Source organism: Manis javanica, chromosome 12 (genome assembly GCF_040802235.1).
Source record: "Manis javanica isolate MJ-LG chromosome 12, MJ_LKY, whole genome shotgun sequence".
NCBI lineage: Eukaryota > Metazoa > Chordata > Mammalia > Pholidota > Manidae > Manis > Manis javanica.
The window spans coordinates 33257572-33536825 of NC_133167.1; the positions used below are offsets into that span (position 1 = coordinate 33257572).

Here is a 279254-nt window from a genome sequence, read left to right on the forward strand (position 1 = left end):
TAGTATTTTGGAATATTAGCTGATGTGCTTCTCCCTTGCCATTCCTGTCCCCAGCTTTGCAGGTATCAGTGAGAACATTCCACACTCCTGGCCTTAAGGCAAGAATGCAGAAAGAATCTAGTCAAAGCTCAGACTGTTTCAAAACAGACCTTAGAAACTCTTAGCAGAGATGCCAGGAACAAAGACAGGTGATGCTGTAGACAGGGTTTCTGAAGGCCAATGTCCCCTCCCAATTGCATGGGAATGAGTGACAGGAATATGAGTATCAAACAAGATAATTCATTCATTAAATAGTTGTGTGTCTGACAAGATCACTGTTCTTCTGGAGCTTAAGATATGTTTGTCCTGTGAGAACTATAAAGTACTAGATAAAATGCCATGTGTTTCCAATGTGGATGGAAGTGGCAGTGTCTCCCTGGCGCATAGAAATGTATACATAGAGAACACCAACTGTTCTCAAAGATCTAACAGCATATAGATCCTTCTAGCGCCCTAGAGCTCCTTGTTCAAGTTTGTAACAGTACATACAGTCAGGCAGTCACTCCCACCATGGGACAATGGGCACCTTACAATTTGGAGTTAGATATCTCTTGAGCTCTTGCATTATCAGTGGGCTCAGACGTTATTCGCTCAAAGATGTGAAACTGTAGGTGACATCTGTGTCTGGTGGGAAGTTCAATCTTCCCTGGAAACACAGGCCATGGTGGGAGCTTGCCTGCCCTGCAGGCCTGGAAACCTTATCATGGAACCACCAGCTGTTGAAACACACACTTATCACTCATCCATGTGTGATAGGTCAAACACCCAGACAGAAATAAGGCTCCTTGGGACAGAATTGTCTAAAAGGCACTGCTTTCCACAAATACATTTTGATAGCTTTTGTCTATAATTTACAACCCGTACTTGATTTTGGTGTTTTTGAATTCTGGTCCATGTATAAAATGGAGCCCTTGTTTCTGCTACCAAGTGGCTGGTAGAGAATTCCACAACATTCTTCAGCCAGATGATTGCTGTCTCCCTCAGGAGCTAACACCAACTTTGACATGGAGCTGAAACGTAACATGACTTTGCCCTTTCCTTTCAGTCACAGACGGGCTCTTGCGGCGATTCTCTGTGGGTGTGAGGCCTGAGAAACAGCGCAGGCCTCTCTGCCACCCCCTCCCCGCATGCTCTTCTGCATCTCTGCAGATGGCTGGTCAGCTCCATGAAGGTCATTGCTGTTAGTATGTTCCCTGTTGCCATTGTAATGAAGCAGTTTTTTAAAGGCTTTTGCTTTTGCAGCTGTGACCAGACAGAGTGGTGAGGTGGGGGTTCTTGGTTTTCTTCCTCCCCCCACCCCACAGAGGGAGGGGCATGCTTCCCTCCCCACTGGTGCCTGGCTGTCCTTTGTTGAGAACAAGCTGGATAATGGTGGAATGAGACCAGAGGAGGGCAGAGTTGGGGAAGATACATAAGCCAGACTAGGGTCAGAATTGGGTGGGCTTTGGAAAGAGTAGTTGCAGGACTTGAGGGAATTTGGAGGAAACAGACTTTCTAGAATTGTCAGAGTTAAGGGTTTTAATTGACATTCTTCAAGAGACGCAAAGATTGGAAAACGTATTATTTTTGGTTACCAGACTGTATTTCTTAGTGCTGCTTAGTACATGGACCTGTGGGAACAGGAACCTGTCAGCGCACAGATCCCATCACCCAGGACCAGGACACTTACTGGGATCCTAGAGGGCGTTGTTGGAGGGCCCACCGGAAATGTTGCATGGGGAGGGACTCACGAGAGTAACACTGTCAGCGGGTTTGGCTTGGGTCACCTCTCTCTAGGGAGCAGTCTGCCTGCAATTTCTGGATTCTGCCCTCTGCTGGAATGACATATCCCAGTTTAGGGGACTGTGAAAATGTTTTCCTTTCTTTTAAAATCAGAAGAAGAAAGCAAATATAAACCAAACTGGATTATACTGTTGTACTGATGCAGTTGTAAAATAACATTTTTAGTATTTGTTGAAGGAGCCCCCAAAAAACATCCTCCAAGCAGGCCCCAGTACCGCACTGTCTCCCCTAGTCACAGGGCTCATTATGACAGCGGCAGGTTGATTGCAGGGGTGAAATATTTGTGATATTGCTTGCCCACAGACCTAAGCCAAAGTCTTCAATTTTGCTTTTAATACAATTGGTAATTTGATCGTCGTCTGCCTAATTCCTCTGTTGATCAGTTTGTCCTGCATTCAGGTGGCCTCTCAAGTCCTAAGACATCAGCGTATCTCATCATTTCTCAGTCTCAAACCTTTTCTTTACACAAACTTCTAGATGGCTAAATGTTATTGACACTTTTTGATTTACCTAAATTTAACCCAGATAAAAAATTGACTGTTTAGGGAACTTTACTGTATACAGACTCCTATGGTTTAGGTGCCTATGGTTATCTCATGCAGAGAGCCCAGACAGGTGAGACTTATAGGACCCTATACCGTCAAGGGCTCTTTGTGCTTGTGCTCATCATATCCTTCATTCTAACAGGCAGGTTGAAAGCCTCCCAAATGGATTGCTCCATTCTAGTTCCTCAAAGCTCATTTGCCATGCTACAATTGGACCAATCCATTCAAAATACAAATCTGAGTATGTAAATGTCAGTTGTGCATACCTAAAACCCTTCAGTGACTTGCCTTGTATTGGGAAGAAAAGATTCTAACATAGCCCACATAGTCTGGGGGGTCTGGCTTTGACCCTGCAGGCTCTCCGTCTCTCTGACGATGCTCCTAGCATCGCCTTTTCTCAATTCCAGGATCCCACCCCCCATTCCCACCCCAGAGCCTTCAAGCTTGCTGTACCCTGGCATGATCTGCTGCAGTTCTGACCCTGGTAATCAGGGCACATGAGTGCTGCACTCTCAGGAAGTTGTCTGACCCTCAGATCTAAAAGCCCGATATTATCTTCACTGCCCACCTTACATTTCTTCTGAGCACTTATCAAGGCTTGCAATGACATTTGTGTATTAACTTGTTTAATGTCAGTCTCTGCATGAACTCTGTGGGGGCACAAAGCCTAGTTCACTTTATAAAGACAAAAGGATATTTTTCCAAAAAGATGACTGATCCATGCTGTAATGAGATCTTTATAGTACAGATTTTAGAGTTGGTCTTCTAGGGATTTCCTGTTTTTCCTCACTGAACTGATAGAAGCCTATGCAGGATGACTGAGATAATAATCTGTTTTCCTGGACCCTTTTCTGGGTGATGTGTGTTGTTCTTGTCCTGCTATGAGGCCCACTATTTATTTCACAGCTCTTAGAGTTCTTCACAGACAGTATTCAACTTTTGCTTATGCATTTACTCCAAGAAAAGTCTTCAAGTACTAATCCCTATCAGTGATTTCTCTTGAAGTCTTGGTCTCTCACCAATTTGCTTTACAACTTTCCAGATGGCTTTTAATTTCTTTTAATGAAAATGATGGCATGATGCTGTGGCTCCATTTAACCTGAACATCCTGTATCTGTTTTCTTTTTGGTAGTTTCATTCTCTCTGTAGGACCGGCCCTGTCTCCATGCAGGACACCTGCAAATTCTGGGATAACAATAAGAGGTCATTTTTATTGAGTGTTTACTATGTGTCAGTCACTGTTTTAAGTATTAGTTCATTTAATCCTCAAACCAAACTAATGAGGCAAGGATTATTATAATCTCCATTTACAGATCAGAAGACTGAGGCATGAGAGTTTAATCCACTTGTCCAAGGTCATATTCTAGTAAGTGGGACAGCCAGGATTCAAACTCATGCAACGTGGCTCCAGTATCCTGCCTGGTCACTACTAAGCTCCAGTGCCTCCCTAGGGACTTGTGAATGCCATGACATTTTTGGGCAGCTTCATTGATTAAAACCCCTCACTGAAAGAAAGAACTAAGGAGTGGCTCAGGGAACCCATCTCCTCTCCTGTCCCCTGGGTGACTGTGGAACTGTTGGCAGATGGTGGGTATATGGAATTTTCTTCTGGCTGAGAAGTAACTGCACCTTGGCCACTCACTATTTCTCAAGTGGAAGCATCTGCTTTCTGCTCAGCAAAAAGAGAATTGGCATCAATATATAGACTATAAATAAGTTAAGATGTTTAGAAGCTGATGGCCCTTTGTATTTACTGCAAGGAATGTACTGATCATAACAGGAACTCAAAAATGACTGCCAAATGAAGAAAATAATTCAGGTGGGATGGTTTCCCTAGTTTGGCTCCTGGCTCATTTTCGGTGTTGAAATCCACTCTGCCAATTTAACAGAAGGTGTAGAAATAGTTAAATTCACCCAAGAAGCTAAAAGATCAGGGGATGATGCAGGAAAATGATAATCATTTTAAGTCTTAACAGATCAAGTAAGACATTTCTTGCTGCGTTTCAATGTGCTGTTGAAACCAAGGAGCAGCTGGGTTTTAGCAGCAAAACAGTTTCTTTTTTTTAAAAAAAAAGACGTTGATAAAGATGTTGATACTAATGACCTGCCAAGCCTCTTAATCATTCAGAATACCAACCTTTGTTCTCTAGTCCCAAACATTAGGCAACAGCACTTAGAATCAATTCATAAACTCAAACAAAAATTCAGAAGAAGACAAGGGATATGATTTAATAACAGTAAAATAATTTAAAATAACTCACTGTAATTAGCAGCAAAATAGCACACGGACTTAAAAAAAAATTTGACCTATCTATTCGTCAAAAATTATTTAACTTGTATAAGCTTGTCTTCTCTCTCCCCAAACAGGTATTTATTATTTTTGTGGATAAACTAAAAGGATTCCTAACTCTTAGACATATCAAAGCAGAGACTAAATGTACACAATACTTAACTGCAGCTAAACAGAAACTGTTTTTTTCCAATATAGCCATAAACACAGGGAATCAGCATGTTTAAATCATGACAAATATTCTTATTTTAAAATTGTTTTGTTTAATCTTCTATTTTAGATCTTTTGACATTACTATCATTTTATATGAGGTTCCTATACCTGAGTAAACTGCAGCCAGTTTAGAAGCTAAAATGCTTGAGTTTAAGTGGGAAGTAGACTTTTATCAAAATTGAAACAAAAAAGAAATTATAAAGGGCAGAGAATTCTCTTCAGGTACATCATATTTATAGATAATGATTATTAAACAATTAAAAAATAGTAGATAAAATAAAGGAATAGCCTCACAAAGTCTAGTGATATTTCTTCCTATGTAAGTAAGCATGTTTGCAAAAATTTAGAACTGACTTCTTTTTTCCTGTAAGGAAAGCTATAAAATAAAAGCAAAATAAATAAGAATAAAATATCTTAAGGTGAAAAAAGGTCAACTTTTAGTTTCCAAAAAATCAAAAAAATAAGCAGTCTTTGAAAACAAGTACCCACTGGAGGGATATGTAAAGTTGAACAAGTATTAAATATGCAATAAGAACAAAAAGCTAAATATACAACTAAAATATAATTTAAATTTAGACTCTCTCAAATTCTTCCTTTAACAATCTTTTATCTAAAGAAGAATTATGGATAGCTAACTAGAATTCACTAATAATTGGTAGAGCCAAAATTTATCTAAAAAGTAAATTTGTACTTAGTGGACAGAATAGAATTTCCCAGTTTTTTTCTGTTCACTATAAACCAAAAGCACAAGAAGATATCTTCATAGTACAATTAGTTTAAATGACATATCTTGGCCTTATATTTTTTCTTTATATAAGCAAAGGAGCATGGTAAAAGTTATTCAGAAGGGCCTTTTTCATTGCTAGTCACCTTAGTTCAGTGGGGTTATTAAATTTAAAACAGGAATAACAGGTTTTCAAAGTTCAAGCTGATGAGATTCAACTTTCTGCATTTTGTAGCTGACATTTGCTGTTTTCTGGTGGTATATACAGGAAGTTATAAGCCTACCCCCAAAGATTAGAATTTTGCTCTCCAAATTCAACACCTGCTGTTATGGGAAAGAGGGTGAATGCAATCTGAATACTGGTACTTCAAGGAGGTAAGCACGTAGATTGCATCATTCAGTGTCTTGAACTAAAAAAATAACACTAACAATTTAAGTGACACATTAGCTGAAGCATGCAACCAGCGGTACTCACCATCCTGGGCAGCTCCTCTGGAACGGCAGGCTGTTCCCTCCAGGTTTTTTACTGATTTTGTAGGTCCAGCCCACCACCTTGTTCTGTCCAGAGCATAGCAAACCAATACTCTGAAAACGAGGACAGCCCTTCTGCAATAGTTAAATACTTTCTCCAATATTATCATTGGAGATAAAGTCTTCAAATGAATGCTGGTACGTTTTTGTCCTGCTCAGTTTCAAGGAAGGAAACATCTTTCCCACGCTCCGGAAAACCAGGTATCTGCTTCAATTAAACCCTTTTACCTGCATTGAGCAGGCACTAGATGGTAACATCCATTTCTTGAAAGCAGTATATACATCCGTTTGCACTTGCATGGTTAAAACACAAATGAATTGTATAATGAGCTTTACTGTGAGTTTTTTTAAAAGTTTGACAAGTGGATTTAAGAAATACTGAGGTATCTGAAGCTATTTAAGACACTTCCCTTTACAGAATGGATTCCTTCGGCCCCCACCAAGTAGTTTTGTTTCTGTTTCCTATCAGAATGATTTCCAAGAGCCACTGAATCTGTTGCAGGAAATAGTATGCTTCAACATATTTTGTTTAAATTCTCTTTGCACCTGGATAAACGCTACCACTTTTGTCTGTGGTCGTGAGTCCTCAAGACGCCCGTGTCACGGGAGCTCCTTACAAGGATGTCCAACAGGGAGAACGGAGGAGTGGCAGCCGTTGGGCCTCGTCGTTTGCCGTCTGGCCGCTGCGAGCCCTGCGCCGGCTTGGCGGGGTCGGGGTCCTGGTTTCTGCGCGTCCCGCCGCCGTTGCGCGGCCGCGCCGGGCCGAGTGTGCTGGGAGGGCGCGGCTACCCGCCCCGGCGGACGAATCGTGAGTGTCCCCGCGTCGGGCGGCAAGTGCCGGTCAGGCCGAGCGGGGACGTCCCGGGCAAAGGGCGCCGCGCGCCGCTCGCGAGGCCCTGGGCGTCCGGCGGGCTCTCGCACCGCCTTGGCGGGCTGGGGACCCGGGGGTCCCGCGGAGCCTGGGTCGGGAGGGCCAGCTGCCTCCCAGGGGCTGGCGTAGCTGCAGATACCTGACCACAGGCGGGCGCGGTGGCTTCGCAGGCAGGAGATGGCTTTGAGTTGATGCGCATTTCCCCCTGAAGGTCGCCAAGACGACCCTGCGGCCCATATGCCCATTTTTTGTGACCTTCCTCCCTCGTGCTCGGGAAAGGCCTCCGCCACCTGCCCGTCACGCTGCAAGCTCCCCTCGGCAGGAGGTCCCGCCTGCAGGCCTCATCCATGCCGCCGCCAAGCGCCATTCGCCCGGCGGCTGCTGACTGGAGTCCCTGGGCTCCTCGCTCAAGTCCTGTGGGGGTGCTAAGAGCAAGGGGCAGTCTCCAGCCAGGCAGAGGGCTTCCAAGTCTCACCCGGGCCGTGAGCACCCCTGGATTGGGGGGCCCATGAACAGAGGCTTCCTGGAGTTCGGGGGTGCCTTCATTCACGTAAGGGTTATGATCATGTGGTTTTAAGGCCAGTAAAGGAGAGGTTTTTTTGTTGTTGTTTTACATAGGTGTGTATGGGCTCGAAGGTGGGGACATAAAGTGGGGGACTTTTCAGGGCCTTTACAGTCTTGCTGTGTAATGGCAGCTTCCCTATGCTCTGGTGGAGGTGGGCTCTGTCTGCAGGTGTGCCCAGAGCCTCAGCACGCTGCTCCTGGGAATCTCAGGGCGTTTAGCGTCCTGCTCCCTACTCCTGCCTCTCAGGTACTCTTGCCCCTCTTTCTCCTTTTCTTCTTCTCATTCCCTCTTTCTCTTCTACGTTTTCCTCTTTCCTTCCTTTCTGCAGTTTTACCCTCTGGTGAGTTTTATCCCTTTCCATGGCTAATTACTAACTGCACTCATGGCTTGTAAATCTGTCTGCAGCCCAGATCTCTTGCCAATCTTGAGTTAACTGCCTGTTGAATAAATCCCTTGGCTGACTACCAGACAATAAATTTAAAATCAAATTCACCACCTTGTCTTTGAAAACAGCTCTTCCTCCAGCGTGTTCTATTTCTGTTCAAGGCACCACTGTCTTCACCTGAGCATCACCTTGAACTTTGACTCCTTGTCCCCTGGCTGCCCTATCCTATCCTTTGAGGGGAGCTGTTGCTCCAGTCCCTTTTCATCGCTACCGCACTGTTTCGCTAAAACTTTTGTCACCTTTTAACTGTTCCAGTTACATAGGGGAGGGAAATACTTCCCTTCTTTCCTTCTAGGTTCTTTGGCTGCTCTGATAATTAAATTAACACAAGGCAGATTAACAGGAGAAAAAGACAAATTTTAATTTCATACATATAGGAGCTCAGAGAAATAAGAGACTCAAAGAAGTGTCCAAAGCAGGTAGCTTTTATACCTTTTAGACATAGAAGTAAGAAATTTGTGAAGAGTTGACAAGATAGAGAAGCTTGGGCTTGGAGTAACAAATAAAGGAAGGAATAACAAGGTTTTGTTTATATAGCCTCCGTGGCCCTAAATTCCCTATCTCTCTGGTGATAAGGATGCCTTCTACCCTCCAGGTGCAGGAGGGGTGCCCTTCATATGAGGAACTTATCTCCTTCTTTCAGTGGAACAGAGGATGGTCAGAGTGTCCTTCTTGTACCAGCTGGTTTTTAAGCAACTTTCATTTAAGATAATTAATATGCCAAAATGGCATATTTTGGGGTGGCCTGCACTAGACCTCATTAGTAGCTTTCCAAATGTTCTCTCTCATGCTAATTCCTGTTATACAATCTGCCAGATTAATCTTCCTGATCATGTGATTTTCTTGATAAAAACCTTTAAAGGTCTGCACTGCTGACAAAATACAACCTGCACCTTTAACTTAAATTTAAGAATCTCTATGATCTCATCTAGGCTAGTTTTCTGGTTTTATCTCCAGATCTCTCCCATTCATAGTCTACTCTCCAGCCAAAGTAAATTATCTGTGTTCTGATACCTACTTGGTACTTTTCTGACCCCCATCCTTTGCTTCTGCATTCTCCTCTGCCTGTAATTCCTTGTCCTTTGTGTCCACACACCACGCAGATCTTATGCATTAGCTGGATGTCATCTGCTCCTCCTGACCTGCCATAGGACTACATTTGGGTTGCGTCTGGAGCAACACTTTCCATAAAAATTTGTTGAATAAATGTGTGAATGATTATACATTTTGGCCTGTTCCTTGTTCCCTTTTTGTCGTAGCTCCTGAGGAAGAATAAGTTAACAGTTAAACCACAAATAAACTACTGCAACACAATTATTGATTAGTTGTCACATACCTTATGCATGCAGAATTGTACTAAATTTTTTCACATGCATGTTAAGAACTTATTATTGTTTAATCAAGTCAGACTTAGACACATCTGGGGCTAAAGGAAGTTTTAGCTGACACTCAGCTGGAATAAGGGATTAGTGTTTAAAGCATCCCTGCCAATCTCAGACACCTAAATTCAAAAGATTCAGTCAAATTCAGCCACTGCTGATTCATTCAGAAGCCAGCCTCTGCTTACTTCTCCATTATAGTGTTGTGGGCAAGGAAAATTAGAAAACATAAAGCTGGAAGCATAAAGGATTTGCTGGGGAGTAATAACCATAATCATGATAATAATCATCACTAACATTTATTTAGCTGTTAATATGGGCTGGCACTGTGTTAAACACTTTTATAGCTAAGCTCACTTAGTACTCACAAGGACTCTCACCAGATAGGTCTCATGTTTTCCCTCTTTGGCAGATGCAGAAGTTGAGGCACAGATAGGTCAAAAGCTTGCCCAAGGTCACACAGCTAGTTTAAGTGGCTGAGCTGGGATTCAAACCCATATCACATTGCTCAAACCTTTTCCAATCAGTCAACATTTGATGATCACTGAAGCTCAGTGATAGAGGCAGAAGAAATAAGACATGCTACCTGCCCTAAAGCTTACAACCCAGCTGGGGGCAAAGAATTAGGAAACACTGTGGGTGAGCAGACAGCTGTCAGTTCTTGGTGCTCCCACAGTGTAAGTGCCCAGCACTGGGAAGTTTGGATGGCAACTGCCTGCTTCCACATCTGTTTCTCCACTAGACTGTGGTCTCCTGAGGGCAGGGACTTGTGCCATTTGCAGTGCTTCTCCCATGGCCCCCAAAAATGTCTCACACAGAGTGGTGCGTAGAATGCACTTGTGGAACTGACCCGAACTGCTAAGCGGTGTGGTAATAGCAGGACAGATGTGGGCTGGTCGGTCTGGCTGGGTCGCTGGGAGAGTTTCAGGAGAAGGGGTGACTTGAGGATGAATAAGGGTTAGAGTTTGTTACAGACTGAATGTGTGTCTCCTCAGAATTCACCTGCTGAATCCCAACGCTTAAGGTAATGGTATTAAGAGGTGGAGCCTTCGGTGGGTGATTAGCCCATGTGGGTGGAGCCCAGATGTATGTGATTCCTGCCCTATAAAAGAGACCCCAAAGAGCTCCCACGGCCCTTCTACCATGTGAAGACACAGCAGGAAGATGGCTGCCTGTAACCAGAGACACCAGAAGAAGGTGTCTCCCCAGGAACAGAATTGGCCAGCATTTTGATCTCGGACTTCACAGCTTCCAGGACTCTGGGTTCAAACTGGCCTTTTCTGTTAATTGATTTGTTTTCCTCGTTGTTAGTGAATCATGTATTAGAGCGATACATCACTACCTTTCCCACAGTTTCCGTATGCCTTTATTGTTCTGTGATCAGGAGCGTTGCGCGCCAGCCGTTTGGGGGCAGTTAAACATTGAGTTCTGGAAAAGGTTAATAATTGTATGATGTGTAATACTGACTGCTTTCAAGTGTAACTTTGTGATCAATAAATATGAGAAGTGCCTTTTCGGCACCACTCTTGCGCTGTTACGCCTTGAGTCCCCTGGCTGGTCCTTTCAGGTCTTCGACAACTCATTGCGTCTCCCTCCCTTCGGTCGGGGGTCGAGGAGTCCGACACAGGACTGTGAGAAATAAATGTTTGCAGTTTAAGCCACGCAGTCCCTGGTACTTTATTAAAGCAGTCTGAACTGACTGAGGCAGAGGTCCTTTTCCTTTCCTTTTTCCCCTCCCTCCCCTCCCCACTCTTTCCTCTGCTCTGCTGCCCTCTGTTTCTTTCTTGGTATGCACTTTTTAATTTTGGATCTTGTACAACTTTATTTTTAAGCAATTAAAGCTTTGATCTCCTTCCCTAGCCTCCTATAGCCACTAAATCTCTTCTAACTGCCAATGCCTCTAAGTCTTTTTCCCTCAGGCCAAGATGTAGTAGGGATTGTCCAGAGCAGTGCTGTCTCATAGAATGTAGGGGAAGACGTGCATGGAAATCATAAGTATAGTTAAAATTTTTCTAGTAGCTGCAGTAAGAAAAGTAAAACAGGTGAAATTAATTTTATTGTGTCATTTAACCCAAAGTAGCTAAAATATTACCATTTCAATATCTAATCAATATAAAATTATTAATGAATTATTTTAACATTCTCTTTTGGTAACACATCTTCAAAATCTGGTGTGTTTTTTGTGCTTAGCAGCACATCTGAGTCTGGAAGAGCATCATTTCAAGGTTCATGTCTATGGTACTGGATGGTGCAGGTGGGGCTTCCCAACCTTTCCCAGGTCAAGTCACTCTTAAGAAATGACAACAGTGTGCAGCACACCAGGGGTAAGTGGAGGAGGTGGGTTGTGGCTGAAGGTTGCTACACAGCTCAAAGGATCAATAATTAATATGCTGGCAACCTGTTCAAGGCTCAGATGGGAAGCATGTTTCTGAATCCCTTAAAATCCATTATTTCCTTTGGATAAATAAAAGTCTTAGAGTTACCTATTTGAAAATTCAAAATTGTAACTTTTATTTTCCAAATGAAAGCCTTCTATTTGCTGGACTTGTGGATTTGCTTTCAAATTGCTGCATGCTCCCTGCCCCCATGTACATTAGATATCATTGAAGGAGTTGCAAAGAATCCACAGAGAAGGAGACACCCATACTAGACCTGCAGACCAATCCACACAGGACATTTGAATCTACTCTAGCATGGCTGGGATGTTTATTGGCAAAGTCAGGGCCAGACCCCTCTCCCTGTGAGCTGCAGCCACGGCTTCTATTATGGTGAGGGACACAGAAAACCCCAGAAACATTCCTGATTTGCCCAGGCCCTGGGGATGGAGGAGACAAAATTAAAAGGGAGAAATTTTCATAAACATGCACTAGGACACTTAGCCCATGGGGGGTGGGCACATTGACCACTTGCCTAGCTGACCTAGAAGAGCATCTGAAGGGGTCTGCCTCCCTTCCATCCCTGGAGCATGGAGGGGCAGGCCACTGGGGGAGCACAGAGTGGGACCTCTATCTTGTTCACTGCTGTATCCTCCGGCCTGGCCCAGTGACTGACCCAGACAGGGGCTCCGTGAATGTCTGTGAATAAATACACCATTGATTAAACGATTAAACGTGTCAGTCCTGGCTGACAGACTCTGGCCTTTTCTACACTGTTGCCTTCTGGGGCTCATTCTTTATAAGAGGATGACCTCACGACCAGTTCCAGGGCTGCTCTGAGCTCTGTTGCAGAGCTTGGTCTCTGTTTGCAGGGACCACCTGGGCCCCGAAGGAGCTCCGATCCAGAGGAGGGTAAGCCTGGGGAGAATTGCAGAGGTCAGTCAAGCTTACCAAATGGTGAGAGACTGGCTGAGGCCTGGGGTGTGCATGTCCGAGGGGACTGTGTGGGTGGGGCTGGTGAAACTGCCAGAGTTTCAGGTTGTGCCCACAGCATCAACTGAGCTCTCAAAGCAAGAGGAGGGCTCAGAAACATTTTGGTTTATGACTGACACTTCTAGTCAGGCCCATGCCAAAGGTTTATCCTCTGTACTTTGAATTCAGAAAATAATAGCCTTGAAAGAGCTTTTCCCGAAACATATAATTAGAGTAGTAGGATAATGAGTTGCTGCTTTTTTCAAAGTATACATGCCCCTTCTTGGATATTCGTATGTGTCCTCTTGGTGAGTGGTGCTTGCCATTGAGGGTCTCTGGGTTAGATGTCCCTTGGGGCCTATTCTAGCTCTGATGGTCTATGTTTCTATGTCCCTCCCAATTGCCAGTTGCCGCTGGCACCCCTATCCTGTCCTTCCTTCTCCTGGTAAGGGGTGTTCCTCTTTGGTATCTTTCTCTCAACCTTTGGTCTTCTCCTCTCTGCCCACCCCCTCCATGGCGACAAGGCCCTCTTGCTGCCTGAAGCCCACCCCCTCCACACACACACAGTTCTGAGTCTCATGTCTTCACTTCCAAACTCCTCAACTCTTCATGCATCTTCCTCTAAGAACAACTTGTACGCATACTGGAACCTGGGCCCTGCTCGACTGTGTCGGGGACCCTCATTTACTCTGTCTTCTGCTGAAGGTGCTGTCTCCCATCCTGCCTGGCTGTACAGGCTGATGCCTGCCTCAGGGCTTCCAGGCAGTGGGGTGAAATCCAGTCCCCTTCCCTTCCCTGGGCTCTGACCTGTGAGGGACACATTCACTGGGAGAATGCGAGCCTCTTCCTAGCGTGCCCAGTGGTCCTCATGGGCCAGGGCAGCCCTGTGGTTGTGGCCAGAGCCCCCGTGGTCCTGCCTGATGGAGCTGGGAGCCTGTGGGCAGGAGAGAGGGAATGAGCAGATGCAAACATGTGCTTAGAACTGGGGCAGGGCAACAGAGGAACAATTAAAGGAGCTATGAGACAAAACAACTGTGGCCTTGCAAAAGGTGAGGGGGCAGAGCTGGCTTCCTGAAGAAGCTTCCTGATAGTTACCCTGCCATCAGTGAGAGCGGGTGGGCAAGTCCCGGGCAGGGGGGCAGTGTGATGTGTGATGATGAAATTTGTGCCTCAGCTTGGTGAGGACACAGTGCCCAGCTGTTTAGTTAAACACCATCAAATATGTCTGTGAAAGTACTTTCTGGATGTGATTAACATCTATAATCAGTACTTTTAGTAAAGGTGATTACCTTTGATAATGTGGATGAGTCTCAAAAATCAGATGAATGCCTTAAGAGCAAAAAGTGAGATTTCCCAGAGAAGAAGGAATTAATCTGCCTCAAAATTAACATAGAAATTCTACCTGCATTTCTAGCCTGCTGGCCTGCCCTACAGATTTTGGACTTGTCAGCCCCCACAACTGTGTGGGCCAATTCCTTAAAATAAGTCTCTTTATGTGTGTACATATATATATATGCATGTATATATGCATGTGTGAGTTTATATACATATATCTATATTATGTACAGAGCAAAGAAGATACTATGCATATATGTATACTTATATATATGTACATATAGGGACACATGCATATATATATACACACATATACCTATTTATATATACACATATATACATATCCCCTTGGTTCTTTTTTTCTGGAGAACCTGACTGATGCAGCTGCACATGGAAAGGCTTCAAGGGAGGAGTGCATTAAGGAGCCAAAGAAGGTTGGGTGACCCAAGTGTGGTAACTGTGGCTCAAAGAGCCTTGGAAGAGATTGACAAGGCAGATCATGCAAGGCATTAGAAGCCTTGTTAAGAACTGTCTGTTTTATTATTGGTGCAAGGGAAAGCCATCAAAGGGTTTTTACTGTGCATTACATAACTTTCATGACTGTGTGGTTGGGTGTAAAAGACACTTGGCATCCTCTTGTCCAAACATGTTTTCTGTGAGACTCTGAGCAATGTCACAGGTTCCTAAACTGGGGAAAGTATTGAGATTTAGGCTCCACTCTATAAAACTTATTAAAATATAGATTATATCAGATGGGTCCAATTTATGAATCTATAATCTCAGGTTATCTTTTCTCAAGAACAGAGGGGAGAATGTCTTGAGCAGGTAGAATCCTAATCAGGTAAATTTTGTGAGAGGTAGATAGGAAAGTTCTGGGTTACTACAGGGCAGAGTGTTAGTAAAGGGCAGATCAGAGTCAGGCAACTTTGGGCATGTTACATATATATATTAATTGAAAAAAAACCCCAACAACCTAAATAGTCATTGTCCTCCCCAGCTTAATGGTTGCTTGCTGTCACAATTTGGGGTGTGGTTAATTAAATTTTTGAAAGAAGTCTCGGGTCACAAAGTAAGGATTATGTTTTCAAATCACTCAGTGGCAAAATGGAATTACTGAAGTAAATACATCACCCACTTTGGGGCAATTTAACAAATTGGAGTTGCTCCATTTCCCGGAGCCACCCGTGGGAAGGTAGTTGCTAGAAGCATGAGAAGTATCTCCTAGAGTCACATCTCTTAGGCAAGGAACCCATGGATGTTCCATGTAGGAATGTTTAGATATTTTCATCTTTTTTTTCCCAATAATCTAGTGCAATCCCAGAGTCAGTTAAAAAATATTCTAAGATCTGATTATTAACATTGCCTCTCAAAGATCTATCTGCCTTATTTCAGTGGCATGATTTACAAAGATTTATCATTATCCTTTGGCTATTTCTACATTGCCAAGGTGAAATGTGTTCTTTGAGAAATCTACTGACAGCAACAAATCATTGGCAGAGATGCTGGTGTCACCTCCACAGGCTTCCACTGATTCTACCGTGCTTTTGTAGGAAGGACCATAACACCAATCTTATTTTTCAAGAACTAGCAGAGCAATTTCAAAGAAATTACAAAGGAAGATCCACACCCACAAAAATTGTTTTATCTTCTCATTTATGTAACTGCATTGAGCCACCCATATATCTATCCCATCCATCCACCCATCCATCCACCTACCCATCACCCATCCACCCATCCACCCATGCATGAATGCATGCACACATGCATCCATCCATCCATCCATCCATCCATCTGTCCACCCATCTATCCACCCACCCATCACCCATTCACCCATCCATCATCCATCCACCCACCCAACCATCCACCCACCCATTCACCCATCCCATCCATCCACCCATCTATCCACCTACCCGTCATCCATCCACCCATCCATCATTCATCCACTCATCCATCCATCCATCCTACCCATCCACCCACCATCACCCATCCACCCATCCACCCATCACCCATCCATCCATCCATGGTTCAGTTTAGACATTTATGCTTTGCATTAGGCAGAGGGATAAAGAAATGTATAAGATGAGGGCTTAGCTTACAGCCTGGATGGAGCCCTAACGGGAAATCAACAATTTTGGCATTGTGTGATTGAGCCCCTGAGTCAAGAGCAGGTGGCACAGGGCAGGTATTACAGGGTAGAGAAGCCTCCCACATGTAATGCATAAGGGTTACACAAAAGCATGGCAACAGCTGTGAAATAGGATTGTGACATAAGGAAGTCCTCAAAATGATCTGTACATTTAGAACTGGGGTGATTTAATATCAGTTTTCCTTGCAGATCTTCTTTGTTATTAGTAATTGTTCATTAATCCTTAGCACCATAGTCACAATAGTAAAAAGAAATAAACCTGCCAACCAGTACCAAAACCTTGGGAGCTGATAAATGACTTCCTATGAATTAGTATCACTAGATCATTTGCTATAAGCCCTTGAATACACCTTTTCAGATTTACAAGCATTTCTCAAAATTACCTGATAATAAAATCTTTGGATATCCGACTGAGCATTTCATGGGGATAATGACAATTCCTCTCTTTTTCCAATAACACTGCTGGTTAAATTCTTCTGCAGCTTTTCCCTTGTTCTATTGCAAAGAGTTTTTATACATTTCTGCCAGATCTTATCTGATTCTTTGAATCAAATTCTTGCCTGCAAGTTGCCCTTCCTATCAGTTGTTTTGTTCATCACCCTAACCTGGACAGTGAAGATGTCAGACTTAACCTTAACAGATTTAAGGTTCAACTATTTTGAGCTTTGGAAGATTGTGCTTCTGTTTGAAGACTTTTTCTGATGATCGGCTCCTGTCTGTTACCTTCTCTGGTGACAGGTATCATCTGGCTGCCATAGCTGTCACCCAGGTCTCTGTTACAAATGCTCACTGCTGAAAACCCATGCCTGGAAAGTGCTACTAGATGGCAAATTGGTCTAACAGGCTCAGCTTTCAGTGCACAGGTTGAGAATTTTACAAGCATTTTGTCTGAGTTGAGCATATTCTATTATCTGAAAATTCTTCCAAGGTGAAAAGTTGATTAAAATGATGAAATCTGGATTGATGTCACCTTAAGTCAGCACTAATCCAATCTGCTATATAGGCTGGACAAATGCCAGCCCTTCTGAGAATTGTTCCTATTCTTTATTCCCAGTGGCAACCAGGGAGAGTCCAGTTATCTGCTCCTTTGTTTTAAATTATATGTGTTTCACTTATATGTAGGCCTGTACTTATATAAACAGATAAAAGATACTTCTGAAATTTAAACTAGTTTATGTTCTATACTTGGTAGAAATGAAAACAACTTTATGTTGGTTTTTAAAAAATTCTTGATAACCCCCAAATGGTATGAGTGTAAGGAATACTCAGGTGTTTTTCCCCTTTAGGCTGGATACTTCTAACTCTTAATATTTCTTGAGATTTTCCCATTTTTTTTCTGCATATTTAAGTACACTTTGAGTTCCAGTAAATCTCAAAGTTTCTGATACAAAGAAAGCATCTCGGTATTGATGGTGTAGAGGCTTCTCCTGAATCAGCGAGTCCAACCCCAGGGGGACAGAAGAATGGAAAGAACAGTTCAGCCAGACGGGCGCAGGCATTCCCGACCTGTTGTGGAGTTAGGACAAACGACTGCTGGATCTCAGGACAGCACCTCCTCCAAGGTGCTGTTGCCTATAGTTATTATTTACATTTGTTCTGAGAGTGAAAACAAACAAACTGCATGTGTAAAACCATGGGTAGGTGGGTCATGAAAATCCCATGTGTGAGTGGAGTGAGATGGCTCCCAAAATCTAATACATATCAAAATTGCCCGGAGGGCCTGTTAGAACAAGTTGCTGGGCCCCAGCTTAGAGTTCCTGATTCAGGAAGCCTGGGCCTGAGAAGGTGCATTTCTACCAAGTGATGCAAATGCTGCAGATCAAGGGGACACATTTTGAAAACCAGTGATGGGACCCATAGGATTGTTGTTGGCGTCCAAAGAGAATTCACACAAAGTGACATGTAAGTAATTAAATGGTACAATTAATGTTAACTATTATTGTTACCATTGTCATTGTTCTGTTTATTAGTGAGAAGAGCATGGTAGCTGTTAGAATCTCACCCATTCTAATTGACAGGAATCGAGTATGTTCTGACAGCTGACCCCCCTGACTGCCCAAGCACACACGTCCACTCAGCCTTCTGCACTGAGGGCCTCATGTACCTGGACCCCTCTCTGACTATTAACTGTGGAGTTATTATGTAACTTCCTCCACATGCACATCTTGTCTGTCCTGGACAGGTGCCATGTGTTAGATTCCTCTGTGTCTCCTGTAACTCAGCATAATGCCTTGTGTACAGTAGGGCTCAATCAATTCCAGCTTTTGTTGTTGGAATGAACTCTAGAGGTCATCTGCTCCAAACTCTCCCAGTGCTCCTCCTTCTGGAGCTTATTCCTGGGTCCCAAACAACTTTAGAAATTCATATATGGGAGGTCTGAGTGAGGTTCATGAATCTCCTTCCTAACAAGCATCTTTATGGCTCTGATGCAGGTGCTCCTTGGTCACCCCTACATCTTGTCTGCAAACTGCCCATTGTGACTCACTGGTAAGCTGTGAAGCCATTGATTCAGCTGGGACCAGTATATTTAAAAGAATAAGTAGAGGAGAGGAGAGAGGAAGAGAGGGGAGGGAAGGGAAGAGGAGAGAAAGCAAGGGAACAGAAAAAGGAGAAGAGGAAGTGCCAGAGTGGATCACACTTGGCAATGGTAAGCTGTGTCCTGTGCAATTTAGTTTCAGTATGTATGTATGTGTGTGTGTATATGTACTGGGTCCTGGCATAAAGTGTACTTTATGGGTCATGGTGAAAGAATTTGAAAGATGGCCTAGAGCATCCTTTCTGGTTGGCCAGTAGGAGTAGCATCCATGAGGCAGTTGATCCAATGTTGGCCAGCTCTCAGGCAGGACAGAAGTCAGCTCCCTCTTGCAGCCACTTTTCTGGTTGCACCTTCCAGCAGAGCAATGAATGGCTCTACTTGCTCTCTCCACAGCTCTTCAGAGCTTTGAGAAGGGCCAGCATTCTAGATGGGCTGGGCTGGGGTCTGGGCTGCCTGATCAACTGAAGATGGGGTTGAAAAGATCAGTGGTGGGAAGCTCTGATGTGCAAAAGTAGCTGCTGGAGGGTGTAGGGCAGGGACGAAATCCGCAGTCCAGTGGGCCCCAGCATGGAGACTGCAGGGAGGGGACAGAAGAGACAGGAGGGGGTGGGATTCTACCCTGTCTTACCAGTTGCTGTGCTGTTTTGCTTCTGGCGCCCATGTGCGCAGCCCCTCCTCCCTGGGGGACATCCTGTCCCCTGACAGTGGCTCACACTCACCCTCTGCTCTTTTTTCGTTCAGATTGAGTGTCCTGGGTTGCTTCTGTATTTTTAAGTGATGTAGCTCTTGATCAGTGTTCTGACTGATTTACTGGATACTCTCTGGCAAGTCCTATTAAAGGATCTTGACCTGTTTATCTATTTGTCAAATGAATGATCACTCCAAGGAAAGCAGGCGTGTATGACCTCTTCTTGCCTGACTCCCGTCTCCTTTATAGGGTGTTGTCACACACTGCATTCCAGCACATACTTACTGAGCATCTTTTATGAGTATTTGTGTGCTAGATAGTAGAAAATAGAAATGCAAGATAGGAAACTTCCCTGTACATGAAGCCAGTGGTCTGGCAGGGAGACCAGCTTGATTCATAATGAGATATTCAAGGCCAAAAGTCTCACAAAGGATGGAGGGAGGAATAGCACTTGGCACATGGGAATGAACTATGATGAACGAACTAACTCTGCAGGGAATCTAGGCTCTCTCAGGGAGATTTCCTAGAGAAGATGAAATATGAGCAGGGATTTGCTTCTAACCTGAGGCTGAGTGGGAAACCACCCGTGCTTGTAAGTTAGACTTGATAAAGCTCTGAGTGAGAACCAAAGATCCTCTCTTGGGGGCTGAAATCCCCTGGGGTGCAGTGCTGGAGCTTTGTGATGTTATTGTAGATTCTTAGTGGTAGTTTCAGCTTCCTTTTATAGCCAAGGCTATATTCCACACAGCTGAAGCTGTCAGAAGGATATCCTTCAGCACAGTGGGGCACTTGTATAACTAGGTCAAATGCATAGGACGAATCAGGCTTGGACAAACAAACGTCACCCAAATCTTAATATGTCCATATTCCTGAGGACCCCAAATTGGGACATCTGTACATGCCATAGTTTCTGCTCACACCTTCTTCTGCTTTTACTCCTTCTCTCATTCTCTGCTTTAATATTCCCTTCTCTTTTATGTGCAGTGGCTGGACTGTCATACAGTGCAACAGTGAGGCTTGATTAAAAAGATGTAGCAATCATGCTGTCTGGGAGCACGTGCATGGGCCCAGGTCTCTATAGATATTTGAAATGGCAAGTTAGTGAATCACTGAATTTGCTTTGCACAGAATGACTTTCCACTCACCTTATACTTCCAAGTAGTGGATAGCATCTGTTAGTTATTAATATGTCATCCTCATGCTCTAGAAAAAATGGACTGGTCTCAGAGAGGAAAACAAATAGAATCACAATATTAAGTGATGTGCAATTGCAAGTTTAGGTTTGCAGAATGCTCCAGAAATCATTGTCATCCTCTGTACTGTACAAGTTAAGGGACGAAGAGTAGAATTACTTCTAAGAAGGAGTAGGAAACTGTGAATTTCTTGCTGCTTCTTAATGTGGTAGTTAGGAGGCTAATATATTTTTAAGAAATTCCATTTCTGCTGGTCTTTCTTAGGAGTAATGATAAACTACTTTTTGTGGTTGTTTTTGTATCTAACTCAGTTTTTAATATTGGTCAACAGCTATCCACTGGATTTCCTTTTAGTAGTGTGAGATTTTTCTGATTCCTTTATTATTTCCTTTTAGCCAGATTCTTCATCTGTATTAATGATAGCAGTGGTTAACTATTCTGCAAAATTTAGTTTTAAGTCTTAATTTCTCACATTCTTCATTCAAAAGCAATCCATGTTCAAGTCCTAACATTTAGTTCTTCCGTCACAGCTTTTCCAGGATCCAATTCTTCTGTTTCAATAGCCATCCCCTTGTCTGAGCCTTAATTTCCTGACATCCAACCTAGTGAAGGTGTTCAAATTCCAGTCTTTTCTGACCATTTCTATCTTCAATCCAACAGCAGAAATCACCCTCTAAGAAAACATCCCTTTGAGTGTGACTCCTACAGTAGAAACCTAATGGTTCTCCTTCACTATATTGAATCCACCTTCTTTCTTTCAATATTTCACTTAATGTTACTTTCTTCATGAAACTCTCAAGATCACAATCTACCTAATTTTGGTTGGACTACTAAGACTGAACACATGCCTTCCTTTAATAGCATGTTATTTTCTGGAAAATGCTGTGTGTTTTGTGTGTGCACACTGGTGTGTGTGTGTGCACATGTATGTGTGTATGTGTGTCATGGTTCATGGCCCCTGGATACTCTACCTAGAAGCTTGGCCACAAAAAAAGATGTCTGGTCTACTTTGGAGAGGCAAAATTTATGATCTGACCCCTCCAGCATCATACCAGCATTCTTTTGTTCACTGTATCAGTAATGGCTATATATTTTTTGAAAAAAAATTTTCGTTGAGTAGGTAATACGTGCACATATTACACAATTCAAAGGGTTCCAAAGGTATTCAGTTTGAGTCTCTCCCTTTCCTGTCTCGCAGCCACATAGCTCTTTTGTCAGCAGTGTTTTGAATATCCTAAATACAGTAGGATTTTAATGTGCTACCAGGTGTCCTCTCATTCAAGAAGCAATAAGCTTCCCAAGGCCAAGAGCTAAATGTTCTTTCTTTATCCTATCTTCTAAATCAAATGCCTACATCTCAATAAATTCTATCAACTAATCAAGTCACCTGTTTGGCTTATTCTTCATTTTACTTGCTTTTGAGAAATAGGAAGGACTTACCAAAGCAGAAGGAATACTGAAGGAGCAATGCAGTCACTAATGCTGACTCCGGAACATGGCACAAAAGCAAGAATGCCCACCTCTGGTGGCCCTCATTAACTAGCCCTGATGGGAATGGCAGTTACTTGGCTATGACCCTGCAGTGTCTTTCAAGAGACTTCCTGGAGGTAGAAGTTGGGGGCTAAGAACTGGAATACAGAGGACCCCAAGTCTGTATGAGCATGTGGCTCCCTTAGGCTTGTTTGCCACCATGCTGCCACCACTGGCAGGAGCTTCCCTCTGCAGGCTCCGCTAATCCTTTTCACATGGTAGTTGGACGTTTTTTGTAATGCCCAAGGCACAGGCCACCTCATCTGTGAGTCAGGGCTTGGTTATAGGCCCCCAGAAGGTTACACAGAAAACACATTATAAGCAAGAGTTTAGTTCACTGAAAAGGAAAATTCCTTATCATTTCCCCCTTTGCCCAGAATAAAAATACATTTGTTTATTTTGTAGGAGAGTCGAGAGGAGTTTATTTCTTTACTTATTTTGAGAGAGACACTAGAGAAAATGCTGTAAGTGCCTGAAAAGCCCCAGCTGAAGGAATCAATTTGTATTGCTTTTCAAACTCCACTAATGAGGGACTGCATTGCAAAATGTCACTATGGTGATCACAGTGAGCTCCTCATTCTCCTTGGCTCAGTAGCCCCGACAATCCTGAAAAAGGCCATTTGAGATTTCTTCCCCTCACATGTTAGCATTGAAACCTTATGCAGGCCAGTTGACAGTAAGGACAGCCCGGAAGCTATGCCCCATCTAGAGGGGAAGAAAAATGATCCCAAGTCAGATGGACAAGGCTGAGCAGCAGCCCATGTGCCGTGAAGATAAACCTGGGTCTGCATCTGGCCCAGGGGAGGGCTGGAGGGGGAGCAGGCCGGCTGGAGGGAAGCTGGAAATGGCCCCACTGCAGCAAGTGAGAAGTGGCTGGCCATGGGAGACTCTATAGCCTCACGGTGGGAGGAAGTTTAAAAAATAAAGTCTCCTTTTTCTTTATATGATATGATACCTGTGTTTCTGTTCATTACAGGATCCAAGTTTAACTCAGACCCAATCAGGACATGATTTCTGCCACTTCACTGGGCAGAATAAGGCTCAGCAGCACAGACTGCTACAGCCAGGTCACACTTGAAAGAGGAGGAAGGACGAGCCGGAGGCCCCTGGATTAGAGGAGACTGAAGAGCAGGACGCCTTCTTTGTGAGTAGTGGTGGGAGCAGCCTCTGTGGGGACACCTGATAAACAGACTTGGTGTCTGTAGGAACTGAGCATAATCTTTATAGGGCAAGAAGGGTTCTGAATCGACACCCACAGATCTGTGTGGGGTAAAAACGATACTAGAAACACAGACATTGTAGAAACACAGATAAAGAAGATATGGACAGTCTTTAGCTATAACTGGCTGAAGACTCATCAATTCTTGGAGGAGAAATGAATTGAAAATTAATATGAAAAGTGCCACTGCATATAAATTTCTATTTTATTCTCTATAATTACATCTAAATCACATAAATTTTAAACGATATCTAAAGCTTCAGGGATGCATAACTAATTCTTGATACATTTCTAGAAGGGGAAAAAGAGCCTGTCCATGGATTGTTATCAATAGAAATCAATTGGGTGGTGTTCCGAGAATCTTGGCCCAGCATGGGCAAGCCTGGAAAGTAGCTCCACATAAAGCAAAGCAAAGAAAAAAGTAACCAACTGACAAATGCATTAAGAAAAAAACCTTACTGATGAAATCTCACTCCCAGGGATTTTGATCTCATTGGTTTGGGAAAGGGTGACAAGTATCAGCACTCCAAAGCTCCCCAGGTGATTGTAATGTGGCTCAGGGATTAAGACCACTGTGCAGAAGAATGGTCTGCTGGGTCCTTTCTGTCTGGGAGGTGATGTGAGTCCCAGGAGTGCCTCCAGAAGCATGGTGGGGCTAAGAGGGATAGAGGGGAGGATGAACACCCTGAGTCCCAGCTTTGGACCATATCCCAAGGGGTCACACCTGGATAAACATGGCAGGTAGGTTGGAAGGAGATGGCATGTCATACTTTCAGGTGTACCAGGACAGTGAGGAAGAACAAAGTATTAATATTTGTGAAAACTCTTCTGGAACCTATGAAGAGATCCTTGTAAAGTCTGAAGGTAAATCCAAGCACCTTGTTAGTGAAATATCAATAACTGAAGCATTATATATATCCATTAATATTTAGGAGGATGTTTTAAATAATAAAAATTAAATAAATGGTGATGGGAAAAGTTCTCTAAAATTGAATATATAAGCAGAGACAAACAGACCCAGCTGGATCTAAAGTTGATATTACCACAACACATTAATCCAAGTAAATTTTGTGCTCTATATTCAGGCTATTTGCTCTTACTAAGATAGATTGTCAGAATAAAAAGAAAGCTTTACTCAGTAAGTTTGTGTTGGGAGTGTTGAGTGTAGTGATTCTGACACTATTTTGTGTGCATTTCAGGACTGAGCAAATGAATAAATACACAAATATTTTGGGGAACTGGGGTTCTCACTGTGGGCAAAGGGAGATACAAATATGGAATGGGGAAAAAATGAGGAAGAATCCTATGGTGTTGGATTGGAATTAGTGGTATCAGTATAGCCTCATTTCTTTTAAAAAATATATTTTCCTAGATTTGTCCACCGAAAGAGCCTAAGAGCAAAGATAGTCCAGTAGCAATGAACACACCTAACACCAGATCTGGTTTCTAAATACCCTTTCCCACTAAAAGTAACCTGGGCTCCTTGGAGGAAAGCCCAATTCCAGGTTTGGGGCAGGGAAAGGACAAAGTAAGTCTGAAACATCTTGAGCCACAAGAAAGTGCTCAGAAGCTGATGGATCTATGTCAAAAGGCTACAGGAACCTGCTTGAAGGGGCTCCTAGTGGACAACTTTGGGATGATTTGAGCATCAAAAATCATAATGTCATGAGTAGATTTTGAAACAGTAATTTAAAAAAAAAGAATCTACGAGGCCATATTGATACAAAAAATTTTTTAAAGCTCTTTACAGAAGAAAATCAAGTCATAAATGTATAGAGGTATAAGAGAGAAGAAACCACTGGCAAGAATCATCAGTGACATTAAAACCAGTGGATGAAAGATTTTGGGGGACGAAGAATATTCATTTGGGCTCAAACTATGCACTCCACATGATAGCTTATTCATTACAAAGGGGAAAGGTACTTTTGCATGTGATAAGCCTGTCTGTACCATGTTAATCAAATGAGCAGACTTATCACTGATAATGGGCTCCACTAGCATCATGTGCCACTGGATGTGATGAGCTCAGAAACTTTCCTGTAGGGTATTGGCCAAAAATGTTTACCCTCAATCTAATCTGAAGGGAAAACCACCGAATCCAAATTAAGGACTATTTTGACAACTCTCTTGGATCTTCAGAAATATCTATGCCATGAAAAAAAATGTCTGGGGAAACAGTTTTAGATTAAAGGACTTGAAAGAGACATGAAGTGCATGATCCTGGTTTGGTCCAGAAAAAAACAACCAACCAACCAACCAACCCCAGGATGTTGCCAAGCCAATTGGGGAAATCTGAATATGATTCATAAGTGAGAGAAATAATATTATATGAATGTTAATTTTCCAAGAATGATTGTGTTGTGATTATGAAGAAGACACACTGTAGGAATATATGTGTATATAAATATGTATTTAACATTTTATTTCCTTGTTATATTTTACTAATTAAATTTTAATTGAAAAAATCTCAACTATTCAGAAAATGAACAATGATAGAGAAAGGAGGGAGAGAGAGAGAGTGCCCAAGTGTTGCAAGATTTTAATAATTGGTGCGTTTAGGGGAAGAGCATATAAAGCATTCATTTTTCTAAATAACATTTTTCAAGATAAAACATTTAAATAGTAAAACATAAGAGAAACATGTTGAATAGTTTAAAAAAATTTAAGAGGTAATTGGGAAGATTTTCTGCAGGAAGTGAAAGTTAGGGAGAAATTTAAGAATTTCACTTGGTTTTCTGCCTTACCTGAGTAGGTAAATGATAAGGTCATTATTTAAGGTAAAAAACAGAATAAGAAATTGGTTTATGGAGGAAAATAGATGAGTTTGTTTCTTGTTGATTTTGAGTGGGTGGAATCAAAGATGTGGGAGCAGTAATGGAGTCAGGTCCCCTCAGCCTGGGAGACGGGGTGTGTGGTGGGGATGACAGGGGAGCTGGGAATTGGGGCATAAATACCTGATGGTCTCAATTTTAATTGCTATTAGTTTATGAAGTAGGGGCAGCTATTATCTGAAAGGGGGAGGAGAACTTTTGGGGATACTGATACAAATTGCATCTGGGCTGTGCCTCCATCTTGATGTTCAACATTTGACTAACTGTTATACCTGGTTCCACAGCTATAAATCAAGAAAATGACAACACTTCATTTAGAAATGCATCAACTGTGATCCAAAATCATGACTGGAAAGGTACCCACCATATCAATGCTGCATCCAAGCTTGACACATACATGTCCATTCCTCTATCCTCTGCCTTTGCCACCATTGGCACTCTGCCTTTGGCAAACTTTTGAGTTTGCATGGGAAGACAGTCCTGTCCTCCAAAGCCCACTTCCCCCATTAAACACAGCAAGCAGATTAGGGTCTTATTTTTAGAGATACTTTAAATGTATTCAAAACAGAATGTAGTGCATTTTACTAAATGTTAATACTTCTTTTTTCCATGCCATCGAGATAATATTTGGTTTCTTGTCTTGATATCAAAGAATCATTATAATTTGGCAAAGTTTTTCCAGGTGGCAATTTTTTTTATTAAGGTATCATTGATACACAATTTTATAAAGGTTTCACATGAGCAACATTGTGGTTATTACATTCGCCCATATTATCAAGCCCCCGCCAACACCCCATTGCAGTCACTGTCCCTCAGCATAGTGAGATGCTATAGAGTCACTATGTGTCTTCTCAGTGCTATACTGCCTTCCCTGTGACCCCCCTATTTATGTGTGCTAATCATAATGCCCCTAATCACTTTCTCCCACCCTCCCCACCCACCCTCCCTACCCACCTCTGTTTGGTAACTGCTAGTTCCTTCTTGGAGTCTGCAAGTATGCTGCTGTTCTGTTTCTTCAATTTTGCTCTGTTATACTCCACAAAAGAGTGAAATCATTTGGTACAGTGTCTTACTTTGCCTGGCTTATTTCACTGAACATAATCCCCTCTAGCTCAATCCATCTTGTTGCAACAAATGCTAGGGTTTGTTTTCTTCTTATGGCTGAATAATACTCCATTGTGTATATGTACCATGTCTTCTTTATCCATTCATCTACTGATGGACACTTCGGTTGCTTCCATTTCTTGGCTATTGTAAATAGTGCTGTGATAAACATAGGGGTGCATCTGTCTTTTTCAAACTGGGATGCTGCGTTCTTAGGGTCAATTGCTAGAAGTGGGATTCCTGGGTCAAATGGTATTTCTATTTTGAGCTTTTTGAGGAACCTCCATACTGCTTTCCACAATAGTTGAACTAATTTACATTCCCACCAGCAGTGTAGGAGGGTTCCCCTTTCTCCACAACCTCACCAGCATTTGTTGTTGTTTGTCTATTGGATGGTGGCGATCCTTACTGGTGTGAGGTGATATCTCATTGTGGTTTTAATTTGCATTTCTCTGATGACTAGCGATGTGGAGCATCTTTTCATGTGTCTGTTGGCCATCTGAATTTCTTATTTGGAGAAGTGACTGTTCAGCTTCTCTGCCCATTTTTTAATTGGATTATTTGCTTTTTGTTTGTTGAGGTGCGTGAGCTCTCTATTATTTTGGATGTCAACTCTTTATCGGATCTGTCATTTACGAATATATTCTCCCATACTGCAGGATGCCTTTTTGTTCTATTGATGGTGTCCTTTGCTGTACAAAAGCTTTTCAGCTTGATATAGTCCCACTTGTTCATTTTTGCTTTTGTTTCCCTTGCCCGGGGAGATATGTTCATGAAAAAGTCACTCATGTTTAGGTCCAAGAGATTTTTGCCAATGTTTTTTTCTAAGAGTTTTATAGTTTCATGACTTACATTCAGGTCTTTGATCCATTTCAAGTTTACTTTTGCGTATGGGGTTGGACAGTGATCCAGTTTCATTCTCTTACATGTAGCTGTCCAGTTTTGCCAACACCAGCCGTTGAAGAGACTCTCATTTCCCCATTGTATGTCCATGGCTCCTATATCTATATTAATGGACCATATATGTTTGGGTTAATTTCTGGAGACTCTATTCTGTACCACTGGTCTGTGGGTCTGTTCTTGTGCCAGTACCAAATTGTCTTGATTACTGTGGCTTTGTAGTAGAGCTTGAAGTTGGGGAACGAGATCCCCCCCACTTTATTCTTCCTTCTCAGGATTGCTTTGGCTATTCTGGGTCTTTGGGGGTACCATATGAATTTTAGAACTATTTGTTCCAGTTCATTGAAGAATGCTATTGGTAATTTGATTGGGATTACATTGAATCTGTATATTGCTTTGGGCAGGATGGCCATTTTGACGATATTAATTCTTCCTAGCCAGGAGCATGGGATGAGTTTCCATTTGTTGGTGTCCTCTTTAATTTCTCTTAAGAGTGTCATATAGTTTTTGGGGTATAGATCTTTCACTTCCTTGGTTAGGTTTATTCCTAGGTATTTTATTCTTTTTGATACAATTGTGAATGGAATTGTTTTCCTGGTTTCTCTTTCTGTTAGTTCATTGTTAGTGTATAGGAAAACCTCTGATTTCTGTGTATTAGTTTTGTATCCTGCAACTTTGCTGTATTCCGATATTAGTTCTGGTAGTTTTGGAGTGGAGTCTTTAGGTTTTTTTATGTACAATTACATGTCACTGCAAATAGTGACAGTTTGACTTCTTTACCAATCTGGATTCCTTGTATTTCTTTGTTTTGTCTAATTTCCATGGCTAGGACCTCCAGTACTATGTTGAATAATGGTGGGGAGAGTGGGCATCCCTGTCTTGTTCCCAATCTTAGAGGAAAAGCTTTCAGCTTCTCGCTGTTCAGTATGATGCTGGCTGTGGGTTCATCATATATGGCCTTTATTGTGTGGAGTTACTTGCCCTGTATACCCATTGTGTTGAGAGTTTTTATCATGAATGGACGTAGAATTTTGTCGAATGCTTTTTCAGCATCTATGGAGATGATCATGCAATTTTTGTCCTTCTTTTTGTTTATGTGGTGGATGATGTTGATGGATTTTCGAATGTTGTACCATCCTTGCATCCCTGGGATGAATCCCACTTGGTCATGGTGTATGATCCTCTTGATATATTTTTGAATTCGGTTTGCTAATATTTTGTTGAGTATTTTTGCATCTACATTCGTCAGGGATATTGGTCTGTAATTTTCTTTTTTGGTGGGGTCTTTGCCTGGTTTTGGTATTAAGGTGATGCTGGCTTCATAGAATGAATCTGGAAGTATTCCCTCCCCTTCTGTTTTTTGGAAAACTTCAAGGAGAATGGGTATTTTGTCTTCTCTGTATGTCTGATAAAACTCCATGGTAAATCCATCTGGCCCAGGGGTTTTGCTCTTGGGTAGTTTTTTGATTACCGTTTCAATTTCGTTGCTTGTAATTGGTCTGTTTAGATATTCTGTTTCTTCCTTGGTCAGTCTTGGAAGGTTGTATTTTTCCAGGAAGTTGTCCATTTCTTCTAGGTTTTCCTGCTTGTTAGCATATAGTTTTTTTGTAGTATTCTCTAATAATTCTTTGTATTTCTGTGGGGTCCATCATGATTTTTCCTTTCTCATTTCTGATTCTGTTGATGTTTGTAGATTCTCTTTTTTCTCTTAATAAGTCTGGTTAGGGGCTTATCTATTTTGTTTATTTTCTCAAAGAACCAGCTCTTGGTTTCACTGATTTTTTCTATTGTTTTATTCTTCTCAATTTTATTTATTTCTTCTCTGATCTTTTTTATGTCCCTCTTTCTGCTGACTTTAGGTCTCATTTGTTCTTCTTTTTCCACTTTCGATAATTGTGTCTTTAGACTATTCTTTTGGGATTGTTCTTCCTTCTTTAAATATGCTTGGATTGCTATATATATATATATATATATATACACATACACACACACACATATATATATATATATATATCTTTTTTTTTTAGAGGGAATCTCTCATATTTATTGATCAAATGGTTGTTAACAACAATAAAATTCAGTATAAGGGAGTCAATGCTCAATTCACAATCATTAATCCACCCCCAGCCTAATTCTCATCAGTCTCCAATCTTCTGAAGCATAATGAACAAGTTCTTACATGGTGAACAAATTCTTACGTAGTGAATAAGTTCTTATATGGTGAACAGTACAAGGGCAGTCATCACAAAAGCTTTCGGTTTTGATCACTCATTATGAACTATAAACAATCAGGTCAAATATGAATATTCGTTTGCTTTTTATACTTGATTTATATGTGAATCCCACTTTTCTCTCTTTATTATTATTATTATTATTATTTTTTATAATAAAATGTTGAAGTGGTAGGTAGATGCAAGATAAAGGTAGAAAACATAGTTTAGTGTTGTAAGAGAGCAAATGTAGATGATCAGGTGTGTGCCTGTAGACTATGTGTTAATCCAAGTTAGATAAGGGCAATAAAACATCCATGAATGCAGAAGATTTCTCTCAAAATGGGGGGGAGGTGAGGTTCTAAGCCTCACCTCTGTTGATCCCCAATTTCTCACCTGATGGCCCCCCTGCGACTGTGCCTGTCTTAGGTTGTTCCTCCCTTGAGGAATCTTACCCATCTCTGGCTAACCAGTCATCTTCCGGGGCCATACAGGGAAATGTAAAGTTGGTAAGTGAGAGAGAAGCCATATTGTTTGAAAAGGTTAGCTTTTTACTTCTTTGCAGATTTATGCCCTCTGGCTTCTATGCCCAGCATTTGTCTTGAGGTATCTTTACCACTTGGAGGATTTATGATACTCAATGAATTCGATATGAGGCACGAATTCTATTTAAGGGTTGTAATTAGGAAGGAAGAAGAAAAGCTATAGAGGTAGCAGATGGAAGAAAACATGGGAAGATTGATTATTTCTTTGACATATCTTCTTGTAGAGTAACTGAAGCATGTATAGGTTTTAAATGCTATAAACTTTTTAAGACTGCTTTCATTGTGTCCCACAGAAGTTAGGGCTTTATGTTGTTGTTGTCATTTTTTTTCATATATTGTCTGATCTCTATTTTGATTTGGTTGTTGATCCATTGATTATTTAGGAGCATGTTGTTAAGCCTCCATATATTTGTGAGCCTTTTTGCTTTCTTTGTACAATTTATTTCTAGTTTTATACCTTTGTGGTCTGAGAAATTGGTTGGTAGAATTTCAATCTTTTTGAATTTACTGAGGCTCTTTCTGTGGCCTAGTATGTGGTCTATTTTGGAGAATGTTCCATGTGCACTTGAGAAGATTGTATATCCTGTTGCTTTTGGGTGTAGAGTTCTATAGATGTCTATTAGGTCCATCTGTTCTAGTGTGTTGTTCAGTGCCTGTGTGTCCTTACTTATTTTCTGCCCGGTGGATCTATCCTTTGGGGTGAGTGGTGTGTTGAAGTCTCCTAAAATGAATGCATTGCAGTCTATTTCCCTCTTTAGTTCTGTTAGTATTTGTTTCACATATGCTGGTACTCCTGTGTTGGGTGCATATATATTTAGAATGGTTATATCCTCTTGTTGGACTGAGCCCTTTATCATTATGTAGTGTCCTTTATCTCTTGTTACTTTCTTTGTTTTGAAGTCTATTTTGTCTGATATTAGTACTGCAATACCTGCTTTTTTCTCCCTATTGTTTGCATGAAGTATCTTTTTCCATTCCTTGACTTTTAGTCTGTGCTTGTCTTTGGGTTTAAGGTGAGTTTCTTGTAAGCAGCATATAGATGGGTCTTGCTTTTTTATCCATTCTATTACTCTGTGCCTTTTGATTGGTGCATTCAGTCCATTTACATTTAGGGTGATTATTGAAATGTATGTACTTATTGCTGTTGCAGGCTTTAGGTTTGTGGTTATCAAAGGTTCAAGGTTAGCTTCTTTAGTATCTTACTGTCTAACTTAACTCACTTATTGAACTATTATAAATACAGTCTGATGATTCTTTATTTCTTTCCCTTCTTATTCCTCCTCCTCCATTCTTTATATGTTAGGTGTTTTATTTTGTGCTCTTTTGTGTTTCCTTTGACTGCTTTTGTGGTAGTTGGTTTTATTTTTTGCTTTTAGTTAGTATTTGATTGTTCTGCTTTCTTTGCTGTGATATTATTTTTTCTGGTGATATCTATTTAGCCTTAGGAGTTCTTCCACCTAGAGCAGTCCCTCTAAAATACCCTGTACAGGTGGTTTGTGGGAGGCAAATTCACTCAACTTTTGCTTGTCTGGGAATTGTATAATCCCTCCTTCATATTTAATTGATAATCATACTGGATACAGTATTCTTTGTTCAAGGCCCTTCTGTTTCATTGCATTAAATATATCATGCCATTCTCTTCTTGCCTGTAAGGTTTCTGTTGAGAAGTCTGATGATAGCCTGATGGGTTTTCCTTTGTAGGTGACCTTTTTCCTCTCTCCGGCTGCCTTTAAAACTCTGTTGCTGTCCTTGATCTTTGCCATTTTAATTATTATATGTCTTGGTGTTGTCATCCTTGGGTCCATTCTTTTGGGAGTTCTGTGGGCTTCTGTGGTCTGAGAGACTATTTCCTCCCCCAGTTTGGGGAATTTTTCAGCAATTATTTCTTCAAAGACACTTTCTATCCCTTTTTCTCTCTCTTCTTCTTCTGGTACCCCTATAATACGAATATTGTTCCATATGGATTGGTCACACAGTTCTCTTAATATTCTTTCATTCCTAGAGATCCTTTTATCTCTCTCTGTGTCAGCTTCTCTGCATTACTGTTCTCTGATTTCTATTTCATTAATGGCCTCTTGCACCTCGTCCATTCTGCTTTTAAGTCCTTCCAGAAATTATTTTATTTTTGTATTCTCCCTCCTTAGCTCTTACATATTTGTCTGCAAGTCCATCAGCATGGTTATGACCTTTATTTTGAATTCTTTTTCAGGAAGATTGGTTAAGTCTATCTCCCCAGGTTCCCTTTCAGGGGAGGATGTCTGTGTGATTCTGGTCAGATCAAATTCTTCTGCCTTTTCATGGTGATAGAGGTAGTCATGGGCAGTTGGCGTGTGTGTCAGCTGGGAGAACAAATCTGTTCCCACTTGCTCCTTGCCTTCCTCTCCTGGGAGAACGGCGACCCCTACCGGCTTGTGCTGGGCAGCTATGTGCAGACAGGGTCTCTGATTCTTGCCCAGGCCACTGTGGAGGAAGCTCTGTGCGGCTGCTGTGGGCGTGGCCAGTCTCAGGCTGCTGCTCCGCTGCTGCAGGGCTGCGCTGGAGGGGGAATGGGCGGGGGGCTGTTTATTGCAGTGAGGGGGTCTCAGAGCTGCGCTCCCACCCAGGGGTTAAGCTGACTTCCCCAGGATTCCCAGCTGCTGGACTGAGTGTGCAGGGAAGCTTCCGTCCAGCTGTGAGGCTCCTGTCCCTTTAAGATTTTCAAAAAGCACTTGCTTTTCTTTTGTCCCAGGGATGCCAGCAATGGGGACCTGCTCACAGGCGTTACTGTTCCATTTCCCTTGTATCTAGCACACCATGCACTGTGTGTCTACGCTCCCAGTACGGATGACTAGGGCTGGGTATTTTGCAGTCCTGGGCTCCCTCTCCCTCCCTGTTCTGACTCCTATCCTCCCACCAGGAGCTGGGGTGGGGGGTGTGCTCATGTCCCGCCAGGCCGCAGTTTGTATCTTACCCGTTTGTGAGGCGCTGGGTTCTCGCAGCTGTAGATGTAGCCTGGCTGTTGTCCTGAATCTTCTGGTCTCTCTTTTAAGAATAGTTGTATTTGTTGTATTTTCAAAAATATATGTGGTGTTGGGAGATTTCCACTGCCCTACTCACACTGCCATCTTGGCTCCACTCCCAGAATCTTTTTAGTTTGATTTAGTTCCATTTGTTCATTTTTTATTTTGTTGCCCTTGCCCAAGGATATGTGTTCAGGGAAATTTTGCTCATATTTATATTCAAGAGATTTTTGCCTATGTTTTCTTCTATGAGTTTTAAGGTTTCATAAATTACATTCAGGTCTTTGAGCCATTTCAAGTTTACTTTTGTGTATAGCGTTAAACAGGAATCCAGTTTCATTCTCTTACATGTTGCTGTCCAGTTTTGCTAACACCAGTTGTTGAAGAGGCTGTCTATTCTCCACTGTATATTCATCGCTCCTTTATCATATATTAATTGGCCATATATGTGTGGGTTTATATCTGGGTTCTCTATTCTGTTCCATTGATGTATGGGTCTGTTCTTGTGCCAGTACAAAATAGTTTTGGTTACTGTGACTTTGTAGTAGAACTTGAGGTTAGGGAGCATAATCCCCCCCTGCTTTATTCTTCCTTCTCAGGATTGCTTTGACCATTTTGTTTCATACGAATTTTAGAACTATTTGTTCTAGTTCATTGAAGAATGCTATTGGTATTTTGATAGGGATTGCATTGAATCTGTAGATTGTACCTAGTGTGTACCAGGTACTGTTCCAGGTGCTGAGAGCACAGACAGGGCCTTCTCTCTCAGGAAGTCAACATTCTAGTAGGGAAATACATGCCATAATCACAACCAGATCAATGAATAAATGAGTGATATAATTTCAGGTATGATAGGTGCTATGAAGAACCAAAACCAGGTAATAGGGTAGGTGTGAGAACAGGGGCTTGTAAACACTTCTTGGTTGTTTCATAAATGATGGTTACAAAGTGCCACTATGACATGTATCAGTGCTTAGGAAAAAAATCTCAACTAATGAAATACTACCTTGTGAATTCCTTTTCTCTGCCTTTCCATTCCATTCTATATCATAGTCATGACTTTAAAAAAGAAAACGGTTTTATGATTAAAAATTGTTTACGTGTCTAAGAACATAATGGAATAGGCAATGCAGAAATGTTTTAGATTGTTTGTTGGACATGTGTTAATTCATTCAGCAGAGGGAGCTCATGCTTTAATTTTGGGAAGCTGGACAGAAAGAGAGGCTTGTAAAAAGAACCTGAAATAAACTTTGTATTTCTTTTAATAATTTTAAATAAAGTTTCCTTTTAGTACCTCTTGAAGCTAAGACCATTTGATTAAGGACAGTCTGATTTTCATCTGCGTAAATAGATGTGTTTGATGAAATCATTTTGGAGCAGAATTTTCTTCAAAAAACTTGTTTTGCTTATGAAGTAGACTAAATTAGAACAGGTATCACAGCTCAGGAGTCTAAAGATTCATCTAGAAAGAAGATAACAATCCAGAGGCCCACCTTTCTATAGCTTTTGATATTGAGGAGTGAATTCAGGATATAAACTTATTTGACTTATTCCAGCATGACTGTGATTTGACATTGAACTTGCATGTAGAGGTCTCTGACCTTTGAGACTATAAAACAGATATTTATTTAGACGTCAAAGGACTTTTACTACACATGATCCAAGTTCAAAGGCAAAATAAATATAGATTGAGAGAATAAATTAATCTCTCAGATAAAGAGCCAGAGCCATAAGTTGACTGAGCAGGCTTGACACCCTGTAATCGGCTATTTTCCAGTTATCCACACATGCTAATAATGACAGAAAAGGGCATATTACGTAAAAGTTTCCCTAGTATCACCCATCCTTTTGTCGTACAGATCTAATTAGTACATTTGTAGAAGATAGAAAGCAAAATTTTAAAAACCCTCTTTTTTGTTATTATTAAAGTCAAACAGATTTGTTAATAGAAAATACATGGAAAAAATGTTAAAAAGACCATAAAAAACACAAAATATTTACTTAGTGCTTATAACTTTATATCTAGCTTCAAGATTAATGTATGTAGCATTTTAAATGGGTATTTATTTTTGTCTTTTCCCTCTTTAAAAATCCCCTAATTCGTTTTAATTGAAATTTAAAAATCTCTGTAAGTGGGCTAATCCCAAAGAAGATTTAGAAAACATCTTCTAGACTGTGGAGGAAGATTCCACTGATGATAAAGGAAAATATAATGTCCTTCATCATACTTACGACATCACTCTAAGTAATCTTTTCATAAATCTTTCTCTCCCATACTAGTTCTTAGGAAAGAAATGTCATTTTCCGGTAGGCTTGATTTACCAGCATACAGCTCAGTGCCTGGTGCATGAAATGCTTAATCATTACAAACTTAGTAAACAAATGAGTGTTTAAAAATGATTTTATTCCACCTGTACTTTTGACCCTGTAATACTGATCTAAAGAATAGAGTCCTAAATTGTGGGGTGTCTCTTCCTTGTTGGGTCCATTTGGGACAGTCACTGAAACGGGTTCTGTTGTGTAGGAGGAGGGGACCCTGAAGGAACAACTGGTGACTAACTGGCTTGTGAAGATGCCACAGGCTTTTTAACAGAGTAAGTGGTAGCTGTTCTCACCTGCTGCTGGAGGGAAGGAGCAGACTAAGTAAGCCGTGAATAAGGAGGTAGTTGGAGACAGTTGAGTTTCTGTGCGAGTCAGCAAACATTTGTTGAGCCCTCCAGCTCTGTGCAAAAAACTGAGTCTCAAGAGGAGATGTGCAGTCTTTACCAGGATTTTCTGAGTCTAGGAAAAATTCAAAAGGCTTGTCTTGCCAATGGGTTTCAGCCCCGGGCAAGTTCACTATGGGTTTGATGTGACCAAAGAAAATGAAAGTAAAACATACTTGGGGTGAAAGAGTTATATTCAACTTTATTTCCACAGTGGCAGGTCAATCACTAAAATCTCGTTCACTCAGAGCGAGTCTGTATGCAGCAAGCCAGTCTCTGCCTGTGGGCCTCTCTGCCCCCACAGCCGTCCTTTAGGCCCCTGTCCTGGGTGCTGCCACCACTACAGCTTCTGCTCTGCTCTCCTGCAGCCTTGCAGCCCTGCCACCAATGTATTGCCCAGAGCACTGGTCAGAGTTCTTTATGTAGAGTCAATGGAACATATTGCCCACAGGTGTGTAGTGAGCTAGCCAACCAGGGCCAGGCGAGAATCCTGGCCACAGGAACCTTTGTTTTATCCACAGTCAGATATGGTTCAGCAAGACATTGCAAAATCTGATGTCCTCCACCCACATGATCTTGTGATTCGGTTAGTGTCAAATAGCCTTAGCCTTCTTTAGGAGAATCAGCTGCAACCTAAGAACCTTGCTGTAATAAATGAGAACACACCTTTTGTTCTTTTGAATAATCCCCAAATCTTTGCAAGAGAGATAATTGGATGATAAACCTCTTTAAAGTTCATATCAGGCCCTTAAAAGGTAGAATAATTATCATTTATGGGAAAGAAACCAGCTAGGTTTTGTGTTGCAAATAACACTATGACATAGAAGTGATTATTACGGGTCTAATAAGCCAACTAAAATAAAACTATGACAAATGAAGCTTGCTTTTCTCCTCGGCAATCTCCCCCTGATTCGAGCTGAGTCAGAGCCAGGCAGTAAGTCCATCTGCAGATTTCTTCACTTTAGAAATGGAGAGAGGTATTTTACCATTTATTGATGCTTTAAAGAATGGGAATTTTAGCCTCAGAAAAATCCAATTGCATTCTAGAAAAGGAATGAGAGGCTAAATTGCTCTGTAGGAGCCAGAGATAGTAATTATATAAGAAGTTGGCTATTAGTTGAGTGAAGGAGCAAGTCTGAATCACCAGGTTTGTGTTTTGATTTGTGAGTAGATGCTACAATTCACATCTTTCACTAACTTTGATTTTCAATATAGGAGGTGAGAACGTGGCCTCTTTGCCACCCACCAAGAGAGCTGTTCCCCATCACAACAGGAGTTTTGGGGTACTTCATTTTCAGTCCCCAAGGGTCATTTAGGTTTCCCAGGAGGATCCAGGGGTCCTCTGCTCATGGAAATTCAGAAATGTCTTTTTGAATCTTCTGCCATTCTCTGCAACAGATAAATGCAGACTTAGTGCTGATGTAAATAACAAACATATGGACTTCATTACAGCTCATAAACTGAACAAGAATGAATGGAACCCACCATGGTAACAAAACAACAACAGATACTTATAGAACAGTGGCCTAATCAATTCATAATTAAATCCACTGCTTTGCATATTTATTTTTCCATCTCTTCTTGCTTAAAAAGAACTAAGGGGATTTTAATTAAATTTTAACTTTTAAGCAAACAAGAATCTTATGTGCTAGGGATGAGATTTCTAATGTCAAACTCTCAACCGAAAAAATAATTATTGACTAAGTTACAAATGATGAGAGAACATCAACAGAATTAACTGTGCACTGGAGTGTGTATGCTTTTTGTTATTACTCAAGCTTGCAGGGTGGAAAAACACAGAGTACACCAGAAAACAGGGCCACTCTGTAGCCAGGTGAATGAGTTTAGGAAAAGCTCAGAACCTCCTTGGTCTGGCTTTGCTTTATCTGCAAATTAGGGATTTGACTAGAAGCTCTTTCGGCTCTCACAGACTTTTATTCAACAACAGAAATATGGTAAAAGCATAGAATGTCAGACTTTTTAGAGCCAGTGAAGACCATCCTCTAGCAGACCATTGCTATTTACCATGAAAAAGGGACATTTCATAGCTACCATTGAAAACTGGACCTTTCCTAATTAGCAGAAAGCTAATGGACAGAAGTTTTCCTCCCACCCATTCCTGCAAAGCCAGTAGCACTGCAAGTGATAGCTGATGACAAGATGGAATAAATAAATAGAAAATAAATATTTATGAAGGTAATTTACAAACAGTTGATCATGTTTAGTTGGATGATTTTTTTTGTTTTCTTGCCCTTTTCCTTCTTTTCTTTTTAATGGATGTCTGTGCTCCCAGGTTTGATCCAGTACCAGGATCATATAATACAGTCAAATTTTCTAAGTCTGAAATTGTCCCTATTTGATTCAGTCTAATTAAATTCACCATAGTTCAACATGGTACATTATTCTTGACTTCAGATTGATCCTTCACATGAGTGAGTCTGAGAACAACTGGCTTAATTTTATAAAGAAAATAACAAGATCCCAAAAGGGGGAGTGATCTCGTCAAGGTGACACAAATGGTCAATGTGAACAGGACTGTGAACCCGAGGGCGGCAGGCTCCCTGCCCAGAGTCCGCTGAGACTGAAGTGGTTCTGTGCATCTGGAGGAAGCATGGTTTAAATGATTTCTGTTGGTTCACAATAAACAAGGGAACTGGACTGTTTAATTTGTTTTAAATTAAATTTGATGATAACCTTGTAAAAGTATTTTATGCCAAACCACTTTGTTCTTTGTAGGTGCCATCAAAAAAGCTGACCTTTTGGCAGAATTTCCATGTTTTCATAAGCGATTTCACACTGAAAAATTCCAACATTGAGCAAAAAATCATGGCTGGAAGCTGCTTGACTTGCTAAAAGTGATGGAAATGGAACAATAGTTAAAGATATCTTTTTCATGAGGATTCTGTAAATACTGCCTTAAGTTACACATTTTGCTGGAAAGAATGCAGAGAGATGGGAGGCCCTGGGAATGGGTTAAAAGCTCTGGTTTATGAAATAATTCAAATGTTTCTCTCATCAGGCTAGGTCACCAGTGCTCATGTCAATTTTTTTTTACATAGTTCTCCCATCTCTATTCTTTTTAATCTTACCTTTGAATATATTCCCCTGCATCTTAACTCTATTTCTCCATCTGTGTTTCTCATCTTAACTCTTTCTCTCTTTTCTACATTCTTTTTTTAACAATTTAAGAGTCTAAGCACCTCTGGATGTCTAAGTTCTGCAGTTTATAAAGTATGTCTTTGTAGGAAAAATATTGTGTTTTTTAAATGAATGATTCCATATATTCTTTAACAGCTACTTACCATAGGTTTTTTGGGTTGTGTGTGTGGAGGGAGTGGGCAGAGGAGAGTCTGAAACTGGTGCTCCATGGATGTTACATATGCTTTGTGGTTATTAATTGCATACAACATGAAAGATGGAAATGGTTTGTCTTCTTTTCCCCATAGACCATTTGTACTAATCAGAGATGGAATCACATTCACAGAGGATATAGGCATTTATTTCACAAAAATGTTTCACTGTGGTTATGACTCCACCAAATGTGCTGCTGAAATGACAGTGCAAGAAATAGACTCTTCTCTGGTTTTCCCTATCACAAAGCTAGATGTTAGGAAGATGGCCTAATCTGTTTTCACTTAGAATATGCTACTTTGTGCTTTCACCTTCAAAAAAACCATTAAAGTGTTCCCTGTCTACATTTCTGAGAAAAATATCTAGTTACCCTCACTGAAGTGGGCAAAAGAGTAAACTTTGAGTCTGTAATGCACAGTATTGTGATTTCCTTGAAAACCAATTCAAGGAATTCGTGTGATGCTTTGCTATTTAATCTGGAAGGGCTGGATCAGCAGCTCTCAGTTGTTTCATACTCACAGGACTAAAAGTTTTAGTCCTTCCCCATCTCCACAGTGGGTATGCATACAGCACAGAGGCATACATTAGCTGGGTGAAAGAAGTACCTAGTGTCCCAACTGAAGGCTTCGTCTCTGCCCTTGGCTCGTCTCCTTCATTCATAACTGGGACCCCCTACCTACACCCCAAAATCATATACAAAATCCCAGTAGTTGTTCTAGTTAAACTGGTGCCATCAGAAGACATTTAGGATACATTGTGGGAGTGCACTCTGTGGAAGGGTGCTGAACGGGAAGTCAGCACAGGGAAAGGGCAAAGGATCAGGGAACTCTTACCTGGCGTAAAAGTCACACACTGGAGAAGTGCACACCTCGTTAGTAGAGGTCCTGACTGCTTTTGTCCTAGACTGTCTTTTCAAAGCTGTTGGGGTAGTGAACAGCCTTGCAAGATACAGACAGTGCCTCCCTGTGGAGGAATTACCAGGAATGCTTACTGTCCAGTATAATAACAATAATGTCACCTTCTTGGAGGCTTACCATCCATAATTAAAGATTTGAGTTCCCTAATCTCAGGGTTCCTCTTCTGTAACACAACCATTGTACATCCAGGTATCACTTGGCCCTCTTCACATTACCTTCAACCTTCTAGTAATCAGGGCTTGGGAAGCTGGCATCAATGCCAATACTCTAGCTATGCTGTTGCTGTGAAGAATGAAGTCTTTAGTCTAGAAGTCTTGTGTCTTCTGCTAGCATCCATCAAATTGTGTCAGGCCAACTTGTTTATAAGTAGGTAAAATCTCAGATCCTTTGCAATTCTTGACAGTCATTAGATAGTATTAAAAGTATCATGTAACTTAGGAAGGATTGACCTTGACACCTAGAGAGTATGTCTCACAAAGTTTGGGAAAGCATGTTTGAGAGCATGGCTGCTATTCAGGATGTCACTGTATTTTATTATTTCTGTGTCTCTTTAGACCCGTGATTCTCACCTTTACGGGAGGGGGTTATAGACTCTTGAGAGTCTGATGACAGTTCTGTTCTGCAAGTATATGCTCAAAACCACAGGTGAATGTACACACATTTTGTACAGATTTTGCACATTTGTGGATCCCTTAAAAACATTAATTGGCCCTGAATCAGAACCCCAGGTCTGGACTGATTCTCCCTAAAGGTAAGAACCAAAGGCACACTGCTTATAACACAGTAGGCACTCAAATAATGCTTACAGAAGGGCACATGTATACATTTGAAAAAGATACAAGTAAATTAGAAGACTAAAAACTTACACAGATGGTATTCCAAAATATGAAACCGAAGTGGACACTAGTTATATTAGGGTAAAAAAAGATAATAATTAATGAGACCTTGGTAATTCTCCAGGAGGATTAACAAGGAAAATGGCCTCAGGAAAATTAACAGATTTAGATAAGGTGGTTAAGGACATGAATTCTATAACCAGATTACCTGGGTTCAAATCCTGACTCTTCCATTTAATCGCAGTGCGGTCTTGGGCAGTAACTTGACCACTCTGTACTTCAGTTTTGTCATCTGCACAGTTGACATACAGTACCTGCCATAGACTAGTGCCTGGCACATAGAAATACTCAGTAAAAGTTAGCTGTTGCAGTGGTGTCTAGATATTAAAGCACAGACTTTTTTCCTAACTTAACTTTTTACAAAAACCTAACTTGTTTTTTTACCTGGCCCTCTGATACTTAGTCTGCCTCTAGGCCCTCAGTTTTTGGAAAAACGCTTAGACTTCTTCTGGCTTACTAATTACAGCTTCCTTTGTCTGAACACCTAGTTTCAGCATCCTGCACAGCTTCAATTAGGGCTCTCTTTGTACCTCTAATCTTATTTTAGCAGTTGAACCAACATTTAGCTCCCAGGTGTGTATGGACAACACAGGCCACTTAGTCCAACAGAACACACGGATGGAGCTTCCCCAAAGCTGATTACAAAACGGAAGCCGCGGAAGGATATAGCTGTGAAGAGATCCTTCAGTTACCTGGGTCTGAGGAAGTCTACCTCTTCTAAAGAAGAGAGGCTAAAAACTTCTTCTGTGGCTCAAACGTGAGAAGAATAAATGAGGTAAATGTCTGTCAGTATGACCACGAAGCCTATGATACGGAAGAGGCAGAATATTTGGGACAGCATCTTTAGGTTCATAGCAAGAGAAGGAGAAGAATGCCTGGGGTTGTTATTCAAGGCTGTAGGACTTATGCAAAGCCAGTTTCAGGAAGTATAGAGCAATGCTGGACGTTTTCTCATTTACCAGAAACTGCAAAAAGACAATATAGCATAAAATACTTAGGAAGCTCTCAGAAATGAGATGTAATTGTAGATGAAGAAATAAGGAGACAGACTGATCAACAAAGACAAAGAAAGATATGAACAAATTATGGACATAATGGAGCAAACAGGTGAAGCACGAGACAGAGAGAGATTTCATGGAAAATACTATCAACCATAAAACGTATCAAACAGAGAACAAATATACTGGTCAGTGAAGACAGAGTAAGATAAATAGGTGTCAGAAGGCAGAGCTCTCTTATTTCTTTTTTTGCTTCCATATTTTCAACTAACAGAATGTTTGGCAAATTGAAAACATCAGGCAAGCACAGTTAAGAAAAAGGCCTGAAGCCCAAGATATATGGAGATGTTAAGAAAACACTTAGCTTCTTTAAATTTGTTCAAGTGGTTGGATCAATCAGTGAGTTATGTCCTATGGCCTTGAAATAATCTGCAGATGAGATTGTGAAGCCATAGTCATCTGAGACATCACAGAAAGCCAGAGCAGTGCTGGAACACTAGAGGCAAGCAGCCATTGATCTTGGTTTCCAAAAGATGGACTTAGATGAGGCTGGCTTTCTTCTTGGGCAACTCTCTGGATCTGTTCCAGAATGGCCTATTGATAAGGGCCTAGAGCACCTGGAGCAGTGGCCCCTTCTTGAGTACCAGAGATTGGGTACTGAAGAAAACTAGCCACATTCCCCCTTTTTTTAAATTTTGGTATCCTTAATCTACAATTAAATGAGGAACATTATGTTTCTCATACTAGGCTCCCCCCTTCACCAAGTCCCCCTGCACAAACCCCATTACAGTCACTGTCCATCAGCATAGTAAGATGCTGTAGAGTCACTACTTGTCTCCTCTGTGTTGCACAGCCCTCCCCGTGCCTCCCCCCACATTATACATGCTAATAGTAAGGCCCCCTTTCTTTCCACCCCCCTTATCCCTCCACATTCCCTTTTGAGATAATATTTCTAGCCTGAGAAACTGATCAGTGTCATAGACAGAGTGTGGGGATTCACAAGGCAGTGGATAGTGTCTGTGCTCCCTGGGTGGAGGAGCTGGAAAAAAGTAAATTAAGAAACAGCAGAAATTTTGTAATTGACTGAACAGCAACTCAATGTTAACAGTGTTGATTAATTTTCTCACAGTTCTCTGCTTGGCTTATTCTGTTCAATATTTTAATCAACAACTTACATATAGACAGAAGACAACTTTTATCACATGGGCAGATAGTCAAATAAAAGTTAAAAAGTATCTTGACAGGATAGAATGTGTATAAAAAATTGACTAAGAATTAAAGTTTCCAAAACTGAAAGTCTTAAGGCATTTAAACTTATTACAAGTTTATGAGTTGTAAGTGTTTTTTTCCCCAATTCCTAAGAGTCTAAGATTTCCTAAGCATTAATAACACTTAAGTAACAACTATAGCCACAGCAAAAAGTAAAAACAAACCAAAAGGTCATTGCTTCTTTTGGCTAGTTCTAAGTACATAATTAAGAGATTTTTAAAGTCCTAACATTTTCAAACACCAGTCCAATAACTTTGCAACTACATCTGAGTCACCCATGCAAAGACTTATCTCAGTAAGCATATGCTACCCGAACATACATCACACTCAAATGGTCAGAAACTATTGATTTGGTGTCAAGAATTTAATAGTCATATGGAAAATTCACTTCACTTTCTGACTGGCTTACCTCAGTTTCCCCTCCTGATACCTAGGGATGGGTAATACTTGCTAACACTCTAGAGAGGCATGGATCATAAAGATCAACAATGTAGTCTTTGTCAAGCCCTGTGGCCTAATTTCTTGGAGAAAAATGCTCAAATATTCCTGCTCCTCTTGTTAAGGGCACTACACATTCACAGTGCAAGAGGCCCGTGACTCCCTACCCACACTTCTCATTAACTGCTCTGTGGAGGGGATCAGGGGTTCCTTAGGAGAGTGTAGATGCTCATCACCAGGCCTGGCATGCAGAATCTGCACCGGGTGCCCTTTCCTAAAGCAAAGAACACTAGAGGACTAGCCTGAAAGCTGAGTGGTAGGACTCTCTCAGAAATGAAACAGAAGTTTCTGATTGGTACAAGCTAACAGTAGGCACATCACAGGATCTCAGGTATCACCTGAAAGTGTTGTGATCATTCACACTGATGCCAAGGGAAGCTTTCTGCAGAGAGAGTCCACTGAGGTGGTTGGGAGAGGAAGTTCTCAAACTCAAGCTAGTGCATGACTCCAAGGGCTCAGATTGGAGTCAACCAAAAGCACAGACATTGGTCTTTTATTTTGTTTTTTCCCTCATCCTGATCCCACTTGGGGATAAAAGTAATTTGAATTGGAGGAATTTATTATAAAGTTTTCTGTCCATGAAGAGAGTGCCAACTTTTTTACTTTTCATTTCTTGTTTTGACGTTGGCAGGGTATATGGTGTTTAATTAACCATGGGAGTCCCCATGGACTTAAGTTTCTCAGAGTGGTCAGATGTCTGGGAGTAGGGCTCAAAAAATCCTCATTTTAAACTAGATCTTCCGGTGATCATTACCTTTGCTTAAATTCAGGAACCATTGTCATATACCATTACATCTGCAAGACAAGCAGCCCACTTTCTCCAATCCTACCTACAAAGTGTTTATAATGAAGCACAATAGGAAGAAAAACTTCTATAAATGCAAGAGAGATTGCAAAGTTTCTTAGCGGACTTGCTTTCCCAAACAAACAAAAGGACACAATTTTTTTCTCAGGAGGAACAAAAAATTTACTTCAGGGTCTGAATTGTTCTCAATGCCTGTGCAGAGGAAACGACCATACTGATTGAAGCAGTTTTCCTGTAGCCCATTATTTCTGAATAATAAGAATAATTTAGAATATGTCTGTTGACCTTGTTTGCCCAAGATGATCAAACATCACTCTTTGCAATTATAAAATTATGTAATACTGCATCATATTTGGCTTTACTGTGGCAGGACAGATGTTTGGCTTTGTTCCAGAGGATAACCAGCAAAGATTTGCACTCTTACACAACACTGGTTTCAGGAAAATAATAAAAGATTATGAAATACTGAATATCATAAACTTGAAATTCTTGAGTTCACATAGTTGAATAAAAGTTTACATTTCTCATCATTACCTGCAAAACAAAGAAGAATGTTCTTTGTTCTTCACTCATATTCGACAAGTTGAGAGAACAAGACCTTGACAGCAGTAGACAAATATCTCGGCACCCACAGGAATACATGTGCACGATCCACTGCCATTTTACCTTAGCGCAAGGTTCTGGCTGCTTGCTGCCTCCTGCGGAGATGAAACATGCCGTAGGGGAAAGGACTCAAAGTTTGGGTGCAGACAGATGAAGAGCAAGGCCTCTTGATGCCTGTGAGCTGAGTAATCTCGGGTACTATTGCATAACTGCCCTGAGCCTCCATTTCTTTGCACAGCTCTGTGTGGAGTGTACAGAACACAGGCTATTATGCTCAGTGTTAACCTTGCCTACTTCTCCTCTTTGCCAAAGGTGCTGGAAACAGTACCGGGTTGTCCTTCAAGCCTGGTGTCAAGGACAGTGAAAAGCAAAGAGCATGTTCCGGTCTTGGATTATGTCTTACCTAAGTCTCAAGAACTCAAAACAAAAGTGGGACCAGCCAATAATTTTGCCCCATCCTCTGAAGTGATTTACGAATCCCTGCTTAAAGGAGCAATGGATTAAAATGAAAAAATAATTGAAATTCATCCCTAGCTTTCTGGTATCACTTTTCTCCTATTCTTGCTGGTCAAAACTTTTATGATTATTTGCAAATGATCTGGAGATTTTACTCTTAATTTGTATGTTTTTGTGTGTGGCAGTGGTGGTGGTTTAAGGAGACAGAGGAGAGGATGGAAGCGGGGAGGAAGGGAGAGATGCAGGAGATGGTAATAAAGAGGAGTCGGTGCCTAACACATAGATGAATACAAATGCAATTAAAAATGCAGTCTGAACAGGCACAGTCGCAGGGGGGCCATCAGGTGAGAAATTGGGGATCAACAGAGGTGAGGCTCAGAAACTCACCCCCCCTGTTTTGAGAGAAATCTTCTGCATCTGTGGATGTTTTGCTGCCCTTGTCTAGCTTGGATTAATACTTAGTCCATAGGCACACACCTGATCATCTACATTTGCCCTCTTACAGCACTAAACTATGTTTTCCACCTTTATCTTGCATCTACCTACCACGTCAGCATTTTATTAAAAATAAAAATAATAATAATAATAAAGGGAGAAATGTGGAATCCACATATAAATCAAGTATAAAAATCAAACGAATATTCATATTTGACCTGATTGTTTATAGTTCATAATGCATGATCAAAACCAAAAGTTTCTGTGATGAATGCCCTTGTACTGTTCACCATGTAAGAATTTATTCACTATGTAAGAATTCATTCACCATGTAAGAACTTGTTCGTTATGCTTCAGAAGATTGGAGACTGACGAGAATTAGGCTTGAGATGGATTAATGATTGTGCATTGAGCATTGACCCCCCTATACAGAATTTTATTGTTGTTAACAACCATTTGATCAATAAATATGAGAGATGCTCTCTCAAAAAAAAAATGCAGTCTGAAGACGTCAGTATAATCAAGTGCTTTTCATCTAATAATTCTAATACCTTCTTCAAGTACATTTCCCACCCCACTCCCTTTTTCTCCCCTGAGTTACACATGGATAGTTTTGTCATAGAGAGTCAGTCACTCGTTCACACACTGGTCACTTGAACATAATCCTTGTTTCTACCATGGTTTCATTTTGTACATAAATTTAGAAACAACAATGTGGAAAGCTGACCCTCCTTCCAGTCACAAAGAAAACAAGTTCATCTGGCTCCTTACAGTGAGACATGATGCCCAAGTAATTGGCTGAGTGTTGTGAAGTTTGCATCGAAAGCGCGAGCCGCTGGGTCCGCCTCAGAGACTTGCGGGATGCTCCCTCGGGAGGATGGACACCAGGCGAGGGCAGCCCCAAGGGGTGATTCTGGTCTGCTCCCGAGTGTGCTCCTCCGGTCGAGTCCTGCCTATGCTCCCAACCCTCTGATTTCCCCAGCTTCCTCTGCTACCCCACTTTCCTCCTCCCTGAAGCCAAGTTGGACCGTCAGTCTCAATCCACTTCCTGTACAATGCACACCTGCGCCTGCCCTGTGGGGCCACCCACTGGAATAAGATTTCTCCTTATAGCTAGCAACAAGAATCTAAGAGAAGAAAAAATGAGAGGACAGAAGAATAAATATCAATTTTCACTAAATATGTAACAAGATGGAAAACCTCATAATAACAAGAGAAATGCCAACTATCCACTGCCATTTTCCCACATATTGGAAGAAGGGGAAGTATGGATACTACTGTGTTGGAGAAGGCTGTGGGGAACAGACACTCTCCTATACGTGCTTGGCTGTGTTACGCACACATTTTGGAAGTTGACTTAGTCGGACCGAGCGATGTACACACTCTTCCACTCAGGAATTCCAGTTCTGGCAGAAAGCTCCCCTCATGAAGAGGCACTAGACAACCAAGTAGGCAAAATGGCCTTTGATGTTAGCCCACTCCGTCCCTGGCCACCCCCTGCTGATCAGTGGGTGTGGGAAGAGTTATGAGGGCAGAGATGGGCACTGTGCATCCAGGTAGCTGCTACTGAATATCCAGACCAGACACAGACCAAATCTAGACCCTGATTTGGCTCCATCCTTCCAGGAGACCACTTCGCCACTTGGCAGGAAACTGACAACATTGAACGCTCCCACCTTAGAAAGATGAATGATTTGTTTTAACAGAAGTAAATGCACATCTGGGTAAAGGTTTGCCTTGCCTGCCTGCAGGACTCTAGCCATCGCCACTACCTAAGGACTTACACAATATTAAATCCAATCTCCTAAGACCCCATGTAACATAATGTCAGACCAACTTACAGAAAAATAAGGGCACCTGCTTTACAGCAGAGTGGGCTGAGCAGGTGACATGGGAGCCACTGGTCAAATCGCATCAGTACCACTCAGAAGTGGCTGGTCTGATAGAGCAATGGAATGGCCTAGAGAAGGCCCAGCTGAAATGCCAGCTATGAGGCTTGTGACATGGAGCTCCATCCTTTGATATGCAAGATACTTGAAATTGAAGAGCTGTATATGATGTCTCTGGGAGAGAATTAAACTGGCAGAAAATGGACATTTACAGCAGATTATGGTTAATATCCATTCTTCATAATAAAACCCCAAGTTGACAAGAAAGTAAAAAAAAAGACCTAATAGAAAACAGTCAAGGGATGGAAGAATAAGTACAAATAATCACCAAATGTATAGCAAAATGGAAAACCTCACAAAAGCAAGAGAAATATAAATTATGGACTGGTATTTCCATACTTGAAAAATGTCAAGTATGGATAATAGTCAGTGTTGGTGAAGGCTGTGGGGAAACAAATACTCTCTCATACATGATTTGTTGGAATGTGTACATTTTGGAAAGCGATTTAGTTGGACCTAGTATGCATACCCTTAACCCAGGAATTCTAGTCCTCAGAATTTGTGTAGCAGAAATTCTTGCTCAAATGTGCAAAGATAAAGCCCAAGGATTTTCACTGCAGCATTATTTAATATTAATAGTAAGAAATGGAAAACAGCTTAGTGTAAACTAATAGAGGACAGTTTAATAACTTATGGCAATAATAAAAATCATATTAATTGAGGACTTATTAGATGCCACGTTTTGTTCTATGTGCTTTTCATCTGATTTAGCTGATTTAAACCTCATAACTCTGAAGGAGATAAACATTATTTTGTTCATTTCACAGGTGAGGCAATCGAGGCACAGGAAACCTAAGTAACTTGGGAAAAAAGCAAATTTTGCAATAGTATGAATAGTCTGATTTCACTTTATAGAAATTAACAAAAATAATTCATGTATGTACATCTATATTATATGTCCTTGGGAACATTCTGTACAGAGGAGTCTGGTGATAGTTAACTCTGGAAAGTGAAAATTGGGGGAGAAGATTTTCACTTTTTATTTTATACACTTCCGTATTTTTTTAAATGAACATTAGTTTTATAATTTAAAAACAAATGTATTAATGTCTAAAACTCACCTGAATGCATTACATCCACATGATTTAGTTTCATTTCACTGACTAAAGAAGTTCTTGTTGCTCGTTATAGGGAGAAATCTTATTCCAGTGGGTGGCCCCCCAGGGCAGGCGGAGGTGTGCATTGTACAGGAAGTAGATTGAGACTCACGGTCCAACTTGGTTTCAGGGAGGAGGAAAGTGGGGTAGCAGAGGAAGCTGGGGAAATCAGAGGGTTGGGAGCATAGGCAGGACTCGACTGGAGGAGCACACTCGGGAGCAGACCAGAATCACCCCTTGGGGCTGCCCTCGCCTGGTGTCCATCCTCCCGAGGGAGCATCCCGCAAGTCTCTGAGGCGGACCCGGCTACTCGCGCTTTCGATGCAAACTTCACAACACTCAGCCAATTACTTGGGCATCATGTCTCACTGTAAGGAGCCAGATGAACTTGTTTTCTTTGTGACTGGAAGGAGGGTCAGCTTTCCACATCATTGTTCCCAAATTTATGTAGAGAATAGCTAGCATTTTTTAACATGTGATGTGAAAATCCTCACACAGGTACCGTCTCTCATACCCATTCCAAGCCTTTTGCCCCCGTCTTCCAGTCTTCCCCCTTCCAGGGCCTGCTGTGTGCACTGAGAGAATGGGGCGGCTCAGATCACTCCCCTGTTGGGGCGGAGCCTCTCATCGATGGCTGTGCTGACAAGGAGGTGGGTTTGGGTCACATTAAGTGTGAGGTGCCTTTGAGACATCTAAGTGGCAGAGGCCCAAGCTACAGGCAGAGATTCGGGAGTCATCCCAAGTCATGCGGGCACAGGTCACCTGCCAGGAAGAGGGTGTGGAATGAAGAGAAATGGGGGGCCCACAGCTCCTGTGAGAAGTCCAACATTTATGGACAGGGGCTGCAGGAGGGGGAGTTGGCAAAGGGATAAAAAGGAGGCACTCCCCAGAGAGAGGGGGAGAAAGCAGAAGAGACTAAAGACTTGGGAGAGACTGAGAGGTTGTGAGAATCCTAATGTGCCCTCCTACGAGCTGTTCAAGGGGATTCAAGAGGAACCTTTAAAATATGTGAGTTCGTTTTACTCCTCCACTCTGCATTTCACTCAGATTAAACACCCGTGTCTTTACAAACTTCAAGTTTCTGAGTGACTGTCCCCTCCCTTCCTCTGCTCCGGTCACGCAGACCCCTGTGCCTTTCTGCAGACAGGCCAGGCACATGCCCACCCCGAAACTTGGCTCTCTCCTGAGCAGGCTCTTCCCCCAGGTACCTGCTTGGCTTGTACCCCCGCCTCCTCTGGGCAGTGTGCTCTGCCCGCCTCTCTCCTGTCTCCCTTACTCTCCACCGGCCTTAACCTGCTCTGCTTTCACTTGTTGCCTCAGCACTCATCAATATCAATCATACTCTGTGACTTATTCATTTATTATTTATTATTTTCTGTCTGCCTCCCCAAACAAACTATAAGCTCCACAAGGGCAGGGATCTTTGCTGCTATTTTTACTGATACATTCTATGGGACCAGCACAGTGCCTGGCATATAGTAGGTGCTCTACAATTTACAATTGTTTGTGATATTAATGAGAAAACCTGCTCTTTAAAGGAAGATACCCATGTTACCTAACAAGAATGACCTGCGTCACTGGTCTGAGGCCAATGAAGAACCATGCCATCTCAACCTGGCCCCAAAGCAAGAGGCTTCCAGCTGAGTGTGAGGAGAGAAGTTACCATACATTAGCCTCTAGTACTTTATGTCTCAGTGCAGATTCTTCCATCTGCCATTAATGGAAATGGAGTTTTTCAATGATTATGTTTTGCTGCTTAGACCCCTTTGAGGTTTCCTATCACTGAAGGCCACTGGGGTAAATTTCTTAAGATTGTTACAGCTTCTCAATCTTGTTCACATTTCTGTTTCTCTCCACATGTGCTTTTTAAAAAAGTTGAGATGTAACACCCATACCATACAATTCACTCTTTCCAAGTAAGTGTATAATTCAGTTGTTTTAGTGTATTCAAAATACATCTATTGTACAATCATCACCACTATCTAATTCCAGAACATTTTCATCATCTGAGAAAGAAACTCTTACACATTAGAAGTCATCTTTCCATTCCTCTCTCTCTTTAGCCCCTGCAAACTACTAATCTACTTTCTGTTTCTATGAATTTGCCTATTCTGGATACTTCCTATATAGATGGAATCATACAACATGTGACCTTTGTGTCTGGCTACTTTTACTTAGATAATGTTTTCAAGTTCATCCATGTTACAGCATGAATTTATGTTTCATTCTTTTGTATGGCTGAATAATATTCCCTTGTGTGGATGTGCCATTTTTTTATCACTTTTTGATACATTTTTTCATTTTTTGTTATGAGTTGGTACGGTTGGGTTGTTTCTACTTTTGGCTATTATGAATAATGCTATGAACATTTGTGTACAAGTTTTTGTGTGAACATATGTTTTCAATTCTCTTGAGTAAATACTTAGGACTGGTAAAATGGTAATTCCACATTTAACCTTTTGAAAAACTTCCAAATTGTTTTCCATAGAGTCTGCACCATTTTCATTCTCTCCAGCAATTGATAAGGATTTCAATTTCTCCACATCCTTGTCAACACTTATTACTGTCCATCATTTTGATTATAGCCATCCTAGTGGGTGTGAAATGGTATCTGATTGTGGTTTTGATTTGTACTTCCTTAATGGCTAATGAGTTTGAGCTCTTTTCATGTGCTTATTGGCCATTTATATATATTCTTTGGAAAAGTGTCTATTCAATTCCTTTGCCCATTTTTAAATTGGTTTATTTATTTATTTTTTGAGTTGTAAGAGGTTTTTAAAATATATAGTCTACATAATAGATGTTTATCAGATATATGATTTGCAATATTTTCTCCCATTCTGTGGTTTATCTTTTCAATTTCTTGTAGTGTCTTTTGAAGTATGAAAGCTTTTACTTTTGATAACGTTCAACTTATATATTTATTCTTTTGGCCCCACAGACTCTTTAGATACAATGCCTAGGTCCATTCTGACAAGAAAAGAAGGATGATACCAGATGGGGACAAAGAAGAAAATGGCAACTTTACAATTCAAATTGCTAATACAATTATTTTGAAAACAGTCTTTGACTAGACAGTATAATTTCTATTGGTGGATATAAGCCAAATATGAATCATACAAATTATCATCTTCTATTCCATTCAGCCAGATGGATTTAAGGGACAGAGTAATGGAGAGTATCATTCCAGAGGAAAATGGTTCATATTTATGTCATTTAAAATATGATCTCTAAATAGCTTAAGCATATCTATTAAACTCTAAATGGAACATTTAAAATCAGTGTCAATAAAAGTAATGCTTTGTGAAATGATTTCTGAATTGTGGCAGTTCGCTTCTCAGACCCAGTATCTTAGTATGTAGAGATTGGACAGGCTGCTCTGTTGGAAGGGTCACCCCACTTTCCCTGGAAATTTGTGTTTGATTTATATGGGTACATTCCACGGAACATAGGATCCAGGTTCATCTCTTGGAATCTAGAATGACAGAACAAATTTGGATGTTTGCAACTTGGAAAATGTTCAAGATAGGTGAAAATAGCAAAATATAAAATAGGGTTAAAACTACCCAGAGGGAAACCAGGATACTGAGAGGTCTTGGAAGGATAGCATGAGAAATGTGGAGGAATCCAGGAGGGTACTAACGGCTGGGGAAGCGCCACTAGGAGAGCCATCACTTCACACTTGAAGAGGGACAGAGAGAAAGTGGAGTCAGTCTCTGTGTTTCTCCAGAGTGAGGGGGTGGTACATGGGGCTTAGGAAAAGCTAGAATGGGTGCCACAAAGAGCCAGCCTGAGAGGAGGCCTAGGAGGGGGCTCTCCCCTCAATATAAGGAATAACTTGTTTATAGTTAGAGAGGTCGCTGTGAACAGCATGACTTCCTCTCTCAGTGAAAAAATCCCATCACTGGAAATGGCCAAGGAAGGCTGAGGTGTTTGCTCAGCATGGGTGTTGATGCAGTGGAGATTGTGGGCTGGGCAAGAAACGGCCTTCCCACTCTGTGGTTCAAATCAGGAATTGCACACACTTTCCCAGGGCCTGGTTGGCGTAGAGTGAGATAGACTGTTGGAGTGGCCCATGTCCTTGGCCTCATGTCTTAGCTTCAGGGCACAGTTCCTGAACTTCTTATTCCTGACCAGTCTGTCCTGGGAAGGCCACAAAACAAGGGAGGAATATAAAACTGATGAAAGAAGAATGAACCTTCTTTTTCAAGTGGCATAGAATTGAGCCCACTGCAGGTCAGGCAGGGTCCGGCTGATGCAAAAATGCATTGCGAGGGCCACTCGGCTCCTCCCCTGATCAAATGTCCTCAGAATTCCTGCCGCCTTTTCTTCCAGGGCAAACTACCATGCTGGGGTAATGAAACTGGACCACAAGGACAGGGGGAGAAAATCCAGAATCTTATGAGCAGAACATACCATTTTTGTGAACTTATCTTCACACGCCATTCTAATCTTCTCTGGGGTGAGGGGACTACTGAGCTTCCACTGTCCCACCAGGCCTCTCTCCCGTCGAGCTGCATTCACAGCGTCACGGATGGCAAAAAGCACTGAACACCCCAGGAATAATGCAGACTCTCCTAGACCCTTGAAGGGAACAGGTCCACTAGATTATGACTGTCTCTCTACATATGTGTGTATGTGTGCATCTATAGGCACATGTGTTCATATATAAAATATAAAATATTATATATATTAATTTTTTCTTTCAAAACTAATTTAATATTTGAACTCAGTATTCTCCTTCTTAGGATTCCAGCCTAAGGAAATGATCCAAATGGAGAAAGCAGAAGATGATTATTGCAAACAAAAAATGAGACACAACCTGATGGTGATAGTAGTTTGCATTAGGTTCCAAGATTTGGAGTACTTAAAAAAATTTTATAGTGTTGTTAAATGACTTTATAATCAAATTTTTAATAGGGTTTTATCTCTTATATCAATCCTGGTAAAAACCCCAAACAACCAAGAGATGAATGCAACCCTACCACCCTGCACAGAGATCACATAAACATGCATTTTATTCATTGAACACAGCTTACCTTGGATGAATACAGGGTATTTGAGTTTTGAGATGGAGGCAACAAAGAAATGTGCAGCTCTGTGGGGATGTCACAGATGGTAGGGATTTTATATTGATTTGGACCACGAGTGTATAGGACACCCTGAGGAGAATAATTCAGCTCCTCTATTGTATAAAGTCCCATGCCTTGAACAAATGCTCCTTCAATCTGAGGCAAAAGAAAAAAGAAAAAAAGAATTTCCATATATGAGAAAATACAATCAACAGCAGCATTTCAACTTCATGCTGCTTATTTGAATTTTTAGAATACAGTTTAAGAGGGTTTTCAGCATGTCCTAGAACATGTCTCTGAAAGTTTACTTAAAAATGTACCTAAAAGTGTCTCTAAACATCTTATTCAGTGCTAAGTTTAAAGTCAAAGGACTTGAGTTCAAATGTCAGTTTGGCATTAAAATTATAGCTCTAGAAGAGGCCTCAGACACTCTCATTTTTTCTGCTATAAGGCAGAAGAAACTCCCCCTGAGGACTTGCTCACAGAGCCCAGCACGTGAGGAGGGCTCCCCGGGTCTGCGAATGCCACCGTCTCACCTCACCATCCTTGCTCACCAGCAGGCTGGCCTCACATCTCCGGACTCAGCTTCCTCACTTGTAACACAAGCTGTGTGCTAAGTTTCCAATACAGCTTAAAATGTTCCAGTGCTTAGATGTCCACATATGGCCAAAATTGCTTTCCACACATTTTGGGATTTCCGGTTCTATTCTTTGTCTACTTGCTTCCTGTGGTTGTATTTCTCCACCTCACTCTCCATCCTCACTTCTGTCTGTTAGCAGGAATGTTCTCTCCCCTGATGTCAGACGCATCTTCCTGAAAGCCTAGACCCCCGCCCCCCACAGGCTGCCACCTCCACCTACAAAGTGAGGTGCTTGTCTTTGGAGGACCACCACCGGCCTGCCCTCTTTCCTTCTCCTGTCCAGCCTCATGCTCCACTCCTCTGACACAGGAACTTGCCTTTGTCTTCAGCCCTGTCCTCATCACCAGCCATGACACAAAGTAGGCAGAATTTCATGTCTTTCTTTAGGTTGATTTTCTCCTCCCAAGCAGAAAGCCTTTTTCTGTTCATACCTTGACTGCATCGTCCACACTCACTTCCTCCCTGAAGCCTGCTTTGACTTCTCCAACCCATACATTCTTCCCAGTCTCTAGTGACACAATGTCATAATGGAAGACTGCCTCAGATTATGTTCTTCATTGCAGGGAGTGAGCTGAACTGCTCACAGATACAGACAGGTAAAGAAAGCGAGGGAAGCTTCCAGGCGGGTCCTGCGTCCTAGAGCCAGAGGGGGCATGACTTCCTAAAGAGGCAGCCAATTGACTTTTCCTTGTGGAAATGTAGCTCCAGTGCATGATGTCTGCATTTCCAAGAGATGTGAGACACTTGAATATTTATGTAAAACAGCTTGTGATTTTTCAATTGTCAATTATTTCAAATTTAAATTTAAAGGTCTGTGTGCAGAGTAGGCTTCCTACTGGAAGCTACTGCTGCAACCACTGACATCTTGTCCCCAACCGGACTTAAACACTTTGGAGCTGGAGTTCATCATACACCCAAGCCTCCGCACTTGGCCCTCCACTCCATGCCTCCCTGAAAGGTGTGGGCTCGTTCGTCTCCTCCCAGCTTAGTCTTGCTTCATTCACATTCCCCAACCATAGGCTGTATCGCTCTTCAAAAACTTCCTAAAACACCTCTGTTTCCTTCTCCTTTCTAAACAGCAAGACAGTTGAGTTCTGTGGCTGGCCTGAATAGGAAATTCTGACTAATGGGTTAGAGAAATAGGACGATGAATAAGCCAGATGGGACGTTTTCCCTGCAGATCTCCACAGCAGTTTTGGCTTTTACAAACAGGAAGCAAGGCAGATCAGTTACCCATACCTGGCCGATGTCAAGGGCTGGATTTATACTGCAGCCAGCATCCATGATAATGTCTGTTCTGATAGTCTAGCAATAAAAAAAAAGAAGTAAAAGTGTTTCTTTCAATGAATATAATTTAGGGAGAGAAAGTTGAGAAACAGTTCCTGCCAGGATGGCATTAGTATAGAACCTTTCTTTGGGCCACACTGTATTTCAAGAAAAAGAAGCGACAGAGGTTTTACACTGTCAAGAAGTTTATTAGTATAACTTTCAAAGTTATACAAATACTCAAGCAGCTTAAGAACTGATTTCTTTTTTTCTTGGGAACAATAAGAGAAAAATATTGACTTGACTTTGTCCTAACTGAGTGCTGTAACCTAGGTCACGATTGCTGGCTGTGCCAACAGTCTACAGTCAGGCTCCCTTTAGACTGTTTCCTCCTTGGCTTCTTTCCTGATTCTATTTAAAAGCATCAGAGAAATAAGAACAGAAGCCACCAGTTGTCTTCCATGGAAGTAGCCACAGCACCAAGGCAATCACGGAACTTCTACTTTTTTCCAGTAATACAAATAAATTGTTATTAGGCCAAACACTAGTGTTTCTACAGTGCTCAGAAAGATGGAAATGTGGAATTGAGGTGTATCCAAAGTGCAATTTGAAGACCTTCTCAATTGGTACTGACCTTATGAGCACCTGTCAGGCAGTCTATTTCAACCTCGGTACAGGCAGCTCCATAAACAAAGTATTTGAAAGGACAGCCTTCCCCTGTCTCCCAGTTCATATTCGACTCGTAACCTCTGGAGGAAACAGAATCCTTGAGGAGTGTTGGTAAGTGATCAAGGGCCCTGATTGCTGGCCATGATGATAAATGGACCCATAAGGAGCTGTGTTCGGTTTGTATGCACAGCAGACAAGAGGAATATACTTGTACAGTGATGTGCCAGCATGTAACACATATCTGATGAATGAAGAAATATAAACTTCTTTCTTATTAAACTTGCTTTGTTGAATAAAAATATCCAATTGCTCCTTACCTGACTCCTTATGCCTGGAAGTTAGCTGCTGACTATATGACTATCTATCTATTGTTTTTGGCTAATACTGGTCATGCAATCCTGTTGTTGCCAGATTTGGGGAATTCCACCTGCATTTTACAGCAAATACTACTTCAAAGGTGCACGCTTGTCAGTTCATCTGTCTTTCTGGCTCCAGGATTCGGCTCTCATTCTTTGTCACTACTCCGGTCTCCACTGCCTGCTCTGTTTCCACCTCTTCCTTAAGCACCCCAAGTGAATGTCGTGGTGAAAGAGAAGCACAGGCCAGCAGCTTGCCACCACTTTGTACCCTTCTTTCCTCTGCTTTCCCCAGCCAGGAGGTATCTGTTAAAAATTCCTGATGCTTACTCCTGCCAGCCAGTCAGTGCCCTGGGACCCTCATGACAACTGATAAATGACATGGTCAGCTAAGACTCTGCTCTCTGTCACCCTGCCCTCTGATGGTTTTCACTCTCCATTAGAATAATTTGGTTTATTGTTTTCTAAAGTATGTGAGTCCTAATTGTTCCACATCTTGAAAACCCATGGCTTATTGTCACATCTCTCATTTTTCACCAATCTAGGTGTGAAATAGCATGTATCTTCTTATGAGTTTAATTTGTATCCTTTTACCTTTGTTTCTTAACTTAAGGGATACGCTGAGTTTTCAACAAAACGTCAACAACTGCTCTAACCCACAGAGGACCCTCTCATACTATCCAGTATGATATGAATCACCAATTCAGTTGTATTTTATTTATGTGCCTGTTTTCCTAAAGAAAGCCTTTCTGGATATTTGGATTAGCGACAGCTGAATGTTCTTTATTACAGGGGTTAATAGAAGGTACAAAATCAGTTTTTGAAAAAATTGCAAACAGAAGTGAAACCCTTCCTCAAGAAATCACTGCCATTTTCCACAACATGGGATTGAAGGACTATTTACCTGAAGTAGCCAGTAGCTGAAAGACTGATGCTTTCATCGTAAGCAGCCTGCGCCTATGAAAGAAGAGTACAGCATGATGCAATAATGATGTTTAAGGAAGGAATTGCTAGAGACTTCAATTTTAATTTTACTATATGTTAAGTAAAACTATCAGTAGTGATAACTAGGGAGGACCAAGATTACTGTGTTCCTTTCAGCATTCCCCATCTCCAGGTGGAGGCCCCTGTGGTTTACAGTTTATAGTAGCAGTATTTGTTCAATGCATATGATCACATGCAATGACTGCCATGGCGTGTTACCCTTACAGTCTGGACTACTGTGGGCCATGCATGTTCAGCTTAGCAAGAACTTGCTCAGTCGTCTGGAAACACTTAACCTATTATCATGGAACATATTTCATATTTCGGGACACAATGGATGGTTGGGGGTTTAATTTTAATAGCACGTATCCATCCTAGTCTTAGGAAAGGGGTATAATTTTGCTAAGTTGTGCTATTTACATCAAAAGCTCTCCTCACTCGCAATGCACACAGCTGACTAATATATAGGAAAATGGAGATTTGGTGCAAGTCCCTGAGTCTGGGGAAGAAAAGGGTGAATAGCACAACCATTACTGAAGATTGCGGGCCACATGGCAGCTTCTAGCGATGGCGGAGAACTGACTCTGGCCCTCCATCTCTCTCTAGCTCTCCGCTCAGGCTCTCTCAGGCTTTCTTTTTTTGGCTCAAGAAGCACAGGGCAGAGAGCAGAAATAAACATGTCCAGAAAGGACTGAGTGCTCCCATAAGTAAGAATTATAGAATGAGTCCTAGTCCATTTCTGAGTAGCTCCCCCACCCCCAGACATTATTTCCCCCAGACCAGTGCTTTTCACATGGAGCAGTCAGCAGTCAGCATGACACATACTCCTGTCCCTTACTGATATCCCTCCCACACCATCTGGTACTTTATAGCCTATTACTTTGAAAGTTTGCTTAGTTAACTTTGGAATGTGTGTCCTTGCTTCCAATGAGATTGCAGCATAACTGATGGCACGTTTCCCTATTTCGTGAGTGCTTATTTGGTTTTTACTTTTATAGGAGTATTCTAGTGTTGTCTTCCCATTTTAGGAACAGTGGAACCCTCCAAAATAGAACAAACAGATTTATAGCTATTGTCTAGAAAATACCTAGGTTCCTTTGGAAGAAACATTAATTAGTTCTTGCTTAAAAGAAGAGTTTTGGACAAAAGAACCACCTTTTTCTCTAATAGATTATTTTCCCAGATGTCAGAGTTCCTCTACCAAACTGAGATAAGATTTCCTCCTGCTGAGAGCCAACGGGTCTCTATTTATCACTATGTAACTGTAAGTGCCCTTTCTACTGATATTTAATTCATACTTATCTCTCTCTCCCCTCTTTATTTTTTAACATAAAACACAAAATAACAGTGGTTCTCACCCATTCCTTCCAAGTGCCTCCAGGATTCTTGCTGATGATGGGTTCAAGGCGTTTTAGAAGAGTTTGACAAGCATCCTAGGGATAATTTTTTAATTAAAATTATGATCATAATTACTTTCAAACACAAATGTCAAAACAACACAACACTGGCCATTATAGGTGCTCATTTAAGAGACCCATGGAACAGGGAGGAGGAAGAGACCAACCCCGTAGGAGCTGATCTGACAGGTTTCATGGGGATGGGGTGAGGTGTGAGCTGGTCTTCAGGACAGACCGTTTAGGATGGGAGCCACGCTAAGAGGTCAGGACTTAACAGGATAACTGTCGGCAAATCATGAGCCACTGTTAACAGCATGGCCAGATTTATTTTGTGGGGAACCTCACTCTGATGGCATAAAGCCAGAATGACAGGCAATGCAGCGGGTGGACAGGCAGAGCCTTGCCGTGGCCCTGGCAAGAGGCACAGGTCTGAATCAAAGCAGCAGTATTACTAGGACATGGAAGTAAAAGACACCGACATTTTTTAGTAGAACTGAAAGGGCTTGATAACCAGTGAGACGTCAGAAGTGAAGGAGAAAAGGAGGTGGCTTTTCACCCCAGGAGAGTGGCTGGGTGCTGTACCACCAACAAAGGCTGAGACTGGGGGAAGGCAGATTTTTCAGCAAGAGGGTTTGGGAAGGTGATAAGAATTGGATTAATTCTCAACATCTTCTGAGCCCCACCCATGTAACTCAGCCTGGTGGGGTTACTGCTTTGGACGCCACTACAGTGGTGTTTACCTTTATTGCCAAGCCATTGAGATCTGCCACCAAGGAAGCTCCAGAGATACTCGTATTGGGGACAGTCTCCGTGCTTGTTCCACGCAGGTGAACTTTAGATATTGGCATCCTTAATTCACGACTGGCCACCTGGATTGTAGAAGAGTTTCTTTTCAAGTATTCTGGTTAGTCATCGACCTGTGCATATACCCACATGGTAGCACGTATGTAAAGCCCTTATATGCACAATAGGGACAAGTGGACAGAACCATGAATTCCTCCAGCCACAAGATGCACCTCTTTTCTAAAAACCCTGTAGCTAATCTGGACCCCAAGTCCTGAGCACACTTTTTCCCCCTTTAACTTTCTTTTGTGCAATAGTATCAGGAAGAGAAGGTGAAACCCCAAGCCAAGGCAGGGAAAAAGGCTTCACCTCTTTATAATCATAAAATCAACACCTTGGAGGTCTCTTCTACAACCACACTGCAGAATTCTTGCAAAGCTGACCTTAGTGATAGTAGATGCTTGACTCACATTTCTGGAGATAGTGTAGGAAAAAGGTGCTTCTTGTATGAAGGTCAGTGGCCCTGGGAAAGCGGTAGCACCGACACATGATCACAGAAAGCAAGAGGCTGCTGCCTCTGGCCAACACAGGGATTGGGCTGACTGCTTTGTTCTCCCCTTGCTTTTAGTGCTGGGGAGCAAAATTGTACTACTGGAGTCAGCTGATCCCAAATTCCCCTCTTTCCCACAAGCAGTATAGTTTAATAGTTTCCCATAACTATGGCAGGGACACAGGCATGAACAGCCCTTCCACCTGACCAGCTTTCAGAAGATTATATACCAAGGTGCTTAGGCTTGGAGCATAAGGTCCTGGTGGCCCAATAAGGAAAACACTGAAGTCTCACCCCCCTGAGATGGAGAAAGATATGACCAGACACTTCTCAAATGACTTATAACATGAAAGAAAAATATGTATTCACTATGTCTATAATCAGAAGAATGCAAATTAAGGCAGTAATGAGATATTATCATTCACCTATCAAATTATCTAAGATTTTAATAACAATCTGTAACATACAATGTTGGTTAGTGGTGTAATGAGATGGAAAACAATTTGGTAATATGTATCAAATGACTTAAGACATATTCTGTGATCCATAATTCCATTTCTGGGAATCTATTTTTATAAAATAATCATTGATTTGATCTTAGGTTTATGTCCAGAAACATTCACTTAAGTGTCCAACAATTGGGGATAGTTAAATAAATTTACATACATTCAAACGCAGTCATTAAAAACATGATTGCAAAGAGTTCTTAGCAACAGGAAGAAGTGCTTGCCCTATATCAGGATAGGTAAAAAAAAACAGGATGCAAAATTATATAAATAGCATGTTAGCAATTTTATTTTAAAAAAGAGAAAGAAAAGAGGGAAAGACCCCAAAACAGTTGTTATTGCTAAGTGGTGGTAGAGTTGTGCAAGGTCTTCTGATTAAATATTTTGTAATCTGTAATATCACTATTAAGACCAGCAAAATAGAAACAGCAGCTAACAATTAATCTAGAGTAAATAAGCCAAAAGCAAACTGATAAAGTTTGGTTAGAAATAGCAAATGTGAGTTTGATTATCAGTTGTTCATAGGCTTTACTATCAAAAGGGCAAGAAATAATGCAATATATTGGAATTTACAAGTCTTTTTATTACCTACCAGAGGTTCAAAAAAGACAATTCACTTGTTAATACCATGTCCAAAGGAAAGCAGCAAATACGTACACAGCCTTCTTTAGCAATAAGACTACCCGAGACTCTTCTGGCACATTCCTTTAGGTGGCTCACTCACAAAATTGGCCTGTTCACCCAGTTTGTGCTAACAGCTCAACAGCTGTCAAAGCTAAAACCTCCTACTCTTTGTATTTTGTAGAAGAAAATGTACATTTGTAGTTTCTCATGCACATGTCTACAAGCACACATCCAACTTAATACAGTCATTTGCATTCTTACCTGAAGCATTTTAGTGTGGACCCCTTGCCCCATTTCAATTCCACCATGAGTCACCAGCACAGACCCATCTAAATAAATGTGAACCAGGGCAGCAGCCTAAGCAAAAAAGATGCAAACAGTTTCCATGATCTGTTTGAGTGGGATTAGCATATGTCTTGTCAATTAAAACATTTTTCCTGGAAATGATCCCCTCCTTCTCATATGCTGCAAAAATAACTATAGAGTCTCCTCCCAGCAGCCCTTCCTTCCCATCCCCTACCAAAATGGCCACAGACACTTCTCCCAGCAGCCCCTCCTTCCCATCCCACCCCCTGCTATCCTGAGCACTGAGCAGAGCCAGTGCAACTGGAGCAAGTGCTGCCCGCATCTCACCCCACAAGAGGCAGATTGTTGCCGGATGGTGCTGAGTCGTGGGCAGGACTGTGCTCCTTAAGCTATTGTCTCCTCATCAGGACATTTGGGTTCACTGGCAGTACCATTAAAAGTCTGCTTGACATCCCCCTTCCCCCAACCCAGGGTGGAGCAACAATCTAGGTTTGGGGTTTTGTTTTGGAGGGCAGTGGTGTCAGTTTTAAAATGCCAAGTTACGTGTAGATGGTTTGAGGGAGGGGGAGAAGAAGTGTTGATATGAACACATATTCCCATAGTTGTAGGTGTGTTATAGAGAAGCAAAAGTACAAATCCAAATAAGATGGGACAGATGGACATTAGTTTTTTGCTGCAAAATGAGCTAAGCTCAGTCTACATCATTTTGTCACAGAATCACAGAGCTTAGTTGAAAGGGAACTTGGAAGTAATCTTATCCAACTGTATAGCTCCCCATAGGGATGCAGAAGGAACCAATTGCTAACATAGAAGAATTAAAGGCTGCTGGAATCAGAAAATTCAGACTTTAAGCTAAACATGCTTTACAGTCAACAAAAATATGCCTTCTTGCAAGTCTGCCCATGTTAAACTAGAGGTATGGAGATAGCCTGAGAGATTGCAAAAACAAGTATACATTCTTCACTTTAAGTCTCCAGTGTAAGACCAATATTACCAGCATGTAGTCCTAGAGAAAATGCTTCTAGAGGTTCTGATATGGTTCAGGAAGCCCTGCAAGGCACACTCTGTAGCTGTTCAACTGAGAAGTGCCAACTTCATAGATGTGGTATGAGCCACCTAGGGGTCACTTAAAGCTCAGTCAGCTAGGTTTGTTACTATCTAAGCTTCTATGCAAAGTGGCAAAATAATCTAGGATTTGTAAAGGCAGGGTCTTCAGAAAATTCTGGTAACAAACTAATGTCCATTTCATGAAGCTACAATTTTAGTAAGCCTTCATTACTCACTTAGATGGCTTATATATAATCCTGGTTGTAAGTGAAAGTCTCTGGAATCACATGTCAATCACCAGATATACCCAAGGAAAGACCTCCCTTCCTAGATCAACTGCCCCCCAACTAGGAGGACATTCATAACCCACAGTGTGCTGTGAGCCACATTTGGAGAATTTCCTGTTTATTGGTATCCAAAGGTTCACATTACTCCAGTGCATGATAAGCAGAAGCCTCTGTCCTTCCAAATAAAACAGTCTGACAGTGAAAATGGCCTCTGTTTACCTGGTCAATAGGTGCAAAGTAGGAATGCTTTGGTAAAATAGGGACATAAGGGTACCCTTTCTGAGAACAAAGGTACCTACAGCTACAGCCTATGGAAATATCTTAGTGCCCTGAGGGAGGCATCACAGCCATGATAATCATGCCAATGAGCCCTGGGAAGATGCAGCAGAGTGTGTTTTATGTCTATGGCCACATCACACCCAGAAATACCATCTTGTGCTCCTAGCCATTCTTACTCCCAAAATAATAAAGGTAAGGAGTGACATCCTCTACCGAGAGGCCAGAGCCTACCACCCTGGGGTTACACATCAGATGTCAGGTGATGCCAGCTGCAGTGGCTGCTTCTGGACTCCATTCTGTGGCACTTCACTGTGCTCTGCTAGGATGTAAGCCCCCTGAAGGGAAGGACTGGGTCCTAATGTATCCCTTGGAATGCAACAGGATCTCACACATAGTAAATGCTCAATAAAAGTTTGATAAATGAATTTTCACCAGTATCGCCATTTGATCTGTTTCTTAAGCTTGTAAAGTCTGTATCTGGCCTTGTTGGCCTTGCAAGAAATTCAGAAGCTGCTGTGGCAATTTGCAGTTGGTACCTGTGACTGAGCTACAATTACAGTGGTTTGTGCATTTCCTATAATGTGTGACCCTGCTGACACTAACATTCCACCACGTGCCCAGGGCAACATCGCAGAAACTGCTGAGTAATTTGATCACAACAAATTACTTGCAGTCTCCTTGGGCCATTAAAAATGTCAAATTTGGTTCAGGTAAGTGGCACCACCAGATGGGTCATTGTTAGTGCCACAAAAGAATTCCACAAGCTGCATCTATGAAATCGCACAACTGGAGCATTGGAACAGATGATTCTACAACATAACTCTTCAAGCAGTGACTGCTAGTATTGCTGAGAAGTTTTCTTTGGTCTCACAGAATCCTAAAATGTCTCAGCCATTCAAACACTTAGGTTCCTACGCTGTGCCAGGTGCCATACTAAGACACTGAGAATATAGGGGTTAAGTAGATACTGTATGTCCTTCAGTGTTTGCTTTCTGATAATTAAATATATGGGAGGTATGTTTGGCCCCCTCAGCTGCTGGGAGCACAGGGGCTGCCTGTGCTTAGGAAGGCAGCATGGAATGGCAGACATGTGGCCAGATGGTCCTGAAATCAAATCCTTGCTCTGCCACTCACTAGCTGGATGTCCATGGGCAAGAGAATGAACCTGATTTTCCAGGTTGTTTTTCTCTCTCCCTTCCCTTTGACTAACCTTGGTTTTGTCTTTATTCCTCAACCACAGACTCTTGACTGTCTTCCTCAGCTGGGTAAATTTCGTGCAGGTGACTAAACGGCTCTGTGTTTTTTTGCATCATAAACAGGCAAGGAATGGGAAGGCTGCGATAACACCACCACTTGCACTGTTTTAATACTACTCTGAGCTGTCACCTATCTACAATCAACATGAAAACATTCTTATGTTCCGACCAAAGCCAAATCAGGATGGTGAGGTGAACAGATGGGCATGGAGAGAGGGAAGGACACTCCTGCACAACTCCGCTCCCCCAACACACAGTGTGCTTGCCAGCGCTCCTCACAGCCCCACCCCATTTATCCCTGCTCTGTCTTTCCTCAAAGCACCTGCCACACCTTCTTCATGGCTCAGCCAAAGGTGCGAATTCTGCTACGGAGAGTGACAACAGTTTTGAAGGCTCTGCCCTCTCCCTCTGTATGGGTACATATACTCACACACACATGTAAACGCAGGTTATAGGGGTCTCACAGCACAGCTGTTTGGTGAGCTAGGGCAGTGCGGACCACCAGCTGTTCAGGCTAATTTTTGGTCAGGAATGAAGAGGTGGAAATAGCAAGTGGGATTTAGCAACTAAGCAGGGAATTTATTTAATTTTTTAAAGAAATTAAACTACAAGAGCAGATTTCCAGTCCTCCCCTTCACAATTTTAAGTTATGAGGTGAACAGAGCCCTAAAATTGTGTTTTAGAAAATTATTTAATTAATTTACTTTTCTGGGTTTAGTTGACCCCAACCCCCCAAACAGGGGGCTGGCACCCTGGGCCTTGCAGTTTCCTGTTTCTGTTTTTGCAGCCCAGTGACACAGAATCGCAGGTGGAGCAGCTGGAAGAGGAGTGTTGGCAGTCATCAGTCCCACTCTCGGTTTACACCTGAGGGGCGTGCGGCCCAGAGCAAGTTCACTTGGCTGCCTAAGGCCAGGGCCGGGAATGGACACCAGGTCTCCTGAATTGCCAGGAACCATGCTTGTCACCACCCTGGGGACACAGACAAAGAGCTCTTGTCTCTTCTAGAGAAAAGCTAGTTTGATTGAGCACAACTTTGGTGAAGGTTAACAATCAGGCATCACAACCATATGAGTAATCCACCTTAATGGGAAGTTTCCCCAGCACCTTTTCTTTTGTGTCTTCGGGGAACTGACCTGACCCATAGGGACGGAGCCAAGGCCGACAGGGAACTTCAGGGGGACCATGGCCAGCCCTTTCTTCTTCCAGTAATTCTCCGAGTTGAATTTTTCCACGGCCACTTCCCGCAGGGAATAGGAAGACGTAGCCATACATTCTTTCCAGCACAGAATCAGATTCTTGGCATTAATCTCTTGTTTGTAGGGTGTTTGATCGATTTCCTTGTACATGTTTATGCTTCGGACCTATAAAAGAAAAGGAGATTAAAATGGGCAGAAGGGCAGCAGACATAATCTCTTCCATCCACTGCCCTCCTAGTCGAGTTCCCCTCATTTTATAAGTACCAAACTTAATCCACTTGCTCTTTGGTGAAGCCCTTCCCAACAATGTTTCCTCTACTTGAAGCCTCTATCAAGTATGTTAGCATTTATATGCTTCCTATGTTGCTCTGTGTAAATACAAAGGAAAATCCTTTCCTTATATTTGTTATATAATTCAACACAGTCCAGGTACACTATAGACTCAATTCTAGTTGCATTTGTGAATATTAGTTGAAAGGTGATCCTAGAATTTATTTTCCAGGCTACATGATCTACAGAGACTTGGATTATCCAGATGCTGTGGAAAGATAAGACCATGCATTTCCACACCAGGAAAATATGAAAGTTTATTTAATGTAACCAATACTGGGATGAAGAACAAATTAAAAGATCTAGCCCAGGATGTCTGAGTCATGGGCAGAATTCTTCCTGAATTCCCCAAAGTGGTGACTAATACTCCCGGCTGAGAACAAAAGGTACCAGGTACACCACATTCTCAGTTGAGAAAATTCTTAGCAGCTATGGTTAGCTACCTCCCAAGCTGACAGGGGCCATGACAGACATACACTCTCCCTGCACCCCTAAGAACATTCCAGATCATTATAAAAGGAAGATTGGAAACTGGTAAGCTGTGCCATTCTGGGGAAGGCAGTGTTTTTAAACGTGACTAGTCTCTCCTCCAACTTCCTCAGGGATCATTATCTGATTCTCCTCCCTAGTGCTTCCTAGTGACAGGACGTCTGGGAGAGACGCTGTGAGGAGGTGGCCAAGAAGGGAGGGGCGTGGACCAGTTCAAGAGACACGAAGAAGACGGCTGCTGCCTATGGCCTCAGATCTGATGCTGGAGGAAAAGAAAGTAGGTGAACCGGGAACTGGGCTTTCCAAGAACCGCTCCAGCATGAGGCAGGCGTGTGGGAGTCCGCGAACGCTGCATGAGGCGCCAGCTGAGGGTCGGCTGGAGAGTCAACCCTCCCTCATGGGGCACTGTCAATTTCTGAGAGAACGAGCAGAAATGGAGCCCACAGACAACATACTTGAAAAGTGGCCCCATCTAACCGAGGAGAGGACAGAGAGCCCACTGGGGAGGCTATTTCCTCTGGTCCTCCTCTGCCTCCCTGCCCCACGGCACAGTGGAAGGCACAGGGAAGGAGACAGGCAAGAGAGTGCCTTGCGTCTCCCCGCACTAACTGCACTCCAGGATTCTGGCTGGAGGGGGCACAAGGCAGGGAACAGAGCTTGTTAACGACTGAAATTGGGATGGAGACTATTTTAGTAGCTGAAACTGTACAGCAGCTGCATGAGATGTTAAGGAAGCCAGGGAAAGAAGGGTTTGCCAGAACCTGTTGGCAGCAGTTACACCCCCAAGCAATGGAGACTTCTCCCTAAACAAGTCAGAACCCACAACTCATTCCTCAATGGCCTTTGTCTCTCTCCAGGATTTTTTAGGAAAAGCCTGAGTAAGATGAGGATCTCTCAACTTTGGAACCCCAGCTGTCTACTAACTTGTTAGCTCGGTTACCTCAGACAAACCATGTGGCCCCTCCAGATCTCAAATTCCTCAATAGGAATGTCCCCCAACGGTCCTCCCACCTCTGGAATGTGATGTCTTCTGTAGGCGAGACCAACTGAGCATTACCTTCTCAGGGGACAAACCACATTTGGCTGCAACTTCTGTGATACAGAATTCAGTGATGAACCCTGCTTGAGGGAAGCCGAACCCGCGCAAAGCCGTGTTGGGTGGAAGGTTGGTTCTGCACACCAAGCCCCGGCAACGCAGGTTGGGAAACTTGTAAGCATTTTCCATTTTCAGAAGTCCCATTTCTATCACCTGGGGAAATCCAGAGTTGATGAAATAAGACACTCACCCTTCCATATCTGTTTTACTGTCCTCAGACCTCAAACCAGGCCAGAAGGGACCAACTCTTTCTACATCACAGCAAACAAGCCAAAACAGACCCACGTCCTAAATGCATTTTTGCTATGAAATAATTTTTAAGGATTTGAGTAAATACTACTATTTTTTATTTTTAGATTTTAGAACTATTACACTTTTTTCCAGGTTTCGAACATTTCCAAAAGATGTTGACACATCCATAGGCCCTAAATATGGCAGCATCTACACAGTGTAATAAATGAACTATTCTGGAAAATAGGGAGAAAATATTTTGGTATTTGGTCTACTGCACTGGTTCTTAGCCAGGGACAATTTTGCCCCCCGTCTCCTGGGACATTTTGCAATGTCTGGAGACTCTTTTCATTAAGACTGGGGATAGCTGTGCAACTGGTATCTACTGGGTAGAGGCCATGAATGCCACTAAACATTCTTCAATGCACAGGATAGTCCCCAAAACAAAGAATTAGCCAGGCCAGAATACCAGCAGTGCTGTGGTTGATGTCTAAGGCTTACATTTGGGAAAAGAGTTGTAAGTAAGTAAACATGGAGATGACATATGGATGCTGACTTGGCCAATATCTCTGGGCTCACTCTGGGAATTCTGGGAACACACGGGTATGCCTGCAGTGAGGGTCTTTATGCTTTTATAACTAAATATTACTTAACTACTGGACATTTTCTGAATTAAATCATTTTACGTAATACTTTTCAGAAGGTGAACTTGCATCTTAAAACACTTACAAGTAATGACTCATCCAGGGAGGCCCCTCCATTGCTATAATGCTCCACATCCAGGGCCAGGATTCTGCCATCATTCATGAATCCAGCCTGGGGAAAGAGAACTGACCTTTGATATTGGTGCTTGGGATCATGTGTCTTTCAAGTCTACTTTGTCACTTGTGAACTCTCTTCACACAGGCAAAATGCTTTATGACATTGGATTTAGTAATGATTTCTTGGATAGGAAACCAAACACACAGGCAATGAAAGAAAAATAGATAAGTTGAACATCAAAATAAAAAACTTCCATGTATCAAAGGACACAACAGAGTGAAAAGGCAACCCAGAGAATGAGAGAAAATATTTGCAAATCATATATCTGATAAAGGGTTAATACCCAGCATGTATAAAGAACTCCTACAACAACAGAAAAGAATGGACAAAGGATTTGAATAGACATTTCTCCAAAGACAATATACAAATATCTAATAAGCACATGAAAAGATGCTCAGTATCACTAAGCAATAGGGAGATCACCTCACATCAAACCACGAGATACCACCTCACATCCATTAGGATGGTAACTATGAATAAACAAACAGCCAATGATGTGTTGGTGAGAATATGGAGAAATTGGAACACTCGTCTGCTGTTGGCAGAAATGTAAAATGGTGCAGCCACTATGGAAAACAGTATGGCAGCTCCTAAAAAATTAAAAATGAAAATACAGTATGATCCAGCAATCTTATTCCTGGCTATTTATCCAAGGCATAGAAAGCAGGATCTTGAAGCGATACTTGTACACTTGTGTTCATAACAGCATTATTCACAACAGCCAAGGGGTAGAAGCAACCCAAGTGTCCATCAGTGGATGAATGGATAAACAAAATGTGGAATACATTACAATGGGATATTATCCAGCCTTAAAAAGGTAAGAAGTTCTGACACATGCTACAACATGGATGAACTTTGAGGACATTATATTAAGTGAAATATGCCAGTCACAAAAGAATACTGTTTGATTCCATTTATATGAGGTATCTAGAGTAGTCAAATTCATGCAGACAGGAAGTAGAGTGGTGATTTCCAGGGGCTGTGGGGGGAGGAGGGAATGGGGAGTTATTGCCTAACAGGTACAAAGTTTCAGTTTTACAAGATGAGAAGAATTCTAGATAATTCACATTCAACAACAATGTACATATATTTATGTCACTGAACTGTACATCTAAAAATGTTTAAGATAGTAAATTTTATGTTGTGTGCATTTTGCCATAACTAAGAGTAATTAAAAAGGAAAATATGGAAGGGTCAAGAAAGCCATAAAAGCAAAACAAACAAAACCCCCTCCTGTCCAGGTCATCACTACTGTTCAATCAGTCCTTCTTTCTCCTAAAGCAAATCAACCACATATTGCATAATCTTTCTTCTTGCCAAGCGTCCTTGAATTTTGGTTTGCATCATCACATTTCTACCAAAACCTTTTACCCTAAACCTGCCTAAGCTCCTAACCTCCAAATCTTTTCTTAAGCTCCAAATTTGGTGGTCTTCTCATAATGTACTTCACATTTTTCTCAAAGGCCCGAATTTAATCTAAACTCTAATCAGTATTTGGTACTACTGGAGGTCTTCTAAATAAAAATCTTCCTTGCTTCTAAGATGTATTTAATATCCTCATTTTCTGTCTGCACTCTGACTCAGTATCCCTGATTTTATTAAAGTTCACTTTAATAATTTCTGTTGAGTGGAACCAAATTCAAACCAAAGCAGCAGTCAAGGGCATGGCCTACGAATTCCAGCAGTTTGAATTTTAGGCCTGGCTCTGACAGTGGACTAGCTCTGTGATCTTAGGCAAGCTCTATAACCTCTCTGATCTTGATCGGCAATAAATAAAGTAATGCATGGAAATTTACAGGCAAGTGACTGAAACATAGCAAGTGTTCTAAATACAAATTATTATTACTATTCTAAATACTATTAATATCATCTCCTGTCCTCACTCTATTCTCCATCAGAAAACATTATTTTCTCACAGTTTTAATCATCACTATGCTTATGGCTTCTGTAACTATAAGCCAGTCCTTTCAATAAAGTCCCGCCTTGGTGAAGGACATTTCCACTCTAGCGCCCTGCTGTCACTTCTTTCCCAACACTTACCCAAACAAGTTCATCACTACCCCTCCAGACTGGCTCCTCCTTCTGGCTTGGCTGTTTCTATTAGAAGCCTCCAAGTTGCATTTGTAGTTTTATTCTCCACTGGATTCTGCCAGATTTGTTGCCAACTTCTATTTTTTTGTACTATAATAACTCTTGTATTCACCTCTTCTTCTCCATCTTACTATCATAGTGCAGACCCCAACTGCTTCTCATCGGAACGCAGCAGCTGCCTCCTGGTGGTCTGCCTACCTCCAGCCCCCGCATCCCGAGGCCATCCTGCCGGGGGCCATCGTGTTACCCTCCCCAACGCCCCCACAAGTGGTTATAACACCTGACTGGTCACGGATCCACTCAGTCTCCTTCTTCCTTATGAGACCAGTTTAGACCCCCATCCTGGGACCCTAGTCTCCTCTCCATCTGGTCTCATTTAAGCTCACCAATCTTAAATTCCACTGCTCTTGAGTAAATACTCTGTGTTCTTCTTCCCCCTCTGTCATTACTCCTGCTACTACCAAACATGCCATGTTCATCCCACCTCAGCATTTTTGCTCTTACTATTCCTGCCACCTGGTATGTTTCCTTTCCACCTATCCACTTTGAAAGCCATTCTTGTCATGCTTTCTCTAAGATGTCTCCTGTACATGCCTCAACTCATATTCATCTCTCTCCATAGTTTTACTAAGTGTGCCTCATCTTTTAACCTGAGATTATTATGTTTTCATAATGATTCACATGTATAAGTCTTATTTCCCTTCATATGTAATCTCTGAGAAAACAAAGTTCACCCTAATAAATCTTTGTTGAGTTAAATGAAATTCAAAATATAGCTTAGAATGAATGTGAGCTGAAATAGAACACATTCGTTATCTTCTAAAAATGTTTGCAGGTTTGCCATTGTGGAAGAGACAATGCTGTGTTCCAATCCTGCTGTCTTCCATCCTGGGCACACAGAAAGACTACACTGCCCAGGACCCCTTGCAATGTAGGTGGCAAATTCCCAGCCAATAACATGTAGATCAAAGCAAGGTCCACATCCACATGCCTGGTGCCTGAAACACCTGCCACATACCACTCCATGCTCTCGGTCTTGTTTTCTGCCCTCTGCAGAAGATCCCGCAGAGAACTCTGGGTCTCTGGGGCAGTGCTATCCAACAGAACTTTCTGTGATGATGACAACGTTCTATATCTGCATGTCCAGTATACTAGCCACTAGCCACATCTAGTTGTTGAGCACTTGAACTACAGCTAATGTAACTGTAGAGCTGAATTTTTCATTTAATTTACTTAAGTTTAAATAGCCGTATGTGCCTAGCAGCTTCCATATAGGACCGTGCAGTCTGAGGGGATGATGGTGGCATTACTAGAAGGAAAAGCTTGAGTCCCTGAATGATTTTTCAGACTAGAGTCCTCTCCTCCCTTCCCCGCCAGCCCCCAATTCTCGATGATCCCACTAATTACACTTGAGCGAGAAACAACACAATCATGGTTTTGTGAGTTTTCAGTTGTTTGTTTTAGCAGTTAGCCCATTCCAACAAGTTAACTTATTTCTTATAAAGCAAAAGAATAATTGTTTTCTGCTATGGAAATTTTTCTAGGAATTTCTGGGACAGAATTTTATAAAAATACCCTTGATACATTGAAAAATGAGGAACCTGTTGGCAAATAATTGCAATTTCACTTGACACTAATGTTATGGGAATTATTCTACTTTTAAAGTATGTGGGAATAGTGTGGTTATCAGATCTACTTTCATAGATGCATGTAGTCATACATTTCCCAGTTACGCACTCTGTATCAGACAATACAAGTTAGGACTTTTTCACAAACTGACATCTTAGAGCAAAGCAGAAAAGCTTCATTGAGCCACCTAGTAATCAAACAACACAAGGACCAGAAAGTTAAACAGAAGCACAATTTGTTGTTCGTCATTGTTACTCCCCATCAGAGAGGTGCTAAATGCTGCCCTCTACATCTGTGGAGTGTTGTGCCTACAACAATCTTCTTCCTTCTACTCACTCTGTACTTTCCTAGGTAAGGGTGGCGGCCTCCAGTTATTAACATGTCTTCTCCTCGTTCCAGAATGCAGCGGACTGCTCGACTGTGTCTAAAGCAGAAAAAAAGCAAGAGTGGTAACCTCTTTGACTGAGTAGGTGCTGTTGGGGGTTCATATAACTCCTATGTAAACTTGAATGGCCGCTTCGGTGGCATCCACACTCATTACAGAGCCATGGAACTGAGCTCAGGCATACATGGCAGCCTCTTCCCACGATGGCTCAGGCACAATGCCTGGAATTTGCTACTTATGGGAGGGAGGCTCTGGGATGCCAGAGGTGCCAGGGTATTGCTTTGGGGGGTTTTTCCCACTGTGAAATGACCTCAGCTATAGGCAGATGTTCCTAAGGTCACATTATAGACTGGTCACAAATGCAGGAACTCAGGTGGTGTCTGATTGCCAAGTGCTCCCTGATAGGATAGGTCTGGAATCAAAGTCTTTTTGTTACATAGGATAGAGGAACTGACTTACATTAATCAGTAGAAAAGTTAAGCCTTCTGGGTGTGCCTACTCCAAATACAATTTCCTATGGTAATGTTTTGATATCCTCAAAGGAAAATGGTGCTATAAATAAAAGCAAGCATGACAAAAGCAAACTCTCCATATACATATGGAGAGTTCAGACCATATATATATGTACATATATATATATGACCAAACACCATATATATATGACCAAACTTTTTTCAAAAGGTTGGACTTATATATATATAAATATGGACCAAGGACAAGTAACACCCCTCCATGTTTCTGTCTCCTCTCCAGGTGTTTTTACTGTGGCTTTCATTCTTCTAGTTATTCTCATTTTGTTTCTTACAGTTTTATAGTTTGACAATATAAGATAAAGAAGTTATAATAAGCTGTCAGCTTGCTTGGGTAATTGTATATTACCCAAGTTTAAGAAATCTTGACCCGAATTCTTTCTCCTTAACCCCAATATTGAGAATTTGCAGTGTGGCCTCATTTTAGATTTGTTTTCAGCAGATTTTCTCCACTTACTTGTTTGCGGCAAATGCCGTGATGGCTGCCAGGATCCCGGTTTTGATTGACTTCCCCCCGAATGCCCCACCAACACGCTTGACATGACACATGACCTTGTTAGCTGGGAGCTTCAAGGTTGAAGCAACTATGTCCTGTGAATGATAACAGTTCTTATTAATCTGGCCCATCTGCAGCAAGGAATTGGGGCAGCCCTTACATATTTTTGATTGCACAATGTTGTACATGATACACAAACTGTGTGATTATACTAAATAATGGGATGTCCCAATAACCTAGGCATAAAATTATGACTGATCTCAGTGGCATTTGGTTATAATGACATTGCCAAAACTTTCATTAATATGAAATACTCCTTTCAATATCAATGAGATGTTTGTGTACTAATAAATTAAAAAAATTTTTCTCCATGAACCTCACCCAAAGTTTCCTTTTCACTCTAATCCCTAGGGATATGTTTCTTGAAGCAGTGAGATTTTTGTGGTCTTCCAAATCTCTCTCAGGCTGGGTATTTTCCCTGCATTCTACTCTCTCCACTGGACACTTAAGACCTCCCATTTGGATAAATAAAGTTGGCCAGTGGGTCTTCTCTGGATGCAGGTCTTGCTCTTCCTTGTCATCCTAATGTTTAAAGGTTATTTCATCTTAAAGTCATTTTTATAGATGGAAAGTCCAAGAGGGATGACGTGATGGGCCCAATGCACACAGGGAGAGAGCAGAACAGCACTAAAACGGAGTTCACCTGAGCCTTCCGAATGTTCTACTTTCTAAAAGGCCTCATTCTCCACATTCTCACATTCCTACCTGCTCCAGTAACAACACTGGCCCCTTATGACCTACTGATTCAAGACCTCTCTGCCTTGTTCCACTTATTTTCACCCTGATGCTTAAGCTAAATGCATCCTAAATGAATCTTGTACTCCAGCCTGGGCAGCCTCTGTACCAGTCCTCCTTCCTTACATGCATATTGCTTGGTACATAGGACACAGGCAGTTAAGTGTTTGCAGAAGGGATGAGTGGCATTTCATCTTGGCATGGAATTACTTGGAAATGGCCTCTCTTCTCACCATCTAGACAAACCTCATTCTCACTATAAATCCAAACAGAAGACTTCATCTTCATGGGACTTCCTGGATGATTCTAGCCCTTAGCAAACCCTCCGTTCTCTTAATTGCTCTGCCTATGTAAATTATGACTTAGCTGATTTAGCACTTGATTGTATTCTGTCTAACACTGTTTTCTAAGTGCTTCATAGGAGTTAGGTCCTATAAGCTGTAGGGGGCAGGCCTTCCTCTTTTTTCTTTGGTATTTTTAACAGTGCTGAGAGTACAGCAGAAGAGACCTAGTTTACTAAGATTAAGCCAAAATTAAATAGTTGGTTTTAAAGTTATGAATCTATGAACAGAAGGCCCCTACTTTCATGATAGTCTCTTAAAAGCTTTGAATTGTATGGCTATTAATACCCACATGGATATGGCTCTCAGTACTTCAAGTCTCTTCAGTTTCTGAAATGACATTTTTGTTTCCAATTGCTCTTAGTATCTTTTGCTGGCAGAAACAATTTGGTCATGTCCCCTCCACCATGGCCCTATGTTACCTGTGTATATTTGGGAAACTGTGTGGAAACATAGATATCCATCTCTTGATCCTCTCCTTTGGGAACAGCAAGGATGCTTTGGGTTTCCATATAAAAATGTTCTTGACCGCCAATATGTATCTCACCTGTTATAGGAAAGTATATTTTCTTTCAGAGTCAAGGAGGTGTTCAGACAGAACAAGTGGCATTCCCCTGCTGTTATCCCTTTATGGAGAAATTCCACTGGCAGTGCTCTGCTGGGGCAGTAGCCTGAACAATTAAGGGCCACAAAAAACATTTAGCTTCATCTTATCTACTAATTTGAAGTACAGTTTTGTACAGGCATCTGTCATGTCTGCCAACACAATTGGTCTCAGAGTCCTAGGGAAAGGGAGGCAACTTTAGAGTCAAAATACTATGGCGAGGAGACTTCCAGTTCCTGGACAGGATAGAGAAGATGCACATCTCTGTTCTTTCTGCTTTAGGTACAGCTAACAAGCTTGGGCACTAAATGTAACAGAAAAGAAGATTCTGAAAGGTGGAGAAGAGAAGGTAGACCACCGAGGGACTCTGCAACCCAAGGAAAGAAAATGAGTTCAGTGAGCTCATGTTCTATGTTGTTGCTTGCTTCACGTGTCCAAGACTCGATGCCAGAGAAGCCGGCAATTCAAAAAACAGCAACAGGCAAAGATAGGAAAAAGTCCCTATGAAAAACCTACTTTCTCTAGCCAAAGGACCAGGAGAGGAGAAGACAGAAACTTTTATACAATAACCACTCTACTTCAGCACACTACAGAAAAAACTGTGGCCCCATCCTGATCTGCAAAAGTTGAGTGGGGAACCTAGACTTCCACCCTTCTCAGGGTGTAATGAGGTACCCCCAAACTATCTGTTGTGGGGTGTCAGTGGAGACCACATGGGGAAACTGGACTCCTACCCTCCACCTGACAAGAAGAAGGCATCCCTACTTTTTCGTCCCAACCAACACTGGGTCAGAGGAGTTCTGGTAAAATAGAAGATTTAAATATGATCCTGAGTCTTATAACATAACACCCCAAATGACCAGGATACAATAAAAAAAATCACTCATAGCAATAACTCAACTTGTATGAGAAAAGTCAATCAACAGATGCCAACACTTAGATGACACAGATGTTGGAATTATCTGAAAGGATTTTAAAGCAGCCAACATAAAAATCTTCAGTGAGCATTTTCATGAACATTTGAAACAAATGAAAACATGGAAATCTCAGCAAAGAACCAGAAGATATAAATAGAGTCAAATGGAAATTTTAGAACTAAGAAATATAACCACCAAAATTTAGAAGGTTCAGTGGCTGAGCTCAATAGAATAGAGAAAACAAAGGAAATTATCAGTAACCAAGAATATAGACCAACAGAACTTGGCTGACCTGAACATCAGAAAGAACATAGACTGGAGTGAAAATGAACAATCTCAGGAACCCGTATGACTATAGTGAAACACAGAACATTCATGTCATTGAAGTCAAGTATTTGAAGAAATAATGGCTAAAATTTCCCAAACTTGGCAAAAGACATAAACCTACAGATTCATGAAGCTGAATGAATACTTGGGAATATGATAAATATAAAGAAATCCATGCCAAGACACATCAAGGTCAAACTTCTGAAAAGTATAAAAGAAAAAAAAATCTTGAAAACAGAAAAACACTACCTTACCTATAGGGGAAAAACACTTCAAAAGGAAGCAGATTTCTTATCAGAAATCATGGACGACAGAGGAACTGGTACATCTTTCTTCAAGTACTAAGAGACCTTTCAACTCAGAAATCTATATCCAGTGAAAATATCTTTCAAGAATGAAAGAGTTCAAGACATTCTTAGATGATGGAACACTATGAGAATTTGTCTTAAACGAACCTATTCTAACACAGTGGTGAAGGGGAATTTTTGACAGACAAGAAATGTTTTTTTTTTTAAAGGAATCTTGGAACATCAGGAAAGAGAAAGAACAGTAGAAAGAATAAAAAACAGATGGACTTTCCTTCTCCTCTTGGGTTTTATAAATTATATTTGAAACAAAATTATGACATTGCCTCATGTGGTAGTCAATGTACATAGAGGAAAGTTTTAAGACAATTGTATTTTAAATGAGGGAGAGTAAGGAAATGTAAAGGAAGGTAAGGTTTTTATAATTTACCCAAACATAAAATGTTGCTACCAGATATTTTGTAACATATATATATATTTAATATAGTTATATTTATACATATTTTGTGTATATATATATACATGTATGTATGAAATTGGACACCTACAACTACCACTAAAAAACTAGACAGAGATTCACTCAAAAATACTACAGATAAATCAAAATGGGATTCTGAAAAATGTTCAAATAACCCATTGGAACATAGTGAAAAATTTTAAAAGCAGAGAGAAAAAGACAGAATATATAATTATGACCAGCCATCATGTTAGGTGGAAAGCAGAAAAGTTAAAATGTACCTAATAATAGTTATTTGCAAACTGTTTAAAGTAAATTCCCAGGGAAATTTTTTGTATTAGAATCTGGACTTCCTCTCTTATCCAAAATCTGAGTAAATAAACAGTACAGAAAAATAAGCAGATTTTGTTTCATTTATAAAATATAAAAATTAAAATGTCAAGAACTGAGGTCTCAATTTTAATTTAATCTTTTATCAAAGACATTAAAAAACCCACTTGTCAGTACACTTGAATTCATGGTTTATATTAGCGATTCCACCTATCCACTCAGAATTAATTTTTTTTAAGTAAAAGGCTAAAAAATATTAGGCAGAGGCATTTCTGCTTAAACCTGTATGGCAGGCAGTTTTAGAACCCTGTCACATTGTGCTGCCCCCCACCCCCCACCCCTGATTCCCTCTCTTCACCCTAGGGCTTTAGCTCTTTAGGTGAGAAACCAATTTGATCAACTAATCCCTGAGATAAAGTTTTATCCCACTATGGGTTTAGGAGTGATTCCTCTAGGCATATTTACATTTTAATAAGAGGCCCTTGAAGACTGAAAAGCCACTAAGATACAAAGGAGTCTATCTGTACCAGGCCCAATAGGGCAGGAGGTGGGGGAGGTAATCTCAGGTTCATGGCTCCTAGATATCTCGCAAATGCTGCCATAGAGATTGTCATCTACACTGTCCAGTGTCAAGCCCCATCACAGCTAACAGAATTTTAAAGAGATAAATGAGAAGTGGGATAATGTAGAAGAGCGGATGCTAACCTCGGAGGTGGGAAGCTTAGATTTGATTCCTGGTCAATCACATGCTGCTCCAGCCTCCGCTGGTTCATTTCTGAACAGTGATCTTTAATGCCCCTCTAGTGCTATGTAAGGTTGAAATACATCTTCACAGCTGATAAAAACAAACAATAATATCACTCCCTTCAAGAACACAGTCTAAGACCTGATATAATGCTCCACGTATTTTATCTTTTAAATATTCGTTTTTCTTGAAACACCTATTTTCCTAAGAGTCAGATAAAGTGCTGTGATAATGATTATCCTCTCATTGAAATAAGTAGTCAAAAATTCTTAATCCAAATGACAATTGAAGAGTTAGAAAAAAAATACCTCAAACTGGTGAGTGAAGAGAATAAACATTTCAAAGTAGTGTAAATGTCCCTTTTAAAGCTTCCTGTATCACTTTTATATTGATCAGTAGGGTACAGGGCAGGTAACAAGTTAAAATCCATGTAAGAGATGGAACAAATTACTTAACTGAATTAAATAAGATGTTAAGGAAAAAAACAAATTAAATTCACACATGAAAATAATTGAATTCACACATGGGTATTTCCTAGGTGCTCACAGCAGGTTCTCTCTATGCTAAAATACTCTTTCCTCTTCTCCCCAAATACAAACCTGCCTTTGAGTGTTTGCCACACTGTACTAGGCCTAGGAATCACCTGGAGCACTGTTAAAACTTGTCAAAAATAAATTCCTGTGCTACCCTGGTCCTCTAACTCCAGAATTCCAAAAAAGGAGCCCAGGAATTTCCAGGCAGGTCTCATAAATAACTCATAGTAAGAAAAACTAGGAAACACTGGATTTGATAAATAAATGCCTGCCAAAGTGTGTTATCTCAATAATAGACAGTCTTTTCCAGAGAACATCTAAAACCACCTAAACCTAAAAGAAATTACCACTCACAGTTACGGATCTCTTAATATGTGCCAAGCACGCAGTGTATTATCTCCTGTGATCTCCATAATGGATCTTTGAGATCAGTATTGTTTTATCCATATAATTTTAGAACAAGAAGTGCCCTGCCAAGTCACACAGCTAAGACAGAGTGCCAGTGAATACTGGCAGGTGATGGTGCAAAGTGTATTTTCTACAACATCCAAGTGACATTATCCATTCTGCTCGTGACCAGCTTCAGTTTACATACAGTAATGGAGTTAAAAAACATGATGTGCTTTGAGCTCTAGTGGTTGGACTGAATGATTATATATGCACAGCTCTGGCTATGTGTTCAGGGTTGGTATGTCTTAGGATTCTTTCTGTGCCTGGGAGCAGGGTTGGAGAGAAAAAAAATTAGGGTGATGGTAACATGCATTAGAGGCCAATGTCTTAGAAATTCGCTTACAGACAGTGTCAAATGACTTATTCTCTGCCCTGAGATACGATAGCTCATGCCCACCCAGCAACACATGGATAAATCAGATCTCAGATGGCAGGTGTTAAGGATAGCTTTCACAGCATGGATGACAGCAGAGCATAGTGGAAGAAGTATGGATTATTTAAGACCCATGGTAAATCTTTTTTTTTCTTGCTATAAAGAACATTACAATGTACAGAGAAAAATGTCAAAATTTAAATAAGGTCTGTCAATTAAATAATAATATTGTATCATTGTTAATGTTCTGATTTTGATACCTATGTTTATGTAAGATAATGTCCTTGTTCTTAGGAAATAAACACTGTAGAATTTAGGGGTAAATAGATATCATGTCTGTAACTTATTCTCAAGTGGCTCAAAAAAGTAATGTATAGAGAGAGAGAGAAAAAAAGAATGATAAAGCAAGTATAGTAATACATTAATAACTGGGGAATCTTGGTAAAAAGTAATTAGAAGTTTCTTTAATATTTCTAAAACTTCCCTGTAAATTTAAAATTATTTCAAAATAAAATGTCACAAAAACTTTATTGGAAAGTTTGAATCAACTATTTTCTAAGACACAAATTTAATTTTAATTACATATGTGTATAATGGAGGGGAATCTGAAGGAAGGGAGGGAACGAGAAAAGAAAGTAAGGTGAAAACAGAGAAGGAAGTGAGGGAGAAGTCAGAGAAAGAAGGGATGGAAGAAAAAGAAACACAGGGCTTTTATTATCATAAAAAGAAGCTATCAATTCGATGACTAGCTTTGTCACTAGCAGCAACCGTATGACCCTGGCCATGATGCATGGCTGCTCTGAATCTGTTTCCCAGTCTGCGGTGTGGTCGTGAACAAGGAAAGAGACATCTATGTAACAACTGGGGCAGCTGATCAGTGCACAGGGGCTGCCATGGGCAAGGCCTGGGCTTCCCATTCACCTCCTTGCAGGGCTCCTCTCTGTCTCTCTCTGTCTCTCTTTCTCACACACACACCCCAGAGACAGAGGGAAATGCCTTGTCAATGAGGTGCCTGGCCCCAAGGAGCAACACCCGCCTGCTACCAGCTGATTTCTAGAAGGCCAAGGGAGCATCAAATTCCACATGCTTAGAAGGCTTATGGATGGTTTCCCTTTGCATAATTTTTTTCAGATAGTTTTACCTTCAAGAATTTGGTCAACCACTTTAAATGCTTCATCAACATTTCCATATTCCAGTTTCTTTTCTTGATCGAAGAAGGAGTTGTGTTGTATTGCTTCCTAGAAAGAGAATAGAAACCTTAGGTCCTTGGAGCAAGAGAGCTAGCCACCCCCAGCGGGGCATCAGCTGAGTCTGGGCAGCATTTCTCCTCTGCTCTGGAATCCCACGCACGTTCGGCGTAATTCCAGTGAGCTGAGCGGAGAAGCCAGGCTTCAGGAGACTCCTCACGGAGTCAATATAATTGTTCCAGAGTCAAAAGAAACAGATAGTGCTCAGGAAAAAACTGGCACCTAGATGGTCCCAGAGTAAAACTAGTATTTCTCAGCAGATTGTTCTATTTATTTTATAACCCATTTTATGCAGCCAAGGCTACGGAGCACAGGGGTTTAGAGTTTGGACTCTGGATCCAGTCAGAGTTGTGTGCATTTTCTCCGTTTACTAGCTGTGTGACTATGGGCTTATTACTTTGCCTCCTGGAGCCTCATCTGTACAATGGAGGTAGAGTTGTGCATATAACTTCAATAGGGTTCTGGTGAGGATAAAATGAAATGAGGCATGTAAAGAGCTTATATGGCATATAAGTGCTCAATAAATGCTAGCTGAAAACACTCCAGAGATAAGGATCACGATGGCCCTGACTGCCAGCCCCATGCTTCTCTTTTGGGAGGATGAGCACAGCATTTTTACAGGGCAGTAGAATATCTGCCTTTTGTAGTAGAACATCCAGGGACCTTCAGCACTGGAAGTAAGTTTCCATTACAAGCCCAGTCGGGGTGCCACAAATGCACTTACACACTGGCTACTATGGGCTGCCCCTGAGTGCTCAGTGAGGGGGACAGGGTACACATAGTCAGGGATAGCAACAACCATCTAGGGTGGTTTTCTTACCTATCCCTAAGAAATTATCTTGCAACAATCTCTGTGTCTACTGGCAAATGTGACATTCCAGCTCTTGCTCGCATTTTCTACTATGGATTTTTGTCCATCTATGAAATTCCAGCCTGTCAGCAGTTAGGGATCATCCTAACTCTGGTTCCCACGGGCCACCAGCCCATATCTAGACCTATTAAAATATCTTGCAGGGAATGTTCTACTGTGATCCTGCCATTTCCTCCATTCAAAAAGTGAGTTGGCTTGTCTTTACCACCATGGGGACCAGGTTCCCTGATAAAGTGTTTGTCGAATGCTTACTGACTGGCTGAGACCTTGGATAGCGCATTCCTTTAGTTTCCTTATCAAAATGGGAACAGTAACAATTTTTATCTCAAAGGACTATGGTGAGCATTTAGTGAGTTAATATATGAAACCTGCTTAGAACCAGGAAACAACACAGTGAGCCCTGTAAAGGTGTTACCCATGTTGTTGAGCATAATGATTGATAAGAAATTCTGGTCAGAGCATATTTTTCTCATCATGCTCATCAGCCTGATCCCAAGTCAAGAACTTTGATAGAAGTTCCACGTTCAAACTATCAAACACTCAGAAAAGCATGAGCTAGATTAAACCTTACCCATAGTGACAGAGATGTATTGGTTTTATCCTATTTTGATTAATAACACAGTTCCTAATGGAATCAATTTATATGATTTTCTTATTACTCTAAGATTCAGCCCAGGTTGAAAACAGGAATTAAGTTTTATAAATCCTGTTTCTAAATGTCTAATCTTTCTCCACTTTAATTGCTGCTTGCTATTTGAGTAACCTTGAGCCAATTTCCTGAATATTTCTTGGCCAGTAAAGTGATAAGAACTGGAATGTGTAGGGAGCTAGGCATATTTCCTTGCCAGAAACCTTGGTTAAATCCACCCTCATCCATGTGTTTGACCTTGGAGAGGTTAACCTCTGACAAAATGTGAGATGACTCTTCTCCACAATGTCAGAGTTTGGTATTTAAAGCTGGTATTCTCTGGTGAACAATTAGGGATCTGATGGTTGGAGCTGGAGAGGGTGGGGAAAGGGTGCTTTCAGTTTGCTTGTTTGGAAGATTGGGGGAGAGAAGGGAAGATATTTACCAGTTGGTATTGGGGAGAAGATTACATAATATTTTGATGAGGTATTATGTAAATATTTTCTTATTAAGAAATAATTAAGAAATAATTTCTTAAGAAGTAACTAAATTAAAATTTTGGGGAAGGAATGTATAAAGTAAGCTAGCCAACATATGAATGAAAAGGGAACAGGATGTTTGAATCTGAAAAACTGGTCAGGAAAGTTTGGGAGGCCTAATTACCCTTTGCCACCAACTAAACTTCTATATTTTTGTCTTCTTGACATGATTTTATTTTAATTTTGTAACATGAGGACATTGTCCAGAAACAAACTCTATGTTCCTTAGGCATAAAGCAGTGTGAGAGGAAACACACCCAGAGCTAAGTTCTCCCCGAGACACTAATCTTAGGAGATACTAATCTTAGCCAAGTCATTTCCTCATTTGCTGCCTCTAGGCTTTCTAGTCACCTAGAGAACAACGTACTCATTCTGTAGTGAAGATAATGTATTCCCGGAGTACATGCTGAAGATAATCTCTTCATGCCGTGTTCCCAATTTTCATGCTTTTATTACTCAGTAAATTATAAGAACCAGTGAAATGCATGCCGAAGAACATCCTATCATTTTATGGAGATAAGTCTTATCATTTTTGTAAATCTCTAACTCCTCTCTAAAAGACAGGTTAGGAAAAGCAATTCTCCAGTTGGTTTAAGATGCTAAAATAACTTTAGGCATCATAGGATCTATTTCTTAGACTCATTTAAGATATGCACTAAAAACTCTAAAAAGAATGTCTCCAACGTTTGCTTCATAGAGCATCTTGTTGGTTCTCTCTGTGTGCCTGAAAGAGTCCGGGAGAAGGTGAATACAGAATTGCAGGGTGTGCCCGCTGTCTTGGACATTGTTGGTTGACATCTAGCATTCCTCTCACCTGCCTCCTTCCAGTGATCAGATTTCTCTTTAGGTCACCACCACTCTCACATACAGCCCATGCACTCCAAAGAAATATGACCCCTCCCTTCCCCACCCACAGTAACCAATAGCTCTTCTAATCCTCTGGCCAGTCATTCATTCAGAGGTGGACCTGTGACCTAAGTGGCCTGCTGAGGCAGGATCTCAGGACCCCTGCTTGGGATTGCTGGGGCAGGGGTGTGCTGTTTTGCTCTTTGGACATCAACAGGAAACTCCTGGCCGCCATACTGCCACCGTAGGGGATAAAGTCTGTATTATAGGCAGCAAAGAGGCAGAAAATTAGGTTTCTTGCAAACACTGATATAGTTTGGGGCCAATAAAGTCCCTGTATTTTGGAAACCACTTTGAGCCAGATTTTCTTTTCTGTTACTGTAGCCAAAAGCATTTTAATTAATACACCCCTGAAATTTGCTCTGCTGGCATCACCCCTGAACTCATTACCTCAATTGTTAGGATTAGCGGCTCCAAATCTTGATAGACGATCTTCACTCTCTTGGCAGCTTGCTTTGCCTGGACCTCGGAATCTGCAATCACGGCACAGACAAGCTGACCCACACAAAATACCTAGAACACAGAAAGACCTTGGTCCTCAGTGAAGGCAGATACCAGGTCCTCTCCTTTCATCCACTTTTCCTTCCCCGCAGCACAGAGCTATATCCCTTCACATGTGTCTGTATCTGCAGAACCACAGTTAGCAAAGGCTTTGGGAGGAAAGCGCATTTGTCAGAGTTGACCTGCTGACACCAGTGTTGGAGGAGGTCATCGAGACGATGTGACAGTCCCTTGACCCATAAGCTAGCCGCAGGCAAGTGGGGGCTCCTCACCCTCCCCCCTCTGTCCTTGGAATATACTTTTTGCCACTGTGCCTACAGTGGGAACAGTTACCAAGGATGCAGCCTTGAGAAGCAATGTGTTGTTGAGACCATCTGGATGGTACACGTGGCTGAGCCTCATCAAGGCCTCTGGGTTTAGGATTTGGTGGGTGGGTGCAAAGTTCTACTTGTCTTGTAGCCCCCCAAGACCTGCCTCCAAGTAAGCTCTCTTGTTTATCAAACCTGCCACCTACCCAACTAGGGTGCTCTGCCTCTTTCTTCAGTTTCTCCTTGCCCTGTGTGCACAGGGCCTGTTTTTGAACCAACACTATTCTGCTTAATCAATAACCAGCAGGTCACCATACATATAAGGTGCTCACCTAAAAAATGCCTGTCAAATGCATAGCAGCATGAATGAATGAGTCAGAGGGAGTTCAGAGTGAGAGATAACTCTAGTATTAAAGGATAAGAAAGTCTTCATGGTGGAAATACCACTTGAACTTGGACTTAGACTCTGGACACAGTGACACTGGGGCAATGGTGAGGGTCAGTGGAGGGGTCAGTAAATAGAAGTTGTCATTATGTTCTCTCATTTATCCTTTCACTCTTGTTAGCAGCACAGTATCTTACTACTAGACAATATAAAACACCAAAGTATCTTTGATCTAACTAGTCAAGTTTTCTACTTATGTGGAAAATGAATATATTTTAATTCATTCAATATTAGAATATAGTGTTCTTTATAAGCATTCAAAGACCATGCAATCCTTTATGATGTGCTGAGTTTAATGCTATTATCAAGAATATACACAGTGCCATTAACTGAGGAAATTTTTTAAACAAAAAGCAAAACTTCAGTACCTCTTCTGTCCCCAGAAGTTTCTCAGGTTTGGTTAGAAGGCAGAAGGAGTTTACACCCTGAAGATGTTCCTCAGTTACAATGTCTACCACACCTGGCAGGCTGAGAGCTTCAGATAGATCAATAGACCTGGATGAGAACACACACAGGGGTACCTCAGAGCAACCCTGCAGCCCGAAGACGCTGGAGAACATGCTTAGTTGGAAAATAAGCTACAAGAGTGGTAAGGTATGCCTGGGAACTGCTCCAACAGTTCTCTGCCAGACTATTGGGAAAATGAAGTTATTATATGCAGGGACAAATTGTAATAATTCTACATTTCAACCCCATTTTACCTCCAAGCTGCTTTGGATAGCCTCGGCAAATAGTTCAGTTCACGCTCTTCAACCATTACTCTTCACTAATGGGACTTAGTTAGATGGAAAGGCAATCACTAATGTCTACTGGGAAAAAACTTGGCCACTTACACAATCTTAGCATGAGCTCTTGAACTTGTTACAAAAGTCAAGAAAAGTTCTGGGTCCACAGCAGGAATGTCATCACAGTAGATGGCTTCACCCGTGGCATGCTTAATACCAGACAGATGCATGATGGGATGGCCAATTGGGTCTTGAGGAGGCTGCTTTGCATCTACATTCTGTTTAATCAATAACAAGCATATCTCTTTTATAATCATATTATGCACATCTCCCATAAGAGGGTAGCTGTATAATGTACATCCAAGCCAGAACACTTTTAAAAATGAAAAAAGTCACCATTAATAATAACACCAGAGCAATAAGCCTATTTCAATAATTTAATAGGCAAACTGGGATGAGTAGCCATAATGTTGTCCTTATTTTTTTCTCACTTTTTTTTAATATAGACCACAAATACCCCTAATGCAAATTTTACTTGTGTAAGTAAATGAATATAAATCTTTCTTTCTGATAATGTAAAATTATGTTCTCTTGCTAATGCTCATGTATTTTTTTAAATTGTATTATCAGAATTATTTTACCATTGTATCTAAGCATGGCACATATATTTTTCAGAAGAGTATGATGATATTGTGACTATATTTATAGAAAATTATTGAGGACATGCCTTCAACCAGAGGAGCCTTTTGTTTTTCTATTGTGAGTGAGGAAGTCTAAGAAATAATTGGTAAAACTCATATAACAGATCATCCTGATGCAGAATAAAGACAAAGGTGTCTGCACTTGGAGAAATGATTCATTATTGTTACTCTTTCTTAGAGACCGTGGAATAAAATGTGCTGCTATTGGTTCTGTAAGTTACTTTAAATATGATTCATTAACTAAAGTGGAAATTAAAAAACATGTGTCCCCCAGTATTTCAAATACAAAGGAGTTGTTAGCTTTCCTAATTGGTTGGTTACTGGGAGAAAGGTTGCTGTATAAAGAAAGAGGGGTTAAGAGACATGGGATAGGCCAAGCTCAGAGACCAGGGGAAAGGCGGGGGTTGCTAAGGGGGTGGGTCTTGAGAGTGTAGGAGGTGGAAAATTCCAGGGAAGGTGCCCGTCCAGCAGCCATGTGTCTCCTCTCTAAAAGGAGGCGGAAGCTTTGGGGCCTGGAGCTCTGCCTGAGGAGATGCCTGCTGAGCAGCACTGGGCAATACTATCCACAGCTCACTGGGGACATATTAACAGGAAGTGGGACATTTGATTCCACCTAAAGTGGTATCTCATTTCACTCACAGTTGCTGGCTTTCCAGAGTCAAAGCGACCCCTGGTCCACTGAAAGCACTCTGGGACTCTTCTGCCATGGAAGATCACCCAGCTGTCTGGGATCCCACTGATCAGAGTGCTTTTGTCTCATGCAAATGCTCTGCTTTCTTTTCCCTTCCAAACATTTGGATTTCGTTTAACAAATAACCTGAACGGAGGAGGCCATCATGGTCCTGATGGGGAGCTTCCCGCAAGGAAAACCGAAAAACCCACTGCTCCAGTACCCTCTGCTGCTCTCGGGGCTCAGAAGAGGGCACCGTGCTCACTGCCAGCCAACTGGAGGGACTCAAGAAAGAGATAAACCTTTGGCTTTAGATAGACGCCAACTGGAGGGACTCAAGAAAGAGATAAACCTTTGGCTTTAGATAGACCAGAGGTTCTCCAGGGGGGCATGCCTGGGACATCAGGAGGGGAAAGGGGAGAGTGGCCCGTGTAATTTGAAAACACATTCAGCATTTTTAATGGTCATTTGGAAAATGAAAAAAACCCTATTGTTTTCATAATAAAAATGACAAGAAGTAAAATATCAGCCAAATTCTGACTGACAATTTTATGTAGATAGTAGGGTCATTTCTAAATTAACTTGGCATAAGACATATATATTGGATGCTCTGAACTTATTCCTATTTCACATAATATTTACTACTTTACAGGAAAACATACACTTACTGATAAGCATTTGTCGTTTTAACATCCCTATTTATTTCATTTCAAAATAAACTTCAATTCCGTAGTCACTATAATACAATGCATAAAAAAGAAGTAGTGGCCAAGTCTGTTTTCTTTATCCTGACTTTATAAACTAAATAGCAGAAGATTACCAAGAAAGATAATTTAGAACTTGGGCCAGGCACCATTAAATAAAGGTAGACATTAGATCACAAATGTAGGGGAATAGGAAAAATGAGAGAAAGTTTTACATATGGGGTTCAGGCATGATAGGAGCGGAAGCAGCCTGGACACACACCAGCTTCCCTGACATAGTATTTCGCTCTGTCCTCATGACCAAGTGCCCTCAGGAGGCTTCTTCCCCCTCCCCTTTGAGGAGCTAAGACATGATCAAAGGGAAAAAAATGTATGAGGGCTGTATCAGGCATGGCTTTTTATGTTACAGATGGTAGGATCAACTCCCTTGGCAAAACACCCCCAAGTACTGCTCTGGGCTCTCAACTCAACTTGAACAACAGTTGAGTGAAAAACCACCCACATCATTTTTAAACTCTCAAGAGGCTTCTTCCATCCTGGAGAGCAAAATTCAAGGTACTTAATAGGTTTAGACACTAAGGAAACACACTTGTAGGTATATGTAAAGGTTCTGGAGATTTTCTGTGACATGACAAAATCTCAATCATAATATAAGCTGGTCATGGGGATGGAAATTCAGCATAGAGAACACAGCCAACGATTCTGTAACATCTTCCTGTGTTGACAGATGGTAATGGCACTAGTTGTGGTGAGGATTTAATAATGTGTGTAACTGTTGAATCACTGCGTTGTATACTTGAAACCAATGTAATATTGTATAGCAACTACACTTCGATACAAACATCTTAAAAAAAGAAAGAAAGCGTTTTGAAACCTTGCTGTATAAGGCCTGCCGAAAGATTGAGAAAAAATCCTAAAATATATCTTTGTCCGATTCTATAATCAAATATGTAATTGATTGCTTTAGCTGAAGATATAACAATGTTTTTTCGTGGTCAGTTGTGATGAATCTATGGTGAAAGAGGTCACACTTGCTTACTTGTTGTTGCTCGTTATATGGCTAAAGAATCCTTGGAAGAATGCTGTCTCCTCAAACCGGTGATACCTTCAAACTCAAAATGCTTTCAAAGCAAACGGACTGATTTGGGGAGAAGAGGCTCATTCATGAATGCTGAGTTGTGGATATCTGAGTGTGTGAAAAACAAGAGCAAAACTCCTCTGTGTGGGAGACACACTGTTCCCAAAACTTTGCCTTGAAGTCTGTAATAACAAACTCCCTTTTAAGACAGCCAACAATGTGAATATTATAGCTTTTCTCTGGCTGATATGAATGCCCATTAATTTGTTGTTTATCTTTTATGAAGTTCACTCCACCACCAAGAAAATGTTAGGGTATTTTTAGGCTGAAGGTTGCAGCTACTGTGTTTTGCAGAATACCAGGGAAGATGGCAGCTGTTTTTAACTTTCAAAATGATCATTTTTAATGGAGTTTGGTATCTTTGAACTTTTGAACATACTGAACCCAAAACATCAAGGAAAAGACACCAACTTCAAAGTTCATTATGACATAAAAACTTTTGTAACTTCATCCAACAATAGATTCAATGAGCTGATGCTTTAAAAATCCTCTTCATGTTCTTGACTTAATAAAACTCTCAAGGCAAAGTTTCTTGATAGTAATTACAAGGTAAAACATATCAAACCTTATCCAGTTTACCAACAGGATAACTTCAGGTGATATTTTTATGATGTTATGGCAGAAAATTCCATTTGAAAGCTATGAGGAATTCTGTTCTAATAGCTAGCTTTTGTTAGGAGAGTTCGCATAGCTCTTAGCACCAAGTTTGATTCAACTCTAAATGTAACTCACACACAAACACTTGGAAAGAAGGGACCAGGGGAGCAAAATATCTCCACATTCAAACAAAATTAAACAACAGCTCTTTTAAAAAAGCATTACTACATTTCCTCAACCTCCAAGGGTTGTGTTTTCTGCTTCTCTGTAAATGAAATAAAGCAATCCATGGCCCTGACACAGAATCTGACTTTGGCGGTGCTCTGACTTCCAGGACGCCAAGGGCGGAAAGCACACAGCAAGCTAGCCAGCTGGTTCATGTTAGTGATACAAGGCCACAGAACAAAACACAACAGCCTTCAAGATAAAAACAGATATGTATACTTAAATTACCATTGTAACTTTAATTTTAGTTATGAATCTTCATTGATTTTGAAATTTTAAGTAACACTAAAGAAGGAAGGATCTGAGTTCACTGGCAGGGGAGCTGGGGCTTGTAAAGCCTGAGAATCACTGAGAGATAAGAGGGGATGTGTAGATGAGAGAGGTTTAGCCCAGGTCCGTCGCATTAAAAAAAACAAACAAATGCCACAAACCTGGTACTTTAATGTACTCCAGTGATGTCTGGAATGAAGATCTTCTAAAGCACTCTCATACTTGTCTGCAGGGCCAGGATAATGCACAGGGTCCTGAAAAGTAGAACAATTGTAATTACTTAAAAGATGCCAGAACAGTCTCAGAAGGGAGGATAGAATGGTTCTTAGCAAGTGGCTCTACTCTGAAGTATTTTATTAACTCACCCAAAACAGAGCACCAGGGAAGTACAGGCAGCTCCCTAACCTTCAGGACACACATTCTAGAAGGTCCGTACTACCTTGCAGTATGAAGAGCCAAGTGGATATAGTAGGTCCCTTACAACATCTTTATGTTTCTTAGGGTTCTCTCACATGCTTTCTTCAATGTGAGAACGACATTTTTTTTAAACAATTAAAACAGGAAGATAGAAGCAGAGTAAATAAAATGTACAGAACGGGAATACTTAACGTAGGAAAAAGTCAGAGCCAGAGCACACCATTGCTAATGAGCGTACAACTCTGCCATGCAGGACCTGGCCAGCCAGGGAGAGAGGGAAGTGCCGAGGGCCGGGCCTCTGCCGCAGCCCCACAGGAAGGACAGTTCCCCGCCCCATCCCAGGGCCTCGGGAAGAACACGTCTTAGAACTGACAGAAATCGGTCATTTGGGTCTTTTGACAAGACTTTTACTAGTATACTTAATGGTTATTTTTACACTCTAAAAAGTTTTAATAAAATTAAAGCCAACAAAAGCTATCATTCTAAATAATAGAGGAATATTGACTAGAAGAATTAGGATAGAAGTTATTAGACTATAGGGCAGAAGCTTTAAGTTATACACTTGATTCACACAAAAAATTGTATCAGTTTGCAATTAATTAGAGGAGTCTACAGCTGGCTTTATTTTTTTCTCTTCTAATTACCTGGTGACATTATGTCACTTATATTTGATTTCAAGCTTCCATTCTTAAAAGTTTGATATAACCCTGCTGGTTCTTGGTTGTTTCCATCCGTAATGAGAAAATACCCTCAGATGCAATGATAAGAGAGAACTTGGTGCCTCTTATTTAAAGTGATAGTACTGATTCCTATACAACATGAAGAACATTATCAGGTGCGTTTGGGCAGCCGCTGTGGCTTGGGATTAATGTTAGTTCAAGTTCCCTTTGGGTCTGGCAAGTTTTTTCAGAGAAATTCTTTCAGTTTTGTCCTCCCTAGCCAAGACCCTTGTAATTAATTGTTTGTCCTAAGGAAGAGCAGGCAAGAGCAGGCCTGGATGGGTGCTACTGTTATTAAGACAGCTACTAGGTTGTCTTCGTCACGTTCCTCTGAAGCACTAGGGGCCATATTCAGCCCTTTTCCTATGATGACCCATTTCACAATAACCTTGTGAGCAGCTGCCATCACCATTGGTGAGAAAAACGAAACTGAACCCAGAGAAGAAAGCCAAATGTAGGAAGATAACCCTTCACAAGTGAAAGAAACGTTTTACTGAGGGAAAATAAATTCTTATCATTAACGAGTTTTCTGCACACCATCTAGACAAACGACAGGTCAGAAACAAAATAACTGAGTGGCGTTAAAATCCTGCACAGCTCTGTGCTCTGCTTGCAATCCTTGCCCACACTCAGACAGCATCAACAGACAGCCTGACAGGGGTCAACAAGCCCAGGGGTTTCTCATTCAGGTTGTCTTTCCTATTCTACAGTTATTTGGCAGCGGGCTGTTGCTTCCACGTTGGGTATTACCATAGCCCCCAGGAATGGAGGGCTACCATGTGGCCAGTTCCATTTACCATCTTCTTCAAAATCTGTGACACTTCCAGGTAGAACTTGAAGAGGAAGCTGATGATGAGAGTCCTCTTGAACTCCACCTTCCCTCCAGTAGCCGAGCCTGGGAGAGAGACTTCATCCAAAACCAACCGGCAAGCCGCATCCAGCATCTCTTCATTCCAGGGCCTGTGAGAGTCAAAAGAGAGGACTCCTAGCCTGACAGGACTCATTACTTCACAGGCTCATGAGTGCCTAAGACAAATAGCTACAATTTAATGCAAAAAATAAGAGCCAGGTGTCCCACATTCGAATGACAGTCCACCACTCTCCAGGCTCCTGGCCTGGCCCACCACTTGCTCATCTGTAACAGGGGAATGGCTGAAGCTATTTCTCATGGAGTGGCCATGAGAAGGAAATGACTGGGTCACATCCTATGCTCTGGAGGAACTGACCCCTATTATCACAAGAACCTCTATTGCAGGCTACGTTCTGTTCTAAGCACCTTTGATGTGTTCACTCTAATGCTCTCAAGCACTCTGTGAGCTGGGACGATTATCCCCCTTTGACCCATAAGGAACCTGAGGTGCCATAACGTTAAGTAAGCTGACTGAGGTCACAGGATCAACTGGGTTGAACCAAGATTTGGACCCAAGCAGTCTGGCTCAATCAAGTTAATGCTTTTTAACAATTGCTGTCTATTTACTTCTGAAACGGCAACTGATACCAAGTACATGCTCAAGAAATATTGGCTATTAGTATTCCCTGTAGAAATAAGAAATCAGGTAAGCAAATGCATTTGGTAATATATATATAAAACAAATTCCCATAATCTATTTTTCATCCTGGTAAATTATTCTCTCATAGTAAAAAATGTAAATTTACTCATTTTGCTTACTGTGCCTCTGTACTTTTGGGAGATGGGTTCTGTCTGTCTCTGTCTCTGTCTCTATGTCTCTCACATACACAGACCACACACACAATCAGATTATATGACACCTACTTCAGAATTCACTAAAATCAGGACCCATGAAAATAATCATAAAGTTTTATTGGAACTCCATGCCATAAAAAATAATAAAATAAAATAAAATGGCAGTAAGCATTTTTCTTCTTGTACTTGCATGTCACCACAAAAAGAGCTGCCCCATTACTTGGAGTCTAAGTACATGATGCCATACCTTCCAGTGAGTTTCTGGCAGGAATTCTTTGCACAGATGGTGGTTGGACCAACACCTCCATACGAGATGGATAACTCTCTAATGATGCCATCCCCTTCTCCAAACAAGACTCTCATTCCGGAATTGACTATTGCAAGTGCATTCTGTGGCCGCTGGGCTTGTCGGAAGGCTGACACAAATTCCCACTGAAGGCAAAAGTGGCACATGTACAACCATGGTGAGTGACAACTATGCACTAGGCAATTTATGTATGTTGCCTCATACATCCTTGTCACACTCTCTGTTATGGGCTGAATTGTGCCCCCCAAAATTAGTATGTTGAAGTCTTAACCCCCAGAACCCCAGAATGTGACTCTATTTGGAGATAGAGTCTTTAAAGAGGTAATTAAGTTAAACTGAGGTAATTAGGGTAGGTGGTCATCCAAGATGGTAGTGTCCTTATAAGAAGGAAATTATGGACACATGTGTCCAAAAACCATGTGAAGACAGGGAGAAGAGATTATTTATAGGCCAAGGAAAGAAACCTCAGAAGAAGGAAAGAAGCCTCAGATGACACCTTGATATCAGACTTGGAAGCCTCTAGAATTGTGAAAAAATGTTTTTTGGTTGTTTAAGCCACTCCGTCTGTGGTTCTTTGTTATGGCAACCCTCAAAAACTAATACACCCTCCAAGACAGACTTGATTATTCCCATTTCTTGATGGGGAATAGAAGATCTGGAGTAATTAGTAATTAGTAATTGAAACCAGGTTTTGATATCGAATCTGGCTCCAAAGCCCTTCTTCTTTCCACTAAATTTTTTTGCAAATGTATTTTTTCAACCTTTTTTAAACTTCAAAATATAGATAGAGGTATATTTTCAAGAGGTATATTTTAGGGAAAAGCCTCATAGGAAAAAGAATTTTAAAAATTTGTAGGATAGAATCCTTAGAGTTTGGATTGGGGCTGTGTGGGGGAGAGAGAGAGAAAGAGAGGCAGAAACAAAGGTCTCTTGATTCTAGGATTGATAGGGGAGAACTGAGTGCAAGTAAAATGTAATTATTTGAGATTCCTCATAATCTACCCTATAAATATTCAGCACCTTTCCTGAACCCACTATTTTTTGGAATTAACCAGATGCCTCCAGGTAAAACCAGGAAATTGAAAGAAGGATATTCTTACCTTCTTTGAGCAGGGGATGTTCACTGAGACCAAGATTTCTTCAGGTTTTAGATCTGCAGTGGGGCACTTTCTGAGAAACTGCTCATTTAAAGGAATCTGTCGTTTGCCTTCTGTGGAAAGAAATGGCACTTCCCTAGAATCTGTCCTATTAACAATCAAACGTCAAAACTTTGGAAATAATTCTACCAAATATTGGAGGGAACTGATGGGGAAAGGAAGTACTCTTCCTATTTTTTAAAAATCTTTTACCCTACAATGGGTAAAAGTATTTACCCAGACTAGATATCATCCTTTTTTTTTTTTAACTTCTTTGCTTGCTTGTAAATAAAAATATCTGAGTAGCCCAGATGTCACATAGAACAGGACACTGGCAGTTCTCTTACCAAACAGCATAATTCATTTTGAGCTTTATAGGTAGGGAGTAGATACTAGTGTATCTCTTGATTTTATGATCAAGTCATTCAACAAACATTTTTTGTTCATAATCAGGAAACCTCCCAGGTTTGGTAGTGAATTAATAAATTTTCTATAATGGGTTTTTATACTAGTGAGGTGTTCTTTTATTAATCTTATTTTTCCAACACCTAAATAATTTTTGTTCTTTAATCAGTATACTGGGGTAAGGACCATTTAAAGCTATAACAAAAAATGACTTTAGAATGAAATCTAAGAGTTTTTGATGCTTATATTCATGTCACAAAACTTATTTCTCATTATGTAACTTTTTAAAGAGGATGTTACTTAAATTTATAACTTGAATGCATATCTTCCTCCTTAAGATAATTTTGTGGTTTAGATGACATGAAGAGTAGGTATTTAACAATGCAGGTAATAGAAAGCTAGTCCATATTTTGAAATGAAAATGAAAAAAGATTTCAATTAGAACTTACTAATAATTGTTAACAAAGTTGGAATAAGAGAAATTAGTTAAAAGTTCTGGGCTTAGATTCAAAAACAGAATTCAAATAAATAAATATAAAATGAAGCCCAACTATTGTTCAACAGAAAAAAACATCAATAGGCTTCCATCGATGACAAATTAAGTATGAGCACACTGAATGATGTGGGTCCTGCAACACTCCTGTTCCACTTGGAGAGTCCTCAGCAAAGGAGCCCAATAGTTCTCAGTAGCTTATAGTTCTCCCCGCTACTCAGATCACATCAGGACGTTAACCAGCACAAGCATTGTCTGTGTAGGGGGGCCCATATGAGAAAACATCTAGGACAAGACCTCAAAAAGAAAGAGATGAAGACATTGGAAGTGTGTGGAATTAGGACCAGACTGATCAACTTCCTAGCGTCCAGAAAAGTGGAGAGAATTATTAATACTACAGAGAATAGCCATTTTCAAAACTGGATGTCCCACTCGATCAGAGGGGGAAAAGTTAGGAGTAGGTTTAATAACCCCCAAGAAAGAGCTGTCACTTACCTTTTGAGAGCAAGTTGAGGGTACAGTTGCCCACAACCAGGAGGGGATTTAGATCTGAATCCAGATGCCTGCTCACAATGTGGCCTCCTAAAGACTTTTTAAAATAATGGGTTATTTTCATACCAGTTATGTAATTACAAAAATACAGTTGATAAAGTAAGGATTAAGCAAGGCTCTGGAGAACCATTTTTTTTGTCTTTTCCAAAATAAAGACATATGATGGTTTGTCAGAGACAGTCACCCAAGGGATGTGCCCCAGAGTTTACTGTCATCTATACATACAGCCATGTTCCTGATCTGGGATCCAGCTAGAGTTCTCAGATGCTTCAAGAGAGCCTGGTACATCTGTGTCTTCTCCTCTGGGAGCTTCAGGATCAGGTCAGCCAGGATGTCCTTCACTTGAGCCAGGCTGAGACCAGCACCTAAGGTCAGCTCTGGAATGAAACCATTTGTAAATAATGCAGTGTGGTCACTGCTGACCTAGAAATGTCCATTAGACCAAAGCTATAGCCATGGGACTTTTATATTGGATACACAGCAACCTGCTTATTGGTGGTAATGGTGGTGACAGAGGTGGTGGTGGTGACAAGAGGTGTTGGTGATGGTGGTGACAAAGGTGGTGGTGATGGTGATGGAGGTTAATTTTTTGAACACTCACTGTTCAAGTGCTATGTTGAATGCTTCACAGAATGTCCTGAGTCCTAACAAACATTTGAGATAATAGCCCCATTTCTCAGATGAAGAAACTAGGATTCAGATTTTGACTAAATTCTTACAGCTAATATTTGACATAGTCAAGAACTCAACTACAGAGCCACACTCCAAATCCACATTTATATTGCTTGTTATCATTGTTATTAAATCAATTTCTGTTATGTGAGTGGACAAACCAGTCTAAACGGCTTAAACCTAGACTTGCGGACAAACCAGTCTAAACGGCTTAAACCTAGACTTGCTTTGCTCCCTAAAGACTATATTCTGTTTATCTTCTATCCAGTACTTATCACAGTACCCGTCACTGAATAGCTGTTACATTTTTGTGATATGGCAGTCATCAAAGTTCTTCAGTAAAATTATGACTATTTAGACAATTAGTATCTTATTCATGTAACTATAGAGAATTCTTCCCTAAGACTCATCCAGAATATTGTCATTCTTAACAGAGAATCTCTCGGTATATTAAAATTAGGAACAATTCTTTTTTGCTTGTCTGCTGGGCAAAGGAAATACACTGATTAATGCATATTAACTAAGAAAACAAGGACTGTAAGAACTCACCATTAGAGGCATAGTTCATAACAGTTAGATCTACAATTCCATCAGGAGAAATTATGACTGGGTAAAAGATGCCTTTAAATTTCATTTCAGGCCCTAAGGGATTAGAAAAGAAAACAAAATTTGAAATTGTGATTACAAGTAATATCTTTAAATATATAACAGTTACATATCTTGTTATTGGTCTGTTCATTACCAAACTACATACACCAAGAATGGCCAGATGGACCTTCCCCAAACTTCAAGGACTCTTCAGCCTTGTCAGCTTTAGAACTTGGCTGACAAGTCCAAAACAATTTGTGGCATACTCAGAATCTCTTTGTGAAGATTCTAGGGGTAGGCAATCAGAGAGGTAGACAATCAAACTGATGGGCACAGTAGAAGGGCCCTGTAACTTCCACATAAGCAAACCATGTTATACCTACTGATACAACACCAAGAGAGGAAGCAAAGGGCAATTTCAAATATGAGCCCCAGATCCATTTGCACATGGACAGACATGATGCCGTCCCTGGAACTGCTGCTTCTGGGTTGATATGGAGCAGTCTTCCTGGGTGTAACTCTGCCCTGCTCCGACTAGGCGCAAGAGGAATTTACTTACATAATGGAAGTTGTGGAGGTCTTTGAACAATGCTGAGGAAGTAAAGTCTTAATAATTAAAAGTGCTACTTCAGAACGTTTTTCCAGAGAACATGTAATATATGAGGTTCTTTCCCCCAAATGCATTTTCCTCAGTTTCCTTATAAGAGGTCTTGGGGTTCTACATACCCACAGAAGTGTTCCCCATGACAACAGGGGCCTGAGGATACTTGGCTTTAGCTTCTATCAGTTCCTTCAGTGTCACTGGAGAAATCCATGTCATTCTCTCACCACCAAAAATCCTGGTCCTTTGTGGTTGTTTCTCAGCCATTATCTATTGAAAAAACAATAGAGATTCAAGATCATCATTTCTGTCTGCTTCTGCTCTATCATTGTAGGAACAGAGAAAGGAAATGGAGGTCTTCAAAAATAAAATAAAAATGACCTAAGAGTAGAGCTTTACTAGCAAGAAATTAGAGTTCAGATGAAAAGTACAAAAATATTTTATTCCTTCTAAAGACTGTTCCCATACACCTTCTTTTGGTGCTTTTCTATCTCAAAAGAATTAATTTCAAAGTTTAAAAATATTTAAACATGCTTAATTTTGTCAAATCATTCTAAGGAAGAACTTCAGCAAAACCAGAAGTAGAAAACGCATCTACATCTACAAGTGTGATGTTGTTTCATGACTTTTTTTTTTATAGATACTATCTGCTGCTTCTTACAGTCAAGTGTCCCCTCTTGGTGACTCTACTCTCATTTCCCCATCTCCCCTTGGTCCCAGACTCTTTAGAGCTTAGGCTAAGGATGAGAGGTGAATATGACTTAGTTTCTAGTCAGCTTTTGAGAGGATCCAGAAGCAAACACCCTCCCTGGCATTTCACCACGAATTCCTCTAGGACAAGCTCAACATTGCCTTACCATGAGCTCTGGAGGAAAGATCAATTCCTGAGTTGGATCCAGTGGCAGAAACTCCTCTTCTGAGAAGAGTTTTGTGCTTGTCTTAAAAAGAGAGAGTACAGAAGTTATTGCCATCAGATGACTGTACTTTAAATCCTTTTTGGAATGAGATCAAAAGAAGATAGACATAAAGCAGACAAAAAAAAAAAAAAAAAAAAGAGCCACTGGCCAGCCACAGGTTCTAGGTTCTAAGTCACAGGCTTTAACACAGACCTGGTCACTAGCGACTCACTGCAGATATCAATGGGCCTGCAGAGCCCTCAATGCCCTAAGCATTCTCTCGGGGAAAGCAGAGGAGGCAGGATAGGCAGCAGCCCCAGATACAGCTGAGAACAAGAATGTTTCCCTGCACAGCCACCTTTCCCATCACAACTCCCTCTGTCTGTCCTTCCATTTCCCTGACATCTCCACTTTGCTCTGGTCCTTGAAAAAAGACTTGCAAAACACTTTTTTAAAACTAAGAAACATTAAGGGATCAATGTGTTTTCCCTCCTATAAGAAGCTGTACTTGAATGAGAGTAATATCAGGCATGAGGGATAAAGCTGTTAGGAAGGTTTGCATGTATTTGTGGGTGTTTTTTTTTTTTAATAGAGATGGAGTGAGGATGGGAGAGGGGATGTGTTTACATACCTCAAATTAGTCGAACTGAGCAGTTATTTATTCTTCCTGGAACTAAGCTGGTCTCTGCTCATGTACTGAGAAAACCTTATAAAACAATTTACATTTCACTGACCTTATTTCCTTCCTCAAATTCTGGTAATTCATTTATTCCTTGATCCAAACAACAAATCCCATTTTCTTTACTTTGACAGCAGCCAGAAGTCTAGTGGGTAAAAAAAACATTTAACTGAGAATTTGTAGCTGGTTCTACTCAGTGTTCTTTTTCAGCTTTATTGAGGTATCATTGACAAATAAAACTATATATTTAAAGTGTACAATGTGATTATCTGACATATATTTATTCTGCTAATGATTACCACGATCAAGTTAAATGACTCATCGATTCCTGCACATAGTTACTATTTGTGTGTGTGTATGCTGAGAACATTTAAGGTCTACTCTTTTAGCAAGTTTCAAGTACACAACACAGTATTGTTAACTATAGTCACCATGCTGTACGTTAGATCCCCAGAGCTTATTCATCTCGTAATGGAAGGCTTGTACCTTTTCACCAACATCTCTCCATCTCTTCCAGAACCCAGCCCCTGGTAACCACCATTCTACTCTGTTTCTATGAGTTCAGCTTTTTTTTTCTTTTTTACATTTCACACATAAGTGAGATCATACAGCAGTTTTCTTTCTCTGACTAATTTCACTTAGCATAATGTCTCCTAGATTCATTCGTGTTGTAAATGGCAGGATTTCCTACTTTCTCATGGTTGAATAATATTCTATTGTAGTGTGTAGATAGAGAGGTAGGATATATATATTTTTGGCTATTTGGGGTCTTTTTTGGTACATGCACACACACACATATTTATCTATTCATCTGTTGATGGATACTCAGATTATTTCCACATTTTTGGCTCTTGTGAATAATACTGCAGTGAACATGAGAGTGAGATAACTCTTCAAGGTAATGATTTCACTTTCTTCAAATATATATCCAGAAGTGGGATTGCTGGATCCTTTGGTGGTTCTATGCTTAATTTTTTGAGGATACTCCATACTATTTTCCATAGTGGCTCCAACGATTTACATTCCCACCAGCACGGCACAAGGGCTCCCTTTCCTCCATATCCTTGCCAACTTTACCATTTTTTGCATTTTTCTGATGATTCGTGATGCTGAGCAGTAATTACTAAGCAACTTAAAATATGCAAAGATCTTATAACAAAGTCTGGCACACAGCAATAAATATTAACAATGTTTGTTAATAATTTTATTAACAGTATATATTAACTAGTATTGTTATTATCACTTGGTTCTTATTTATTATATACTGATTTCATAGGTTAACTCCACAGGGCAAGTTAATGCCCCTCATTTCATTATTGCTTGTTTATTTATTCACTCAACAAATATTAAGTGGCTCCTCAGTGTATGGTGACCAGCCGTCAAGATGCACAGCCTCGGCTGTCAAGCAGCCCAGCAGCTGGTGAAGAGATGGATGAGCAAATGGGCAATGACACCACAGTGGGACCAGGGCTGTGACAGTGGTATACACAGAGGGCTGCTGGGAGCACGAGGGCAGGGCACCTGAGCCAGATGAACAGATCGGGAAAGACCTCTCGGAAGATGATCCACAGCCAATACCAAAGTGCTTAGGTGCTCACCATGTGCCTAGCAGGCATGCTTGATGAGAGAGAGCAAGCACCCTGCCCAAGGGCAAACAACAATAGGAAGATAACAATAGGAGATAAGAAGTAGCCCTGTATTTGTAACGCTTAACACCCCAACTGTTTTGTTTCCTTGGGGAAAAAATATACTCAATGATGTATTCCTTTCAACTTACTGTGCAGAAAGTCTTGCAGGTATCTATGATGGGCCTGTATCCAGTGCAACGGCACAGGTTACCTGAAGGAGAAAGGCCCAACTCCATTACTCAAGCAACCTTGGAAGAGGCACAGTGGGCCACATGCATGACGGACCCCATCCAAGAAAGAAGCCCTGTTTGACACTTCAGTCCACCTAACCTGCAAAGTCAGATTTTTTTCATCGGTAACTTGGGGTATTTGGTTGAGTCTTGTGATATAGTTTAACAACCCAGCTGTTTATAGTCTATCTCTGCAAATAGTTTTAGTATCTTCTCCTTGCTGTAGATGCTCAAAGAACACAATGATTACAAGCCAAAAACTCTTGGTCTACTACCACATTCAAGGGCTAAGCTGCAGTTGATAGAAAGACCAAAGGCATTATGTAGTAGCAAAGGTAATTATTCAACATTGGGAGCAACCATGCACAAAATTTATTTACAACAAATCATTAGGCCAGTGTTTCTCTCACAGTGGTCCATATCCCACAGTCACCCCCAACGAAGCCACTGAGGCAAGCTCCCTGGGGTTGGGTTCCAGCAATCTTCATTCATTATAAATACTCCATCTAAGTCTTAAGCACCCTAGAATCTGAGAGCCTTTGTCACTTGCACACATTGCAAATAGTCATGAGATCAAGTGCATAATGAGACCCAAAGGAAGTCAGGCAGAAGGCAGTTTATGTACTGTGTCTCCCCTTTCTACTTCTGTGGGCTCTGGTCTTCCATATGTGCAGAGGAGCTAGAGACATGAGCTTTAGCCTCATGTTCTCTGGCAGAAAAATCAGGTCTTTGGGAGTCAGGGGACAAAGACAAATAGAGCCATGGAGGTAATGATTTCAATACCTCTGTTTCACCAAAAGTAGGATTTGGAGGCTATTTTTTTTTAAATTGTTTAGAATCTTGTTAATGAATATCCCTTCCACCCATACACATGGAGCTCCCAAACTTGATAAAATCATTCTATATTGGATAAAGACAGTTAAGATTTGGAATTAGTATCACCAGAAGATCTCAATTGCTTGATTTCATGTTGTATTTGTCAAGAGCACTCTGTCATTTAAAATGGTCCTGGGAGTACCCACTCGAAAAGAGAGAGTTGTTGGAGAGAATGGTATGTGGAGAAACTGGACTGTTTCTGAGAATAAATAAATAAAATGGCTCTGTAAAATTTATAAAAATAAGCAATTAAAAAAGGAGGAGACTTACAGACCAAGAAAGACCTAAGAAAATAGCCAAGTACAATGTGCAGATCTTGGTTGAATACTGATTTGAACAAACCAACTCCTCCACTTATTGGTGGCATAATGGAATAAATTACTTTCTCTTAAACCTCAGTTCCTCCAGGTAAGAAATGAAAATAATAACAGTGACTATCTTATACAGTGACTGTAAAGAGTGAGATCACCTTTATATGGTAGTTAATACACTGTGTGGTAGGTGCCAGAGGTCCAGTATTTGCTCTCATCATCATCATTATATAAGAATAAAAGCGCACACACACATATAACCTACCACCAAGGGCATCGGTTAACTGATCCAGAGAGGGCTCCAGATGGTTCCTCAGCAGCGTGTAGATGGACATCACCATCCCAGGGGTGCAGAACCCACACTGTGTGCCATGACACTTGGCAATCCTCTCCTGGAAGCACAGAGTGGTTAAAAATGAAAAATCTTGGTCCCTGCCCCAGATCTACTGAATCAGAACATGCATTTTAACAATTTCCTCAGGCAATTCGTTTACGCATTAAAATTGGAAAAGAGGCCCAGGAAATTCTTCTCATTCTAGTGCCTCCTTTTCTTGGGCTGGATGGCTGTGGGTACTGGTCCTCACCAGCTTTTGAGCTTCATTAAAGGTTCTCAGCTTTTAGCATCACCAGGAGAGCTTTGAAATTTCCAATAAGCCCAAGCAGCACCCCTAGACCAACTGACTTAGAATCTCTGGGGGTGGGGGACAGACAGAGATTTTTAAAAGATTCCCAGGTGGTTTCAGTATGTAGTCCAGGATGGCAATCACTAAGATAAAGGTTGCTCCCTTTCCAGACCTTCAGAAAAATGAACCAAACTGCACTCAAGTTGAGAAAACAAAAAAACACTCCAAGTATTTCCCAAGTGCCTTCTAGTTGCCCACTACTGCCCTAATGATTAGCACCTAGGAGTTTGTTTACAAAATGCCATCATCAACCCACAGAACAATCAAGAAGGAAACATTGCCTTTGTTTCTCTTCCAAACCTTTTTCTTCTCTGCATTTTCTCTTAGAAGTCTAACTTCAAAGGTGCAGCTCCATGTTGGAAGCTGTCTTGGCTACACTGCCACAATAGCAGAGCAGCAGTTACTAAATGAAAGGGGGTGCCTGCATGCCTGCGGACAGCCAAGTCTCACAAGGGTATCCAGGCAGAATTTGCTCCCTCCAGGCAATGAGGTTTCATGGAAAATAAACAGAACCCAAGATCCCTTCAAGTCCAGAGCATTTGAAGTTTGGCCATTTTCAGTGTCGCGCCTGTTTTTTCCCGGTTGCGCCCATTCCTCATAAGTGACCCTCATTAACACAGATTAAAAACAAGTAGCATCAACATTTTAATGAGTGATGTATGAATAATTTAAATAACTAGGAGGTACCCTTTCACTTGAGGCAAAGTTCTAACAAGGTGCCACCTGGTCAGAAGAACCTCAAAATTCATTGACAATTCTTATTATTTGTTTTCTGAACAAGGCCTAAATTTAACAAATCTTTTTGGTACCTGAGATTTTCATTCAGGTTTAAAATCATGTTATTCATTTTCCACTTTATAAAGAAACAACAAAATCATATTCCTTAAAGCACATGAATCTTGTTTCTTTGACTTTAGAAGATGTTAGATGGACAGGTCTCATCTAATTAGAACACAGAAAATAAACCCAGTGATGTCAGGGTTTTCTTTAAAAAGGAAAAGTCCTCTAGTCTTCCAAAAGCATCCTTCCAAGAAGTCAGTCATAGAACACCCACACATCCCAGGTTTAATTTGTTGGTAGTGACCAAGCAGCAGGTCCAGGCCTCTCAGCTGTATTGCTCTGTGGGACTCAGCGCAGTTTTCAAAGCACAGAAATCCCATGAGGAAGAAGCACGCCCTCACCTGAACAGGATGAATCCTGGCCTTGGTGCTTCCTATACCTTCTACTGTGGTGACTGCAGCGCCATACAGGGAACAGATGGGAGTCAGACAGGCATTGGCTGGGTAATGTCTTCAGAATGCAAAGAAATGCACAAATTACATTGTATGGGAAAGGGGACATAGATTCACTGAGCACCTTCAGTATGGCAGGTTTTGTATAATGTCCCAGGCTTTGCATGTACATTTTGTCTTTTAAGTCATAATCATTTTATAGAAGTAGAATCTGAGGGTCTGAATGATTTGTTCAGGGTCACAGCTGAAGTATCAGAGACAGGATTCAAAATAGGCTTCCTAAATCTAACTCCAGAACAGTTTCCACTTAGTTTTTTCTCTTGAGTGAGGAGCTGATGTTCTCTTCTCTAGTCACATGTGACCAATCACCCTGAGTGTATTCCATCTTCCAGGCAGATGCTGGACCAGGGGTTCAGCAAGAAAGTGAATTTGATATTGTGCTTCAGAAGAAAATGTAGGGTGTGGGATTTAGAACTCCTCAATCCCACAAACCAACTGCTAGAAAATGTCCAACTCAAAATGACTCCTAAAATGTTCTCATTCACCGGAAGAACTACAAATGGCCAATAATTGCATGTAACAAACGTTCAACCTCAAAAACAATCAAGAGATTCAAATTAAGCAATGAGAAACACCATTTTAGCAAAAAAAAATGATAAAAACTTTAAAAAATTCTAATAGGCCTTATTAGCAAAGCTTTTGGAAAATGGAACTCATACTGCTAAGAATGTAAACTAGAGAGCTCTTCTAGGAGACAGTTCTCCATAAGGCATAAAAACCTTTAAGATGCGCATAATCTTTCACCATGCCTTTCTACCTCTATGGATGTATCATAAAGAAACAGACACAGAAATAAGCATAAACATATATATATATATGAATGCTCACTGGTACACTGCTTATGATAATGAAAAAGTCTAAGTGATCACTATTTGGGGATTGGTTTTGGTAAACCCCCAAAATGGAACATACACTGCCATTAAAGTTATTTTTATTATTTTGAGAAGATATTAATGAGAAATTAAAATATATAGGTTTCTAGTATGTGTTCAAATCTATACACACAAAAGAAAGATTGGAAGACTATTACATATTTATAAATAAATGTAGATATTAATTGAGTGCCTACTACGTGCCTAGCAGAGTTCCAGGCACTAGGATTCATTGGTGAACAAGACAAAATCCCTGCCCTTGTTAGATTGCATATTCTAGTTGAGGGAAGTAGACAATACATATGTACATAAGCAATACATACATATGTATATCAATTGAGATGGTGAGAATTGCAATGAATAAATTAATATAAGCTAAGGGAATAGGGAGTTGCAGAGGTGAGGTGGGGCATTGCTATGTAAGAGGTGATCATAGAGAGCTGAGAATTTAATGTTTTTGCTGGAACCTGAATTATTTGAAGGAGCCAGATATAAAAGGTTATTAGAGAAAACATTCCAGGCAGAGGGACAACACATGCACAGGCCCTGAGGCAAGACTGAGCTTGGGATATTAGGGACCAAAGGAGGAACAGAAAAAGGCCAGGAAGGCTGCAGCATAGCAAATACAGGAGGAATGATAGGATTGAAGGTTGAGAGACACAATGGTACATTTTCAGAGTAAAGGTCAGGAATTCAAATATTGATTCAAAGGCCATGGAGCTTTCAGTTAAGATGTAGAAAGTTGTAAAAGACCTTCACTCTCATTCTAAAAACCCAAACAAGCCATATAAGCTACATAATCATAGTTTTTAAAATATGCATCAGATATTGAGAATATAAATAAACTTAGATGAACTAAATTCCATTAAGTACAAGCCATTCATAAGAGAGAGGAGGCAGAGCTCTTCTCATTTCTGACTGAAATGGACAGACAAGGAGGGCTCTGCCTTAGACAGGAGTAAGGAGAAACCACACTAATTTTCAAGCAACTTTGAACAGTCACATGTGCCCTGGTGCAGCACATTATAATACAAAGCTGGACTGCACCATTGCCAAACTCATCCCCCACCAGATTTCACTGAGTGCTGAAGGTAATATCCTAAAAACAGAAGCAGGGGAGGAGTACTGAAAGCAACTCTTCAGGCACATCAGCTCTTAGAAAAGGAAAACTGGGGGAAGAGCAGGAGAACTGAGAGAAAATTACAGGCTTCATATGGCATAGAGCAATTGCCAACTTCCAGAGGCTAAAGGCAGGGTGGTGTGGCTGCAAGAAATCTCTCAAAGCATAGAAAGTGAGACAGGAGAGAAAAGATAACTCCCCAGTGACCTAATAAGTAGGCAGCAAAGCTGTAAATCAGGAAGATGTCTCTCAGAGCTCAGAAAGCAGGTGGAACACACATACATCTCTGAAATCTCACCAGTGCTCCAATCCTCAGTCCTCATCTGAAATCTGTGAAGTGATGTGAAGTGGTCTGCCATATGCAAAATTGGAGTCCCAAAGAGGTGAGAGACAGAGAGCAAGAGAGAATGGCTTAAGATGTTTCCAGAGTTGATAGAAGAAATTAACCCACAGATCCAAGAAACTTGGCAAACCTCAAGAACGATAAATATCAAACAAAAGAGAAGATATTAAATGTAATGGGAAGCCATTGGTGATTTTTAAGAGTGCTGTGATTTGATTCAAACTTGAAACAGATGACTCTGACTGATGAATGGAGAATTCACTACATGGGTGCTAGGGCAAGAGCAAGGAGATAAGTTAGTCAGCTGTAGTATGATATAAAAGTGTGAGGATGGCATTATTCTACACTGCTATTTTGACTCTTCCTTTCTTCCCCAGACAGCACAGGGAGTTGGACAGCCTTTCAACTTTCATCAGGGAATTCTTTGACCATATGTTATCCTCATTGGTGGTACATTTTTTTCTAACCTGTTCATATTTCTGAGACTATGTCTTTCTTGTTTATCATTGCCTAGTACAGTTCCTGTCACATACAGGTGCTCAATACATATTTACCAAAGGAGGGAACAAAACAAAGTTCAAAACTACAAAAACCCAACCATATCTGGATTTTATTGCAAGGTACCTTATCTTCTTGGTAATGGGGTTATATCGTGATACCATCACTGTGCAGGCACCACAGCCTCCACTTCCACAGCCATACTTAGTTCCTGTGAGTCGGACTGGAAAAAGCATAGTTAAAGATAATGTGTTTTCCATAATTCTTTTTCTAGAACAGCTCTGACCTTAGAGGAGAATACCATCAAAGACTCTTAAACGCATAGTTAAGTTCAATACATTTAATCAAATGATGCATGCATGTCTTAGCGGCTATTAGAATCTTGTAAATTCTTGATTTCCATTTATGTGTTATAGTCTCCTCCTTTCAAAACAACTGGACCCCAGATTACTAAAAATAGAGACTAGCTAAAAAAATAAGAGTTTATACATATAGGGACTTGAATATTTGAATGTATGAGTACATTGCCCATGTGTTCTCATCCATATCTGTGTCTTTGATGACACACAAAGTAAATGTCAAGTTACAAATAATTTTTGGATAATTTGTGTCATACTATTCATGTTTCCCATATTTCTCTGCTTCTCAGTGGCACAAACTGCTAGTTATTACCCAGTAGCTGCTTTTCCATTCTTCTTTGGTAATAGAAACTCCAATTTTTTAGCTACATACATAGTTGCCTAGAATAAAAAATAAATTTCTTTAGCCTCCTCAGCTAGTTCAGTCATTAACAATGCTGCCAGTGGGATGTAAGCATAAGCGTTGTGTAAGACTTCCAGGGGAGAAATGTTCTTAAAAGGAGAGGAGTGTCCCCTTTCTTCATCTCTTACTTCCACCTGTTTGCTAGAATTCAGATATGACGGCTTGACCTCAGTTCGTCATCCCTGACCATGAGGAGAAAGCTGCATGCCTATGAAGGTGTAGGGGGAAGACATAAGGAACTTGGTTCCCTGGTAACATTGTCACACTGCTTTACTAGCCCTGGTCTACCTACCTCTGGATTCCTGTGAGTGTGACAACCATGAGAATGTGTCTCGCAGACCTCCTTCAACAGGGAGGGTGATTGACCAAGAGACTCAGCAGCTGCCCTTTGAAATCTACCACCCCCATTTTCATTAGGATCGTGACTCCCATGGGTAGCTCCCCACTAATGGCTCAGTGCTATGGGGAGTCATGCAAGTCCTTGTCCACCAGCCCGAATGGCTCTGTTGAACATTCTCAGACTGCACAGCCATCTAAGACCCTTCCACTCAACCTTCCCTTCCTCTCTTCTTTACAGATCTGACTTGTTTGTATTATGGGTCTAAAAGATCCCTAAGCTTTCTCTGGCTCTCTTCCTATTTCCTTTCACTCAGGCATTTCACCTAAAAAAATCCTTACACATTTAATGCCATTTTTTGGTGTCTGTTTCCCAGAGAACCTGTACTAACACAATGAGGGAGAAATAAACTTCTATGTCCTATCTTGTTTACTGCTATTTGGGATTTTCTGTCCCTCATAAGTGAATTAAATCTTAGATATTATACTTCGGTACCATGGATAACCAGGAAACTGGTGTTCATTGTTTTTATGTCAAAGATCTTGAATGACTTCAGAAGATAATTGTTGATACTTTTTCAGTTGTGTACTCTTTTGGGAATTTCACTCTCTTTGGGGAAGAAAAGTGTACAAACTCCCACTGTTACATAATCTTGCATATAATTCAGTTGGGTATACAGACCTCTGGAAGCCCACTGGAGTTCATGCACAGTAGCTTAAGAATCCATTCCTTAGATGACTTTTATTTAGAAAGTTTTCTAAAGTAACATTTCAAGGCTTAATTTATCCATTGTTCTTTAATTTCATTTCAGAAGATTTCTGTGCCTTTTTTATTGGGCATGATGACTAGTTCTTGAAAGGAGAATGTCAGCATTGTGACTTAATTCTAAACGATCCTTAATCAAACCCTTTTAACATTTGCTAAAATTCCTATTGCTATTTTCTCCATTTTATACAATACATTTAGTGCCAAAAGAGATATTAGAAAGAACTTCATTCACCTGACATCACAGTTGTGCACTTCTTGCAAAACTAAGATGTAGGACTTTCTCAAAAAAGATAATAAAACTGTAAAAATAGAGAATCTGATTCAGCATAGCCCTTAAAATATATTGGAAATATCACCTGGTGAGGATATCAGAGCCAGTCACACATACAGACATACACACTCAAAGCAAAGGATACGTTTCTTCCTCAGGTATGGTAACAGCATTGTTTCAGGATCAACATTTTTTTCTATTACCTGTAAGAAGGAACATAAGAGTTATGCACATAAAGTTGAGAGAGCCAGTGTGATATTCACATTGACAGGTTCACCTGAATTTAACTAAAATGCATATTAATTAACTCTTCTACTCATATTTGCAGCTTTCTAAATGTTTCTGGAACACGTCTGTTACACACATCACCTCTCAAGTGTGAAGGGGAAATCTTAAGCCTCGCAACCACTTTGTCACTGTCCTTAGTACTGAACTCTCACCATTCTCTCAAATGCAGTGGTTGTTTCTACTAACAGGAATATTAATGACTCCTGTCCAGCTTTTCCTAGAAAGTCTGAAGCAGGTGAGGGAAAAGATATTAGTAGATGGAATAGAAAAGAAAGAAGTGTGGGGGGGGGGGGAGGTGGGGAATGTCTGCTGGAATAAAATATGTTTGAGAAATTGATATAGTTTTTTTTTAAAGACTTGTTTATCATGTTCAAAGAATTCGTTTTCAGAAAAAGATCACAATCAGTCATGGCCCCCAAATCAAAGAAATAAAAAAGAAGATAAAATGTGTATGTGAAGTGATAAGAATTTGTGTAATCAAGAACACATGTGGGAAGCAAGTTCGTGCGGGCAGCCTAACAGCATACCAATGCACAGCCGCACCGAAGGGATGGCATGATTGACATACTATGACTGGCCATATTTTCCCAAGTGATCATGTCTCCTCTTTTGATTAAAAATGGGGATCTCTTTTAGATTCAAATAGAAGGATGATTTGCCTCATTATTTCAGAAGTAAAGTTCACCTTTCACCATGTCATACTAGCTTTCCCTTCAGAGAAGTAGGTGAAGAGGAGACATGTGCCTATTCTGTAGGTGCCTCCTCACCTTCAGTTCTAATTGGCCATATTCCAGGCAAAGTAAGGCATATCCCAATTACCAAGGTCAGATCCATGCCCTGGAAGAGTCTGTAAGATAGTAAGAGAGATGAAATTGTGTGTATGTGTGTACATATACTGTAATATGAGGAAAAATGTGAAGCACCCCCAGGCATCCCCAGCTTGACTGGTCCTCAAATGGAACCCTTTACTTCCCACCCTCATGCCTTCCTTTCTTTTCTTTAACTTGTTTAGTAGCCTCACCATCTGCTAGGTCATCTAAGCTTAAAAACCTGAGCTATTTTCAACTTTTTCTTTATTTCAATCTATCACAATCACTGTCATCAAGTCCTGGCACTTACACTTCTAAAATGAATCTCTAAGTATCCTCCACTTCTACTGTCAGTCCCTGTAATCAACCTTTATTACCTCTTACCTGAAAAATCACAATAGCTGCCTAACAGGTCTCCTGTCTGCATTCTTGGCACCCAAAATGCCACCCTCTATACCACTACTGGAGTGACCTCCCTAAAATCTAAGTCAAATTATCTCCTATGTCTGCTTAAATTCAACACTGGTTCCTGGCTGTCAAACTGCCATGCTGGGAATTCCTGAATTACTTGGGGGTGCTTGTTAAAAATGAAACCCCTATGGAATCAGGATTTCTGGGAGAGGGAAGCACAAAATGTGCATCTTTAATGAGTACAATGAGTGGGGTTAGGTGAATTTACATTCAAGAATTCCTGGAATACAAGAATTTCAAACGCTTTGGCATAGCCTACAAGGTCTCTTTGATAAGCTGCCCATTATCTCCTGCCACTCAACCCATGTATCTTGAACATGGTCAAAACAGGAGAACTGACCAGTCCAGTAATGCATGGACTTCTGCCCTTCACTACATTTGTATATAGAATTCCTTCTGTCCTGAAAGTGCTCTCTCTTTTCTCCACTTGGCAGAATTTTGTATATCATTCAAAGCCCTGCTCAAATGTTCTCCTCTGTGGGGTGTGCTGCCTTCTAATAAGTCCTTCTCACTCTCTGTTCTAATTAACCATCCCCTGTGTTCCTATGGCCAGGGTTGACACATCTTTCAAAGATTTACTTTGCATCATAATTATTTGTGTATGTATAAGCCCCTATTGATCTTTAGAGAAACCACCTTCTGTTATTCTTCTTTATGTCAAATACTGAGCTAGGTGCTGGGGATTTATCATAAGGACATATTAAAGGTTTATTAATTTAAATGAATAACTTAAACACGATACATACAGTTTGCTATAAGAACACAATTTGCTATGATTTCTCATAGGCCAGGACATCTGAACAGAGGAAAAGAAATAAAAATAGAGAAGTGCCAAGAATGGTGACAGAAACTGTTGGTTATCTATTTCAGCATGCATTCTCCCTTTCTCAGTTCCTGTTGCTGGAATAGAGATGAAATGGCTATAATGTCAGCAGCTATTTTAGACCAAAGGGCAACACAGTAATGGCTGTAGAGGGAAAAAAAGGAGAAGAAACCTGGGACTCAGATGACACCATGAAGCTTCTGCACCAGACCCATAATATCTACCCCCAGCTGTCCTTTATGTCAAAGTAAAGATGATTTGTGTCTTGTTTCAAACACTGTTCATTTTGAGCTTATGCTATTTGCAGCTGAAAGTAATCCTAATTAATATATTTAATAGCAAACCCACACAGAAGCTCAAATTTAATGGAGAGACAGGATCTGGGTAGCGTAGATAATAAAGAATAGCATTTAGGCTTAAGAGAGCTTTGTATATTCTTGGAAGGAATTGGTAGAGGAAGCAGGTCCTGCTTGTTTGGGTATTTGTTCCAGAAATCTCAAAAAACTGAAGTCCAGCTCAAAGTGCCACTGCTTGAAATGTATTAATTTTCTTGATTTGGTGGATGGCATATTTGGGGCAGGGAAGTGGGAGCAGAGATCTAGCATGTACCCTGTCCTGGCAGGTCTTGGAGTACAGCTGAATACTTAGGACTAAGATAGTGGCTGGGAGCGGGGAGGGCGTGAGGAACAGAGTTATTCTCACTGATTCTGTTTGGAGAGATGATGCCAGTCCTTAGGTCAGGGTCACTGCATGTTTCCATCTCAGTATAGCTTTGGGTGCTGCAGGAGCAGTCTGTCCCTCTTTATCTCCACCAGCCTTTTGTAAGATTTCATGGTCGCATTGCACAAGGTTGAGAAATCACTTTCCTCTGGGCAAGCCTGTGTTTAGTGCCTGCCAGGGCCTTGCCAGATCCAAGACAAAGGAGAAAAGATGAAAGAGAAAGGAAACGAGGAGAGAGAAAAAGGGTGAAAGAATGGAAAACAAGGAAAGGAGAGAGGTATGTGTGAAAGGACAAGGCTAGGAGGTAGAGGAAGATAGGAAGAGCTGTATGTTTTGGGAGGTGGTTAGTACAGAACAGTAACCCAAACAGCCTTAGAGGAGAGAAGGAGGCCTGAGAAGACAGCCAGTGAGGACTTCTGTCTGAGCTTCAGGTGGCTTTAAAATTCATTTTAATTGCTGGTTCTTTCTGCTTAAGCCACCTCCACCCTCTCCACTTTTCTCTGAATCATTACAGCTATCCCAGCAGTCCAGCAATTTCCTCTCTCAGCTCTACAGACCAAGAACACAAGGGAATACTAGCCAATGGACAGCTCTTTCCAGATTCCTACATTTATATCAAGACCCTATGTTTTGTTGAGCAAATCACACTTGATGAATACTTCTCAGCTCCCTTTACACTTTTGGGCATGTTCTGGTCCTACACGTGAAGCATATTATTTTCCAGTCCAGTATTACAATCATTTCCACAAACAGAGTGTTTACTGTGTGCCAAGCACCTTGCTAATCACTCCATCAAATTTAATCTTCAGGCCAATTCCATGGGAGAAGGCACTGGTATTAGCGCCATTTTACAGAGGGGAAAACTGAGAACCACTGATATTTAACTTACCTGAGCAGCAGAGCAGGCAGTTCAGAACTCAAACCTATGCCTAACTAGTTCCAAAGCCCACACCTCTGATTGCTACACCTCAGAGCCTCATCGAATGGCACACTTCACTTCCTGAACTGTGTTAGAGAATGGCATGTAGGGTATAATTTATCCACAGGCTCTTCCTTCAAATACCATGTTAAATGGGTCACATCTTCTGGGGGGCCCTGTTGGACCAAGTAAGATTTCAGAAATCTCTGCAACTAGATAGGCAACCAATGTGTACCGGCCTTTTGTCCAGATGGCCTTAGCTGCTGTCCAATGTCACACTCTTTGGTGATCTGATGGAATTTTACAAAAACCACAGACCAAGGCCAATCACATCACTCAGAGTCTCCTAACTAGTTCTAAGTTTCTTTTTAAAAGGTAAGTGTTTAATCTTAGAGGTCATATTTGACTTCAAGACCCCTCTTCCCTGATGGTTTCTCTTTCTCACTTTTCTCAACAGTCCCTCACCCTCTTAACCAGAAACTTTATTCTAATTCCAGCCATGTGGTCATCAGGTTTGCTTGCCAGGACTGAAGCACACCCCTAACAGAAATTGGAAGGGAAGGGAAGAGGTGACATGATTTATTTTAACAGGGTGATTGCACAAACATCTGAATCAAGATCTCTAGAGTGTACCTTCCAAATGGTCACAAGAAATTTGGCACCTAGGAAAATAATACCACAGATAAGAACCAGCTTGTCTATTTTTAAAATCAATAGAGCACAAACTATTGTTAACTATTATATTAAAAATCTCATTACAGTTTTTTTTTTTTTTTGGTAACAGGGGAGAGAGGAAGGAGAAGAAGCTAAATTCAAAAACCTGTTCTCTCATTTAACCAAAACCCTTACCATTACCTACAAAGCCCTGGCAATCTGGTCCCCCGCCACATCTCCAGCCCAACCAACCTCCTTGCTGCCTTTTAGCACACAGAAATCCTCATGTCTGAGGACCTTTGCCCCTCCATTCCCCCTTTCTGGAATGCTCTTTCCCCAGATGACCTCACTCCACACTGATCACTGCTCAGTTGTCCCCATCTCAGAGAGGCCTGGACAACCATCCCACTTAAATTATCAGCTCCTGCCCACTCTGTGCCCTGAGTTTGCATTGCTTTTCGTCCTCATGTTTAGCACTGTATGCCATTACTCATTTCTATTTATGCCTATCCTGGCTGCCTCTCCAGCACAGCACAAGCCCCGTGCAGCAAGGACTTTGTCATTTCTGTGCTCTGCCATAGCCCCTGACTGGCACAGAGCTGGCCCTTAACAAATAAATAGTTTAAATATTCATCATCACTCTTCGTGAAGTAACATTTATTCCCTTTAACAGAGGAAATGAGGCTCTAAGAGGTTAGGGCAACTCATTAAGAGTTGGAGTCAGAATCCAATCTTTATCTGTCAAAAGGTCAGAGTTGTGTTTACTATGCCATCCAGTCATGCAAAAGAAGAACAATTGACAAAATGTAACACCTCACCCCATTGTCATACCTCACTTTCATAGCAAGCAGTCCTGTGCGGGAATCCTCACAGCCTCCATTGCAGATGGGGAAACAAGTGAATCTTACTCGGTGTGGAACCCAGGCAACAGGGGCAAAGAAAGGTTTACCTGGCCTAGAACTTGTACAGTTTTGAGGGGCTCCTCTTTAAGAAAAACAACACAAAACCATAAACGCATAATTAAGCTCAGGGCCGTAGAACAGGCCTCAGTCACAGGTGAGAGGTCCTGATGCTTGACCTTCCTTAGTCTCACATTGAGTCCCTCCAGCCAGTCAGGGAAAGTGCTGTGGCTGTCCCTGGGCCAAAAGAGGGCTCCCAGGTGGGCTGGGAGGTGCTGGCACTAAAGAAAGGTAGGTAGCGTGGTCCTTGCTGGACCATCAGATATTAAGGAAGCCCCTTAATCTTCCTGCCTCAGTTTCCCCCTTGCAAAGTGGTGCCAATATGCTGGGACAACATTAAGAGTGAGCAGTCTACGGCCATGGTGAGGGTGGGTATTTCAAAGGATGCCCCCTAACATGGGCACTGCCTGGCATTGTCCCAGAGCTTCTGCAGAGCAAGCCCAGGTTCTGAGAGGGCAGACTCCGCAGCAACAGTGGTCGCAGTAAGCACCTTCGAGTCCTCAGAACCCAGCTTTGGTTCAGTTCTGCCAGGAACTAGCTGTGACAGGAAATTCACAATTTCCTCATCTAAGAAACAGTGGGAGTGGTTTGAATTAGTTCATCACTATGGTCGTCGCAACCTCGAAACTGCTCTCTGCTCTTGCAATCCCTGAGAGCTGAGGCTCCGCCATCTATAAGCTGCTCCCCGTTACCTGTGGGGTTTGAGGCACATTAGGAAGGGCTGGAGCCTTGAGTGAGAAGAGCCATTTCTCTTCTTTATGGGTTGGGGTAGGCTTGGTAATCAGCTCGTGCATCTTGGGAGGAGAGGGAAAAGGAACGGGGGGAAGGTGGGGCCCAGGATCCGGAGCGGTCCTGAGGACGCGTCCTTTAACTGCCGGATCGTGGCGGGTTGGCGGGGGGTGGCTCCTAGACCGGCTCGCCGCCCCCCGGCAGCCCCCGGGGCCGACGTGCGCAGGAGCCCCGGGGGAGCTCACCTGGCGGCCGTTCACGTAGAAGAGCAGCTCGGCCGCCGCGTCCATGGCGGAGACCCGGGGCCCGACGGCCCCGCGGAGGCTCACCCGCACGTGGGACCCCGGCGCGCTGAGCCGGCGAGCGAACCCGGGCTGCTGGCGCCCGAAATGCGACCAGCCCCGATGAGGCAAGTCCAGATTAAGATCCGAAATTCCGGGAGCGCCCGGCCAGGAAAACTCTTGCCCGGGGTATGGAGACGTCACCGGAGCTCTCTGGCTGCACCGAAATCCTGGCCGAAGTCCTTCTCATCCCCGGCCTGGGGCGCTCCGCGTCTGTGCCACACTCTCCCGCCTCTTAGCAGGTCCTGCCGCTCCCGTGACACCTTTTCGGTCGTCTTATATGAGTGCATGTTTTAAGGAGCTTGCCAGCTAGATCTGAAGTCCAGGAACTCTTAGTAGTTTTTTTCGTGGCTCGTCCCACGACGCCTGCTGCAGTCCTGCAGTCGTTGTAGTGAATCATATTCGTTCCAACTTTGCAGGAAAGGACCTTAAGGACGATGAATTATTTCACAACATTCTCTCACAGTTTTAGAAGTAATTATTCAAGTTTGTTTTAAAAATCAATAGCTACCTTGATATAAAGGGTTTTTTTTTTTGAAGTTTGATCACTATTCACAGTTCAGAAAATAACCACAAAGTTTATCTGTTACATAACAACAGAGATGTAAAAATAAAACTTGGAAAACAGTAAAAAGCATAAAAGTAAAAATCACCTGTAAGCCTACAATTTCGAATTTATGATTAGTAGGTTTTGGGGTCTATTTTTACAGTTTTGAAATCTGTACTATAACACCTTTAAAAACTCAAGTGGAACCAAACTAGTTATTTTCCAGACTTGTTTTCACTTAACATACTTGGAACACTTTCCCATGTCATTTCATTTATTAAACACAAACATTTTGTTGTGAAAATGTGTACAGCCAGCTGTTAGCTATTGAGTAGAGCTATTGACTATGGACAAAAGGTGGAGTACGTACAGCATCCCCATACACCTGAGCTCTCACAATGGTCAACATTTTGCCATATTTTCAAGCCAATCTCAGGCACATTGGTTATCACTAAGTACTTCGTATATACATTTTTTAAAAAGACAAAAACATTTTCTTACTCAAATTCCATTATCACACCTAACAGTTAATATGTTCTTAAGTATCTTCAAATTTCCCAGTGTCACAAAAGTCTTTTTACACTTTGAGTCAAACAAGGGCTACTCCACGTATCTGTTTGCTGTCTTTTCAGTCTGTTTTAAAAATCTAGAACAGTCTCCTCACCCACTCTCCCTTGTTATGCTATTAATACGTTGAATTAGTTGTCCTATAGAATGTACTGCATTTTGGATATGGCTGATTGCTTCCCTAGTATTACTTGTTCTTCCATCCTTTCCTTTTCCATCTTCCATCCTTTCATTCTATTTCCTTTACTCTGTCTATTGAGCAAAAGCCTTGTTCAGTTTTGGGAAGTAAGAATACTTCATAGGTGGTATCATATACTTTTGTACATCATTAAGTATATGATGCTGGTTCTCATCTTAATGGTGCTAAGATTCATCGTGGGTTCAGTGGGTTACCTCTTCATGATAAATGTCTCCATCAACATCTCACTGAATTGTTTCACCATCCCTTATTGACCATTGCCTGAAGCAGTTATTAGGGGGTTGCAAAATAATAATTTTCCTAATTCTAACATCCCTTCAGCATTCATCAGTTGACAGTCTTTAAAACAGAATAGCTACCACAGTCATTATTGACTAGAGCTATTGACTATGCACAAATAAAATTAATACCAGAAAGGCAAGATAAATTTTTACTTTCCCTTATAAATTTTCAAGTATTGAGTTTGTGTGCTAGCAACTTCTAGTACTATTCAATGTTTTGCTTTTTTTTTAATCAGTATGAATTTACAACTTTTTGTAAAGTTAATATGCTTTGATCAATTGCAGGCATCATTCTTACTGATGTTCAGTTTGTCCCATCTTAGGCCAATGGAAGCTCCTTCAAACTGGAACCTGTGGCCTTTTGATATGGGCACATTAGTGTTTGATAAATTTCCTTCCTTCTAGAATAAGACATCCCAGGCTTACCTTGCCTATATCCTATCCCAGACTTGGAACCAGCCATTTCTCCAAAAAGCCCTGGATCCTCTGAGTGGGAAATAGTATTTGGAAACCACAATTTGGATGCTTGAGAAAAAAATTTTTAAAAAAGAGAAGTGCAAAAAACATGAGTTCACACTAGTATTTCTAATTAAAATTTAAGATTGCAGTTTTTTAAAAACATTCTTGGATTTTATAATTGTATCTGTTCTCTTATGCAAAAAACCTTCGTTATGAAACCTTAACGTAATTGCTTTAATCTGTCCTTAGATCTATTTCAAAACAGCCACATCAGTATTTATGGCAGCAGTAAGACTAGTGAAAGTATAAGGTTTCTTTACAGTTCTTTTTATCCTTAGAGTATAATCTAAGACACAAATTCAAAATACTTTTCCTAAGGTCAGGTATCCGTCACCAACTTGATAGTTACTTTTATTCATTTTAGGTGGCTTTCAAGTTAGCTGTCCTCTAGTAACAGTTACTTTAGGTTGTTCATTTTTTTCTTTTCTACTTTGCTATTGCAAACCATGCTATAGTGGAGTTTTTGTATTTTTTTTTTCAAGAGAATTTTTGGTGTAGTTTTCTGAAAGTGGGATTGCTAGGTAAAAATTTATATACATCTAATTTTGCTGGACATTGTCAAAATCTTTTCTATCAAGGCTGCATCATTTTGCATTCCCTCCAACACCGGATAGGAATCAGTGGGGGCAAAAAAAAAAAATGTAAGCCGCTGGGATTATTAGAACCTAGAAACTGGGAGGAGACGTGTGAGGGGAGAGCACTGCTCAGCCACTGTTCCTACCTCAGGAGCTAGGGAAGGGGCTTCTGGGAGTTAGAACTCAGATCCAAAAAGATGGTGTGTGGCCAGGATGGTGCTGATATCTCAGGAGCCTAGAGGAGGCCCCCAGTGGGGCTAGGCCTGACGCCTGTGAGGGGGCCCAGCCCAAGCAGTGCTGGTACCACCACAGGGCCTACTGAGCCTGGTTCTAGGAGAGCTGAACCAACTCAACTGCTCCCCCGAAGGGAAGCCCCATTTGAGGTGTTGCTGCCCAGAAAAGCAAGGGAACATAAGTCCCTTTTCCTTCTAAATTCCTATCTCTTATCGCCCCCTACTGACAGAAGCTAAAAAGGACTCGGCTGGCAAATAAATGTGCTTTGCAGTTCAGCATGACACAGCAAAGTTGAGAGAAGTGGACTGAGACAACAGTTGACTCATTAAAAAGTGGGATTGATTGCATAAAGAATGTTTCAGTACCAACAAATTAATGAATATAGCTCATGCTAATATATCTAAGGAGAATAATTATGTTTCAGTTTTGTGATTATTAAGCTATTGTGTTTCAGCTTCAAATCCACACGTCCACTCTGTTAAGGCGATGCCTTTGCGAACCGCTTTTTTCCTTTGCTAGGCTCTCTGGTAGAAGGTGCTAGAGGCAAATCAGAAGTATGGCAGAGGAAGAAAAGGTTTGCTCCTTCCGGTTTGCTTCCTGTTCCTATTGGCATCTCCACAAAACACTTCACCCTGGCAGGAACAAGTGACTTGAATAGTGACTGCTGGCTCTAATTTGCAGCGTTTCCACTCTCAGACCAGTCTTGTCATGGCCCTTTGGGAAAACAGCACCAAACCAGTTGTACATCTTCCCCAGAATCCTGGAACTCTTCCCCTGAGCTTTTTGGTTTCAGTAATTCCATCCTTTTCTCTTTGTCCCCTCAGCCCAAGGCAGTGGGTGCGTCCCATAGTTGGTTTCTCTGTGACACTCCAGTGGTCCTTTTGTCTCTCCAGTTCTGTTCAGTTCTCTCATATATGGTTAACAATTTATAAGATAATTGTGGTTTCTGTCTCTTGGCTGGATCCTACCTAATACAATCTCCATCCGTGGTAAAAACCACCTGACTACATTCAACACTCATTCAAGATTTTTTAAAAGACCACTCAATAAGATAATTGACAGATAGCACTTTAACCAGCTCCAAACCCAGTATCTTTCTTAATTGGGTAAAATCAGGGGTATTTTCATGAAAATCAGGAACAAGACAAGGATGCCCACTATCCCACTACTATTTAACATTTTACTTGCGGTAACAATCATGCAATTGGACAAGAGAGAGCAATGAGAGACGTTAAGAACCAGGGGAAAGAAAAGAGGTAAAAGTAGCTCGGTTTTCAGGAGATATGTCTGGAAAATGCTACAAACAGTAACAGAGTTTAGTAATTAACATACAGAAGTCAATAATCTTCATATATGCAAACAAAAATCAATTATAAGAGGGAATCAAAGAGAAGATCCCATTTATATTATCAAGAAAAAAAAATTTCTAGGCATTAATTTATGAAGAAATGTATAAAACCCCTGAGGGGAACTTTGAAACTCCCCTAAATTCTCTATAATTTAAAAGAGTTATTAGTAGTAGGACATAAAAAGACACAGACTAGTAGAAGAGAAAGAAAATCAAGAAATAAATTTAAGTATACATAGAAATACAGTATTTTAAAAAAGGTATTTCAAATCGGTGGTGGAAAACACAGACTTTTTAATTAATGGGGGGTCATTTTGGAAAAGGTGAAAATTGTATCCATACCCCATATCATATAATAGAACAAAATTCACAGGAATCAGAAATTAAAATATAAAAACAAAATTAAACTATGGGTAAATGTCTTTATAATGGGAGTAGGAAGATTATTTCTTACTGTCACCAAATTCCACCAGCAATAAAAGGTTGATAAATATGACTACATAAAATGAAAAATAATTTCCATGGGACAAAAAAAAGAGAAAAGACACATTTCATACAAAGAAGAAAAAAATAGAAATAAGCCATAGGAACAAAATTACAGTAATAGAGAATGACCCTAGCAGGTCCAAAATCTTAAATAGGAGTATAGGAAAGAGACCAAAGACTATCAGGGTGCCATGCTCTTAACTACTATGTAAACTATTCCTTTATTAAAAGCTTATGGCCTCCATTCAACCCATAATGTTGATATTATGAGTACTAAGTTCTGTGGCACTCTGTAGTCCTACAGCAGTTTCTTAAAGGTTGGTCCTAGGACCAACTTCCCCAGAATTATCTGAAGTGTTTGTTTGTTAAAGATTTCTGGGCCCACCATTTTAGCTGTGAGATATTGTCTATGAAAGCTTTTCCATCTGGCAAAATAGAATTTGATCATTTGAATACGTAAAGCTATGTTCTGTGATCTCAGATATGAATAGGGTTTATTACATTTTACTACTGAAATGGTAAGCACAGACCTTTAAAATAAAGTTATAAACCAATTCAAAAGAGCCTGAAAGGTTAAGCACCTCAGCCAAGTCATCAGATTACATATAATAGCAGAAACACAGAAGCTGACACCTGACAAGTAATTCTGAAAGAAGAATGAAGGGTAAGAGAAAACTGACCGGGGCAGAGGCAACTGTGAAAAACGTATACATGTTCACATGTATTGAATGGTTTAAAACAAAACAAAACAAGATAGCTTGGTATGCCACAAGATAACCAATGCAAAAGTATTTATAATATATTTTATTTTGTTAAAAAGTTAACAGTTACTGTTTAATTAAAGGTTGGTACATTGACAAGCTTAAATGAGCAGGTAGATAAGTTATAGGATGGCCAAAATGATTTTAAAAGTTAATATTACACAGTAGCTATTTCACGCACATATATCTATCTAAACATAAGAACGGATAAATCAACATTCTATGAAAAGGCAGAAAACAAACAAGAAAATAAAAAAATTTTCGTTATGTGCTTTCACTTTGATCCTAGTTGTGTCTGTTTTGATTCATTATGGTTTGAGGATTCAGAAAAGCAGAATGCATAAATTCAGCTCATCTTCTCATCTTTCTGCAAAGGAGAAAAAAAGGGGGAAGATTAACAATAATAACAACTGAAAGCTAATGCTTTTGCTGTGAAGCATGGAGAAGAAAATTATTGCGTCATACCAACAGAGTGGAGTTTCCTCAAACTATAAGCATTGGCACGAATTTGAAATTTAAAACATGGTTTAAAAAAAATTAATCAACATAGGTTTATATATGTTTTACTACTTATTTCCTTCATATTATAACTGATTAGCATACATATAAGGGTATTTGAAAATAATACAATTTAAAAAGTCAAACATTGATATTCTTACCCTAGGTTAAGAAATAAAACACTGCCACACTTCAGAAGCTGCCAGTGTGCCCCTTTCTGATGACATCTCTCTCGCCCCTCAAGAAGTAACCATTATCCTGAAATGTGTTCATCACTCCCTTGCTTTTCTTTATAGTTTTTACCATCTGTGCATTGCACTCCTAAAAGTATATTGCTTGGCTTTACCTATGCTTGACCTTAAAATCTATGGAATCATTTGGAGGTGCTTTTCTGTTAACTTGCTTTTTTCACTCAACACCTTTACTCATTTCCAAGTCTCTCCTTCATTAAAACATTAAACATTTTATTCTGTATTTAATCTTATTATCCATTGCTTCTTCTGGTACCCTGTACCCTTGTGTAGCATTTTTCTTTACTATGAGCTAGGCATTCATTTCACTTGTAACTCTATCTGTGGAAAATGTGTTGAGGACTGAGATGAAGGAATCTAGAAAGTATCTGCCATTTGCTTCTGACAGACAACAGGGGGCACTGCAAGTCATGGACTAATGCTAAATCCTCAGCTTGATGTTTTCTGGGACTTTCAGGCATTGTGAATTACAGCTGCAATGCCTAAGAGTTTGATTTTGGTTATGAAGTATCAGAATTTTTCCTCTCTGCAATTCAGTTCCAGAGTCATTTTCTGGCGCTTAAAAAAAATGGTGGAAAGATGATTTTTAGTTTGCTCCTCTACTGAGAGAGTAACTCAACTTTATTGAAGGTTATCTACTATTAAACGCTTCATTTTAGCTAAGTCTAGGATCTGCCTTCTTTCTCCAGCCCCATAAGACTGTGAATGCAATGCTTAGTCAGTCAAAAGCCAGTTCCAGGGTCCGTGTGCTTCTCTGGGTCCCTGTTCTCGTTCAGTCTCTAACTTGAGCTTTCTCACTTCTCCACTAGCTGACAGATTCATTCACAGTGTTGTTGTTCTGGTTTGGTTTTTTATATTTTACCCAGTAATTTTATTTTTTCAGTAAAAGGGTTGATCATACACCTAGTATATCATGTAGCAAGATGTGGAATTGTATTTATTCTTTACATTATCTATGCTTTTGAATGAGACACATACACATGGTCCTACATTAAAAAGGTATGAAGGTTAGATATACACCCTGTACTCCTTTCCAGGCCTATACGACACCAGTGCCTTGAGGAATTAGGTAGAACTAATTAGTTATCTATTCTAAACTAAATATAGCAAAATGCTGCACTGAAATGGTATACTATTTTAGTTTAGATCTACTGGGCATGCAGATTATGTGGTAAACAGTTTAGCTGGTAAAATTTTTTAAAGCAAAAATCACAGTGCACATTAGTATAAATACTAAGAATGATGACAACCCAGCTGACATTTTTTTTTGCATTTTGGGAATGGCATGCAGCAAGTATGTCCCAGCTTCTGATATGATCGAATCTGTTTGCAATGTGTTCTGGAGTGATCATCATAGGCACTGAGGATAGGAGTGGCAGGAAGGTAATAGAACTCTATTTTTAAAAATCTTTATCCCTTAAGCCCCAAACCACTGTACATGACAGAGGGAGGTATTTTTAATAGTAAAAGCTCTAATCCACAATGAATGGGTACTATGATATTTATGTAGCAGAGCAACTGCCTTTATGAAGCAAAAACTACAGGCGATGCACAGAGACAGACAAAAGCATAATAAGAGGAGATTTAATATAGTACTCTCAGTACAAGACAGATAAAGTAGACAAAAAATAGATAAAAGATCTAAGCAACACAATTAATAGGGTAAATCTATGAATATTGAATTCTACACTCTGATAGTAGAGAATATTCTTCTCAAGTGCTCAGAGTAGTTACAAAAGCAAATCCAACACCACATCATGAAAAACATACACCATGACAAAATGTAGTTTACTCCAGAAATGAAAGGTTGGTTCAATATTAGAAAGCCTATCAGAACCCTGTTAATAAATCTAGTAAATACAGCCAATGATTCTCTAACATCTTCTTATGTTGTATACTTGAAACCAATGTTAGATTGTATATTAATGATACTTCAATAAGAATAAATAAATAAATCTAAGTAAATAAAGCACATGATCTTTTCATAGATGCTAAAAAAGACTTTGACAAAATTCAACACTCATTCGTGATTAGAATACTCAACAGACAATGAGAGACATGTTCTTATATAAGATATATATATATGTACTTTAACCCTAAAGCCAGCATCTTATTTAATGGGGAGACTAGATGTATTTTCACTTAAATAAGAACAGGCTAGAATAACAACTATTCAACACTGTACTTGAGGTGTTAGCCAACAGAATGAGACAAAAGAAATCAATCAGAGAGATGTGAAAAGGTAAAGAAGCAAAACTATATTTCCAGATGATTTCATAGTATCTCTGGAAAACTCTGGAGAATCAATGAGATAGAGAACAAAAGAATTTAGTTAAGTGGCAAGTAACAAACTCACACAGAATTCAACACTTCTTATACCTACAAACAATAAACATTGGGCATGATTTACATGTCCAAGTTACATGTCCATTAATAAGAGCAACAAAAAAGACTAAATACCTAGAAATAAATTTAACAAGAAATATGTAAAATCTCTATGAGGTAGACGTTAAAAGACTTTCAGTTTAGTCACCAGAGAAGGGTTGAATAAATAGACATCTGTTCTTACCCAACTTGACTCAATACAAAGAATGCTAGTGCTCCCTCAATTAATGTATCGATTTAATTCAATCACAATAACGATACCAACAAGCTACACTAGTGGTTTTCAACTCAGGGTGTTTTTGTCCACCAGGTGACATTCTGCAAACTTAAGAGACATTTTTTATGGTTATAAATGGGTGAGTGCTGACATCTAGTGCTTGGTAGTGAAAAAGAATACAGGTGTCTATAAACTCAATGTTGTTACTATACACATTGACAGAGAAATATAAAAGTGTGTGTATGTGTGGATTAGTATACATACATATATTTCCGAACTCTGTCTGCTGAGAGGCCCTGATAGCAACAATCCCTGGGGTAGCCAGACTTTTCAAGGAGGACCTCGTCTCATGATCCCTACCTACTAGTATCCATGCTTATATAATCCCCTTTCCTTGAGTATGATGGGAGCTGTGTCTTGCATCTAAACAACAGAATACAGAAAAGGTGATGGCATGTCTCATTTCAGAGATTACACTTCTTTATATAAGACTCCATCTGACAAAGGATTTGCTCTAGAGACACTCTCTGTAGCTAACTTTGAAGTAAGTAGCCATGTTGACAGGCCCATGTGGCAAGGAGCTGAGGGTGGCCTCTTGGAGTTAAGGGCAGCCTCCAGCCAAAAGCAGGAAGCTGGGGCCCTCTGTCTTATAACTACATGGAAGTGAAATCTGCCAACCATGTGTGCTGACCTTGGAAGCAGATTCTCCACCTGTAGAGCCTCCAGATGGGAACCAGCCTTGACAATAACCTGACTGCAGCTATGTGAAACACTAAGCAGTGCACCCAAGTTAGCCAAGCCCAGATTCCTGGGCCATAGAAACTGAAACATAATAAATCTATGGTGTTTTAAGCTACTAGGTTTATATTAATACTGTTATGCAGCAACAGGTAACTAATACAACACAACACAAGCAATGAAAATACCTAGTGCCCAGATCTTGGTTTCTGAACAAAATTCTTCAATCCAAGGAACCTCTGTGAAGAAATGCCTGATTTGTGGGCTAGGGCAGGAAAAACATTAAGATGAACCAGGAACATCTTGTGTGTCAGAAAGTAAGGAAGTGCTCAAAATATATATGAGGTTTGTTGAAAGAACACAAGAAGCCACCAGCCTGACGGATCTCCTCATAGCCAAAGCTGGAATGAGGTGATCAACAAAATCAATATTGATAGTATTAGATTTTACTTGTAGAATAAATGTCCATAAGTCCATACTGAGATAAATAAATAAATAAGGGAGGGAGAAGGGACAGGTCTTCCTTACAAATTCTAATTAATGTAGAAGGAAAGAGGGAAATGGAAAATCATTATTAGGCAAACACCACAGTATTAACTGTTGCAGACATGATCCATAAATGCGTTCTGAAATTAGTGGGTAGAAGTTTGAGAAGCAATAAGATGTATAGACTCAACGTATCTCCCCCAGTGTCAATTAACTATAAAGGAAAATATAGTAACTTTACTGTGAAAAAACCCCAGCAGACACCACCTCAATCAAGTGACCAAGCTCAACATTACTAGTAAGGAGGAATACTGACATGATGCAGCGAGGACATACCATTTCGGTGAAGCTCTTACCAAAAGTGCATGACTGCATTGTACTTATGAGACAAACCAAACTGAGGGATATTCTACAAAATAACTGACCAGTGGTGTTCAAAGGTGTCAAAGTCATGAAGGAAAAGGAAGGACTGAGAACTGTCACAGGCTGGAGGAGACTAAGGAGAAACAAAACTAAATGCCGAGTGGGATCCTATGTAGGATTCTAAAACAGCAAAGGATGTTAGTGAAATCTATAGTTTCATTCATAATACTGTACCAATGCTAATCTTCTCATTTTGATCACTGTACTATAGGATTATAAAATGCTAAAATCAGGGAACACTGGGTGAGGAAATGGTGCTAGTTTCACAACCTTTTAGTAAGTCTAAAGTTAGTTCAAAATAAAAAGTGTAACTTGCAACTTAAGAATAAAAAGACATCCCAACTGAAAAAGGGCAAAGGATCTGAATAGACATTTCTCTGAAGATCTACCAATGGCCAATAACCACACGAAAAAATGCTCAACATCATTAGTCATAAGGAAAATACAAATCAAGACCATAATAAGATACCATTTCGCACCCATTAATATGGCTAAAATCATCAAAAAGTCAAATAGTAACAAGTGTGTTGACAAGGAGATGGAGAAATCAGAACTTTCTTATACCATTTGTGGGAATGAAATATGGTGCAGCAGCTTTAGCAAACAGTCTAGAAATTCCTCAAGTGCTGCAGAGAGTTACCATATAACCCAGCAATTCCACAACTAGGCATGTATCCAAGAGAAATAAACATATGTAACACAAAAACTTGCAAATGAATGTTTACAGCACCATTATCCATAATAACCAAAAGGTGGAAACAACCAAATGTCCCTCACCAGACAAGTGGATAAGCAAAATGCGATACAACTATACAACAGAATTACCAATCTTAATGTTCTAAAATTGACTGTGGTGATGGTATGCATTAACTGGGAGTACAAAAGCCACTGAGTCATAGACTTTAAATGAATGAAATGTATGGCATGTGAACTGCATTCAGTTCAATAAAGTTGCTTTTTTAAGAAAGTCTTTGGTCCTTTATTTTACTTTTAACTTGGTTCTCTTTCAACCTCCCTTGTATTGCTGCCATATGCTGCTTATTGTTGTAAAATACCTGTCAGAACCATCAATGTCTTTCATTTTATAAAGGAAGTAAACACTGAAATAATACAAAGGATGAGAAAATGTAAGGATATTTTTCTCTATCCTTCTGAAAATATAACCACAAACATGATCAAGTTCTGCAAAACAGGCTACTTCTTAAAAAAAAAAAAGAGAGATTTTGAATAAAACACATGTAAAAGGCATTTGGACATTTTTGAGATAGGTAATCAAGAAAATTTGAATAGGGACTGGTTATTAGATGATGGTAAGGAAATATTGGTAATTGTGTTAGATGCGATCATTTTTGTCCAGTTGTGTTAAGAACTTGGTTGAGTTATTTTTAGAGATACATAGAGAAATACTTTAGGAATTAAATGACCCAATATTATGGATTTGCTTTAAAAATACTTCAACAAAAAAGGATAGACAAAGTAAATATAGCAACCTATTCGTAACGTCATGGATGGATAAATGGGAAAAGTCTTATTTTCTCTTTGTTGGGTATGTTTAAAAAGGGAGTGAGAAGAAAAAAAAAAGGACAGTTATTGAGGCCAAAGGACATATAAACCATTTTGAATTCTTCTAGGGAGCAAGGTAGAAAACATACAAATCAATAACAGATTTGGAAATAGTGGTTTGCAAATCATAGGCAATACATTTTTATTTTAAAAAGCCTGTTCAAACAGAAGACATTTTGTCCAATTTTACCCATATCATACTGTGGATGTTACATGTCAATGATATGTTTTATAGATATTGAGCAGTGCTCAATACAAATTGAGCCAGGAATTTTAAAAGCAACCACGCTGAAATCTCTTTAATATCATTGAAATACTTACCCTTTGAGACTTGGCTCTTTTAAATAGAGAGGAGTGCACCTTCTTCTTCGGCTTGGCAGTTCTAAAGATAGATCTTCTGACTTATTTTCCAATTTAGTCATGTTATTTGAAACGAAACTGGTATTAGTCAAGTCCTGCAGTGTTCTACCACCTGAAAAGAATATTAGTTTCATAAATAATTGTAAAAATATGTAAAGATGTGGAAATAGATATGGTTTGCAAATTTGGTAGCAAATTTTTAAACTGAATAATCAAGTTATAATTTTAAATATTACAAGAGTAGCACTCTGATTTTGTAAATCAGTTTAATTTTTTTCTAGCATTATTAAGACTTAAAATTTGAAACAAACTATCAAAGTAGCCAACAGACATTTTTATTCTAGAATCACATCGAGGCTGGTAAAAATTCTTCATGGTTCAATTTTAGTCATAGAATCACACAAATTACTGCACATTCATTCAACATTGTCATTTATTGTTCACTCTGTGGAAGATACCATAATACAGAAAGGAAAGATGGCTTGCCAACTCTAGATTTTTGTAGTTTTGTTTCAGCATTCCTTACCTGGAATGGCTTATCCACCAAAATTCTAGTGTTACCTACTTGAAAAGCTATCTGCACCTCATGTTTATTGCAGCATTACTTACAATAGCATTATTTCCACTGCAGCTTGGAAACAACCTGAGTGTCCATAGATGGATGAATGGATAAAGAAGTTGTGATATATATAGGAAAAGTATTACTCAGCCCTAAAAAATGAGGAAATCCTACAATTTGCAACAACATGGACAGACTTTGTAGATATTATGCTAAGTGGTGTAAGTCATAATAAATACTGTGCGATCTCACTTTACATGTGGTATGTAAAGAAAAAACTCAGACTCATAGAAAAAGATCAGATTTGTGGTTACAGGAGATGGAGGAAGGTGGGGTCAGGGGGAATGGAGAAAGATTGTCAAAAGGTAGAAAATTCTGGTTATAATTAAGTACTAAGGATGCAATGTACAATGTGATGACTATAGTTAATACTGTTATATGTTACATAGGAAATTCTATCAAAGAAAGTAAACCCTAAGAGTCCTCAACACAAAGAGGAATTTTTTTTCTTTTTGTAGATCATATCTTTATGAGATGCTGTATGTTAGCTGAACCTATTGTTATAATCATTTCATAAGATATGTAAATCAAACCATCATGACATGCACCTTAAGGTCACATAGTAATGTACATCAATTATTTCTCAATAACACTGGGGAAAAAATGTTAGGCTCCCACTAGAAAGTTTTAATTGATACGGGAATGCCTAATGCTAGAAAATTTATATAACGTCAATTATAGTATGACTTCAAGAATGTATTTTAAAAATCCATAGATCCCAGTGTGCATGCACATGTCAGAATGTTGACTGAAGTTCTTCTGGATGATTGTTTTTTCCTATTTTCTGATTCTCTACTTTCAATTTTCTGTGACACATATTATTTTAATAACTGCAGTAAAATTAAAAGTAAACAGTAAAGGTAAAAATTATACCTATCTCTTTGTCCTAAAATGCTACCCATTTCAGGATGCCTCTGCAAGTTGCTTTTGTCAAAATTACTCTCCATTACACCCCTTAGCATAATATGTATGCTTTTATTAAAGCATTTACCACATTTACCACTGTATTTGTTGCTTTTACATGCATGTATTCTGAGGAAATGGAGTTGATACTGTTTATTTTGTAATCCTCTAAAACACCTAGAATAATGCTTGAGAGAGCTCACCCTTAAGAAACTTGCAACTGTCTTTGCTAAAATCAAACCAGGGCAATTCATTATTATACACATTCAAAACACTCAATTTCCTTCAAACTTATGAAAAAAGAAATCATTTATCTAATGACACTATCAGACAATTTTGTGGTAAAAGCCCTATCTGTTTTTTAGGCTTTAAATGTCTAACACTCTCATGGTTATCTTCCTAAAGTATTAAACTTAAAAAAAATTCCTTCATAGACTTCCTATAGATAAGGCTAGAGTTAAATATTGTTTTTAAATTTCATAAAAACATCGTTACAACAGGAAATACTTTACTAGTTAAATGAAAAAGAAAAGCACTTTTAAAATTTGCTTACTTCAGGTACTGACCCACCTATTTCTGATTTTTGTGTTCTTCGGTTGACTTTGAATTTCATCCCTTTCATCTTCTCATCCACATCATCACTTACTTGAAAGATTGGTGAGCATTCCAGGACAAAATTTTCTTTTATTATCATATTTTTACTAGAAGAAATACTCAAGGGTATTGAACCCTCATGAATACTATTAAAGGACGTATTTTGTATGTTACGTGAATTTATCTGAGATAAAGAATTAAACACTTTTGTGTAAGAGTCTGGCTGAATTTTGACAATTTTCTCACTTTCCAAATTTTTTTCAGCATTGCCTTGCTCAGATTCAGCTGTTATTTCCTGAACATTGTCAGATATTATGTCCATTACTTCATGACTACCTGGAGAAGGATCTATGAAGGTTTTCCTTTTCTTTGATTTGGACGTCACTTTATTTACTTTTTTGACCTGACACTCTCCTTTCATTCCTTCCACAAAAGGAATATCTCCTCTTTTATTCAGACTTGTAGTGCTTTTTTGCTCTGGATTCTTGTGTGGTTCCTTTTGGTTACCAGGATCAGAATTTGCCTCATTAATATGTTTTAAACCTGATTCTATGGAAATAGATGTCAGTGAAGAACCTGTTAAGTGCAAAATAGGTCTGTTTTTTCCTTTTGCCAAAATGTTCTTTGTCTTGCCTGATGATTCTTTCCTAGTCTTTTTAACTAGTTTACAAGGATTTGAAACTTGATCACAATTTTCCTTTTCATTACTATTGCTTTCCATACAGTATCCACTGATAATACTTTGGCATTCAAGTCTTTGTTTAGATTTATTTATTTCAAAATCAAGAACTTTTGTACAGATTTCTGGGCCATGAACATCTTCATCATTATCCCCACATAGTTGGTACACTTGAGAAATTATTTCTGTCTTCCGATTTACTTTCTGCCTAAGCTTCTTATCTATTTTTGATTCATTTTGACAAGCAGGTTGCCTATCATGGACTTGCTTTTTCACCCCCAAAACATTCTGAGGATCACAGTCATACAGGTTTCCACTATCTTTGGAAGAAAGGGCAGGTGTTTGAAACTCACTGGGGTCTTTTAGGTTTTCAGGGATAACTTCTTCATCCTTCTGGGTTAGGAAAAAAGAGTTGCTCCTTTCCGGGCAAAACAGATTTTTGTCGTTATCTAAATAGTTCACTTCAGAAATTATTTCTGTCTTCCGATTTACTTTCTGCCTAAGATTCTTATTAACTTTTGATTCATTGCGATGAACAGGGCACACATCACTGATCTGCTTTTGCAAATCTAACACATTCTGGGTCTCATTATCACACAGGTTTCCATTACCTATGGCAAAAAGAGAAGGTTTTTGAAACTCATTTGAAGTTTCCAGGTTTTCAGAGATGGTTTCTTTACCCTGTTGGGTTTCAAAGGAAAAGTTACCATTTTCTAGGCCATGCACATCTTTAGCATCATTCCCACAAATATGGTTTATTACAGAAATTATTTCTGTCTTCCGATTTACTTTCTGCCTAAGCTTTTTTATTTTTGATTCATTTTGCTGAGCAGGTTGCATTCCAGTGACATGCCTTTTCAAATCCAACATATTCTGGGTCTCATAATCAAATAAACTTCGGTTATCTTTGGTGGGAAGATCAGCTGTTTGAAATTCGTTTGTGACTTCCAGGTTTTCAGAAGTGGTTTCTTTATCCTTTTGGTTTGGGAATAAGTTACCTTTTTCTAAATTATGAATCACAAATGTCTGTCTAGAAGCCTTACATTTTTTATCAGCTGGAGAAGTCTGACCCACACCAAATTTACTCTCCTGCTGGGCTTTATCTGAACTTTGGGAGAAAGAGTGTATTTCCTCTTGCTCATTTGTGACATGTGTTCTTTTCTTTTTTTTATTATACCGTGTACTTTGTCTGTCATCTTGATCACAGCCACTAGGAAGGGTTATTTTCTTCAGTGTGTTCAACTGAGTCACCTGTTCAGTATTAAAAATAAAATTTGGATCTTCTGAATCCCCTTTGCCATCAAGAACAACAGATCTTTTTGCTGGTCCATTTCCCATCTTGTCTTCAATATCCACATCTGAACTGTTTTTAAACTTTCTCTTTGGTCCTTCTCTCTTTCTGTCAGAGCTTGAATCTTTTACTTTTCTGAAAGGTTTTATTCCACAATCATTTGGTTTTACATTACTTTTATTTTTAATGCTTGTTGAAACTGTAACAATTGTGCTTACTTCAGTAGCAGTTAAATCCATGTCAGCATCATACACAGTTTTCTGCAACTGAAAGGCCTCATTACTCTGCTCTTGATTCTTGCACTCTGCAGTAGGGTCACGAGCAGACTCACATGAGTCAGGAAGACATTGTATGCTTCTCTGCACTGGAATATTTGCTTCATTAGTAGGATCTTTGATCTCATTATTCCAACGTAATTCTGGACTTGAAATCCACTGTTGACCTAAATCTATCACACAGGGACTGTCTGCAGAGGGATTATTTGATTCCCGAGATGATATACGTTTTTTCCTTTCAGTTATATTACTAGGAAATGGTTTCTCCTTTTTGTGGCTGATTAACTGGGCACTTCTCATTTCACTCTTTAGAGAACTCTTGGAACTTCTGTCTGAGTGGGAATGGGAATGGCTTTCTATGAAATAAAGAGAAACAAAATTGAGAAATAAGTAATGACAAGGAATTTATTATTTTAACAAATTCAATTAGAAACTGTTTCACAGAGAGGACTTCTGATAGCATATTCTGTTCAAATGCTTAAAAATCTATGGTGATAAAAAATAAAGTAGAAATGATTTAAGTACCCATAAGTCACATTTTACACTTCTATCTATGGAAAATATATAGAAGAATTCACTCTACCTTGGCCCCAACAGTAGAGTGGAGTAATAGCCAAGAATAGAGCCATTAACATATATTTCTAAAGTGGAAGAAGGTCAGCAATAAACCCAAATAACATAATAACTCTGGTAAGGATTACTATCAAAAGGCTATCAACAGGCAGCTAAAGTTTATATAAAGCATACACACATATACACTCACATAGGTTTTTTAGAAAGGACAAATAATTCTAAGTTCAAAATTCAATATAGCTATGGTTCCATATCCTAATCTAAAAGTCTATGACAAATACGTAAGTCTGACTACACTGAAGGATTATTCTTTCAAAATACCATGTACATCAAATGTGTCACCATTTTTCTATTACCCAGGCTTAAGTTTTTGCTTTACCATTAATTGGTTATGATCTTAAAATGTCACTGCACCTGTCTAGGCCCCCAATTTTCGTATCTGTGAAAAGGAGAAGATGAAACTAAATAAATATATGATATCATTAATTATTAAACTAAGATACCAAGAAAAGCTCGTTAGGGAAGCTGTTTTCCTAATATTGCTTCCAGAGTAACAGTATTAGGCCACTATGGATCTGACATTTGTCAGCACATTTACTTGAAAGTTAAATTTTTGACAAGCAGTTTTAAAAGGTAGAAGTTAGCAAATCTATAATGTAAGAAACCTACCTTATTAACTGTTTATACACTATGGCCCTCAAGAAGACAATCTCATGAATGTCATTATTTGGCTTAAAATAAATTTTTAAAAAAATCTCACCTTTGGGAAGTGTATCAACAACAGAAGAAATATGTTCTGAATCATCTAAACTAAATACATTCTGATTGTTTTCTTTAGGAAAGAACAATTCCAAATTACACTGAGCTGATAATTGTTGTCTTGTTGATACCAAAGAGGAACTATCAGGTGATGTCTTTGACATAACATTGTTGTCACATTGCATTTTCTCTTTATCTTCATCATCATCATCATCATTTGAAGTTAATGGAACCCTAAAGGCAAGCGGGAATGCATAAGTTTTGCACTTTGCAAAAATTATTTAGAAAATAATATGGATAGTTCTTTCTATATTCCATTTATGTAAGATCCAACCACAAATCCATTCTGGTACCTTTTTGTGTTCAATAAAGATAATTACAGGTAAGAAACAGATGGTTCCTAACAGTATAGAACTTAGAGTGAAAGGCTTATTCCAACAGCCCCAGTCCCAAAAGGATATAATGGATATAGTCACTGATAGAACTATAAGAATAGTAATACTAATAAAATGAATAAACTTCAAACATACTTACAATAAACATGTATAATATTCATAGTTTTCCTATAATTAATTCTATGGAGTACACAAAACTCTTCCTCTGATTTCAAACAAGTATAATTGTATAAAAAGTTATTATTTATTTCTTTAAAGAAATAAAGTTTATATGTTTCCAAAAGGCATCCATGTAAACTAAAGCCACATTCCTTGAGTAGTTAAGTCTACTAGGTGGCCAGTGGGACAGACAGAAACCCACAAAAGTAATTTTATAAACTGACCTTCTTGAATTTGAAGAATTAAGAGTAATATCACCCAATGCTGACGGATTTTGCCTTGTATGCAGATAAATCATAGATATTTTTTAAATATTGATAATGATTAAAATAAGTATCAAAAAAAATTAAAGGCAACTAATAGTAGAACAGCCAATGGGAGGAAATGTCTATGCCACTTAAAGAAACAAGTTAACAAAAATAAATAGATGAGACAAGTTCTGCTTCCCCCAGTGGTCAAATAGCTACTACTACTTAATTAACACTGTCAAACATAATGACCACAAATCCTGGACACGTGAAGTCACTGGAAAGTGAAAAAGCAAGTAGACACTGAAAGGGGTTTGGCACTTAAAAGAAAGGTGAACTCCTGATTTTTTACACTCTCAGTGAGTGCCATATTTTTAAAGTAAGAAATTCACATTCTTATAGGGTCAAGGTCAGAATTCAGGGCAACTATGACAGCTGTGAAGTGTGTCTAATGGGGGAAATAACAGGAGAGGTAGAGAGGGGTTGCCCAAATTTTAACAAATGTATAAACTCTCTGAAATCTATGGCTCACTTATGAATCACATATACGTGAGGAATACTCCAAGCAGCCCAGCTAAGGAATAAAGGACTGAAATGACATTTCTTCTGTTGCCATCACATGAAAGGAAGAAGTTTTGAGTTCATACAAAGTAGCTGTCTAGTAAAATAAAAACATCAAACTAATTGGAGGAATATACCTGAACCCAGATTTTCTACAACATAGGATTCACAATGTCTAAGACACAATTCAACATATGAAGCAACAGGAAAAAATGATTCAAAGTAAAGAGAAAAAGATAGCTAATAGAGAATGATCCAGATATATTAATAGCAAACTAAGCACACAAAAATAAGCTCATCAAACTTTGGGGGGCAGGGCCAAGATGGCAGCATGAGTAGAGCAGTAGAAATATCCTCCCAAAACCACATATATCTATGAAAATATAACAAAGACAACTCTTCCTGAAATAGAGACCAGAGGACACAGGACAACATCCAGACAACATCCAGACCACATCCACACCTGCAAGAACCCAGTGCCTCGCCAAGGGGGTAAGATAAAAGCCCCAGCCCCACGGGACCGAGCGCCCCTCCACCAAACTCCTGGCGGGAGGAGAGGAGTCAGAGCCGGGAGGGAAAGGGAGCCCAGGGTTGCTGAACGCCCAGCCCCAGCTGCCCGGACCAGACTGCAGACACAGTGCATGCATGGGGTCCTGGATACTAGGGAAACAGGGCAGCAGGACTGGTGAGCGGGTGCCTGAGGCCGACACTGGAGAACAAAGAAACGGGAGCAGCCATTTTTTTTTTTTTTTTTTTTTGCGAGTGCTTTTTGGAAGTCTTAAAGGGACAGGGACCCCAATACTAGGTAAACAGGGCAGCAAGAACGGTGAGCAAGTGGCTGAGGCCGGTGCCTAAGAACAAAGAAAACAGTGCATTTTTCTTTTTTCTTTTTTTAATTATTTATTTAATTTTTTTTCGTTGTTCTTGTTGTTGTTTTGGTTTCGCAAGTGCTTTTTGGAAGTCTTAAAGGGGCAGGGCGGGACACTTAGTCCAGAGGCAGGGAATCTGGGGATCTCTGGGCACTCCAAACCCATGGGCAGCAGGTAGCACGGAGGCCCCTTACGGAGATAAATAGCCTACCAGCTGCTCCCACTCCAATGGGGCTCCACCATTTAGGAGCAGCAGTCTGAGCCAGGCCATGCCCACAGCAACAGTGGAGATAAACTTCATAGCAAACATAGCAAACAAAGGGCAGGAAGCAGAAGCCATGTCTGCATGCAGCTTCCAAGCACAAGCCACTAGAGGTCGCTGTTCTCCCAGGAGAGGAAGGCCACAAACCAACAAAAAGGAAAGCCCTTCCAGCCGTCACTCGTACCGGCTCTGCAAACTATCTGTATCACCATGAAAAGGCAAAACAACAGGCAGACAAATATCACAGAGTCAACACCTGAGGAGACAGACCTAACCAGTCTTCCTGAAAAAGAATTCAAAATAAAAATCATGAACATGCTGATGGAGATGCAGAGAAAAATGCAAGAGCAATGGGATGAAGTCCGGAGGGAGATCACAGATGCCAGGAAGGACATTACAGAAGTGAAACAAATCCTGGAATGATTTATAAGCAGAATGGATAGGATGCAAGAGGCCATTGAAGGAATAGAAACCAGAGAACAGGAACATATAGAAGCTGACATAGAGAGAGATAAAAGGATAACCAGGAATGAAACAATACTAAGAAAACAGTGTGACCAATCCAAAAGGAACAATATCCATATTATAGGGGTACCATAAGAAGAAGAGAGGAAAAGGTATAGAAAGTCTTTTTGAAGAAATAATTGCTGAAAAATTCACCAAACTGGGGGAGGAAATAATCAAACAGACCACGGAATTACACAGAACCCCAACAGAAAGGATCCAAGGAGGACAACACCAAGACACATACTAATTAAAATGGCAAGGATCAAGGACAAGGAAAGAGTTTTACAGGCAGCTAGAGAGAAAAAGGTCACCTATAAAGGAAAACCCATCAGGCTAACATCAGACTTCTAGACAGAAACCCTACAGGCCAGAAGAGAATGGCATGATATACTTAATGCAATGAAACAGAAGGGCCTTGAACCAAGGATACTGTATCCAGCACGACTATCATTTAAATATGATGGCAGGATTAAACAATTCCCAGACAAGCAAAAGCTGAGGGAATTTGCTTCCCACAAACCACCTTTACAGGGCATCCTACAGGGACTGCTCTAGATGGGAGCACTCCTAAAAAGAGCACAGAACAAAACAAACAACATATGAAGAATGGAGGAGGAGGAATAAGAAGGGAGAGAAGAAAAGAATCTCCAGACAGTGTATATAACAGCTCAATAAGCGAGCTAAGTTAGGCAGTAAGATACTAAAGAAGCTAACCTTGAACCTTTGGTAACCACGAATCTAAAGCCTACAATGGCAATACGTACATATCTTTCAATAGTCACCCTAAATATAAAAGGACTTAATGCACCAATCAAAAGACACAGAGTAATAGACTGGATAAAAAAGCAAGACCCATCTATATGCTGCTTACAAGAAACTCACCTTAAACCCAAAGACATGCACAGACTAAAAGTCAAGGGATGGTAAAACATATTTCAGGCAAACAACAGTGAGAAGAAAGCACGGGTTGCAGTACTAATATCAGACAAAACAGACTTCAAAACAAAGAAAGTAACAAGAGATAAAGAAGGACACTACATAATGATAAAGGGCTCAGTCCAACAAGAGGATATAACCATTCTAAATATATATGCACCCAACACAGGAGCAACAGCATATGTGAAACAAATACTAACGGAACTAAAGGGGGAAATAGACTGCAATGCATTCATTTTAGGAGACTTCAACACACCACTCACCCCAAAGGATAGATCCACTGGGCAGAAAATAAGTAAGGACACACAGGCACTGAACAACACACTAGAACAGATGGACCGAATAGACATCTATAGAACTCTACATCCAAAAGCAACAGGATATACATTCTTCTCAAGTGCACATGGAACATTCTCCAGAATAGACCACATATTAGCCCACAAAAAGAGCCTCAGTAAATTCCAAAATATTGAAATTCTACCAACCAATTTTTCAGACCACAAAGTATAAAACTAGAAATAAGTTCTACAAAGAAAACAAAAAGGCTCACAAACACACGGAGGCTTAACAATATGCTTCTAAATAATCAATGGATCACCAAACAAATGAAAATAGACATCAAGGAATATATAGAAACAAATGACAACAACAACACAAAGCGCCAACTTCTGTGGGGCAGTCTTAAGAGGAAAGTATATAGCAATCCAGGCACACTTGAAGAACGAAGAACAATCCAAATGAATAGTTTAACATCACAATTATCGAAACTGGAAAAAGAAGAACAAATGAGGCCTAAAGTCAGCAGAAGGAGGGACATAATAAAGATCAGAGAAGAAATAAACAAAATTGAGAAGAATAAAACAATAGCAAAAATCAACGAAAGCAAGAGCTGATTCTTTGAGAAAATAAACAAAATAGATAAGCCTCTAGCCAAACTTATTAAGAGAAAAAGAGAATCAACACAAATCAACAGAATTAGAAATGAGAACAGAAAAATCATGACAGACTCCACAGAAATACAAAGAATTATTAAAGACTACTATGAAAACCTATATGCCAACAAGCTGGAAAACCTAGAAGAAATGGACAACTTCCTAGAAAAATACAACCTCCCAAGACTGACCAAGGAAGAAACACAAAAGTTAAACAAACCAATTACAAGCAAAGAAATTGAAACAGTAATCAAAAAACTACCCAAGAACAAAACCCCCGGGCTGGACGGATTTACCTCGGAATTTTATCAGACACACAGAGAAGACATAATACCTATTGTCCTTAAAGTTTTCCAAAAAATAGAAGAGGAGGGAATACTCCCAAACTAATTCTATGAAGCCAACATCACCCTAATACCAAAACCAGGCAAAGACCCCACCAAAAAAGAAAATTACAGACCAGTATCCCTGATGAATGCAGATGCAAAAATACTCAATAAAATATTAGCAAACAGAATTCAACAGTATATCAAAAGAATCATACACCATGACCAAGTGGGATTCATCCCAGGGATGCAAGGATGGTACAACATTCGAAAATCCATCAACATCATCCACCACATCAACAAAAAGAAAGACAAAAACCACATGATCATCTCCATAGATGCTGACAAAGCATTTGACAAAATTCAACATCCATTCATGATAAAAACTCTCAGCAAAATGGGAATAGAGGGCAAGTACCTCAACATAATAAAGGCCATATATGATAAACCCACAGCCAGCATTATACTGAACAGCGAGAAGCTGAAAGCTTTTCCTCTGAGATCGGGAACTAGACAGGGATGCCCACTCTCCCCACTGTTATTTAACATAGTACTGGAGGTCCTAGCCATGGCAATCAGACAAAACAAAGAAATCCAAGGAATCCAGATTGGTAAAGAAAAAGTTAAACTGTCACTATTCGCAGATGATATGATACTGTACATAAAAAACCCTAAAGACTCCACTCCAAAACTACTAGAACTGATATCGGAATACAGCAAAGTTGCAGGATACAAAATTAACACACAGAAATCTGTAGCTTTCCTATACACTAACAACGAATCAATAGAAAGTGAAATCAGGAAAACAATTCCATTCACCATTGCATCAAAAAGAATAAAATACCTAGGAAGAAACCTAACCAAAGAAGTGAAAGACTTATACTCTGAAAACTACAAGTCACTCTTAAGAGAAATTAAAGGGGACACTAATAAATGGAAACTCATCCCATGCTCATGGCTAGGAAGAATTAATATCGTCAAAATGGCCATCCTGCCCAAAGCAATATACAGATTTGATGCAATCCCTCTCAAATTACCAGCAACATTCTTCAATGAATTGGAACAAATAATTCAAAAATTCATATGGAAACACCAAAGACCCCGAATAGCCAAAGCAATCCTGAAGAAGAAGAATAAAGTAGGGGGAATCTCACTCCCCAACTTCAAGCTCTTCTACAAAGCCATAGTAATCAAGACAATTTGGTACTGGCAGAAGAACAGAGCCACAGACCAGTGGAACAGATTAGAGACTCCAGACATTAACCCAAACATATATGGTCAATTAATATTTGATAAAGGAGCCATGGACATAAAATGGCAAAATGACAGTCTCTTCAACAGATGGTGCTGGCAAAACTGGACAGCTACATGTAGGAGACTGAAACTGGACCATTGTCTAACCCCATATACAAAGGTAAACTCAAAATGGATCAAAGACCTGAATGTAAGTCATGAAACCATTAAACTCTTGGAAAAAAACATAGGCAAAAACCTCTTAGACATAAACATGAGTCACCTCTTCTTGAACATATCTCCCCGGGCAAGGAAAACAACAGCAAAAATGAGCAAGTGGGACTACATTAAGCTGAAAACCTTCTGTACGGCGAAAGACACCATCAATAGAACAAAAGGGAACCCTACAGTATGGGAGAATATATTTGAAAATGACAGATCCGATAAAGGCTTGACGTCCAGAATATATAAAGAGTTCACACGCCTCCACAAACATAAAACAAATAACCCAATTAAAAAATGGGCAGAGGAACTGAACAGACAGTTCTCTAAAAAAGAAATACAGATGGCCAAGAGACACATGAAAAGATGCTCCACATCGCTAATTATCAGAGAAATGCAAATTAAAACTACAATGAGGTATCACCTCACACCAGTAAGGATGGCTGGCATCCAAAAGACAAACAACAACAAATGTTGGCGAGGCTATGGAGAAAGGGGAACCCTCCTACACTGCTGGTGGGAATGTAAATTAGTTCAACCATTGTGGAAAGCAGTATGGAGGTTCATTAAAATGCTCAAAACAGACATACCATTTGACCCAGGAATTCCACTTCTAGGAATTTACCCTAAGAACACAGCAATCAAGTTTGAGAAAGACAGATGCACCCCCATGTTTATCGCAGCACTATTTACAATATCCAAGAATTGGAAGCAACCTAAATGTCCATCAACAGATGAATGGATAAAAAAGATGTGGTACATATACAGAATGGAATACTACTCAGCCACAAGAAGAGGGCAAATCCTACCATTTGCAGCAACATGGATGGAGCTGGAGAGCATTATGCTCAGTGAAATAAGCCAAGTGGAGAAAGAGAAATACCAAATGATTTCACTCATCTGTGGAGTATAAGAACAAAGGAAAAACTGAAGGAACAAAACAGCAGCAGAATCACAGAACCCAAGAATGGACTAACAGGTACCAAAGGGAAAGGGACTGGGGAGGATGGGTGGGTAGGGAAGAATAACGGTGCGGAAGAAGAAGGGGGTTATTAAGATTAGCATGCATGGGGGGGTGGGAGAAAGGGGAGGGCTGTACACCACAGAGAAGACAAGTAGTGATTCTACAACATTTTGCTATGCTGATGGACAGTGACTGTAAAGGGGTTTATAGGGGGGACCGGGTATAGGGGAGAACCTAGTAAACATAATATTCTTCATGTAAGTGTAGATTAATGATGATAAAAAAAAAAAGAAAGAAAAGGGGGATTACTCCCTGATAGGATAAAACTAACTGTAAATCAATGATTAATGCATGCTTTAAATATCCTTAATTTTGATCACTTAAAGGGTGTCAGATGATCGGCTATGGAGGTACATTTTTCTGATAATATTCCTTTCTCTTTAAAAAAATAAAATAAAAAGCAGTTCCTGTATGGTGACCTCCAATGAGTTCTACACAATGGTATAAAGGGCATATCAAAGTGTGGGCAATGGGTCTGTTTGTGTTTATACAGAGGATCAAAGCCTAATTTGGCTACCCAGAAAATGAACTAAGATACGATATGAAGAAGAACTTCCAACATCAGCATTCTCTGGAGTCATACCAGAAGATGATCATCAAAAAAACCTCAACAAAGATCCAGGCGATCCTGCAGTTGTAGCTGCATTCATCCCACCGGTTCCTGGACTTGCCATTGGAATGAAGAAGGAGATATCTAAGCTGGCCTGTGCATACAGTAAAACAACAAATTTGACTGGATGTATACTGGTGGAACTCAACAAAGAATTAGGAGAAGTGAAAGTTGTAGCGCTCCAAAATCTTACGACTACAGACTATCTACGTTAAAAGAACATATGGGATGTGAACAGTCCCCAGGAATGGGTTGTTTTAATTTATCTGATTTCTCTCAGACTGTTCAAGTTCAGTTGGACAATATCCACAATATCACAGATAAGTTTTCACAAATGCCTAGGGTGCCTAACTGGTTTTCTTGGTTTCACTGGAGATGGCTGGTAATTATAGGTCTGCTTTGGTTATGTAACTGTATTCCTATTATGTTAATATGTGTACACAACTTAATTAGTAGTTTAAAACCTATACATGCTTAAGTTACTCTACAAGAAAATATGTCAAAGAAATAATCAATCATCCGTCTGCTACTCCTATAGCTTTTCTTCTTCCTTCCTAATTACAACACTTAAATAGAATTCATGCCTCATATCGAATTTACCGGGTATCATAATTCTTCCAAGTGGTAAAGATACCTCAAGACAAATACTGGGCATAAAAGCCACAGGACATAAATCTGCAAAGAATTAAAAAGCTAACCTTTTCAAACAATATTGCCTCTCTCTCACTTACCAACTTTACATTTCCCTGTATGGCCCCGGAAGATGACTGGTTAGCCAGAGACGGGTAAGATTCCTCAAGGGAGGAACAACCTAAGACAGGCACAGTCGAAGGGGGGCCATCAGGAGAGAAATTGGGGATCAACAGAGGTGAGGCTTAAAACCTCACCCCCCCTGTTTTGAGAGAAATCTGCATCCGTGGATGTTTTATTGCCCTTGTCTAGCTTGGATTAACACTTAGTCTACAGGCACACACCTGATCATCTAAATTTGCTCTCTTACAGCACTAAACTATATTTTCTACCTTTATCTTGCATCTACCTACCACTTCAGCATTTTATTTAAAAAATAATAATAATAATAAGGGAGAAATGTGGGATTCACATATAAATCAAGTATAAAAATCAAACAAATATTCATATTTGACCTGATTAAAAAAGTTTATAGTTCATAATAAGTGATCAAAACTGAAAGTTTCTGTGATGACTGCCCTTGTACTGTTCACCATGTAAGAACTTATTTACTATGTAAGAACTTGTTCGTTATGCTTCAGAATATTGGAGACTGACGAGAATTAGGCTTGGGGTGCATTAATAATTGTACATTGAGCACTGAGTCCCCTATACAGAATTTTGTTGTTGTTAACCATTTGATCAATAAATATGAGAGATGCCCTCTCAAAAAAAATAAATAAATAAAATAAGCTCATCAATAATATCATTAGTCATCAGCGAAAGCCAACTCAAAACCACAATGAGTTACCACTTCATATCAACTAGGATGGCTATGATCAAAAGGATGTATAATAATTAAGTATTGGAGAAAATACGGAGAAATTAGAACCTTTAATAATTTGGGGTATAGAAATGGAAAACAGTTTGGCAGTTCTTTCAAAAGTTAAACATAGAGCTATCATGTGATCCATCAATTCTACTCATACATACCCAGTGGAACTGAAAACTATGTCCACGTGAAAATTTTACATGGATGTTCACAGTACCACTGCTTTTAATACCAAAAAATATAAACAGCACAAATGTTCATTAACTAAAGAATGGATAAATAAAATGTGGTGTATCCATACAATAGAATGTCAGTCGGTCATAAAAAGGAATGAAGTACTAATACATGCTACAAGATGGATGAACCTTGAAAATGTTATGCTAAGTGAAAGAAGTCAGACACAAAAAGCCACATATTGTATGACTTCATTCATAAGAAGAGTCCAAAATAGGCAAATCCATAGAGACAGAAAGTAGATTAGTGGTTGCCAGGGTTGCCTTTCTGGAGTGACAGAAATATTCTGGAGTTGGATAGCGGGGAAGAATTCCTATTTAGTGAATTGGTGAATACACTAAAGCTCCTGCCCTGTACATTGTAAAGGGTGAATTTCATGTTATGAGAAATTTTGTTATGTGAACTATATCTCAATTTAAATAAAGTATTAGAAAGTAAATAATAAAGACCAGACACCAGTGAATTATGAACAGAAGAAAATTTGAGAAAAAAGAAATCCTGAAACTAAACTGAGTTTAAAGAGAGCAATAAAATTGACAATACCCTAGCTAGTTTGATCAAAAAGAATGAAGATACAAATTATCACTACTGAGGATGAAATATGTTGATGCCAAATGCATCAAAAGAATAATGACATACTACAAACAATTTTATAGCAGTAACTTTCACTGTCTAGATGAAATGGATGAATTTCTTGAAAGACAAATCTTTCCTAAATCGACTTGAAATAGAAAATTTGAAAGCCCCATATCTATTTAAGAAATTAAATTAATAATTAAAAACTCTGGACCCAAATTACTTATCTTGTGAATTCTGGCAAACACTTTCGGAGATAATACCAATTGTACAAACTCTTTGAGAAAATGGAGAAGCAAGGAATGCCAGCTTACCCAAACCTATCAAAAATATAATATGAAAATTATAGACCAATATCCCTTATGAATGTAGGTACAAAAACCTTTAAAAATATTAGGAATAATACACCAAGACCAAGTAGAATTTATTCCAAATATGCAAAGTTGGTTTAACATGAGAAAATTAATTGAAGTCACCACACCAACAGAATAAAGGAGTAAAGTCATGATTCTCTTGACAGATACAGAAAAAAATATTTGAAAAAATTCTGTACAAACTCATAAAAAAGGAAATCTTCAACTTGCAAAAGTGTTAACTTTTCAACAGAAAAGATACAACCTAGAAGACAATGACAACTTTAAGTTGCTGAAAGAATATTAATTCCCAATCTAGAATTTTATCACTGCAAACATATTCTTTAAAACTGAGGGTGAAATAAGTGTGATTTCAGAAAAAAAGAAGTTTAATGAATACATTGTCAGTAGCTGCCATAAAAGAAATAATAAAGGATTTTTTCAGGCAGAAGGAAAATTATCTCAGAAAGAAATATAAAAATGCAGGAAGCCAATTCTACTTCTAGGAATTTACCCTGAGAATGCAGCAGCCCAGTTTGAAAAAGAAGGATGCACCCCTATGTTGATCGCAGCACTACTTACAATAGTCAAGAAATGGAAGCAACTTAAGTGTCCTTCAGTAGATGAATGGATAAAGAAGATGTGGTACATATACACAATGGAATATTATTCAGCCATAAGAAGAAAACAAATCCTACCATTTGCAGCAACACAGATGGAGCTGGAGGGTATTATGCTCAGTGAAATAAGCCAAGAGGAGAAAGACAAGTACCAAATGATTTCACTCATATGTGGAATATAAGAACAAAGAAAAACTGAAAGAACAAAACAGCAGCAGAATCACAGAACCCAAGAATGGACTAATGGTTTCCAAAGGGAAAGGGACTGGGGAGGAGGGGTGGGAACGGAGGGACAAGGGCAGGGAAAAAGAAAGGGGGCCTTACAATTAGCATGTATAATGTGGGGGGGGCATAGGGAGGGCGGTGCAACACAGAGAAGACAAGTAGTGAGTCTACAGCACCTTATTACTCTGATGGACAGTGACTGTGATGGGGGGAAAAAAATGCAGGAAGCCTATTTGTGAATTTTACTACAATGAAGCTGAGGAAAAAAATAAAAAGAAAATTAGGAATGAGCATACAATAAAAAGAATGAATGAAGCAATATGAAAAAATAGAAAAGTTAAATATGTAGGTAATTATAAATGAATATTGACTATATGAAAAAGAAGTAATTTTGTGGGATTAAGATATATGCAGAATGAAAATATATAATAAGAACATAAAGACAGGACAAAGGAATGTACAGTTGAAATATTCTAAGAGCAGCATTATTGAAGAAGTGGTAAAGTAATAATTTGTGTTAGAGTGTTAAAACTCAAGGATGAATGTTACTTTAAGTATGGTGATAGAGGAATAATGGCAATAACAGAAGGAATAATAGAGGAATGATAGAAGGTAACAAGTTAATAGACAAGAAAAATATTTTATTTCAAAAGAAATCAAAAAGGAGAAAAAAAGGAACATAAAATAGGTGGCTCAAAATAGAAAATAACTAGATGACAGATATAAATCCAACTATTCTAATTAATTAATCTAATTCTAAGATTCTAATTAAAAGAGATGATAATAAAAAAGATGAACCTATATGCATTTTAAATATAACAGAGTTTGGAAGTAAACTTATAGAGAAAATTATACTATGGAAATGTATGTCAGACAAGTATATTTTAAAGCAAGCATCATTTTTAGAAATATTTCAAAGTGATAAGACAATCAAATTATCAGGAAAAGAAACCAATCCTCAATTTATATGCATCTAGTAACAACTTTAAAATTTATAACGCAAAAATTGAGAAAACTAAAAGGAGAAATAGGTGACTCCATAATTATAGTGATAGACTTCAGTGTACTTTTCTAAAGAGCTAATAAACAGGCAAAGAAAAGCAGGAAGGGTAATAGAAGAGCTACATAACATAATAAGTGACACAGATGTCACATATATAATACTGTATCCAACAACCATAAAACACATATTATTTTCACATGTACCCAAAACATTTACTGAATAAGAGAAAGTGTGTTCTAATACAGGTCTCGATAAATTTTAAAAGGCTACAATCATTTGAACTATGTTCTGTTACTACAATGGAATTACACTAGAAAACAACCACAAAAAGTACTTAGAAATATGCCCAGCTGCTCAGAAATTAAACAATATACTTGCAAATGATCCATAGGTCAAAGAATACATTAGAACAAAAAGAATAAAATATTCTGAACTGAATGATAATAAGGATGTGGCATGTCAAAAATTGTGGGATGGGGCGAGGCCAGGATGGCGGCTTGAGTAGAGCAGTGGAAATCTCCTCCCCAAAACACATAGATCTATGAAAATACAACAAAGAAAACTCTTCCTAAAACAGAGACCAGAGGACACAGGACAACATCCAGATCACATCCACACCTGCAAGAACCCAGTGCCTTGCGAAGGGGGAGAGGAAGGCCACAAACCAAAAGAATGGAAGCTCTTCCAGCGGTCACTCGTACCAGCTCTGCAAACTATCTCTATCACCATGAAAAGGCAAAACTACAGGCAGACAAAGATCACAGAGACAACACCTGAGAAGGAGACAGACCTAACCAGTCCTCCTGAAAAAGAATTCAAAATAAAAATCATGAACATGCTGACAGAGATGCAGAGAAAAATGCAAGAGCAATGGGATGAGATGCAGAGAAAAAAGCAAGAGCAATGGGATGAAGTCTGGAGGGAGATCACAGATGTCAGGAAGGAGATCACAGAAGTGAAACAAACCCTGGAAGGATTTATAAGCAGAATGGATAAGATGCAAGAGGCCATTGAAGGAATAGAAACCAGAGAACAGGAACGTATAGAAGCTGACACAGAGAGAGATAAAAGGATCTCTAGGAATGAAACAACACTAAGAGAACTATGTGACCAATCCAAAAGGAACAATATCCATATTTTAGGGGTACCAGAAGAAGAAGAAAGAGGAAAAGGGATAGAAAGTCTCTTTGAAGAAATAATTGCTGAAAACTTTCCCAAACTGGGGGAGGAAATAATCAAACAGACCACGGAATTACACAGAACCCCCAACAGAAAGGATCCAAGGAGGACAACACCAAGACACATACTAATTAAAATGGCAAGGATCAAGGACAAGGAAAGAGTTTTACAGGCAGCTAGAGAGAAAAAGGTCACCTATAAAGGAAAACCCATCAGGCTAACATCAGACTTCTAGACAGAAACCCTACAGGCCAGAAGAGAATGGCATGATATACTTAATGCAATGAAACAGAAGGGCCTTGAACCAAGGATACTGTATCCAGCACGACTATCATTTAAATATGATGGCAGGATTAAACAATTCCCAGACAAGCAAAAGCTGAGGGAATTTGCTTCCCACAAACCACCTTTACAGGGCATCTACAGGGACTGCTCTAGATGGGAGCACCCCTAAAAAGAGCACAGAACAAAACAAACAAAATATGAAGAATGGAGGAGGAGGAATAAGAAGGGAGAGAAGAAAAGAATCTCCAGACAGTGTATATAACAGCTCAATAAGCGAGCTAAGTTAGGCAGTAAGATACTAAAGAAGCTAACCTTGAACCTTTGGTAACCACGAATCTAAAGCCTGCAATGGCAATAAGTACATATCTCTCAATAGTCACCCTAAATGTAAATGGACTTAATGCACCAATCAAAAGACACAGAGTAATAGACTGGATAAAAAAGCAAGACCCATCTATAAGCTGTTTACAAGAAACTCACCTTAAACCCAAAGACAAGCACAGACTAAAAGTCAAGGGATGGAAAAACATATTTCAGGCAAACAACAGTGAGAAGAAAGCAGGGGTTGCAGTACTAACATCAGACAAAATAGACTTCAAAACAAAGAAAGTAACAAGAGATAAAGAAGGACACTACATAATGATAAAGGGCTCAGTCCAACAAGAGGATATAACCATTCTAAATATATATGCAATCAATACAGGAGCACCAGCATATGTGAAACAAATACTAACAGAACTAAAGGGGGAAATAGACTGCAATGCATTCATTTTAGGAGACTTCAACACACCACTCACCCCAAAGGATAGATCCACTGGGCAGAAAATAAGTAAGGACACACAGGCACTGAACAACACACTAGAACAGATGGACCAAATAGACATCTATAGAACTCTACATCCAAAAGCAACAGGATATACATTCTTCTCAAGTGCACATGGAACATTCTCCAGAATAGACCATATACTAGCTCACAAAAAGACCCTCAGTAAATTCAAAAAAATATTGAAATTCTACCAACCAACTTTGCAGACCACAAAGGTATAAAACTAGAAATAAATTCTACAAAGAAAACAAAAAGGCTCACAAACACATGGAGGCTTAACAACATGCTTCTAAATAATCAATGGATCAATGAACAAATCAAAATAGAGATCAAGGAATATATAGAAACAAATGACAACAACAACACAAAACCCCAACTTCTGTGGGACGCAGCGAAAGCAGTTCTAAGAGGAAAGTACATAGCAATCCAGGCATACTTGAAGAAGGAAGAACAATCCCAAATGAATAGTCTAACATCACAATTATCGTAACTGGAAAAAGAAGAACAAATGAGGCCTAAAGTCACCAGAAGGAGGGACATAATAAAGATCAGAGAAGAAATAAACAAAATTGAGAAGAATAAAACAATAGCAAAAATCAACGAAACCAAGAGCTGATTCTTTGAGAAAATAAACAAAATAGATAAGCCTCTAGCCAAACTTATTAATAGAAAAAGAGAATCAACACAAATCAACATAATCAGAAATGAGAATGGAAAAAACACGACAGACTCCACAGAAATACAAAGAATTATTAAAGACTACTATGAAAACCTATATGCCAACAAGCTAGAAAACCCAGAAAAAATGGACAACTTCCTAGAAAAATGCAACCTCCCAAGACTGACCAAGGAAGAAACACAAAAGTTAAACAAACCAATTACGAGCAAAGAAATTGAAACGGTAATCAAAAACTACCCAAGAACAAAACCCCCGGGCTGGACGGATTTACCTCGGAATTTTATCAGACACACAGAGAAGACATAATACGCATTCTCCTTAAAGTGTTCCAAAAAATAGAAGAAGAGGGAATACTCCCAAACTCATTCTATGAAGCCAACATCACCCTAATACCAAAACCAGGCAAAGACCCCACCAAAAAAGAAAATTACAGACCAGTATCCCTGATGAATGCAGATGCAAAAATACTCAATAAAATATTAGCAAACAGAATTCAACAGTATATCAAAAGGATCATACACCATGACCAAATGGGATTCATCCCAGGGATGCAAGGATGGTACAACATTCGAAAATCCATCAACATCATCCACCACATCAACAAAAAGAAAGACAAAAACCACATGATCATCTCCATAGATGCTGACAAAGCATTTGACAAAATTCAACATCCATTCATGATAAAAACTCTCAGCAAAATGGGAATAGAGGGCAAGTACCTCAACATAATAAAGGCCATATATGATAAACCCACAGCCAGCATTATACTGAACAGCGAGAAGCTGAAAGCATTTCTTCTGAGATCGGGAACAAGACAGGGATGCCCACTCTCCCCACTGTTATTTAACATAATACCGGAGGTCCTAGCCACGGCAATCAGACAAAACAAAGAAATACAAGGAATCCAGATTGGTAAAGAAAAAGTTAAACTGTCACTATTCGCAGATGATATGATACTGTACATAAAAAACCCTAAAGACTCCACTCCAAAACTACTAGAACTGATATCAGAATACAGCAATGTTGCAGGATACAAAATTAACACACAGAAATCTGTAGCTTTCCTATATACTAACAATGAACCAATAGAAAGAGAAATCAGGAAAACAATTCCATTCACCATTGCATCAAAAAGTATAAAATACCTAGGAAGAAACCTAACCAAAGAAGTGAGAGACTTATACTCTGAAAACTACAAGTCACTCTTAAGAGAAATTAAAGGGGACACTAATAAATGGAAACTCATCCCATGCTCATGGCTAGGAAGAATTAATATTGTCAAAATGGCCATCCTGCCCAAAGCAATATACAGATTTGATGCAATCCCTCTCAAATTACCAGCAACATTCTTCAATGAATTGGAACAAATAATTCAAAAATTCATATGGAAACACCAAAGACCCCCAATAGCCAAAGCAATCCTGAAGAAGAAGAATAAAGTAGGGGGGATCTCACTCCCCAACTTCAAGCTCTACTACAAAGCCATAGTAATCAAGACAATTTGGTACTGGCAGAAGAACAGAGCCACAGACCAGTGGAACAGATTAGAGACTCCAGACATTAACCCAAACATATATGGTCAATTAATATTTGATAAACTAGCCATGGACATACAATGGCAAAATGACAGTCTCTTCAACAGATGGTGCTGGCAAAACTGGACAGCTACATGTAGGAGACTGAAACTGGACCATTGTCTAACCCCATATACAAAGGTAAACTCAAAATGGATCAAAGACCTGAATGTAAGTCATGAAACCATTAAATTGGAAAAAAACATAGGCAAAAACCTCTTAGACATAAACATGAGTCACCTCTTCTTGAACATATCTCCCCGGGCAAGGAAAACAACAGCAAAAATGAGCAAGTGGGACTACCTTAAGCTGAAAACCTTCTGTATGGCGAAAGACACCATCAATAGAACAAAAGGGAACCCTACAGTATGGGAGAATATATTTGAAAATGACAGATCCGATAAAGGCTTGATGTCCAGAATATATAAAGAGCTCACATGCCTCAACAAACAAAAAACAAATAACCCAATTAAAAAATGGGCAGAGGAACTGAACAGACAGTTCTCTAAAAAAGAAATACAGATGGCCAAGAGACACATGAAAAGATGCTCCACATCGCTAATTATCAGAGAAATACAAATTAAAACTACAATGAGGTATCACCTCACACCAGTAAGGATGGCTGGCATCCAAAAGACAAACAACAACAAATGTTGGCGAGGCTGTGGAGAAAGGGGAACCCTCCTACACTGCTGGTGGGAATGTAAATTAGTTCAACCATTGTGGAAAGCAGTATGGAGGTTCATTAAAATGCTCAAAACAGACATACCATTTGACTCAGGAATTCCACTCCTAGGAATTTACCCTAAGAATGCAGCAATCAAGTTTGAGAAAGACAGATGCACCCCTATGTTTATCGCAGCACTATTTACAATAGCCAAGAATTGGAAGCAACCTAAATGTCCATCGGTAGATGAATGGATAAAGAAGATGTGGTACATATACACAATGGAATACTACTCAGCCATAAGAAGTGGAAAAATCCAACCATTTGCCGCAACATGGATGGAGCTGGAGAGTATTATGCTCAGTGAAATAAGCCAAGTGGAGAAAGAGAAATACCAAATGATTTCACTCATCTGTGGAGTATAAGAACAAAGGAAAAACTGAAGGAACAAAACAGCAGCGGAATTACAGAACCCAAAAATGGACTAACAGGTACCAAAGAGAAAGGAACTGGGGAGGATGGGTGGGCAGAGAGGGATAAGGGGGGGGAAGAAGAAGGGGGGTATTAAGATTAGCATGCATGGGGGGGAGGGAGAAAGGGGAGGATGGGCTGTACAACACAGAGGACAAGTAGTGATTCTACAACATTTTGCTTAGCTGATGGACAGTAACCATAATGTGGTTTTTAGGGGGGACCTGACATAGGGGAGAGCATAATAAACATAGTATTCTTCATGTAAGTGTAGATTAAAGATTTAAAAAAAAAAAAAAGAAAGAAAGAAAAGGGGGATTACTCCTTGATAGGATAAAACTATTGATAAATCAAAGATCAACGCATGCTTTAAATATCCTTAATGTTGATCACTTAAAGGGTGTCAGATGATCAGCTATGGAGGTACTCTTTTCTGATAATATTCTTTTCTCTTAATAATAATAAAAAAAAAAAAGCAGTTTCTGTGTGCTCACCTCCAATGAGTTCTACACAGTGGTATAGAGGGCATGTCAAAGTGTGGGCAAAGGGTCTGTTTGTTTCTATGCAGAAGATCAAGGCCTAGCTTGGATACCCAGAAAATGAACTAAGAGAGATATGAGGAGGAGCTTCCGGCATCAGCACTCTCTGGAGGACTTGTGCCGGGGGATGATCATCAAAAAGCCTCCACAGGGATCCGGACGATGCTGCGGTTGTGGCTGCATCCACCCCACTGTTTCCTGGACTTGCCATTGGAATGAGGAGGGAGATGTCCAGGCTGGCATGTGCATACAGTGAGACAACGAATTTGACCAGATCTGTATTGTTGGAACTCAACCAGGAGTTGGGAGGGGTGCAAGTTGTAGCGCTCCAAAATCTTATGACTATAGACTATCTACGGTTAAAAGAACATATGGGATGTGAACAGATCCCAGAAATGGGCTGCTTTAATTTGTCTGATTTCTCTCAGACTGTTCAAGTACAGTTGGACAATATCCATCATATCATAGACAAATTTTCACAAATGCCTAGGGTGCCTAAATGGTTTTCTTGGCTTCACTGGAGATGGATGGTAATTATAGATTTGCTTTGTTTATGTCACCGTATTCCTATTATGTTAATATGTGAGCACAAGTTAGTAGTTTAAAACCTATATATGCTTAAGGTACTCTACAAGAAGATATGTCAAAGAAATAATCAATCTTCCCATATTTTCTTCCATTTGCTACCTCTATAGCTTTTCTTCTTCCTTCCTAATTACAACCCTTAAATAGAATTCGTGCCTCATATCGAATTTACCGAGTATTATAATTCCTCCAGGTGGTAAAGATACCTCAAGACAAGTGCTGGGCATAGAAGCCACAGGGCATAAATCTGCAAAGAAGTAAAAAGCTAACCTTTTCAAACAACATGGCTTCTCTCTCACTTACCAACTTTACATTTCCCTGTATGGCCCCGGAAGATGGCTGATTAGCCAGAGACAGGTAAGATTCCTCAAGGGAGGAACAACCTAAGACAGGCACAGTCGAAGGGGGGCCATCAGGTGAGAAATTGGGGATCAACAGAGGTAAGGCTCAGAATCTCACCCCCCCTGTTTTGAGAGAAATCTTCTGCATCCGTGGATGTTTTGCTGCCCTTGTCTAGCTTGGATTAATACTTAGTCCACAGGCACACACCTGATCATCTACATTTGCCCTCTTACAGCACTAAACTATGTTTTCTACCTTTATCTTGCATCTACCTACCACTTCAGCATTTTATTAAAAATAAAAATAATAATAATAATAAAGGGAGAAATGTGGGATCCACATATAAATCGTGTATAAAAATCAAACGAATATTCATATTTGACCTGATTGTTTATAGTTCATAATATGTGATCAAAACTGAAAGTTTCTGTGATGAATGCCCTTGTACTGTTCACCATGTAAGAACTTATTCACTATGTAAGAACTTGTTCACCATGTAAGAACTTGTTCGTTCTGCTTCAGAAGATTGGAGACTGACGAGAATTAGGCTTGAGATGGATTAATGATTGTGCATTGAGCATTGACCCCCCTATACTGAATTTTATTGTTGTTAACAACCATTTGATCAATAAATATGAGAGATACCCTCTCAAAAAAAAAAAAATTGTGGGAGATAACTGAAGCTGTACTTATAGAAAGACAGCCATAAATGCATACTTTTTAAAAGAAAGGCTGAAAATCAATAATCTAAACTATCTCAAGAAACAAATATCAGTAATAATAAATCAAATTTTTAAATTGAAAAGACAAAGCAAAAACAAATAGTGAACAGCAAAATAAATGCAATAGAAAACAAATATACTAAAACTAAAGTTCAGCATAGCCCAAAAGACAATTCATTTTTGCAAAGATGAAATGATAAACCCCAAGAGCAAAACAAATCAAGAAAAGTGAGAAAATACAAATAGCCAATATTGAGAAAGAAAATAAGAACATGTAATAATTTATATACCCTACAGACATTAAACACATAACTGTAAGTATTATGAACTATATATCATTAATTTGGTATTTTAGATGAAATGGACAAGTCTTTTAAAAAAATTAACAAATCTGACACAAGAAATAGAAAATGTGAATACATTTTCTTTTATCTATTAAAAAGAGATGTTTCTACAAGAATACTGCAGGCCCAGATAACCTCTCCCAAACATATAAAGAAAAAAAAACAAAACAAAACATAAACAATTTTATACAAACACTTACAGAATATTTGTGGAATATTTGTGGATAAGTTCACAGAGGTGAACTTATCAACTCATTTACTGTGATCAGCATAATATAAATACCAAGACTTGACAAAATATATTACAAGAAATATTATGTCTTCATTATTAACATACACACAAAAATCCTTTTAAAATTATCAAATAAAATTTAGTGACATATCAAAAGAATAGATCATCAGGAGCAGTTCATTGTAGGAATTCAATGGTGATTTAAAATTCAAAAAATAAGTCCTTACAATTCATTACATTAACAGAAAAAAATATTAAAAATTCCTTATATTAATAAGAAAAAAGAGAACAGTAATATCTTTTCAACAGTGATAGAAAAATCATTTGATAAAATTCAACAGCCATTCAAAAAACAAAACATTGAGAGAAACTATATATCTAAACAGAGTGATATACCATGTTCATGGGTGGAGCACTCAATTTTATAAAATATCAGTTTTCCTGAAACTGAACTATACTATGAATGCCAATCAAAAGTCCAAGTGTGAGTGTGTGTGTGTCTGTGTGTGTGTGTGTGTATGTGTGTGTAAACTCATAAGTTGATCCTAAATTCACAAGGAAATGCAAAGGGTCAAGAATAGCCAAGAGAATATGCAAGAACAAAAACATAAATAAAATGGAGATTCACACTATCAAATATCAAGGCTTACTTTAAAGTTAGTAATTAAGATAGTGATACTGATAAAAAACCTCATGTAATAGAATAGTGAGTTTAGAAACAGACCCATATATATCTAGTCACCTGATTTATGATACACATGACACTGTAATGAGGTGGGAAAAAGATGGATGCAAGGTCAACAGATTTCCACATGAAAAAAATAAATTATGATGCTTTCTTCTCACACCATACTCAAAATTCTAGGTAGACTGAAGATCTAAATGTGAAAGGGAAAATAATAAAGCTCTTAAAGAAAACACAGAGCACCTCATGATGTCCCAATTGGTAAAGATTTTCTTAAAATGACACAGGAAATGTTAACTGTAAAAGGGAGGGTGTTAAATAAATACAGATATACAGATCAGATTTTATAAAGAACTTCTGTTCATCTAAAGGTATCATTAAGAGAGTGACAAGGCAAGCCACAAAGTAAAAGAGTAAAGTAAATGTATAAAGAATTTACATACAATATACAGATACAATTGAAAATTTGTAAAAAAAAAAAAAAAAAAGACAATCCAATAGAAAAAATTAACATATAAACATATGCTTAACTCCATTAATTATCAGAGAAATCAAAGTTAAAACCTCAACTTAATACCACTACATATCCTTATATGGCCAAAATGAAAAAGACAATAACAAGTGTTGGGGATATAGAATAGAAATTCTCATATATTGCTACTAGAAATGGAAATTGGTATAACTCCTTTAGAAAACTATTTGGCAGTTTCTCTTAAAGCCAATATATGTAAACACATTAATTCTATGCCTAGGTATATAACCAATAGAAACATGTACATACATTAATCAAAAATCATACATATGGCAGTACTACTTGCAATAGGCCAAAACTAGAAAAAAAGCAAATGTCCACCATCAGAAGTACGGTTAAATTAAAGTACACCCATAAAATGGAATACTGTACAGGAATGAGAATGACTGTTCTATAATTACATATGACAACACAGATGAATCCCACAAACAAATGGCTGAGCAAAAGAAACCAAAGATAAAAATCATATATCCTGGATTATTTCATTATATGAAGTTCAAAACGAGGCAAAATTAATAAATCCATAATGTTAGAAGTCAGGATAATATTTATCCTTGGAAGGAAGGCTGAGTAATGACTACAAAGGGGCCCAAGGGGGTACTTGAAGTACTGGTAATATTCTGTTTCTTGGTGTGGGTACTGGTTATACAACAGTGTTCACTTATGAAAATTCACCACTCTCTAAAAGATTTTTGCACTTTTCTAATATATTACACTTCAAACAAAAGACTACTTTAAAAATATAATGCCATTTTTGAAGAGCAAGTTGACACTTGATTCATTTGTTTATATGAAATAATGAGTGTATAATGACAGCTGAAAATTAGGATATTCTGAAGAAGAGCTAAGTAAAGGAACTATAAGACTACAAAATGTACTATTTTAAAACTACAGCAATTAAAGTTTACTTGTGCAATGTGGTGCTAGTACAGCATAATGGGCAAAACGATACAACAAACTAGAAAGAATAGAAAGTGACACAGTAAATATAAGAATTTTTAATTACGATACACACAGTATTTCAACATACTATTGTATATTGAAAAGTGCATTTAGTTGTGCACATAAATGAAGATATTAAATCTCTAAGTTATATAACAGAAAGAACATTGTCTAAAAGAGACAATTAAATTTTGGTCAATGCTATTAATTGAGTCATTTTACCTTCTAGACCTCAGAGATTGTCTTTAAAATGACAGGTTTGAAATAGGATGTTTACTCTGACTTATAATCAAATTAATCCAGAAATGGAAATTTTGGCCCAAAGAACAGCAATGATCAAAGTTAATTTTAAAGCTTGGGGCAGTATGCAAGATAATAAAGGTGGAAAGAGCTATCAGGTTTATTCAGGAGAAAACACAACAGCGGTGGAAAAAAGAAGAAAAGAATTGAAGAGTATCAGGATACTACAAATGAGCTTGGTTAGTGAACTGATGGGCAAGTTTCCTTGGAGACCTGGAGACACTACCTGAAGACAGATGCTACAAATAATCTGTCTTGGTAGTTAACTATAGGTTGATGAAACCCGAACACTGTATAACACACACAAAAACTGACTATGTTATATAAAAATCTAAGTACTCTTGAGCCAGTCTAATTCAGATCCATGAAACTAAAGGTCCACCTGTGCCTCTTCTCTAGAGTGTCTGGGAAAGCTATTTCAAAGTTTAAAGCTGAATTCCATTAGATTATGTCATCAATATCTTTTACTGGTACAATGTTAACAAGTATTTATTTTTAATTTTTTTTATGTTTCAAAGAAGCAGACTAAATAAAAACTATTGAAAAGTCCAATGTAGGTAGAAATGTGCAAGTTACTGTTTAGCCATATTTTGAACCATTACCTTGCAAATGGGAGACGCATCAACTTGCACTGTTTACTGACCCGTTTCTTCTTGCTAGTGGGCAGTAGAAAGGTATTCTGATGAAACTATTTTTGAAAATAAAGAAAATAAAAAGGAACAAAATTTCTAATCTTATTAGATCACGTTTGTTATTAAAGCACTGAATTATACAAGAATACCAACAGTAATAGAACAATTCTTGCATAAGTTTTCAATAGCTGAATGAGAATAATGTCCTTAATCATGCTATCCAAAAACAATCACTACTAATATGCTGGTAGATAACTTCCCAAATTTTCTCTATGCATATGAATAAATACCAAAGTTATATATACCCAACATATATGAAGTCTCTACATATATATATATGCAATATGCTAATGTCTATATATGTACCATGTAATGTTGGATTGTATAATATATATTTTTAAGTTTTTTAAACTTCAAAGTCTGAGTGATTTTAATGTATCTTTAAAATTTTGCCTATCTATGTTTTCTAAATTTTATCACATTACCTGAACATGTTTTGTTTAATAAAGATCATGAAATTTGGCAACATACAATTATGTCTTCCTATTACAATGTAACTTAGAACAGGAGTATGGCCAAATTGACAAGTTAACTTTAAAGTCCACATGGAAATGTAAAGGACCTAGAACAGCTGAAAACAACTCTGAAAAAGAACCAAGATAGAGGGCCATGGTAATTGAGACAATAGAGCATTAGCAAAGAGACAAATAGATCAATGAAACAGAATTAGAGTCCAAAAATAGACCCACATATATTTGGTCAATTAATTTTTTACAAAGTTGCAAAAGCCAAACTGAGGATCCTGGACTGCCACTCACCAAGCCACAACAAGGCAACTCTCCTCCAACCCAAGGGTCCCCATCAGAAAAGTCTGAGGGGAGAGCTGGGACAGTGCTGTGCTAACCAGCACCTCACCCACCCCGCACTGTCATTGGAAAAGACATGGGGCAGTCTACTAGAAAGTCAGGATTTTCACTACTCTTCAATGGTAGCAACCTCCCCCTTCATCATTCCTCCAATCCAGGTGTCAGTGAAGGCCATAAAAGTCATGAGGCACCCCCCCATCTCAGCCAGCATGTCAAAAGAGGCTGAGTGGGGGACCTAAACTTTGACCCTACCCCGCTAGACAGTCGGTAACACTTCCCTTTACCACAGGCATGCTGTCAGAGAAAGGCTGCTGAAACAGACAGTTTGAGTAAGATCTGGAGTCTCATAATACAAAACCTAAAATGTCCAGGTTAAATAACTCAGCATACCAATTAGGAAAATCTAAATTTGAATATAAAAAGACAATCAACAGACACCATCATCAAGAACAACACAGGTGTTGGAATTATCTAACAAAGATTTTAAAGCAACTATCATAAATATTTTTCAATAAGCAATTACAACATGCTTAAAACAAATGAAGACAAAAGCTCAGCAAAGAAACAGAAAATCTCAGCAAATAAATAGAAGATATAAGGAAGAACTAAAGGGAAATTTAGGACTGAAAAATACAATAACCAAAATAAAATTAATTAATTTTCATGAAAAATTCCATGGGCTTTACAGCAAAATGGAGAGGGAAGAGGGGGGGAAATCTATGAACTTAAAGATAGAGCAATATGAAGTATCCAATCTGAGCAAAAGAGGAGACACTAAAAAAAAAATTAACAGAAGGTCAGGAGGTTGTGGGACTACAATAAAATATGTAATATTTATGCCCTAAAAGAAGAGAAAGAAGGCAGGACCAAAAAAGTTTTGGAGAAATAATGGCAGAAAATACCCCAAAGTTGGCAAAAGCAATCAATGTGTGTATGCAAGCTGAGTGAACCCCAACAAAGATGAACTAAGCTATTCATGCCAAGGTACATCACAGTCCAATTTCTCAAAACTAAAGACAAAAATCTTGAGAGCTGTATGAGAAAAATGATACCATCCTCTGGAGTTAAGAAAGAATAAAAAATAAACGAAATAAACATCTGACTCATTAGAAAAGTGACAGTAAAATAAACCACAGAAAAGCAGAAGACTTATTACCAAAAATAAAAGCAAAAACAAGTATGAAACACTAAAATAGTAGAACTCAAAATTAAGTCCCATAGATGGTTCTTTCAAAAGAGGAAAAAAAGAAAATCACAACCACCTAACCCAGGAAGGAAAAAAAAAAGAAAAACAGGGAAAAGCCCAAATACACAAAATTAGTCAACTGGGGAAATAAAAAACAGACAAAACCAATATGAAAATATGGATGAAGGAGATCATTTTCTAAGGAAATAAAATTGAATAAAACTAACCACAAGAGAAAAAAATTTTCCTAAGCAAACCGAGAGGCATATAAAAAATAGCTAGCAACACAGAATGACAATTCCCACTAAAAAAGGTCCAGGTCCAGATGTTTTCACAGAAGAATTGAAACCTTTAAAGAAAATGTAATTTTAATACTATATATTTTTTCCAGAGCATAGGAAAAGGACAATATCCATATTGTTTTTATGAGTTTAGTATTTATAACATTTTTACCAATGCCTAAAGACTGTATAAAAAGAAAACTTCAAGGAAACTTCACTTATGAAAAACAATAGAAAAATTACTAAACAAAATATTGGCAAAAATAATTCAGCAGCACATTAACAGAATAATAATTTATTTCTGAAGTTTATTGCAGAATTACAAAATTAGGAAAGCTACTAATAGAAATCATCATATTAATACACCTAAAAAAGAAAAGACCCCATGACCACTACCATAGATGCTAAAAAGATATTTTACATTATTTACCATTATTTATTTAAAAAGCTCAACAACAGAAGTATAACAGGATGAATATGTACGTCACCCTTAAAAAAATTTTTTTAATAGGGAAAAACTATGCAACATTTTGTAAGTATTTACTGCATTCTAATATGTTCTAGATATCATTCTGGTAGACAAAAATCCTGCGCTCAATAAGTTTATTATAGTCTGGTGGGATGAACAATAGAATTACTAAGTAAGATTATATGCTATAAGTGTTAAGTGCTAAGGAAAAAAAAGCAGAGAAGGAGAATATCAAATGCTGGGGTAGAGATGGAGAAGGATCAGATTTTCACAGGGTTGCCAGGGAAGCTTCACTGAAGTGATTTTTGATTCAAAATTTGAAGAAAATAAAGGAACTAACCTTGTGAAGGAAGAACAGGAGAGGCCCTGAGGTGGCTGCTGGCCTGTGTTTGAGAACCAGGAGGAGGCCTGTGTGGGGAAGAGCAGGGAAGGGAGAGTGGCAGGTGAAGTAAGAGAAAGAACAAGAGTTTCAGTTTTCAGGTGAGAGTGGGCAGTGGAGGAAATGGGAGGTTCTGGGAGGGTTTCAAGCAGAGACTAACACTTTCACAGGGTCACTCTGGCCACTCTGCTGTGAAGAGAAGAGAGGCAAAAGCAGAAGCAAGACACCCACGTCGGGACGGAAGTCCAAGCTCCAGCTAAGAGAGAATGGTGGCATCGGCATGGGCGGTGAAAGTGAAGATTGTGATAAGTCATAGAATTCTGAACTGATTTTTAAGGCAGTGCTAAAGAATCTGATGTGGGGTATGAGGAAAAGACAGGAACGTGGAATCCTAATTACCTGAGAGGAAGACCCCAAAAGGAACAGATTAGGTGGCAAACATGAAATCTGAAATGGCCTCTTAGACATCCAAATGGAAATTCCCAGTAGGTAGTTAGATATGTACTGTATAAGTTCAGAGGAGATGGCCAGGCTAGAGATGCAAATTTGGGAGTCTTCAGTATTTAACAGTAATCAAAACCATGAGACTGGATAAAATCATTTAGGAAACAAGAAGAGAAAAATCCAAGAATTGAATCCTAAGGTAACCAAAATTTAGGAGTCAGGAAAATAACAAGGAACCAACAAACAGACTGAAAAAGAACAGTCAGAAAAGTAGGAGGAAACTTAGGAGAGTATAGTATTCTAAAAGGCCAAGAAACATCCAGAGGTTTTAAAAACATGCAGCTCAATTTTCAGAACAGTTTCAGTGAGAACGTGGTGAAAAGCCAACTGCTGTGGGTTTAAGAGAAAACTAGAGACAGCTGAACAAATCTCTTAAAAGTTTTGCCATAAAAGGTAAGGAGAAAAATGAGATGGTAGCTGGGGGTGGGGGTAGAGTAAGAGGTTTTATTTTTGTTTCCTTTTTTTAAAAGATGGAAGATAACATTTTTTGTATCCTCTTGGGAATAATTCAGAAGGAAGGGAAAAAATTAATAATGCAAGAGAAAAGGGTATTCTACCCTTAAGTCAAGCCAACAGCAAAAGATAACCCAGTGTCCAACAAGGAAAGCCTACTTAAACAGATTAGAAATCCATTCTGGATCTACCCTACACAGCACCAAAAAGGAATGACAAAGCATTCCCTGTAATCACATGGAGAACGCTTCAAGATATGTCACATAAAAAAAGAATAAAGCATTGAATAGTTAATATAGTATGCTATCTTTTGTTTTTGTTTTAGTATAAAGAAACAAATGAAGGCAGTTACCTGCACAAGATGTAAGAAGAAGAGGAGAAAGTAGCTGAAGGCAGTACAGAAGCACATGTGAGACTTTGTTCTACACTTTGTTCGACACATACTGTTGATATTAGAACCATGTGTCTATATTACCAATCATCCTCCCTGGCAACTAAGAAGAAAAAGAATCACTAAACTTAATATGCAAAAGTTAGTCTGTTAAACAATATTAAGTCCAAGGAAGTAGACACCAAATTTGTATGCCATCCCTTCATTCTCCAACTTGTGCATATACTTACTGTGTTCTACTTTCCTAAATCCAGATGCTGATCTTAGCCCTCTCTAAATTCTCCAAACAGAACTACACAAAAAGCATCTGGGAACAAGTTGACTTCACTAAAGATTTTGTAAAGAACCAATGGAGGCTTCTTTCATCACATAACTCACAACAAACAGTTGAGCGATGTTTTTAGGGCTATCTGTTTTCCAAAGTTCCTGGAGGTATGAGTATTATTACCCTCCCCTCTTCCACATCTCGCCAATTAGCTTCTTTTTCTTACTCTCCAAGTCCATTCAGGTACTGACTCTATACTCCCCACTGCCATTAGTTATCTGATTTTTCATCTTAGTAATTTATTCAGGACAATTCAATTCAGTCCTGCAAGCTGACCAACAAAACTGAGCCCCTTTCTGACTCCCCATACCCACCCACCCAGGGAAAAGCATCTCTTCTCCTTAGAGGGCGCTAAATGTATTAAGGCACATCTTTGCTCACTGGTTGTACTAGGTATCAGATTTGTAATGCTAGTAGCTAAACCTCCTGTGAACATTATTCCACAAGAACATTTATACAAAACTGTTCTTCATCCAAATGTGGATTAAGTTGAGCATAAAATACCGATTCTTTAGCTAGCACTTACGAAAATACTGCCAAAGGAGCTAAACATTGACCGAATAGATTGAAAAAGCTCATATCTTCTTACTACAAAGTTATTCATTTAAGTGCCTTATAAACGACTTTTAAAAGTTTTTAAAAAGAAAGACTTTCAGAAAATTTAGAAAGCACAGGAAAATACACATACAATAAAAAATACCGATAGCTAACACTTACTGCATTCTTCCTATTGCCGGGACACATGCTAGCCACATTAACTCTTTAATAACTCTCTGCAGCTGAACTAACATTACCCACATCATGCAGATAAGGACACTAAGGTTCAAATCACTCAAGACCAAAGGCACAGAACCAAAAAATAGCAGAGCTGGTATCTAAATATAGGCAATCTCATTTAAAAGCCACCCTCTGAAGCCATAAACTATCTCCAGAATCTATCAAGAAATTTATCTAAAATGGGACTTTACTAATCTTTCTTCAGTTTACATAGTAAGAATATTTTCCCTTCACAATTATATTTCTTATTTATATAACAGAGTTAATTTCACAAATATTTGGTCCTTCTCCCTTCCTGATTTTTCTAATTCTCCTCATGCTAGATTATAAGAGCTCTTTAACTAATAATGTTAATGCTTTATCTGCCATATCCAATTTTCCCAGTCTGCCATTTACCTTTATTTTTATGATTTTTAGCCTTCTAAAAAATTTTGAGAAAATTCATCAACAGCTTCCTTTATGGTTTCTATCTTTGTGTCCAGGTATAGAAAGACCTCTTCTACTTAATGTGAATTCATTTATAATTTCTTCTCATTTTATATGATTTCCTTTTTTACATTTAAATCCATATAGAATTTATTTTAGAGAATGATATAAAGTAGGATCTGTCCCTATTCTTTCCCCCAAATAGGTTTTCAAAATTGTGTCCATCTTTTTTTAATGACACAAATTCTTTCCTAATTTGAAATATTACATATTAGCATCTTTTACATTCTTTAGTCTGTTTAGGGGCCATTATGTTCCACTGAGCTGTCTAATCCTGTGTTACTTTTAATCAAAACCCAATTTCTATATAAACATTTCAATAACCAGTTATAAAAATGATAATGTGTTCTTAGCCACTTAAATTAGTATCATCATTCCTTTGCACAAAGTTTAAGATATGAATCTCTAAACTTGATGCTACTTAACTAATCTCAATTATCCTCAGTAATGCTAAAAAATTACACTACTTAAACATAAATTCTACTTACCTCAGAAAAAGTACTCATTTCAATTGCGGTTATCAAGTTATTATTCATGAGTGCTTCTATTTCTATAAGCTTCTTATTCTGTATATGTAAAATAAAAATCCCTTTTAATCAATTAAGATTTCAAGTCTAGTATATCATGTAATTATGAATACCATCAGTTAAGACTAAGAAAATAAATGAAATTACATTGAACTAAAAAGGTGCAACACTTTATAGTTCAAGTAGCCACACACACACATACACACACATTTTTAATGCTTTTGAGCTATCCATCATAATTTTCCTACAAACATTTTTCTATTGTCAGCCAGCGACAAGGATTTAACCCTTAGGCACAGTTGTTCATTTTTCCATTTTAAATTAATTCCCATTCATGTTAGGTTTATAGTTGCAGCCTTGCTAATCACTGGCTATTACTTCCCTGTCTGTGGACAGAATTGGAAGTAGGAAGGAAAAACAACAACTAGTCTTCATTCTATTTGGCTCATAAAGAGCGAAATGCTGGGATTAAAGGGGAATACAAACATTCTGGGAACTACTCTCCTTTCAAGTCACTGGAAGAACTGTGCCCATCTTAAAATGTACTAATGCACTAAACCTTGCTTATGTTAGGCAATCAAATGTTGATCAAGGTACTATACTGGTTTGCAGAGCCACAAGTACACCTCTAGAATCTAGACTTATGATACCTTCTATTACCTATTAACAGTTTGTCCATTAACATGGCACACTCCTTCAATAATTTGTTACAACAGAGATCTGAAAAACATTTTCAGATCTTCCATAATAGCACAGTTAAGACTTCAGTTGTGATTTAGAATTCAAACATAACATGGTTTCCATACCAAATTATTTAGCTTTAGGCGAAGAAATGTGTTCTCAAAATTCAGTTTCTCCACTTCTTTTTGCAATAGCACCTTCTCAGTTGTGATTCTTCGAGAATTCTCTTTTTCTTTACTAAGAGCCTGAGCTAATGCCCTGTTATTGTGCTTTAAAGAAATTTTGAAAATAGAAGAATTGTCTGTAAAAAAATTTAAAAAAATTTTTAAGAGTTAATATTGAACTTACACTTTTGATAAAGTTTCATATTCCTTAATAAAACTATTTTAGACAAAACTGTTCCACTTTTTAAGTTTTAACTGAGGGTTGGAAAAGAAGAGAATGGCAATACAGATAATAGTTTTGGGGAAAAAAATGAACCTATAGTTTAGAGTTAAAGAAGTAAAAGCTCGATATAAGATGAAGAATAAAAGAGCTGCAGGAATGTGGAATATTTGTGAATACAGAATCAGGAAGAAGAAGACTATACTATAAACACAGCATTAGATTATTAGGTCAGCCCCAAAAATAAATACTGATACTTGTTGCCCTGCCTTCCTTCCTACCTTTGACTAGGAGGTAGAATGGAGATGATACCACAGCTCTAACTGGAGATGGCCCATAGGAATTAGAAGGGTAGCTTATCTGTAAAAATTCTAAAGCCAATTTCCCTGGCTTCAGAACTGAACAAATTAGTTAATGCTCCCAAAGTCCATTTTTCAAAATACTGAGTGAAAGAGAACATACTTACTGTAATGTTGGACAGATCATCTACCTCTACCCCAAATAACCCACCTCTAATTTCTGGGCATCTATTGCAAACTAGACTTACCTTTTCAAATGCTATGTGTAAGGTTGAAGGCACTGGGGGCAGGGGGGAGCACGTCAGACACCGATGACGTGCCAAAGTCCCCAGCTGCTGCACCCCCTCCCAACCTGAAAAATGTGCCTTAGGCTAGCCAATCCTTGCACCGCTGTAAATCTAAGCTCTGCCTCCCCCTACCTTCTTTAAAAACTCACTGCCTGCCCTGCTGAGTGTGACTTCCCCGGCCTGTGATAGCCAGACCGCGGAACATGACCTGGGAATTTGCGTTCAAATAAACTACGTAGCCCTTTGTTGCCTCTCTTCACCTGCTTATTTCAGCTAGAATTTATCTTACACTATGTAGTGTCATTTAAATCAGAAATGCTTTTCTGTTGTTAGCAAATCAATTTAATTGTGAATTCCTTGGTAAAGCTCATCTTAAATATAGTGTATTCTCCCTTGGTATACTTAAAGCGTGATTATATTTTTATAATTCTGATTTACATGCCACTATTCAATAACATAACCTATGGAATAAAAGTACAGTGTATGTAAAATATGTTTATAAAAGTAATAACATTTTTTAAATGCTCAGGGACTGTTATACTTAAGGGAGGGGCTTTTTCCCCCTTTCTGACATCTAATAGCTCCAGAATCCATGAAAACCCATCTCCAATATGCTCAGTGCCCTCATGATGAGCTTTGGTTATATAAAATCACCCACTATAGCACCCTATCTGGTCCAACCACCTGTAGATTACCCATTATCCAATTGCTACAACATGCCAAAAGAATAATCTGTCACATTTTTAGTTCTTTTCCAGAAATGTCATATAGGTATTTTCTCTGCAGTGTAGGAAGTAGTTACCTTAGGCTACCCCAGCTTTATAGCTGACAATTCAGCCTTGACTACGGAGGGTAAATTATCATAACCACTCAACTAATAGGAACTGAAGGAGCTAGGAAGGATTGATGGGAAAAAAGTATCAGTTAACAAAAATAGCCATTTTAGTCTTTTTCCATACTTGATAAAGTATCAAATACTACATCAATTCTCCACAGAAAAGTGAAAATGAGAGTACAGTTTAAAACTAATGGCACTTACTTATTATTTTTGTTTTGATTTTTGAAGCAAGTGAAACATTCAACTTAGCAGTCTTTGAAATTCGTTTGTCTTTCACATGTCTCTTATTTCCTGAGGTAAAAAGTGAGCCAGTTTCTGTCACTGGGTACTCCATCACTAAAGAAAACGAAAGAAAGGAGGGAAGAAAGAAATCATACATTATTATCTTTAATTATTTAAATCAAACCAATCAAAATATTTAAATCAAATTGATTATATATTTAAATTAGCTATTTGAATAACTTAAATATATTACTAATAAAGGAAAAAAGAATAACTGACAAATGCATTCTAACAAGTAACAATCATGGCTTGAATGATATAATTTGTTCTCACATGAGCAGTTGCAACTCCCTTTGAATGAAATCTGATCAAAAGTAGTTTAAAGTAGAATCCAAATAAGATAAATGACTTTTTTTATTCAAACCTACATTATTCTATCTAGGTGCCAGGAGCTAGGCAGTCACTCAGGACAGAAAAAGGATATGGCTGGATAGAAATGCATAGTCATGGAATGCATAGTCTGATGTGGGCAGATACTATTATAATATAAGAGGTATAGCCTTAGAGATACGCACAGAAGAGATACATCTAATCTTATGGGGGGAGCAGTGTTGGAGGAGTAGGCAGGAAATCTTAAACATGTCTATTTGTCTGTTAGATTATAGTCAATTAGACCCTGAAGTCTAATAGTGGAAACAAGATAACAAGAATAATGGATATAATACACAATGCACAGAAGTGATTAAATCTGCCTGGGCAGAGGAAAAAGATCAGAAAAGTTTTTACTGAGAAGGTACAGTTTATATTGAGCCATATACTTGGACAAGATCAACCTCCCCAAATCCCAATCTCTTCCCCAAGCCTCCTGTCCTCCACCTGCAGATATCTAGGAGAAACCTTGTCAGATGCCGAACTCCCAGTACTCAGCCTCTCCACCACTACCTGCCTTGAGTCCACAGGACTAATTGCATTCTGTTCTTTATATCGGTTACCACCAGAATGCAGACACCCAGGTCACACTCATCTCCCTCACCCTAAACCCCCTCCAGCTCTGCATATCCCTAATTTGGTCCTGTAGGAAGCTGAGAAATGGCCCCCCCCAAAGATATCAGTCCTAATCCCTGCCCCTCTAAACCTTATATGGAAAAAGGGTCTTTACAGATGTGATTAAATTGAGGATCTTGTGGTGGGGAGACTATCCTAGATTATCTTGGTAGGTCCCAAAATGCCAACATTAGTGTAGGCAGAGATTGGAGTGATGTGTCCAGAAGCCAAGGATTGCCAGCAGCCACATGAAGCTGAAGGCAAGGAATGGATTCCTCTTTAGAGTCTCCAGAGGGAAGGCAGCCCTGCAGAAACCTTAATTTTAGCTCATGATAATGTGTTTGGACTTTTGGACTCCAGAACTTCAATGAGAAAATAAATCTCTGCTGTTCTAAGCCACCCTATTTGCAGTCATTTGTTACAGCAGCCACAGGAAATGAATACTGTCTCTATATCTTGCCCAATTCGTGACGTCCTCTGAACTCACAATCAATCTTCATCATCAAAGCCTCTAGTCTCAATCTCTTCTCTGAATGTCTCCTTCCTCTCCCAGGAGAATGGGCATTCTCCTGCAGTTCTGTCAGGCAAAGGCCGCTTCTTCTCCCATAGCCCTCCTGAAGGATCTTTTACATTCATACTTGATGACCATTTGTCTTCCCCTCCCTAAAAATTCTCAGCCCTGAATTTAAGGTTATTAGATTCTATTATCTCGAACCACCCCACTACTGTCAACTGCCATCCCCTGGGTCACTCTTCTTAGTTGATAATTTCATGTCCTGGCTCACTGTTCTCTCTCTGAGAACACTGAAGCAACCTGCAGACAGGTCTCTCACAACCACCTACAATTACCTACCCATTACCTGTGCCCATGCCTGTCTTCTCTTCTGTTATTATGAGGGAACTATCCACTATCCTTCTATCTAAGGCCAAGTGTGACTCCCTTAGACAGGGACCCATGCCCTGGACCTCACCCCTTCCTGTCTCCTCAAAGGCGTAACTCCAGCAATTCTCTCCTCTGTATCATCAATGTTTTCCATCTCCACTGGATCATGATCTTCAACATAGAAACAAACTGCTATTTCCTTCATCTTAAAAAGTCCCCACTTTATTCTCAGACTACCGCTCCAATTCTCTGCAGCCCTTCACAGCAAAACTCTTTGAAAGGACTGTTCACACACACAGTTCCAAAGCTCTCACACTGGAAAATCAGGCTTTCACTCTGACTGCTCCACCAAAACCTCTTTGTCAAGGTCTCCAGTGCCCTCCACACTGCTAAATCCAACAGTCTAGTCAGTTCTTTTTTAACTTGAGCTACCAGCAGCATTTGATGTGGTTAATTCCCCCTTCCTCCTCAAAAACTCTTTCCTTGGCTTCCAGAACACCAAAGTCCTGGGGTTTTCTACCCCCTCCTTTGGTGACTTCTCTGATACCTCTCTGATAGTCACGGCTAAAATATCACCTAGATACCAAGAACTCTAAAATTTATGTCCTCAGTTTGGCTCACTTTCCTTAATTTCCCTGGATTCATATGCTGTCTACTCACAATTTCACCTGGAAAACCAAAGCAGGCATATCAAACTTAATCTGCCCAAACCTGCTTCACTCAGAGCCTTCCCTGTTTCAGTTAATGACAACTCCATCCTTCCAGCTGTCCTGGCCAAAAACCTCTCTCACATCCCAATCTACCCTCACAATATATACAGAATCTGCCTGCTCCTCAGTACCTCTACCGCATCAGCCTAGACTGAGGCACCAACATGTTTCACGTGAGTTACTGCGATAGCTTCTTATTTCCCTACTTCCAATCCTGCCCTCATGAGAGTGTATTTATTAGTTTATACAATCTAAATCTCCAAGTTTCCAATGGTTCACATTCCTCTCAGAGTAAAAGTTCTTACAATGGTCTAGAAATCTCTCCACCATCTGCTCTTCTTCCCATTTCTCTAAGTTGAACTCTCCCTTCTCTCTCACCCAGCCCATTCCCTTCAGGCCATCCTGGCCACCCAGATCTGCCCCTGGTATACACCAGGCATTCTGCAGCCTCAGGGCCTTGTAGTGGTTATTCTCTGGAGAGAAAACTCTTCCTCCAGATACACAAACGGCTCATTCACTCTCCTCCTCCAAGTCTGTTCAAGTGTTACCATTTTAGAGAGGCCATTCAAAAACAGTAGCTCCTTTCCTCAGCATGTCTGATTGCTCTTACCGTTTTCTATTTTTCCCATAGCATTTAAATCACTATCTAATTTACTTGTCTGTCTTCCCCAACCAGAATTTAAATTCCATAAGGTCATGGATTTTTGTCTGTTTTAGTCAATGATATATTCCCCAGCTCATAGAACACTGCCTGGAAAATAATATGAACACAGCAGGTATTTGTTAAATGGATAAGTCTTGAAAATGGAAACTTTATCAGGTATCAAGATTAGAAAGGATATTACAGGAAGAATGGCATGTGTAAATGCATGAGAAAATGGAACATTTGAGAAAATACAAGTGATCTCTTCATGCTGGAATGTTACTACCCTATTTCTGTTTCCCTTTACAGCAAAACTCCTTTAAAGAGTTGATAATAGTTGCTATACCCAATTCATCCTCTCTCATTCTCTCTTGAGTCAAGTTTTTGTTCTCACCACTATTGTGTGGAGATGATTTAAAGTCACTAAATTGCCATGTTGCTAAATCAAATATGGTAGTCAAAGCCCAGTTTTCATTGCACTTGATCGACAAGCAGTATTCTCTTCTCTAAATATTTTCTTCAGCTGGCTTCCAAACACTGCATCTAGGGTTTTCTCCTGCCTCACTGACCACTTCTGTCTCCTTCGCTAGTTATTCTTCAGCTCTCCCTTACAGTTGGAGTGCTCCAGATCTCAGGCCTTGGGTCTCAGCTATTTTCTATCTGCGATACTAATCATCTAATGTCCTGGCCTCACATTTAAATGCTGATGACCTGAAAATGTATATCCCCAATCAACTCAAACTGATTCATCCAACTGCTTACTCCTTACCTCACGCTGGATGTCTAATATACATTTCAAAGTTAACATGCCCTAAACTGCCCCTACCCAAACCCAATCCACGTGTTCTCTCCATCTCACTTCACAGCAACTCCATCCTTCTGCTTGTTCAGGTCAGAAACCTCTTTCTCACATCCCACATCCCCTCTATCATCAGCCATGCTGGCCCAACTTACACAACATATCCACATGGACCATTCACCATGATTTCTTCTGCTACCTCTCTGATGCGAGCTGCCATTCTATCTGATGTACATTATTGTTTAAAGTTACTCAAATGGTGTTCCGTTTTTGCCTTCTCCCCAACCCAGTAACCAAAACAAACCCTTTAAAATTTCCAAAAACTCGTGTCACTCCTGTTAAAACCCCCCTGTGAGTGGCTTTCCATGTCACTGCAGCAGTGGCCTTACGGTGGCCTCAGGTACCACACAGTAGGATACTTTTCCCCTCCCTCAATCCCCTGTCGGCGCCTCCCTGGCGTCTTGACCACTCTTCCTTCTGCTCACTGAGCGCCAGCCACACTGGCCACCTCAGCATGCTGCCCCTGCAGAACTCTTGTATTTCTTTAGTCTTTTCTATCACCGCTTCCTTCAAATAACCACAGCGCTTGTTTGCTTCCTTCTTTACTCAGATGTCACTTTGTTAGTGAGCCTTCCCAGACCAAACTATTTCAAATTGGATACCTGACCCCACTTCATTTACTGTTAAATATTTCTCCATTGCCTTGTCAGGGTCTAACATAACAATTTTCTGATTTAAGTTACTATCTGTCTTGAGGGCATGGTTTTTGCCAAGTCTCTTGGCTGTGGTACCCGTGGTGCCTACAATAGCCCCTGGCAAAAGAGCTACTGGATAAATATTTGTTGAGAAATGACTATGGGTAAATGAAAGAAATCTCAAATAATTAAAAATGTCCAGTTTTGGAATAAGTCTCCTTTGAAAGTGTTGAGCAGATGTTGGGAGATGTCAAGCAAATAAGGGGAAGATAGTTTTAGGAGAAATTTCTGTAATTGGGAGAAGTTGAACTAGGAACCTTCCAACACTAAACTTCAATGCGTCTTCTAAAATTTTGCCAAAAAGAAACTTTAAAATCAAAGATCACCATCTGTTCCACAGATAGAATACAGGCACACACAGAAACATCTCACACCCCTGAAAGGGATCCTAACATAGAAATCTAGTCCATCTCCCAGAAAATCCAGTCAGGAATATCAAATCTCACTTTACTAATTAGGAATCTATGGCTGAACTGCCCTCCCCAATAAACTGGTTCTTAGTTCCCTTACTTAATAAATAGCACTATCACTCACTCACCCACATGTTCATGCCAGGTATCAGAGTCTTTCTTAACACTGCTCTGTCACCTTCCACATTCAGCACCTCCCTGAGGAACACTTTAGGGACGAAAGCCAGGCCCCTGGATTACCATTCCAGGGTGACTTACCCTATTATAAAGACTGGACTGAGGCATTATATATAAATAGTGGCTGGGACTGTGCTGGAGTTCCCTTCTAACATTCATAGTTATGTGATCTTAACATCTCTAAATCGCAATTCCAGGCTTATAAAATTATAGAAAGTTAGGGGCATCTCGTTGTAGAGACTCGATGAGTTAATGTGCATACACTGCCTAATACAGGACCTGGCACATAGCACTCACTAATACTACATATTATTATTAATCTGTAGCTCTTGTCTGGCCAGCATCTTGGCTATTTCTAAATCAGAAATACTCAGTTCCACATCGAATTCTCCTGAACTGGATTCCTCATCTAGAAAAACCTTCGTTCCTATTCCCTACCGAAATCCTACTTGGACATCAAGACCCAATTCAAGTTTTAAATTCTTCCCAGTCTTCCATCACCCTTTCGCCTTCAGTCAGCTCCCTTCCAAAGCGGCGCTCCAGAAGCGAGAGCTCCTTCAGGAACCTGGGTGAGCGGTTGTAACGTTCATTTAGTACCGAACGCTCAGTAAGAGTCCGAGCGCTCACAGCGAGCACGGTTCTAAAAAGCAGGGAGCAGAGCAGTCACAAAGACAGAACTCCCTTTCTTCAAGGAGATGACCTTCTAACTGGCGGCTCGCCCAGCCAGGAGCCCAAATCCCCAGGACAAAAGACAGCAACTCAGATCCAAACCAGGGAATGGCCCAACGGCCCCTGCAGAGCGGGTGCAGGAGCCGCGGTCCAAGAGACCCGAGAGCGGAGCGCAGACGGAACAGCGGGCCACGGAAGGCTCTGTGCACAGGAGACTCGGCAGCGCAGCGCCGGGAGGTTCGGCTCTGGAAGGGCATGGATCTTAACAGGGAGGGGGCGGCCAAGCCGAAGATCACTGACTTACCGCTTTTCCAGCGTGGGAGCTCCCCGCGCCGGGAGCTCAGCGTCTGCAGCGGCGGCTGGTGTTTAAACTCCGCAGCCGTTAGCAGTTGCCGCATCAGCCAATCAGGTCCCGAGAAGGCGGTGCAAAGGAACGCGGTAATCAGGAAGTGGAAGGAAGGAGGGACTTGCACCTACGGGAGGGGGCGTGTCCCGAAGAGCCGTGGGCAACCCAGCCTGAGTGAAAACGGCACCCTGAGGCCTTGAGCAGGCTCTCCTTCCATCGATGAGTGGATGAGAAAGGAAATGCTCTTTCGGTAAAACAACCTGTATTAATCAGCGGTTTAAAAGCCTTGATAGTCATCTTTGCAGTATGATGAGAGCACCCTTATTTAGTTTTAGTTTTCACTTACGCTCTCCCCATTTTTCTTTTAATTGAGGGAAAATCAGCAATGGAATTTCATTGAAAATCCTGGATTTCAGTATTTCAGGTAATATACTAATGGTTTAAATGTGCAAAAATGGCATTTTCCGTTATGCACAACTACATAAAAATATACATTATTCACTTTATGTTCTAAGTCAATTAGCTTAGTTTCCTTTCACAAGTGACTTTGATAATCTAATCATACATTTGGAAAAACCATACCTAGAATAAAATTTCCTCTTTGTATGCCGTTAGACTGAAAGTGAAATAGCTTGTTAAATTTAGGTTACAATAATTGATTATACCGTAATGCAGTCAGTTCATATTTCGGTCAATTTTTTATTCATTTGGGGACATCTGAGTATCAGAACTTTCCATTTTATTTTAGAGAATCTAGACAAATGATGTAATATGTTATTTTGAGTTAGATCTTTTTGTTGAATATATTTCAAGATAGGTCTCCAAAGAGATATGGCTGCATGAGTTTTGTGTAAGTAAAAGAGTATTGATTGAGCAGGTACTAAAGTTACAGCATACAGTTCAGTAAGAACTTCAATAACAGTGGTTTAGAATATAATATACTGGTTATGGAAATTTCCAGTTATCTAGGGGTTAATGAGCACTGTATCTTGTTTACCCAGTGTGATGGTATTGTCTTTTCCTACATATATATATAACAATAACAATATTATACATAGCAGTAATAGTAGTTTAACTCCATTTGTGTTCTCAGACCCAATTCCAATGTGTGTAAGTATGTGGGGGTAGGGGTTCTTCCCACATATAACACCAAACAATTCTTGCATATCAGCAGTGTGTTGGAGAACTCAACTCAATTCTGATGCTATCTGTCTAGAGACAGCACCACCTTCCCCCAGTGAAGGGATCCTTCCTAGAAGACTGCCCTCCACTCCCCAACTCCAGGCAGCAATCGCAAGCCCCAAGCAGTTAACCTATGCTACCATCTACAGACTGGAGGTTCCCATGACCTCCCCCTTGGGTTCGATTAATTTGCTAGAGCAGCTCACAGAACTCAGGAAGACACATTTACCAGTTTAATAAATAATATCTTAAAGGGAACAAGTTAATAGCCAGATGACAAGGTACGCAGGGTAAGTTCCCAAACAAAGGAGCTTCTATCCTCGCTTGGGGCCTGGCTCAGTGACTCACGGAGGCTTTCTGGTTCCCCAAGCACATAATGCAAGATTCAAGAGAGCAGAGTAAGAGCGGTAAACTCTTCTCAGGGTTTTTTGTAAGGGCTTCATTGCAGTGTCTTGATTGACTAAATTATTGGCCATTGGCTGATTCAACCTCCAGCCCCCACCCTTGGGTGGGGTCTAAAAGTCTCTCATTAACATAACAAAACATTCCTTTCTCCTTTAAGACTGCACTGTTTTCAGGAATTGCGGATGAAGACCAAATATACCTGGGAAATGTGTATTTGGCCATATATATGTATTTCTTACAACTCATTATATCACACCCAGCCTGACATACTAAGGACTCAATAAAAGTTATATGTTCTTTTAAACGAACCATGTCATGGCTCTGCCATTTAGTGGTTATTTAATCTTGGTCAAGTTAATCTCTGAGCTTCCATTTCCTCATTTGAAAATGGAGAATATTAACAATATCTAATACATTTTTATGATCATTCCAATCAACAGACAATATTAAGACAATACAATACAATATTGTATTTTGTTTAAATACATTCATATTACTTTCTTCTTGACTAATTTTTTACCTACAACTTCAAAACCAAAAAAAAAAAAAAATAGAAAAGGGAGAACAGAGGTAGTAGAGATGTTAAAAAATTTATCAAGACATGAATACCAGCACCTCTTTTTTTTTAAGTGCTGATTATTTTGTCTGAGAGCAATTGAGAGAATTTAATGAACCAACTGCTTTGTAAATTGTAAAAAGCTATTGAAAATATACATTCTTATCATACACAACCATAAGCTTAAAAGGTATAATTAATTGGGCTGAATTTAACCTGGTCTCAGTTTGCTTTTAGGTAATTTGCCTTTTGGTAGAATAGATAGAGGCAGGAGCCCTGGATGAGGTGTGTGAAGATGTAATTAGTTGTATCTTGAACACACATTAACTGTGTTTTTTGTTACAAGCTTCTTATTTATAAAATAAACCAGTTAAATTAAATGAGCTCACAGTTCTGTTATGATACTCTCCTGCATAAGGCACTGATTTTGTTCCTCTCTATTTTCCTTTATTCTTACACTCATTAGTTGCCCTATTTTCTCTACATGGAATCATGACTGGAAATATTCTTGACTGCAATCTAAGAGTAGATTCCAGTCAATTAGAATTGATTGCCCTGACCCACACTCCCACACCAAAAAAGTAGAAGAAAGGAGAAGGAGAAGATACAAGCTCACTGCCAAATAACAGCATCAGCAAAATCCCACTTGAACATATCAGCATTACTAAAACAAAAATCATCCAAGAAAAACAATCCCTGAACTGGAGCCAAGTAGAAGACATACTACAAATCAATAAACCAATAAAACAAAATAGAAATAGTGGACTTACATTTTATTAAACTATCTGATCTGATAATCTGTATCAGTCTGGCAGGTTGAATTGCACAAAGGAAACCTAACCCAGGCTGACAGAGGCAGAAAAGGACACAGAGTGGTTTCAAGTATTTCTGGAGAAGATAGAGATGTGGGCTTGAAGACAGGCAAGAACAAGGGGGTCTGGGCAGCAAAGCTCCAGCCACAGTCATGCTACCAGCATAGCCTCTGAGGATGCTGCCGATCTTGTACAGTCAGCAGTGGATCTACATGCTTTCACTGGGACTGTCACTGCTGCTGATGCTGGAAAAAGTGGGCATGACTGTGCTGCAGTTCCCCCATCCCTGCTGCTTGGCCTCACTAGCTCCTGTTGCTATGCCTAGGTGGAGCATGTCTGAAAGACTGGTTCATAGGCTTCAAACCCTAGCTGCAAGGGAGTCTTGCACATTTAGCCTATAGATAGCTTTTTTAGCTTTTTAGTGAAAGGCCTTCTCTGCCTCCCACCCAGACTCAAGAAGGGCTTTTGAGCTGGACAGCCAAAGAAAAACAAAGGTTCATTTCAGTATTTTCTGTGACTTTACTGCAATAATCATTTCTATTGTCTTTAACAAAAAGACTTCTTGCTGTGGCAGGTGAAGGACAGGTAATAATTATAACAGCAGTAGATAAAATTTTCCCAGGGTTTACCTTGCCCTAGGTACTATGGCAAGCCTTTCACATACCTTTTTAATTCTTGCAATGAACCTATATGGTAGGTACTATTATTTCCTTTTCACAGTTGAGAAAACTGAGGCACAGAAAATTTAAGTGACTTCTGCAAAATGTAGTAAGTGGAACAGCTGGGATTTGAATCCTCATAGTCTGGCCTACACCACTGTGAGACAGTGAAAGAAATAATTTGTCATCTGTCACTTCAATTTCAAGATATATTATCAATACCTCATGTGAACTTCCCCATGGTGTCTGCTTGCCAGCCTCCTCTTTCTCTTTAATATATGTTTTTGGGGAGTCCCTTTTGCCCATGGCATTAGGCTAGAGGTGGAGATGAATGAGACAAATCCTCTTTCCTTAAGGGAGAAGGCAGGCAAGCAAACAGTCCATTCCCATACATTGTGATAAGTAGATACTTGAGATTATTCAAAACTATTTCTTTGGTTTAGGCAAGGGTAAGGAATACGTAATAGGGGCACCATGCATTCTTATCTCTGACCTACTGTATGTATGTGTGGAAGAGAGGCTTCTCTGGGGAGGAATAAAATAGTCAGCATCCTAGTCTATCATTGCCTAGAAAAACCTAGTAGTTCTCATTGCAGCTCATTCACCTACTCTACACTGGTCCACATGCCAGACTATATTGAGAGACCCACTTAGGATCTACTTACTAACTTCTACCCAGTGCCTCCACAGGGTATTCTAGAAAGGTTCAAGTATTTCTTTACTCAAGATTTCCTGTGATAAAATTCAAACCATACATACTGGGGGTAGACAAGGGCTCGAACAGTCAGCTGTTGTGCTCACTAGCTCTACTAACACACTTACATTAACAAGCCTCTTCCAACAGCCCAGGGCCCTGAAGCCCAATCTCTAGAGTTCTCTCTATATGGACATTTGCCTATCTGCCAGAGAGGGTCCAGGAGATCTCTGTCCACTCCCTTCTTCATCCTATACCCCTTTCCCTCCTACTACTCACGACAAGCGCAAAGGGGTAACTTTTGTGGAAAATAATGAATTCTGCTGTTTGAAGTCTCTTTGGGATATAGAGGTAGAGATGTCCAGCAGGCACACAGATATAAAACATGGAGCTCAAAAGAGATGTTTGGTTTTGGGAGTCAGCAGTGAGCGGTAATAGGAACTGCTGGAGTCAATTAAGTTATGGAAGGAGAATGTGTACAAACATAGGGAAGGTAAAAGGTAGAACTCCAGTGAATATCAACTTGCAGAGGAAAGATGCAAGGGCAGCTAGAAAGGCAGTGAGATGGAGGAGGAGACACAGGCCCCATGATGGCACGGTAGTTGCTCATTTCACAGAGGGGACAGCCAACCTGGCCTTAGGGCAGCCAGAGGATATGAAGGAGAACAGCCCTGGGGGTAACATTTAGGAAGTCATTGCTCTCACAGCAGGGAGGTTGCAGAGATAAGAGCACACAGTTCTTTGGGGATGAAAAGAGAAATGACAATAGCTATGGGGGGTTCTAGAGTGGGTTTGTACTTTTTTTCTAGGCTGAACTAAGGCTGGTGAAGAGGGAGAACTGATGACATAGGAAAGAGGTGGGTAGTGGTGGAACAGAGTTCTGTGGGTCTGGAGGATGGAACAAGGTCTGAGCCTTGGGCTGAAGGATGGCTTCTTCCTCTGAGGCAAGAAGAAGAGATGAAAGATCAGATGCTGTAGATGTAGATGAGCTAGAAAACAAAAGTGCTTTGTAAGCTTTCAAATTCATGTAAATATGGAACTATTACCTACTGTTTTATTTAAAACATTTGCTTCCTTGAAAAAAAAGCCACCTCTGTATTTAAACATTTTTGATCCTTGCATTTAATTTTATAAAAGCTAAGGCCAGCGACATTATTTAGACATAAAATGAAACTTCCTTATCTCCTGTTAATAATTTATCTAACAGCATGAAAGGAAAAAATTAGTTTGTGCATGAAACTCTCAGCTGTTATTACATCAGCCACTATACAGTTAGGGCCTCTTAAGATACAGTTAGTTACAGAGAGATAAAAAGCACTGGTTTCAAACTGGGATGCCTGCTGAATTTGAGAGCAAAAAAGATAAATACACTGGATTACAGATGCCTCCCAATGTAAAACTTTGAATAGTGACTATAAATAAATAAGCCCAAACAAATACACTCAACAGATCAAATTTTCCTCAGCCAAGGCAGGAATTTGTAAGTAGCTTAATGTTTATCATAACAATTGGTTGTAGAAAACTTTGCTATGTTCACCTTTAAAGCAAATATGAAGTACTTTTCTTGATAAAAGGACACCCAGTAATTGTTTAAACTCACAAAATATTATGTGTCTTTTACACCACCTTAATTTTATCAGGATAGGCAACACAGGTAGTTTTATTAGGGTCATATTTGCTTCCATTTTATGTTAGGAAATGAAATATATAGAGAGTGGTAGAAATTGCTTAGAAAAAAGGGTAGACAGCTTAATCGATGCTAGGTACTATGGAGTTGGAATTCTACAGACTGTAAAAGAATTCTACAGACCAGTAGATCTGACATACACATTGATGACAATACAAGGTTGTCCATGACCATTGTCACAACAATAGCAGAGGAGAGAGTGATTCCTCTTTTACTTTCCAGAAACTAATGTGGAGGATAGTTCATGTGACCTAGGGGGTTGTGGTAGGCTGAAAAAATGGCTCCCCAAAGTTATAGAGACTTCCTAATCCCTGAATTTGTGAATATTATCTTACATGGCAAAATTGTGGATATTACGTTATCTTATTTGAAAAAAAAGTCTTTGAAGACTTAACTATGTAAGGATTTTGAGGTGAGGAGATGACATGGATTATCTCAGTGGGCTCTAAATGTCATCACAAGTGTCATGAGAGAGGCAGAGAGAAATTTGACATACAGACTCCTGTGCTGAGAAGGAAGGAGCAGAGAGCGAATCTCAACAGTCTTCAGAAGCTGAAACAGGCAAGGTACAGATTCCCCCTAGAGTCGTCAGAGGAATGCAGCCATACTGACACTTTTGGCTGCCAGAATTTTCAGAGAATAAATTTTGGTTGTAAAATCTCCCTCTGTCTGCGTCTTATAAGGATACTTGTGATTATATTTAGGAACCACCCTAATAATTTCAGATACTCTCTGCATCTCAAATTGCTTAATTTAGTGACTTCTACAAAGACCCTTTTTTCCATATAAGGGTCATTCCTGGAATGACATTCACCATTCCAGGGATGAGGGTCTGGATATTTTGGTAACCATTATCCAGCCTACCATAGATAACTAATCTTAATGGTTTCTTATTTATGCTTTTACAGTTCTATTTGCACAAATTAGATACATGTATGTTTTTCTCATTTCCCATTCTTTCTTGCACAAAGAGGGACATACTACATTAAAAACTCTTGCATTTTATCTTTTTCATTTAACAAACTATGCTAGAAATCACTGTATACTATTTCATAGAAAATGACTTCCTTCTTTTTTACAGCTTCATAGTACTCTATTTATATGGATAGATATACCATAGTTTACTTCTATGTATAGGAATTTCTTCTATGTATAGGAATTTTTGGATTTTTTCCCAATATTTTTCAATTGCAAGCAATACTACAGTGACATAGAATTTTTACACTATTGGAGGTATATCATCAGGGTAGATTTAATTTGCATTTCACTTATGATGAAAGAGTTTCAATATCTTTTCAGAGAAACGTGTATGTATGTATGTGTGTAAATTGTCTTCCCGTTAGTAATATTTTTGTTGAAAAGTTTTTTTTAAACAGTCAAATCTATCAATTTTTTTATTGCATCTGAACTTTGAGTCATAACCAGCAAGTTTTTTCCTACATCTGGGTTATAGAGAAAATCATACACGGCTTCTAGCACTTACCTGGTTCCATCTTTGACATTTATATCCCTAGTCCATTTGGAGTTTATTCTTGATTATAGTGTGAGACTTGACTCTAATTTTATCTTTCTCCAAATGGCAGAGCAGTTGTCCAACCAATATTTATTTAAATGTTCATATTTTCTCAAGTGATCTGAGATAGTATTTTTATCACATACTAAATTTCTGTATGTATTTAGATCTATTTCTGGGACTTTTCTATTTGTCAATTCATGTACCAGTTCCAAGAATAGATAAATGAGTTCAAGTCCATTTTTGTATCTTTCAAGGGTGCTTTAACGTCTTTCTCCTTTCGGGTTTGCACATTTCTCTACAACTTAATTCTGAAACATTTAATCTTTTTTGTTATTATTGTATTCTCTGCTCAAAATATAAAGTAAATATATCCACAAGATCTATCTTATTGAATATGCTGTTGACATCTATATTTATTTTCCTTACTTATTTTTGTCTATTTGGTCTGGTTTGAAAGTGGCAAACTAAAGTTTCCTGCTAGTAGTGTATTTATATAAATGTTTCTTTGCATGTCCTATGATTTTTGCTTTATATATGTGTTTCTTAGTTATTTGGTGAATTGAATTCATAACCATTCTATATTCATTGTGAATTGGACAGTAAGACATGTCCTTGTCTCATTTAATGTATTTTGGTTTAAATTCTATTTTAATATGTGGATTACAACCTCCACTCATCATTTGCAATTGCTCAGTAAACCTTTGCCCTTTCCTTTAGTTTTAGACTTTCTGAATCATTTGATTTCAGCAAGTCTCTTGTTTTTGGCAGCTTTCTTTGTGGATCAAATTGAAAAGTTTTTTCTTTTAATAGATAAATTAAACCTATTTATATTTATTGCTATGAGATGTTTAATTCCATTGTCATATTTTCTGTCTAATAGTGATATTAATATTGTTATAATTATGTTTCATTCTGTATATGATGTTCTTCTGTGCTCTTTTAATTTTTAAAATTTCTTTTTGTATTTAGGGAAGTTGTAGTGTTATTCTAGAGGTTATCTTTGTATTTATGCCTTTTATAAAACATTCTGCCTTTCTGCTTAACTTTTTATTATCTCATTTGTCAATTTTAACATTACCTTTTTTTTGGTATTATTAATATATAATCACATGAGCAACATTGTGGTTACTAGATTCCCCCCGTTATCAAGTTCCCACCACATACCCAATTACAGTCACTGTCCATCAGTGTAGTAAGATGCTGTAGAGTCACTACTTGTCTTCTCTGTGCTATACTGCCTTCCCTGGGCCACTCCCCCATGTTATGTGTGCTAATCCTAATGCCTCTTATTCCCCTTCTCCATCCCTTCCCACCTGCCCAACTCCCTTTCCCTTTGGCAACTGTTAGTCCATTCTTGGGTTCTGTGAGTCTGCTGCTATTTTGTTCCTTCAGTTTTTGCTTTGTTCTTATGCTCCACAGATGAGTGAAATAATTTGGTACTTGTCTTTCTTCACCTGGCTTATTTCACTGAGCATAATACCCTCTAGCTCTATCCATGTTGTTGCAAATGGTAGGATTTGTTTTCTTCTTATGGCTGAATAATATTCCATTGTGTATATGTACCACATCTTCTTTATCCATTCATCTACTGGTGGACACTTAGGTTGCTTCCATTTCTTGGTTATTGTGAATAGTACTGCAGTAAACATAGGGGTGCATATGTCTTTTTGAAACTGGGCTCCTGCATTCTTAGGGTCAATTCCTAGGAGTGGAATTCCTGGGTCAAATGGTATTTCTAATTTTAGTTTTTTGAGGAACCTCCATATTGCTTTCCACAATGGTTGAACTATTTTACATTCCCACCAGCAGTGTAGGAGGGTTCCCCTTTCTTTGCATCCTCACCAGAATTTGTTGTCCCTAGTCTTTTCTTTGTTGGCCATTCTAACTGGTGTGAGGTGATATCTCATTGTAGTTTTAATTTGCATTTCCCTGATAATTAGCGATGTGGAGCATCTTTTCATGTGCCTGTTGATCATCTGAATTTCTTCTTTGGAGAAGTGTCTGTTATATCCTTCACCCATTTTTTAATAGGGTTATTTGCTTTTTGGGTGTTAGGGCATGTGAGTTTTTTATACAGTTTAGATGTTAACCCCTTGTCAGATATGTCATTTACAAATATATTCTCCCATACTGTAGGATGCCTTTTTGTTCTGCTGATGGTGTCCTTTGCTGCACAGAAGTTTTTTAGCATGATGTAGTCCCATTTGTTCATTTTTTATTTTGTTTCCCTTGCCTGAGGAGATGCATTCAGAAAAAAGTTATTCATGGTTATATTCAAGAAATTTTTGCTTATGTTTTCTTCTAAGAGTTTTATGGTTTCATGACCTACATTCAGGAGTTTGATCCATTTTGAGTTTACTTTTGTATATGGGGTTAGACAATAATCCAGTTTCATTCTCTTGCATGTAGCTGTCCAGTTTTGCCAACACCAGTTGTTGAAGAGGCTGTCATTTCCTCATTGTATATTCATGGCTCCTTTATTGTATATTAATTGACCATTTATGCTTGGGTTTATATCTGAGCTCTCTAGTCTGTTTCTTTGGTCTATGGGTCTTAACATTATCTTTTAAACCCCATTTATTGCCTAGATCACAATCAATGAACTTTTTCCACTTTACTCTTTTTCTCTCCCTCTCCCATTTTACTTGCATTATTTTTACTTCATTAAAGTCTATTTACATAAAACACTATTCTTTGAGATTTGTTCTCACCTTTGTTTAGTTTTAGATCTGCAATTAACTGTAGTTAATGACCATTATTAGTCCTTTTGATGAAGTTTTGCCACTTGGTTGAATGGAAATTTCTTAAAAGATTCTTCAAGAAGGGCTCATGTATACAAAATTCCCTGAATTTCTCATATGAAAACTAATTTTCTCCTGTTTTGGTAGTGGAAGAAAGTTGACTGAGTATCTTTGCTTCTCACTTTTTTCATTGAGTTTTTAAAAAATGCAGTTCTGTTGTTGCTTTTGTTACATGCTGTGTTTGAGCAGTCTGGTGGCAGTTTAATTCTCTTGTCCTCGTAGTTTCTTGATCACTTTTGCTTGGAAGGTTGGCTATTTTTTTCCTCACCTTTGAAGTCCAGTAGTTTTACTTGTACATGTCATGGAGTCAGTAATTCTGATTTAATTTTCCCCATATAATTAGTGGGTCATTTGAGTATATAGATTTACATCTTTAATATTTGTGGGTAAAATTGTAATATTTATAGAATATCTCACCTGGCTTTAGTACATCTGCATATCAGTAGGCATTCAGGGGTGGAAAGAAGTACGGCTTTAGTGCATTTGCATATCCTCAGGGGTGGAGAGAAGTTCATCTCCCTATCAATGGGTAATTACTTGGGCAAAGAGGGCTTATCTGTACCTGAGAGGTGAGGGGAGGGGCTGGTTTTGCTTCTGCTGGAGCAGGAAAGAGAGAAGGTCCTGGACTGCAGTTTGTGAGCAATAAACGGATTTTAAACTTTGTTTCTCCCTTTGGCTGATTTCAGTTTTAGAGGTATTTTGCTCTGGGATTTCCTTTCCCTAGACTTAAAATATTCTGAAAAATTTTTGGATTATGGTTTTAAAAATTAATCCTGTTCCATTGTTGTTTACCTTAAGGACTGCCATTACGTGCGTGCTGTTTTTTCTTCTATGTCTATCATTTCAACCACTTCTCTCTCATCCTACTTTTAATTTTTTGTCTCATTTTCAATATTTGGTCATTTTGCTGCCTTTTTTTAATGCCCCTTATTAAATTTTCACTTGTTTTAATTGCCCTGACTCTCAGAAACTTTGCATTTTATACTTCAAGATAAATTTTATCTTTTTCTTCTATTTTGTTCCTAGGTTCAATCCATTCTCTTTTCATTTTCTCCTTCTTTTATCTGGCTTGCATTCTCATTACAGCTTTGAAACTGCAGCATTTGATATAAATGACACTTTCCTTTCTAAGTACTGGAGTCAGTGCTCCATCCTATTTCCTCTTGCTTACGTGTTCTTTACATAAGTGATTTCATCTAGTCCCATGGCTTTAAATGCTGATGCCTTCCACATTCACTTCTTCAGCACGGAATTGACTGCTGAGCTCCAGATTTCTTCATTGCGATTTCATCTCTTTACTTGGATGTCTGTTAAAATTTTCAATCATAATAGTCCAAAATACAGCTTCTGATCTCTCCCATAAGTCACCATTTCAGTAAATGGCACTACCATCCAGTTGTTCAAGACAACAGTTTCAAGGCAATTCTGCATTTTCCCTTTCCCTTGTTTCCCATATGTGGCTCCTGTTAAAATACCTCTCAGATCTCTGATTACAGGGAACATTATTGACTAATGGCCCAGCTTCTGCACTCTGAAATATATCACCATGATCTGGGCTGCGCTTTCCATGGAAACCAGTGACTGAGCATCCTGGGACACTGAGGCAGGCCCGTTCTTCAGAGACATAGGACCCCCCCCCCCCCCCCCAGTCACAGACATTGGCTTGAGGACTCCCCACGGGCTTTCTTGAAATGTTCTTAGAACTGCATCATATCTACACATCCCCTTATCTTTTCTTCCCCTGTCTTTCAAGGGAATTGAATCTGCATCCAGTCTAAAGGCTCTCCCAGTGCCCTTCAGATTCCTATTTTTCCCGCACAGGGGTCCCCCCTAATAAATCTTTTACATGTCCAATCTGATTTTACTGTCTGCCTCTCAGAGAACCTGAACTAACACATCATTGTTGGTGAATCAGCAAAGTTTGTGTCATTTCTATTTCCTAAATATATCTCTTGCATCCATGTACTTCTCTCTATTGCCATCACCACTGAGTCAAAGCTATGCCATTTCTGCCCCGGATTATCTCAACTGCTGCCTACTTTCATTTCACACCTCTCCAATCCATTCTTATCTCCCTAGCCAAAGTGATTTTTTTAAAAATTGTAAATCAGTTGTGCTACTTCCCTGCTTAAACCCTTTCAATGACGTCCCGTTATGCTCAGAGTAAAATTGAAACACCTACCAATGCCACAACATGCTTTAAAACCTGGCTCCTGCCTCTCTTTTCAGCTTCATCTCATGGCATCCTCCTTATACCCATGCTAACCAAGCTCCAGACATACTAGTATTCTGTTTCCCCCTACAAATTGTCAAGTCCTTTCCTGTCTTGGGGGCCTTTCCACTTACTCTCTCTTCTTCCTAAAATACTCTTCCTCCTCATCAGAGAGTGAGCTAACTTTCATCCTTAGTGTTCAACTTAGATGCCCCCCTCATCAGCGATGGCTTGGTTAAGTCCAAGACATCATCCCCACCCAACATTATCCCATTTCCTCTCAAGTAGTTACAACCATCTGTAATTATTTTGTTTAGTGTTTATTTCTCCTGCTTGAACAAGAGTGGGCAAATTATGACCCATGGACAGCCAATTGTCTCTGTATGGGCCACAGTCTAAGAATGGTTTTTACAGACATAAATATTTGAAAAGAGGATTTTAAAAAGAATATTTCACAATACATGAAAATTAAGTGACATCTGAATTTTGTTGTCCAAAAATAAAGTTGGAACTCAGTCACTTTCATTCATTTATACATTGTCTATAGCTTTTAACACAACAGCAGAGTTGAGTAGTTTGTGTATGGCCAGAAAGCTTAAAATATTTACAGAAAAGGTTTTCTGACTGTTACACTAGAATATTAGTGCAGTGGGTCAGGGACGTTGATTGTCCTGTTGAGTCCTTCAGTCGCGTGTCTGGTCCATAGCTAATGCTACGTAATTAGAGGTGGAACAAATGTCTCTCCAGGGATTAATAGCTGAGGGGTTAGTTGGGCTTGCCTCTCATTGGCTTATTCTCTTGTAAGACCCAGTCAGAGGAATTAGGAACCAATTATTATTGACTCTGGGAAACTACCTTGAAGACAACAGGGTTTTAATCAACATGAAATACCTAGCAAAGTCTCTTCCCACAGGTAGGATGCTACTGGAACCAGCATTATTATTAAGAGGAAACTAAACAGTGTATGCGAAGGACTGAGTAGAATGTCAGGTGTACAGAAGTGTTCAATAAATGTTTGCTCCTGCTTCAATTTTCCTTGCTGTAATGGGAATAAAACCATAGGGTTGTCACACAAATTAAGCAAGCATGCTGTGTGAAACAGTTTTGTAAACCACCAGCACTATCCAAAGGGCTTATCCAAGTGCACTATATTAATAAACGTTGGTACTGAGAAGCCCAAATTTGGAGGATAGAGCCCTCCCCTGGGGGTGAGACGACCTAATTCATGCTAACTGACCCTGGCCCGTCGGTGTTTCTTGTTTTCTTCAAGCGTAAAAGCAGGCTCTGAACGGACAAGACTGAGCCTCGGGAGTCCAGCCGGCGTCTCCCTCCGGGCTTTCGCTTCACCTGGATGGTGTACACACCCCACACCGCGGCCCTCGGCTGCACTGGGCCGCAGCGGCCGGCGGGAGAGGGCGAGTCCGGGGTCGGGGCGTGCCCAGGGCGTGAGCGGGACGGGCGTGTCCGGGGCGGGGCCTCGCCCGCTCGGGCCGCCCCCGCGCCGCAAGGGGGCGCCGTCGGGCGGAGCTGCTCCCGGAGTTGCCGAGCAGCCCAGGAGGCGCTCACTTCCGTGTGGGGCCGTGCGGCGTCCGGCGGTCGCGCCGAGGGTCGGGCGGGCCGGAGGTCAGTCGAGGGGGTCGCTTGCCCGGCCCGGCTCGTGGTGAGGAGCGGGGCGCCGTGTGGGCCGCGGGCCCGGGAGGCGGTGGGGCTCCCGGAGGAAAGGCCCCGGGTCGCGCTGAAAACACTGGGCTGCAGGCTCGGGCTTCGGGCCGCCGCGGGGAGACCCCCGGCGGGTTTTCTGGTATTCCAGCCTTTCCCCTTTCGTCTCGTGTCTTGGGAGGAGTGCGAGTCCTGTGAGGAGCGTTTCTCAAATTGGGATCCACAGGGGGACTCCAGATTCCTCCTCAGACTTTGTCAACCGTGGCCCGGGAATCTGCATTTTTAGCCAGCGCGCCTGATGGTTTTGATGCAGGTGGTCACAGAACTGCGCTTTGGGAGCACTTCCACGGAGGGCAGGGCACCCAGGACACAGCAGGGAGCCTAAGTGGGTGCTTTTGAGTATGGGCCCTGTGACTGGCCTTGACATGGTGGTGGTTCTCTGCCTTAGGAGACATGCCTGAGGCGCGGTATCTCTTAAATCCTCGCACTCGGCGCGCCTTTGTGTTCCGGTTGCCACCAGCAGGAGTCTTCAGATGGATAGATGCTGAGTGAACTGCTAGCGTCAGCAGCCTGAGGGGTGAAACAGTGTTGCAGGAGGCAGTGTGGGTGCAGCGGGGGGAACTTGGAGTTGGTCCTGCTGACCTGAATCGGGGTGACTTCACCACTTATTAGCAGGGCAGTTCCACTGTGGACCCTGCACGCATCACTCATTTCTTTTCCCAGGGTGCCCATATATTAATAGGGACAGTAATTCCTATCCAGTAGGGTCTTTGTGTGAGTTAAGTAATGTCTCCTGCAGTAGCTGGTGCAGAGTAAACAATCAGTAAATGGGAATTGTTAAGTGTGATTGACAGGCCTTGGCTTCCGGGGGTTTATAGTCCCCAAACTAGGGATTAAACAAGTGGGATAAAATACAGGCAGAGGTACAAAGTATATTTGAAAAACTGGAAAGATTCTAAATGGGAGGTGCTTGGGAAGGTCATGCAAATAGTGAGGTTTGCCTGTGGCTTTGAAGAATAGATAGAATTCCAGGGAGCTGTTCACTGGGACAGTGTAGACTGGTTCCATCGCATGCCTCAGAAGTGGTTCTCTCACATGGCTCATTGTGGGAGGGTTGCTCTTAGGACTTCTACGTAGTGAAAGAAGGCACACTGACATAAGTAGTTTTTGAAGGCTAGATAGACCATTGGTCTGTAGTAGTTTCTGTCTGACTATGTTTGACTCTAATGGTCTTCTTTTCCAGTTCCACTGGAGACTGGCTAAGTTGGAGCACCCAGGAAAGGATCTTAGCTGATCACATAGTAAAAGTGAATTGCCATAGATGTAACTGAACCCCTAGGCAGCCATGTTACACTTGCTATGCAATGTGCAGGTAAATTGGGAGTACTTTTTTTATCACAGTGTTGTTTTAGGTTCCACAGAGATGCCACAGTCACTTGGGCTTCAGTCTGTCCCCAGAATGGGTGAGGAAAAAATCAAATCCTTAAAGTGTCCCTAAAGCTTCAGCCATTTTAGAGTGAAGAAGTCAGCTGATTTAAAGGTGTTTTTTGTTGTTCTGACCAGTCTGGCTACTGGTATACATAGAATTCTGATCTCAGTTGATAAATTGTGCTTTCCATAGTTATCTAACTAAAGAATTAGCAATTGCCATTGTTAATAATGTAAGATAAATTTTAGCCAAAATAAGCAGGCGACGAGAGGCAACAAAGGGCCAGGCAGTTTGAGTGCCATTCCCGGGTGATGTTCCCCAGTGTGGCTATCACAGGCTGGGGAAGTCACGCTCAGCAGGGCAGGCAGCAAGTATTTAAGAGAACAGGGAAGGGAGGGGGAAGTGAGCCGCTAGGGGTAGGTAGGGAATTTTTATTGGCTCAGGGTCAGGTGATGGACAGCCAGAGGTCTCCTCCTTCCGGATGGAGGGGGGTCTACATCCAGGGTTTGTCAGCACGTCATGGGACTGGAATCCAGGAAGAGCTGTTTGTTCCTTCCCCATATGGCACAAAGCTACTTGGCACCATCTCTGCTTCACCTGCACTGTCTTCACCCTTCCCTCCACTGCCTCCAGCCTTACATTCCAGCCTTTTGGTCATAATGGGCTATGACATGATCTGGCTACTTCCCTCTGACTGCAAATATCCTGCCTTGCTTTCTCTAGAGGCTCTCACCTTATTCTGTCTAAGCCTATGGTTTCTGTTTCGTTCTCCCCTCTACAGATAGAAACTCTAGCTGCTGCTGGGGAAAAGGGGTGATGACTGCTCTGGCTGCTTCATGCTGAGAGGGGGCGCAGTAAAGGGTGCAGCTAGGTCTCCATCACTGGTCAGTTGAGAGGGCCTTGGAAGGTTGGCACTTCTATTCTGGGTTTCATTTCTATTACTATTTGCAGTTTTGTGGCTTTTAGGCAAGGTAGAACAAATTGTGTTATTAGGTTAGGTAGCAACATCTGGAGTTGGATTTTCTATTCTGAAAGGACAAACTTGATGAGATTAAGAATTCATGGCTGAATATGAGAAGTAGAAATATGAAGAGTCTAATCGAGAATCATAGCCAGGTATCATGGGGAAATTCGAATTCTGGATCGAGTTTACATCTCAATGACTAGTATTAGGATTTAGTATAGATAAGACTGCATTATTGAAACAATACTTTTCTCTAAAATCACCCTCATTTTAATTAGAAGTAGGCAGATTAAGAAAATAATTAACAATTGGCTTGATTATTTGCATAAGTGCAGCAAGAAGAGTAATTGATTACATGGGATCTTTTAAATGTGCTTTGCTGGAACTTTTTGTAAGGAATATCAGATTGAACTTTTAAGGGCTTCTTGAGGCCAGAAAGCCAAGCCAGACTTGCCATCAGGTTGTACCTGCAGTACCTGTAGATTTGGGTGAATTCCTCTCTTCTTGAGGTTCCCAAGACATTCCTGAGGTTCCCTCACCTTCCAGGAAGTGAGTGACTTTCCTTAGTCACCTGGTAAGGCTGCTGGGAACTGTAAGCAAGGTACCAGGCCAGTTCTTCCAAGGGGCTTTGTTGGCTTTATAAAGTCAATCTTAGTTCCTTAAAGCTGTCTGTTCATATCTAAATTTACACACGTCTCTCAGGTATTATGTTTCAGTCAAAGCCTTGGTAATATAACCAGTGTTTTTAATTGGTCTTCTTACAAGGAAAGCAGATTCTTATTGAGCTTAGGCAAATAAACATACTGCCATGAAATATAAAAATAGTCACTGAGAGTTTTTAAATTCTGGAGGGATTGGGTAGAGAGAAAGATAAAGTTTCAATTCTGCTTATAAAGGCAGTCATTTACTAAACTGTTGTTAGCTTAAGAGAAAAAGCTTAAAATACTTTATCAATATTTGAAACAAAAAGCTACAAAATCATCTTTAGTTTACTTAATCTTATGTAACTAATACTTGTTCTGCTGAAATCTAGTTCTTTACTAGTTTAGGAGTAATAAAATAGTGACTATAAATGACAAAAGACTTACAAATGACAATGGCTAAAGATCTGATGAGAGTTTACTATAAGACAGTTGACATAAGGAAATTTGGGTATTTCTGTAACACAAAACATTCAGTAACAAAGTTTAGCATCATTCCCTTTGACAGTGCTGTCTAGGTAAATATATATCAGATAAATAAGCCAAATTAGCCAAATACTTTCTCCAATGAGAAAAAAATTCCTCTGATATGTTCCAGGGGCCCTCTGGAAAATATCAGAGTTAACTAGAGGTAAAAGCACCTTTCTGCAATTTTTTTTTTGTACTTGCTTAAATAGGATTATAGGTTGCCATGAAGCAATACTTACCTATTTAACCAGAATGACAAAATACCTCAAAGGCAAATAAAGAAGGTTACACAGTTGTTAGCATAGTTTAGCTTTTAGTCCTTTAATATTAAGATCTCATTTTCTTAAATACTCCGACAACTCACTGAGACTTTAAGCATGAGAAACTGCTTTGATAAAACAATTAGAGAACCTTTTGCAATCTTTTAATATTAAGAGCAGACTAACAGTTAAGAAAACTTTGTCCTTTTTAACTGAAAACAATTCTAATTTTGCTGTGTACTTGATACCGAGATTCATTTGCTTTAATTTTATATAGCATTACCATATTAAATTCTACAAACTTTCTACAACCTCTTTACTGTTAGAGTTCTCTCTCTAAATAAACAGCTGTACTTTCTAACAAAGTTACTTTCTTTTATCAAAAGACACGTTCTTTAGCATGCAGAAATGTTTTCTTTATTACTTTAAGTAGTTTTAATTAGAACTTAAAACCATTATTTTAACCTTCAGTGATCACTGAAAAATATGCCACTGTAAACTGTTACACTAGCATTTTTCAGATTGATACATCTATGAACGTATATTATCATTTTTGGAAATGTGCTTTACAGCACAATTTCTCATTAGGCACAAAATATGTTTATATAACTTAGCAAACTTTAAGAATTTTGGTTACTACAAAGATTTTCAGGCTGTAGGTAGGTATACACACTGTTATACATTAATATAGTATTCTTATTAAGATGTTTATTTGCTATACTTGTTTACTTATTTTTAGCAACCATGCTAGATTACTTACAAAACTTTTACCAAACATTAGACAAAGTGAAGCTTTTCTTTAAGCATCTTCTTGAAATGTTTAACAGATAACATCAACTTAAATGACTTTAAGTAAACTTTGGCAGCTGATAACTATAAGGACATGTCCGTTTCAGTTAAACATAAATTAGCATTAATGCTTAATATTTTTTATTAGATTTTCTGGAAGTTTTAGAATGCCTAATTTTCACAAGCACTTGTTTTTAAATCAATTTTTTATTAATACCATCCAGAGGTAGGAAAATATTTTTCATTTACACACTTAGACACACAAACATACAAATTGAGACATAACGACTACAGTTAGCAACTTTTCATATAAAAACATACACAGACAGACAAACTGATACAAAGATTGGAGTTACTGATATTTAATTGCTTTCTTTTTAGCTTCTTGTCTGTGGCATCTGGAACTGGAGGGCGGGAGGAGTGTGTTCCAGTGGGGAAAGGGCGGTGAAGACAGAAGGAGAGGGGGAGGGGGTGGTGCAGCTACCAGAAGAGGAGAGCAGGACGACGGCATGGTTGAGAATGCAGGACTTTAAGATGGCAGCAACACGGGGGAGGACAAAGAACTTCAAGGTGGTGGTGGAGAGGGGTGGGAGTAGTGAGCTGAGACAGGTGGGAGACTAAGGTCTTCCAGCAGATCTGAAAAGGAAGAAGGACTGGGCATAGTAAGAGGCTGACAATCTTTAACTGGAGATCAGGCTAGGAGAACCTGAGTCACTGAACACTTAACGTAAAGGTCTGGACAGGAGTGCAAAGTTCAAAAAGCCTGCACATATGGGATTTCACTCTACTCTCTGCTCTGGTGGCAATAATCAAGTTGGTGAGGAGGCCAAAATTGAAAGTTTCCTCAGGGGGCCAGCGAGATTGATTGTCCAAGGTATACTGAGGCCTGGCCTCAGAGCAAAGAAAGACTAGCTTCCATTTGCGAACTTCTCGGGACAAATATACAGTAGCCAAATTAGAAATGAGACACCACAATAGGGTCTGAGCCTCTGCTTTTGAGGGCTGGTTCCCCATGTCTGTATCACCTCTCCAACTAATCCCACTGAGAGGAGCACCCAGTGTCCCAAGCACGCCAAGTCAGGGGAGACATCCTGGGAGCCTGGGTGAGGGACGTCTCCCACACCACAGGGCCAGGGGCTGGCAGGATGCCCAAGGGGCCGGCAGGATGCCCAAGGGGCCAAATGCCCTGACCTGGACATAGCTACGATTTTGAATGGACCAGGTGAAATGGAGTTAGGAAGGGAAACAGACTGGGGGAAACTGAGGGATTCACTGGAAAAAAGTCCACGCAGCAGAGAGCAGGCTGAGGTCCCAGGTCAGGGAAGGAGGGGCAGGACTGCAAGTGGCCGGTCAGGGCCCCACACTCATGCTCCTTCCTGGGTTTTGGCACCAAATGTAAGATAAATATTAGCTGAAATAAGCAGGTGACGAGAGGCAACAAAGGGCCAGGCAGTTTATTTGAGTGCAATTCCTGGGTGATGTTCTCCGGTCTGGCTATCACAGGCTGGGAAGTCACGCTCAGCAGGGCAGACAGCGAGTTTTTAAGAGAACAGGGAAGGGAGGGGTAAGTGAGCCACGCTAGGGGTAGGTGGGGAATTTTTATTGGCTCAAGGTCGGGTGATGGACAGCCAGAGGTCTCCTCCTTCCAGATGGAGGGGTTCTGCATCCAGGGTTTGTTGGCACATCATGGGACTGGAATCCAGGAAGAGCTATTCGTTCCTTCCCCATATGGCACAGAGCTACTTGGCACTGTCTCTGCTTCACCTGCACTGTCTTCACCCTTCCCTCCAGTGCTTCCAGTCTTACAAATAATTTTTGCTCTCATGTTTCCTTAAATGTCCAGAGCTAATATCAAGTCCCTCAGTGTACACCTTATGGTAAAAATTTAAATCATTATAGATAATCTTATCATTTACTGAGTGTTTAATCTGAGCCAGACACTGTTTATGCTTTTATATGTCCTACCAGTTATTCTTCCTTATAGTCCTTTGAGGTAGGCACTGTCCCTTCCTTCATTTTATAGATGAGGAAACCAGAAGAGGAATAGAAGTATTTGCCTGAGGTCCCAGAGCTAGTGAGTGGTAGAGCACAGTAGCTCAATTCCATGCTACATGCTGATCCTCTTTGCTGTCTAGACAGCTCCCTCAAACCTATTGTAATTTAAAAAGATACGTGAATATCAAAGATCATAAGCATACCTCACCTTTGCTTTATATGTGACAGACTGCATTATCTTGCTTAATTCTTTAAAGTCATTTCAACAGATATGATTTCTTTGGTAGTAGTTTGTTATCATTTCCAGATCCTCTGAGCCAAAGTTTTCCAGCTTTGTAGCATATCTCAAACTTTCTTCATGTTATGTAAAATCCTTCAATTCAGTAGTGGCAGTTCTGAGGAAACTTATTTTAAATCACATTAAAATGTATTTATTTTATTATCTATTTAGTGTATTGTTGGAAATACCAGTGGTGATTGTTCTTTATTTTTACAGAGGGAGACCGGGAATGCCATTGTTTTGCAGTTTCTAAAAGTTTGAAGGCAAAAAGTGAGGTGTCAATGGGAGCAATGGAAGGTCACAAGGCAGAAGAAGAGGTGTTAGATATCCTCCGGCTGAATGTGGGCGGCTCTGTTTTCACGGCAAGGCGTGAGTCCTTGTGTCGCTTTAAGGACTCCATGCTGGCATCCATGTTCAGTGGTCATTTTCCTCTGAAAACAGATAAATCAGGTAAATACCCTAAGTCTGTAGGCATGATCATGAATATTCATTAAAACAGGAATCTAGTTTAAATTTCCTTTGGTTTTCCTAATTACAGTGGAGTGTATAATTACTGAAATAATTAGGACTGTATAGAGATTCATTAAATACATGGAGAAATTAAATGCTGATTTCTGAAGCTGTGGTGCCATTGCTAAAACTTGATAAAAAAGTGAATGTGTATAAGGCCAACCATGACCTAATTATGCATATTAATTGTATTTTGAAAGTGGTTACATTTGTGCAACTCCATGAGTAAAGGTGTTGAGGCTGATTAAATATATTAGCTTCTCTCTGTATTCTTTAAGTTGAAATATTAATATTTTTGGAGAGCAGCTGCTCATAGAGCTCACAGGGAGTCACTCCCAGTGTGGTTAATTTTAAACTCATCACCTCATCTAGCTGCGAGGCCTTGTGTGGGCTGATGTGTATGCCTGAGAAAATACCAGTGGAGCAGTACTATCTTGGCCATCTAGTGCTAGGGGATTGACAATTGGTGTTTCAGAAGAAACTATAAACACAAGGGTAGTGTTCTGGGATTTTCTCCCTGCTTCAAGTGCTCCGGGGTTCATTGAACCTACTACTGGTTGTGAAGAAACTTCAAGCTAAAGTAAGTCTGTTTGCGGGCATAAATCTGCAAAGAAGTAAAAAGCTGACCTTTTCAAAGAATATTGCTTCTCTCTCACTTACCAACTTTACATTTCCCTGTATGGCCCCGGAAGATGACTGGTTAGCCAGAGACGGGTAAGATTCCTCAATGGAGGAACAACCTAAGACAGGCACAGTCGCAGGGGGGCCATAAGGTGAGAAATTGGGGATCAACAGAGGTGAGGCTTAGAACCTCACCCCCCCTGTTTTGAGAGAAATCTTCTGTATCTGTGGATGTTTTGTTGCCCTTGTCTAGCTTGGATTAATACTTAGTCTATAGGCACAGACCTGATCATCTACATTTGCCCTCTTACAGCACTAAATTATGTTTTCTACCTTTATCTTGCATTTACCTACCACTTCCGCATTTTATTAAAATAATAATAATAATAATAATAATAATAATAATAATAATAAGGGAGAAATATGGGATTCACATATAAATCAAGCATAAAAATCAAACGAATAATCATATCTGACTTGATTGTTTATAGTTCATGATGCGTGATCAAAATCGAAAGTTTCTGTGATATGACTGCCCTTGCACTGTTCACCCTGTAAGAACTTATTTACTATGTAAGAACTTGTTCACCATGTAAGAACTTGTTTGTTATGCTTCAGAAGATTGGAGACTGTTGAGAATTAGGCTTGGGGTTGATTAATAATTGTGCATCAAGTCCCCTATACAGAATTTTATTGTTGTTAACAACCATTTGATCAATAAATATGAGAGATGCCTTCTAAAAAAAAAAAAAAGAAAGTAAGTCTGTTTGCACATGGAACCCACTGTTGGTTCTGTGTTAAAAGAGAGGGACTGGGAAATCTTGCACCTGAGGGGCTGGTAGTAACTCTGGGTCTTGAGTGATTGCTTCATCAGCTGAATGGCCGTTGAAAATGGGAAACACTGATGTCTAGTGCCCATGGTTTGGTGTTCATCTGGGCAGAAAGGTTGTTGGTTAAAATGGTAAGCAGGGATTGAGCTTTTTTTCTCTGTCCCCAGGTTTTGCTTTCTTAATCTCTTCTAAACTAAGGAAGGGAGAAAAGGAATTATTGAATAGCCTCACAGAAGTGTTATCTTATTTTATATTCTGCCTAGTTATCTAGAAAAAGTCTTGTATCATAAAGTAGTACCAGCATAACATTTCTTTTTTGAAGTTTAGGTTCTCAGCAGTACAAAGGGACCAACCTAGTAAGTCTGAACACGTGGCATGCCTGGTGCCAGGGACCCTGGGTTTCACTTGTAGTGTCATTGCTGTACAAACACAGGACCTAGTAACAGCGTGACCTCATTAAAGAGGAACTCCATGTGCCTTTCCTTGCTTTGCAGCTGAGGTTAATGGTGGGCTGATGTTAGTGGTAAGCTTCAGTTTCTACCAGCAGTCTGAGGTCTTCATGTTTTTTGCAGTGACCAAAGTGGGAATGTGGTCATTGCTTCCAAAGTCCAAATGAAGCTCAGAATACATTTTCCTCAATGGTATGTTAGAATACAGAGGATCATCAAGTTTGACTAAGCCTATTTGAAACATTAGGTGTTAAATTTCTTCTGAGACAGAACCATTTCTAAGTGTAGAGGTCCTTAGTGTGATGTTGAAATTTTATTGATGGCCATGTGTATCTTTGCAATCTGAATGTTTTCTAGGAGCTTGTGTTATTGACCATGATGGAGATCTATTTAAGTACCTTTTGGATTATCTTCATGGAGAAGTTCACATTCCTACAGATGTGCAAACCTGCATTGCTCTGAAGGAAGAGGCTGACTATTTTGGTATCCCTTATCCATACAGTCTGTCTGACCACTTGGCCAATGAAATGGAGACATACTCATTAAGGTCAAATATAGACCTTAAAAAGGTCTTGGCATTTTCTTAAGTTTTAAGAAATATATATGTACACATACATACATTTAATCAAAAACCAGTGTGTGTGTTTTCAGTATACCTATCACATAAAACAGTTTTACTTTTTATATCTTTTTAAAACACATTCTTTAATTACTATGACTCATTTTTTAAGGCTAAAATTCTATTCTAGGAAAGTGTATTATTGCCACTCAAAGGTTTATAGAGTTTTTAATTCCTCATTGACAGTTTAACAGTTTTTGATGGCTTTTAAAATAAAATTATTCTGCTTTTAAAGTTCCTTTTAAATTAAGACCAATACTGTAGTATGTGAGGGTATAGTGGTATTATTTGTTTACTGAAATGATTTTTTAAAAGAATGGTTATGATAAATAAAGAAAAGCTTGTATAAAATCTTTTACCCAATTTAGTGAGTGTAGCAGTTTGATACTAAGTTGAAACATGAGTTTGATTAATCTACTTTAAGATCAATAAATCTTTTTTTTAAGATGATTCTACTTTAAATCACATTTTAAGGGCTTGAAAAGCTTCATTATATGTTTTGTCTTATTAATAAGTATTACATTTGCTACTGATTAGCACCTTTGGGCATCTAAGGAGATTTTCCTGGATAACTGTTAATAGTGAAAACTGAACAAATGGAACTAAATCAAACTAAAAAGATTCTGGGAGCGGAGCCAAGATGACAGTGTGAGTATGGCAGCAGAAGTCTCCTAAAACCATATATATTTTTGAAAATACAACAAATACAACTATTCCTAAAAGAGAGACCAAAAGACACAGGACAACAGCCAGACTACATCTACACCTGCGAGAACCCAGCACCTCATGAAGGGTAAGATACAAGCCATGGCCAGGCGGTACCCGAACCACCCTCACCCCAGCTTCCAGCGGGAGGAGAGTAGTTGGAGTGGGGAGGGAGAGGGAGCCCAGGACTGTTAAATAGCCAGTGCTAGCCATTTGCACCGGAGCATAGACACACAGTGCGTGGGGTACTGGATAATAGGGAAACAGGACAGTAAAACCTGCGAGTGGGTCCCTGCAGCCAGTGCCCCTGGGACAAAGAAAAGTGAGTGCTTTTTGAAAGTCTTAAAGGGACAGGGACCCCACAGCTGGACGGAAGCATCCCAGGACACTTAGCCCAGCAGCTGGAAATCCCAGGAAACTCTGGGTGCCTTAACTCCCTGTACGGCAGCACAGCTTGAAGGCCCCTCACGGCAGTAAATAGCCCCCCGCCCATTTCCCCTCTGATGCGGCTCTGCCATATTGAGCATCAGCCTGAGGCTGGCCATGCCCACAGCAACCACGGAGCTTAACTCCACAGCGGCTGGGCAAGAATCAGAGGCCCCATCTGCGCGCAGCTGCCCAGCACAAGCCGCTAGAGGTCGCTGTTATCCCAGGAGAGGAAGGCCACAAACCAGCAAGAAGGGACATTCTCCCAGCTGACACACACGCCAGCTCCCCACAACTACCTCTATTGCCATGAAAAGGCACAAGAATTTGATATAAGCCAGACTAACCCAGACATCCTACCCTGAGAAGGAATCTGGGGAGTTAGACTGAACCAATCTCTCTGAAAAAGAATTCAAAATAAAGGTCATAACCATGCTGATGGATCTTCAGAGAAATATGCAAGAGCTAAAAGATGAAGTCTGGAGGGAGATTACAGAAATGAAAAAATCTCTGGAAGGACTAAAGAGCAGACTGGATGAGATGCAACAGGCCATTAATGGAATAGAAATCAGAGAACAGGAACACAGGGAAGCTGATGCGGAGAGAGACAAATGGATCCCAGGAATGTAACAATATTAAGAGAATTGTGTGACCAATCCAAAAGGAGCAATGTCTGCATTATAGGGGTATCCAAAGAAGAAGAGAGAGAAAAGGGGATAGAAAGTGTCTTTGAAGAAATAACTGCTGAAAACTTCCCCAAACTGGGGGAGGAAATAATCGCTCAGACCATGGAAGTACAAGAACTCCCAACAGAAAGGGACCCAAGGAGGAGGACAACACCAAGACACATAATAATTAAAATGGCAAAGATCAAGGACAAGGACAGAGTATTAAAGACAGCTGGAGAGAGGAAAAAGGTCACCTACAAAGGAAAACCCATCAGGCTATCATCAGACTTCTCAACAGAAACCTTACAGGCCAGAAGAGAATGGCATGTTATACTTAATGCAATGAAACAGAAGGGCCTTGAACCAAGAATACTGTATCCAGCACAATTATCATTTAAATGTGAAGGAGGGATTAAAATTCCTAGGCAAGCAAAAGTTGAGGGAATTTGCCTCCCACAAACCACCTCTGCAGGGTATTTTAGAGGGACTGCTCTAGAAAGGACAACTCCTAAGACTAAATAGATGTCACCAGAGAATATAAAATCACAGCAAAGAAAGCAGACAAACCAAATACTAACTAAAGGCAAAAAATAAAATCAACTACCCACAAAAGCAGTTAAAGGAAACACCAAAGAGCACAGAATGAAACAACCAACATATAAAGAATGGAGGAGGAGGAATAAGAAGGGAGAGAAATAAAGAATCACCTGACAGTATTTATAATAGCTAAAAAAGCGAGTTAAGTTAGACAGTAAGATACTAAAGAAGCTAACCTTGAACCTTTGGTGACCACAAATCTAAAGCCTGCAATGGCAGTAAGTACATATCTTTCAATAATCACCCTGAATGTAAATGGACTCAATGCACCAATCAAAAGACACAGAGTAATAGAATGGATAAAAAAGCAAGATCCATCTATATGCTGCTTACAAGAGACTCACCTCAAACCAAAAGACATGCACAGACTAAAAGTCAAGGGGTGGAAAAAGATATTTCATGCAAACAACAGGGAGAAAAAAAGCAGGTGTTGCAGTACTAGTATCAGACAAAATAGACTTCAAAACAAAGAAAGTAACAAGATATAAAGAAGGACATTATGTAATGATAAAGGGCTCAGTCCAACAAGAGGATATAACCATTATAAATATATATGCACCCAACACAGGAGCACCAACATATGTGAAACAAATACTAACAGAACTAAAGGAGGACATAGAATGCAATGCATTCATTTTAGGGGACTTCAACACGTCACTCACTCCAAAGGACAGATCCACCAGACAGAAATTAAATAAGGACACAGAGGCACTGAGCAACACACTAGAACAGATGGACCTAATAGACATATATGGAACTCTACATCCAAAAGCAACTGGATACACATTCTTCTCAAGTGCACATGGAACATTCTCCAGAATAGACCACATAGTAGGCCACAAAAAGAACCTCAGTAAATTCCAAAAGATTGAAATTCTACCAACCAACTTATTAGACCACAAAGGTATAAAACTAGAAATAAATTGTACAAAGAAAACAAAAAGGCTCACAAACACATGGAGGCTTAACAACATGCTCCTAAATAATCAATGGATCAACAAACAAAGTAGAGATCAAGGAATATATGGAAACAAATGACAACAACAACACAAAACCCCAACTTCTGTGGGATGCAGTGAAAGCAGTCTTAAGAGGAAAGTATATAGCAATCCAGGCATACTTAAAGAAGGAAGAACAATCCCAAATGAATAGTCTAACATCACAATTATCGAAACTGGAAAAAGAAGAACAAATGAGGCCTAAAATCAGCAGAAGGAGGGACATAATAAAGATCAGAGAAGAAATAAACAAAATTGAGAAGAATAAAACAATAGCAAAAATCAATGAAACCAAGAGCTGGTTCTTTGAGAAAATAAACAAAATAGAGAAGCCTCTAGCCAGACTTATTAAGAGAAAAAGAGAATCAACACACATCAACAGAATCAGAAATGAGAAAGGAAACATCATGACGGACCCCACAGAAATACAAAGAACTTTTAGAGACTACTATGAAAACCTATATGCTAACAAGCTGGAAAACCTAGAAGAAATGGACAACTTCCTAGAAAAATACAACCTTCCAAGACTGACCAAGGAAGAAACAGAAAATCTAAACAAACCAATTGCCAGTAAAGGAATTGAAGCGGTAATCATAAAACTACACAAGAACAAAACCCCTGGGCCAGATGGATTTACCTCGGAATTTTATCAGACACACAGAGAAGACATAATACCCATTCTCCTTAAAGTGTTCCAAAAAATAGAAGAGGAGGGAATACTCCCAAACTCATTCTATGAAGCCAACATCACCCTAATACCAAAACCAGGCAAAGACACCACAAAAAAAGAAAATTACAGACCAATATCCCTGATGAACGTAGATGCAAAAATACTCAACAAAATATTAGCAAACCAAATTCAAAAATACATCAAGAGGATCATATACCATGACCAGGTGGGATTCATCCCAGGGATGCAAGGATGGTACAACATTTGAAAATCCATCAACATCAGCCACCACATCAACAAAAAGAAGGACAAAACACACATGATCATCTCCATAGATGCTGAAAAAGCATTCAACAAAATTCAACATCCATTCATGATAAAAACTCTCAACAAAATGGGTATAGAGGGCAAGTACCTCAACATAATAAACACCATATATGATAAACCCACAGCTAACATCATACTGAACAGCGAGAAGCTGAAAGCTTTTCCTCTGTGATCGGGAACAAGACAGGGATGCCCACTCTTCCCACTGTTGTTTAACATAGTACTGGAGGTCCTAGCCATGGCAATTAGACAAAACAAAGAAATACAAGGAATTCATATTGTATTGTATTGTATTCATATTGGAATACAAGGAATTCATATTGTATTGTAAAGAAGAGGTCAAACTGTCACTATTTGCAGATGACATGATATTGTACTTAAAAAAACCCTAAAGACTCCACTCCAAAACTACTAGAACTGATATCGGAATATAGCAAAGTTGCAGGATACAAAATTAACACACAAATCTGTGGCTTTCCTATACACTTAACAATGAACCAATAGAAAGAGAAATCAGGAAGCCTATTCCATTCACAATTGCATCAAAAAGAATAAAATACCTAGGAATAAACCTAACCAAAGAAGTGAAAGACCTATACACTGAAAACTATAAGACACTCTTAAGAGAAATTAAAGAGGACACTAACAAATGGAAACTCATCCCTTGCTCTTGGCTAGGAAGAATGTATAGATATGTTTTTATGTGTGTTTAGTTTTAGAGAAGTAACAGAAAATAAGAGTACACATGCCTCAGAAATTAAGTGTGAAGACAATACTAGTTTAAAAGCAGAATAAAAAATAAAATCATTTTTTTGTTAACAGTAGTATGCTGTACTACATTATATTTTTTTTGCCCAGGAAATCTGTATAAAACATTAAAAGAATCCTCTTAAATCATCTTAGCTTTAAGGGGATAAGGGAAATAAATCATTGAGAGTAAAATATTTGAGGAAACACAAATTTGGAGTGGTAAGCAAGTGTTGTAGGTGATGTCTTTTGGGCATTAGCAATACCTGAAAATTTAATGGCTTCCAAGAGGATTTGAAACAAGACACCAGGATCAAAAAAGAGAAGTAAACTAAGAGCCCCTAAAAATATACTGGATCCCAGGGAGCTATACCTTTTAAAGAGTTGTCTAAAAAAAAAAAATGCCACAGAGGTAGCAGCATGTGGATAGAGAAGAAAATAAAAATCTCCTAAGAATTCATAATCACATATTATTTCTTATATGATTTTGCCATTCTAAATCACTACCGTCCATAAAAGTCCATGTGAGAAATTAACTCATAATGAACCCATATTTATAGCTCTTCCAGATACTTACCATAGATATATGAAAAAAATTTTTAACAGCTTTATTGAGGTGTAATTGATAATTGAAAGAACTATACATATTTAATATATTCAATTTGTGTTTTTATATGGTAATACATTCTATGCAAATATAGAATTCATGATACATTTTTGTTAAAAAATGAGCTCACATATAACAACACCTTCCCTACACAAACACAAGAATGAAGAAACAAACACCATGCCTGTTAGCAGGAAAAAAAAACAACCTACATCAGAATTAGACTTCATAGAAATTCGTAAACTTGAATTTTTTATATTATATGTAAGCATATAATATAAAAAAGTAGACTCAATATGTTTGAATGTATAAAGAAGGGATTGGAAAACACAAGAATGGAACAAAAACCTATCCAACTACAAAACAGGTAGAAAATAATGAACAAAATGGCAATAGTACGTCCATACCTATCAAAAACTATTTTAAATATAAATGGACTAAATTCTCCAACCAAAACACATGGAGAGTGACTCAGTGTATAAAAAAACAATACCCAACAATACCCAACTATATGATGCCTATAAAGATATTGTCAGTTTCAAAGATACACAGACTAAAAGTGAAAAGATGAAAAAATATATTTCATACAAATGGAAAACAAAAGAAAGCAGGGACTGCTATGCTTACATCAGGTAAAAACAGACCTGAAGCAATTAACACTAACAAGAGATAAAGATCATAATTATATAATGTTAAAACATTACTGCAAACAAGTGATGATTTTTAAAAATATGAACAAAATAGGCTAGACTTTCCTTATACTAATTTTAGCTAGACTTATCAGGAAAATAAAGGAGGAAAAGTCAAAATGAGAAATGAAAGAGGAGATATGATGGACTGATACGATACAAATTCCAAGGGTCATAGAAATCTAATGTAAATATTTATATCTGAAAAAAGTTAGATAACCTAGAAGAAATGTATAAATTCTCAGAAACATCCAACCTTCCAAGATGGAATCATGAAGAAATAGAAAATCTGAACAGACCAATTACTTGTAACAAGAATGAATCAGTAATCAAAAAACTGTCCCACAAAAAAAAGTCTGGACCAGATGAGATGGTTTCACTGGTGAACTGTCCAAATATTTAGAGATGAAATAACACCAATCCCCACACTTCCAAAAAACAGAGAGGAGGCTCATGTCCAACTCATTTCATAAAGCAAGCATTACCCAGATATCAAAACTGGGCAATATCTGCTTTAAGAAAATTACAGGTGAAAATAGATGCCAAAATCCAAAATGAAAGGGTTTTAAGATGGTGGCATGAGAAGTGAGATAGAAACTTCCTTTCCAAACCACATAAAATATGAAAATATAGCAAATACAATGAATCCTGAAAGAGAAAGTAGAAAGAAGACTGTGACAGACTGCCTATATCTGGGGTAAATAGAAGACCTCATGGAAAAGGGTAAAGCAGCAAAGCCACAATCCAGCAGGACCCAAGCCCTCTCCCTACCCCAGCTCACTGGCAGGAAGAAGAGAAATGGAGTTGGGAGGGGATAGATGCCCAGGGCTGCTGAACACACAGCCCTGGAGATCTACTTCAGGAGCACAAACCCACATTACATGGTGCTCTGGAGATTAGTGGCATTGAAAAGCAAAGAATGGCAGAATACTCAGACTGAGAATCCAGCCACTTGTGGAGAAGAGGTACTTACAACTGGGTGCTCCAGGACAAAAGAAAGGAGGGTACTTTGTAAGACTTTGCAACAGTGAGAGGACTGCTAAAGGGGTAAGGATTACCTAGAGCTTGCTGCTCAGGAGAAAGAACAGGTGGACAAAGTCATCCCTGTAAGAGAAATTCTAGCTGAAATATGCAGGCTAAGAGAGGCAACAAAGGGCTAGGTAGTTTATTTGAACGCAAATACCTGGGCGAAATTTCCCCAGTCTATAGAAATGGAGGCTGGGGAATTTGCACGTAAGTAGACAGGCAGCGAGTTTTTAAAGAAGGTAGTGGGAGGCGTGAGGATTGGCTAGTCCAAGGCACATTTTTTAGGTTAGGAGGGGGCAGCAGCTGGGGACTTTGGCACGTCATCAGTGTCCGATGTGGGAGGGGGCAGCAGCCGGGGACTTTGGCACGTCATCAGTGTCCGATGTGCTTGCTCCTCCCATCAGTGCCCCCAGCCTTACATTTCAGCCTTTTGGTTATAATGGGCGCCGACTCAATCTGGCAATGTGGAGGGGCAATGTGGCTCCTCAATCTGGCTACTCAATCTGGCAATGTGGGGGGCGGTTTAAGGCTGGTTGACGGCCAGAGGCTCAGTCGGGAGGGGCGAGTACTTGTACAGCAACAGTTGATTGCTTTTATGTGTGTCATTTCTGCTATGCGCTGTTGAAAGAACTTAAAAACACATGAACCAATAAGGAGTATGAAACAGATTGCTGCAACAGGGCCTAGGAGAGGCACTAACCAGGCCATTATAGGGGATTGAAACCAGCTGTATGGATTATTACCTGATATGCTGGTTCCTTGGAGTTCCTTTTTTAGTTCTTGTAGTTTGTGAACATTCTGCTCTACAAGTCCTGACTCATTGATATAGTTACACTGTTCTTGGAGGAATAGACAGGTTCCTCCCTTCTCTGCAGGAAGGAGGTCTAAAGTGTGGTAGTTCTGGAGGGTTACTTGGGCCAAGGAGGTGACTTACCTCTGGAGGGATGCCAGAGAGGCTGCAGATGCTTGGACAGCTACCTCGAGCCGTCATTCTAGTTTTTCTAGGGCCATAATACTGTAACCCAGGGCACCAGTGCTCACCCCCATGGCTAGAATAGAGGAAGTAAGATTCCCACCACTAAAGGCAGGAGGACTGCTCTCTTGTGATGGGATTCTAAGGCCCAGGAGTTGGTGAACTCAGCTCCCCCATACAGGGTCAGCCTAGGGACTAGGGTGACTAGCAGGCAAGAAGCATTTGCAAAGTTGGTTTCATATAGGGTCCCATTGCACCACAGGAAAGTGCCTGGTGGGGAGAAGAGAAAGGGAGGCTGCTTATAGTGATGTCTTGAGGTGACATTTGCTTCAGGTGTTTCGAATAACGGTACTTCACCAATAAGTTTGGGCTTTGAGGGAGGGCTTGGGGGGCAGGGTAGGCTCTTTCTTGGTGGTATCTGAACTGCCACCACAGGGGTTTCTATAAGGGAAGTGCAGATGAAGCATTGTGTCAAGGACATATTGGGGAAGGTGTGTCGGAGTAAGTCTAGCCCCTCTTGCAGGAGACTTAACCAAGAAAAGGGAAGGCTTCCCTTCCTAACTCTGTTTTACCTGGTCTGTTAGAAATTTTGCATATGTCCAGGTCTGGGCATTCAGCCCATCCATTGCAAGTATCCGGGATACCCACCCCTGGCCCTGCGGTGTGGGAGATGTCCCTCACCCAGGCTGTTTCCCCTGACTTGGTGTGCTTGGGATGCTGTGCACTCCTCTCAGCGGGATTAGTTGGGAAGTGGTGCAGACATGGGGAACCAGTCCTCGAAAGCAGAGGCTTAGACCCCATTGCAGTGTCTCATTTCTAATCTGGCTACTCTATATTTGTCCCGGGTTTCAGCGCCAAATGTAAGATAAATTCTAGCCGAAATAAGCAGGTGAAGAGAGGCAACAAAGGGCCAGGTAGTTTATTTGAATGCAAATACCTGGGCGAAATTTCCCCAGTCTATAGAAATGGAGGCTGGGGAATTCGCATGTAAGTAGACAGGCAGTAGTTTTTAAAGAAGGTATGGGGAGGCAGAGCTTAGATTTACAGCAGTGCGAGGATTGGCTAGCCCAAGGCACATTTTTCAGGTTGGGAGGGGGCAACAGCTGGGGACTTTGGCACATCATCAGTGTCCAATGTGGGAGGGGGCAGCAGCCGGGGACTTTGGCACGTCATCAGTGTCCGATGTGCTTGCTCCTCCCATCAGTGCCCCCAGCCTTACAATCCCAACACACTTAGCCCAGCAGGTTGGGAACTCTCAAGAGCTTCAGGTGCTCCATCCTCTTGCCTGGCAACAAAGGCCACCCACTGTGATACACAGCCTGCAGTCCTTCCATCTGGCCAGCACTGGTTCGCAAATCTGTGGCACCTGTCATTGCACCAGACTAGCCAGAGGATGGCTCTGCCTACAACTACAGGATCATAATACAGAGGTTCCTACATGCATGCTCAGCCCACTGGCCCTCAGTGGAGGCAGGCATTGCAGCCGGGAAGCAGGAAAGAGCTCTTTCATCCTGAAAGGCACAGGTGCCACTCACAGCCACCCCACCCCCCACCGCTTCAGGTGCTGGGCAGCTCCAGAGACTAGAGCTTCTGGGTACTAGAAGGTGCCACCTACACAAAGTTATTCTTCCAGAGTTATCAATACAAATATGAACAGGCAAAAGGGCCTTGTACAAATCAAAATCCCACAAACACCAGACAGGACCAAGTGAAACTGAAATGACCAATCTTCTTGATACAGATTTCAAAATAAAAATCATAAATATGATCAGAGAGCTGCAGAAAAATATTCAAGACCTCAGGGAAAAGTTCAAGAAAGAAATTTTGAAAAATACAGTATCTGAAATGAAACAAAATGGATGGATTTAAAAAATTAGATAATGTAGAGGAGACAGTAAATGAAATAGCAATTACAGAACAGGAATACAAAGAAGCTGAGGCACAGAGAGAAAAAAAGATCTCTAGGATTGAAAGACTAAGAGAACTGTGTGACCAATCCAAATGGAAAAGTATTTGCATTACAGAGGTACCAGAAGAAGAAGAGAGAGAAAAAGGGACAGTGTCTTTGAAGAAATAATTGCTGAAAAATTCCCCAATCTGGGAAGGCCATGGAAGTCCACAGATCTCCCAACACAAGGGCTGCAAGAAAGATAATGCCAAGACAAATAATCATTAAAATTGCAAAAATCAAGGACAAGAACAGAGTATTAAGAGCAGCCAGAGAGAGAAAAAAGATCACATACAAAAGAAATCCTATCAGGGTATTATCAGACTACTCACCAGAGACCTTACAGGTCAGAATGCATGATATAATTAATGCAATGATACAGAAGGGCCTCAAACCAAGAATACATTATCCAGCAAGATTATCATTTAAATTTGAAGCAGGGATTAAACAATTCTCAGATAAGCAAAAGTTGCGGGAATTTACCTCCCATAAACCATCTCTACAATGAATTTTGGAGGAACTGCTATAGATGGAAGTGCTACTAAGGTTAAATAGCTGTCACCAGAGAAAATAAAACCACAGAAAAGGAAGTAGACCAATTAATTACTACCCAACTACAAAATGAAATCATCACACAAAGTCAGTCAAAGGATACACAAAGAGTACACAATATGACACCTAATATATAAAGAGTGGAGGAGGAAGAAAAATCAGGGAGGAACAAAAGAAAGAACATTTAGATTTTGTTTGGAATAATGTACTGAGTTAAGTTAGACTTTTAGATGGTAAAGAAGCTACCCTTGAACCTTTGGTAAGCACAAAACTAAAGCCTGAAATCATAATAAGTACATATCTATCAATAACCACACTAAATGTAAATGGCCTGAATACACTAATCAAAAGACATAGAGTTACTGATAGATAAAATAAGAAGACTCATCTCATCTATATACTGCCTACAAGAGACTCACTTCAAACCCAAAGACATAAAAGTGAAGGGATGGAAAAAGATATTTCATGTGAACAATAGGGAGAAAAAGGCAGGAGTTACAGTACTTGTATCAGATAAAATAGACTTCAAAACTAAGTAAGTAACGAGACAAAGAAGGGCATTACATAATGATAAAGGGGTCCATCCAACAAGAGGATATAACCATTATAAATATCTTTGCACCCAACATAAGAGCACCCAAATATGTGAACAAATGCAAACAGAATTAAAGGGGGAAATACATTGCAATGAATTCATTTTAGGAGACTTCAACACACTACTCACTCCAAAGAACAGATCAACTGAACAGAAAATAAGTAAGGAGCCAGAGGCACTGAGCAACACATTAGTATAGATGGACCTAACAGATATCTACAGAACACTCCACCCAAAACCAGCAGCATACATATGCTTCTCAAGTGCACTTGGAACATTTTCCAGAATAGATTACCTACTAGGCCACAAAAAGAGCCCCAATGAATTCAGAAGGAATGAAATGGTACCATCCAGCTTCTCAGACCACAGTTACAAAACTAGAAATAAATTATGCAAAGAAAACAAAAAGGTCGACAACTACATGGAGGCTTAACAACATGTTCCTAAATAATCAATGGATCAATGACCAAATAAAAACTGAGATCAAGCAAAATATGGAGACAAATGAAAACAACTAAACACTCCAAAAATTGATGGGATGTAGCAAAGGCCTTTCAAAGAGGGATGTATATTGTAATACAGACTAACCTCAAGAAAGAATAACAATTACAAATGAGTGGTCTAAACTCACAATTAATGAAACTAGAAAAGGCACAAATGAGGCCCAAAGTCAGTAGAAGGAGGGACATAAAGAAGAGCAGAAACAAATAAAACCGAGGAGAATAAAACAATAGAAAGATTCAATGAAACCTTTGAGAAAATAAACAAAGATACACCCCTAGCAAGACTCATCTAGAAAAAAGAGTAAACAGAATCAGAAGTGAAAAAGGAAAAATCACTATGGACACCACAGAAGTATGAAGAATTATTAGAGAATACTATGAAAAATTATATGCTAACCAATTGAATAACCTAGAAGAAATGAACAACTTTCTAGAAAAAGACTGACCCAGGAAGAAACAGAAGATCTGAACAGACTGATCACCATCAACAAAACTGAACTGGTAATCAAAAGATTACCTAAGAACAAAACCCAGAACCAGATGGCTCACCACTGAATTTCATCAAACATTTAGTGAAGACCGAATACCTATCCTCAAAGTTTTCCAAAAACTAGAAGTGGAGGGAATATTTTCAAACTCATTCTATGAGGCCAGGATCACTCCAATACGAAAACCAGACAAATACATCACAAAGAAAAAGAACATTACAGACCAAGATCTCTGTTAGATATTGGGTTGAATGTAGATGAACATAGATTCAAAAATACTCAACAAAATATTAGCAAACTGAATTTAAAAATTCATCAAAAAGTCACATGTCATGATTAAGTAGGATTTATTCCAGGTATGCAAGGACAGTACAATATTCGAAAACCCATCAACATCATCCACCACATCAACAAGAGGAGGACAAAAATCACATGTTCATCTCCATAGATGCTGAAAAATCATTCGACAAAATTCAGTATCCATTCATGATAAAAACTCTCAACAAAATGGGTATAGAGGGCAAGTACCTCAACATAATAAAGGCCATATAAAACAAATCCACAGCCAACATCATACTTAATGGTGAAAAGCTAAAAGTTTTTTCTTTATAATTGAGAACAAGAGAAGGATGCCCACTCTCACCACTTCAATTCAACATAGTTCTGGAGGTCCTAGCCATGACAATCAGCACAAAGAAATAAAAGGCATCCAGATTGGTAAGGAAGAAGTAAAACTGTCACTGTTTTCAGATGACATGATATTGTACATAAAAAACCCTGAAGAATCCACCCCAAAACTACCAGAACAAATAACTGTATTCAGCAAAGTTGCACGATACAAAATTAATACACAGAAGTTGTGGCATTCCTATATACTAACGATGAACTAGCAGAAAGAGAAATCAGGAAAACATCTGCATTTATAATTGCATCTAAAAAAATTAAATATCTAGGAATAAATCTAACCAAGGAGGTGAAAGAACTTTATTCTTAAAACTTTGGGACACTCACTCATGAGAGAAATTAAAGAAGACACCTAAAAATGGAAATACATCCTGTGCTCATGGATTGGCCATCCTGCCTAAAGGAATCTATAGATTCAATGCAATGCCTATCAAAATATCAACAACATTCTTCAATGAACCAAAATAAAACAGTTCTAAAATTTATATGGAACAACAAGAACCCCAAATAGCCAAAGCAATCCTGAGAAGGAAGAATAAAGCTGGAGGATTATGCTCCCTGACTTCAAGCTCTACTACAAAGCCAGAGTAATCAAGATAATTTGGTACTGGCCCAAGAACAGAGCCATAGATCAATAGAACAGAGTACAGAGCCCAGATAGAAACCCAAGCATATATGGCCAATTAATATATGACAAAGGAGCCATGGATATAAATGGGGAAATGACAGCCTCTTCAGCAGGTGTTGGTAAAATTGGGTAGCTACATGTAAGAGAATGAAACTGGATTATTGTCTAATTTCATACAGAAAAGTAAACTCGAAATGGATCAAAGACCTGAATGTAAGTCATGAAACCATAAAACTCTTAGAAGAAAACATAGGCAAAAGTCTCTTAAATATAAACATGAGCAACTTTTTTCTGAACACATCTCCTTGGGAAAGGAAACAAAAGCAAAAATGAACAAATGGGACTACATCAAACTAAAAAGCTTCTGTACAGCAAAGGACACCATCAGCAGAACAAAAAGGCAATAACCTACAGTATGGGAGTAAATGACCTATCTGATAGGGTGTTAACATCCAAAATATACAAAGAACTCACATGCCTGAACCCCCAAAAAACAAATAACCCAATTAAATATGGGTGGAGGATCTGAACAGACACTTCTCCAAAGAACAAATTCAGATGGCCAATAGGCACATGAAAAGATGCTCCACATCACTAATTTTCAGGAAAATGCAAATTAAAACCACAATGAGATATCACCTCACACCAGTTAGGATGGCCAATATCTAAATGACAAGGAACAATAAATGCTGGAAAGGATACGGAGAAAGGGGAACCCTCCTACACTGCTGGTGGAAATGTAAATTATTCAACCCCTGTGGAAAGCAATATGGAGGTTCCTCAAGAAACTAAAAATACAAATACCATTTGACCCAGGAATTCCACTCCTAGGAATTTACCCAAAGAAAGCAAGATCTCAGATTCAAAAAGACATATGCATCTCTAAGTTTATTTCAGCACTATTTACAATAGCCAAGATATGGAAGCAACCTGAGTGCCCATCAATAGACGAATGTATAAAGAGGAGGTGGTACATATGCACAATGGAATATTTTTCAGCCATAAGAAGAAAACAAACCCTACCTTTTGCAGGAATATGGATAGAGCTAGAGAGTATTATGCTCAGTGAAATAAGCCAGGTGGAGAAAGACAAGTACCAAATGATTTCATTCATTTGTGGAGTATAACAACAAAGCCAAACTGAAGGAACAAAACAGCAGCAGACTCACAGACTCCAAGAAGGGACTAGTGGTTACCAAAGGGGATGATTTAGGGAGGGAGAAGGGGATTGAAGGGGATTATGATTGGCACACATGTTGTGGGGGGTGTCAGGAAGACAGTATAGCATGGAGAAGATAAGTGGCAATTTTGTGGCACCTTGCTTTTCTCATGGACAGTGACTGTGGTGGGGTGTGTATGGTGTACTCAGTAATATGGGTGAATCTAGTGACCACAGTGTTGCTTATCTGAAATCTTCATAAGATTGTATATCAATGATACCTTAATAAAAAATCCAAAACAAAGTATTAGCAAACAAAATTGAGCAGTATATTAAAAACATTATACTCCATGATCATCTGGGATTTATCCCCACAATGTAAGAATAGTTGGACATATGCAGATGATTAAATGTGTCATACTGCATTAACAACGAGAGAGATAAAAATCATCTCAAGATGCACAAAAAGCATTTGACAAAACTCAATATCATTTTGTGATAAAATCCTTTAAATATTTGGTATAGAAGGAATGTACCTCAACATAATAAAGGCCACATATAACAAGTCCATAGCTAATGTTATAGTCAGTGGTGGGAAGATGAAAGCCTTTCATTCAAGATCAGGAGCAGGGCAAGGATGCCCACTCTTGCCACTTTTATTCAACATAGTACTGGAAGTCCTAGCCAGAGCAATTAGGAAAGAAAAAGAAATATAATCAAATTAGAAAGGAAGAAAGATTGTTGTATCTTATTTGCAGATGATATATATAGAAAGCTTTGAAGAATCCATCAGAAAACTGTTAGAAGTAAAGTCTAAAAAGATGCAGGATATCAAATCAATATACAAAAATCAATTACATACCTGTATGCTAATAACAAACTATCAAAGAAAAATTAAGAATACAATCCCATATCAAAGCATCAAAAAGAATAATATGCTTAGGAATAAATTTAACCAAGGATGTGAAAGATCTATATGCTGAAAATTATGATATTGATGAAAGAAATTAAAAGACACAAAAAAATGTAAAGATATCCTTTGTCATGGAAGGAAAGAATACTGTTAAAATGTCTGTGCTACCCAAATTGATGTACAGATTCAGTACAGTCACTATCAAAATTCCAATGGCATTTCTCACAGAAACAGAGAAAATTGTCCTAAAATTTGTATGTAAGCACCCACAAAAAATGGTGAATAGCCAAAGCAATCTTGCAAAAAAAAAAGAATTAAGCTGGAGGGATCACATGTCTTGCCTTCAAAGTATATTACAAAGCTATAGCAATAAAAGAGACAAATATGTGAATGAAATAGAATAGAGAGCCAAGAAATAAAGCATATATATATATACACACAGTCAATTCATATGCAATAAAGGAGTTAAGAACATTCAATGTGGAAAAGGTAGTCTCTTCAATAAATGGTGGTGGGAAAATAGAACAACCATCCATAGATGAATGAAACTGAACCCCTATCTCACACTACACACAAAATCAACTCAGAACAGATTAAAAACTTGAATGTAGGTCTGAAATTATAAAGCTCCTATAAGAAAACTTTGGGTTAAGCTACCTGACAATCTTGGCACTGTTATTTTGGATTTGACACCAAAAAAGACAACAAAAGCAAAAATAAACAAGTGGGACTGCTTCAAACTAAAAGGCTTTAGGAGAGCAAAGGAAGTCATCAAAATTAAAAAGAAAACCAATGGAATGGGATGAAATATTTGCAAACCACATATGTAATAAGTGGTTAGTATATAAAATGCACAAGGATACAACTCAACAGCAAAAAACAGCAAAATACCCAATTAAAAAATGGACAGAGGAGCTGAATAGACATTTTTTCCACACAAACCTACAAATGGCCAACAGGTACATGAAAATGTGCTCAACATGATTAATATCAGGAAAATGCAAATCAGAACCACAGTGAGATATCATATCAACTTCCCTCTCTTTGGTTGTCTCTCAAAAAGACAAGGGATAACAAATGCTGGCCAGGACATGGAGAAAAGGGTACCCTTTTATACTGTTGGTGGGAATGAAAATAGGTAAAGCCATTTTGAAAGAGTATGGAAATTCCTCAAGAAATTAAAGATAGAACTACCATACAAACCAGCAACTCCATTTCTGAGTATATATTCAAAAGAAATGAAATCACTCTCAATGAGACATCTGTACTCCATGTTCCATGTTCACTGTAGCATTATTCACAATAACCAAGTATGGAAACAATCTTAGTGTCTGTTGATGAGTGAATGGATAAAGGAAATGTGGTATGTATACACAATGGAATATTATTCAGACTTAAAAAAGAAGGAAATCCCATCATTTGCTACAATATGGATTAACTTGAGTGGGTATTATGCAAATTGAAGTACGTCAGACAAAGAAAGACATTCAGCATGGTATCACTTCTGTGTGAAATCTAAAAAAAAAAATGAATAGAAACAGAAAGTAGAATGGTGGCTGCTAGGGGCTGAGGCATGAGGAAAATAGGGAGAAGCTGTGAAAAGGGTTATAATATGAATAAGCTATATAAGCTATAAGATGAATAAAGTCTGACAATCTAATGTATACCATAGTGTCTATAGTTGATAATACTGTATTGCGTAACGAACTTGCTAACAGAGTAGAACTTAAGTTTTCTCACTAAAAAAGAAGAAAACAAATTTTCATTAATGAATCTAGGAAGAATTTCTACATGGAAATAAATAATTTAAAAAAAGATAATTTGAATGATAAAAACCTATTCTTCAAAAGCCATAATGAAATAGAGAAAAGGCATATAATGTGAGAATGTATTTAAACCATTGTATCCAACAAAGGATTAATTATATAAAATATAATATGGGTAACTGATAAACCACTATGTTATACATTTAAAAACAATGTAAGATTGTATATCAATGATACTTCAATAAAGAAAACCTAACAAATTAATAAGAAACAAGTGCAATCTAATAGAAAAATAGGTAAAAACTTAAGTAGATCCTTCACAAAACAGGATATCCAAAGGCCAATAAAGGTATGAAACTTCATTACTAATAAGAGAAGTGTTAATTAAAAGCTCAATGAGATATCAATCCATTAGAATGGCTAAAATTAAAGTCTATATAAAATGAAAATGTTGAGAAGAATATGAAATCCAAGAAGGGGACGAATGGGGCTTTTGTAATGGTTATTCTATATTTATTGTTCACATCAGAGGTTACATAGATTTGTGTGCTTTGTGATGATTTACTGAACACAAAATTTTTATTTTCTGATATTCTTAATTAAAAAGTTTAAATATTAATAAATGAATAACAAATAATTGAAAATATTTTGTATTTTCTCTTGAGTTCAATTTTAAATATATGTGTATATATATAATTATGAATAATACTATGCTAATATATTTGAAAACTTACACAAATTGATCAATTGCTAGAAAAGCTAACTTACCAAAACTAACACCTAAATGATCCCATATTTAAAATTTTAAAACTACCTAACAGAGAAAACTTGTACCAAGATAGTTTTACAAGTTAATTCTACAAAACCTTTTAGGGAATAATTAGCCCAATGTTTTCCCTAGGTCTTCCAGAAGAAAATAAAGGATGGAACACTTATAAGGATAATGCAACCTTTATGTCAAAAAGACATTATAAGAAATGAAAATTATAGGCTAATCACTGTCATGATGGCAGAAGCAGAAATATAAAACAAAACACTGGCAGATTGAATCCAGGTACACACAAGAAGAATAATGCTTAAAGATCAAATCATTATTATTTGAAGTAATAAAAGTTTAGAGCAGCATTTTAAAACATTTTAATAATCAACACAATTTATTAACAAAATAAAGGAGAAAAATCATATAATCATCTCAATAGGTATAAAACAAAAACAAAATCCAATTGAACAAACTTCAACATCCATTTAAATTGAAAGCTCTTAACAAGTTAAGAATTTAAGACAACTTCCTTAACATGCCATTTTAAAGAAATTAGCAGGCATGCTTCTTAATTACTCTGTCAACTTTTCTCTTGGATCAGGAGTAAGAAATGAATGCCTGATTCCACACACTGGTGATTGTAGACAGTTTAGGAAGCCAAGAAGAATAGGCATAGGATTGAAAAAGAAGAGTTAAAACTGGCATTCATGGAAAACACTATTAAGCATGTAGAAAATCTAAAACAATATGCAGATAAATTATTAGGAATGATAACTGAGGATAAGCTAAGTTGCTTATCAGTATAGAAAAATTTGTTGTATTTCACTAGGAAATCAAATTTAAGATGAAGTTTTAAAAGATACTCTTTTAGGAGACAGAAAAAATCAAGTTCCTTGAAAAAATCTAATGAAAAGTAATCAAGACAAGGGAAACAACAAATATTGAGAGGAATTAAAGGACATAAAAATATGTCCTTGGGTTGCAAGATATAATGCATAATAAGATTTCAATACTCCTGAAATTGGTCTCTGAATTAATGCCATTTCAATAAAAATCCCAGTTAAGATTTTTTTGGAACTCAACAAGCTCTTTTTAAAATTAAAAAGGAAAAGCAAAGGACTAAGAATATCTAAGACACTCTACTTGCTCTATCATATATATATCAATATTTATTAAAAGGCTTTTGTAATTAAGCCAGTGTAATATTGGCTTAATAATAAGATAGTGAAGAACTGCATAAATATATACAAATGTATATACATACTAAACTATAATACTAGAAATCAAGATAACAATAGTATTTGGGGAGGAAAGAGAGTATATTGGTCGAAAGTGGGTAATGAGGGCTTTTCTAGGATTTCCAATGTTCTATTTCTGGATCTGTGTGGTGCTTTCATGGGTGTTTTGGTTTGTGATATTTCAAAATATTATTTTGTGGTATTTTCTATGTTTGAGTTCTTTTTTTTTATTTTGGTATCATTAATCTACAATTACATGAACATTATGTATACTAGGCTCCCCCCTTCACCAAGTCCCCACCACCACCAAATAGTATTTGGGGAGGAAAGAGAAAATATTGGTTGAAAGTGGGTAATGAGGGCTTTTCTAGGACTTCCAATGTTCTATTTCTGGATCTGTGTGGTGCTTTCATGGGTGTTTTGCTTTGTGATATTTCAAAATATTATTTTGTGGTATTTTCTATGTTTGAGTTCTTTTTTTTATTTTGGTATCATTAATCTACAATTACATGAAGAACATTATGTATACTAGGCTCCCCCCTTCACTAAGTCCCCCCCACATACCCCTTCACAGTCACTGTTCATCAGTATAGTAAGATGCTGTAAAATCACTACTTATCTTCTCTGTCTTGCACAACCCTCCCCCACACTGTACATGCTAATCATATTACCCCCTTTCTTTTTCCCCGCCCTTGTCCCTTCCTTCCCACCCATCCTCCCCAGTCCCTTTCCCTTTGGTAACTAAAGTATACATAAAGGCAAGCATGGTTTATTTCTCAAAAATGGGAAGATAGTGTATGATACTCATTATAGTCTTTATAAATTAAAATAAAAAATAATAGGATTATACGATTAGGTGCTGGGAAAGCCTTTTCATTAAATTTATAACTTCATCCATAAAATAACAAGTGAGATAGGAAAAGACACTATTTAAAGATAATAAAGTGTCTTTACCAAAACCAATGGGAAATATCCTATGACAAAACACCAAAATTATTTCAAGTAAAACTGAGAATTTTTCATTTAATACCATGCACTTAATATTGGAAATCCTAGTAATTGTATTGGTACAAGATGTTAAAATGAGCTAACACATTGGTGAAAATTTTTGAAAATTGTTCTCATGTAATTGTTTATCAGAAAAAAACAAGATATAAACAATATTAAAATTTAGAGATTTTTTTTTCTTTTTCTTTTTTTTTTTTAAATATGGAACGCTTCACGAATTTGCGTGTCATCTTTGCGCAGGGGCCATGCTAATCTTCTCTGTATCGTTCCAATTTTAGTATATGTGCTGCCGAAGCGAGCACAAAATTTAGAGATTTTGGTAAGGTAATTGGATACAAGATGAAAAACTACATTATTATTAGGAAGTGACACATGAATGTGGAAAAAGATTTCATTTATAAAAATGGCAAAAATGGTAAATTAGGAGTGAACTTAAGCACAGAAACAATATATATCTTATATCACATATTTATATGTCACGTATATATATATATATATATATATTTTATTTTGGTATAATTAACCTACAATTACTTGAAGAACATTATGTTTACTAGGCTCCCCCCTTCACCAAGTCCCCCCCACATACCCCTTCACAGTCACTGTCCATCAGCATAGTAACATGCTGTAAAATCACTACTTGTCTTCTGTGTTGTACAGCCCTCCCCGTGCCCCCACACACACTATACATGCTAATCGTAATGCCCCCATTCTTTTTTCCAACCCTTATCCCTCCCTTCCCACCCATCCTCCCCAGTCCCTTTCCCTTTGGTCCATTCTTGGGTTCTGTGATTCTGCTGTTTTGTTCCTTCAGTTTTCCTTTGTTCTTATACTCCACATATGAGTGAAATCATCTGGTACTTGTCTTTCTCTGCCTGGCTTATTTCACTGAGCATAATACCCTCTAGCTCCATCCATGTTGTTGCAAATGGTAGGATCTGTTTTTTTCTTACGGCTGAGTAATATTCCATTGTGCATATGTAGCACATCTTCTTTATCCATTCACCTACTTATGAACATTTAGGTTGCTTCCGTATCTTGGCTATAATAAATAGTGCAGTGATAAACATAGGGGTGCATCTGTCTTTTTCAAACTGGAGTGCTGCATTCTTAGGGTAAATTCCTAGAAGTGGAATTCCTGGGTCAAATGGTATTTCTATTTTGAGCATTCTGAGGAACCTCTATACTGCTTTCCACAATGGTTGAACTAATTTACATTCCCACCAGCAGTGTAGGAGGGCTCCCCTTTCTCCACAACCTCGCCAACATTTGTTGTTGTTTGTCTTTTCAATGATGGCGATCCTTACTAGTGTGAGGTGATATCTCATTGTGGTTTTAATTTGCATTTCTCTGATGATTAGCGATGTGGAGCATCTTTTCATGTGCCTGTTGGCCATCTGGATTTCTTCTTTAGAGAACTGTCTATTCAGCTCCTCTGCCCATTTTTTAATTGGATTATTTGCTTTTTGTTTGTTGAAGTGTGTGAGCTCTTTATATATTTTGTATGTCAATCCTTTATCAGATCTGTCATTTATGAATATATTCTTCCATACTGTAGGATACCTTTTTGTTCTATTGATGGTGTCCTTTGCTGTACAGAAGCTTTTTAGCTTGATATAGTCCCACTGGTTTATTTTTGCATTTGTTTCCCTTGCCCAGGGAGATATATGTTCATGAAGAAATCACATGTTTATGTCCATGAGATTTTTGCCTCTGTTTTTTTCTAAGAGTTTTATGGTTTCATGACTTACATTCAGGTCTTTGATCCATTTAGAATTTACTTTTGTGTATGGGGTTAGACAGTGATCCAGTTTCATTCTCTTACATGTAGCTGTCCAGTTGTGCCAGCACCATCTGTTGAAGAGACTGTCATTTCCTCAATTGAATGTCCATGGCTCCTTTATCGTATATTAATTGGCCATATATGTTTGGGTTAATATTTGGAGTCTCTGTTCCACTGGTCTGTGGCTTTGTTCTTGTGCCAGTACCAAATCGTCTTAATTACTGTGGCTTTGTAGTAGAGCTTGAAGTTGGGGAATGAGATCCCCCCCACTTTATTCTTCCTTCTCAGGATTGCTTTGGCTATTTGGGGTCTTTTGTGGTTCCATATGAATTTTTGAACTATTTGTTCCAGTTCATTGAAGAATGCTGTTGGTAATTTGATAGAGATTGCATCGAATCTGTATATTGCTTTGGGCAGGATGGCCATTTTTTTGATGATATTAATTCTTCCTAGGCAGGAGCATGGGATGAGTTTCCATTTGTTAGTGACCTCTTTAATTTCTCTTAAGAGTGTCTTGTAGTTTTCAGGGTAGGGTCTTGCTTTTTTATCCATTCTATTACTCTGTGTGTTTTGATTGGTGCATTCAGTCCATTTACATTTAGGGTGATTATTGAAAGACATGTATTTATTGTCATTGTAGGCTTTAGATTCGTGGTTACCAAAGATTCAAGGTTAGCTTCTTTACTACCTTACTGTCTAACTTAACTTGCTTGTTGAGCTATTATAAACACAGTCTGATGATTATTTCTTTCCCTTCTTATTTCTCCTCCTCCATTCTTCATATGTTGTGTGTTTTGCTCTGTGCTCTTTTTAGGAGTTCTCCCATCTAGAGCAGTCCTCTAAAATACCCTGTAGAGGTGGTTTGTGGGAGGCAAATTCCCTCAACTTTTGCTAGTCTGGGAATTGTTTAATCCCTCCTTCATAGTTAAATGATAATCGTGCTGGATACAGTATCCTTGGTTCAAGGCCCTTCTGTTTCATTGCATTAAATATATCATGCCATTCTCTTCTGGACTGTAGGGTTTCTGTCGAGAAGTCTGATGATAGCCTGATAGGTTTTCCTTTGTAAGTGACCTTTTTTCTCTCTATGGCTGCCTTTAATACTCTGTCCTTGTCCTTGATCTTAGCCATTTTAATTATTATGTGTCTCGGTTTTGTCCTCTTTGGGTCCCTTTTTTTGGGAGTTCTGTGTGCTTCCGTAGTCTGAGCAACTATTTCCTCCCCCAGTTTGTGGAAGTTCTCAGCAATTATTTCTTCAAAGACACTTTCTATCCCTTTTTCTCTTTTCTCCTTCTTCTGGTACCCCTATAATGCAGATGTTGTTCCTTTTGGATTAGTCACACAGTTCTCTTAAGATTGTTTCATTCCTGGAGATGCTTTTCTCTCTCTGTGCATCAGCTTCTATGCATTCCTGTTCTCTGGTTTCTATTCTATCAATGGCCTCTTGCATCTTATCCATTCTGCTTATAAATCCTTCCAGAGATAGTTTCATTTCTGTAATCTCCCTCCGGATGTCATCCCTTTGCTCTTGTGTATTTCTCTGCAGCTCTGTCAGCATGTTTATGATTTTTATTTTGAATTCTTTTTCAGGGAGACTGGTTAGGTCTGTCTCTGCAGATCCTCTCTTAGGGGTTGTCTGAACTATTTTGGAGTGAACTAAATTTTTTTGCCTTTTCATGGTGATAGCGGTGGCTGTAGGCAGGTTGCGGGTATGTCAGCTGGGAGAAGAAAATCCTTTCCTGCTTGCTGGATGCCTTGCCCTTCTCCGCTGCCTGTGTCACTTACCCGCTCTCCTGGAGCAGCCACCGGGTTAATCCCAAAAGCTGCTATGGGCGGGTCTCTGTCAGAGCAGCGCAGAGCCCTGCGAGAAGTAGCAGGCACACCAGGTGTGCTCCTCTGTGATAGCGGCGCCCCTGCCGGGCAGTTGTGTACCAGCAATGGCCTTTGGGTCTGGCCCGGGCAGCTGTGCATCGGGCTGGGATTCTAGTTGGCTGCTTTTAGTGTGGCTGCTCCCTCTGGCACCACTGCAGGTGCATGCGGCCTCTTCCATGCCCCTGTGGTGCTGCCGCCACTGGCACGCACAAGCCGCTCCCGGGCCGCTCGGTCGGCGCCGCTGCAGACTCATGCGAACCTCTCCCAGGCTCCTCTGTTGCTGCTGCCGCCACCTCATGTGGGCCACACCCCCACTGCTCGGTCACCGCCATGGCGGGCTCGCACGAGCCACTCCTGGTCCTCTCTGGCGCTGCCGGCACACGTGGGCCTCTTCCGGTCCCCTCTGGCACCACTGCCCCTGGTGTGCACTGCCACTCTCCCACTATTGGGCCGGTGTGTTGCGGTACGCGCCAATTGGGGGAACGACTGGCAGGCTGCTTAGTGCCATGAGGGGCTTCAGAGCTGTGCTGCTGTCCAGGGAGTTAGGGCGCCTAAAGTTCCCTGGGATTCCCAGCTGCTGTCTAAGTGTGCCGGGACGACTTCGTCCAGCTGTGGAGTCCCTGTCTCTTTAAGATTTGCAAGAAGCACTCGCTTTTCTTTTGTCTTGGGGATGGGGGTTGCGGGGACCTGCTCGCAGGTTTTGCTTTTCCATTTCTCTAATATCTAGCACCCCGTGCACCTTGTGTCTGCACTCTGGGTGCGGATTTCTAGAACTGGTTGTTTAGCAGTCCTGGGCTTTCACTCCCTCCCCATTCTGACTCCTTTCTTCCTGCCGGGTTCTGGGGTGGGGGTAGCGCTCGGGTCCCACCTGGCTGCGGCTTGTATCTTACCCCCTTTGTGTGATGTTGAGTTCTCGCAGATGTAGATGTATCCTGGCTGTTGTACTGTATCCACTGGTGTCTCTTTTAGGAATAATTGTATTTATTGTATTTTCATAAATATATATGTTTTGGGGAGGAGATTTCTACTCAACTACTCACGCCGCCATCTTCCCGTGATCCCCCCTGCATGACTTTTAACTCATTTATATGTTAGATTCGATATAAGAACATTTTCTTCATGAGTCCACTGAAAACATAAAAATTTGAACACCACTATGCTGTAGTATATGATTTCTTCAATAAAATGCAATGGAGTGTTACTTTTAAAAAAATACTGGAGAAATCAAAAACAACAGTTAGTGCTGTATTCCCAAACATTGGCTTCACAGTTAGTAATTCAAATTCCTGCTTCAGGAAACTTGCAAATCTTTCTAAAATTACCTTGCACATAGTCAAAAGCCCAGAGGTACAATCTGAGAATACCCAGGACCTGTTGCATAAGAAATAGATTTCTGTTCTTATGATATTCACCAGTGTTAATATATCAGTTTGTCCTAACAGGAACCCACCTCCTCTAAGATGTTTTGATCTAACAGATCTTTTTGAAGGGACTATTTTCAGAAGTTCCAGGCCAGGTTTAGGGTTGGGTGACGGGAAACACCATGACATGGAGGTACCCAGGGTCTTGCAACAGTAAGCAGCTGGGTAAGGGGAGGAGATCAAATTAGCAGGGCAGTAGAGAGGGAGCTGCCTTAGAGGCCCAAAGCAGGGAAAGAGGTAGGAAGGGAGAGCCCAACCTTTCTCCACTTCCACTCTCCACACTACCATTGGTACCATCCATTGGTCAATTCTACCTGGAGACCAGCTGGCAAGAAAGTCCAGAGAAAATAGTCCATGAGGGTTCCGCCTTCTGAAGCACACACAGAGTCTAGCAGAGAAGCATTCAAATGGACCCAACAGAGACCAAGTAGAAAATAACCAGCATATTTATAATAGTGCAATACTGGGAACCCAGATGTCCAATAATAGAAGAATGCTTAACTAAATGATGGTAGTAGCCTGTCTCTTTTTAAATAAATAATGTTACTCAAAACACCATTAAGTACTCAGGGAGCACAGAAAAGACAGCGACCAGCTCCATTTGGGGGAGTGGATTCTGGGAGGATTTTCTCAATTTGACAACTAAGGTACTTTGTGGCCATGCACGCAAAGTTTCCTGTATTTTAGTTTATTACAATAATAATACATATTCACTATAAGAAACAGACACAACAAAATAACAAATATCTGTGATTTCACTCCCACCACACTCAATATTTTACCATGTTTATGTCTTTCCAGACCTTTTCTATGCATATATACATGTGAGTATGTTGTATTTGGGATAATAGCATGAATATTCTTTTGTAAACTGTGTTATTCCACATGATAATAAATTATGAATACTCTCTCATGCAATAAATATCATTTCTGGAACTTTCAAAAACATTTAAAACTTTTAAAAAGCTTGTTTCCTCTTACCTGGTTGAAACTAATTTTGTCCTTGGATGTGTACTTCGTTGTCTCTTTCGGCTCTTACCAAATGCACTGTGATGAACTTTCTTGTACAGACTTGTTGCACACATTACTGCCTGCATGCCAATTTCAGGCCACAGCCAGCTTTTCTATGGCCCTCAAGCTAATAACAGCTTTCATATTTTTAAAGGGGGTTTCTTTCTTTCTTTTTTTTTAAAGCACATATACAAAGAAGAAAAGCAACAGAAACATATGTCTCCTGCAAAGCCTAAAGCATTTACTCTCTGGGCTTTGACAGAAAACATTGGTCAATCCCTGTACTATCATTTACCAGAAATAGAATTTTTGAGTCAAAGGGAGTGAACATTTTTGTGGCTTTTACTTCATTCTGCCCATTGCCCTCCAGAAACACTGCAGCAATTTATGCTCTTCTCAGTACTGAGCTTAGTCATTTGCCACACATCGTGCTTCAATGGCCGCTGGCCTACATCACTAGCTTTGAGTATTCATTTATTCTCAGTCAACTTAATGGGGCATTAGTATTTTAAGTTCTCACTTCTCTTAATATGTTTTGCCATTTACATTTTTCTCTTCTGACTTAAATAATTTACATTTTTGCCCATTTTTTAAACAGGGTATTTATGTTTTCTTTGTAAGACCTCTTTATTAAATAAGGATGTTATTCTCTTATCTTCACATACATTGCAAACATTTTTAAAAATAATTTTTACTTGGCTCCTAATTTTATCCTATGGGTCTTTCTGATGAAAAAAATTCAAAGTTCTATAGTCAACTCTATTACTTTTCTTTTGTTTTTGCCCTGTGTTTCAAGCTTACTTTGAGATTAAATGCAATTCACTTATATTTTCTCCTTGCACTTTTAAGACTTTAAAAAAACTTAATCTCTTGATCCTGCTTAAATGTATTGTCTGAGAAAGGTTTTTAAAGCGAATAGGTAACAATGTGAATCCTGGAGTCACTGCTGAGTTCAAATTTGTCCTCTCTGCATACTACATATTTGAGTAAATTACTTAACCTCTCTAAATCACAGCTTCATTCTTTATTAAATGGAGATAACACATTTTAATGCCTACCAGAAGGTTGATATAAGAGTGAACAGCTATAAAACACAAGAAGCACTTAGAATAGTGCCATTAACTAGTATTAAAGCTGTGAGAGACTACCCAGGCAGAAGAAATAACATGTACTTATGGGGTTCAGGGCAGGCCTCCTCAAAATATGTCACTTTGGTATATTGGTTATTTTGAATTAAAGTTAATTAAGAAACAGCTGGTACAAAAAGGACACACGGGCCCTCTTTTTTCCCTCTGAGAGCAGGAGATAGATTTCCCATGTAAAAGGTATTCTCCCTGTACCAGGAGAAAGATACTCTTATCACCAGGTAAGGAGTTTAGGGCTGAGAAGGATGTATAGGTAAACCTTGTCACTTCTTCACTCATTTATTATCCCAAACCCAAACTTCTTCCTCTTGTCCATTCTTCACAAATTTATTCTGTCTAAAAGGTATAAAAGCTGCCTGGGATGGTCACTTCTTTGAGTCTCCTATTTCTATGAGCTCCTGTACATACAAAATTAAATTTGTTTTTCTCCTGGTAGTCTATTTTATGTCAATTTAATTATTAGATCAGCCAAAGAACCTAAAAGGAAAGAAAGGAAAATTTTTCTCCACTGTAGTATAAAGGTATGAAACAAGTTCATGCATCCAGGAAATTAGATGGGGTGAGGTAAAATGGGGTGTCAAGTGTGAGGGGCAGGGCTGATGGACTGGAAGGGAGATGGGCCTGGAAAGCCAGGCCCAGGGGCTTGCTCTTGGTATTACCAGACTGGGAACCAATGAAGACCAAGCCAGCAAGAACCCCATTGAGCTGTGTTATGTAGAATGGTCTCTGTGGCGGCAAAGTGGAAAATGCACTGGCTTCAAGGTTCATATTGCTGTGTCACAGAAACAGGAGTCTCATGCTCCATCCTCTGCTCCCTAAATTCCTGCTCTCTAGAGGCAAATTCTTTCACCTTCTAACAATTCTGGTATTTGCCTCTTAACTTCTGAATATCGTGTTTAAACTACGTCTTGATTTTGCCACCATAGACATGCTTACGAGACTCATTCATAAGGAACAGTATGGGGATGGACCTAAGGAGCACTAAGGTGAAGGACATAAAAGATAAATCTGATAAGGAAGATAAAATCAAGTGGACTGGCTAGTGAGTGAAAGCTGGGGAGTGGAAAGGGGGGTCTGGGGGGAGTTATCTCAACTCAGAGACCACAGAAGTAGGCTGGGAGCAGAAAGGTAAGTTCAGCCTGGGAGATGTAAGGTTTTAAGCACCATTTCCTGGAGTACGACAAGTCCGGCTCCTGTCCTGCTGGTTCCTCCACGCGCCAGCAATGCAGGAAGCAGTCTTGGATGGTTTCCAAAAATGTAGATAAGAAACCTGCCGGCTAGAACTTAAAAACAGAGCTTCCCAACCTCATGCCATGGAATAAGTTACAGGTAGGTAGGTCGTGTTCCCCTCTGCGCCTCAGGGGAAAGGGCCCGGGCACTCCGGCGCGAGCAGTCTCTTCTGTTCACCCCATTTGGGGCCCGCACAGGAGATCATTTCCTACGTGTGCCGGGAGTGAAAGGATGTCTGAAGCACTGCTCTAGAAAGCCCGCGCGGCGTCCAGTCAGCTGGGCACGCTGCCGGGCCCCTTCTACTCACACTTCCCACTGCCTTTTAAACAACGTCAGCCCATTCCCCCGCCATCACCCATTCCTATCCCCATCCACCATCCAAATCCGTCATGAAGGTACACGGAGCGCCAGAGTTTAAAGGGTTGGAGAGGGGCTCCCTACCCGTGATGCGCTTCCTGTCACGCCGGCGCCAGGCCCACACCTTATAAGGCAAACGCCAGGAGCCACTGCTGTGGTTCAAAGAACAACCAGCACAGTTGACTTTTCTATTAGAACAATGGCAGGAAGTCCATCTTCCCGGTTGCCAACACGCGTGTCAAACCCGTAACCCCCCCAAAGAGCAGGGGAGCTTGGAGGAAGATTTTAAAAGCGAATTTGGGGTTCGCTTCCTGGGTAGCTACAACAACAGAACGAAAACAGCGTCTTGGGTGACCCTGGGGCCCTTTTTCTCCCGGCACTGGCTCCGAGTCACCCCGCTCCCCCCGTGACGTCGCAGACACCCGGCCGGCCGGCCTGGGATGCCTTCGCCCGCCCCGGAGGCTGGGGCGTCTGCGCGCGCCTCGCCGCTGCGGCGCCGGGGGACGCGAGGGGGCAGCGGCCTGGCGGGTGCTGAGGTCTGCGCTCCAGGCCGAGGGGAGGCGCGCCGCGGCTTCGCCTGACCCCCGCGAACCCCGCCGCGCCACGCCCCGCGTGCTGGGGCCAAGCCCGTCGCCCGCCGCCCGCGCCCGGCCACCTCCCCCTCCTGCTCGGCGCTTTCCTCCTCCTCCTCCCCCGCCTCTTCCGTTTCTGGAGGGAAAGGCTGCAGCCTCCCTCTCCGCTCCGCATCCCGGCTTAGGTAATACGTTTTCCCCTTACGCCCCCCCTCGCCTCGGCGCCACTATCTCCCTCCTCCTCGGATCTGGGTCCCGTCGCCTCTCCGGACGGTAGGTGAGTAAATCCGGGCCGGGGGCCCCTTGCCTCTCCGCCGGCCCGCGATGACCTCCGTCCGCCGTGCCAGCCGGCCGGCCCGCCCCGCCCCGCATCGCTGCAGCAGCCAGCCGGGCGGAGGAGCTCGCGACTCCCGCGGCTCCCGCGGCTCTGCAGAAGGACTCAGAAGGGAGAGGGTGAGAAGAAAGATTAGCACGCAACTTACAAAAAAAAAAAAAAAAAATCGATCATTAGCACTTTTGGTCGAAGAAGCTGATCTGACAGTTGTGGAGAGCAGTAGCCCAGGTTCAACAGGTAGATGGCGTAGCTGTCAAGCGCCTCGGTTTTGCCTGGAGAGATGCTTCTGTATGTCCATAGCTGCTGGCTGCTGCTATGACCTACTAGATGGGTGTGAAATAAACACGGTGGGACTATATTTAGAAAAGGCTTTTATTTACCTCCTTGATTTTAGTTCTCTGCACTTCGAAAGGCAGTTTTGTGATATGTCGTAGTTGGTGAGACCAGAATTAGTAGGTGGGAAAAAATATTTAACATGGGTTTGGCCGAATCATGTATACAGTTAGACCCACGGGTGTGTATTTTGGAGATTTTGTTCTAAAGCCAATTTTAAGGTGTTGAATAAGCAGAAGTTTGCCTTCTCTGTGAATGGCTTTCACCTCAAAAGAACAGCGGGTTAAAGCTGCATGGACAGGCCACTGAACTGCATCCTATATGTTGAATACAACATTTTTGGGCCCTTTTCCTGTGATTCCTAGCCTTCAAATAAAAGAAATTGATAAGAGTCCGCCCTGCTGAGCCTGATCATTGTCTAATGATTAAAGTAATCCTGTAATCTACTATTGACTGATGAATTACCTTTCTGACCTCATTTTTACCTATTAAAATAGGGAATATAAGGGAAAAATTAAGGGCAATGGAAGAGTTCATTTTATCAACAGATATTTACATCCTTATTTAGAACCTACTTTAAGCTTCTGTGGATTTTCATACTATAATTGAAGTTCTTAATCTTGAAGAGGATTAGGTATTTTGTATAAAGTTACACTTTACTTTTTGCATAGAATAAGCTACCATTTATTTTCAGGCTTTGGACAATACCACCACTTGCTTGGAAATTGCAGCTTGGACTCATGCCATATAAAGTGAAATATCTTATTACAGATATAAATTAAAGCTATATTTGCTGTAGTCCTGAAAGAAAAATGAAAACAAGTCTTATTTGATATATAGGCCTGTGAAACGAAACTTATAAAGCTCTTCGTTATATATGTATTTCCCCTTTTATTTCTGTCTCTGAGAACAATTAGAAAATACACACCCATGGGTCTAACTGTATACATGATTCGGCCAAACCCATGTTAAATATTTTTTCCCACCTACTAATTCTGGTCTCACCAACTATGACATCTCACAAAACTGCCTTTCGAAGTGCAGAGAACTAAAAACAAGGAGGTAAATAAAAGCCTTATTCTTTTTCATCTTGTAGAAATTCTAAAAGATAACTATGTTATATAAAGTGATAATAAAAACAAATTTATGTATATTGAGGATGAAGTATATGAGAACTTTTTCGGAATGTGTGTCCTTTGAACCTTGTAATGAAGCTCATAAAACTCTTTACATTGATGTTTTTGTTTGGTTTAGAGTTTAGACAGAAAAGCAGAGTTGACATCACTTGGCTTTCCTCTTACATGAGTAATGTCAAGCAGTGTTTCCAACACTTTTATAATTTAAAAAATTACCCAGGATTCACATATAAATCAAGTATAAAAATCAAACAAATATTCACATTTGACCTGATTATAGTTCATAATGCGTGATCAAAACTGAAAGTTTCTGTGATGACTGCCCGTGCACTGTTCACCATGTAAGAACTTATTCACTATGTAAGAATTTGTTCACCATGTAAGAACTTGTTCGTTATGCTTCAAAAGATTGGAGACTGTTGAGAATTAGGCTTGGGGTTGATAAATGATTGTGCATTGAGTCCCCTATACAGAATTTTATTGTTGTTAACAACCATTTGATCAATAAATATGAGAGATGCCCTCTCAAAAAAAAAAAAAAATTACCCAGGGTCCTGGGGAAGTTGGGGTGGAGGTGGGGGTTGTTTGTGTAATAGGGGTTTAAAAAAAATTTCCAGGTTTCAACTTGGGACTTCTTGAATCAGAATTTTTCAGGGGAAGAAGATACTTAAAAATAGATCAAAGGGATAAAATTTAGAAGAGCAAACCAAAAACAAACAGAAAAGGCAAGACTGGGAAACACAAGTAGAAAATAAGTGTTACTGGAACAAAAAGCTGACATAACCTATTAGCATTCCTGTACAGGAAATGTTCTTAAGTGGAAGCTATGGTTTTACTAATATGATGATGTCACCCATTTAGGAAATCTGAAGTTTTTATATTCTTTGGTAGTCAAGCCTTCTGGTAATTGAATTTAAGCAAATATTTTTGCAAATTTAGTCTCTTTTATATGATGAACAATCTTAATTCAAGTCCTTTAGTATTCTAAGAGCATTTTATTAGTGGATTTTAAATGCAGATTACTATGACTAGTAATCCACAGCAAAATATTGTGCCTGATCCTTTCTTTCACAGAACAGATTTGTTACCTCCTGTGTTCCTAATTGGGGAAGATGGGTATGCAGATTTTAATAACTTATACTTTTATTAAAATGGCCCAACCCCATCCAAAAAGAAAAAAAGCAACATATTTGGGCATAAAACATGGTTAATTATAGGTAAGAAAAATGAACAAAATAGAGTATTACCCATCTGTGAAAGATTTGTTAAGATGAGTAACCGCAATGGAATGTCGGAATTTCCTTTGATTTCCTTCTCTCTCCATTCTTTTTCTATATCTTTTATCTTTTCTTTGATGGGGGGAGGATTGTTTCCTTGTTATTTTTAACCAATTAAATATTTAATTGGTTAAAATAAATATTTAATTGTTTAAATAAAATCTAAATTATCCAAATTTGATGTAAATATTTGCTAACTTATCAATGGACACTTAAACTTGTCCTTTTTTTTACAGAGTGATGATGGTTCATGCTAATGGAATTTTTAATTCATAGCTGTAGAGGTCAATTCAAATGGCCAAAGGAAACTACTTTCAGTATTGCTTGAAGAAAACCTAATTTAGTTAAAGTGATAAATTTCCATTATCTGTAGGCTTCATTATCAAAAAGCCATACATTTTCATTATCAGTAGCTTTTAAAATAGGATCTGATCTTCCAAGTTCTAGAAAACTCCTCAGTTAATTCCTAGGAATTTGCAAGAATCACAAATAATCGAGTTTGATCTGGAAATAATGAAAGGGCTGTTTTAAGAATATGGCGGACTGTAAGCATCACGAATAGCAAATAGGGGAAATAGAAACAATCGCACTTGGAAGATAAATATTAATCACTGTAGACATTTATCTATGGTAGTGGGTTTAGCAAGAATGTGAAAGCAATCAGTACATTTGTATATTGGTGTGGCTCTAATGAGTCATTTATATCTTTTTAGTACTTTGACCTTTTCAAGTAAAAGGTACTGTAAATAAACTATCAGTTTGTGTTCCTTTAAAGGCAAATGTTACATTCATTATTCAGTATTCAACATTTCTAAATATCTTCTAAAAAAAATTTGTCTCTAAAAAATGGAAGTAGAATAAAAACTATACTACTATGTATACTTCTATACATTATGTATCATACATATATACATACACATATATAAATATATAATTTAAGACCTTTGCTTTCTTACTCCAATATTCAGAGAACATAGTTTAGATCATGTAATTTACCATTGTAGAAATAAATAATAACCATCTTTTTAAAAACTCTCCAAAGAAATCCTCTGAATCACACTTCTTAATAGTTACAATCCTAAAATTTGCATAATGAATAATCCCTTACAGATTAATTTTGATGCAAAAAAATCCTTTAAGAAATATGTTTATCTCTAATGGAAAGAAAATCAGTCAGTTAATTTACAGAAACTCCCACCCTAGGTCCTGAAGAGATGTAAAAAAAAGGTCTGAGGGAGCTTACAGCTTCTTAGAGAACATTGGAGCCCCAGGGGCTGGTGTGGGTGGGGGCCTAGGCCCTCCTCAAAATGCCCTGCTCACATCCAAACCACTGTATACAGTATAAACATACAATCTAAGTATTAAAAACCAGTGTGATTGTTGTGCAAAATCTGTTTCAAGATAAATAGCCTGGGGTCCATCTTTCAATCCAATTTTCATGCCCCTTCCCCAACCTTTTTTTTTCATTCAATCAACAAATATTTATTACACTCTTTTTAGGTAGATGATAAATATGAAAAGCTTTAAAAATTTTTTGAACCTGTGCTTTTGGTTTTTACTCTTTAAACAATTACAATAAAATTATATAAAATATACCATATTAGCCATTTTCAAGTGTACAATTCACTGATATTAAATACATTTTCATTGTTATGCAACTATCACCACTATTCATCTCCAGAACTTCTTGTCATTTGAAACTAAAACTCTGAACCCATTAAACACTAATGGAACTATTGTGTTCCTTTAAAGGCATTATAATAAAATACTACAGTAAGAGAGCAAAGGTCAGAGATTATATATTTATGTATATATGTGTGATATATAATGTATAGATGCATATAGTATATATCATTTTACATGGCAGCATAGATCTTATTCTACCTGCATTTTGTAGAGGCAAATGTTTCTTTTTCAAAGATATTTACAAATGTTGATTAGAATAATAAAGAATATTGAATGTAATTACATTTGTCTTTAAAGGAACACTAATGGACCTATTCCCCTCTCTCCTCAGCCCTGGTAACCACAATTCTACTTGCTCTCTGTATGAGTTTTTCTACTCTGGGTACTTCATGTAAGTGGAATCATAAAATACTTGTTCTTTGGAGTCTGACTTATTTCACTTAGCATAATGTTTCCAAGCTTCAGGTTGTATCATGTACAGAATCTCATTCCTTTTTAATGCTGAGTAATATTCCCCAACCTTTTTTATAAGGAAAGCAGATATAAAAAACAAGGAAATTTTGAACTGGAATAGACCACAGACATAATCCTTTCAAATCTCTTTGTCCCGCCTTTCTTTTCCTTTTTTATGTTACAAAAATGAGGAAAATAAGTCCCTGAGAGCTTACGTCATGGCAAGTTTTCATACTTGGTTGGTTAAAGGCAAACCAGAGCCTAAGAACCAGCCCTCCTGTGACGCGAACAAAGGCTCTTTCTACCAGACACACACTCGACCCCTATGGACAATAAAAGGCAAGTGTTAGACAGGTTGATGGCCAAAGTAAGTGTTGTAGAAGTTCAGAAGGAAAGATAAAATGACTGAAGCTACATTCAAAAGGAAATGTTCTAAATGGATTTGAGAATTAACAAGACTCTAGATTCTGATTAATAATGATCAAAGCTATAAAGAATCCACTGGAAAAGATTCTTTCTAGAAGCCATACGTCTTGTGTCTTTTCCTTCTGCCTTGAAGTACACACTACATTTGTATGATTAGAAATATTTATTCTTTCCTACAGTTAAGATAGTTACACCGAATCTGCTTCAATTTTTTATATTCAATGTGATTTTAGGTTTCATTTGTGACACTATGGTTGTTCTAAAAACATGTGTCAGCATACAGAAGTTTTAAGCATATAGTTGGAACATAGCACATAGAAAACTAAATGAATAGAGTTTCTATTTAGTGAAAATGTTCTATGAAAAAGAGGGCAAAAAAGGGTCACTATCAAGTTTAAAAGTATTTCTAAATGGAATACTTTTTCATAGTTTCAGATGAGTTCTGAGAAGTCTCTGAAATGCATACTTTGCACAAGTATTATGCTTAATGTGGAGTACTTATTATGTACATCAATTTATGATTTTTTCTAGCATTTAATTTTTGTTACCGAAAAGGCAAGTAAGTTGGCCCTTACCCGACTGAGGCTATCATTCCAACGGAGCTATAAGAGACCCTCTTCTGCTCCTAAGTAACCCAATGAGACTTTGCTGTTGCAACTGCTGCTTCCTTAAACTGTCAGATAAAAATCAGCTGAGCGATGTTCCTTGTCTTCAACCTAGATCTACTCAATCAGTATCTCCAGGGGAAAAGTCCAAAAATCTGTATTTCTAACAAGTTTCCAATTAATTCTTGATCTTACTAATTTATAAAACACTGCTTTAGCACAAGCTCTCATGTACAAGCTACCAGAATGGGAACTGAGGCCGTCTTTGTGGTCTACTGCTTGGAGCAGAATCAGTGAGCAAAAATATGGGCTAAGTGGTCCATGAGCAGCCTTAATGAGAGCCAGGTTGAGGTAGACTGATTAGGTTAGAATGGCATGTATTTCAACACTATTTGTAGGTCAGGAAGGAGGGATGGAGAAATGTTAAGGTTGAATAGATGAATTTACATATGCCATACTTAATGTCTTTTTTAACAAAACCATTAAAAAATAGTAAGCTTACTATTTTTGGTCATTTAACAACTAAATTAATCTTGTTTACATGGCAGAGCATAATTTCAGATTCTGATTGGGCACTCAAAAAATGTAGTCCAGTTGCTGGTCATCCAGATATAGCTTTGGTGTGTTTTTGTAAATGAACACAGAATACACATAGATTTCTTTATAAATAGATGAATATGGGCTTCTGTGCTTAATGGCATCTGGATAATGCTGACAAAAATTCAAGTACAATGAACAGTATAACAAGCATGAATTCTGTACTTACAAAGCAAAGAGGAAATTCATCAGCCAATATTTATTGAAGTATCTGCTAAGGGTCATAAGAAACCACACACATTTAAATCATCTCCTGCCAGACAGATAAGCAAACCAGTGTACAGTGTGTTGGAGAGCTGGGGCAGAGATTTGGCTGCCTCCATTCGCCCATGGCCCAGGTGCCACAGATGAGGAGGGTCAGGAGTGGCTCCTGAAGAGGCCAACTGGTAAACTGACTGCCTGTCTACATACACACACATACACACCTCACCTCTTTGAAAAAACTTTTTTCGAATTAGAAATACATACAGAAAAGTATGCAAGTCCTAAGTGTATAGCTTGATGAATTTACACAGTCACCTCAGTCATGTAACCCTTGCTCAGATCCAGAACATTCCCAGGGCCTAAAAGCTCCCTTTATAGGCCCCCATCAGTAACCACTCCTTCTTCTCCAAGGGTAGCCGCCACCACCACCACTGTGACTTATAACACCATCACAGGCTGGTTTTGTCTATTTTCAAACATCAAATAAATTGCACAGCTTATGCCTTTTGTCTCTTCTTTCACTCAACAGTATGTTTTTGTGAGATGCAGCCACGTTGTTGCCTATAGCAATAATTCACTCATTCTTACTGGGGTATAGTATTTTCTTATGTGAATATGCCACAATTTATTCCGTTTTGTTATGGATGGCTATTTGGGTCATTTCTAAATTATGCTGCTCATAGCTGAATGCAATAGCTGAAATTGGATATGCAATGGTATCCTGTTGTGATTTTAAGTTGCATTTTCTTAAGTACTAATCAGGTAGACTGTCTTCCCATATGTTTGTTGGCCATTTGAATATCCTCTTTTCTGAAGTACACCTCATAGCTATTTTTCTGCATGTCTTCTAATGCATATGTGCATGAATTTCTTTGGGGTATATGTATCTACAAGGGAAATTTCTGGATTATGGGTTATGCTTATATTGAAAAAATGACAATTTTCCAACATAGTTGTGCCAATTTCCTTTTATACTAACAGTATACAAGAGTCTCATTGCTCCACATCCTCAACAAAACTTGAAGTTTTCAGTCTTTAAGTACAGCCCCACACTGTACTACTTAATGAATTCTGAGAAATGTTCAGCAGTCAAATATCTGACAACTGAACAAAGCAAATACCCTGGAAGGACAATTCCATTTCCAATGAGCTAAAAGTATTTTTAAATCCCTAGTAATGCATGTGGTACAGTTTCCCCCTGGGCTAGGTAACCAGGTGGGCAGAGGGGAATTTCATAGAATAGAAGGGGAGGCTACTGCTAGCAAGTTGCAATTTAGCCATTGCTGGTTGCTACAGTTGAGCAAATTCCGTCCCCAACGTACTCTGTGTGGCCCACATGTTCTCCATCCTTTCTGCCAGGGCAGGCCCATTCTTTAAACTATTCCCTAAAGCCCCTCTAAGGAGCAGGAAGAGGAATGGGAACAAGGTTTCCCCTGCAGCAACATTGTGAGCTACACAGAGCTTTGGCCCTCAGCTGTGCCCACCTAGGGAGACTCTTAGCTGCACCCCCTTTACAGAGGTCACCACAAACACCTTGTAAAACACCCAGGTATTTTGTGGAAATCCAGCCTTTTCCCCCAACATAGCTGTTGGGTAGGGCTGCCATATGGTCATTTCAAAGAGCCAATCCTCAGAGGATGAATGAAAGACTGAATTCAAGATATCAATGCAGTGTCATTATATAATGGGCAAAAATGTGGGCTCTGTAGAAGTAGTGAGGTTGATTATCTGCACGAAGAAATGAATTGTCAGTGGAAATGCTTTGACCTACTTGCCTGTTCATTAGACAGCAGTTCTGTTTTGTTGAGAGCCCTTATCTGTGTTGTCACATTTCTGTCACTGAACAGGGCAGGGCCAGCTCCTGATACAACCAGACTTTTCACATAAGACCAGATACCTATGGCCCTAGAATCCCCACAAAATATCCTGACAAAATGTCTCCTTGACAGAATAGTGACCTTCCCAATCCATCCCTAGATGGTCTACCATTAGGCCAGAGTAGTCTTGCAGTTTCTAGAAGCCAGTTTTCACTCAGACACCCAGAAACTGGAGCAATCAGCTCTGGCCTACATAAAGGAACTTTATTCTGGGTCACTCAGAGAATTACAAGCAGTTCCCAGCCTTTTGGATTTAATGGACTAGTAAATTTTCAGGAAAGATCTTAGGGACCCATATAAAATTACTCACCTCTTATTTTCTCAAGTAAGGACATGTGACTGTGGTTTCTGTAAAGTTGTATTTAATAGTCATAGCTGTCATTTTTTATCTACTGTATATAAGGCATTTCCAGAAATAACTCATTAGATCTTCATAGTGTCCCTGCAAGGGAAGTATTACTTTCATGTTACAGATGAGAGAGGTTCAGAGAGGGTTAGTCAATTACCTGATCCCACACAGCTAGCAAATGGCAGTCAGGTTTTGAACACAGGTCTGATTACAAAGCCTGCATCTTTGCACCTGTATTGTTTATCCCATCTGAAGTATGTATATATTATTCAGAAATGATTATTGAATCTCTGGTTTTCCGATGAGATGATAGAATGGTCAGGAATTAAAACTGAGTTTTGTCTTTATAGAGAGATTCAGGCTTCCAGGAAGGGTCTTAAGAGCCTTTTTGTTTGTTTTAACTGACCTACTTCAATTTATTCAATATTTCCCCACCTGAATATGAAAATCCAGGAAAAGTTAAAGAGACCATTTCTATCTGACATTGTGATACAATCTTATGTTAACATACAGATAATACATTTGGTTTGAGATGGTGAGGAATATCACTTCTTTAAACCTGTTCTGCTCAAATGTACTTGACATGAGTTGTCTCAAGTAAAGGTTATTTTTAGTGTTCACTGCATCATTAATGACTGGCTGTTAAAGTGAATAGCTGCCAGTGGAAAGTACTGTCTCACAGAATTAAACTTACTGATCACATAAATGGAACAAGAACCCTAATCCATCTTTACTTTAGTCAGAAAACAGAAGACAAAGGAATAAATTGTGTTGGCATTTCCTGAGTTTATCAAGATCTCTCTTTCAGGAGAGAGGTCATCTGCTGAATTTTATTCCCTCAAAATTTGCTGAACGCCTCACCCCCCCAGCACCTCAATGTGACTGTCTGGAGAGAGGGCCTGCAAAGAGTCAAGGTCAAGTTAAAGTTCAGTGGGGTCACATAGTTGGGCCCTGATCCAATCTGAGCGGTGTCTTTATAAAATAAGGAAGACACACCAGGGATGCTCACACAGAGAGGACAGGCCCTGTGAGGACAAAGCAAGGTGGCAGCCATCTGCAAGCCAGAGAGAGGCTTCAGGAGAAACTGAACCTGCCAATACCTTGGTCTTGGACTTCTAGCCTCCAGAACTGTGTGAAAATAAATTTCTGTTGTTTAAGCTACAAGTCAGTCCTAGCTAACTAATACAAGAAGAAATAAATATTCAACATGAGCTGAGGCCCACCACCGGTGCCAAGACATTCAGTTACATGAGACATCAGTAGAACATGATGGATGAGCTTTCTACTATCCAGCAAAGAGATGGTTTACACTGAGACTGAGGATCAGCTGAGGAAAAGGTAGTTTCTGAGAGTAGGAGGGAAGTGTCAAATAGTGACTTTTTAATAGTCAAACTAGTGACAGCTACCAGCTAGGTGTGTGTTTCTCTACTTTTTGCTATATAATATACCTTATAATAATAATGTGCTTATGACTATTTATGCAATAATTACTCCTTTCTTTCCTTAGATAACAACCAACAATTTATGAAAGAAACTTTATTGGCTAGGGTACTGGTGAGTTGTGTGCCTGGGCTTGAATCTTGTCCTAGCCTCTTCCTAGCTGATTTTTGGACAGATTACTTCACCTCCTATGCCTCAGTTTATCTATAAAATGGAGATAATAGTACCTTCTTTATAGGATTGCACGAGAATAAAATGAGTTGATATATGTACAGTGCTTAGAAGGATACCTGGCACATAGTAAGCACCTATTAAATGTTAGCTGCTATTAGTTTATCTTGGGCCTCTCTCTGCATGTGGATAACTGACAGCAGAACTACTGCACCCACATGGTTCTGCCCAGATGTCTGCTACCAGGTGCCAGCTCCCCTGAAACTGCCAGCATAGTGTTAAAGAAGATAAGCAGCCCGAAGAGCAGTAGCTATCATCCCTGTGTTAATCACCATCCAGGAGGCTGACAAAAATACAGATTTCTGGGACCTGTCCCTGATTTGCTAAGTTGGAATGGAGCCCAGGAATCTTTTTAGTGGGCATCTTGGGTAATTCCGATATAGGTGGTTCTCAGAACACCCATTAAGAAATACTGATGAAAAAAATTACTTCTATATTCAAGGCTGCTAAATTATGGTAAATGTCATCATTTACTAATCATGAGTCCAGAATAATCTTCATTTCTTTAAAATGTTTAAATAAAACCAACTTAGGACAATAATGAATGTGACACTGGCTTTTAAAAATAGTCAGAAAGATACTTTCTACAAGTGTTAATAAGACCTATTGATAAGCCTGAAGAAATTCTGTATTGGATGTAGCTCTCAGCTTCTCCACAGGCAGTTTATCTGAAGTTGAGTGATTTAAGGTGAAAATGAATTGTCCAGCACTCCCCTTAGGGTTGTGTTCTGCCTGAGTGAACTGAGTTAAAGAGAGAAAGAGAGAGAGAGAGGAAGCAGCTTACAGAGAAGCACAGAGAATGGTAGTTCCATTTCTTTGGAGAAAATGGTCCATTTCAGCAGAAAGTAGCAGGCTAGCTATGCAAATTAATTAGAAAATCTTGCTTGTCGATGATAGCTGTGAGAGATTTTAGAGAGCTGGGATCCTGGAGAAGGGTCAATAGTGCTGGGTTTTATAGGATGGCTGGAGAAAGGTTAGTATCAAGTTGAAACCAGGTGTTCAACCTGGAGCTTGGCAAAATACCAGTTTCCTAGAGTCAGAATAAAGAATGATGAAGGTTGAACTCCAGGATAACTTTGGAACTGAAAAACCTGATTGTGTTATGATGAATTCCTAAAATCTGTACATCTCGTAATTACAGGACTGAAGCTTATAGCTGATACTTCTTTCCCACTGGTAAAATTGCTATGCTCAAGTGGGGTGAGAACGGTCATTACCGAGAAAGTAAAGGTCAGGTTCAAAGGGTAGAAATGCCAGATTCCTGGAACAGCTGTAAAGAAACTCACCTAAGTTGGTGAGGGAAAGGATTATGGTGATTCTTGGAGCTTGGAGCTTGTGTAAATAGCTCACATGAGTCTGCTAAGGGCATCATAGAGTTTCTTTGGTTATCCGAAAGTATAGTAGTACGGTGTTTCTTTTAGGGAAGAAAAAATTAATTGCTTTTAAAAAAAGTTGAAAATAGACAATATTGATATTGTTTATCAAGAAACCTTTCAAATTGAACTTCTTAAAATCTTCATGCTGCTTTTAAGACAAAAAGCTGTTTAGATACTGTAGGGCCAGAGGATTTCAGTTCCCAGCAAGTACGCTTTGGATTTGGTGAGACCAAAAAGTAACAACAGAGCATTGAAAAAGGATTCATACTCAGCTTTATTCTTGCAGTGACCAGTCCAGCTCTTAGATTCCATACTCTGTGCATCCTCATGCAGCAAGCCTACAATCCACAATCCACCTAGGGCACTGGGCAGAGGTCTATAGCAACACAGACAATAATGGCTTATTGCCAACATGTGTGCAATCACGGGCCTTTGCAGTATGCCAAGTATTACATAAGCATGAGATAGCATTGCACATGCAAAGTGGGCATGTAGTTCAAGGTCAGATGAGCATCCTGGCCATGGGAACTTCCATTCTCCCTATAGTCCATCCCTTCAAGAGTCTCACCTCACAACCTACACATCCTCAGTCTTCCACAGTGGTCCCTGTGCGAGAAAGCTGGAACATTGTAAGAAGATTCTCCAACAGCAAGAGAGGCTACAATAATGTACTAGGACACAGATAGTTGTCCTCAAGCCTAAGGAGTTTGATTGCCACCAAGTGGTCATTCCAGCTGTGTTCAACTTTTCCACTGATGAGTTCATGACTAGCACTTTCCACAGGCAGCCAGTAGCAGAACTGATAAGGAGCTCTGTGCACACCCAGCAAGCAGACGTGTTGCCAGTTTTTGCTAGTGTGTACGCCCAATCCATGAAGACATTGGAGCACATTAAAAGACTAGCCTTAAGGGCAATAAGACATGTTTTAATGACACCAACATAGGCAAATCTTGTCCATCAGCTAGGATGCATGCAAGGGAATGGTCCTGTGACAGGACCGTGGCAGGAAGGGGGTGGGTCCCGTCTGGGACTAGATACTTTTACCCCTCTCCCTGTGGGGGTTACTGAGGGGTCTATGTATAGTGCTGCTGGAGGTGCATGCACTGGCCATAAAAATAAAACAAAACTCCCCAGAAAGATGATCCTACCTTCTGGCCATTTAGGGTATACTACAGTGATCTGTGGGGGCCACTCTGCTGTTACTCCAGGAATCCCAGAGGCCAGCCTCCAGGCCTTGTTCCCAAGGTGCCAGGAAGGCCAGCCATCACTGGTTTGATAGTCAAAACATCCAGTATCATGTCCACTGAACAGTCTCTGGAGTTTATTGTGGTTGGTGCTGGCAGCAAGATATAATTCTGGTGGCCAAATCCCTGGCTTCAACAATTCCTCCTTAGTTGTATTTATAGTTTTATAGGGGAGACAGCAATGTGCACAAGCATGTGTACAGGGCTGAATGCCCCCTTTCAGGGCTTCTCATTCAAATACTGTAGCACTGCCCATAAGCAGACTGACCATCCCTGTAGACCATTAATATCTGATTTCAGGCTGGATTTTAACATATATTTGTACTTTCTCTCATGCCTGCCCAGGATTGTATGATACATGAAACTTCCACTTTATCCTTAATTCTTGATCACTTTCAATTACCTGCAGTCAGCTATAAGCCGCAAAGAGATGCTCTTGGCCTCTTTATGTCATTTTCTGGCCCATGCAACATGCAGGAAAAGCAACCAAAAGTCCAGTAGTTGTGTCCACACATGTCATGTTATATTGATACTCTTCTCATATGGGCCGATATAGTCTATCAGCCACCTGACGAGGGTTATCAGCCCCTTAGCTATTGTCCCAGGTTGCTGTAGGAATCACTGTAAGTCCCTTTTAGAGGATATAGTGCATTTCTGCCAGGCTCTGCTGACTTCTTCAAAGGTTAAAGGTAGGCCCCGCTGATGGGCTACGGCCCACATTGTCTTCTGCCACACATGCAACAAATGTTGATGTAACCATTGGGCCACATCAGAGGCAGGCTTTCCTTCTACCAATGTACCTGGGCTAATTCATCTGCTTCATCGTTTCCTGGGGATGCCAGCAGCAAATGTCCTACCACATGATATACTGGAAGTGTTTTAGTTTGACTGGAGGCCCATAAGCCTTGCCACAACTCTTGCACCAAAATTGGTCAGTGACCAACCAACCAGTTGGCATGTTACCATGTTGGTAGCCACAGAGTGAAGCCTTGATAGACGGCCCATCTGTCAGTCAGACAACTATAGGGGAGGGCTCCTGGCTGATCACAAGCCACATTGCCCACAATTCTGCCCAGTGACTGCTCTTCCCCTCACAATCTTCCATCCATATTGTCTCAGTCTTAGGATGGAAAGCTATAGCTCTCCATTTTGGGGGCTGTCCATGGCTGGAGCCATCTGTGTGCCATGCATCTTCAGATATAGGGATTCTTCCTTCCTGATAAGGGCTTTTTGCTACTAGTGTCTCTAAAGCAGATTCTTCCTGCCTTTCACTGGTATATGTCACTGGCCCCAGTAAGTGTTAGTTCTCCACTCAAGGGGATAGTAGAGAGGGCACTATGCTTCTGTAGGATGCACCCCAAATGGCCAGTGTAGGCATCTGTGCCATGCCACTCTGAAGTTTTTGCATCCAATCTCATACCCACTCCACAATGAAACAGGTGGCCATTACCTTTTTGGGGCTGTTCCTTAAATGGCCTCTGTAGCCAGTGACACATGGTACATGGAAGCCAGTTTTTTCTCTGTTAAGGTGTACCATACCTCTGCTCCTTTCCAGAGTTGTGTCCAGAATCCAATAGGTTGGTGATTTCATTCAAGCTGGTGCCAGAAGCTCCAGCTATAACCATCTTCAGTCATATGGACATCCAACTTGCAGGACCTCAATGGGTCTGTCACACTCAAGGCCTGCATGGACTTGACTGCCCATTTTGCAGCAGTAAAGGCAGATAGATGCACATGTTTCATTCCAGTCCCACCTAATACCCCTTCATACCAAACAGTATTATGGCTTCAGAATTCTGCCAAGTGTGGGATAAACACTCTCTAGTAGCCTAAACAACCAAAAATCACTTGCAATAGTGTTACAGCTGTAAAGGTAAAAGCCTGGACTTTATTTAATTCCCTGTAATCCACAGTCATATGCCAGGAGCCTTCTGGCATTTTTACTGGCCACACTGGGGAATTAAAAGGGCTATGGGTGGGCTTTATAATACCCAGCTTCTCCAGTTGCTGAAAGGTTTCTTCAATTTCTTTATGCCTACCAGGCAGGTTGTACTGTTTGGTATTAGTCACCCGCTGAAGCACAGGCCTAGCTACGGGCAGGTGCTTAGCATGTCCCCTCACATGTATCCTCAGTCTGAACTCCCCACCAGTGGTCTGTAACCATAGGCCCTGCAGAATATCTGTCTCCCAAATATATTTGGGGATGGGAGAGATTTACACAGTATACCCTTTTGGGGGTAAACACCCTATTCTCAACAGAGTTCAGGCTTGTTTTACTCTGATAGCCTTACCCCTGATTCCATCTATAACAGCAGGGGTCCTGGGACACTGCTCAGGGCTGCCGTAAACCAGTGAGCATTTGGCTCCTGTGTCTACCAGAGCCAGGACACATTGTACATTCACTGGGCACCAATGAATTGATATTTCTGCAAGTGGCCTCCAGTCCCTACCTGGTTCTTCAAGGCAGGTCCCTTGACCCTCCCCTCAGTTAAACCGTCCCAGTCGGGTTTCTGTGAGGGTCCAGGCGAAGCCGGCTCACTCTCCAGCAGGAAGTCTTGCAGGCTCACAGGCCAGACTTGTGACTCTGTCTCCGGCTTCTGCTTCTGTTCCTTGGTCCTCACCTTAGTCAGGAGCCAAAATTGATTCAGTTGTTGCCACAGCTTCAGTAAAAGTGTATTTGACTTCCTTTTGTCTGCTCCTGCCTTTATCAAATCAACCCACATCTTGGTCCTTGTGACCTTCCAGGGCCCTTTAAGCCCTTCCTCTCAGTAGTGAACCAACTCCCTTCTGTGCCAGCATCACTTCAGTTTCCCCCAAATATGCCACAATGCAGGTGACCACATTTATGGGCTGCCCTGTTAAGGGGCAAGAATGGCCACTAGGGGCCCAAAGAGAGATGGGGAGCTGTTTGCAGCACCATATCCCTTATCCATGTAGTAAATAGCTCCTCAGTTAGGCCATGATTTCCTATGTTATAAATGGCATTTTTTCATGCCCAACTCCCATAAGACCTGTTGGAGCTCAGCATACATCTCCTATCTAGCAGAGAAGGATGGTAAGTCACCCTGATTGGGCCATGCTGTGGGAAGGGCAGCCTTTAACCACCCAAGAAGTGAATGGTTACCTGGGGTCTGGCGTAGAGTCTGCAGTCACTGTCACAAGGTGGGATGAGTTGTCAGGGAAGCCAGCTTTCCCATGTGTGATCTAGACAGGAGGATACCAGCCACCCCTACCTTGCAACAGTGCAGGAGCCAGGCTAATATAGACTCCAAGGGGTTCTGCTGAAACAGGGAGCCCAAATCCACCAACTCTACCTGTGTATAAGGGCAGAACATGGAGTGCTCCATGACCTGGGGAGGGGGCTGCACCTCTCCCAGAGGAACCCATGGTTACTCCATCTTTATTTTCTTGACTACAACTGGGCAAGACTTCAGTAGAGGAGGGGTTGGTGCTTCTGGCATCAGCTCCACCTCTCATCCTCCTGTGATGTATCCTCCAGCCCTTCTGAGGCTGATGGCAGCTCTCTTGCCCCTACGCAGAGTGCTGCCATCTCAGTCACCAGCATATCTTTTGCCTTCTCCACAGCACCTCACATCTCCCATTCTCGTGTTGCCTTTTCTTGTGCTTCTTGCAGGAGCACGCCCTTCTCATTTATAGCCTTTATTAAACACTGTGAGAAATAGGCAACCCGTGTTTCCTGCCACCACATGGGCACTCCATTTCCCTGAGGATTTCCCAATTTGTGGAGGGCCTCCACCCCTGCCTTAGGCATCACCTCCACCTCCCCTCAGTCCTGGGGAGGGGGCCACACCTTTAGAAGGATCACCACGTTGGACCACATGACCATTGGGGGAGACCCGAGTATCTCCCCAGCCGTGGAGCATCTTGCAGTATTCCCCCACCTGACTGAATCACCCCTTCCATGAGGGCAGCTTGTTCCGTTTTTTCAGTCTGCAGCAAATCTTGCTGACTGTGCCACTGTAGTGCCGGAGGACTTCAGCTCCCAGCAAGTTCATTCTGGATGGGTTGAGACTGAAAAATGATAACAGAGTTTTGGGAAAAGGGTTCATACTCAGCTTTTATCATGAGGCAGCCGGTTGAGCTCTTAGATTACATCTGCTACATCTGCATGCAGCAAGGCTGCAATCTGCAGGGAGCACTGGGTGGAGGTCTCATATAGCAACACAAACAATAATGGCTCATTGCCAACACATGTGCAAGCATGCACCTGCGCAGTAGGCCAAGTATTATGTAAGCATGAGATAGCATTACACATGCACAGTAGACAAGCAGATCAAGGTCAGATGAGCATCCTGGCCATGGGAAATTAACATTTTCCCTGCAGACACTGTTGGTTTGTTGATTCTTTTCCTTTCATTTATAATAACTTAAGTACATTTATTAAAAAATCAAAATTACAGTTATTGAATTCATATTCTTGATGGTTGGGTAGTCTACATATCTGTGTATATATTATTTTTAATATTATTTATAGCCTACAGCTGTCATGAATTATTTCTGAGTCAAAGTGCCTCAGCTTTATTAATGTTAGTGTTTAGGTTCAAGTCAACCAAAGTGAATCTTTGAATATGACATTCACTTCTACAGGGGAAAGGTATTTAGGTAGACAAGTATTTTTGTTTAGTTAACACCATCTTTACCACCTGACAGCTTTTTGTGTTATTACCACAGTACAATTTTGTTTGAACAGTTATCTACAAGAATTGAGGAATTCTTGTCCTTCATGCTTAATTGTTCCAAGGTTTTTTAAATATCATTATTATAAAAGCAATATATATTTATTGTAGAATATTAGAAAACTATAGAAAAGCATAATAAAAGTCACCCACAATTTCAGTATTCAGTGATGACTACCATTAAACATCTGTTAAACAGCCATTAAAATATCACCTACTAGTCTTTCAGTCTTTCCTTATGTGTGTATTTATAGAATGTATGTGTGCACATGTAGCCACAGGTCCTTTTGCCACTTAACATTGTAACTATTAACAGATTTCCATATTCTTCTCTGATTGTATAGAAATATTTTAACTCAACTCTGATTTAACACAAATTAAGACAAGATGGAATTACTGACTAAAATGTAGTGACATCTCTAGGGATCTTGATATATTTTTCTCAAGTCAGCCTCTGGAAACCCACTAGTTTGCATGCCTGTTAGCAGAGTATCAGCACCTGTTTCACCATACCTTCTGCCAGAATTAATATTAACTTTAAAAACAGGCTAATACTGAAGGAGGATGTCTCATTGTTTTTGTTCACTTTCCTTTTATTGCTACTGAAATTGGATGTATTTTCTCATGGTGGTTGACCCACAAATCTTAAGAAAATAACATATTTTGGGGCAAACTTCTGTAAGACAAACCAGCTATGATAATTCACAATTAAGTCCATTGCATTGACATCTTCATTGTCTTACTAATCCTCAGCCCCCTAGAGTCCATTAAGGGAAGTCTGTTCAGAAACAGACCATAAATACAGAGAACAAACTGGTGGTTGCCAGAAGGGAGGGGGCAGGGTGGAGGATAGGCAAAACAGTTGAAGAGGATTAAAAGATATGAACTTCCAACTATAAAATAAGTCACAGGGTGGAAAAGCACGGCATTGAGAATTAAGAAAAACAAAAGTAAGTGTTTCTTATGATAATAAAGAACATGGGCTCTGTAAGCATAAGATTTGTAAGTGTTAGACTGATTTTTTACGTGTAAGACTGATGCTGAGCCCTGTCGTTTGGTCTTGTGTAACCCTGAAGTGTCCCGTCCAGCGGGACTTAGTTATTTGTGGGGACGAGGGGGATCCGACCTGAAAGAAAATGGGGGCGAGAGAAGAGCGAAGGCAAGACAGTATTCTGATCAAGCCTTCAAATTTTATTGTAAGACGGGGGTAGATATACACCAGTGTTTCAGGGGCAGAGTGGGCCATAGGATACTTGTAGGCAGGGGATTGGCTGCATAGCAGGGGTGGCGCAGCGAGTTACATTCTGATTGGTATATGATAATGGGGAAGGAGGGGGAGAAGAGTATCTCTTGGCGCGCGCGGGCTTCTTTGTTGGCGCGCGCGGGCTCGTAGCTAATCTCCAAGAAGTGAAGCAGGAACCTCATGAGCTGTGGCCATCTTGTTGTCTTTGTGTGGCTCCCAACATCTCCTCTCTTTCTATTTATTTTAGAAAGGTGGGCCTTAATCGAGTGAGGGAATAGAGGCCTGGCTCCTCCAGCAGGGTAACATCCTGCAAATGCTCTCGGTATCTTTTAGGGAGGAGAGGCAGAGCTGAAAGCCAAATTGACTTTAATATATCAAGGCTTTATGTACATATGGATACCAACCTCTATGCAAGCCAGGCGTATTCTCAGGGAGGACCAGAGAGGTTCTAGGAAGAACCCTCCCTTGCGGTACTTTGTCTCGCACTCATCTCGATGCCCATACCCTCATAGTTAGGGGTATGTCTGGCTCTGGCTGACCAGCATATGGGCCACATTAAGTACGGTGCCAGAATCGATGGTACCATGGCTGAGGCGCTTGTAAAGTTGAAAACCGGAGACCGGGAGCATTGGTTGGCTCGGTGTAAGACTCTTCATCACAGGCTGTAAGTCTGTGATAATGAACAGCAACCGCTGGCTTGACGAGCTGGTCAACTTGCTCTCGAATAAAAACTGTCAGTTTTCTTAAGGCCCAAGGGCCAAGAGACACTAAAAGGAAGAATCCTGCCAAGGGTCCAAGGATGGTGGGGATCAGAGTAGTTAACCAAGGGGTGGCAGAGGTCCAGTTTTTATACCAGGCCTCATCCTTTTCTCTTTGTTTCTGCCTGGCTTCTAGGTTTTTCTTAACTTTATCAATGCTATCTTGCACTAACCCTGTTTTGTCTTTATAGAAGCAACATTCTTCTTTAAGAGCAGCGCAGAGACCTCCTTCTTTCAGGAAAAGGAGGTCTAACCCTCGGCGATTTTGGAGCACTACCTCAGAGAGAGAGACAACAGATTCTTTCAGGCTGTCTAAACCCTCTTGCAGATTTTGTATGTCTTTATCAATAGCCTGACTAAGAGCATAATATTGTTGTTTAGAAGTAATTATGGAGGCAATGCCTGTTCCAGCCCCAGCTGCTCCTAATCCTAATAATACAGATAAGGTGATAGCGGTTACTGGCTCACGCTTAGTGCGAGTAGAGCCCGAGTAATATGGAAGGAGGTCTTCGGTGGGATGTATGGAAATCTTGGGCATGAGCATGACTAAAACACAATATTCATTGTTAGATATTAATAAGCGCGGGTTAACGGAGGGCGTTATGCCAAAGGAGCAAGCAAAATAAGTACCGTTGGGCGCGACAAGGAATTCATAGGACAGCGGGGGTGAGAAGGAGCTGTTACAAATGGGTACTAGCTGAGGGGGTAGACGCAAGAGGGGGCTATGTATACAGAGGCCTATTCCCGAAAGCTGCGTCAATGTGAGACCCGGAGAGGTTTCTGAAAAACGGGAGGGGTCTGACCAGCGAGTCTTGCTGGAGTCATTGGTAAGTATGAGGTCTGCTGAGGTGTTTACTAAAACTGCTATCCCTTCGTAAAACGGGGGAACGGGGGAGAAACATAACCAGCACTCGTTATATCCAGTGGAGTTAAGGGATTTTGCAGTCACATTAGCCAGGCCTTTAAGGATTTCGCCTGTGGAGGGTAAAACCGGGGGGAGCAAGGCCTGGAAAATAGTACTAGTAGACAGGGGAGAAGGGTTAGAAGGTCTTGGGTCTCTTGCCTTAGGGGCAATAGGGCCAAGGACAACGTGCTTGTTGGCGTTTGGAATGGATCGAATTAATTTGATTTTAAAAGTGAGCCCAGGGTCCTTTCCTGAAACATAAAGCCTTAGCCCCCATTCATGTCCCCTGAGCCATCCATCAATAGGGGCCCTTTTTCCCTTGTCAGTAAAGGTAATGGAGAGCGGTGTACATCGCCCCCTTGTGGATTGGGTGCTTTGACATTCTGGGGTAACAGTTGAGTTAGGCTTGGGATTCCAAGCCCTACTTACAGTTATATAATCCCAGGTGGAGCTAGGCTTCCAACTAGCATCTCCCGTAGTCTCACACCCCCAGGAGTCACAGAAATAGGAGTCTCTATATCCACATTTATAGTTAAGGGCTCGATCTCTATGAGCTCCCGGGCAGACATAAAATTCTGTTTCTCTGAGGTAGGTTCTCCTAGGGGTGTTGTTACACCCAGGAGAAGTGGTAGATTGTCCCTCAGGGTAGGTCTCAGGGGAGGTGGAAAAAGGAAAGTAAATGTCTGGGGTCCCCCAGGCTGCTGAAGCTCCAGCGGCCAAGTTACAGAGATCAGGGGCAAGAACAGGCCATGGGGGGGTACTTGCTAAGGTGGAAGAACTGAAAACGACGTCTCCTGCTTCATTGGTGACTGTCCAGGTGAAATTGGAAATCTGATGGGTCCAAACGGGGCGAAAGGTCATGACGAGGGTCAATAGTGTACATATCTTCATTTTTGCCTCCTGAAAATAAACAGAAAGGGAAGGCTTCTCAGGGGTTAATATGCCCTGGACTGGAATTATTATTGTTTTTGCCTCTATTTGTGTCTAGGAGTTTAATGAGCCTATCTGGGAGCCATCGGGCATTTTGTGCCTTAGCATCATATATACAAGCATGTCCTTTCCCCCATATGAGCACAGGGTCAGGCCCGTGCCATGTGTTGGTCATCGGATCTCTCCACATAGCCTGTGCATAATTATCTGCCGTGGAGGGATGCCAAAGGCGATCAGCAGCGGTTTTACCCGCGGAGTCATAAGTAAGGAAATTGAGAACAAACAGTGCATGATTTAGGAGTGTCTTTGCATTACCTGTTCTCGGATAGAGTACTTCTCCCCCCGACTGAAGTTTGAATAACATGTTTTTAAGGGTTAAGTGGGCTCTTTCAACAATGCCTTGGCCTTGGGGATTATAGGGAATTCCTGTTACGTGCTTAATATCTAACTGCGCACAGAACTGTTTAAAGCTAGAGCTGGCGTATCCAGGCCCATTGTCAGTTTTTAAGATTTTAGGTTGTGGTAGATATGCCAGGCATGAGAGAACATGGGTAACAACATTTTTAGTTGCCTCTCCCGTTTGCAAGGATGCACATAGGAAACCACTACATGTGTCAATAGACACATGGATATATTTTAATTTACCAAAGGGAGGGTAATGAGTGACATCCATTTGCCATATCTCTCCTGGAACTAACCCCCGGGGGTTGATTCCGTTATGAGGCTCTGGGAGGAGAGTTAGACATCCTTGACATTGTCGAACTATTTGGCGGGCCTGTTCTCGGGTGATTGAAAATTTGAGTCTAAGAGTGTGAGCATTGAGATGATGTAATTCATGAGCCCGTTGGGCTGCAGTCAAGGGTGAGTCTGGCGTGACAGAGGCTACTAATTGAGTTGCTAGATCAACTTTGTCATTGCCTTTGGCAAGCGGCCCTGGAAGGCCAGTGTGAGCGCGTATGTGCCCGATGAAAAAAGGGGCATCGCGGCTTAAAATTAATTTTTGCAATTTTGCGAATAGGGGGGAAGCATTTGTAGAGGGACGTATGTAAGGCACTGTCTCTAATAGGGGAACAGAGGTTGCTACATAGGCACTATCAGTATAAAGGTTAAAGGGGGCATCTATTAAAAGCTCAAAAACTTTGATTATTGCAGTTAGTTCAACAAGCTGTGCAGAAGAGAGGTCTGTCTGTATTCGAGTAACTTGCCCATTAACACTGAAAGCGGCTATACCGGAGGAGGACCCATCAGAGAACACCATTACAGCCCCAGCAATTGGCGTGGTTTTAGTCCTTTTGGGAAAGACAACCGGGGTCTTTTGAAGGAACTGGACTAATCTGTCTGCAGGGTAATGATTGTCTATTGTCCCCTGGAAGGAGGTGCAGCTAATTGCCCAATCATCATCATGTTGAATAAGCCATTGTAATTGAGATGTATTGTATGGGAGGGTTATAACTTCAGGGTCTCTCCCAAACAACTTGAGAGCTGCCTCTCGGCCTAAACGTAAGAGGGCAGCAACTAATTGAGGATAGGTAGCTAAGACTCTAGGGGGGGAGGCTGGCAAATGAACCCAAAATAGTGGATGGTTCTGCCAAAGGACTCCTGTAGGGGAGAAGGGGGTAGGGAAAATGAGCAGCCACAAGCTTAGATGTGGAGAGAAGTAGCTAATGGTCTGTTCAGAAATAGCCCGCTCTACAATGGTTAGTGCCCTTTGTGCTTCTGATGAAAGCGAGCGGGGGGAGGAAGGATCAGGGTCTCCACGTAGGACATCAAACAAAGGCTTTAACTCTCCGGTGGTCAGCTTTAAATAAGGCCTGAGCCAGTTGATGTCTCCTAGCAGACGCTGAAAATCATTAAGAGTGTTTAAGGAGCTTCTCTTTAACTGAATTTTTTGAGTGAGGATTTTATTAGAAAATAATTCAAAGCCTAAAAATAGTTGGGGGGGGTGGACCTGGACCTTTTCTGGGGAAATTTGTAGTCCTCGATCTCGGAGGGCAGTGACTAGCTGTTGACTGGCCGCATAGAGCTGTTGTTGGTCAGGACCGGCAAGAAGAATATCGTCCATATAATGGATAATATACAAAGTGGGGAAGAGCAACCTAAAGGGGTCTATAGTCTGGGCTACGAACTTTTGGCAAAGAGTAGGGCTGTTGGCCATTCCTTGTGGGAGAACTCTCCACTGAAACCGGGGAGAAGGCCCTACACAATTGGTAATGGGTATACTAAAGGCAAAACGTTTGCAATCATCAGGATGCAAAGGTATGGAGAAAAAGCAATCTTTTAGATCAATTACTAATTTGACATACCCTTTAGGAATGGCTATTGGAGAGGGAATTCCCGGTTGTAATGCACCCATAGGGACCATGGTCTTATTAACCGCCCTGAGGTCTTGTAGGAGCCTCCACTTGCCTGATTTCTTTTGGATCACAAAGATTGGGGTGTTCCAAGGGGATGTAGAAGGTTCAATATGTCCAGCAGCCAGCTGTTCCTGCACTAACTCTATGGCTGCATTTAATTTTGTAGTGGTAAGGGGCCATTGATCGATCCAGACAGGAACATCACTTTTCCAAGTAATCTTGTCTGCCTGGAGTGCAGGAGGAGCAACGGCCCTTACGAAAAATGTTTTTCAAACCCTAAACCTGAGCGGTCTATCTTAGGCGTGGCCAGTATCGGGTTGGGATCTCCCTGTTTTAGTTTGCCCAACCCCTGACCAGGGAGGTAACCCTGTGAAAGCATCTGCTGTGTTACAACTTCATTAGGGCTACACATGATGACTTTCATTTGAGAAAGGATATCTCTTCCCCAAAGATTTACTGGCAACCCAGGAACTACGAAGGGTTGAATGAATCCGGTATTTCCTTCTTCATCTTCCCAGTTTAGTAACTGTGAGCTCTGTAAGGTGTTTCTTGACTGCCCAATTCCTTGTAGATGGGTCAAGGAAGCGTGTAAGGGCCAGCTGGAGGGCCATGAAGCCTGAGATATGACCGTAGAGTCGGCCCCCGAATCTAAAATTCCTTCAAATACTTTTCCTTGGATCTTAAGCTTAAGAGTGGGGCGTTCTTTAGTAATGGCTTGGATCCAATATAAGTCTGAAGAACCTGGGGTAGAGGAGCCTCGCTTCTTATGAATAGCAGGGTGAGATGTACTTAAAGGGAGGGGGAGTGCCTGCGCAAGGCGCTGACCTTTCATAATGCTGACAGGGCACCGGGGAGCACTAGCAAGAATTTTTATTTCTCCAGTATAGTCATTGTCAACTAAGGAAGGGTGGACAATAAGGCCGTTTATTGTGGTGGAAGCTCGCCCTAAAATTAGAAAATAAGTATCTTTGGGAGGTGGGCCATAAATTCCTGTGGAAATAATTGTAACTCCCTCTTCAGGCGTTAATATTGTTGAGGAGGAGGCACAGAGGTCAAGTCCTGCACTCCCGGGTGTGGCCCGATAGAGGGCGGGAGTGCTACAGCTAGGCTGTTCCCCGAGGCCGGCTGAAATGGAATTGGCTGGGGGGCCCGGGGCTGGCCCCTCAGCCCGTTTCCCTGAAAAGGGGGGGTGAAAGGATTTGTGGTACTATAAAAAGGATTTGTTGGATTGTTACGGCACTCTTTGGCCCAGTGCCGCCCCTTATGGCAGCGAGGGCAAATACCGGGGACTGACCCAACTCTAGGAGGAGGAGCTGAGGTAGGGCATTGGCGAGCGAAATGGCCTGGCTGTCCACATTTAAAGCAGTTACGCATAGGCGGTGCGCCCCTGGGGAAGGAAGGAGGATAAGAAGCCGGGGGAGTCTGAACAGCGGCACCTACAGCTAAAAGGGCTTGGACTTTGGATGTAAAAGGATCGACATCTCTACACATTCTCAGCATTTCGTCAAGAGTTTTGTCTCGAGTCTTACCGCGGAGGACGGCTCGACATGCCGAATTGGCGTTTTCATAGGCTAGCTGTTTTACAATCTTATCATTGGCAGCCGCGGAACCAAGGGTCCTTTCGGCGGCTTCTAACAGTCTGCTAACAAATTCGCTATAGTCTTCTTGCGAGCTTTGAGTGATCTTAGTTAGAGGAGTGTTAGCAGTCCCGGAAGCAGGGAGTGATATCCAAGCGCCCAAAGCGGCATCTTTCACTTGAGATAAAAGACCAAGGGGAAGGCGCTGCTGTCTGGTTTCAGAGATATATCTGCCCTGTCCCGTAAGCTTATCAAACGTCCAGGACGCTGTTGGGGAATGAGGGTCTTTTACATTGGCAGCAGCGATGGTCTGACAGCGGTCAGCAAAATCTGCCTTCCAAGTTAGAAACTGACCACGGGTAAGCACAGCTTGGACTATACGCAGCCATTCACCTGGGAGTAAATGTCCTCCTCGAGACAGCGAATCAAGAACAGAAAGGGTAAAAGGGGCATTGGGGCCATAAGCTTTAACGGCCGCGTTCAGCTCTTTTAAGCTTTTGAAATGGATTTTGTGAAATTCTCTAGGGCCATCGGCAGGCTCGGCCGGCTCTGGCTCAGCCTGCTCTTCCCCCTCACTTTCTAATTCCTGAGCAGCAGGGGTGTCTTCACCATCGCTTTCAAGATCGCCCTCTTCTGGGCTACGTGTTGTGGAGGTGGGGCCAGAGCGGGCGGAGGCCCGGGTAAGAACAGGAAAGAGCAGTTTTTTAGGTTTTGTGGCTGTAAGCGGTTTCTTAGAGAGGCTCCTTTGCGAAGATAATGAGGGACGAACTGGTTGGGAGACAACCAATTTTTGGAGATGGCAAGTTATTCTTTGTTCTACTATCTGTGCTATTAGGTCTTCAGTGCTGGTAGGGGGGCTAACAGGACCGGGAGCCGGAGGGGGTAGCGGAGGGGCCGACGGGGGCAAAAAGGCCGGGGCGCAAACATTGGGAGGCCGAATAGGGGGAGTGTAGGAAGGGGGGTTAAGCGACGGGGCGGCAAGGGGCCAATCTGGGTTGTGATACTTGGCCGCCTCGTCTTCTAGTTCGGCCGCGTCTCCCGGATCTAAAGGTTCGCTATTTTGGCTCTTAGTCACGACCGGAAAAACCTTTTGTGTATCGACAAAGTCCGAATCTCGAGGGAGAGGCGGATAAATGCAACATTTGGGAGGGGTATCATGGAGGGCACCGAGCAAAGATGGTGTTAGGCTAGGGGAGGGGGATTTAGCTGATTTTGGAGCAGGGGGATCACTCGAAAGAGACGATTTTGAGGCCGCCCGAGATAGGGGGCGGAGGCAATATTCTGCCACTGACAAGAGTCGACGTTTATCAGGGTCAGTATTTTCAACAATATCTCTGATAAGACTCCAATAGGAAAATACTGAAACAGGAACAGAGTCAGGGCCGTTTTTGATAAGATAATCATTTAAATCTCTACCTACTTTCTGCCATTTTTTAGGATGAATTTCGGGGCCATTAACAATAAACCACGGACAGACTTCATCAACAAAAATAAAAAACTTTACCAAGTCTTTCTTTTTAACTCGAACTCCTCTCTCCCTAAGCGAACTTTTTAGGTCTCTTATGAAGACCGCTTCTTTACTTAATCTAGTTCCCATTTTCTTATAAGGCGGCCGGTACTCACCAGGGACGACGACCTCCGTGAGCGGCGAAAGGCCTATTGTTTCATCAAGAAGGGGTCTGGCCAGACGATATCTTACTCGGGGGTCCGCCTGCGAAGGATCCGCGCCTCTGGCCCCACGTTGGGCGCCACTTGTCCCGTCCAGCGGGACTTAGTTATTTGTGGGGACGAGGGGGATCCGACCTGAAAGAAAATGGGGGCGAGAGAAGAGCGAAGGCAAGACAGTATTCTGATCAAGCCTTCAAATTTTATTGTAAGACGGGGGTAGATATACACCAGTGTTTCAGGGGCAGAGTGGGCCATAGGATACTTGTAGGCAGGGGATTGGCTGCATAGCAGGGGTGGCGCAGCGAGTTACATTCTGATTGGTATATGATAATGGGGAAGGAGGGGGAGAAGAGTATCTCTTGGCGCGCGCGGGCTTCTTTGTTGGCGCGCGCGGGCTCGTAGCTAATCTCCAAGAAGTGAAGCAGGAACCTCATGAGCTGTGGCCATCTTGTTGTCTTTGTGTGGCTCCCAACACTGAAGAAGTTACCTAATCTCTCTAACCTTCAGTTTCCTCGACTGTAAGACGGGGCTGATGATCCCTGCAAGAATTCTCACAATGAGGAATTGTTAAACCCTTCAATAAAATGTAGCTATCGCTTAAAAATGAGAAATGTTTCTGTCCTATTCCCCAATAGGTATGTCAAAGTATGTTAGTATGCTGCTTAGAAGCCAGAACTTTCAATCCCAGTGAGTCTTGAAATTTACTTCATTTTGAAATTTAAACTTTTACTCAGTAGAACAGAACAGATAGTGGGACTTTGTTTATGGGAGGAAAAAAAGGGTGCTTGGGATATTACTTGGGCTGCTAGCCCAGGAGTGGCCTCAGAGTCTTGCAGGACACAACAGTGCTTTAGTCCTTCAGCAAGTTGCCCCAAAACTGATAGGATAAATCCTCTTCCACTTCTTCTCCCCATAGGGTAAAGGAAAGAGCATTGCTTCCTGCCACTAAGCTTGCATGATCATTCTAAGGTCATTATAAGAATGTGGCTTTCTTTTTACCATAATGTATCCATATGCCTGTCTGTCTAGAGATTTATAAAAACAATGTAGATTCTTATTCAAAGACTTTGTTTTATTGAGAATTTAATTATTTGCATAATGGATTTTTAAGACTAAATATCTCTTTAGGATTTTTAAAAAGTAAGTTTCAAATTCTGGATAATATCTAGTTGTTCACACTGGGGATGTGAATATGATCTATACATATATATATATATATATATACAAGCTGTTCAACCATGCTGACAGGGTTGACTGACCGATGGGTTGTTAGGAGTGTCGGGTCACCCTGACATCACTCTCTGAACTGCTTTCTCTTTCACATTCTTGTGCTTTTCCAGCTGACAGCCCACAGGGCGGGTGCTGATTCCACTAGCAGCTGCAGCTGAAAAGCAAAGTCCAGAAATGTCAGATATCCTCCGGGAGCTGCTGTGTGTCTCTGAGAAAGCTGCCAACATCGCCAGGGCATGCAGGCAGCAGGAAGCTCTCTTCCAGCTGCTGATAGAAGAAAAGAAAGATGGGGAAAGGAATAAGAAGTTTGCAGTTGATTTCAAGACCCTGGCTGATGTACTGGTACAGGAAGTTATTAAACAGAATATGGAGAACAAGGTAAGAAAGGTCAAAGCCAAGGTAATTGCAAAATATTTGCCCCTATGGGGATTTTTTCCTCTTGACAGAATAGTGTGCCTTTTCCTTCTCCAGCCCTGCCCCGAATACTAGCACCTTGGACTCTAATAAACAACTTGGATTTCCCCCCATTGTTTTGACGACAATATTACTAAGATGTTCATTGCAGAAAGATTTAAAAATACAAAAAAGCAAATAAGAAAAATCATAATTCTAACAGCTAGAGAGAAACATTTGGCACAGAACTTATTTATTATAGTTTCTTTTTAATAAATAATACATGTTCTCTGGAAAATAAGCAAAAGAGTTCTCTTAATCCTACCACTAGAGAAAACCACAGCTATATGTTTTGCTAAATACTGTTAGAACATTTTCCTTCTATGTGTGTAAGGCACTTAACTTATTTCATCAGAAATGATAACCTGTTTTGTTTTTAATTGATATATTAAGTGTGCCTTTTGACATAATCATTTATCTAATGGTTGCCTCAGTTATGGCTCATAGAGTCCAGGACATTTAAAAGTCCTCCTTTGTTCTAGTAGAAACACATTGTTTATAATTAATAATGATTGTGATTCTCAGTATCTTAAGCTGACTTGGAAAAAGAAACTGTATTCATAAGTAGTAATAATAAACAGCACCATCAAAACATTTTTCAGTGCTTACTTACTGTGTGCCAGGCATAGTTCTAAGGGCTTTAAATATATTTACAAAATATATTTAAATATATTTTTTAAAGTAATTTACTTAACTCTTATAAAAATTTTATGAAGTAGGAACTATTATTCCAATGTAATGGATGAGAATAGGAAGGCACAGAGAGGTTAAGTAATTTGCTCAAGGTAACACAGCAAATAAATGGCAGGACTGGCTTTTAAACACAGGCCAACTGGCTCCAGAGTCTATGCTCTTTGCAATACTATATTGCCTTTATATGATAATCTAATAATTACACATTTTCCTTTTTTAGATTTGGGAGGATAGACCCTTATGACAGATAGTACTATGAACGATTAGAATAGTTTCTATGGAATTCCCCAAATATTAAGAATTATTTAGAATCACCTAAGTGAATTTTTGACCACAGGCAGAAAGGGAATAAACGGCCTTCTGAAATCTCTACAAACTATACTTTTTCATACCCTATAATAACTGGCCCCAATAAACTAAGTGAAGCAAGTTTATTTTTGTTACTTTTAGTGTTTAAAGATAAGACAGTTGGGTGCAAGGGATGGGATGGGTGAGCAACTGTATTAGAAATGTATCAGTATTAATTTTTACGGGCTTAAATTTTCTCCAAAGCATTATAACAAGTTTAGGCAACTGTTCATTCATAAAGACTATACCAGGACTCATGAACGAATAAGTGATATGTACATTTGGCTATGTAAAATCTTATGCCCTGTAGCCTCAGACATGGGCATCGAGGCAGGCTTGGGAGACTGAGGTTCAGTCCTGATGAATGGCTCACTGCCAGCCTGTTGGCTTGCACTGTTCCTCAAAAGAGAAAAAATTACTAGTGGTTGTGGGCACTGTTAAAGCTCTTGGCCATCTGTGAATGACTGAGTTCAAATATTTGAAGCATTTCCTTGCTTTCATTCCCAAAAAACATCACACATACAATTCACATATTTTTTAGAAAATTTATCTTTACTACAGAAAGGATTAGAAACAAAATGTATCTGAAAGCTTCCTAGTCATACAGGGGTGAGAGAAAATTCTTAGCTTCATTTTTTTTTTCATTCTATTTTGATGCATAAATTATTGGTCAATAAAATATTTCCCTTCCTTTTTTGCTATTTCACCTTCCTGGCCAGAAGGCTAATGATTCCTCCAACAGGTGTGGAAAACACACCTGAAAATGAGAGCAAAATCTAATGTTATCTTCTAACCCCTTCTATCCAGTCTCAAGAAATGACATTAGATACTTGGTCAATAATACTAACTTGTATAAACTAGTAGGGTACTGTTTAAAAGCAATAGTTAAAACATTTCCTTTGTAAACATTCTAGTTTTATGGCCCTTAAGTAGGATGAAGGTTCTAGAAGTACTTCTACATAGTCACAGGACATAACGATACCAGACTTCTACCATGATTTGGACTTTCTAAAGGGGCAAAGGAGCAGGGAAATATTAGAAAAACTAAGTGCTGAACCAAGCTGACTTCACTTTTTATACTTGATTTCCAGAATTGTAAAATTGTAAATTTTAGGTATAATTGTGCTAATTTGAAATACAAAATGGAAATCTGTTCAGAACTGAACATGTGTGTGGGTTTTTTGTTGTGTTTTGGGTCTTTCTTGTTTTTTGTTTTTGTCTTTGGTATTTTGTCATACTCTGAATCATTCAGTTTCCAGGCTTGGGAAAAAAAATTTTTGGAGAAGAATCCAATGAGTTTACTAATGATTTGGGTAAGTATAAGAATCTTAATGGATTTTTATAATTTATCATGCACTATTCTAATTTTCAATTTATATCATGAAATAAATGTAAACAATAAGTTTGAATGTTAAGCTCCATTCAATACCTCAGAACGTCATGCCTTTTACATTAGAGAGACATGGTAGCTTAGAATTATTTAGCAAGTCCACATGTCTTATTTTAGATATTGAATCTGTAGCATTTTAAATAATGTATGGCTTAACCTTTGGGAAAGTGGCAAGGCTCTTTAGGAATCTAGTGGAAGTTACAGTTGCCCCTCAAAACATGCACATCTACACAATTGTGCAGACAATTCAGGCCCAAGGTTTAAACGCATTCAAGGACCTCCTGGGGAGTCACCGACCTGGGCTGAGAATGTGAGGAAGATCTGCCCCTGAAATGCTATGTTCTTAAGAAAATCACCTGATCACTTCTCTGGTCTCAGAACTTCTGTAAAAGGTTCCTTTTAGTACCAAGATTTAAATCTAGTTTCCTGTGAGCCAGATTCTTTTGATGGGCCTCCATATTCCCTTGTGGTAGAAAGATATAAAAATCTCTGACCCTTTTTAAAGGAACAAATTATTTTTAGCTTGTTTGGTTGTTTGTTTAATGGTTGAAGATTAAAATACTGAATTTTAAACACTGATCCTGTGACAAGTAGCTAAACATCTAGAGGCACATTTTCAGAGGAAAAAACTAATTTCTGGATGAATTCTGGAAATTTTTTTGTCTCCTTCATGGGCTATGTATTAAGATGTAGTTCTGTTGTAACACTCAATGAGAGAGAAATCTCATTTAAACTTCTTAAGGTTATTTAAAAAACCACTTGTGATTAGTTCATAAGAAAGTCTTCATTTAAAATCCTATGTTTGACTACTTCATAAACAGTTATTTTAATATTTCATTTGTCTAGAATTATAGGGGCAAAAAAAAATACTCCACATGCATTTTCCTCAGAACTGAAAGAGAGAATGGGTTGAGCATGTTGGAGGGGCAGAGAAAGGGGTAAAGAAGGGAGGGACTGGTGGATGAGGTGAGCTCAGACAGGAATGGGTCATGGAAGGTTGCATGAAGCCTGAATTTTCCTCTAAGTGTGATGTGAATTCACTGGACAGTTTTTAGCAAAGGAAGAATGTGATATGATTTATTCCTTGGGATGATCCCATGACTTACTGTGCCCAGTGTAGGTGCTTGGTAAGTGGCAGTGATTAACATTTTTATTCCTCAACTTAAAAAGTCTAATTTGAATTTAACTAAATGTAATGAAATGTTTCTTGCTGATGCAGAGTCATCATTGCAATAGATTCATTGTAATAGATTCATACTGTGCTTCCCAAACTTTAATCATCATAGGAATCACCCGGGAAACTTATTAAAATTCAGTAGATTTGAGATGGGGCCTGAAGTTCTGAATTTCTAACAAGCTCTCAGGTGAACAGATGCTTCTGGTCCTTGGAATGGCTGGGGAACTGGAAGTATTTGTTTATATACCTAAAAAGCCCCAAAGTGCCATGTTTTTCTAAATTTTAAATTTATATTCTCTATTGTTATCACTTTTTGTTGCTATTAATTTGCCTATTTTTGCCAGCCTCTTTCTTCACTTTCATTGGGAGGTGGAATCCAGTTTAACCAAAGATCTAAAAAGCATGTTTAAAGTGATGGTTAAGCACCTAACTTGGTAACTTGTGGTTCATTTGGAGAAGCAGTTTTGTTTACATCCTGATTTCCAGTGAATTTCACAATGGAGAACTGTTTCTATGTATGTCATTTAGAGAGTTTTACATTTAACAATTAGTGTACTTCATCTTATATTACTTTACTGAGCATAAGCAGTATTTATTAAAAGCAGTATCACAGAGGGAAGTAGAAGCACTTCGTGTGCTGGTAAATCCTCCATTTTTTTCAATAACATATTCAAACACGATCAGGGTGACTTATGTACATGTCCTGCCTGAGGGTTTCAGCTCTTGGCAAATTGACTATGGATTTGGTTAGACTAAGAAATGACAATGGAACGTGCTTGGGGTAAAAGGGCTTATACCTGGCTTTATTCTCTTGGCAGTAGGTCGAGCACTAGGATCACATTTGCGTCCAGCAATCTTCAGGTCCGTAATCCACCTCCGTCCCTGCCTCTGCCCAGAGCACTGGGCAGAGCTCTTTATGTAATCAATAATAGCTCATTGCCCTATGGGTGTAGAAGCATTAACCTAGCAGGAGGGCAGTTACATCATCAAGTAGTTTAGGGTCAGGTGAGGATCCTGGCCAAAGGAACTTCCAGTTTCCCCACAGTATATCAAAAAGCAAAAGGTAGAAGAAAAAAAAAAGACAAATTATCAAGGACTCAGGGTTCAGGGATTCTTAAATGGTCCAAGAGCCCCCTTGAACTGGATACAAAATTGTGCGTATATGCCCATGTGCACATTTTTCTGGGGAGAAGGTCCCTTGATACCTGAAATCCCACCCTCACTATTCATATTAAGTGCCATGAGTGACCACTGGGCAGCGTGACTTCATGAAGGGCCCTGGGTGATTCTGGCCGTCAGCAGGTCAGGAACCACCGGCATGCATATATTGATTGCCCTCACCTAATCTAAGTACATAGCTTTTGCTCCTCTCCACCCCTCGTTTCTCCCCCTGAAACTAGTGAAATCTAATGGATTTTAGTTTCTTTATTCTAGGGGAAAAGATTATGTTGAGACTGTGTCCAAGAGAGGAGGAAACAGCAGAGCTTCTGAGCAAAGTACTTAATGGTAACAAGTTGGCTTCTGAAGCATTAGCCAAGGTTGTTCATCAGGATGTCACCTTTACTGACCCGACTCTGGATTTGATCAAGATCAACATTCCACAGGATGTTTTAGGAATTTGGGTAGATCCTATAGGTAAGTAAAGGAGAATGTTTGCTTTTGTTTATTTGTTCTCATTAGTAACCTCTCCCCCCACTTTTTTTTTGCAGGGGATGGGGGAGATTGGAAAAATAAAAATTGAGAGTATAACTTCTAGAAGTTTTTAAAATTTTTAAGTTTTACAAAGATAAATGAGTTGTATTTGTTATGATATGTTGTATTATGGATATTGTATATCTCTAACATATGTATAAGTATATATCTGTGTGTGTACACATATACAAAGCTGAATTTTAACTCATCTTTGGAAGACTTCTGGGGCCAGACTGTCAAATGGCAGAGAAGGATGAAGTGATAGTAGCTGTAACTAATTGGCGCACATGCCATTTAAAGAACACTTAGCTCCAGTAGATTGTTGCCATATGGGAGTACAGTTCAGATCTTCAGACTTTTAAAGAGAAACCAAAATCCAAGTGTTTAAGTGAGATCTACCAGTTTTTAACCACTGGCTACTAATTCAGTTAAACAAGCAAACAATTGAAACCACTACACAGGTCAAGCAAAACACAACTGAATGTGACTTATTAGGGTCTGTTGGTGAGCCCTGTGTAAACTTCATCCACTAATTTTTTTGGTCATGATTGTGGTAGAATACAATCTATAGCTCACTGTTTTAAAAGTGTAGGCCTATCTCGATGATGCTATTAATACAGTGCCCTAGGTTTTAATTTTCAGAAGTCCCTTTTTCTTTCCCAAGTATATTCCACCCAACACAACGGGGAACATTTATTGTGCTGAACAAGCAAACCTCCTCATGCTACAAGCATACTGATACAATGTTATAGAAATGCCTTTAATCGTTAGAGAATTCTAGAACACTCAGCCAGTGGATTATATATGCAAACTAAGAATCTTTTCCAAAAATCTTTTATCACTTATGGGTAAATCAGCATCAGCTCAGGTTTTTGAGGGACAGGGATCTTCTGTTTTCTGGTTCTATCCTGAACTGATTCTGTCAGCCAGCTCTCTGGAACCTTTGCCCAGCACATCCTTAGTGGGGGTGTTCACTTACTAGATGTTGGTAGTCAGCCACTGGCACATATATCTCTCGAGGAGAAACTAGCTCCCGGCTTCTTTTTCTCAGGACCACCATCAATTTCTTCCTCTTGTGCCACCATAATTGTCTCCTTTCTCCTAATTAGAGGGACCAAAAAAAAAAAGGTAATTCCATTCTTAATAGATTCCTGGAAGGAGGCTTTCCCATCCACATTGGACTTGTCCTCTCACTAGTAGGAGCTCTAAAGAATCCCACCAGATAGCCTAAGTCATTAGCTTTTAAATCCTTTCAACACCTGATAATTATTTGAGTGCCTATTATTTGCAAGGTGTTACATTAGATGCCACAGGAACCACAGACATGCGATTTCCCTTCAAGAGTTCCCATGTAATTGGGAAAATGAAACACAAACAGCTCAAAAGTAAAGCACTTAAGACGTCAAATAATTCAATACAAGTGACACAAGTGACACAAGTGACACAGGCCAAACCTGACTGGTTACTGTCTCAATCCATTCTGGATGCTGTGACAAAATGCAGACTAGATAGCTTACAAACAACAAATTTATTTCTCATAGTTCTTACAAGAGGCTGGGAAGTCCAAGACCAGGAAGCCAGCATGGTAAGGCAAGGCTCCTCTTCCTGGTTCATAGCTGGCACCTTTTTGCCATGTCCTTACATGGTGGAAGGGACTGAGTATCTCTCTGGAGCCTCTTCTATAAGGCACTAACCCCATTCATGAGGGCTCCACCCTGTCTTGCCAATGGGTTTCAGCCCTGGGCAAGTTCACTATGGATTCAATGTGACCAAAGAAAATTGACAGCAGAATGCTCTTTGGGGTGAAAGGGTTATACCCAACTTTATTTCCAGGTGGCAGGTCAGTCACTAGAATCCCTTTCACTCAGAGTGAGTCTGCATGCAGCAATCTGGTCTCCGCCTCTGGGCCCCTCTGTCCACACAGCTGTCCTCTGGGCTTCTCTGCATAGCCACCCACACAGCTGTCCTCTGGGCCTCTCTGCCTGCACAGCCATCCCACACAGCCATCCTCTGACCTCTGACCTCTGTTCTGCTCTTCTGCAGCCTTGCAGCCCTGCCACTGTGTCGTGCCCAGAGCACTGGGCGGAGCTCTTTATATAGAGTCAATAGCCATGTATTGCCCACAGGTGTGCAGTGAGCTAGTCAACCAGAGCCAGGTGAGAATCCTGGCCACAGGAACTCTCATTTTATCCACACTCCCTCATGATTTAAGTACCTTATCTCCCAAAGGCCCTCCTTATTAATACCATCATCACCTTACAGGGGTTAGAATTTTGGGGGGAAACATTCAGATCATAGCAGTTACTAAGCTAGTAGAAGAGAGAAATGATATAGGATAGAGCTTTTAGATGTGTTCATCATTATCTTCTAAATAATCATTATCTGAATTGAAATAAATCTGCTTTGTTTTTCAGATTCAACTTACCAGTATATAAAAGGTTCTGCTGACATTAAATCCAACCGCGGAATCTTCCCCAGTGGACTTCAGTGTGTGACCATTTTAATTGGTGTCTATGACATACAGACAGGGGTGCCCCTGATGGGAGTCATCAACCAGCCTTTTGTATCACAAGACCTAAGCACCCTCAGGTAAAAGATGGACATCTTTGGTATATAATGGATTTTAGAATGTACAACTTCAGCTTTGATTATTGCCAAGATTATCACTCACCATGACATTCTCATGACCTGATTTAGTAGGTGTTCCTACTAAAAGTGTGTGCGTTTGAATTAAGGTTGTGTCTATTTTCAACCCTAGGTCTGCCGTAGTTTTACTGGAGGCTAGGTACATGCTAGTAGAAACTTTAAAAGAAAAAGTGTCTTGGGGAAATCAGTTTTGCATTTAGATTATAGCGATCCTGTTTCCTGTTTTCTAGGGCCCACTCAAAACCAGATTAATAGAACAGTGGAAACATTGTCTTCTAATATAATTGGAACAAAATAGATGCCATCACTATATACTCAGTTGAACATTTTTACAATTTTGACAGAAATTAAAAGCAAAATGTGAAAATTATCCAGTGAAAAGATGAGTAGGTATGGCCAGGATTGGAATCTGACTATGGGCTGCTCTCCCTATAAATACTGCTGGCATCACTTCCTCTTCTGCCGCCTCCCTGCTTGCCCTTCCATGGGCTCCTGTGCAGAGCATCAAGGGAGGCCTGGCCGTCAGCTCCCTCCAGGTCAGGCCTGCACTTTGGCTGACTCAGGGCATGGAAGAGTCCACGTGGACACACTCCAGGTTTCTCCTGTGGCTTTTCACTTTTTTATTGCAACAGGTCATTTTTCCATTTGGGAAAAACAGTGTAGGGCTACGTATTTTTATTGAACTTTGAATTGCTTCAGGCACCTAACAATTGTTTGCTTTTTAATAATCGTAAACTGCACCTTTGGAATTTTGACATTTTTTTCCTCTACCCCTGCCTTCTTCCAAACTGAAAATGTGTTTATTACCTTTAAAGGGTTATTAAGAAATTAAAAAGAATTGGGACTGGATCATGGCCTAGAAATGGCTGGTAGAATAGTTAGTGGCACAGATTCTGGAGCGAGACTTCCTGGGTCTGCATGCAGATTCCGCCACTGACATACATTCTTACGTTCTCTAAGGCTGTTTCCTCCTGTGTAAATACTGCAACGTAATATGTTACACCTGAGAGATGACAGGTGCTGCTGTGGCCAAAAATGTGGGGCCTGTCTTCCTTGGTGTTAAAGACAAAATGGAGCTAGTGGGTAAGAGGATGAAGAGGAGCTGCCAAGTGAAGAATTTAGAAGGACTGTAAAAGACTTGCAGATTGAAAAGAGATAATTTATCTGTTCATCCTTTCCTGTTCAACTTTAAATGCCATAAGTAGCCATGAAATTTTGTGGTGTTCCTGGATGCTGGGAATCCCACAAATACTCTAACGTTGTGCTAGACTGATGTGATAATGCCGTACACTGAAAGCACTTTATGCGTGCCTTGGAGTAACTTTTAGAAGAGAATTAGCTACCTGGTATTTGTTTCTAGGCTTAAGGGTATTGTGATTCACCACACTATATATATATATATATACTTCATATTCAGTTGGAAAGCAACAGGAGTAATGAAAAACAAATGTGATAATTTACCACCACAAACTGAAAGTTCTCTTCCACAGGTGGAAAGGACAGTGCTACTGGGGCCTTTCTTACCTGGGGACCAATATCCACTCACTCCAGCCTCCCATTTCCAAACAAAACAGTGCAATGCAAAGCCAGCTGACTGACGACACCAGCTCAGAGCTGGAATTCTCCCACCTGTTTTCCGCCGTCATTAGCACAAGTGAAAAGGAGCCCGTCAGAGCCGCGCTGTCACGTGTGTGCGGGCGGCGCGTATTCCAGGCAGCCGGGGCTGGGTACAAGAGCCTTTGTGTTGTCCAAGGCCTTGTTGACTTTTACATCTTTTCAGAAGATACCACATTCAAGTGGGACTCCTGCGCTGCCCATGCCATACTCAGGGCCATGGGCGGGGGCATGATAGACTTAAAAGAATGCTTGGAAAGAAATCCATTCACTGGACTTGATTTGCCGCAGTTGGTGTATCACGTGGAAAATGAAGGCGCTGCTGGCGTGGATCGGTGGGCCAACAAGGGCGGACTAATTGCATACAGATCGAGGAAGCAGCTGGAGACGTTCCTGAGCCTCCTTATACAACACCTTGCACCTGTGGATACATGTACATAGAGGAACTCTGTCCTCATGTACCTATAAACCAAACTGTGAAACCATGTCCCACATCTCTATCTTTTAAAGATAGCTTTGTCCTATTGACAGTTAACATTCACCTTCCTCTTTTGAGGAGCATTTTTCCATTATGTGTTCATAATAATGTTACTTTCAATAAATGACATTCATGCAGCAATGAAACAGATGTGTGAAATTCTTAGTAGCAGATGCTGTGCAGTTACTGCTGCTTCAGACACTTCAATAAAATACTGAAGGAGGAAACATTTCTTAGCAAAACTGTGAATGGCTAAGTCACAAGTAAAAGTCACTGAAATATTAGGAAGAGGATAGAGGGGGTTGTGCTTGCATTTCGTTTCCTGCCTTGAAGGAAAAAATCTGCAGTTTTAGCCTTTGGCAGAACATTTAGAACTGTGAACTGGATGCATAATTTAGTCAAGTTCATGTACTTTTAACAGTATTCTTATGTTTTTTATAAGAATTAAAGCCTGGAGTGCTGTGGGCTCCCTCCTACCTGATCTCATATTCCCCCTCTCTCATGCTTGCACACACACTCTAATACTCTGGTACTCTCTAGTACCCTCATATACATACATCATTTCTGCATGTGAGGCAGAAGGGGATAAAGAGGTTTTTGCAATTTTTGCTATTTACTACACCTAAAAAACCAGAGGTAGAGTAAAATATATACAGTTCTTCTATCTACTAGAATCCCATATTGAATGTCCCAGTCCCCAGGTAGCCATAGAACACCTTTAGCAGCCCTGTTAAGGAGGCAGTGCTCCCATCTGGAGAGATCAAAACTCTCAGCTCTGACTTCTTTCCAGCTTGCGCCCTCTGCGGGCCAAAGGATGTTTCTGCAGCATCCTCTCCACAATTGGAAATGACGGAAAGCTAAGTCGAATTCTTCAATAGTATTCTATTGTATACAGCAGATTCAAAGATTTATTTAGTGATGGGGTTACAGTTTTTAAAGTGCCACTGCTTTGTGATTGATGGTGGGCTCTCAAGCTGTATATTCTTACCACTTACAGTCTAGTTTTAAAGGTAAACATTTAAGTCAAACTGGTTTCATTTTTCACAAAACACATTAAAAATGAAAACCCAGAAACTAATCCTACTTCCTGATATGTGTCAGAATAGAGAAATAGAATATGGTTCAAGAAAAAATAATTTGTTATCCATATCTTTAGAGTATATAAATTATATAACATGCAGTGAAAACAATTATCTTTAATTTGATCTGAACAGTTTGTCAATTTATTGGGAAAAAAAGCTGAAAAGAACAGGGAATCAAACATACTCGGTGAACATTTATTATTATATACATTCATTGTCAGTCCTTGCAGGAAAGCCAAGGCCTTTCCCTAAGCATGTATCTACTGATAGGTCTGCATTGTTTTTCTTGCATAAACCACACCTATCTGAGTATGATCTCCAGCTTTTATTTATCTAGAGGAAGAACTTAAAAATATTTGTAAGTACTCTGAGGACATAATGATACTGGATTTTTAAAAAATCTTTCCTGTGTTTTTACAATTGTCTCATACTCGGTAAATTTTTAAGATTTGTGTTTATCAACCCTGTCCAAAGCCTTCAATTCTTTGTTTTCAAATGCATGCTCCATTTAGTTTACATTATATTTAATTAATCTGTTAAAAGTACAATCAGAATATACAGTTTTGGAAAGAAGTCAACTCTTAGTAAACATACAACTCAACTTATGGGAATGGGCATTGGGGGCAGTGTTTGAGGGTGGCAGTGAAGAAGGTGTTCCAGAGAGCAGCCTTTTGGCCACGAAGATCAGGTGTTTGATGCATCAGCCACTGTAATTTACAGGAGACTGGATAGAGTAATCTTTTGGCTCACTTAGATTGAGGGTGATAAAGAGAGCTTCCACTGCACAGCAATAAAAGCAGCCCCTGGGAGGCCAAGTCAACCTTGGTTCCTCTCTTCTTCTCACAACCCACATCCAATCACTCTGTAAACTCTCTTAGCTCCACCTTCAAAATATAGCTAGAATTCAAGTATTCCTCATCACTCTGCTACACTCATCCTGTGTCAGCCCTCTTTATGTCTCACCTGGATTATTGTGATAGACTAACTTGTCTCTGTACCATCTATTAACAACACAAAAGCCAGAGCAATCCTTTTCAAACACAGATCAGATCATGTCTCTGTTGTGTTCACAACCCTCCAGCAGTTCCCCAGCTCTTCAGAGTAGGAGCCAAAGTCCTTACATAGCCTATCAGGCCCACCATCCCTCCTGTTCCCCGTGGAGTAGGAAATCATCTGCTCATATTCTCCCCCTTGCTCACTTTGTTCCAGCCACACAGCCTTCTTGCTGCCTCGAACTTGCCAAGCTGCTCCCTCCTCCTCAGGACATTTGCACTTGCTATTCTAACTGGAAAGTTCTCCAGATACTGGCATGGTTCCCTCCTTCATCGCCATCAGAACTTGACTCAAATGTCACTCTATCAGTATGACCTTTACTTATCACTCTGTTGCAGCCCACATTCCCCACACACACCCCATGCTTTCATCCCCTCCCCTGCTTTTTCTCTCCATGGCACCTGTCGCCTTCTAATACAAGACATAATCTGTTTTGTCTGTCTCCCCATTGTAGAGTTTTAGCTCCACAGGGCAGGGATTTTCGACTATCATATATCGCCATTGCTTAGGGAAGTGCCTGGGCATGTAATGAGTGTTAAATAAATGTTGACTTAATGAATGAATCGGACTCAGAAACTAGACAAGAATACACATTATCAACTATTTCCAAGTCAAATACGAATTATTTCCAAAACACTTCAGAAAACTTTGTTGTAATGCTGAGACTTAGACCTATAGTTGGTTGGTTAAATTCTCACTCGGTCTAATGCTTCAAGTAACCTATGGAATCCCGCATTAGAGAATAAACATCGAAACATTTCTTAAGCTAATATTTAAGTCCTGGATATTAGCCCTATTAAGAGTTAAGGGAGAAAGTAACGGTTAAGCCACTCTTCCTCCACTGTAATGTCCTTCGGATGGAAGGGCAGCAACAAGAGAGCTGCAATAGATGGATGTGAGGAAATTGGCCACCTGTCTCTGCAGCAAAAGCCAAACTCTTTCAACTGGGTTTGGAAATCCGTAGCTTTTTTGTTTTTTCTTGAAATCATGGCTCTTCATTTTCACACGGACAGTTCAAAGGAAGTCATCAATAGCTTGTTTAATGTAAAAAAAAAGGGGGGGGGGGAACTTCACAAAAGAAAAGAAAAGAAAACCTTGGGTTTAAAGGAAATCTATCACTAGAAACCTGCTTGAAGGATTCTTATTTTTAGAAGGGAAATACAGTGCAGATCTCTCTAGAGAGTAGTTCTTAAAGAAGCTAAGGGGGTAAGAAGTCTTAAGCTAGTTTAGGGAGCTTATTTTCCAGGCTCAAAGTGATTCAGGGGAGGTGTCACCGTGCTAGGTACGGGGTCATGGGACAGTGGTCCCTGCCCAGCGCCTTGGAACAGATCTCGCTGTCACACAAAGCAGGTAAGAGAAAGTAAGACAAAAAAAGTAATTAAGGGGCAAAAGTAATTTTGGATTGAGCGTTCATCATGTTGGAGGCATACTACATCAAAGGTGTAGGCATAGGGTGTGTTGGGGTAAGCCTTACCATCCTCACCCTTTCAGACAAGCCCAACCAGGCCTATGGTATATTAGAACAGTTCATTGTGGGGACACATTCATCATCAACAGTATCCAAAACTGTTTTGGAATAAACCAACCTGGGTTCACTACCACCTACCATGTTATCTGAAGTTAGATACTAAATCATGTAACCTCTTTGAACCCCATTAACAATGCTGGTATGCTCATGTATATAGGCTTAGAGTATAGAAGTAGGAAAAATAGTGAAAAGTCAGAGAAAAACAGTGAATGTATTCTTATCCTTCGAATATAGGAGGAAGTGCCATTTACAGTGAGAAATTTGTAGCTTTGATATTACTTTTCCCCAGCATATTTTTGTCAATTGGTCACACTAATATATCATACGCTAGGTTATGCATGTGGCAGGTTGCTTCCATGGGTGTTTTAAAAAATAAATACCAAGGATTCTGATCTAATTATCCTGATCATTCTGAGAATCATGTTCCAATCTGTAAGTAATCCAGACTTGCGCTGCCCCATTTTATCCATTAGCCTAAGTGGCTACTGAGCACTTGAAATGTGACTAGGCTGACTTGAGATATTTTGTAAATGGAACTATATACTGGATTTTATGAAAAAAATTTATGTTCATAATTCAATATTCATAATTTGTTATAGACATCTCTCTAATTCAATTTTTACAATGGAATAATAGTTTTAGATTTTGGAATAAAATACCTTAACTTGCAACTTGATGAATAGTACAACAATGCAAAAGTTCACTGTCTTGCAAATGGGTTTCAGCCCCTGGCAAGTTTGCTATGGATTCAATGTGACCAAAGAAATTGACAGCAAAACGTTCTTGGGGTGAAAGGGTTATACCTGACTTTATTTCCAGGTGGCAGGTCAGTCACTAGAATCCCATTCACTCAGAGCAAGTCTTCATACAGCAAGCTGGTCTCTGCCTCTGGGCCCCTCTGTCCCCACAGCTGTCCTCTGGGCCTCTCTGCCTGCACAGTTGTCCGGCACAGCAGTCCTCTGGGCCTCTGTCCTCTGCTCTGCTCTCCTGCAGCCTTACAGCCCTGCCACCGTGTCGTGCCCAGAGCACTGGGCGGAGCTCTTTTTATAGAGTCAACAGCCATGCGTTGCCCACAGGTGTGCAATGAGCTAGTCAACCACGGCCAGATGAGAATCCTGGCCACAGGAACTCTCATTTTACCCACATTCACTCAGGAGCCACATTCACAATAAGAACAATCAGTAGATACTTATTAATAGTTTCATTTTCTAGGTCCTATCTATAAGTTACTGATTTACATTTTGTTGATTTGTTTCGTACATATTCTCTATTATAATTACTGATTTATTCCCTCTTTCATGCAATCATATACTGTTACATCTTCTCTTATTTAAAATCTATTAAAAATAACATAACTGGGAAAATTCTTGTCCATAACTTTGATTCAATAGGCCAAAGTGAACCACAAATGAAACTTGACATATACTTTGCTACCAAGGAAAGAGTAAGAATTGGTATAAAGGAAAGCACATGAATTTAAACTGATTTGGAACAAACCAACCTGGGTTCACTGCCACCTATGATGTAATTTTAAGTTAGGTACTAAGCCATGTAACCTGTTTGAATCCCAATATTTTATCTGGTAAAATGATTTATGCCAACTCTGAGTAATATTGTAAAAAGCAAATGAAATAATGTGTGTAAAGCATCTCTAATATAGTAGATGCTCAATAAAACGTAGCTACTAATACTTTTATTATTCATATCTAATGTAGTCAACTAAAAATTGTAGGGAAACAAAAACATGACAAAATAAGAGAAAGACCTTACTTGATTCACTCAGTAATTTAGACAATTTGTTAATAGGCTTAATTCTTTTCTTGTAATATAATAACATAAACATAATACTATACTAACAGCTAACATGTATTGAACACTATACTCCAAGTGCTGTTAGACATCTACTTATACATTTTATTTAAAATAATGAGCAAAATCTATATATTCCCAGGTGTCATTGCATAACACTGTCTTTTCCTCCTGTTTAGATGTTTTTCTCACATTTTTAAAATCTAAATTCATTGAAATAAAAAAGATTTTATTTTAAAAAGATCTGCTTTTAAAAACATGTTCTACAGATTCCCTTCATCTGTTACTCTTTATACCAGCTGCTTGCTTTGACTTCCTGTCACCTCTAACTCAGCCTAACTGTGCTTAAGGATTGGCTACCAATTGAGAAGGGGCCTAAAGGTCATTCTTTTACTGCACTTTGTATGTTGCCAATCTTCTGCCTTGGCTTCTGACCCCTTATCCTATAAAAGGCTTTCTGCTATGTTATAAAGATGGCAGTATAAACAAACAGACCTCTGCCCCTATGTGTAACATCTATACAACCACCCTTCTGTGTGGAAGTCCAGCCAATACTTTATGTCAGTAAGCATTAGGTTTAACCATGAAGGGCAAAAATGCCAAAATAACATTGTCTTAAATAAGATGAAAGTGTTTTGGTAAGCCGGCCAGAGCTGAAGGCAGCTCTACCCTGAAGTCCACAGGGACTTGGGCTGCTTCTGCCTCACTGCTCCGCAGCCCAGACCGTGGCCCTTCTCCGCATGGTCTGAGAAGACAGGATCTGCATTTAGGCAGTGAGATAAAAGAAGAGACAAAGAAGGGGAAAGGGTAGGTGACTTCTCACCACACCGACCAGAACATAATTATATGACTACACTTATATGCAAAGCTGGAAAATGTAGACTCATTTCAGGTAGCCATGTACCCTGCCAAGAATAAGGCATTTTTATCACCCTGGAATATGGGCAACAGCATTGGAGAACTACTAGTAATCTCTAACACCCAGTCCAATGGAACCGTCCAGGCTTGGCCTTGGTCTGACCTCTAATCACACACACTCTGTTCTTATCTCTAAGGTCTCAGGATCTTTACAGCCAGATTACTCCAACCCTTAGCCACAATCACGTATCTACTTATGATGTACTTAGCCACTTCATCCCCCAAAGAATTAAAAGTGCCATAAACACATACATTCACAAAAATGATAAAGAGAACTTTCTGCCAGTAAAAGCTCAATGAAAATATAAGATAAACATAAGCACATTTATTCCTCTCCTGAGGCCTGTGAGAAATCTCTGAGATTCTTGATCCTGGCAACTCACCTAGAGGCCTACTGTCCCCTCTTATAAAACTGCTAGAGTAGGCAGTTAGACAGTTAGACAGAAGTTAGGCAGAAGCAGGAGAAAGGGGCCAGCCCATCACCAAGGAAGACTCAGTCCTGGCCAACCGCAAGCCCTCCTTAGCTCCCAGGTCCACAGTCAAGGACACCTAGCTTATCAGGAGGCCCAGACAGTCAAGGACACCCAGAATGTGGAGGGGCCCAGGACCCCAGGGGCTTCCCTGATAACAGGGCATGCACAAGGTCCAAATACCTTGTCCAAAAATAACCCCACCTCATTAAAATAACATCTAAATCTAATCAGCATTGTGGTTTGACTCCCCTGGGGGCTTTGCTTAGGTACTTATGGGTAAGGTGCCTGTGCACTGAGGAAAAGGTTATATAACCTAGGGCTGTCAATCAATCTGTCAATCAAAGGATGTAAGACGTAGGGCAGGACTTCCTGTCATCTTAAGAAATAATGAAAGCAACCTTACCCCTAATCACAGCGCTGCTTTTGGTTTCCAGACAGCCAGCTCTCCTGTCTCAAGAGTGTACTTTTAGCTTTAACCCAATAAATTCCTAGCTGCTTTTTCTTGCTTTTCGGTCTCTTGACTGAGTTCTTTTCTTCAAAAAGACAAGAATAAAGAAACACAACCCGTTCCACTTGTAACGAAGCCACACCTTCTGCCTTTCTTGCGTGCCTAGCATGCAGACAAGCTTGTGCCAAGTGCCTGTTTTATACCTTGCTTAGCCATTCCACTTAAGGACTTGCTCAGCCCAGTCCACAACTCCTTGTCTTGCTACCATAGCCCAGGACATGTTACTATAAACAGCTTTAAACACAGCTACTGCACACAAACAGCACTGCCCATTCCATGGCAGAGAAAGTCGAAGATGCAAACGTTTGCTGTTTTCCCAAAAGGGAAAAAAGCAAACAAAAGTTTCCTACTGTTTTCTTATTTTCTCCCAGTTTTTTTTCTTTCATTTTTTTCTCTAAGTGCTAAATGCAAAGACAAAGTAGAAACAGTACATTTTAACCTTTCATACCTATAGTTAACAGCTCTAATTGTACTTAGGTTGAAACACATATTCATAAAGTAACTGCAATTGTCCCCTTATGATGTCAGGGAACTTAATTAAAGCCTATGTGGATCTTTGAAAGTGGTTCAGGGGAAGTAGCTGTTTTGAGCTTTGACATCTTTCTTAAAAGGTTTTATTTGCTTATAATTTCTACCTGATAATCAGGTTAACCAAACTTCTGGCTCTAACAAAATGCTTGCAATTCTAAATATGATTTTTGTTTTCTACTCTGTATTTTTTAACACTCCTGATCCTAAAGGAGCCATGATCAAGCAGGATTAAGAGCTTTCTGCCTTTACCTATTGAAAGAAAAAAAAAAAGGAAAAGAACCATTCCTGAGCTGGCTTCGTGGACTTGTGACCTTCGTGGTTGCAGAAGGCGCCTCATGCTGAAGGGCATCATGTTTGGTTCTGCTATTGCCATTTTCAAATTATTAGAAATTTTACCTTTGTGCTTGTGAGTGGGAAGGACAGTGGAGCCTGGACCTGAACAGAGGCGTGCCCTGCAGCCTCGTTATGTTCCTACAGTGTTCACAATGCCCTGTGACTGCAGCTTATGGCAGTTCAATGAGACTCAAAGAGGGTACAAATGTATTGCAGGTATGATCGAGGCGGGGTGCTGGCAACCTCGAGAAACAAATGGCTTCAAATGCAAAAAGAGGGCAATGACATTCTAAGAAACATGAATGACCAAGGAAACTTGTCATAGCCTCTCTTTTTTGTGTTATTTTCCTATATTTGCAAATCACATAAGCTGAAAATGATGGCAGGGAAGGAAAAAGACAGGGCCACCCATAGTTCCTTCTCTTGCCAATCCTTCCTTGCCCAGTAAGCTGAAGGCAGTCAGGGTTGGCAGAATGTGTGAATATCAAGGATGAAATAAAAACTGCTGAGTTAGTTTCATGTGTTGTTTCCCTTGCTCTGATAAGAAGAAAATATATATCCATCTACAAGCTATGAAAAATTAATCATGTAATTTTGGTGATTCCACATAGGAGTTAAATATTCTTTATCTATGTTTAAAACTGGCATTGCACAGCATTAAGATAAAAAGTAAAATTTATGCTAATAGTTTAGATTTTTACATTTTCTTTACCTAGAATGATATTAACTAGCAAATAAAAAATACCATGACAAGTTGAGGGAGAGACTGTGGAAGAAAGGAAAAATCTTTTTACTTTTTAGTACATTTAATAGCATCTTTTCCTCTACTTTCTGAATGGGCCCTCACATGTTCATCTCAAGGATGCTGCGAATTAGGTAGCCAGCCCTGATCTGGTCTCATTTCCACTTCCAACCTACTGTCTTTTTTGCTCTATCTGAATTTATGTCATATTTTTGTTCAGGTTCAAACCCAGCCTGCGGTGAGCTAGGTTTATCTCAGCTAACACCTGAAGGGTTATTTGAAAACTGAGATAAGAAAACCAAAGTGTGTTCTGTGTACATTTCTTACCTGGTTAAGTAAGCTGGCCCTTTTTACTGTAAGGTCTCAAGCACATTTCAGCACATTTAAATATTTGCTGTAAACTTATCAATACTTTCCACTAGGTGTCTCTAGCAGATTTACACAGGCACCACGGTAACATTAAAGGCAAAGTGTGGCAGAATTTTTGTCTTGGCTAACCTCTTCTAAGGGGTTGCTTTTTAATTCCATCATCATGTTTTGAATAAAGCATTTTCCTTAAACAACTCATTGTCCTGTGTTTTACATTTTCTTTTCATTACATGCTTCTTAAAGAACTGGAAAACGTATAGAAGTAAAAAGGAGGCAAGTCC

The 279254-nt window shown here is 39.9% G+C and overlaps 3 protein-coding genes, 2 long non-coding RNA genes and 1 other non-coding gene across 18 annotated transcripts; 2 read left to right on the top strand and 4 right to left on the bottom strand.

The window, feature by feature from the left end:
* The first annotated feature begins 6201 nt into the window (after positions 1 to 6201).
* Positions 6202 to 39541, top strand: LOC118970693 (uncharacterized). Of its 2 annotated transcripts, none has more exons than XR_005058741.2 (3): positions 6202 to 6325; positions 23136 to 23303; positions 39409 to 39541. It is a non-coding gene; the product is annotated as an uncharacterized lncRNA (long non-coding RNA). The 2 variants fall into 2 exon arrangements; XR_005058742.2 differs by lacking the exon at positions 6202 to 6325 and adding an exon at positions 22847 to 22942.
* On the bottom strand, positions 36767 to 46691 carry LOC118970692 (uncharacterized). Of its 2 annotated transcripts, XR_005058739.2 has the most exons (3): positions 45941 to 46082; positions 39429 to 39521; positions 36767 to 38061 (listed from the first exon to the last, which is right to left on the bottom strand). It is a non-coding gene; the product is annotated as an uncharacterized lncRNA (long non-coding RNA). The 2 variants fall into 2 exon arrangements; XR_012123614.1 differs by having other exon boundaries at positions 36767 to 39521; positions 45941 to 46691.
* Positions 46692 to 51296: 4605 nt separating this feature from the next.
* LOC108391579 (aldehyde oxidase) lies at positions 51297 to 118153 on the bottom strand. Of its 6 annotated transcripts, none has more exons than XM_073218381.1 (36): positions 117694 to 117833; positions 116592 to 116744; positions 111222 to 111279; positions 109065 to 109161; positions 105995 to 106103; positions 104396 to 104522; positions 102863 to 102924; positions 101141 to 101230; positions 100368 to 100448; positions 99636 to 99780; positions 98871 to 98963; positions 97875 to 98026; positions 97593 to 97686; positions 96164 to 96273; positions 95004 to 95188; positions 93849 to 94011; positions 92077 to 92169; positions 87719 to 87888; positions 87254 to 87380; positions 86022 to 86144; positions 82582 to 82678; positions 76822 to 76946; positions 75225 to 75358; positions 74189 to 74276; positions 70040 to 70126; positions 69041 to 69232; positions 67102 to 67329; positions 63055 to 63150; positions 61071 to 61199; positions 60292 to 60366; positions 58854 to 58906; positions 57559 to 57673; positions 56898 to 56963; positions 54986 to 55174; positions 54363 to 54530; positions 51297 to 53421 (listed from the first exon to the last, which is right to left on the bottom strand). In XM_073218381.1, the coding sequence occupies exons 3-36, from the start codon at positions 111247 to 111249 to the stop codon at positions 53371 to 53373; spliced, it is 3942 nt and encodes a 1313-aa protein (XP_073074482.1). In that variant the 5' UTR covers positions 111250 to 111279; positions 116592 to 116744; positions 117694 to 117833; the 3' UTR covers positions 51297 to 53370. The 6 variants fall into 6 exon arrangements, with proteins under 6 accessions (XP_073074482.1, XP_073074481.1, XP_073074483.1 ...); XM_073218380.1 differs by lacking the exon at positions 116592 to 116744 and adding an exon at positions 112132 to 112211 and having other exon boundaries at positions 117694 to 117832; XM_073218382.1 differs by having other exon boundaries at positions 116592 to 116634; positions 117694 to 117809.
* A 5181-nt stretch (positions 118154 to 123334) lies between these two features.
* On the bottom strand, positions 123335 to 176121 carry SGO2 (shugoshin 2). Its single transcript, XM_073218383.1, has 9 exons — positions 176002 to 176121; positions 169587 to 169721; positions 167703 to 167878; positions 166858 to 166935; positions 160223 to 160308; positions 135922 to 136154; positions 132320 to 134944; positions 130189 to 130339; positions 123335 to 123673 (listed from the first exon to the last, which is right to left on the bottom strand). The coding sequence occupies exons 1-9, from the start codon at positions 176093 to 176095 to the stop codon at positions 123658 to 123660; spliced, it is 3594 nt and encodes a 1197-aa protein (XP_073074484.1). The 5' UTR covers positions 176096 to 176121; the 3' UTR covers positions 123335 to 123657.
* Positions 176122 to 190097: 13976 nt separating this feature from the next.
* On the top strand, positions 190098 to 269773 carry INPP1 (inositol polyphosphate-1-phosphatase). Of its 6 annotated transcripts, XM_037009137.2 has the most exons (7): positions 229836 to 230484; positions 235305 to 235364; positions 259247 to 259514; positions 261883 to 261943; positions 264632 to 264832; positions 267304 to 267478; positions 269026 to 269773. In XM_037009137.2, the coding sequence occupies exons 3-7, from the start codon at positions 259311 to 259313 to the stop codon at positions 269588 to 269590; spliced, it is 1206 nt and encodes a 401-aa protein (XP_036865032.2). In that variant the 5' UTR covers positions 229836 to 230484; positions 235305 to 235364; positions 259247 to 259310; the 3' UTR covers positions 269591 to 269773. The 6 variants fall into 6 exon arrangements, with proteins under 6 accessions (XP_036865034.2, XP_073074485.1, XP_036865032.2 ...); XM_037009139.2 differs by lacking the exons at positions 229836 to 230484; positions 235305 to 235364 and adding an exon at positions 190098 to 190227; XM_073218384.1 differs by lacking the exons at positions 229836 to 230484; positions 235305 to 235364 and adding an exon at positions 197423 to 197562.
* LOC140845320 (U6 spliceosomal RNA) lies at positions 221012 to 221118 on the bottom strand. The gene has a single exon (XR_012124093.1). It is a non-coding gene; the product is annotated as a U6 spliceosomal RNA (small nuclear RNA).
* Positions 269774 to 279254: the final 9481 nt, after the last annotated feature.

Bases quoted from the DNA above. Each gene is read 5' to 3' on its own strand.
- LOC108391579 (XM_017651221.3), bottom strand. From the start codon at position 117,738: ATGGACGCGGCGGCCGAGCTGCTCTTCTACGTGAACGGCCGCCAG. The intron at 102,925-104,395 runs GTAGGTTATATG...TTTCTCCTTCAG, and splicing joins GTTAACCGATGCCCTTGGTG to GTAACCTGTGCCGTTGCACT. The intron at 95,189-96,163 runs GTAAGAATATCC...TTTTGCCTTCAG, and splicing joins ACATCCCCTGCTCAAAGAAG to TGGGAATTTGTGTCAGCCTT.
- SGO2 (XM_073218383.1), bottom strand. From the start codon at position 176,095: ATGCGGCAACTGCTAACGGCTGCGGAGTTTAAACACCAGCCGCCGCTG. The intron at 136,155-160,222 runs GTAATGGTTCAA...GCTTGCCTTTAG, and splicing joins ATGCGTCTCCCATTTGCAAG to GGTTCCATTAACTTCAAATG. The intron at 130,340-132,319 runs GTGGGTCAGTAC...TATTCTTTTCAG, and splicing joins AACACAAAAATCAGAAATAG to GTGGTAGAACACTGCAGGAC.
- INPP1 (XM_037009139.2), top strand. From the start codon at position 259,311: ATGTCAGATATCCTCCGGGAGCTGCTGTGTGTCTCTGAGAAAGCTGCC. The intron at 261,944-264,631 runs GTAAGTATAAGA...TCTTTATTCTAG, and splicing joins TGAGTTTACTAATGATTTGG to GGGAAAAGATTATGTTGAGA. The intron at 264,833-267,303 runs GTAAGTAAAGGA...TTTGTTTTTCAG, and splicing joins AATTTGGGTAGATCCTATAG to ATTCAACTTACCAGTATATA.